General features: G+C 52.7%; 3 protein-coding genes, 2 long non-coding RNA genes and 1 pseudogene across 15 annotated transcripts; 1 reads left to right on the top strand and 5 right to left on the bottom strand.

The window, feature by feature from the left end:
- Nucleotides 1-37,184: 37,184 nt before the first annotated feature.
- On the bottom strand, nucleotides 37,185-111,737 carry LOC146402985 (uncharacterized). 3 transcript variants are annotated; one of them, XR_014805193.1, is made up of 5 exons: nucleotides 111,684-111,737; nucleotides 103,862-104,288; nucleotides 41,425-42,083; nucleotides 40,012-40,130; nucleotides 37,185-39,414 (listed from the first exon to the last, which is right to left on the bottom strand). It is a non-coding gene; the product is annotated as an uncharacterized LOC146402985 (long non-coding RNA). The 3 variants fall into 3 exon arrangements; XR_014805194.1 differs by lacking the exons at nucleotides 37,185-39,414; nucleotides 40,012-40,130; nucleotides 41,425-42,083 and adding an exon at nucleotides 92,818-95,824; XR_014805195.1 differs by lacking the exons at nucleotides 37,185-39,414; nucleotides 40,012-40,130; nucleotides 41,425-42,083 and adding an exon at nucleotides 101,757-103,554.
- A 91-nt stretch (nucleotides 111,738-111,828) lies between these two features.
- On the top strand, nucleotides 111,829-120,688 carry LOC106507666 (uncharacterized). Of its 7 annotated transcripts, none has more exons than XR_014805189.1 (5): nucleotides 111,829-112,042; nucleotides 113,767-114,071; nucleotides 114,553-114,936; nucleotides 115,637-115,895; nucleotides 117,521-120,688. It is a non-coding gene; the product is annotated as an uncharacterized LOC106507666 (long non-coding RNA). The 7 variants fall into 7 exon arrangements; XR_014805190.1 differs by having other exon boundaries at nucleotides 118,931-120,688; XR_014805188.1 differs by having other exon boundaries at nucleotides 114,553-114,795; nucleotides 117,053-120,688.
- Nucleotides 113,732-193,755, bottom strand: LOC146402986 (uncharacterized). Of its 3 annotated transcripts, XM_084959086.1 has the most exons (10): nucleotides 193,371-193,755; nucleotides 172,495-172,550; nucleotides 139,356-139,404; nucleotides 130,019-130,120; nucleotides 128,233-128,308; nucleotides 123,998-124,120; nucleotides 122,253-122,397; nucleotides 117,927-118,219; nucleotides 115,621-115,903; nucleotides 113,732-114,906 (listed from the first exon to the last, which is right to left on the bottom strand). In XM_084959086.1, exons 1-5 carry the CDS (start codon nucleotides 193,386-193,388, stop codon nucleotides 128,288-128,290), a joined length of 246 nt encoding a protein of 81 aa, XP_084815212.1. In that variant the 5' UTR covers nucleotides 193,389-193,755; the 3' UTR covers nucleotides 113,732-114,906; nucleotides 115,621-115,903; nucleotides 117,927-118,219; nucleotides 122,253-122,397; nucleotides 123,998-124,120; nucleotides 128,233-128,287. The 3 variants fall into 3 exon arrangements, with proteins under 3 accessions (XP_084815212.1, XP_084815211.1, XP_084815213.1); XM_084959085.1 differs by lacking the exons at nucleotides 113,732-114,906; nucleotides 115,621-115,903; nucleotides 123,998-124,120; nucleotides 172,495-172,550 and adding exons at nucleotides 121,162-121,312; nucleotides 129,105-129,133 and having other exon boundaries at nucleotides 117,404-118,219; nucleotides 122,253-122,647; nucleotides 126,139-128,308; XM_084959087.1 differs by lacking the exons at nucleotides 113,732-114,906; nucleotides 115,621-115,903; nucleotides 122,253-122,397; nucleotides 123,998-124,120 and having other exon boundaries at nucleotides 117,404-118,219.
- Nucleotides 193,756-197,881: 4,126 nt separating this feature from the next.
- On the bottom strand, nucleotides 197,882-200,823 carry FOXD2 (forkhead box D2). Its single transcript, XM_021096681.2, has 2 exons — nucleotides 200,767-200,823; nucleotides 197,882-200,734 (listed from the first exon to the last, which is right to left on the bottom strand). Exon 2 carries the CDS (start codon nucleotides 200,406-200,408, stop codon nucleotides 198,954-198,956), a length of 1,455 nt encoding a protein of 484 aa, XP_020952340.1. The 5' UTR covers nucleotides 200,409-200,734; nucleotides 200,767-200,823; the 3' UTR covers nucleotides 197,882-198,953.
- LOC146402987 (uncharacterized) lies at nucleotides 200,750-206,026 on the bottom strand (annotated as a pseudogene).
- A 12,276-nt stretch (nucleotides 206,027-218,302) lies between these two features.
- FOXE3 (forkhead box E3) lies at nucleotides 218,303-219,399 on the bottom strand. The gene has a single exon (XM_021096682.2). It carries the CDS (start codon nucleotides 219,345-219,347, stop codon nucleotides 218,391-218,393), a length of 957 nt encoding a protein of 318 aa, XP_020952341.2. The 5' UTR covers nucleotides 219,348-219,399; the 3' UTR covers nucleotides 218,303-218,390.
- Nucleotides 219,400-245,860: the final 26,461 nt, after the last annotated feature.

The raw sequence follows: 245,860 nt of genomic DNA on the forward strand, positions 1-245,860 counted from the left end.
GGTCACGGAGGGTTTGAGCCTTTGCCATTTCGGCCATGACGGCCTGCTGTGGTTTCAGCAAGAGAGGGGGTAGCTTGGACTACAGCGGTAGCTGTGGAGGTAGTGAGAAATGCTCAGATTCTAGAACCTGGAGGCAAGGCTCACAGGATTTGCAGGAGCATAGGACGTAGGTGTGGGACAAGCAGGAGGATAGGAGTCATAACCTCGCTGCCTCTGCTCTCACCTCCCAGGGCAGGGCCCTCACCTTTCCCGGGGGGCCCACTCCTCTTTGGACAGCCCTGTCTGAGGGACCGTGCTTCCTCTAGGTGGTGCTCAGACAGGCGGTCCAGAACGGCCCGCTGGGCAGGCAGACAGGACGGGAGTGACCAAGAGAGCCTCAGAGGCTCCCTGCACACCATCCAGAGAGGCCCAAGACCATGCGAGAGAAAGACCCTGTCCTGCCATCTGATCTTCACTGGCTCCTGGTCCCCATCCATGCATCCCCTGGGTGCTGCCTCCTGCAGAAGAATTTCCTGTTTCCCCGAAGTCTTGGCTGCACTGACTGCAGAAAAGAACACAGGTGATGGTTCCAACAATGAAGTGGATTACAGGAACTAGTCTAGAGGGAAAAAGCCCCAACCCAAAGTTAGCCGCCAATACATGTTATCACCATCAGCGTCACCGAAGATCAAGGGTCAGAGGGACCTGGATTCAAGTCGTGTGTCCTTGGACAAAGGAGTTGACTTCTCTAGGCCTCAGAATCTGCACCTTCAAAAAGGCGGCGTGCTTAAACTTTCTTTGTACGGTTATAATGAAATGAAATAATGACTGTGGAATTTGGCGTGGTGCCTGACACAGCGGTGGTACATTGGTTGGTAGTCAGGTAGTGTGTTGGAGTCAGTTTATACCACCTTGTGAGCTGACAGTTAAATTTTCGGGAACTGTACGAGCCAACTGTTAAAGACAGCTACCATTAAAAATTAAAATATGTGGAAGTTCCTGCTGTGGCTCAGCAGGTTAAGAACCTAACATGGTGTCTGTGAGGAGGCATGTTTGATCCCCAGGTTCCCGCAGTGGGTTACGGATCTAGCATTGCTGCAAGATGCGGCCTAGGTCGCAGGGGCAGCTTGGATCTAGTGTTGCTGAGGCTGTGGCATAGGCCTGCAGCTGCAGCTCTGGCTTGACCCCAGTACGAGGCACTGATGGATCAAAGCATCAAAGATCTCTGGCCAGGGGCACTTGCGTTCCACGCAGAGTCAACAACAAACAGTGCAAAGTGAGTTATGTGATAGATTAAAAGATTGCAAGAATGATGGAAAAAAGAAAAAGTTTGTGTGAGCCAGCGAGACGGTAAAAAGGGCGTGGACCACTTTTTCAAATAGGTGGTCAGGGCAGGTCTCACTTAAGAAGGTGACATGAGCAAAGACTCAAAAGAGGTGGGGAAGTGGGAGTGGATGAGGAGGCTGGCAAGAGAGTAAGGATTTTAACTGGGCCCTGTGAGCGGACCCTGGGGGTCTGTGGGGGTCCTGGGACAGAAAGGAAATACGCAAAAGTGAATGGGTACAAGCTCCTCGAATCTCAGCATGGGAAGGGCACTTAGAGGGCATTGCACCCACCCCCACTCCCGTTTTGCTGCCAGAGTCTGGTCAGAAGGAGAGCGAGGTGGTGGCGGGGCTGAAACAAGAACTCACTGGGCCAGGGCTCCGAGCTGGCTGTCTCACCAGGGCCGGGCCACCTTGTCATCACCCATGCCTCTGTCTATCAGCTCCTTTTAATCGATGCTCCGCAGTACCGAGTACCCAGTCTTTCCAGATAGAGTTTAAAAAGAAGCCAAAAATCAGGATCTTGATACAACGTCTCCTGATTTTAAATATTAGCAATTTTGTCCCCTTGGACACCATGTAGCCTAAGCATCCACTGCCCTAATTCATCGCAGGGGCTTTTCGCTTGCAACTTCTGATGAAAGAAGGAGAAAACTTTAAACAAAATGACAAAAACCAACACTGATAATGATGTTGATGACAGTGATTACATAATTTTTAAAAAACTGTTTGGCATTTCCTCCATTTTTCTTTTTTTTTCCTTTTTTAATACTTAATAAATTTTATTACATTTATAGGTGTACAACCATCATCACAACCAAATTTTACAGCATGTCCATTCCAAAGCCTCAGTGCATCCCCCCACCCCCCAACTTGTCTCCTTTGGAAACCATAGGTTTTGCAAAGTCTGTGGGTCAGCATCTGTTCTGCAAAGAAGTTCATTGTGTCCTTTTTTTAGATTCCACATGTCAGTGAAAGCATTTGATGCTGGTGTCTCATTGTCTGACTGACTTAGCATGATAATTTCTAGGTCCATCCCTGTTGCGACAAATGCCGTTATTTCTTTCCTTTTAATGGCTGAGTAATATTCCACTGTGTATATGTACCATATCTTCTTTAGCCACTCCTCTGTCGATGGACATTTAGGTTGTTGTATGTCTTGGCTATTGCAAATAGTGCTGCAATGAACATTGGAGTACATGTATCTTTTCGAGTCATGGTTTTCTCTGGATAGATGCCCGGGAGTGGGATTGCTGGATCGAACGGTAGTTCTATGTTTAGTTTTCTGAGGTCTCTCCATACTGTTTTCCATAGTGGTCGCACCAATTTACACTCCCACCAACTTTACATTTTAAAGAGGGAGTTAGGTGTAGGGAAAGTTAAACACAGGGGCCAGAGGGACTTGGGAGAGACACCTAATCAAAGGGGGGGGGGGGAAGGTCTCAGAGCAGGGGCTGTGGGCTGGGGTCTTGAAGAATGAAGACATGTAAGCCAGGTAACAAGATGAGAAAGATGGTCCCAAGAGAGGAAACAGCCTTCCTAAGGGCGCTTGGGGCACTGCTGGCATCTTGGGGGTGGCATTCTTGTGACAAGAGGAGCAATCAGAGTGGCCGGCAGTGAGGTTGGAATGGTTCAGGCAAAAGTTTGGGCTTTATCCAGTAGGGAGACAGCAACGTGGTAAAGTCAGGCAGAGAGAAAGCTCAGGAACCAATTCCTTAATGCAAATCCCAGCGTCGTCATTTCTGGTCTGGAGTTATCTTTGCAAGTCATTTCCTCATGTTCCAATGGGCTGAGCAATGACAAAGCCTAATACTGACTGGTTGTGAGAGTAAAACACAAATGTTATTTATTCATGAAGAGCCACGGAAGGTGTCAGGTGGTCAGTTGTTTCATGCTTTCTTTTTCACATGTTCCTTTTTTTTTTTTTTTTGGTAAAAGCAAACATGCCCCTTGAGAAGATACATAAAATAGGGACAAGTGTGAAGACCATTTAAAAATCACCCACTGTAATACAGTGGGTTAAGAATCTGACTGCAGCGGCTGGGGTTGCTGCAGAGGCACGGGTTCCATCCCTAGAGTGGAAACTTCCATGTGGCATGGGTAAAGCCATAAAAAAAAAATGCATTTTTAAAAGTAAACGAATAAAAACCACCCCCAATCCCAGCCCTCGGAAACAGCAGACACTTAGCGACTTCCCTGGTCTCTCTCACCCGTGCAAGTATGCTCTGCTTGCTGCGGTTTGTTCTCACAAATTTGAGATCATTCTCAATATACAATTTGGTATTTTTTTCTCTTAGTATCCTACCATAGGAATGTCCCTGTGTTGTCAAAAATTCTTCAAAGCGTAATTTTAAAAAATTATTGAGGAAATAATACACATATTGGATGTTTTCATTTGGCTTTGATACCCAAACATACTGTTGGAACAGTCACCATCAACGACAGTTTTGCAAAAGTAAAATTTTAGGAGTTCCCGTCATGGCTCAGCAGTTAACGAACCTGACTAGTATCCATGAGGATGAGGGTTTGATCCCTTGCCTTCCCCAGTGGGTCAAGGATCTGGCATCGCCGAGAGCTGTGGTATAGGTCACAGACACAGCTTAGATCCCAAGTTGCTGTGGCCGTGGCGTAGGCTGGTCGTTACAGGTCCAATGCCACCCCTAGCCTGGGAACCTCCATATGCTTCGGGTGCAGCCCTAAAAAGACCAAAAAAAAAAGCAAAATATTAAAAATTGGGGGCAAATTTATAAAGTGCCCATACCTTTAGGAATTGTACCTCTAGGAATCTAATCCATAGATGTACCCACATTTATATGCACAGATATAGCACAAAGTTACTGTGGAGTTGTTTGTAATTGCAAAAATTGAAAACAGCTGAAATGCAAATCAGTGGAAGACTAAAGAATAAGGTAGAGTTTAGTTGTTAATAAAGAAATATCAGGGTATTTCTTTACAGTGGACAAAAAAAGGCATAGGGAAGATCTGTAAGCTATGTTGTTAGGTGAATAGTTACAATCAGTACACATCATATGCCTTAATTTGTGGACTCAACAGAAACTATTTAGACAAAGATGTAGGTAGAAGTATTAATGGAAGCTTTCTGGAACAGCAGTGGGTGCAGTGTCTGAGAGCACAGATTCTGCAGCCAAACTGCCTGGGTTTAATACCCTGCTCTGCCACTCACGAGCTGTGTGACCATGGCTGAGGCACTTAACCTCTCTGTGCTTTAGTTTCTTCGTCTGTACAATACTATTGTGAGCTATTATTATTATTATTTTAAACAAAAAGTAAATTATTATGTGATAAATTCATTGAGTAATAATAAAAAAATTTTTTAATTAAAAAAATTTTATGGTTAAAAAAAAAGAATTTAAGGGTGGTCACCTTTGGGCTGTGGATATGGGAGCCTAGTTTTCCTTGTATAACTTTTGGAATTACTATCAATGCACATAAATTTTTTTATCCTTGTACGTGTTGCATCAGTCAAAGTCCCAGCAGGAAACAGATGGCATATTTAACCTAGGAATTCGACAAGAGGTTAACAAAAAGACATTTTATGAGACTGTGAGCCAAATTGAGTGGGCAGCCCTTCAGATCTCACAGCCTCAGGGAGCTGAAGCACCCGGAGGCCTGGGGGCTGGGAAGGGCCTGGTTAGCCAAAGCTGGGGACAGACTTGTGGGGAGAAGAGGGCTTCTGACAGGGGCTGTGACTTTGGGGAGTGGTGGGTAGCCAGGGGAGGGAGCCCTGGCGGTGGGGGGGGGGGTTTAAAACTGACTTCCTGTACTTCCCTTTGGCAAGACTCAGCCAGGTGCCCGGGGAGCGGGGTGGTAGGGGGATGGTTTGCAAGGAGCAGGTGGAGGCAGTCCAGGCCCACCAGCCCACTGAGAGAGTGGGAGGAGAAGCGGGGCAGATCCGGGGACATCCCAGCACAGCATCTGGGGTCATACAGATGACGCCCACCTCAAAGGAGGTGAGAATGAAGTGAGTTAGTATCTTTGAACTCCTGGAACAAAGTAACTATTCAATAAATGTTAATAACCCTATTACTGAATGCATGTTCCTAGGTTGTGTTTCCCTGAATTTTTTTTTTTTTTTTTTTTTTTTTTTTTGTCATTTTAGGGCCACACCCAGGCATATGGAGGTTCCCTGGCTAAAGTCAAACAGGAGCTATAACTGCCAGGCCACACCACAGCCACAGCGATGCCAGATCCAAGCCACTTCTGTGACCTACACCACAGCTCACAGCAACACTGCATCCCCAACCCACTGATCAAGGCCAGGGATCAAATCTGCCTCCTCATGGATGCTAGTCAGATTCGTCTCTGCTGAGCTACAGACGGGAACTCCTGAATTTTTTTTTTTTCCTATGGCCACACCCACGAAGTGGAAGTTCTTGGGCCAAGGATTGAATATGAGCCTTGGGTGCAACCTATGCCACAGCCGTGGCAAAGCCAGATCCTTTAACCCACTGTGCCAGGCTGGGGATCAAACCCACACCTCTGCAGAGACACAAACTGCTGCCATTGGATTCTTAATCCACTGCACCACAGCGGGAACTCCTACTGAACTTTTTATTCTTTTTATTATTGTAGTTCAAAATTGTGTCCTGTTTTACTTTTCATTTCTCTTGTTATAACAGAGGAGTTGATGTCTTTTCAAATTAAAAAACCCTTCTTTTAGGTGTTTCTTAGTACACCTTCCATGTCATAATTGATGTAACACATCTTTGGAAACTCACTATTAAAAATATCAATATGATGACTATAAGTACATAAGCACTTTGTACATAAGTCTTTGTATCTCTTAGTATTCCTTGGGGAAGATTTCTAGAAGAGGAATTACTGAGTCAGAGGGTAGGAGATTTTTAGACTTTCACTGTGCTTCATTCAAATCATCATAGAAAGAATTGCATTTCCCTCCGGACCGTAGCCTATGAGAGAGCTCCCCTCAAGCACCTGCCCCCAGCACTTTCATAATTTTTATGAAAAATTAGAAATGTAAATTTTCCTATGAATCAGAAAATGGGATCTCCGTTTCGTTTACATGGCTTTGACTTCTGATAAGCCAGATCAATCTTTTTTTTTTTCAAATTTCTAGGCCATTTACCTTTCTGTTCCTGTGAATTCTATTCTTAGCGTTTCTCTTACGACAGGTAACACATCAAACCAGCACATCACTTATTAAATTCCTACAAGCTAGAAAGTACGGAGCTAGGTGTTTGGAGAGACATAAATGAGATGCAATCATTATTCTTACAGATCTTGTGATTTATCCGGGCAGGCACACCCACGCACGGAGAAAGCAATTAGAGACCAAACCAGACAGTCTGTAATCAATGCTAAATGGGCAGCTTGATGCTACGTGCTGAGAGAGCTCAAAGAGGAGGCAAGAGCCGGGTTGGCGTAGTCCGGGACTCTTCTTGGAGGAGGAGCCCACACAGGCGCTGGGCATCTGACATATGACAATTACACAGAGCCCTGCCTTTCTCTTTCTTCCAGCAAGGACAATGACGTCTCAATGGCCCTGACTGTGCACGTGGAGGACATCAGTCTTACAGAGATAAACTAGTTGACCGCTGCCATGCCCCACCCCCGCTGGCATTGGTTGGCCATTGTCATCGTTGCCTTGGTAATGACCATGCCAATAACTGACATTTATTGGGCTCTGACCACGCGCCAGGTATCGAGGGCTAAGTGCGTTCTCTTCGCATCTCTTTTCCGTCACTGCCAAGCCTGTGAAGTCGATACGATGGTTACCCCCTTTTCACATGTGGGAACCGAGGTTAAATGAATCACCCCAGGGCATCGGTGAAAGTGTCGATGAGCTTGGTCTCTGACCTATGCCTGTCCACCGCCAAGGCGGATGCGCCAGGTCCAAGCGAAGATGCCACCCCCACTGCCACCAGTCACATCGTTCCGGGGTTTCCTCAGACACGATCAGCAAAAAAGCAAACCTACTTTTGAGGGGGATGTTTTAGAGGCATGGCATTTCGTCCAAGACTCCCTGGGCACGTGCTAGGAAGGGTGTCGGGCACTTGAGTCCCTCCCCGTGAAGAGATGACCCAGGAGCGGACAAGGGCTGTTCTGGCTGCAGGGAGGTGCACGGGAAGCAGGGAGTAGAAGGGGTGAGGAGAGCCAGGAAGGCTTCTTGGAGGAGAGGGCTGCTGAGTCAGTCCTGAGAGGGGGAGGGGGCACCAAGTGATGGGGGTTGGGGAGTGCCTTCTAGGAGGAGGAAACACCTAGGCCAGAGCCAGGGCGGAAGGGCGGAGCAGACCCCGCCACAGTGGGTCCCTTCATCACAGCCCCGACCACCCTGTGTGGTCATGACCCACCGACCCATCAGTTTTCCCCAGTGAGCTGTGTGCCCCCCCAGGGCCACGACAGTGTCCCACCCCCCTCTGCGAACCCACCGTGAATACACCCCTGTGCATGGACAGCCAAGGACCGAGCGTCCCCACCATGGAGGGCTTGGTACTCAGGACCTCACCAGGTGAGGTGGCTCCCCAAGGTGGGGCCTGTCCCTGCCACCAGATGTGCACCCCCTGAGGACAGGGGCCAAGTCTCTTTCTCCCTCTCACCCCTCAACCCCAAGTTGCCAAGCCCGAGCCTGTGACTGATGTAAGAATAGTCATTACAAGGAGCGTAGCAAACACGTAATGACAATGCTCAGGGCACCCCTCCTAGCGCTCGCCGGAGCCTCCAAAAAACTCCATTATACCCATTTTACAGATTGGAAGACTGAGGCACAGAAAGGTGAAGCCCAAGGTCCCTTGAGAGACGCAAATCCCAGCTGGACTACCGAGCCGCCGAGGGATCATTTCTTGTCCTCTCTAGCCTCAGTTTCCCCGCTGGGAAATGGTAAGTGTCATGACAACGTCTCAGTTTTGTGGCGAGGAGTCAACGATGCTGGTGGAGAGCGCCTAGCTCGGGGCTGGCCCCTCGCAGGCACCCAGCAGCTGGGCGCCTTCGTCCTTGCTCTCAGGTCCAGAAAGCCGTCCTGCCAGTGACGACCCTGGTCGTCCTGGTCCCCTCCCTCCCCAGGCACGACCTCCCCGTGCCGCACACCCGCCACTCGCCGGAAGACGAGTGAGTCAGACCCCGCTCCTCTTGGGCCTGCTCTTTCCCAATCAGCAAACTTCTTCCATATAGAGCAATCTTTTCCACTGCTCCCCGCTGCCAGCAGAGGCCGGCGGTAGAGAGCGTCTTGGCTCCCATTGGAAGAAAAACAAACTTTGCAGAAAAATAAACACTTTTTTTTAAAGTCCTGTGGTTTTACATTCAAGACCTAATAGTTTTTCCTTTCTTTTTTTTTTCCCCCCCAGATACCACAAATCTTCTGCTGGAGGGAGAAAAAAGGGAAAGAACCCAAGAAGAGGCTTCTAGATGGTTCTTCCATGCAAGCATGCCCCAGGATGGCCGCAACCAAGGACCAGGGTCCCGAATCTGTGTGGGGCCTTTGGAGACCAGAGCCCGCTCTTCAGAGCCCATCCTGCTCCTTCCTTGCACGGCTCCAGAAGGGGGAGTCCGAGAGGCTTTTCTCACCCACTCCCATGGCCCCAGGGCTGGGCCCGGCAGACACTCAGGGAGGGACCCAGATGGAGGCCCTGCTGCTGTGAGCCTGTGGCTTTTTAACTCCCAAATACAGTCGTCTCCACATCTCCCCACCGGGAGGCTGGCTGGCCAGAGGCCATCCTGTTCCAGGGACAAGTCCTAAAATAGGAAGCTGTTTCCTAGAGAAACACAAAACCATGGCCTTTGGGCACAGCCTCTGGGCCACCCCTCCATCCATCAGCAGAGCAAGAAGGAGAGGCTGAGTGGCCTGAGCGGTGGCCCAGTGCTCTGGCCGTGCTGACCTGTGCTGGGCGGCAGGGAGACCCCTGGTGACTGAGAGATGACACAGGTGATGCCTCTTCCACAGGAACTGGCACATAGTAGGTGCTCTGTTCATCTCGGTTCTCTTAGACCCAGAGTCCAGAACCTGTCCCGTGGCTTCAGAAGGCCCAGAAATACCCTGAGCGCTAGACAAGATTTCGTGTGTACACTGTCGCTGGTGAGTGAGAGCGTTCACTAAAATCCCCAGGGGGTCAAAGACCTCAGGAGCCTAAACACACTGGCTCCTTGGTGTAACGTCTTAATGAGAGTTGAACCCTTGGGAGGCGAAGACCTGCCTTATTTGTCTGGATAACATCACAGCCTAGGAAAAGCCCTGGCATCTTGAACATTCAATGGAGTGAGTGCACGAGGTAAGGCATGAAAAGCAACTTCTTCCTTCAAGGAATTCAGGGCTTGGTAGAGGAGATAGACCAAAATATATGTATCTATTAACATGAGGCAGAAAATGATAAAAGTGGAAAGAAATGGAAAAATTAAGTGCTGCAGAAGCTCCGAATAGACAGAAAGTTCTCTGGCAGCCTGGGAGACGGTGGGTAGGAAGAAGCTCTGTCGATAGAATGGGGTGAAAGCTGGGAAGTCATTTCAGGAAACGTGGAGGAAAAAAAAAAGAATCACAAACTTTATAGAGACACGAAGCTTTTTTTTTTTTTTTAATGTGGTTTTGCACTCGGAGCCTAATGGTTTTTCCTTTCTTTTCTCACACGAGCTGTCCAGTGTGGCAAGAGGGACGGATCTGCTCAAGGCAGGGAGGGAAAGAGGTTGGGAAAGAGAGGTTGGGGCCAGATCCTGGCTGGGGCAGGGGGGCTCGAATGCCAGTCTCCATTCCCCCAACTCTGAAGCCAGGGAGCTGTCCCTCTGGGGAGGAGAGAGGGAAGGGACCTCTGGAGGGAACGCTGAAGCAGTGGGGGGCGGGGGGGAGGCCAGGAGGGCAGGTGGCGGGAGAGGGGACAGGTGGGCCGGCGGGAAGGGGAATCAGGCATCTGGCCAGTGACTCCCAGGGATGATGCTGAGGACAAAGTGACCTCCGAGAATCCTCTGATTTGCCCCAGCTTGAGTAACTGATCATCTTTAATATTCAGATAACATCGAATTTGAAACGAGTACGTTAAACTCAGTTACAAGAATGTGTAAGACAAGATTTTAAAAGACGAGCAAAACCAAAATACAAACACGGCAGAGGCACCCACGCCGGTGCTTTTGCCTTGAAGTCTCCTCGGTGTGCAGTGGTGCTTCTCTAAACCTCTGCTTGCCTCCCGGACCTCGGCGCCCTCCCTCTGCTGCCTCGAGGCCTTTGTTCACCACCGTTCTGCTTTGAAAGCTGTCCCCTCGCTCTTTCTCAATAGCCCTTGCATCAGGAAGCAGCCTACCCATGCAAGGACAGTGCTGCTGACATGAGGCTGGCGTTTTCTGGAGGGCTCCAGCCCAAAGGGACCTTTATCATAAACAACGTATTACAGACCCGCACCTTCCAAGCCCGCGCTGTCCTCGCTCTGCACGTGAAACTCAGTTCAGCGCAGTCATAGTAATAGTTGCCCCTCTGTCAGTGCCCGCGCTGGGACCGGCCCTGCTCTGAGCCCTTCACCACTATGGGCTCCTCTGATGGGCAGAAACGTCCCCATGGGACAGGTCCTGCCACTAGCCTCACAGATGGTGAAACAGAGACACAAGCTTTGATGGCTGGTCCATGGAGAAGCCAAGATACAAGCCCAAGATGCTTAGCCCGGGAGCCGTGTTCCCAACCCTACTCCTAACTGCCTATCGGTTGAGACCCAGCTCTTTTCTTGACACACTCTCACTGATGTGCAGAGGCAGTGGAGCTCATTCCTGGCAGGACTTTCCTGAGAAAGAGGCCGATGGGTGACCGTTCCATGCTGCCCCCGTCCTATGGATAACACATACTCTTGTTAAAATGCTGGAGGACCTGCTGAATGTGGGGAGCTTTGGGGGAGCAGGTTAACAGCCCTCTATGGTCTGTTCTGTTCCTTATACTCCATGGTGGCCTAAAGGGACCAGACACTGAAGCACTTTCTGCCTCCACATTCCAATCGGGGAAATGGGCTTGCAAAGTGGAGACTAACATAGGCCCACAGCAGTAACTTGCCTATTTGAGGCAAGTAAGAGCTTCTCAAGAAAGGAGCCACAGGTCTTTCAGGGGCCACGCAGAGAGCTTGATTTTAATGTAAGAGAGAAACACAATACTGGAGAAAATCTGACTAGGAATGGAGAGGCACGGGTTTCTGTGCTGGTTTTGCCACTTGCTAGTCATGTGGCTGCAAATACAGTTTAATCTTCCAGGCTTTGGTTGGCCCAAGAGATCCACGTGAATAGTCCCTATAGCATGTCCATGCCGCAACTCCTTTGTTGCCTTCTCCCAAGCTTTCCATCAGGTGAACTTCTACTTACTTCTCAAAACCTCGGAGAAATGCTCCCCCGTCCCCACGAAGGCTCCGGATGGAATTAATCTCTCTTCCACTTGGAGCACAGAGCACGCGTTCATCTCTCTACCTGGGGCTTCCATATATTGCTACATCGTATTTTACACATTTGTTAATCATTTAAGAAAGTATTAATTTTATTTGACATAATATCCTGAGCACCTGCTATGTGCCAGGAGTTGTCCTGGATGCTGGAAATAAAATGAATGAGAGATTATTATGGGCTGAATTATGCCCCCCCCCAAAGGATAAGTTGAAGTTCCAAACCCAGTACCTCACGACAGGACCTTACGTGGAAACAGAGTCATTGCAGATGTAATTCGTTAAGATGAGGTCATAGCAGAGAAGGATGGGCCCCCAATTTGATATGATTTGTGTCCTTATAAGAAGAGAAGAGATACTGGAAGCAGCTCATGTGACAAGAGAGAAGTTATGCTGCCAGAAGCCAAGGAGTGCCTGGGGCCACCAGAAGCTGAGAGAGACAAGGAAATATTCTCTCCTAGAAGCTTCAGAGAGGGCACATCGCTGCCAGCATCTTCATTTTGGACTTCCCAGTCTCTGGAACTGTTGGCAGAATACAAGCCACCCAATCTGCAGTACTTCGTTATGGCAGCCTTAAAAAAAAGAATATCAAAATATCTTCCACTCTCAAGGAACAACACATAAACAATTACAGAACAGCATGAGAATGCTGCAGTGAAAAAAAAGCCTCTGTAGCAACACAGAAGACATGACAAGTAATTCAGTCTTGAGGGAGGATCAGGAGAGGCTTCCCCAATCAGGCATAATTGGACCTGGGTTTTGAAGGATGAGTAGGAGTTCTCTGGGAGAAAGTCCCCTCCAGGCTGAAGGAACAGGCAGCTGCACATACTTACTCTCTCGGTCTCTCCTTCTGGTTTATGCTCCCTGGGCCCCTTAGCACAAGGCTCTGCCTGTGGCAGACGCTCAGCCCATATCTCTTGAACTTGCAGGAAAACTAGACTCTCTAGACAAGAAGGGAGGCATAGAGGACAGAGTGTGGGTGGCTGCCATCTAGAGACAGGAAAAACTGAAGTCGTTAGACTCCCCAAATAGAGAGCAGATGGAGGGCAGCAGCAGAGGCCAGAGAAATGAGGCAGCCCAAGCAGAGCTGACTTTAAAAAAAAAAAAAAAAAAAAAAAAAGGCGGGTTGGTCTCTAGGGCTCAAGCTCAGCTGGGAAGGAAAGCAATTTATGGCCAAAGGAAGTAGGCTGACAGTAAACAAAAATACAGTGACCCCTGAGTTCCCACTGGACGGAAGATAGATGATGCCGTCGTAAAAATGAGATTAATTTTAATAAGGGCTTTCACCAAGCAGCAGACCCTGGCGGCCAGAGGCCTGTCAGAGGGCCGCCGACAAGCAGTGCTGCTGATGGATTGAGCTGACCCTGGCTAGCTGAAGACATGGGGAACAATTGGAAGCGTGGGCCTGGCCCCTGGCTATGGTCTAGGCAGCAGCTGCTTGTGCTGTTTGTGCAGATTCTTTGTCATGAGGGTTGGCATCCGAGAGTTGGATGCCCACGACCCAAATCTCTGACCTGTGGCTCATCCCCTGTTGGGACAAGCTGTTTCCACAGCTTCAGGTGGGACCGTGCTTGCATACCTCCAACGACAAGAAGCTCACCACCTTTAAGGGCTATGGGGCAGCCCTCTACACATAGTCCCTCAGAAAATGCCCTTTGTCTGTTTCCTTTATCAGAAGACGCTCCTGCAAAAGTTGCAATTGTCCTTGATTCCAATCAGCAGACTCAATTTCATAAACAGCGTCTGAGAACGCAGCGTGCGACAAGACCTTGAGAAGAGAGAGGGTTACGAACAGATTTCTGCCTCCGAGAATTTTCAGAAGGGCAAGCAGACTGTGCCCTGACCCCGACGACAGCATGAGCCCTGACTCTGGCTATTGACAGAGCCCCGATCCAGACCACGGTCTGAGCCCCGTCCTCTTAGACACTGAGCTCTGGTCTCGGACGGCCCACTGAGCCCTGAACCCCGTTACAGATTCAGCCCGAGGCCCAACTCCGACGGGGCCTACATGCGGTCGGAATCCGAATCCTTTTATAGACCGTGTCCTGATCCTGGTCACCCCTGGGCCCGGATGCTGACGTCTGTCACCATGGGATGAGGGAGATGGCAAGAGAGCATGTGACGGCGACTCAGAGTGCCTGGGGTGATGCTCAAATCCTCGACGAGTGAGGCGGACGTATGTGCGTTTTAGACGCAGCACTGTGTGAACGCGGCCTCTGCCTCTGGGGGTGTGGTAGGCAGCACCCCAGCCCCCGACAAGCATCGCTTCGCTCCTCATGTGCCCGCCTCTGCCACTGGCCTCTGCTCTTCCCGAGCACAGAGACGGTGTTTATCTGCTCGGCGGCCAGGCTGCTGTAATCGAGGCTCCCTTTGCCACCCCGCTACAAACACCTCCTCTGTGCTGGGTCCTGGTCTGGTCACAGGGACATGGAAACGAACGGCTGATGGCCTGTCACAGACACCAGCGAGGGCTCAGTTAGATCTCTAATCATTTACTTAATCAACAAACCAACAAGAAGGATCACCTTGCAGAGAAATGCTGCCCCATGGGGTTTATGAGCTGAACACCTGCCAACCGCATAGAACCAGCCCTCGTGACTTCCCAGCCCTCAGCCCGCGGCCTCAGACAGCCCAATTTCTTGTCAGCCCTTTCCCCGATTTTGTATCAATAGATGTCACACAATCGAGTCCTGGCTCCCAAGAGAGTGTTTGAAAAGTCAAAAATGTTTGTCTAATGCAAACTGATGTCATGTCGGGAATTAGTTTGACTAATAGGCCTTTAATTAGATCCTTGTGAGGTCTGGGTCCCAAGCAGAGGCTTCCCAAAGTTTTCGTTTAGAAGATAAACTATCCCTCCCCCCAGATGGCCACCATAAATCTCCTTTCAGTGTGCACGCAGAATGGCAGAGCCAGGCCTAGGTGTGTTTCTCCTGCCAACGCCAAGAGTCTGGTGCCCGATCACCCAAAGGTTGAGTGGCTGGGAGCACCCTGTAAGCTGGGCCCCATCATGGGGGCAGCCAGGGGAGGTGCCCGGGCCACGCCATCTACTCCGGATGGGGCCCAGGCCTTCTCACCAGGGCCTTTTTCCCAAACAGCAATGGGAAAGAACTATTCCTTTGGTCAACCTGAAGAGCCCTGGAAGGGCCAGCTCCAGGGCAGAGCAGAGAAGATGCTGCAGTCACCATCCAGGGTGTTCCTCGAAGGGGGAGAAACAGGGAAACCAAGAGAAGATGCCGAATGAGGTCATCTTGCCACCCAGGCAGGCGGGAGGGATTTCACACCAAATAACGTCTGTAGCCCACCAGGCAGAGCAGGCGCTTAATGTATGGGAAGGTTGTGATTTATGCTGATTCACTCCTCCGCCTTGAACTTCCCCAAGAAATGCCTGAGTACACACGGCCGAGGTCAGCCCCACTCCAAGTGCCTTCCAGGGCCTGGTACTGGCCAGTCCCTGACTGTTTTGTTACCACTTGGCAACCCGTTTGCAGAAATTGTAAGAAAGCCATCGGAAATGTTTGTACACAGTTGCCATTGCCATGACAAAATTTATTACAAAAGTGCTACTGGCCGGCAAAAGACAGAGAATAAAAAAAGTGTTTTATCACAAATAGTTTGATTCGTGGGGACATGGAAGCGTCTGAGGTTGCTCTTATTATTACCATTTTTTGTATAAGAAAGTGAGACTTGGAGAGTCCCCTGCGGTGCTGTAGGTTAAGAATCCCACTGCAGCGGCTCAAGTCACTGTGCGGGCAGGGGTTTGATCCCCAGCCCAGTGCAGTGGGTTAAAGGATCCAGCATTGCTGCAGCTACGGCTTGGATTCAATCTCTGGCCCAGGAACTTCCATATGCCTCAGGTGCAGGCACAAAATTTAAAAAAAAAAAAGAAAAGAAAAGAAAGAAGAAAGGAAGGAAGGAAGAAAACAGAAAGGAAGGAAGGAAGAAAGAAAGATGAAAGAAAGTTGAGACTTGTGATCCTTAATTTGCCCAAGTGCATCCATCCCAAGGGTCTAGCTGGTCCTCAAACCCAGACCCTCCTTGCTCCAAAGTTTTGTTACTTACAGCCTCTCTGTTCCAGGGGCCGCGAGCGTCACACATTTAGCCGCAATGGGTTGCTAATAATAAAAAGCTCACAGTGACTGGGGACAAACCCAGGGGCCTTTAGTCTCAGCTCTGCAGTCATCTCCTCTGTGGGGTCTCAGTTTCCCATATACCAACGGGGGGGCGGCCCTCAGTTACCTGGAAGGCCCCTCTGGCTCTGACACCCTGAATTCCATCACGGACTTCCTCAACAGAAAGGGGCCTCTCTTCCACAGCAATGGGACTGGGGCTCCTGCAGCCTCTCACGCATTCCCTGTGGGTGGCACGATGGCATAGCTGCAATTTTCCAAAGACTCTGCCTTGAGTGTGAGGCAAGGGCCCTCTGGATGCCAACCGTCAGGATGGCCCTAAGGGATTAGGTCCCAGAGGTAGGCTTCACCTTCCCCTGCAAACGCTGCCAGAGCAGCTTCAGAGGGAATTCCACCTGCCCAGGGCCCAGTTCCCCTCTGGTGCATGAGAATGAAAGGACAGCCTAGATGCCACTTGTGCTTCTTCCCTGGGGAAAGCACTGAAGCTCCCTTTTGTCCTCAGACACCCAGGGATTCCAACCTTGGCGGGACCGGAGACCCTGAACTCCCGTCTCCTTTTATGACAGTCCCACAGATTCGGGGAGGGCCTAGCAGCTCTCCCGAGGCCTGTGCTGCCCAGTCACCCGTTCCAGCTGTGCCCGCCTGAGACGCAGACTGCACGTGATGCGGTGCAGAGGTGCTGCCGGGCCATAAACGCTGACTCCGGCCTCACCCTGCCAAGTGCACGGGCTGCCCCAGCAAAAGCGGACCCCAAGGAGTCCATCCAGATGCGCTAGAAAGGACACGGGCCCATCCGTGTGGCATGTCACCCCTCTGACACGGACTCATTGCAACCTTAACCTCTTGTATGCTGCCTCTGCCAACAATTGATCAGAAAGTGGAAAACTCACTTTCCGTCAATGGTGAGTGAAGTGACCACGTATAGACGAGGGAGTGTGGGAAATCTGGAAATACACGGGGTTTCGGAGTAACAGAGTCAGAGAATCATACACCAGACATTATTGGATGTGTTCACAGTGTCAGAGTTGAGATTTGCAAATACAGGCCAGTCTAGAGGTGGAGACTCCTATGTTTTTTTTGTTTTGGTTTTTCTTTTTTTTTTTTTTTTTTTTTTTTGCTTTTTAGGGCTGCACCCTTGGCATATGGAGGTTCTCAGGCTAGGGGTTAAATTGGAACTGTAGCCACTGACCTATGCTACAATCACAGCAATGCAGGATCTGAGCCACGTCTGCGACCTACACCACAGCTCACAGCAATGCCAGATTCTTAACCCACTGAGCGAGGCCAGGGATCGAACCCACATCCTCATGGATGCTAGTCAGATTCGTTAACTGCTGAGTCACGACAGGAACTTCAACTCCTAAAAACTTAGTGTCGTGGACTCTTAGGATGTTGGAATCCTTTAAGATACCAAATAATAGAATGTAAGATGTTAGATAAATAGAATCCAAAATTACAGGACCTCGGAAACCTAGAACCTTCAAGTGCCATAGAACCAGGAGGAGCTGTTGGGAGTCTCCATATCCCTTGCTCAGGGCAACCAGCCCCAGGGCAGGCAAATCTTAGATGAGGAAAGACGTTGCTGGTACTATGTCAGGGGCAGGCAGACAACCAGGACCTGTGCCAGGGAGAGGAAACTGGCCTGAAGAATGAGGATGGAGGAGCATGGCAGGCGCTCCGGGGAGGCAAGACGCCACCTTGACAGTGAAGAGCGAGGACAGAGGACTCCTGACAAGAGAAGGCCACAGCCAGAGGCTGACCTTCTCCACAGACTCCATTCCTAGAAATGGAAGATGGCCCAGGCCCCAGGTGAAGCTGTGGATGCCCCTGAGAAAGGAGTCACCTCTGCATCCTGTCCTGGTTTTGCCCCCTGCCAATGCCGGATGAATAGAAGAGGGCTTATGATGCCTTGTCCCCTGTCGGCAAGGGCAGTTCTGACAGGGACTAAGGCAGAGAGCCTGGAGGCAGAGGGTGTGCGCGCAGGAGGGGAGCGTCTCGGGTGTCAGCGGTATTGAGGGACAGTGAGGGAGAAGATGCGGGGACGTCGGGATCCGATGATGGCGATCCCGGAGGCTTTGGGGCTGGACTCGGCACGTGTCTCCCCCTCTCTGTGCGGCATGGCCCATGCGCAGCCAGAGGCCAGTGCCATCGCTGATGGTCCGGTCCATGAGAGGCACTGGCAGGGACCTCTTCTTCTCCTGATGGCAGGTCCACGGGATGCCCTCTCTGTGCCCCTGGGTGGCTTGATGAGGCCCTAAAGGAGCCATGTGGTGGGCTCAAGGTGTAATGTGCAGGCTTAAGTGTCTCTAAAACAACTAGTAAAAACCCTGACCAAATCCAAACCAGATGCCCCAGGGCGTGCAGGGTTGAGCGCTGTCAGCACCTCTGCATTTTCACCTGCTCATGTGGGCTGCACCTGTAGGTGCAGGAACTTAGGAGAGCTTCAGGCTGTCCACCGAACTCGGCCCCTACTGGCCTGCCCAGTGGGGAGGCACTGAGGGCCAAGGGGTTAAGGCAGCAGTGCCCCCCCTTGGACTTTTCTCCAAGGTCCCAGGAGAGGCCAGCAGGATTTTTTTTTTTTTTTTTTGTCTTTTTAGGCCACGCCCATGGCATATGGAGCTTCCTAGGCTAGGGGTCTAATCGGAGCTACAGCTGCCAGCCTACACCACAGCCACAGCAACGCCAGATCTGAGCTGCCTCTGTGACCTACACTACGGCTCACAGCAACGCTGGATCCTTAACCCACTGAGCGAGGCCAGGGATCGAACCTGCAACCTCATGGTTCCTGGTCAGATTCACTTCTGCTGTGCTATGGTGGGAACTCCAGGATTTTTTTTTCTTAATTTTTTAAAATGACTTTTATTTTTGTCATTACAGTTGGTTTACACTGTTCTGTCAATTTCTACTGTACAGAAAGGGACCCAGTCACACACACACACACACACACACACACACACACACACACACACACAAACACTCACATATATATATAATTTTTTCTCACATTTTCTCCATCATGTTCCGTCATAAGTGACTAGATACATAGTTCCCAGTGCTAAACAGCAGGATCTCATTGCAAATCCACTCCAAATGCAATAGTTGGCATCTATTAACCTCAGACTCCAAGTCCATCCCACTCCCTCCCCACCCCCTTGGCAACCACAAGTCTGTTCTCCAAGTCCATGAGTTTCTTTTCTGTGGAAAAGTTCATTTGTGCCGAATATTAGGTTCCAGATGTGTGATACCATGTGGTATTCGTCTTTCTTTTTCTGACTCACTTCACTTAGTATGAGAGTCTCTAGTTCCATCCATGTTGCTGCAAACGGCATTATTTTGTTTCTTTTTATGGCTGAATAGTATTCCATTGTGTATATACACCACGTCTTCTTAATCCATTCATCTGTCCATGGACGTTTCCGTTGTTCCCATGCCTTGGCTACTGTGAATAAAGCTGCAGTGAACATGCAGGTGCATGTGTCTTTTTCAAGGAAAGTTTTGTCTGGATATGTGCCCAAGACTGGGATGGCTGGATCCTGTGGTGGTTCTATATTTAGTTTTCTGAGGTACCTCCATACTGTTTTCCAGAGTGGTTGTACCAATTTACATTCCCACCAACAGTACAGGAGGCTTCCCTTTTCTCCACACCCCCTCCAGCATTTGTTATTCATTGACTTGTTAATGATGGCCATTCGGACAGGTATGAGATGGTACCTCATAGTAGTTTTGATCTGCATTTCTCTAATAATTAGTGATGGTGAGCATTTTTTCATGTGCCTATTGGCCATCTGCAGGTCCTCAGGATATATTAATGCCCCAACTGTACCCTCTAGCTAGGAGAAGTTGGGCTAGCCATCTCTCCTCTCTGAGCCTCAGTTACCCTATAAGCAACATGGATACATTAATAATGAGCTCCGAGATTACACAGTAGTTCATTCATTCAGTTGGACAAATATTTATTGGGCATTTACCATGGGTCAAGTTTTGAACTAGGATGTGCCAGGAATACAGATGAAAAAATGAGATATTGTCCTTGAATTTAGAGAGTTTACGGTCTACAGAGGTAGACAGGCAAAACAAACCTCCACGCAAGCAAATATACAATTTACAGATGGGGTGAATGCTTTGAACAGGATATACTAGGTACAGAGAGCCTACGATGGGGCAGGGGTTGAAGGAGGCTTCTCTGAAGACATAATTCCTAAGCTAAGACCTTAGTATTGAGTAAGAGAGAGGAAGTGTTTGGGGTAGAGTCCCCCAGGCAAAAGAGCAGCGTGTGCCAAGGCCCTGAGGCAGGAGAGCACTCATTTCCCATTTGTGTGCAGAGAGCATGGAGAGGAGAAGGAGGGCATGAGGTGTAGCAGCAGAGGACAGGGCAGGCAGGGCCCCCTGGAGCAGGCGATGGCATGAGATGTGAATTTGGGAACAATGGGAAGCGCCCCCAAAGCGTTTTCAGCAGAGCCTCCACACCATCCTGCCTACAGCTTTAGAAGATGACTTCAGTGGGAAGAGGAGCGGATGGAACTTCCTCGCCTCCAGAACTTTGAGGATCTGAGGCCCGAGGAGTGAAGGCATTGGCCAAGGGCAGTGAGTGCCAGGGAGCAGGATACTCACCATGCTTCCCCCCTACACACCCCCCGGGCTTCTCTGATAGCTGTTATGTGCTTAGACTACCCTGGATCTCATTTGATCCCCCCAACCCCGGGGCAGGGCAGCAGATCCCACACGCCCTCAGTTCTCTGACCCAGTTAAGAAAACCGAGGCCCAGAGAAGTGAGTGAGTCATGCAGCAGGTTAGTGGGCTTGACCTCAAGTCCTCTGACCTGAAATCAGACCGGGTCATTCCCAAGAGGACAGATCCCTGTCCTGCAGGAGTGCACGGCCCTGAAGGTGGGACAGATGTGGGGGCGGGGAGGGGGCCTTCAGAACTGAGGTCACAGCAGACCAGGACAGGAAGGAGGCCCAAGGTACCAACAGAGGGGTCCCAGACAGAAGGTCCGGGCGAGACATGGAATGACGTGGGATGGCCTCGGTGAAACAGCAGGCCAAGGGCCAGGTGCCATGTAAACTGCCACGACCACTCCATCCCAGGCCTTCCCTGGGGGCCACCTCTCCGCAGCACATCTGCTCCCTCTGCCTGGAAGACACCTGAGGAGACCCATAGGCCGTGGCTCTGCCCTGAGTCAGTGCAGTTTCTGGCACAACCACCAACTTCCCTGACCATCATTCTAGGCCGAAGCCCCCAGCCCCTCCCACCGCCCCTGAGAGCTCCCTCCCAGCACGCCCCCCCACCCCACCCCGAACCCCCTCCATGTGTCTGAGCCGCCATCCCCAGGGCCCTAGACACCTGCTTCTCTAACGATGACTGTTGGTGTAACCCAGGTTCAGCTCCCTCCACAACCCCTCTCCCCGTGTCCTTGGAGCTGTGGCAGCCCTTTTCTAGGGCCACACCAGTGGCACATGGAGGTGCCCAGGGTAGGAGTCTAATTGGAGCTGTAGCTGCTGGCCTACACCACAGCCATAGCAACACCAGATCCGAGCCGCGTCTGCAACCTACACCACAGCTCACGGTAATGCCAGATCCTTAACCCATGGAGCAAGACCAGGGATTGAACCCGCAACCTCATGGTTCCTAGTCGGATTCGTTAACCACTGCGCCACGATGGGAACTCCATCAGCCTCTTTCCTTGATGCACATCTACGGACCTTGCAGCTCAGCTCAGCCGTCTCCTGCCCGTTTCCAAAGCTCAGAGCGAGCGCGTGTCCATTCTCCTCCAGGAAGCCTGCTCTGGCTCCGGGAGCAGTGAGCCGCGTTCCCTCTGGCCTCCGAAGCCCCAGTCCTCCTCTTGCTTTTCCCAGGGGACCAGGAGCCTCACAAGGGCAGGACCTGTGTCTCCCATGTGACCGTTTCCCAGAGCCCAGGGCTCAGTAAGAGGCCAATAAATGCCTAGCTCTCTTCCACTTCTTTTCAGAGAAGAAAGTCCAGCAAAGGGCCTTGGAGCTTAAAAAATATTAAATTAGAACTTGCCTAGCGGGAACGTCTTCCGGCGCCTAATAGGATGAAGACGTGTTGCCTGGAGTGGCATTCAAGGCTCTCGCCTCGGTCACCGCTGCCCCTCCCACACTCACACTGCAGCCCGGACAATTACAGGCAGTTCCTCCTCTACCCCCAGGCCTGCACTCTCTGCCCTCCCCGCTTCCTCCCATCCCTCTTGGCCGATGGGGTTGGGCAAGTGCAGGTTGAATCCTCATGGCTTTCACCAGGTTCCCCAGCTTGTGACATAAGGTCTCCAAACCTCACCTATAAAACAGCCGGCTACAGATCGGGCCTCAGAAAATGTCAACTGCCCCCTTCCTGCCTCTGTCCCTGTAGCAGTTGCTTTCCCGCCGAAGCCTGGAACTAATCCCTTTCACCCAGGAAGCCCTCCGTGACGTGGCCCCCTCGGGTCTTTGCTGAACCTGAAATCTAGGTGGCCTCCGACTGGCTCCTGCGCCCTGGAACGCTCAGCCCGGATAAAGGTGAAATCCAGCGGTTGGGAGAGGTTATTTTTGGACTTGACACAAATGCTAAATGAAGAGCCCTCAGGCTTCCAAGCAATCTTTGCTTTGTGCTCCGAGGCCCAAAACTAACATTTTCATAATAATTTTCCAGTATCAAAGTGATAGTTTTGATTCAAGACAGCTGAAGCCTGCAAAACTGCGTGGCGGCCTCTCCCGCCCTCGAGCCAAACATGTGCCTCTGTCTCTGTTTTAACACCTTTGATAATCATCGAAAAATGCGCGGCCCAAGCACTTTTCTCAGCTTTCTGACCATAACAGCCACCTCTGGAAGGAGCCGCTGGGAGTCTGTTTTCCTTCGGCGCTACCCTGAGCCCTGGGCTTTAGTGCTCCCAGCTCGCCTGGCTTTTCAGCCGCGCTCTCTCCATTCCACTAGTGATGCCTGATGCAGGAGTTGGCCTTTGCAGCGCTATTAAAAAGGGGGGGAGCCCAAGAAATACAGTAACACAATCTCATGGAAAACTGATATAATCTTTTCAAAACTATAAAGATCGCTCACCCGGAGGAACATCTGCACGGAAAAAGAAAAAGGTTTTAAACAAACTGGAAAGGGGTCGGGTAACTGGAAAAGCCCGAGTGTCAGGAGACTGCTGGCTCGTCCAGGGCCGCTGTCACTCGACAGGGGAAGGCCATCCCCGGAGGAGCCAGTTCCCTCACCGAGAGCTCCCACCATCTGGAATTCATTGCAGGAGGGAACACTGGCCTTCGTAAAAAGAAACCCGGCCTTGCAATCATTGTTCCTTAAATCCTGAATAGGATCCGAGCCCCAGTGATGGACGGTCAAAGGGCGGTAGGTACAGTCCAGGGGCCCCCGCCCAGAGTCCTGACCGGCCCCACTGCTTCTTCCTTGGGCGCTCTAGCCACCTCCACCCAGGAAACAGGCTCAGCTCGAATTCTAGGCTTTTCTCTCGGCCAGCATCCCGCTGCCCTGGAGAGGAAGCGGCTGCAAAACGGTGGTTTGCAAAGATCCTTTTGCTTCCTCGTGCCGTCTGGGGTCAGGGGCTCGGAAAAGGCTGAAGCTGGTGCTGCCGAGCCACTGCTGCCAGCCTGACTCTCCCACTCCCCACGTGCCCCAGGGGCTCACGTGTCTTCCGTGGTGACCATCGGCAAAGGCGGCACCTACCCCACCCTGGGAAACTAGACAGAGATGAGCTCACGCAGGTGGGCCAAGGCAGGTCAAGACCCCAAACCTGGTGGCTCGCCTATTCGACCATCGGAGAGGCTGACCTTGAACTTCTCCCTCAGGTGGAAGCCCCCCTCTGGGCTCTCAAGGCTTTGTTCACACTCCTTTTATTATCTCCTGGCTGCTCTTTCCTGGACTGAGTTCCGTGAAAACAGGGGCTTGAATGCTGTGTTTATTCCTCTATCCCCAGTGCCGGCTCAAGCGCCCATATGGAAAGATAATCAGAATTGTCGAATGAATGAATGAAGGATTCTGTGAATGACAGAAAGAGACCAAGACCCCAGAGACAGAGCCCTCGGGAGCGGCAGGGAGCCTGAAACCTTCTAGAACAAAACCACTCATGCTGGGTGAGTTCCAGAAGGTGGGCACCGAGGGGCCGTGCAGAGGGGAGGCCTCCGTAGTGCCGTGTGAGGGAAGATGTGCCCTGAGGAGAATGACCAGGGGTGACTCCCCCACCCCCACGGTCTGAAGTCAGTCTCAGGGTTTATGGGCATCAGCGGTGAGGAGGGGGTGGGGGGCAGGCCAGGAATCAGCTGATAGAAGCAGAAGGAGTGCAGCCCCCCAACGAGGGCCACCCCACTCCCGACTTGACTTTCCTAAGCCCGCTCTCCCCTCCTCCGGCCTCCTTCACTGGCTCCGGGGCTGCTAAAAGGCAGACGCCCCCCTGTGCATGGGACTTCTTGCATCAGAGTTCTCTCCCAGGGCAGAGATGTGTGTCTCTGGCTCCCCAGAGATAAGCACAGCATTTGGCACTCAGTAGTAGCTCAATTAATGCTTCTCCATCTGACTCTGACATATGCCTTATTTACCAAGCCCTCGGGACAGGCCAGCCTGCCGGGTATCTGCTGTCTCTCCCGGTTGCCAAGACACTGGCCTTTGCCACCTCCCCCTGACGTCCCACCCACCCTGACGTCCCTAGGAGCAGAGAGGGATGTGTACACGGACTGCCAAATGTCACCCCTCAAGCTCCATGAATCTCAGCCAAGGCACTGTAGCGTGGGAAGCCCATCCCTTCGGAGGCCTCCAGGGCCAGACAAGACGCGGGGGTCTGTTCAGTGTAAATGACATCAGGGGCTCCAAGCCGAGAGCCTCAGAGACAGTGTCCAGGCCCTTGATAGGACCCACTTCGGTTTGTGCTCAGAACCCAAGGGCTTGGGATCTCCAGAGCAAAGGACCATCCTTGCCCGCCCCCTCTTCCCATCAGTCAGCAAGACTCAACAGGTCTACCCCCTCAATGGCTCTAGAACCTGCTTGCTCACCTGAATGGCCACTCAGCCCCTTGCCCTGCCCCTGCCCTACTCCCCGCTCTGCCTCCGGAGTCGCCTTTTTAAAGCCCCACAAATCTTATTCACATCCCTCCTTAAAACCTTCTGATCTGGCGTCGAGATTAAGGCCAAAAAGATGCTCTGAGTTCCTGCCTTGGCTTGACTGTCTCCTGCCCCCGTCTCACCTCTTGCTACCTCCATCCTCGCTGCGATCCAGCCACACGCATTCCCACGAGTGCAAAATTCCTGCACACCTTCCAGCTTTGCACATGCTATTCCTTCTACCTGGAACTCGTCTCTCCTAGCAAACATCTACCCCTTTGCAAGACTTGGTTCAATATCCACCCCCTCTGGGAAGATTTGCCTAAACCCCTGTCTGATGAGCGTCAAATGCGCCCTCCTTCCTGCGCCTACAGCCTGACAGCTTCCTTCTGTTATAACACTTATTACCATGCTACATTTTCATTCATTCATTCACTAGCATCTAGCAGTGGGTAGGAGAAATCTCTGAGCACTGGGTGATCTGAGAAGGCTTCCTGGAAGAGGAGTGGCTGGAGCAGAGCCCAGAAAGACAAGAATGGCTTTGTTAAGTAGCGAAAAAGCACTGGGCCCGTTGCTCGTAGGGGCAGTCTGGGCATTGCTACAAGGTCTCAAATACCGACCTAATGAGTTTTGATTTTAGCCCGAGGTCCACAGGGAACTAGTAAAGGATTTCAAGCAGATTATAAGGCGATGCTTATCATTTAACCATGATTCAATCTCCGTGTTGGAAGGGTCTCTCCGACTGGGGTGTGGTGTGTGGAGACCGGCTCAGAGGCTAGACCAGATGGCGGGAGAGTAGCCGCCTGCACTCAGATGGAGCAGGTCGGGGGAGGTCCAGGGAGGGATTCGAGAGCTGCTCAGGAGGGAGGATTGACCGCCCACAGGAGGGAGGATGGAGGTAAGAATTCCTCTGAATTTTTCCACCTGCTGACCAGTACACACTAAAGAGGATTCTTTTCTCTCTGGACACATTATGAGTTGAAGCTTCAGGCGAGATCGAAGGGTGAACATGGCCATTCAGCAGATGCGTCTCCTCAGTGCTTCGCAAGGGCCAGAGCACACAGTAGGTGTGCAGTTAGCATAAAGGGAAGGATTAAAGTGTCTCCTATCCCAAGAGAGCAGCTGTGCTCCCCACTCCTGAAGGCCCAGTCAGTCCCAGCTCCCCCGCGGGTCTGGATGGGCCTGGAGGTTATGCTGCCAAGAGGAGCAGCCTAAGCAAAGGCCTGCAAGCGGCATGTGCAGAGCGGCCGGGAACAGGTAGCCCCGTCCAGGACACACAGCAGACCACCTGCCCTCTCAAGGACGCAGCTTCGTTCTCTGATGGAGCACGGGGCATGTTGCTTTGCCTGCCAAGAGAAAGGGTCTGGGGGCCCTTGCAGACAGAAAGCAGAAAAGGCAGAGGTGGCGTTCCCGGTGCCCTGAGGTCAGACAGTGTCCCTGCCCGTGAAGGCCAGGCTGAGTCCCAAGGCCACTTGGCATTTCCTCCTCAAGAAAGTCAGACTTGAATGGAGCATGCAGGCTGCAGGGGACAGGGCACTCCAGCGAGCCCCGAAGGTGAGGGACTCCGCAGAGGAGACAAGGGCTGGGACAGCTCTGAGTCCAAGGCCGGCACACTGCAGGTTCTCAGTCAGTGTCTCAGATCAGACAGGTCTTTCTTGGTCCCATGAGCCGCAACCTCCCAGCAACCAGGATGAAGAGACACCCCTTCTGTCGTGAATCTCTTTCTGCTCGCCCGAGCCGCACCTCCCCGGCCAGCTCCGAGTAGGTGGAGCCCACCACACTGCCCTGGGCTCTCCATGCCCCCGGCTCCCTCCTCACTTTTGTTCCTGCCGTTCCTTCTTCCTAGAACATGCTCATCCTCCTCTACCCTTTTATCCAGCTTGGATATCACCTCCTCCAGGAAGCCCTCCAGGATGCCCCTCGGCTGGAATCACCTCTGTTCTCTCACAGCCCCTACCTCCAGCTCCCCTAAATCACTGCGATGATCACCTAACCATGGGTCCCTTATTGACCACATCCTGGCACCTTACCCACGGGCCTCCTGCTTCACAGCTCTTCAGCGTGCCAGGTTCCCTCCCTCGACCACCACAGGTGCTCTTCGCTCAGCCCAGAAGGCCTATCATTCTCACCTCACCAAGGCTGCACAAGCTCACTCAGGACAAAGGTCGCTTTCTCAGAGGCCATCCTTGACTGCCACCCCTTAACCAAGCGGGGGTCCCCTTAACTCCCTGACTTTCCCCTAGGCCTTTGCAGTTACAGCTCCCTATCATTCCTGTTTCAATGTGGAGCAATGAGGCACTGCAGTTAAGAGCAGGGACCCTGGAGCCAGGTTGACCCGTTCGCATCCCAGCTCCGTCACTTCTCAGCTCTGTGTTCTTGGGATGGTCCCCTGGCCACTCTGCACCTCATCAGTGAAGCAGCTATAATAGAGTAACCTACTCCCCACTTGCATTTGCAGTGGACCTGCGACCCTGCGGCAGTCACGTGGGTCGGTTCTCCCCGCCCCTAGGCCCGTGGCGGGACTGAACTAGCCCACCACCTCTGAAGTTCAGGCTGGCGGTGCAGTTTGCTTTGGCCGGTGAAATGCGAGCCGAGTTACTTTGGCCACTTCCTGAAGGAAGTCTTAAGTGACCCTGTGCAATTTGTCATGTCCCCTAGTGCTGTCTCTCCCTTAGCCTAGGACCCTGAGTGGGGGGATGTGCCGTGTACCTCCTGCTGACCCATAACAAACATAGGGTATAAACAAGAAATTAGCCTTGGTCATTTTAAGCCACTAGGATTGGGGGGTTATTTGTTTCTGCAGCGTACCTATCCTATCCTGACTGATGGAGGCATTTAGAATAGGGCTAGCCGAGAGGAAGCCCTCTATAAGGTTACCTATTCATAGTGTGTTTATGTGCCTGCCTGCTACCCTCTGAGGGCGAGACCCAGCTTTCTCTCAAGTGCTGTGATAGTGCCAGCTTCTGGCATAGTGCCCAGCACATAACACTTGTTCAATAAAATATTTGTTGACTTACTAGTTGACGGTGAGGCAGAGACACTGCTGAGCACACACATGCACCCCACCCACCTGGCCAGGCGTCCCTCTGAGGGTGACAGGGATCTAGCCAGGCCCATAACCACCCCTCTGCCCTGCCATAAATCCCAATGGCCCAGTTTCTTTTGAACAGCCCCCAGAGTTCTTCCATCCTAGCAACGCCTGTGAACTGTGATGGAATAATCGGGTCGTGCCAAGGCTGCGGTCTGGCCCGACTGCTGTGGCTCCCTTGTGGACATTCCTCCTGGCCTGGCACAGGGGGCGGCCTTTCCCCTGGCGGTTATTTGCCAAGCTGTTCCAGGTGGTTTCATTTCGCTCTGCAAATCCAAACCACTCTCAGTGTCTGAGAAAAGTCTAGATTCTGACAAAGGGTATATGGAGGCATCCGGTCCCATCTCCATGCGAAAACTTAACCCCAGGAGGCACCAGTTCCTGCTTGCCCATCTCCATTAATGGGGACCTCACTCCCTGAAGTGTTTACCTCCACCAGGCAGTAGTTCTGACTGCTGGGTTCTTCCTAAGGTACAGCTGGCACATGCGTGCCTGACCCCTCATTCTAGCCCCCTGGGGACAGGCAGCAGACAGACTGCAGCCACCTTTTCTGGCCTGTGACAACTCCGCACTCTTTAATCAGCCTTCCACCCTCACCTTCTTCCCTAAAACATCCTTAACTTCCTCTTTCCTCTGGATTTTTTTTTTCTTTATCTCTGAGATTTTATGAGGAAACACCCTGAATTTCTCATCTGTGAGATTTTTTGTTTACCACGGGTCCGGTCCAAATTTTGATCTCAAAATAAGGGACCGGCCCTCCACGTGGCCACAGCCCAGCGGGTAGGGGACTAAAAGACAAAGCCTAATACAAATGCGCCCCAAGAGCTACTCCTGTGCCAAAATATCCCCCATCAATTCCAGGCCACCCACAGGGGACCCTTGGTGCAAGACGGTATTCTCTGTTCCTTTAGGAAAGTTCTAGAAGTCCTCAAAACATGTCTCCAGAAGGATTACTGTCCGTGAAACACTTGGATGGCATTCAAGCTACAGCCTTGGCCTTAACTTTGTATGATCCCGGGTTAATCCTGTCACTTCTTTTTTTGTTTTGTTTTGTTTCCATTTCCACTTTTATTTCATTGTTTTTGTTGTTTGTTTTATTTCCCCAATACGTTATTTTTTTTCTACTGCACGGCAAGGCAACCCAGTTACGCATACATGAATACATCCTTTTTTCTCACCTTAACATCCCATCTCCTCACGATAAGGAAGTTGTACCTAGTAATCTCTACAGGCCCTCCTGGCCGTATCAATCACCCACTCTTTAGTATGAATTAGTAGCTCTAGCAGTAAGTCTCCAAACAGACCAGTCACGGGTCTTAGTTGTAAGCAACAGAAACCACCTCCGACTAAGTTAAAGAGACAGAGAGAAGAAGAAGAGCGAGCCACAGAATTCAGGAGAAGACTAAAGAACCAAGCTCCTAAACCGAGCGGGAGTCACAGCGGAAAATACAAAGGCAGACGCACAGCCACGGTTGTTCCCCAGGAAGAACGTGGTAAATTTGGCACGGTTGGCCATTCCCTCTTTCTTGATATTTTCTTTCCTCTTGGTGCTGGGACTCTGCTCCTGCTGGTCTTCTCATCTGCCACTTCCTTTTCTGATTTCTAAGCTTAGCCTGTTCCCCAAGGGTCTGCCCTGGACTCAACCACCCACCTGGTGGCTGAGCACAGGTTCACAGCCAGAGCTGACACCTCCAAAGCCACTGCCTTCTCTACGGGGCTCTGCTGCCTTTGGGGCTTGCTCTTGGGTGAGCTGTTTCAGCTTTTCTCAGCTCAGTCTCCCTCTTCATCATTAAATGGAGCTGATCCTTCCCTGCGGGCTGGTGCGACAGAAAGATTCAGGACCCCAGCTTTGCCGCCAGCTCTATGCTCCCTGATTGGGGTGGGGGGGGTGAGAGTTGGGCACCCCTTCCCCGCTTCCTGTCTCTCCTCCTGGCGAGTGACATGCCTTTACAGCCAGAACACAGAGCAGAATTCCGTGCCCCACGGCAGCCTTTAGTCCCTGTGTTGGAAGGTGGCCACCGGTAACCGGAGGGACGGGGCTGTCACCCTGTTCTCTTCCTCTTTGCATTTTAGCTAAGAGCCCCTTCGCGATGGCAGCTGGGGGTGGGGTGAGACACCCCAAGTCCTGACTGCACGGTGCTTGTCCTCCACGGTCCCCAAGGCTCCCCTGCCCTTCACGGAGGCCACTTGTATCAACCTGAAACGAAGTGGAGGTCGTCCTGCAAGGGGAGGGGGCGGAGCCGCAGGGCCTTTGGGGTGGGTTTCAAAGCGCCTCTGGCTTTATCACGGCCTGTCCTCTCCCCTGCGCCTTCTCATCGTGGAGAGCCCACCCTCCCCCGGCCAGAGGGAAATTATCCCGGGTTCTGAGGGGAGGCTGAAGGAAGGCGCCCCTTGCATTCACCCCAGCAGCTGAACAGGCCTCTTGAATCTCCATTGTGCCCATCCCGCCTCGGCCTCAATGGCCATCAGGTGCTCTGCGGCGACACCCTCCCCCCGGCCGGGACAGGAACGGGCTCAGGCAATGCGCTGGCCCACAGGGCTCTCCGTCCATCCTCTCAGGGGCTTTTGTTGAAGAAAATAGCACCCGCCACTCGGCCACTTTAAACCAAGGCCAGACACTTGAATGCGAAAACGGGGCCCAGGCTCCGGGATGCGGGGACAATGGCCGGCCTCAATTAGCTCACTGAGGTGCCCCAAATGGACTTGAGGAGGGGGCAAGACCACAGCCCCTTCATGCATATTTATCAAAAGCTGCTGCATTTGGGCCAGCACGGTTCCCATGGCAGCGCAGGCGCGAAGCACAGGGAGCTCCCTGGGTCCTGCAGGGTGGTGGAGGGCTGCTCTGGGCCCCACACCAAAGGACTGGAAACTGCCCCCAATCCCATGTCCCTGACCTTTACCCGACTCTGCGACTCAGGAGTCACCATAAGCTGGAAACCCTGGAAAATCAGAGGAAAGGGGACTTGGCACCCCCACTGGACCGGGGAAGAAAAAGAGGCCCAGAACAGAAGAAAAGGAACTTTTTCCTTTTTGCAATTTACATCTAAGATAGGAGGAGATTGGTAACACTACAAGCACGTATTGAATGCTTCCTAAGTGCCAGGGTCTATGCCAAGGGCCCTCAACGGCCCCATCAGCGCTGTGAGATCCACGTTGTCTGGTCTTCCCTCGAGAAGACGGAGGCTCGGGAGAGGCACAAACGCCTCCGTGATCACACAGTTGGAGTAAGGAGCAGGGCTGCGCTACGCAGCCAGGTAGTCCTTCTCCACGGCCAGGGCCTGGCTGTTGATTAGGAAGTTAGGTAGGGGCTCTGTTATTTGCTCATCCGCTGCTGGGGAGCCATGCTCTGTGCTCGGTGCCAGGTTCAGGCCAGCTCCTTGGATGTTCACAGTACCCTGAGAGAGCTCCAGCTGACAGATGCGGAGACTGAGGTCCAGGGATACAGTGGGCCCTGCCCCAAGCCACTCCAAGCACTAGCAAGCAGCAGGGCCAGGATGAATTTCCATGCATGGCAGGATGCCAGTCTCCAGCTTCCTCCAGAACGCTTTCTTCCTTCTTTCCTGGAGCCCCTGGAAAAGTAAAGCAACCTCAGCTTCCAGATTCTGCCGAGCTGTGGCTCCCCCAGGAGAGCCTTTGGTGGGGGGTGTAGTATGGCTGGAACTTCCTTCACAATATCCACCTCAGAAGCCCATCTGAAGTCCCCGCAGGAAGTGGCTGCGTTGCATGATTCCCAGGCGGAACTCCAAGGATCTCTTCTCTCTGGAGGGCCAAGCTCTCCCAAAGAACCCCCACCATCTGCCAGAGAAGGGGGGCAGGGCTCCTCCCCCTCCCAGCATGGCACCTGCGGCAGCGAGGGCCCCAAGTCCCCCTCCATCTGTGTCATCTTAGTACTTTCCGTTCCCTTGAGTTGGCCAAGTTTACGGCGCTCCCATCCGCATCGTCCCCCATGCAAGCCCTCTGGCCTCCTGACCTTTGCTTATGCTCTTTCTCCTGCTTTGATTGCAAGCTGAGCTGCAATGAGTTGAGCTGAGTTGACTGGAGTTTGACTCATTGGTCTGAGTTGAGTTCTAGCCCTTTTGTTGGCGTTGGGTTGGGTTGAGTTGGTTTTGTGGCATGTTGAGATGAGATAAGTTGAGTTCCATGGCATTGAGTGAAGCTGAGTAGAACAAAAGTCATCTGGGCTGAGTGGAATAAAAAGGAATTAAAGAAGCAATGTGGGCAAGCCTCAAGCTTGTGAACTCCAAGGAACCCTCCAACTCTGAAAAACTAAGATGTCAAGGATCAAGTCTCCAAAAGCAGAAACCATGCCTTTTCCATCCTGTCCCTCACTTGCTTGCTACTGGACGTGACTCCTCCTTGGGCTGGAAGGTGGACAGGGGCCTCTGGGACAGTCTCATTATTGTCAGCAGTAGATCCCTTTAAGGTTGGAGGAGCGAATGATGGGTCATGATCAATATCTGGTAGAAGCCAATGTAAACCCTTAAACTCCTTGACTCTCAGGAGTAGAGATTCATAGGAGTCCAAGAGTCTTCCAGCAACAGAACAGCAGAGACACAAGTGATCAAGCCTGATCTTCTCCCCTCTTGTCCCCAAAGCCAGGACCCCTCCTCAGCTCCCCTGAAGGGGCCACGAGCCTCTGCTCAGGTGCTAGAGGCAGGACACCCACCCGCCTCCAGGGGTCTGAATCCAGCTGCACAGTGGCTCCTTGGCTCCCCAGCTCTGTAACCTGGGGCCAATAGCTTTCTCCTCCTGAGATTTTTGTGAGGAGAGGGATTATGGGGATGGACAAGAAAATGTATGCGAAGCACTTAACACAACCCCTGGCACTCAGGGAGCCCTTCCTCCGAGGTAACTTCTATTGCCCTCATTAATCCTATTGCCCCTGACGGTCACTACTAGAACTGGCAATTGTTACTAGAGGTACTATTAGTGCTGGCAATTGTTACTAGCGGTGCTATTAGCGCTAGCAGTTGTTACTACAGGTACTATTAGTGCTGGCAGTTGTTACTACAGGTACTATTAGTGCTGGCAATCATCACGACAGGTACTATTAGTGCTGGCAGTTGTTATTAGCTGTGATATTAGTGCTGGCAGTTGTTACTAGCGGTGCTATTAGTGCTGGCAATTGTTGCTACAGGTACTATTAGTGCTGGCAATTGTTACTACAGGTGCTATTAGTGCTGAAAATTGTTGCTACAGGTACTATTAGTGCTGGCAGTTGTTGCTATGGGTACTATTAGTGCTGGCAATTGTTGCTACAGGTACTATTAGTGCTGGCAATTGTTACTACAGGTACTATTAGTGTTGGCAATTGTTGCTACAGGTACTATTAGTGCTGTCAATTGTTGCTACAGGTACTATTAGTGCTGGCAATTGTTACTAGCAGTGCTATTAGTGCTGGCAATTGTTACTAGCAGTGCTATTAGTGCTGGCAATACTGGCCGTTGTTTAACAACTCAATTGTCAGAAAATGCTTCCTCCCTTCTGAGACCGGGCAGGCCCTGGGTAAATGGATGAAAAGGTAAATTTACCCCCAGGCCACCTCTCCCCTTCGTTCTGTGCAGAGGCCTGCAGTTGGACTCCCGCTGCTCAGGAACCGGTCCTGGTACTGACTTGAACCCTGCTTTGCTGGGGAGACTTGTGTACATCCCTTCTCTTCTCTGGGCCTCAGTTTGCAAAGTTGAGGATCCGGCTAAAGTTCCTTGGAAATGGATGCAGCTCGGACACCCCCAGCCTCGAACCTGAGCCCCCTGTTCCTCCTTCCTCCCTCTGGTCAGCTGGGTAGAACCCTTTGCCTTGGCTCTTCCCTTTTCTGGTGGCTCCCAAGGATCCCCTCTAGAAAGGCTTAGCATCGCTATTCTGAACCCTGCAGGTTCGGCTCCCAAGGAAAAGGTGTCAGACCCAGGCACCACCAGCCACACACACCCGCGGAGGCTGGCACTAAAGGCTGGACTCAGCATCACTGTTTACTTATGGTAACCAGCTGTCCCCAAGCAGAGCAAAGGCAAAATTCAGGCCTCAAACCCCGGTCTCCTGACTTCCTGTACAGTCCTCCTCTCTCTGCCAGCAGTCCACCCATGCGCTACACAATAATAGATCCCGACTGTGCCCCAAGCACTGCTAGGCACTGAGAATATCGAGGTGAGAAGAACTTGGCCCATGCTACTGTGGAATTTGAAGAAAGTTCCTGGAAAGAGATTCATTCATTCATTCATTCAACAAACACACAAGCGCCGACTTTGGAAGGTCCACAGCTCGGACCCAAAGCCGGGCTCCCATTCGCGCCTCCCATGGCCTGGCCCCTGTGGTGGGGATGAGGCTTAGTGGCTGCAGGCCACCCACTGCCTCCCAGAGGGACAGGCAGGCATGAGCTCATGTCTGCCAAGCCCCGAGGATCTCAGAGTGGACTCGGAGCACAAGGCCTCCTTGTGATGCAGAGGGATGTGGCAGGGCTGCTGAGCCCGCGAAGCCCTGGGCACTGCGGGGCTGTCAGCAGACACTCCCGCGGCCCAGGGTGCCGCGCTTTGATATGGCATTAGTGCTCTAATATCTTAATCCGGCCACCACCCGCCAGCTGCATGGCCACACAGCGGGGCCCTGGGGACGGGGTTTCCAAATGACGTGATTGAATGTTTACCTAGTGAGCTGTCCAGAGAGTGTTTAACACCGGCTGAGGGGAGCGCGTGTGCACAGGACAGCCCCACACCCGCAGCCCGCGTGCATGCCACACACGCTGAGCCAGCGGCTAGACTCACAGACACGGGCGTCAGCAGGGACAGATGAGCCACAGGCCCCTAAGCAACACACGTGCATGTGTACATGTGCACACATGCGTCCACATGCAGACCCAAACCAGATATGCACACACGCACGCACACACACACACATGCACATAAGCACGCATGCACATTTCACGTGCCCTCACGTACCCTCACTGCTGCCACACTGGAAGCCCTGCTTGTTTTCACCTCTCACCATCACTCACAGCGTGACTCTTGTAGGTTGTTCCCAGGCAGGGGTAGTGGCGGCATGTTGTCCCCGAGCTCACCCTGGAAAGTCACTGCTGCCAGGCCTCCCCAGGCTCCTGAGCCCCAAATCCCAAGTTCGGACACACCCCAGGCCCTGCTGGGTGGCACAGCCAGGGGTCCTGCCTTCAGGAAAAGCAGGTGGACTTCACACCTGGCCCTTCCCTCCTGCTGGGGTCCTCGTCCTCACACACCCTCTTCACTTCTTGTCCCCATAAGCCTTTCCCGGTGCTGGTCCCTCCTCCAGGCCACCAGGCCTCCAGGCGAGCTCACCACCCCTCTTCTGGAGGCGCTCCTGGCTCCACCTGGCAGACGGGAGGCCACCCCCATGGTCCCCCTCCCCCTCCTCAGTGGGAGTCCCTAGAGCCACTTCATCCTGCTTCTGCCACAAGACTCTGTGACCTCAGGTAGGTCTGTCCCTCTTTCTGGGACTCAGTTTCCTCATTTGTCAAATAAAAGTGTAGAAGGGGGCGGCTTCCCAGTTCCCTCCAGCGCTGAGGTTCTGGAACTTGAAGCCCCAGGCCTGCCATGAACAGTAGGGTTACAGTCCAGGTGGGAAACAGGACACGTGGGCAGACGTGGGCAGCAGTAGTCAGGACCACAGGGCAGCGGGAACGGGCGGGAGCGGGAAGCCAGCGGAGCCACAGCAGCCAGGGCATGGAGGCTGGAGCCCCAGAGGATTTTCAGGCAACAGTGAGCAGACTGGTTTAGACAGAATAGAGGTTGGCCAAGGGGAGAGATAAGGCCAGAGAGGTAGACAGCGGGTGCAGCAGCAAAGGCCTCGCAGGCCAGACTGAGTAGTTGAGGTTTTATCTTATAGGCCAGTGTATTTCAAAAGTGCCTTCTCTCCAAAATTATCTGTGGGAATTGGTAAAAAATAGTTTCTGGAGTTCCCGTCGTGGCGCAGGGGTTAACAAACCCAACTAGGAACCATGAGGTTGCGGGTTTGATCCCTGGCCTCGCTCAGTGGGTTAAGGATCTGGTGTTGCCGTGAGCTGTGGTGTAGGTCGCAGACGCAGCTCGGATCTGGTGTTGCTGTGGCTGTTGCGTAGGTCAGTGGCTACAGCTCCAATTAGACCCCTAACCTGGGAACCTCCATATGCCGCGGGTGCAGCCCTAGAAGAGACAAAAAAAAAAAAAAAAAAAAGAAAGAAAATACAGATTCCTTCTAAAAAATCATACAAATGAGCTTATTTACAGAACATAAATAGATTCACAAAAAAAAAAACTGGGAAAGGGAGGAGGGATAAATTAAGAGTTTGGGATTAGCAGATGCACACTACTGTATGTAAAATAGACAAATGAGGTCGTACCATATAGCACAGGGAACTATATTCAATATTTTGTCAGACTATAATGGAAAAAAACCTGAAAAAAATATACACCTGTGTGTGTGTGTGTGTGTGTATGTGTGTAACTGAATCACTTTGCTGTGCACCAGAAACTAACACAACATTGTAAATTGACTATATAGGTCAATTAAAAAAAAAAAAAAAAAAAAAAAAAAAAAGCACAGGCGTTTCCATTGTGGTGCAGCGGAAAAGAATCCAACTAGGTTGCGGGTTTGATCCCTGAACTCGCTCCTTAGTGGGTTAAGGATCCGGTGTTGCTGTGAGCTGTGGTATAGGTCGCAGATGCTGCTCAGATCCTGCATTACTGTGGTTGTGGCCTAGCCCCGCAGCTGTAGCTCTGATTCGATCCCTAGCCTGGGAACCTCCATATGCCGCTAGTATGGTCAAAAAATAAATAAATAAATAAAAAATAAAAATTTTAAAAATGTAAAAAGTACATATGTGAACAACACCAAAATATATAGATTCCCTGATCCCCACCTCAGCCCTGTTGAGAAAGAGGCTCTAGACGAGGAACCTGGGAGTCTGCATTTATATTACGTGCCTGGGTGATTTTTCTGAGTCAGGCAAGTTTGGGAAGCACAACCGAGTGAGAGGCTGAGTTGCTGAACAATATTGCAGGTGGGGCGGAGGGGAGGTACATCCAAACGCTTCCGGCTGGGGGACACAGGCTCCAGCCTCAAGCTATCCGGGTTTGAGTCCTGGCTCCGGCACGTTCCAGCACTGGCCTTTGATCTTTATTTCCCACCTGTAAAATGGGAACAATGCCAACAGGCACCTTAAAGGTTAATCATGTAGCCACAGCAGAGGGGCTCTCTGAGCAGGGGGTGGGCTGGGAGAGCAGAAGCATCTACAATCCACCTTAGTGTCCATAGACTGCCCTGGGTTATTTAGATTTTATTCATGCATTCATCCAACAGTATTTATGGCATCTCTTGGCCACGTGCCAGTCGAGGCTAGGTGCCAGGGATACAAACAGGAACCAGAAAGACACCATCCTTCTCCCTGCAGAGTTTATGTCCCAGAGGAAAGATGAAACACAGACACACAACAGATAATTCCAAGTCATAACAAGAGATATGAAGGAAATCAACAAGAGAGGAGACAGCTCGGAGGAGGTGATATTTATGAGAAGGCGTTAACCTCGGGAAGGATGAGAGACAATGGGTCTAGGCAGGGGCAACAGCATGTGCAAAGGCCCTGGGGAGGAAAATCCCATCGTGTGGTGCGGGAACTGAACCAGTCTGTCTGGGGGTGGTGACCGAGCGGTCAAGTGGCACAGATGATGCTGGAGAGGTTAACAGGGGCTCGGTCATGCAGGAGCTTCAAATCTGGGTTTTATTTAAGTACAGTGAAGAGTCTAAGCTGTATAGTGATGTGATTTGATGTGCATTTTAAGGAAATCCCTCCAGCAGCTGTGCAGAGGAAGGATGGGAGGGAGGAGAGGGAGGCAGGGAGACCTTCTGGAAGGTATTAATCCACGAGGGTGGCAGAGGGCGGCAGAGAGAGGGGGACAGAGTCAAGCGGTTCCTGGTGCAGCACTGGCTCCACCTGCAGAGGCGTGGGCTGTAGGGGAAGAGAGCAAAGGGCCAGGGGTCAAGGGTTCCCAGGATCCTGGTCCTCAAGACAGGTGGATGATGGTGCCTCTTAGACAGCTGGGGAGCCTAGGAGGGCGCCCTGCTCTTGTCAACTACCGGTGACACATGAAATCCAACAGTACCCAGAGACACAAGCCTCAAGCCAGAACCCTGCTGCTGCCTTTCCCACCACAGGTCCAGGGCTTTCCAGCCTCCCTGCCAAGGGATGATCTCAGGAAAGAAGAAGGCAGTCAGCACACACCTGTCCCCCAAGGAGCCTGCACATGGTTAGTATTTGAGAACACGGAGTCTGGAGCCAGACTGCCTGGGGTCACATCCCGGCTCTGCCACTTCCTGGCTTTGTGACACCAGGCAGGTTATCTACCCTCTCTGTGCCTCCGTTTCTCCATAAAACAGGAGATGATAACAGCACCTACTTCATAGTGTTGATGTGAGAACTGAACACAATGCTTTGTTTGGCGCTTAGAAGAACAGCTGGCACAGAGCAGGTGAGGAGAAATGTTAGCCTGGGCTGTGAGTGATGCCAGCACGGTCTGTGGCTGCGGGTCACCTTCATTTGTTAGGCAACCAACAGGCCCCGCGGCCCGAAGGCTGGCCTTTGAAGTCAGGGTTCCAGACCTGCCTTATCCACTTAGCAGCCGCATGGCTTGAGATAAGTCGCCCTCGGAAGCTATAGCAGGTCTCTGCCAGCCTGTTTCCTAGGCAGGGGGCAAGGACGCAGTGACCTGGTGGATGGGTGGAGACGGGGCATGAGAAGTGCTACGATGGTGGGACTTCTGCGTATTCCCACGTGGCTAGATCAGTAACCGGCCGGGACTGTGAATCTGCAGGACAGGACCTCGGAGCAAGGTGCCTGCTCAGAGCTGTGGGCGGGGACTCAGGCCCAGCTCCCTCCCTGCTGATGCTCCTCCAGGACCAAGCTTGCTTGTCCCTTGGGAACATTAACCGCGATGCTCAGAATGCTTCCCTTTCTTTAGAAGAATTTAGCAGGATGCTACACACCCCACAATCTCCTTCCACTCTCCTCATCCTCGGGGCAGGTCCGGGAGCAGCCTCTGCTTTGGGGAGTGAGGACCCTGAGGGCCGGAGATGCCCACAGTCCTGCAGAGCTTGCAGCAGGGGCTGGAGCAGTCTTCTGATGTCCCGCCCGGGCACTCTCTGCCCCACGCTGCCTTCATCCCCGCCTGCCCCTGCCCCGCGGGGCTTGCTCATTCCCCAGCTCTGGTTTCATGTGGAAGCTCTGCCACTGGCGCGTCTCTCCTTGATTTCTTCCACGTCTTGTCCTCTTCCTTCCCAAGGAACGGCTCAGAGATGCTTCTGCGACCGCAGACCCAGCCTTCCAGGCTTAGGGCTCCCAGCCTCCTCCTCCGTGGAGGCCCATCCTGTCCAGCCTTTTCCAGATGTGCCTGCCTCCGTGATGCCCACTCCCCGTGGTTTTTCCACAATCAGGCCCTTTGCTGCCTTCGTTTCTCAGGACTTTACAGGGCTCCAGATGATGCTGGTTCAGCTCTCAAACGAGAAAGTCAAAAGAAATGGAAAAAGAAAAATGATTTCCCTACCCACCCACCCCCAGCCACACGTTTTTATAATCTGCTCCAAACTCCTCTGCTATAAATGACTTCATTTTGACTGTTTTACAAGCAACTTGCCCTTAAAACGGATGGGAGGAGATGGCCTGGGAAGGGGTCTCTGGAGAGACCAAGCAAATCCCGAGAAGCGTCACAGCCCACACAGCCCCCAGGCACAGCCCCCACCTCCCTCCCCTGCCAGCACGGCCAGAAGGCTCCGGCTCTGAGAGGAAGGGCACGGGGTGGGCAGAGGAGACCCAGGCCTCGTCCTGACCCCGCCCGGATCTCGGTTTCTCCATCTACGGAAGAGGGACTTGGACTGGGTGACCTTTTAAGAACTAGTTCCACCCTGGACGACACGCAGCCTGGGGATGAGGACCAGCATCTGGAGGCCAGTCGGGGACGGAAATGAACCAACGTCCATGCTGGGCCCTGGACTGGCTGTGAAATACCCAGAGAAAAAGTGCTCATGGCTCCTGGTGAGACTGGCGCCTAGAGCAGGAGAGGGTGGCCCGTCAGACGTCACCTCCCAACACACCTGGAAACCTTCCATGGCTCCCCATTGCCCTCAGGAAGAAGAAGTGCAGGTTCCCCCGTCTGGCCCTAAAGCAGCTCTCCAGCATCCTTCATCCGCACCTCGCCTCGCCCTCCACGAGCCTGAAACACCAAGACACTTCCATTCATTTCATCGCAGTCATCCGCCCCTCTGCAGCCTTGCCCACACTGCCCCTGTGGCCTGGAGTACCCACCCCGCAGCCTGGAATACCCACTCCCTTGGCCCCCCCGGGGAGTCCCAGCCCCCTTCTCGGGATCCCCTTAGGCACTACCGTCTGCAGGAAGCACTCGGCATCCCCGGGCTGAGCCCCACAGCCCAGCACTGATCTCCCAGTGTGTGGCCCGAAGGAGAGGAAGCACTGGGTGCCTGGCTGAAGGGGTGTGGGTGCAGGAGGAAAGGGGAGAGCATTCTAGACAAGGTCCCACCCAGAGACAGGATGTCGGGGGACAGTGACAAGGCCGTGGGAAGGGAGATTAAGATGAGGCTGGAGAAACGGCTCCCCTCCCACCCCGAATCCCCCTTTTATAGAAGCCTTGATCAAGTAACCTCTCACAGCGAGGGATGCTCTTTCTGATCCTTCTGCCTCCAGTACAGGGTAAGAGTGGCGGTGGGAATCAAAATCTCCCAGTTCTAGGGTGTCCTACGTAAATTGCTCTCTCCCCCCGCCCCCTCTCTCTCTCTCTACGCCAAGCAGACCCGGCTTGGGGACAGGGCAGGAGAGAGAGAGCCGCAGTCCCGGGATGGAGAGGTGGCCCAGGAAGTTAGGCCACTCGCCCAGATTACACTGCACTTGGGGGCAAAGGGTGCATTTAAAGGAAGAATGCTTTAAAATAATACTGGCGTCTAAAAATAGTGCGGGGCCTGGCTGGCTGACTCGAAGGGGTCAGGTTTTATGGCTGCCCCCATCCGCTTTTCCGGGACGGTGCAGCGCAGCCGGCTCTGGTTATAGTTTTTCCATAGGCTCAGCTCAGATTTCCTTGTCCCAGTGGCGAGTCCACGGGTCAGTGCCTAATTTTCCAACGTTTATCTTTCCCATTTACAGCTTCCCCACGTGAACGGCCAACCCCTCCTGTCCCCTGCGTTTCAGATCCAGGCCCGGGGATTAGGGGTAACCAGGCGTGCAGCCTCCCACACCCCTCAGGGAGTCCTCAAGCCATTTGTGAGGACCCCCAGGCAAGCCCAAGGTGGGCTCCTTCCCATGGCCACGTCCACGGAGACACCCACAGCCTCCCCTGGGCGCCGTGCTCCAGCTACCCCCTGCCCCTCAGGGCCTGCTGCCTCACCCCTCATCCACCCTCATCCAGCCCTCCTCTGCAGCCCAGCCCCACATCCAGCATCGGACCCCATGCCAGGGAAACGCACATGGCTATGGCACCCTCTCTGCCTTTGCAGCACCTGGTCAGGACCAGGAGGCAGAGGAGTGGCGGCCCTTCCCAAGCGCAGAAGGGGCAGCAGGCACATGGGGGAGCTGATAGGCTCTGCTGTGGCCGTGTGAACCTGGAAATCCCACAGCGATGGCCCCGCAGCTTGGACGTGAACGTCTGGCTCAGTTCACTGTCTCCCCACCCCAGGGGGCTCTGGCTGCACACTCCATCTCTGGGCTGCATCGTCTCTCGGGTCTGTTTCCAGGTGTTTCCTGTGTGACTGTCTCATCTCCCCAAGGCCACAGGGGTACAGGTACAGCTGTCCCAGTGTCTTAAGTCTGGACTCGTTGTCTGCTTCTGACACAGCACCTGGCCATTCAGGCATGTCGCCCGGCTTCTTCTCTGCTCCAGCTTCCTGCAGTCAGGTGCTCCAGCCCCAGCAGCAGGGCCAGGCCACTGCGGGCGTTGATGGGCCGGATGGGTGGGGGGATGCAGCAGCTCACACCTCACAGGGTGAGGACTCGGTGCAGTATTCTGAAGGGACAGCACACTTCCTACGCCGTGCCACACATACGTGGGCATATCACGTACCTGACATCACCCACAAAGAAATGAAGGCCGGCAAGTCATTGACTTATGACGTGACTTGGGAGGAGTTCGGTTAATCCTTCTGAACCTCGATTTCCTTATCTGGAAAGGGGACAAATAACACTGAAAGGGTGTGAGGATGAAAGTCTGTACGTCGCCAATGACAGTGCCTGGCACGTGGCGTATGAGTTCACCAGACAGCATCTATCGTGACTGTTCTTTATTCTCACCCCATGCCACTCGGATCCCTTCCCCGTCGAACAAGCCCAGTGACTCTCATTTTGTTGCTCCTCTCAGAATCTTTCCTGGTGTGTTGCTATGAAAACAGAAAGGGCCAAGATCAAGCCCTGACTCTCCCACTTATGACCGTGGACAAGTGTCTTGAGCTCTCTGAGCGCCAGTGTCTTTATTGCATTGTTTCTTTTCAGGGCCGCACCTGCAGCCCAGGAAGTTCCCAGGCCAGGGCTCCAACATTTCTACACCCACAGCCACACTGGCTCCAAGCTGCATCTGCAACCCACACTGCAGCTTGTGACAGCGCCGGATCCTTAACCCACTGAGTAAGGCCAGGGATCGAACCCACATCCTCAGGGAACTATGTTGGGTTCTTAACCCACTGAGCCGCACAGGAACTCTGTCTCTTTATTTTAAAATGATGCTAACAATGGCCCTACTTCTGGTGGTGTGAGATCCAGATGAAATCCTGCAGGGAAGATGCCTCGCACTGTGACAGGTGCACTGGAGGTGTTTGAAAGGTGGCCACTCTGACCATCTGTCCACACCCCTCAGCTGTACACGTGCACACGCATGCACGCGACTCTGATCTTGGCGAGGTCCGAGAGCTACCGATTTGAACTCTAGGGATGGAATCAATTAGAATTATTTTTAAAACCTCATCTGTTTTGATTTAACAGGAAGCTTCTGTTCAATGAAATGCAGCATTAGTCAATGAGATATCAAAGATCCTGGATTTGGGGGCCCGGCTGTCCGGGAGCGCTGAGCAGTGGCTCCCAGGCCCAGGTCTCATTAACATGGTGTTTCTCCCTGGGGCCACTGAGTCCTCTGTGAGCTCTGAGAGGAGAGGGTCTTATCGGCTGTCCCTGAGCCGTGTCCCTCTGAGCACTGGGCATCCCCCGCAAGGGGTGTAATTACCAGTGTGTGTGTTTGCCTCCCCTGATCCCCCCATATTGAGAACTAAAGCTGTCTGATTTATATCTGTGACTCTGTGGCCAATGCCTAACACAGGGAAGGCACTAGCTGAAATATTTTATGGGAAATAAATGAGTGATGGTTGAATAAAGGAACAAATCATTTAGTTATAACAATAATAGCTACAACTAATATTTACTGTGCCACTGAACCAAGCACCGTGCACCAAGTTTTTTTAGGGCCACACTCACGGCATTTGGAGGTTCCCAGACTAGGGGTCAAATAGGAGCTGTAGCCGTTGGTCTACACCACAGCCACAGCAACGCCAGATCTGAGCCGTGTCTGTGCCTACACTGCAGCTCATGGCATTGCCAGATCCTTAACCCACGGAGTGAGGCCAGAGAGCGAAACGGCATCTTCATAGATGCTAGTCAGATTGCTTTGCACTGAGCCACGACGGGAACTCTCCATGCACCATTTTAAGTGCTTTTGCTATATTGGCTCATTAAGCCTTCATAACAGCCCCAAGAAGTAGACACTCCTATTTAGCCCCATTTTACAGATAAGAAACTAAGGCACATGAACGTGCCCACAGTCACACGCAGTAACTGGGATTCCAACCCAGGCAGCAGGAGCCCAGGGCCAGCTCTCGTGACCCCGCCTTTGTGTCACTCATTCGTTCCTCACTCACTCGACACCTACACTATGCCCGGCCCCGGGAGGAACCCTAGAAATGCACGGATGGATTAGACGCCGGCCCTACGATGAGGTCACAGCCTAGGGGGAGGATCACAGACACAGAAATGGGTAATGATGGCGGGACAGGGACACGGCGCGTGTGGGACATTCGCATGGCAGAGGGTCACACAGCCCGCCCACCCTGCCAGGTCAAGGAAGGCTTCTTGCAGGAAGGGGCCCTTGACAATTTTGGCCAGACATGGGATGAGGAAAGGACACTCCAAGCAGAGGGACAGTTTGTGCCGAGGCATAGAGCAAGGTGCACCCTGAGAATGGCAAGCCTGTGGGAAAGAGGTAGCAGGGGCTGTGCCTGGGAATGGCAGGAGAAGAGGCCAAGAACCCCCAGGGCCAAGGTGGGAGGGGCCCGCACACGCTACAGAGGTCAGACTCTGTCCCAGAAGTGTGGGGGCCCACAGGGGGACCCTATCGGATTGCACGATCTAGTGAATTAATGCAAGAGGAGGAGGAAGAAAGAGGCAAAAATCACATATACACACCCACCGTGAACACACATGCATCCACCACACCCATGTGCCAGACACATGCATGCGCACAGGAACACACATACCCATGTGGCACCAGAGGCAGAAACACAGATGCGAAAGTCACGGGCTAGAGACGACTTTTAACAGACCCGACTCGGCTCCCTGGAGCCCAATCCCTTCCACCTGAGCCGGCTGGTCTGGCCCCGGCTGCCATTCTGCCATTTCCACCCCCCACCTGCTGAGGAGGCGGGCCCCTGCCTCACAGGAGGGCTCAGGGTGGGATGGCCAGTGTCCGTGCCTGAGGCCGGGGTCAGCAGGCACCCACAGGAAAAGGGCCCCACCCCAAGGGCGACGATGGTTGGGCTGGAGACCCTCAGGCACAGAGGTCAGGACGTGATTATCCTGAGAGCTCGTGGCCTCGAGCATTCGCAGCCTGGAGGAAGAACTTGGAGACCAAACCAGGGGAGCCCGTGTCCTGAGACAGCCTAACGCTGGGACCTGGACCAGGCGGCTTCTCCAGACTCCTTCTCGTGCAGTCTCGAGGGTTTGGCTGCGGGATTGCATCATGGTCTCTGTGACCCAGGCTTCTTGCCCGAATTCTGCCCATCAAAGAAAAAGATTCAGACAATAATTCTAATGCCTTTCACTTGCACGCGATTTCAGCAGGAGGCATCAGGGCGTTTTAGCCGAAAGAGCTTCTCTAGGTTCCAGTCTTGACTCTGTCACCATCGGCCCCAAACTCCCACTGTTTCCTTCCCAAGCTGCTTCACCTCTCAGAGCCTCGCGTTCCTCTGCCGCGACCTGGAAGGAGTAATGCCCGCCTTGTGCCACCACAGAATCCAGAACTCAGAAGGGAAATCAATGCCCACGCATACTTTCTGGTCTATGCCCTGCTTCCCCGGTGACAGGCTGTCCTCAGCTCCGTGAGAGCCCATGTGTCCACTCGACCTCAGCCATTCTGTTCCCCCAACACGGACGTGATGTTTCCCACAGGGGAGTCTTCAGCCTTCTCCCCACTGCTGCCCTCCACCTCCTGGAGTGCAGACGTGGCTGTGCCTGAGGGATGGGAAGGTGAAGCGGACCGGGGGTGCCTGCCACAGCGAGGCAGAGAGCCCTCCCTTGGGCCTTGGCATCCTCGGTGACCACCCCTGGCTTGAGGACCCCCTCCCCTCCCCGCCAAAGCGCCCACTCTGCTGGAACAGGTGAAGCCTGGGAAAGGCCCCAGTGCCCGCCCCTCGCCACACTCCCGGGATCCTCCTGCTTGAAATGCCAAGGCAGCCGACATGGTCCTGGGAACATTCAGGAGCTCGTGGTTTCCCATGAGAATGCGGAGAAGCGTCGGGTGTGCCCAGATGGCCCAAGGACGCCCCTGGGCTGGGGAAGGGAAGCGCGCCATGAAGACTGACAAGGCAGCTCCCGGAGGAGGAGACAAGGCAGATGGAGCCTCCCTCCTCTCTCCGCCTCTCCCTTCCTGCCTTTCTCCTCGGCAGGTTCCTTTTACCACTTCCCTCCTCCTTCTCAGCCCAACCCCAGGTTCGAGCCTTGGCTCAGCCGCTGACCTGCTGGGCACCATGGGTGAGACCCTTCCCTCTAGATCCTGCTTTCTCCTTTTGTAAACTGTAAACACACACACACACACACACACACCCAACACATAAGAGGTTTACTGTTTATTCTGTTAACATTCATGGTACCTGACCTCTTAGAAGCCCCCAACAAAGTCACAGTTCAAGAGAGCATATGGTGGGGTGGCGGATTGAGCCTTCCTAAGTGATCCCACTTAATCTGTGACTTTTGTGTGTGGGACACTGCCCCGAGCTTCACAGACTCATGGAACTGAGAAATCACCAAGCGTCAGAGAATAGGGTAGGTGAGGGGAGAAGGAAATTTTGTTTGGTACTGCATTGACTTTATAGATAAATTTGGAGAGAATTAACAGCTACGCTCATCACCATGGTGATGGGTCTTATCTTTGAGTTAATGCCTTCCAGTGCAAAATTACAGCTCAAGTCATCAGTTCCGCTCTGGATAAACGTTGAAGTGGCCTCCAATTGTTTCTCACTCTTTCGAACAACGCTGCGAGAAATATTCCTGGCCAAGCCTCCTGGGTGAGAATTGTATGTATATACGGGGTGTGTGTGCATCTTTATCAGATATTGCCAGCTTGCCTGCAAAGCCGTTGTACACATTTATATGCTCATCTGCGTGTTGTGAGCACTCCCGTTGCTCTGCAGTGTCTTCAGCACCTGAAATCATCACGCTTTCACATGTTGGCAAATCTAATGTGTACATAGTATATTCACGGGAGGACTTCGTTTTGCTTTTTACCGCTTAGCAGTGCATTTGAGCGCCATTTCAAATATGTATCAGCCATTCAGGTTGTCTTTTCTGTGAGCTGACTCTTCACATATTTTGCTTTTCTGTAGGGTCCTTTGCATTATCTAATTGATTTGGAGGTCTTTTTATACATTCTGGATTCAAAGCTCTTTTTTGGTTGTATGTGTTGCAAGTATCCTTTCCCAGTCTGTGATTACTCTTTTTATTCTGTTTATAGAGTCTTGATGCACTTAAACTTTAATGTAGTCAAGTCTATCCATCTTTTTCCATCCTTGTTTGTGGTGTTTTGTGAATTGTTTAAGAAATCCTTTTACACCCTGGGGCTGCAAAGATATTATCCTCTTTTCTTCTAAAAGTGTCAAGTTTTATTTGCCATAAATTTCCATATTGCTTCTAAAATTATTTTTTGTGCAGAGTGAGAGTAGCCAGTCTAATTTCACTCTTTCTATGTAGATAACAATTTTACCAACACAGTTGACAGAAATGTCCATTATTTTTCTGCTGTCGGTCATTTTTCTCTACCATGTCAAAGTCTCCATATGAGTAGGGGTCTGTTTCTAGTTTCTCTATTCTGATCCATTGCTCTGTGATCTAAACATATGCCAACGACTACATTTTTTCACTTATAAGTTTTATTTTGTGTTTTTTTTGTGTTTTTTTTTGTGTTTTTTTTTTTTTTTTTTTTTGCTTTTTAGGGCCACACCTGTGGCATATGGAGGTTCCCAGGCTAGGGGTCAAATTGGAGCTACAGCTGCCAGCCTACACCACAGCCACGGCAACCGTAGGATCCGAGCCACTTCTGTGACCTCCACCTCAGCTCATGGCAATGCCGAATCCTTAACCCACTGATGGAGGCCAGGAATCATACCCGCATCCTCATGGATCCTAGTCGGGTTCATTAACCACTGAGCCACGAAGGGGAACTGCCCGTGCCATCATCTTTAAAAACCATCACCTAGTGATAGACATTTGAGTCGCCTTCAATCTTCTGTCGCACGGAGCTCTGCATGTGTCATTTCCTTTCTGCACAAATTTATTTTTAGAGAAGATTCTTAGAAATGGAATTTGCTAGATCAGAGAATGTGATGATTAATTTTCTGTGTCGACTTAACGGGGCCAAGGGATGCCCAGATAGCTGGTAACGCACTATTTCTGGGTGATGTGTCAACGTGTTCCTGGGACACAGGAGCTGACCATTTGATTCCCAAGGCTGAGGGAAGAAGATGGAGCTCAGATGCTCACTGCAAGTGGGCAGCCCCTAACCCATCGAGGGCCCGACAGAACGAAAAGGTGAAGGAAGGGCCAGTCCCATCTCCCTCTTCCTGAGCTGAGATGTCCATTTTTTCCTGTCCTTGGACTTTGGAGCTCCTGGTTCTTGGGCCTTTAGACACTGAGACTTAAACCAGTAGCTCCCTGGTGCATAGGCCTTCAGCCTCAGACTGGGGCTTCCACCACCAACTCCCCTGGTTCTCAGGCCTTTGGAGTCAAGCTGAATTATACCACTGGCTTTCCTGCTCCTGCAGCTTGCAGAGAGCAGATTGTATTTTGTTCTGCTTCTCTGGAGAACTCTAATACAGAGAATATGTACATTTGTAATAGGAATAGGTTTTTGTGGAGTTCCCGTCATGGCTCAGTGGTTGACGAATCCGACTAGGAAACACAAGGTTGTGGGTTTGATCCCTGGGCTCGCTCAGTGGGTTAAGGATCTGGCATTGCCATGAGCTGTGGTGTAGGTCGCAGATGCGGCTCGGATCCCGTGTTGCTGTGGCTCTGGTGAAGGCCAGGGGCTACAGCTCCGATTAGACCCCTATCCTGGGAACCTCCATATGCCGCAGGTACAGCCCTATAAAGACAAAAGACCAAAAAAAAAAAAAAAAAAAGGAGGAGGTTTTTGCCAGATCGGCTTCCATGAGAACAGTAACAATTTGCCCCTCCGAGCACTATTTTTGGCCTTGCCAACAGGGCATGTTTTTAAACTCCGGTTTATTCATCACTCTGACAGGTTTTAAAAAAATGATACCTTTGTGTCGTTTTTTTCTATTATTATGAGCGAGGCAGAACTTTTTCTGTGACCCACTTGTTCATAGCTTTGCCTATTTTTCTACTGAGCATTTAACTCTTTCTCATAGATTTCTAGGAGCACCTTATAAGTTGGGAACATGAGCCTTTTGATAAAATATGAATACCAACTAGTATTTCCCATTCAGTTATCTTTTGATCCTTTGCATTTTGGCATAAAGATTTCCTTAATTCAGTTTAATTTTTCTTTTTTTTTTTTTTTTCTCTAATGTCTTCTCTTTTTTTTTTTTGTCTTTTTACAGCCATATCCACGGCGTATAGAAGTTCCCAGACTAGGGGTTGAATCAGAGCTGTAGCTGCCAGTCTACACACGCCATAGCCACAGCCACGGAGGATTTGAGCCACATATGCAACCTACACCACAGCTCACAGCAACACCAGATCCTTAACCCACTGAGCGAGGCCAGGGATCAAACCCACGTCCTCATGGAGCCTGGTCCAGTGTGTTAACACTGAGTCACGATGGGAACGCCTGTCTTGTCTATGTTGAGTCAAAATTCAAAAGAGCTTCGTCATTGCAAGCTTATAAAAGGATTCACTCATGTTTACTTCCAGCATATTTGTGGCATTACTTTACTCTTAAGTCTCTGATCCATTTGGAATTTATCCTGGTATACGGCGCAAGGTGTGAACCAATCTTTTATCCTTTTTCCACATGTGGCCAACCAGTGACCCCACCTCCAGGTATTGAAGAGTTAATCATTTCCAGCACCAGTTTTAGAGGCCAGATTTCTCGTGTGCTAAACTCCCATAGGTGACTTCACTTCTATTTCTGGACTTTCTATGAGGGTCCGTTGGCCTGTCTTGCTCTTCATGCATCCTTTCCTCACTAGTTCAATTATTGAGACTTTTAATATCTGCAGAGCGAGTCCCTTGATATTACTCTTCTTTCCAAAGTTTTCCGGAATATTTTGTTTAGTTTTTCACACGAACTTTAGAATCAACTTTTCTGATTAACAAAAAAAAAAAAAAAAGAATGTTGGTATTTTATTGGGATGGCATTAAATTTCGAAATCCACTCAGAGAGAACGGATGCCTTTATGAGGATGCGTCTTCCTAGCCAAAACCATGGTCTTTGCATGTATTCAAAAGTCTTCTTTGTGTCCTTAAAAACGTTACATCTCCTCTGTATGGGTCTTGCTCCTGCGTATTATCTTTGTTGCAAAGTAGCAGATTTTGTTGCTGTTGTTACTGTCACTGAGACCTTTTCATTCATTACATCTTGGTGATGGTTATATTTAGACACGAAAGTATGGATTCCTGCTTCCTAACTTTACATATCCGTCTTACTAAATCCTCTTATTCTTGGTAATAGTTTTTCAGTAGGTTCTTTAGGTTTTCCAGGACTACAATCTCTTGCAAATAGTGAAAAATTGACGCTCTCTTTTCCAGCTTTTATGCCTCTAATTTTTTTTCTTTTGTCTCATCGCATCACCCAGCAGTATTGAGGTCTTGGGGAAGCCCACCCAATAACACCTTTCTTTGGCCAAATTCTGAACCAATTGAAAGGAACACAAATGGAGGCTAAAATATCACTGCATTGCCAATAAGGCTTAGGTATTAGAAAATGTGGCTTCTACCTGACTTACCTACTCATTCATAAACAGCACTGGGCTGGCAGCACCACCGACTGTATGCCATGGGCTGTGGCATGTAATGTGTTTATCAGAGTTAATTTTCTAAATGTTCTGCAATTTTAGAGGCTTTTTTCTCTTTGACCTAAAGCTTTTGTTATTGTAGTTATTTGTTTTAATTTCCGAATAGAGGGATCTTTTGTCTTCTGATTTTAGAATTAAATTTCTATTTCAACTTACTGCAACCAGAGAATATTATTCAAACTACTTTTACTTTTTGTGATCTTTCAAGGTCTTTTTTATGGCCTAATGTTAACTTTAACAAATATTTAGTGGGCACTTGAATAAAACAGGTGGATTATCTGTCTGTAGAGCATAGATTTTAAAATACTATTTAGTCTTCTCTATCCTGAGTTATCTCTTAACCACTTGCCTTGCCATGTACTAAGATTGCTACCTTATATCTCCCATTACTAGTATATTTGTAGTTATTTCTCCTCATGTTGCCTGTAGTTTCAGTTGTATGAATGACGCTGCTGTGCTATTTTGTGCATAGATAGAGTTTCCAAACTCTGTGGCCAGGGGTCCCTGGTATTCACATGCTTGTGTAGCCCCCTCCCACTTTAGACCAGAGTTGGTCTTTAGGATGCACAGAATATGGCTGAAGGGATGCTATGTATCACTTCTGAGAAGAGGTTATCAAAGATCCATGACTTTCATCTTGGGCTCTCTCATTTTCTCTCCCTCCCTCTCTCCCTGTGTCTTCTCTCTGCCCACCCCTCACCCCCTCATCATTTATTATGGGGAAGCCAGCGGCCACCTTTGAAGAGGCCCACAGGATGAGCAACTGAGGATTCCTGCCAACAGCCAGGTGAGGGATGCTTTAGGTGAATCTGCCAGTCCCAGCCAAGCCTTCGGCTGCCCTCAATCCTGAACCAAGTTTGACTGTGGCTTCTGCAGAGACACTCAGCCAGAACCACTCAGCTAAGCTGATCCAGATTTCCTGGTCGTCAGAAACACTACGTGGTAATAAATGCCCATTGTTTTTAAACTGCTAAGTTTTAGAGTCATTTGACGGGCAGCCTTAGAGAACTAATAAGCCTGTTCATTGTACTTTGCAAACTTTACATCGCAATGTGCTTCTCTTTGACTCGTTCACTGCTTTTTACCTGAATTCCTTCTTGTCTGATGATGTCTACTGTCTGTGCTTTTGCATTTAACTGATGTACATATATACATACACACATTTTTTGGTCTTTTTGTCTTCTCAGGGCCGCACCCGCAGCATATGGAGGTTCCCAGGCTAGGGGTCTAATCGGAGCTGTAGCTGCTGGCCTAGACCAGAGCCATAGCAATGCCAGATCCGAGCCACATCTGCGACCTACACCACAGCTCATGGCAACACCGGATCCTTAACCCACTGAGCGAGGCCAGGAATCGAACCTGCAACCTCATGGTTCCCAGTCGAATTCATTTCCCCTGTGCCATGATGGGAATATATATACATATTTTGTCTTTTGTCTTTTTAGCACCTCACCCTCAGCATAAGGAGGTTCCCAGGCCAGGGGTCTAATCGGAGCTGAAGACGCCGGCCTACACCCCAGCCATAGCAATGCCAGATCCGAGCCACATCTGCGACCTACACCACAGCTCATGGCAATGCCGCATCCTTAACCCACTAAGCAAGGCCAGGTATTGAACCCACAACCTCATGGTTCCTAGTTGGATTTGTTTCCCCTGCACCACGATGGGACTTGCAGTTTTGTAGTCTTTTTGCTGTAATTCCCTAATTTACTATTCATTGATCATCCTGAAATCATGAGCATTCAAATTGTTTGTCTATGGCCTTTAAAGTTAAGGGCTATTAATTAAAGGCCAGTGGGATAGATATAAAAACTCTTGGGTCTCATTGTCTTTCTTTGATGTTATTCTACTGCCTGATAACATTAAATGTTTGCTTGAGGAGTTCCCATTGTGGCTCAGTGGGTTACCACCCCAACATAGTATCCATGAGGATGCAAGTTTGGTCCTTGGCCTTGCTCGGTGGGTTAAGAAACCAGCCTTGCTGCAAGCTGTAGGTAGGTCACAGATGCGGCTCGGATCTGGCATTGCTGTAGCTGTGGCACAGTCCTCAGGTACAGCTCTAATTCAACCCCTCACCTGGGAACTTCCATATGCTGCAGGTGCAGCCCTAAAAAAGAAAAAAGAAAGTTTACTTGAATAAGTCTGATTTTATTCTGATCTTTTTTTGTCTTATGCATGACCCAAACTTACCTGGGTTGCCAAAAGATTCTTTATCATTAAAGTAGAAAACACTTACTAAACTATGTCTTGGTATTATCATTCTGTATAAAAACAGAATCAGGTCAAATTTGTTTCATGAAAAGTTTTCTTGAATTAAACCTTCAAATATTTATTCAGTGCTATTATTTTGGTTGCTTGCTCTGGAGGCTCCAAAAGTATGTAAGTTGGACCTTCATTGTATATTTTCTATATTAATTATTTTCCTTCAAATCCTTTTTATTTAGTCAGTTAGTTTGTCTTTTTATGGCCACACCTGCAACATATGAAAGTTCCCAGGCTAGGGATCAAATCAGAGCTGTAGCTGCTGGCCTACGCCACAGCCACAGCAACTCGGGATCTGAGCTGCATCTGTGACCTACACCACAGCTCACTGCAATGCCAGATCCTTAATCCACTGAGCGAGGCCGGGGATCAAACCGGAATCCTCGTGGATACTAGTCGGGTTCATTACTGCTGAGCCACAACGGGAACTCCCTCCAATCCTTTCTAAAAATAATCTTTATTTCTGTTTCATTCTGTTTGCTTTTCTCTTCTTGATTCTCTAAGTCTCTTACTGTGTTTTTCAATGTTCGTTCCCGGCAATGCTTTTTCTAAGCCATCTTCATTTCGAAATGACTTTTTTTCCTTCTGCTCATTTCTTGAATTTTGCCAGCTCATGTTTTATTTTCTCCTATGACCTTGTTCTTTCTTCCTTGGGTTCTTTCATCTTTGTTTTGTCGTCTTACTTCATAGAAGCAATGGCTTTATTAAGATTTTTAAAATTTAAGATAAAAGGTTTGGTCCCAATTTTCATCTGTTCTGTGGCAACCTTTCTCTGGGGAGAAGTCTTGCCTTTGCCTTTTAATAAAGTTTTCTTAATATTTTTCTCTTTTCCTATAGTATCTTTGTATTGATGTTTTATTAGATTCTTGTTACTACTCTTTATAACAGCATTAAACATCTTTATTAGCATGATATGAGTTGGATTTAGTTTTTCCTGGATTTTCCATTAACAGAAAGATGCTTTGGTCAGGGAAAGAAAGAGGGTAGCAAGATAGAATTCCAGCGTGGCTGATTTTCACAAGAACAGTCTTTCTCTGTTGCCACAGAAACAAATTGCTTCCACAATCATCCTTATGTTCCTTAGGATTCTTTGTGTAGCCTTGGCACCTCAGCTTTTCACAACCAAATCAGGTTCGAGAAACCTTTTCCCTTTAGCCCATTTCACTCTAGTCATTGCACCTGTTTTTGAAAACAGGCCCTAGAGTTTTTACCTCTCTGGATATACCTCTTGCCTTTAGGAAGAATATGTTTGCCTGGCTATCTCATCAAAGAAATCTTTCTCTGAGCTGCGTTTTCTTCATTTCCTCCTATTTATTTTCGTCCTAATCTCAGCTTCTTTGGACTGTGCTTACACATATTTGGGAGTCTTGGATAATACCTGTCCTCAAGTTTTGCCAAAAATAGAGTTTATTTTTTCATTCTTTTTTGTTACTTTTGGATGGTTTCTAGGAGAAGGAGAAAAATGCTGATTTACACAACCGTATCTATTCCAGATGTACACAATGTCTTAATTACTAAGGTTTTAAAATATCTTACTTTTTGCTGGAGAAAATTTAACTCCCTTATCCTTTTTCTTCGGTTGTGTCTTAACTGCTACTACATCTCAAATTTCCATATATATTTTAGAATGAGCTTTTTAAAAATTATACACGGAGTTCCCGTTGTGGCACAGCGGAAAAAATCTGACTAGGATCCATGATGTTGCGGGTTCAATCCCTGGCCTCGCTCAGTGGGTTAAGGATCCGGTGTTGCCATGAGCTGTGGTGTGGGTCACAGATGTGGCTCGGATCCTGCATTGCTGTAGCTGTGGTGTAGGCTGGCAGCTGTAGCTTTGATTTGACCCCTAGCCTGGATGCGGCCCTAAAAAGGCAGGAAAAAAAATGTAATTGTACGTACACACACATGCACACATGATGTTGAGATTTTTATTTTAAATTCAAGAAATGTATTATTAATTTAGAGAAAACTGATATTTTTATGGCATCGATTGACTCTTGCTATCCATTAACGTATCTCTTTAATTATCTCACTTAATACAATAAAGTAGAATTTGGGGGGTTTGGAGTGTAGTTTGTTTATTTTATTTTTGTTCTTCCAAACATCTCTTTTTCAAGTTGAGCTATATTGACATATAACATTATATTACTTTCAGGTGAAATGATTTATTCTTTGTATACATTGTGAAATAATGACCACAGTAAGTCTAATTAATATCAGTCACCATACATAACAAAAAAATTTTTTTCTTGCAATAATAACTTTTAGTGTCTTAGTAACTTTCAAATATGCAGTATAGTATTATTAACTATAATCATCAAGATGTACATTATATTCCCATAACTTCTTTATTTTATAACTAGAAGTTTGTGTCTTTTGACCCCCTTCATCCATTGCCCTCCCCCCACATGCCCCCAACCTCCTTCTCTGGCGAACGCCAATGTGTTCTCTGTGTCTCTGAGTTTGTTTTTGTTTTGTTTGGATTCCGCATATAAGTGAGGTCATAGAGTATTTGTCTTTCTTTGTCTGACTTGTTTCATTTAGCATAATGTCATCCACATTGTCACAAATGGCAAGATTTCTTTCCTTCTTTCTTTCTTTCTTTCTTTTTCTTTTTTTTTTTTTTTTTGGTCTTTTTAGGGCCGCACCCTACGCATATGGAGGTTCCCAGGCTAGGAGTCTAATCGGAACTGTAGCAGCCGGTCTATGCCACAGCCACAGCAATGCCGGATCCTTGACCCATTGAGCGAGGTGAGGGATCGAACCTGCAACCTCATGGTTCCTAGTTGGATTTGTTTCCACTGCACCACGACGGGACCTCCTCAAGATTTCTTTTTTTAATGGCTGAATTATATATATATATATATATATACACACACTATTGATTATAGATATATATATACACACACACATTAGATACTATGTATATGCACTACACACACACATTAGATACTATGTATATGCACTACATATACACACACACACACACACACATTAGATACTGTGTATATACACTTCCCTTTTATTTACCTATTCATCCATCAGTGGACCCTTAGGTTATTTCCACATGTCTCTCCATTTATTGGATTTTCTTTAATACCTTAATGTAAGTTTTCATAATTATCTCCCAAAACGTCTCTTACATCTTTTGTTAGATTTATTCCTAGGCACCTTGTGTTTTCTGTTCACACTATAAATGCATTCTTCTTAAAATTTCATTTTTAGTACTTTGTTGTGGTCTATAAAAACACAACTGATTTTTGTATATTGATCTTATTGGCACCCAGCACATTTGTTGCGCTCCTACTCATTTTGAGTTTGTCTTCAGATGCTCTGGATTTCTACATAGATCATTGTATTCTATCATAATCACTCACGATCTGGTTTTTATTTTTGTCTTACTTTACCATTCTGGTTAGGAATTCTCATACAATGTAGAATAGAAGCAGCAAGAGCAGACATCCTTGCCTAATTTCTGGTAGAAATCATTTTTCCACAAAGAAATACCCCTCACAGTATTAGTTTATTGAGAGTCTTATCATAAATAAGTGCAAACTTTTACCAAATGCTTTTTCTGAATCCATTGAAATAATTATTTTTTCCTTTGAATTTGTTGATATTTTAGATTAAGTTAGTAGATTTCAAAGTGCTACACTATCTTGGCATTAATGCAATAAACATAACTGGTCACAATGTGTTATTATGTACTGCTGGGTTTAGCAGTTCAGGGATCATTCATCACTTATTTATTTTCACAATATCCTTTTCACACACTTTATTCTCAATATTTCTGGGTCCGTATGTTTTAGGTGTGCCTTGGATAAATAACTCATAGCCATAACATAGAAATGTTTTTTTTCACTTTTACCCAATATGACAATTCTTATCTTTTAACTGGAGATTTTAGTTCATTTACATTTAGTTCATATGGATTTATGTCCCCATATGATTTTCTGCTTTCTACTCCCCCTGTTTCTCCTCTGCTTCATTTTAAATTTTCTCTGTCAGTCTCCTTTTGAATTTATCAATTTTTCTTTAAGTCATTTTTTTCTTTACTGGTTAATAAAATATACATTTTATTTCCAAAGTTTTTACTAGTTACCCTTAAAATTTTAATATGCATATTTTTTAAAACTAAAAATAGCATTTTTACCTTTCCTCCAACTATACAGACTGTAGAATGCTTCAACTTGAATCAATCTTCCTCCCATTTTAAATGATGTTACTATACAAAAGTTGTGTTCTACCTTGATTTTTTAATCTCCAAATTGGTAATAATTCTCAACATTACACTATTATTATTTGATACAGTCAGCATTTAAATTTCCTTCATATTTACTTTTCTTTTTCCAGATTTTTTTTTCCCACCTCATTCCTTCCTTCTGGTTTCAATATCCTTCTTCCAGGGAGTTCCTTTCGTGCTGCAGGGGAAACGAATCTGACTAGGAACCATGAGGTTGCAGGTTCGATTCCTGGTCCTGCTCAGTGGGTTAAGGATCTGGCATTGCTGTGAGCTGTGGTGTAGGTCGCAGACACGGGTCAGATCTGGTGTTGCTGTAGCTGTGGTGTAGGCCAGCGGCAACAGTTCCAATTAGACCCCTAGCCTGGGAACTTCCATATGCCATGGGTGTGGCCTCCCTAAAGGGACCAAAGACAAAAAAAAAAAAATCCTTCTTCCAAATATATCCTTTAGACATTCCTTCAGATGATTTATGGTGATAAACTCTCTCCTAAGATCTCTCCTGGTTTCTCCTCTACAACTACGTGAACCTGCCCCATCTCTTTGGGGACAATTACTACGTTTATTTTAAATTTTCATTCATGCTAGTCCATTAACTGACTCTCTCAGGTGCAATCACATCTGTGTCAGAGTGAGGACAGCAGGGACCAGGAAGATGAGAGCTCAGGAGCTGCCCATCCCCGCCATGTGTTATCATCACTGTCACTGGGGTTTTCTGCCCTGTGGTGGCAATGGATGAGCAGCAACCCATCAAGGGCAATGCAGGAGGGAGACTCAAGGATGCCCCATAATCCTCTCCCCAGCCTGCCCCATCCATGCCCCCCGCACCCCCCTGCTTCAGGCTGCTACCCACCCCTCACCTCTCCAGGATCCGACCACCTTCTACTTCCCCAGGGGTTCCCACAGTTCTTATCGTCTGAAAATAATCCATACCTTCTGAACCTACGGTACCTCTAAGGCTCAGTTTGGGGGAGGCACCCTGGCATTATTTGGTCATCTTTTCAGAAATCAGGCTGAGTCTTTGGATTTGTGTGTCCTCAGAATATCTATTCTCACACATCCCCCCGACTCAGTCACGAGCCCCTGAGAACAGAGGTCACCTCTGACAAGTCCCTGAACCCTCGCATCTGACACAGACCCTGATACATGTAAGGAGATGAGAGAGCGAAGGGCTTAGGAGAATGCGGTGTCTAACTCCAGGACTTTGGGGAGACGAGTTAACGTCTCTATGCTTCAGATTTCTTGTCTATAAAATGAGATTAGATGAGAACATGTATATAAAGTAGTTAACGTTAGACACATAGGAAGCTCTCAACAAATGATAGCTCTCGTTATCCCATTCTCAGAAATGTCTGTTAATTACCTAAAACATGTAGTAAGTACCTACAGCATGAAGAGAGCACTGTGAGGCCCTGGGGCTGTTTAGAATATGTGTCAAGATTTTTGCCCTAAGGAGTTCCTGCTGGTGCAGTGGGTTAAAAACCCAATTGCAGCAGCTCCATCCCCAGCCCAGCACAGTGGGTTAAAGGATCTGGCATTGCAGCAACTGTGGCATAGGTCACAGCTAAGGCTCAGATTCAGTCCCTGGCCCAGGAGCTTCCATATGCAGCGGGTGCAACCATAAAAATGAATGAATGAATGAATGAATGAATGAAAGATTGATTGATTTCTGCCCTAAGTAATCAGCAGTATTGTCAGAGACCAGGCTCATGACACCTGCAAGCAGTAATACACACACATTTTGAACAAAAGACTGAGGCTGTTCTCAATGGGTCCATGGGGTTAGGACTTAAGAGGCCTAAATTCTCATCCCATCTGGTCACTCTCTTGCTTTGTGATACAACTTTGTCCTATTCCAATCTGGGCCTTTTCCTCCTACTGGCAAAATGAGAAGCTGGTCCCAATCCTGAAAATCTGAGCTGACACAAATCCACGGAATTCACCTCTAAGTCTTCTGCAGCTTCTTACAGGGACAAAGCACTAGGTCAAACCAGGAAGAGTGATGGGTGAGTGTTCACTAGGGACCCTACAGGATGCAGCTGGCTGAACCAGAGGGTGAATTGTTGCAGATTCAATGAAGGGCTACTTACGGAGGTTTGGGCAGGGTAGAGAAACCAGCATGGTCCTGCGAGGTCTTCTGGAACCAGTCTTCCCCTCCCTGTTCCCTCAAGGGAGCTATGAAAGCTACAGCCATGGAAGTGGGGCTGCCTGCCCGGGAGGGAAGCAATGAATATCCCAGCCTCTCTCCCCAGCCCACCATCGCTTGCTGGAATCTTCCATGGACTGAACACAACAGGAAGTTGTGGGACAAGGGAGCCCAGGGGATGCAGCCCATAGTCACACACCTGGGGCACAGTGCAAGGCAGGGGGTGGATTAGGGAGTGTCACAGAGAGGATGGGGGGAAAGGGGAGATAACCAGCTCAGCAGGCGAGCATCTTTTTATTAAAGACCTGGTATGTTCCAGAAATTGGGCTGCACGTACATTGGGTCCTTCATTCCCTTAATAAGATGTCATCCCGCCCAGCCTACAGATATGGGGCTAATGCAGAGAAGGCATACACCTGCCCAAAGTCACAAACTGGGTGAATGACAGAGCTGGGATTCGAACCCAGGACTATGCAGCATGAAGCTCATGCTCGTTCAAATACATCACGGCACCACCCCAAAGCTGGCTGGGGGAGCTGCTGGGGGAGAGACAAGTGCCTGACACTAGGACCGGCTCTGTGTGCTCACCTCCCTTGAGAGCGAGGCCCTCTGCGAAAGCCGGAACTTGTGCATTCATCGCGTTGTCATTTGGGGCCAGTTTCTTTTTCAAGCAAAAAGGGGATCAGAAATGGGCCTCAGTTGATGGTCTGTTTTCCACCTCTTGCCTTTTCGTCAACCCAAACCTCCGCTCTGGGGTCATGAGAGGGTCATGTTTCTTGTGTTTGTTTAGTGTCCTGATCAAGTCCCCGCCAGCTCTGCAACACAATCCCAACACACCCAGCCCTCCGCAAACCCACAAAAAGCCCCAAGGGGCCTGTAATCCACACAGGGCTTCATGATGCGCCCTCCAAGGTCACCACTCAGCTCCGAGGACCCCATCACCCCACACACCCAGCATGACGTCAGACACCCCACACTCCCCGCAGGCACACACACGCGTGCTCACATGTGCACAGAAGACATGACTCACCCACACACACCCACACCCACATCCACACACACGAGGCAGCATCCACTCTCACACACCTCACCTCGAGATAATAAAACCCAGAAACCAGAGCTTCGGGCCCAGGAGCCAAATGCTCAGATTCCCTGGAGGGGAGCCCAAGGCCGGCCTGGCCCATCTCTGAGCCGAGGACTTGTCCTTCAGCCTCGCCCGCGAGGCAGGGAGACACACAAGTGTCACGGGGACATCAAACACCCTTCGTTACAGACATTTTGCGGTCGTGTTTTTCTGAGCAAAAATGGAGTCTATTTCCTTTTCCGAAGTCTAAAGAAGCATCCATCGGGGTTCCATAGATTCACGGAATTCCCAGGAGGAAGAGAAGCTACAAGGCTGCCCCCAGGGCTCCAGGTGCCCGCAGCCCGGGCCCTTTCTGGAGTCGGTCTGCTGAAAAGACGGCCCATCGTGGGCCTCCGGCGCTGTCGGGTTTATAATGATGTGATGCAACGACCCCGGCTGGCAGGTCTGCAGGCGGGGGCTCTGGGCCGGGTGGGCGTCTACTGCCCAGAGCCCAGCCAGGTAATCTGGGCCAAGTCAGGAGGAAAGACACACACCAGGGCTCTGCCCCAAGGAGGGTGGCTGGAGAGAGCGCCAGGGGCTTGTCGTGTAAGACCGTGACAGCAACGGTGACAGCGCGGGTCCCTGTCATCTGTGGCAGTGTCATTCCGTACCGCATGGAGTGCGCACTGGCAGCATCAGCCATCACCTGGGAGTGGGTTCGAAACCCAAGCTCTTTACCCCATCCTGGACCTACGGGGTCAGGGTTTGGGGGGGTGGGGGCGGCAGTTCGTTTTAACGAGCCCTCCAGGAGACGCGCGCTGAAGTCACAACTCTATACTGTGTCTTTTACCTTCATTTTCCAAAGACGAAACGGAGCCTTAATAGATTGAGGGGTTTTTTCATCTTTTTTTTTTTTTAGGGCTCCCTCCAAGGCACATGGCAATTCCCAGGCTAGGGGTCAAATTGGAGCTACAGCTGCAAGCCTACACCACGGCCGGATCTGCAACCTACACCACAGCTCACGGCAACACCAGATCCTTAACCCACTGAGCGAGGCCAGGGACCAAATCTGCATCCTCACGGATACTCGTTGGATTCATTTCTGCCGCACCACAGTGGGAACTCCTAGATTGAGGTTTTAAAGCAAGGAAGTAACAGAAGCAGCAGGGCGACTGACTCTTCCCTCCCTGTTTGGTAACACTGAGTTCCTTCATTTAAAGTGGGCAAGGGGGACCTGGCAACCCCTGCTTATGGTGGGCATCCCTGTGTAGGAAGTGACCAGTCACCTGGCCTGTGACTTAGAGTCTAAACTCTAAGCTTAACCAAGGAAGTCCACTGTCTGTGAACTGGAGAGGAGGGCTGGATGGGCCCACTGGGAGCCCCCTGCCAGCCACCCTGGCCTATATACCCTCCCTGGCGCTCCACTCCCTGGCAGATGTCCCGCTTCTGCCCCAGATGCCAGGGGTGAAGCTCAGGGCCCTGGAGCTACCTGCATGCATGGCTCTGCCGGCTCTTTTCTCTGTGCCCAGGGCCTAGCTCAGGGTCTGTCGCCAAGCTGGTTCTCCGCGAAGCTGCATGGTCACGTGAGGCAGGGATTAAGTGACCCTCTTCTGGCTGAATGCTACAGAAGACAGGCCTTGCAGAGCCTTAAGTGGCACAAATCGGTGGGCAAGTGGGAGGCAGTGGGAAAGGTGCTCTGGGTGCAGGTTACAGCCTAGGGCAGGGGCAAGGCCGTGGGAGAGCGCAGAGTGTGTTGTTTCAGCCTCTCTCCACTCCTTACGAGATAAGAACTTCAAAGATGGATTTGGCAGCCACCGTGGAAGGTTCGGATTGCCAGAAGGTGAGGCAGGGGCTTGGGGTTTATTCTATAGGTGGTGGGGAGCCGTGAGAGCATTCGAACAGGAGGGCGTTGGGGTCCTATGGAGCCTTGGGCTGGAGAGGGATGGAGCAGCAGCTCCTATGTCCCCTGGCCTACTCTGCCTACTCGGCGACTGCTCCCTGCCCAGGCTCCCCTAGCTGAGGGGAGCACAGCTAGGAAGCCGTGAAGCCAAATTGGCACCCAGCTCTGACCACTGCAGAGCCCAGGCTCTTGTTGCTCCCCTATGGCCCACCCCTGTCTGAGCTGCCTCCGGGCTGGGCTCCCACCCCTGGCTTCAGACCACGGGGAAGCAGAGGTTTCCTGCCTTCTGACTAGAGTGCGAAGTCTGTGCTGAAAGCCCAGCCCTCATGGACACTCCCAGGCAGGGAGCCTGGGGCGGGGAGGAGGGCGAGGGGGCCGAAGCAGGTGATGGAGAGGCCCAGGAAAGGCAGGTCTGAGCAGAGCCGGGCCCAGAAGTGAAGCACGTCCCCAGAGCCCTTGGCATGACTTCCGGTGCGAGCGCTCTTCTGTCCTGAGCTTGAGCCCTGGGCTTCCCGAGCCACTCAGCTCCCAGAGCCGAGCACCTCTGCTCCCCTGCGCGCGCGCCAAGGCACGGCTGGCGCCCACCGCGGAGGAGCGAGCGCCAAGCGTGGGCTCGGGACCCTCGTTTCCCCTTTCAGAGGGACCGGAGACCGCAGGGATTTCTTGGATTCCCTGAGATAAAGACATGAGAAGAAAAAGAAAAAGAGAGAGACTGCGAGCCACAGAGACAGGACAAGAGCGGGACGCAGGGAGGCTGGGGAGAGGCTCGGAGGTGCGCGCCCCCCGCCGTCCTGCCAGCGGCAAACTGGAAACAGCTGCGGAGGTTTTGGGTTTCCGCCCGGCCTCCCCCGGCCCCTGGCTCGGGCCCACCCGAGCCGTTCCCCTTAATCCCGCTCTCGCTCAGGAAGCTGCGCTGTGAAAATCCTCAGCTCTGCCTGGGCAGGTCAGCCCTGGGCCGGCGGCGCGCGGGGCGGGAGCGCGCGGCGGAGGCGGCTGCTCCCCGGCCGCCGGGGCCCTTCGTGGGCTGCGGGCTTCCCGGCGCTCCTCCCGCCTGGAGCACCCGTGTCGTCATCCCACCGCCGCCGCTGATCGTGCCTCCCACGCCCGCCGGGGTCAGAGGGTGGCTGTGAGGGTTTAACGGAAAGTGCCCGAGGCTTTCCCTGGCCCTGGCGGGTGCTCCCAGAACCATCCTTGGTCCCTTTCTTGTTCTGATGCCTCCACCCCCAAGGCGTGCCTTTTTCTAGTTGGCACAAAGATACCCTATGGGCTAGTGGTGGCCTTGCCTCCCCCTTTCCCTCACCCTCCAGAGCCTGGGGTTGAAACTTGTCCCCAGCCCAGTCCCCCGGAGCACAGACCCAGTGGCCTCCCCCCAGAGAGCATGCTCACCAATCCAGCTCATCAAGCACTTCCTGAAGCCCTACTGTGTGCCACTCCTGTGCTGGATCCTGCTCAGTACCTGCCCTCAAGAGCTTAGACATATAATTTTGCTCAACTGGGTCACAGGCTTTTGCCTCTGGAGCTTGGAGCTCAGATAGTCCTCATTGTCCATTACGAACTCGAGATGAGACGGCTGGATCCTGGTTAATCCATCATCCAGAGAGGGCAAGGGGCTTCCTCGAGGCACACGGCAGGTCTGCGACAGAGCCGGGCCTCTGGGCCATGCCTCCTGCCCTCCAGTCAAGGCTTTATTTTGTTTTGTTATGAGCACTGGGCTGTCTCCCTCACTGAAAGAGCCAAAGTGGGGGGTCCCCATTGTGGCTGGCCCATCCCAGGGAACCCTCATCTGAGCCCCTCAGTGCAGGGGTCAGGCTTTTCTCTTCCAGAAAAGCACACGCATGCACGCACACACACGCACATGCACACGAACACACACATGCATGCACGCACGCACACACATGCACGCACATGATATTGGTAGCCTGGTGGCTGCCTCCAGCACAGGACAAGGGCCAGTCTCCCTGTTCACCAGACTATAAACCTTGGTGCCACCAAGTTGGCTCCAGAACCTTCTACACCACCCTCTAAGGAATTTCAACTTGATTTTGTTCTTATCTAAATATGTTCCTGTGCCTTATCTCACAGGAAATGGATTAGCACCTGTCCCAGGGGGCTAAGCAACCCAGAGGACATGCTGAGCTTCCCAGGGCAATACTGCCAAGGGGTGGGGGTATCAAGGGATGGAAAGGGTGGGACAGCCTCAGGGTCCCCACAGGCCCAGCTCCCACCATCCTCTCCTCCTTTCCCCAAACGGCACCCACACCGATTCTCACCTGAAGAGGGATTAATTAGGAAGGGACGAGGCCACTTAACAGGATAACTGAAAGTTTGCAGATGGGCTTCTTTCTTATTCTTGCTGTAGCTGGTGTTTTTAAGGAATGACTTTTCACCATCTCAGCCATTTTTCTCCATTCTCTTTATTTTTTTTATCTCTACATTTTAGCATGTCTGGGCGGCTGGGAGAAAGAGGCCACCACCAGTGAGGGTCACCGAAATTAGAGCAGCAAAATGCTGCCAACCTATTGGCATCCCAGGAGTCATACCGAAATAGTACATATGTGACTTATTCTTTTTAACCTTTTTATTGTAAAATAACAGGAAACCACACAAAGCAAACATACAGCTTAATGAATCATTACGAGGTGAACACGCCTGTCACATTACCAACATCAAGAAATAGAGCAGCGCCAGCCGCCCCAGGAGCCCCTCTGGGTGGCTTGTCCCAATCACAGCCCTCTTCCTTCCCCCAAAGTAACCACAATCTTGAGTTCTCGCTGTGGCTCAGCGGGTGAAGAACCCAGTAGAGTGTCCATGAGGATGAGGGTTCAATCCCTGGCCTCGCTCAGTGAGTTAAGGATCTGGCGTTGCCACGAGCTATGGCTTAGGTGGCAAATGCGGCTCAGATCCAGTGTTGCCATGGCTGTGGTTTAGGCCTCAGCTGTGGCTCCAATCCAGAAACTTCCATGTGCAACAGGTGTGACCATTAAAAAAAAAAAAAAAAAGAGGAACTACAATCCTAATTTTTATAATAATTATTTTCTTGCTTTTCCTTCTAATTCTGTCACTCAAGTGTACATCCCTAGACACTGTCATTTTTCTCTATGTGGTTTATCTCTCTTAATTCCCAGGTTCTCTCCTCCATCTCTTACTTTTCCTGACAGCCTCTCTGCTGAAGACCTCTAGCTCTCTGACCTGTAGAGATTCCACACCCTGGATTTTTTGGATGGAACATTCATCGTGCCATTCAGCCTGTGGATTTTCCCCCTTGCTTTTCCTTCAAATCGGTGGCTGGATCCAGAGAGTAGATCAGGCTCTGGCTCAAGCCCCTTTGGCAAGATGGCAGGCGGGGCCATGCTGTTTCATCAGAAGCGTATAATGTCTGGCTCTGACTCTTTCTGGAATTGTTAGTACCCATTGCTGCTCTGTGCCTGGATCCACTCATTCCTTCACTTTTACAAAACGGTGGGTGACACCAGACTCTGTCCTTTTACTGTAAATTCATTAGTTGAAACACTTTTATTATGACTTATTTTCTGAGGCTTCAGTTTTCATCATTCGAGGTCGTGGGTTTGGGTCCTTAGGGGGATGGGTCTCTTGGGTTGGGGAGGGGCAATGACATGACATGTTTAATCTTGAAATCTCTTTAGTAGCTTAGGATATGGGCCCTGGAAATACCTCAAAAATGAAGTCTACTCCAACCCCCACCATAACAGGAAGCCCCTCTGCAGCCTCGTAAGAGTTGGCTGTTCAGCCCCTGTTCCCATATGTCATGGATCAGGAAGCTTAAACGTCCTAAGTCAAAGCATCCCAGCCTTGGAAAAATCTGACTCTGAAAGGATCCTTCTTTATACTTCAGAACTTTCTCCCTGTGTCCTCCCATGGGGCTCTGCGGGGTAGGTCTGCTCCCTCTGCCAGGGAACAGCCCTTCAAAGACTCCTCCTCCAGGAAGTCTTCCCAGCTGCTCCTCTTCCTCTTCCTCCTCTTCTGGCTGTAATTTCTCATAAAATCCATAGCTCTGGAGCTGTGGTGGATGTTTGTTCAGAATTCCAAAGCAGGCTTATCTATAATTTTCAAAAGAAGGACACTCACGTAGAGGCAGTCAGGCCCCAATGTCCAACACTAATGCTTCATCTCCCAGCCCAGTCTCGCCACAGCCATGCTGACCATGGTGGGGGGGAGAAAAAGAATTTCAAGGGTGTGTCTTTCATTGTGGAACCCCCCGCACCTACACCAAGAAGACACATTTCGCCGACAGCCAGATGTAAGACAGCAGACAAAGATGATGAGACAGCCAAACGACCTCTTCTCCTGGCGCTTGGCACAATCAGACAACACGAATCAAAAATAAAGTCCTCACAAGACACAAAAAATAGGTCAAGGTGTAAAGGAAGGTTGCTTTTGAAAGGGAGGCCTTTAAAGCCATCATCTGTCCTTAGCCGCTCGAAGCCCCGTTGTCTCCCTCCATTAGTGACATCGCCTTCCGCCCCAAATCTCCAGGGCGTCACCCTCAGATCTTCCCTCGCCCTCAGCCCCCAGGTTCGATGACTCACCAAATTCAGCCATTAGGCTTGAGGAACGTCTCTGCAAACGCCATTGACACTTTTCCCCTTGTTCTGCATCTGCACCAGCTCTCCTGCCAACCTGGAATGTGCGCTCCATCACCCATCTATAGCTCTGTTAACACCATCGTCCCCAGCCTCCCAAGCTCAGTCTACAGACCACCGTCTAAGTGTCTATCCTGGATCCTGACCCTGTTCAAATCAGCCCGCACTCCAGCAGACTCTCGGGGCTGGATTTATGGAATAAATCAGTGGATTCACGAATTCCATACGTATGTCTTTAGCCTTTTAGGTACCAGACTCTATTCTAGGCACTCAGGATCTAATAATAAAAGCAATTGACAAAATCACTGTTTATTATAGCCGGCAGCCTCCGACAATGAAAACGACATGAAAGTAAATCCGATGGTATATCAGGAAGGCGCTATGGAGGAATACAAAACAGGGGAAGGGCTTCTCCTGTGTTGGGGGAAAGAATGAGGGGCCTCTCTGTTAATGTGACAGTAGAGAAAAAAGACTGGCGAGAGGGTTGGCAGTGGACCTCTGCGGGTATCTGGGCAAACGAATGAGTGAACAAATGAATGAACCATTCATTGAACACAGTGATTCGTGAATGAATGATTAGTGAATTAGTGAATGAGTCAGTGAATGAATGGATGAGAAGGTGGGAATTGTGTCTGGTTTATCTGTTTGTGATAATGAACGGAAGGGAAGGGGTCAGGGTGCCCTGGCTGGGAAGAAACCACAAGCTACCTCTGTGACTTCCTGGAGCCCATCGAGGGGCTTGAAAATGTGTCTGATGAAACTGTGAAGTGGTTTCAAGGGCCTTCCTTCTGTGTGGTGATCTCCAGGGGTTCTGCAGCCTGCGCTCCACTCGCTCACTGCCAGAGGGGTTCGGCCAGGCTGACAGCATGGAACCATGGAGTCCTCCCTGGGGGAGGGTATAGGGCAAAAGGCTGCAGAGCCAGGGTCAGCTCCGCCACTCTGGCTGGTCTCAGTGGTCATCTGTACGAACCCACAGCCTGCACCTCCCCGCACTGGAGCCGGGCGGGGGGCACATGCCCCACCGGGCAGCCATCCTCTAAGATGCGCCAAGTACCAGGGGAGGGGAGGTGCTGCGGGGATTGCTTCTTCCACCCCAAGGGGAGCTGTGATCATGCACATCAGTGTGGCTCCCGACCAACCCACGGCTGGGTAGGGATTATTCCTGCTGCTGGGCAGGGGCCAGAGCGCATAGGAAAGATTCTGCCTCTGCACAGCCTGCCTGCTCCAAATTTTGTCGGTAAGGACACAAAGGGTAGGCTGGGGACACTGAGGGAAGCCCATAGTTGCCGACGGGAGCATGAGGATATGGGATGGCGGAATCAAGGGCACAGAACATGGACTAGGGTGTAGTGTGCCTGGGACTCAATGCCAGCCACAGCAGGGCAGCACAGGACAGACAGAGAGCACGCCCACCCCCAGCAGGGACAGTCCACCTGGATGCAGGACAAAACAGAGCTGATAATCAGGGACTTAGAAGTCGGACAAACACAGGTTCAAATCCAACCTCCCCATGGGGAGTGGGCATGGCCAGCCTGCAGGAGAAGAAGCTGCATCCAGCTTCAGCCTCATCATCCCACAATCTCTAGAGATGGCCCAGAGCATATGAGGCTGTGGCACTGGGTGGGATCCCAGAGGGCAGATCTGGGGCTAGGACGGAGGGGGAGCTACAGGGAGGCAGCTTTCAGCTCTGTATGAGGAAGAATTTTCCTTCAGGTCAATGAAACCCCTCCCTAGGGACGAGCTCTGTAAAGAGAGCTCCCCACCACCAAAGCTATGTCAAAAGCAGCTAAGATCTGGCATTTTCTCTGTGGCGACTCAGGTCACTGCTAAAGGTTCAGATTGGATCCCTGGCGCTGGGAACTTCCATATGCCATGGGTTCAGCCAAAAAGAAAAAGAAAGAAAGAAAGAAAAAAGAAGCGAAGACAAACACTGCCCTTCCAAGAGGGTATTCTCCCCAGAAGACAGGTTATCTCCATTAACGCGGAGCCTGAACTGACAGAGCTTCTGAATGATGCATCTGCCCTCGTAGGAATCTTGAAGGCATAAACATTACTCATCCATCCATCCATTTATTCTTTCCTATATTTCCATGGTCACTGCCAAGAATAGCAGACATGAACTCTGCCTTCCTGAGGTTTATATTCTAGAGCAGTGGCTTCCAAACTCTACATGCGTTACTCAAGAAGGGACAATTCGAATATCACTGGGAAAAAAGAATGTAAGCTGGACCCTTACTTCATATCATATACAAAAATTAAATTGGATGAAAGGCCCAATGTAAATGCCAAAACTATGAAGCTCTTAGAAGAAATACAGGACAAATCTAATGACCTGATTTGGCAATGGTTTCTCAGATATGAAACCAAAAGTACAAGAAAAAATAAATTGGACTTCATCAAAATTTAAAACTTTTGTGCTTCAAAGGACACTATTAAAAGGGAAAAAGTAACCCATGGTATAGGAGAAAATTTTTGTAAATCGCCTAACTGATAAGGCACTTTTATCCAAGACATATAAAGAGCAATTGAAAGTCAAAACTAAAAAAAAACACACACACACACACACAAAAACCAAATAACCCATTTTAAAATGAGTGAAGAATCTGAAAAGACAGTTCTCCAAATATCATATACAAACAGCCAACAAGCACTTTAAAAGATGTTCACCATCATTCGTCTTCAACGAAATGTAAACCAAAACCAAAATGAGCTACCACTTCACACCCACCACCACGCCTATAATCTAAAAATCAGATACTCACAAGGGTTAGCAAGGACGGGGAGAAATCAGAACCCTCATATACTGCAGGTAAGAATATAAAACAGTGTGGCCACATGGAAAGCAATCTGGCATTTCTTCAAAAAGTTAAACACAGAGGTATCATTTGACTTAACAAATCCACTCCTAGTTATTTAGCCAAGAAAAATGAAAACATATGTACACCCAAAAACCGGTACATGAATGTTCATAGCAGGGTTACATCAAAGATACATAAACAAATGAGCAAATGAAAAAATGTGGTACGTCTATTCAATGGAATATTATTTGGCCATAAAAAACTCATGAAGTACGGATACATGCTACACCATAGATGAACCTTCAACATTTTACATGAAGTGAAAGAAGCCAGACACAAAGGACCACATATTACACGATTCCACGGATATGAAAAATCCAGAATAAGCAATGTATAGAGAAAGAAAATAGATTTATGGTTGTTTAGGAATGGTGAGGTGATGATATGTTCTACAATTGAGTGCGGTAATGGTGACACACTCTGTGAATATACTAAAAACCACTGAACGGTAGCCTAGAAGGGGGTGAATTATTTGGTGCATGAATTATCTCAGTAAGTTACCAAAAAAGAATCACCCAAGGAATATTCTGAAGCATCGTCACCAGAGCGACAGGCTCACAGGTTCAGATTGAAAGCTGCCTGGGGTGAGGTCAGGGCATCGGTGATCTCAAAGCCCCTGGGTGGTGTCCGTGTATAACCAAGGCTGAGAATCCCTGGTCTAAGGAACCAATCCCTCCATTTCCCGAACGTCCACCAGCTGCCTCACCTCCACTACCGCTTGCTGTCTTTACGACCTGATCCCACAGACGTTACAGGTGCAGTTTTTCATCCACAACTCTGAAATCCAAGAAGCCCTGAAAAAGAAGAGCTTTTCCACAGATGAGCAGAAATTCATTTGGCGTCCAAAAACTCAAGCTGAACCCACATAAGGCTCTGCATGGTCTTTACTAATCCCACTTAATGGGAACAGTCACACATTTCACTGCAGAAATCATCCCTGGTTTGCTTACAGGCTGCTGTCCTTACCCCGCTGGGGGTTTTTAATACAGCATGATACACACAACATTGCTTTCTAAAAACCGAAAAAACTCCGACCTCCAAACCACATCTGGGCCCAAGCATGCCAGGTAAGGGATGGTGAACCTGAGATTTGTTCCCATTTTGCAGATGCTGGAAACTGCGTCTGAAAAAACCCAAGCAAGCTGCGTGGAAGCCCAGGGAGAGGACGCCCACCCGAGACCTTCCATGCAGCCGGGAAGACCTTACTGTCTTGCCTGCATCTTCCCCTGCCTTCTCCTGGTTGGCCCTCAGGCACGAGGGGACTCCTGTGTGCCCAGACGCGTGGGCGCCTACTGCTCCAGGCCCATCTCGAGCCAGCTCCTGGCAGGGACTTGCCCACCGCACGAGGGGCCTGCCCCGCCCGCCCGAGCAGGAGCGGGAGCCCCAGCCTGATGTGTAATTTGCTCTGCCAGCCGGCCCTCCCGGCTGCGAACGGAAAATCCGAGAAGGTGGTCTGCTTTTCCGGCAGATGTCAGCCCCAGCCGGCCAGAGGCAGGGGAGCTGCTAGGTTGGAAACACATTTTAGTGGAATGAGCAGAAAGGAAGGATGTGAATTCTGCAATATTGAGATCCTGTCGGCAAGAAAAAACAGAGAAGACGACAGACCGAGGGCCGCCCCATCCACGCCTCTCGCCCGCCCGCGGCGTTTAATATAATTAATGTACGAGATGCTACCGTGCAATGGGTCCCCGCTCTGGGCCAGGGGCGGGACTGTTTTTCTGACTTTGAGAGCCTCCAGGGTGTGAAGCATAACTGTCCCATTTTTCAGAACCAAAAACAAGGCTCCAAGAGTGAAACCCCGTGATGGAACCAAAGTCTGGGGACCATCGCCGCGCTCAATGGGCCAGAGAGAGGTCAGGCCACAAGGACCCTCAAGGTAAGGGCGGGTTTTAAGGGCGGCGGTTGCTTTAAGGGCACCAACATCCTAAGCAAATGGCCCGACCAAGGAGAGGACCCCACCCGGAGCCCTGCAGTCCAGGCAACCCCTGTGGCTTTGGACCAGCCGGTGACTCCTTCTCTCGGTCATTAATCGCAGCCTGTGCTAATGTTTGATAAATTGCCCAACAGTTGCATTAGCTAATAACTCCCCGAACAAAACCAGAGAGTTCATCTGTTTTTATAAGACGCCCAAGAGCATCCTGGGAACAGGCACGGTGGTCGTGAATAAAAGAGAAACATTCATTTATGGTAATTGGTTTCAGCTCCTCTCTTGGCTGCTTGTCCTGACCTAAATGTATCCAGTTGTTCCCTCTGCCTCGCTCTGGTTTGGGGGTCACTCCTAATGGTTTAATTCAACAAAAAATGTCTGCCATTTCCTGTAACCTCTGTCTCCTTGCAGCCTCCTCCCAAACGGCTCTGCTCTCTCCGAGCAGCAGCGGCATCGCGGCCAGTCCCTCCCGGAGGAGCCGTTTCCTTCTCAGGGAACAAAGTCAAGATTGTTGACAGAGAAAAAAGGTCTTAACTCCAGGCCAAGAAAAGGCGGTGGGGGAGGGGACAAGGGAAGGTAATAAGCATTTGTTTGTCCTCCGCCCCGACGGCACAAAGCAGGTTTTGTCCACGGCTGGTGGTCAGGGACTCTGACACAGGACATGGCCCTGGTGACCAGGGGCGATTTATGGGAGGGAAGGAACACAAGTCCTCATTCATGGAGCCGCCGCCGCCGCCGAGGAAGTGACTGAGGCGGCACATTTGCGCCGGCTGGCCTCCCAGGTCCCCTCCTGGGTCCCTGAGGCTGTGCAGGGCTAGCGACAGGCTCCCTGGGTGCTGAGCGCTAGGGACAGGCTCCCTGGGTGCTGGGGGCTGGGGACAGGCTCCCTGGGTGCTCTGAGTTTTGGCCAGGAGCACAGATCATCTGCCCAGAGAGGGTGGGGGATGGTGGCCGCCCGGCACCCAGCTGTGTTCATCCCTTGGGTGGGTGCAGGAGTCTCTGCCCACCTTCCCGCGGGGGAGAGGGGCGGGAGGCAGGGGCGGGCAGGGGCCCGGAGAGGATCTGGAACCCATTGCGCCGTCAGCGGGGACAGCTTGTAAACTCTGCTGGGATGCATCTGGTAGAAAGGCGTTGTATAAATATTAGATCATTATCGGCGTATTGTGTTTCCCGCGTGGGCGGGGGAGGGGCTGGCGGGCCCCAGATGCCTTTCGTCAAGAAGACAAGGATGGCTTTGGGGAGTCCTGGGGAAGGATGGGCGGTCCCCAGGGTCAGGGCACAGAACCTGGTGCGGGGTGGGGGGTGGGGGGGTTAAGGGCAGAATGATTGCCGGCCCAGCCTGCCCAGCTCTTCCCAGGAAGGACTCTGAGCATCGGGACCGACTGGGTGGGTGAGACAGAGAAGGCCAGTTGCTACAGGCCGGCAGGGGACACTTTGTCTCACTGTGTGAACTTGTCCCTCTCTGTGGTTCCCTGTCTCCGTCTGAATAGCCATGAGGGGCCAGATTTTCGTGACAGTTATGAATACTTTCTCGGGGCCACCATGCGACAGGCACAGGGGTCGCATGGTGGATACAGTCCCGTGGTGGGGAACTCAGGCTGGAACATGGAGACGGGGACACGCTCGACTGTACAGCCCCTTCCTGCTTACTCAGAGGTGGGCAGCGTGTCCCGGCGCCCATGCATCCCGAGCTGGGGAGCAGGTGCCAGCCCACTGCAAGCATGGCCTGAACATCACACCGGTCACAGCAGCTTCATCATCTTCTTTGTTTTTGTTTTGGGGTTTTTTGTTTGTTTGTTTGTTTTGTCTTTTTAGGGCCGCACTCATGGCATATGGAGGTTCCCAGGCTAGGGGTCTGATCAGAGCCACAGCAGAGCCACCAGAGCCACAGAAATGCCAGATCGGAGCCACATCTGCGACTTACACCACAGCTCACGGCAACACCAGATCCTTAACCCACTGAGCAAGGCCAGGGATCGAACCTGCAACCTCATGGTTCCGAGTCGGATTCATTTCCACTGCGCCATCATACTCTTCACATCAAAACCTTCCCCTCCTAGAGGGTCCTTGCAGCCATGACTCTCTCTGGCCCAACTGGGTGAGGAGATGGTCCCCAGACTTTGGCTTCACTCTGTGCTCAGGACACCACAACCTGCCTAGGGGTCCCTGTCATCTCTCCTGCCTCTCCCACCTCTGGGCTGTGGCATATGCTGTGCCCTTGGCCTGGCAGCCCTTCCCCAACCCAGATCTGTCTGTTTCCCCCACCTGACCAGAGTCAACTCATCCTTCAACTCGCAGCTCCAATGCTTCCTTCTCCAGGAAGCCCTCCTTGACTCCTGTGGGCAGGCTGGGTCTTAGAGGACCCACTGCCTCTTGCACTGTGTTGCATTTGGAATGGAGGGATTGTAGGTTGTTTACCTGACTTCTGAACTCTTAGGAGTCAGAGGCTCTTTGAGCCTCTGCTGTGTCTCCAGTGCCTGGGTGGAGTTCAGGGAAGGGTGTATCCAGGGTTTCGGAATGAATGAATGGGTGAATTAATGAATGAAAGAATGACATAGCATTGTCATCGGCACGATGGCTGTCCTTTGTTTTGCACATCCTCGCTATTTAACCAAACACTGTATTTTCACAGCATATCCATGAGGCTGACCCCAGCAGTACCCATTGCACAGCTAAGAGAACAAGGCCCGAGGTCACACAGCTAGCAAGGCCTCCCAACCCAGATCTGTCTGTTTCCCCCACCGTCTCAAGAAGCTCCTCTGTCGGCAGCATTGCAAAGTGCAAGGGAGCCTGGGTGAAGGGGCCAGTTCCACTTGTGCACAGGGAGAGCGTCTAGAAGAGGCCGCTGTGAGCTAAGACCTGTGGCATGGGTAGGAACTGGACGAGAGGCCAGCTGAAGACATTGTCCCCTCCCCTCTCTAAGAAGCCTTGCTGACTTCGCAGAGCCCACCACGTCCCGCCTCCGAGCGTGCTCAGAACTTCCAGCCCGCCCGTCTGTGCTGCCTCCACAGCCCGCGCCTTGGAGCCGGCCTCCTCCCCATGCCATCGCACTCAGTGCCCTCAGCCCCTCTGTGAGGCCACCCTGCGATGTCCCGGTAGGGGAGCTAAAGCAGCGGCGGCGTGGCGTGCTCTGAGCCTCACAACCAGGAAGCGGCAAGACCCAAACTCAGGTTCATAATCATGACGTTAGACCCGTGCAGTGCTGAGCGTGCGCCAGGGACACCCCTGAACCCCGGGAACCTCGATTCAGGAGCTGGCTCTGCTGTGCTGTCTCGTAGGTCCCCAGTCCCAAGGCCCCTGCCCGTCCTCTCTAGAGTCGTTGACGGGGAATGGGACCCTTTGTGGCACCTGAAATGCTCTCGGTTGATGTTACCTTGTCCCTGCTCAGGCCTGCAAAGCGGGGGTGCCAGACATGAGCAGCTCCATTTTGCGGGTGGGGAAACAGAGCCTTAGGGGGTTACATGCTCAGAGCATGACAGCGCGCCCAGAAGAGGAGGCACTGGGGTGACGAGGACTGGACCCTGAGCACAGAGGGGCAGGGAGGCCACTGAGTTTAGAGGAGCAGAGCAGAGAGGGGCTAGGGATGGAGTTTCAGCCTCAGGTCTGCACAAGGCACACCCATGGCAGAGGCAGCAGTGGAGGAAGGTCCTGAGGACAGATGGCCAGACTCTCAGAGTCAGGGGAAGTTCAGCAGCATCTCGTCTAAGTCAGAGATGATTTCCCTGCCAGGCGTTGTCTGGCTCTGTCTTGAATACCTCCAGGGACAGGAAGCGCACTACCTATCAATACAGCTCATTTGATGGTTGAAGTGTTCCGATTTCAGTTATTCAAAGGAAGCATTTTCTTTTTTTTTTTTGTCTTTTTGTCTTTTGTCTTTGTTGTTGTTGTTGTTGTTGCTATTTCTTGGGTCGCTCCCGAGGCATATGGAGATTCCCAGGCTAGGGGTTGAATCGGAGCTGCAGCCACCGGCCTACGCCAGAGCCACAGCCAGAGCCACAGCAACGCGGGATCCGAGCCGCGTCTGCAACCTACACCACAGCTCACGGCAACGCCGGATCGTTAACCCACTGAGCAAGGGCAGGGACCGAACCCGCAACCTCATGGTTCCTAGTCGGATTCGTTAACCACTGCGCCACGAAGGGAACTCCCAAAGGAAGCATTTTCTATGAAGAAGCAACAGGGAGCATCTATAAGAAGAGACTGGGAGCCATGGGAAGGCAATGGAAGCTGTGACCCTCACCAGAGAGAGCTCGGGCTTGTCCCAAATACACAGAGACCATCATAAAAATCCACCCTACCAGGGCGCTCTCCTCTTTTGCAGTGACAGCAGACACGAATGCCACACTTAACAGTTTACACTTGTCTAAATCCATCCTTCTAACCATTTTTCCAGGCGGCCAGGCAGGAATTATCAAGAGGCCAAGGCAAGAGGAGCAGTAGGGGCCCCGAGGAGGCCAGGGCGTGCACTGCGCAGGTGCTCAGTCAGGGAGAGACCATGCCGGGACCAGACCTCCGATCCTCCCTGCCCCGGTGCTACGGCCCCGGTGCTGAATAAGCCACCCACGTAGGGTGCCTGCTACAGAGAACACCCTGGGCCACTTCCAAATTTGGAACGGGGCACCCTCGAGCCCCTCAGAATTCCAGGCTGTGCTATTTTTAGGCCGATCAGCTGTTCCACCCCTGCTCCCCTACCCCAGGCCCCCCAAGCAGACTTCCCAAGCAATCAAATCCATGTGTCGCCAGTTCCGGGCCTGGTGCTTTTCGAGGTGAGCCCTGGAAGCTCCAATGCCACCACAGGATGCATGCCCTCCCCCTCAACCCCGTGCTGGAACAGCCCTGGTTCCTGATGGGCCGGACACAGGATGGCCTGCCTTGATCTCTCATGGGGACAGACTCTAGGTTTCAATCCCACCTCTACCACTTTCTTTTTTTTTTTTTTTTGTCTTTTTTTTTTTTTTGCTATTTCTTGGGCCACTCCCACGGCATATGGAGGTTCCCAAGCTAGGGGTCGAATCTGAGCTGTTGCCGCCAGCCTACACCATAGCCACAGCAACGCGGGATCCGAGCCGCATCTGCAACCTACACCACAGCTCACGGCAACGCCGGATCCTTAACCCACTAAGCAAGGCCAGGGATCGAACCCACAACCTCATGGTTCCTAGTTGGATTTGTTAACCACTGAGCCACAACGGGAACTCCTACCACTTTCTAGCTATGGGACTCCCAGCATGTTCCTTAATCTCTCCGGGACTCCATCTCCTTATCTGTAAATCAGGACTCCGAAGGTGGAGGTTAAAGAAAGCAGCCATGAGGCCCTTCACTAACAGAAAGATCTGCTTCCTGGGCAGTGGACTCAACGGCTATTAGGACCACAGGGAAATGGAAACCTGAAGAGGACAGGGCTCGGCCAAGGTCATGCAGAGAATCCTCAGCCCGGGACCCCAGAACCAGATCCCAGAGTGCGGCCTTTCCACACGCCACAAGCAGAAGCTACAACAAATGCAACAACAACAAATATCAGAGGCTTCTCCTTGGTCCCAAGAGGCTAGGAGGCCAATCAGGGAGAAAGGCTTTCTGGACCGGCCCTGCACAGAGTCCTCAGAACAGTGTCTGCACAGCCAGGGCCCACCGCCCACATCCAGCACACACCGCGCCAGTGTATCAGGACTGACGCACGGTCCCCGCCATGGGAACCAGCCACCTCCCTCTGCCAGCCGCCCTTAATTCTTCCAATGTGGCCAAGAGCTAGTGAGACTCAGGGAGGGTGCGGGGGCGGGGGTAGGGGGCAGGAGGAGCGAGACCACCTCTGCTGACTGCTTGGGTATGGCCCACCCGTCAAAGGCACTTTCCCTGCGGGACCAGGCTCTGGGAACAGAGAAGCTGGGGGGGCCAACTCACAGCTACCAGTGACATGCTGCAGACACTGGGGGCATGCCTGACCCCTGTCACTCTGAGAGGCCCTGGGGACAGCCACAGCAGGCCAGAACCAGGGAAGAATGGGCCAGCCTGGCCAGCAACTCTGCAGCAGGCCTGAGCTGAGAAATAACAAACTCCCCACCATCCAGTTCCCATCCAGCCCCGCTGTCTGGCCGCCACAGCTGGTGGGCCTTGGGACAGCAGGCTGCCCCTGCTGGCTGGGCAGCTTGGGGGAGGAGAAGATGGAGAGGGGGTCAGTGACTCAGAGCTGACTGCCCAGGTGCCAGCTTTCCCATGTGGATTACTAACTGGCAGGAGACACTCCCGCTTCTGTTTTGAGGCTCCCCCCGAGCCCGACCCCCAACCCCGGGGCTTGCGGTGTCACTCTGGGTTGGATACAGTCCCTCTCTGGATCTCTGAGCAAGAATGCCTCTCTCTAAGAAGAATAAAACCAAGACCCCAAAGGGAAGAAGGTATCAGGGGCACATGTTTGCCGTGCAGTCTCCTTCCTCCGGTCCACGCTATCCCAGAAAGCTGAGGATGAATTCGGATTTGGGTTGGGCTGGGCTCAACAGCTGTGAGCTCTGAGAGCAATTGCTGATGCTAAGGGCTGGATAAGGCTGAGGACACAGGATGGATCCGCTCTAGTCATCACTTTTCAGGACCTCCCCATCTGTTAAGACCTCAGTGTGACAAAAGGGTCAGACACTGTGCAAGAAAAAGTAGGGATGGGCCGTCGGTTTCCACAAAGGAAAGAGGAAAATCACCCGGAGGAGATGGGAGTCGAGCCAGACCGTAAAGGGTATGGTCTTTCTCGGAGCTCCCGTCGTGGTGCAGTGGTTCACGACTCTGACTAGGAACCATGAGGTTGCAGGTTCGATCCCTGGCCTTGCTCAGTGGGTTAAGGATCCGGCGTTGCCCTGAGCTGTGGTGTAGGTCGCAGATGCAGCTCAGATCCTTCACTGCTGTGGCTGTGGTGTAGGCTGGCGGCAACAGCTCCGATTCGCCCCCTAGCCTGGGAACCTCCATATGCCGCGGGAGCGGCCCTAGAAAAGGCAAAAAGACAAAAAAAAAAAAAAAAAGAGAGAGTATGCAAGGCACACAGCAGTGACACAAAGGGCGGATGGGTGGGAGGGAGGGATGGTGAATGGAGGAGTGGACAGAGGGTGGATAGATGGATGGATGAGTGGATAAATGAGTGGAAGGATGGATAGAAGGAAGGAAGGAAAGATGGATGGATGGATGGATGGATGATGGATGATGGATGGATGGGTAGATGGGTGCAGTGGGCATTAGTCAGGTGAGTGGGCAGATGTGAGAAAAAAGTATTACTTCATTGAATTTATTCTTACTAAAATTCTCCCAAGTATAAGGATGGAAGTGACAGCCCCTTGCCACATGTTATTCATAAAACCACCTGCGGCTGAGAGAGGAAAAGAGACTTGTTCAAGGCGACATAGGGAGTTAGTGGCAAATCCAGGACTGGAATTCAAGGCTCCTGACTCCCATGCAGCATCTTTCCGCTCCATCCCGCCCACCCACTCTCTTCTTTTATTCCCTTCCCCCTCCACATACATATCTGTGGAAAGAAGAAAGAAAAGGGGAGTTCCCGCTGTGGCACAACAGGATTGGCGTGTCTCTGGAGCGCCGGGATACAGGCTGGATTCCCAGCTCAACACAGGGCGTTAAGGACCTGGCTTTGCCGAAGCTGCAGTGTAGGTCACAACTGCAGCTCAGATCTGATCCCTGGCCCGGAAATTCCACATGCTGTGGGGCAGCCAAAAAAGGGGGAAAAAAAAAGAGGAGGGGGAGGGGGAGAAAGAGGGGAAGGAGAGAAGGAGGAAGAAAGGGAAGAGAGAGGAGGGCGGGAGGATGAGAGAGAGGCAGAAAGCCCCTTGATTTTGAGGTCCTGAGCTCCGGCGCCTGATCTTGATCAAGTCACTTCTGGCATCTTGGCCTTTTCCTCCCATGAAGTGGGCTGTGAAAATCCCCTTAGGTCACGGGCAGGAAAAGCCCCTACAACGGGAGGAGGGCAGGGAGTCCCTTCTGCACGGCTCCTCACACACTGAGCCTTGTCTCCTGGCTTCCAGAAAGAAATGCGCCCAGGGGCCAGGTCAGAAGACCAATCCCACTGATTGGGAGGCTGGGAGGCTGGTGAGGTAAGAAGAATAAACACGCTGGGCTCTGGGCTCGAGGCAGCAAAAGGAGAGCGGCAGAGCCAAACAGATGCCCCCGGCTCTCCGCTGCCAGGTCAGCAGGTGGGGCAGAAGCGGGAAGAGCCCACAGCAGCAGAAGAGCGGCTCCCCCGCCCTCCATCTCTAGGTGACATCTACACGCGTTCACTCAGCCATTCACTCGTTCACTCGTTTCCTGGGGGAAGGGAAGGGAGTGCACGGGAACCGAGCAGGCGTCACGGGCAGGCCTGGCCCTGCAAGTCTGACCGTGTCCTCTGATTCTCACTGTGCAGCGGTGCCCAGGAAACGGTGATGGTGGGTATCACCATTACTAAGGAGTTGCTGTGGCTTCCAAGTCCGGCCTCTCGGCTTCGTTGCCGTTGTGGAGACGGCTCAGTCCTCTAGCCTCTCGCTGGGCCTCCGTTCCTGTGGCTCGTGGACAGCAATGCTTCTTCTGCCCGCCCGGGGAGGTGAACACCAGCCCAGCCACGGCTGCCCAGCCAGAGCAGGAGGCGCTGGGCAGGCCCCACAGAGACGGCCTTGGCTGCCCAGGTACGTGGAGTTGAACAAGGGTCCCCCAGCTTGTGAGGCCCCAGGGGGCCAGGCCCCGTGCACGGGCGCAGGGAGGGACCAAGGCATCCACCCACTTTGTGTTCTAAGCACAGTGATGTTTACCCCGGAGTCTAAGCAGACCCCACCCTCCGCGGCTCTTCGTCCTGTCCTTGTGATGGCAGGGTGGTTGAGGGTGGACACTGTCGCCAAGTGCCCGGGTTAGAATCCAGGCTTTACCCCTTCTTAGGGGTTTGTATGACCCCAAGCAAGTTGCTGCATCTCTCTGGGCCTCAGTCTGTTAATGTGTAAAATGCCTGCTTCACAGAGCCGTCACAGGCTTAAATGCCCTTACACGTGTGAAGGGCCTGGAGCAGCGTCTCGCACAACACGCAAGAATTCGCTGTAAATAAAAAACATCATCCCGAGTTCCCATCGTGGCGCAGCAGAAACGAATCCAACTGGGAACCATGAGGTTGCGGGTTCGATCCCTGGCCTTGCTCAGGCGGGTTAAGGATCCGGCGTTGCCGTGAGCTGTGGTGTAGGTTGCAGATGCGGCTCGGATCCCGCGTTGCTGTGGCTCTGGTGGAGGCCGGTGGCTACAGCTCCGATTAGACCCCTAGCCTGGGAACCTCCATGTGCCATGGGTGCGGCCCTAAAAAGACAAAAAAAAAAAAAATCATCTGATATTAGCAACTCCCCTTCGTCCCACTGGTGGGCCACCTTGCAGGCATCCCCGCTTAGGAACCTGGGTCAGAGGCAGAGAGCCCTTCGTCCTGGGACACAAAACACGACCAGAAAGGCAGACGTCCCCTCACTGACAAGCGCCGCGCATCCACTCTCATGAGAAACCTGGGGCCGAACCTTTCCTCGACCACCTGCTTCTGGGTCGGGGTTTCATCGCAGCAGAGCAGCTCCCTCACTGCCATCTACTGAAAGTCAGCCCTCGACGCAAGGGTTTCAGAGCAAAAGAATAAATAGATTGATGAATTAATTAAAAGTCCTTGGAGCTTCCCCCTTGGTATTAAGACCTCCAGGAAGCTTTCCTGACCGCACAGGCTGCTGTGCTTCCCCTAACAAGGCCTTCATCTTCCTATAGTTACACTTGTTCTTGGGCCCATTTTACAGGAAAGGAAACTGAGGCCCATAGAGGTTTCAGATCCCTGCTCTGATCTTCCATCCTTGGCTCAGACACCTCCAATGACGGGAAACTCCCTCCCCACCCAGCCTGGGGCGGCGATACCATCTGAACTGCGTTAACCGGGGAACATGCTGCGGGTGGGAGAGACGGCATTGCAGGTCCAGATGTGCAGTGAAGCCAGGAAAGTGAGAAGCACCCTTGTGCAGGAGGGACCTCTAGCTGGTGCTAGTGCTGGAGCTGGAGCATGAAGCCGGACAGGGGGCTCGAGGGGGACGAGGATGCAGAGGTGGGCTCCACCACACCACAGGGGCTTGGATCCCAGGCCAGGAGGTTCAGCTGTGATGCTACAGCAGCAGGGACGGCCTTAGACCGCTTTCGGCGGACATGGAAATTGGTCAGATTTCCATCTGGGGCCCTTGGTGAGCTATAAACACTGTGCAAAGCTAGTTATTATGGCTAATAATGGTTTATCACCCTGCGCCATAATTGCCGTTTTCACGTCCATCTCTCTCTGGAACACGAAGCCCACGAGGGCAGGATCTGTGTGTCCTGTTCACCCCTATGTGCCCATGCTTGGCTCCGCGCACACACCCGGCAGATGTTCTGCTGAATCAATTAATTAAAACGAAGCACGTGATACCGACTATTGTGGATTGTTTTGCAGAAGAAAAATGGTGGGGTCAGGTAGCCCTCAATCCAAACCTTGACACCAGCTCTGACTGCAGAACGGCCTTGGCAAGTTGAGTTACGTCCCTGGGACTCAGCTTCCTCCTCCTCCGAGTGAGTTCAGTGAGTCCTTCCTCCCCAGTCGTGGTGGAGTATCAAAAACAATGACCAACACAGGAGTTCCCGTCATGGCTCAGCGGTAATGAACCTGACTAGTATCCATGAGGATGCAGGTTCGATCCCTAGCCTCGCTCAGTGGGCTAGGGATCTGGCATTGCATGAGCTGTGGTGTGTCACAGATGCGGCTTGGACCCCACATTGCTGCGGCTGTGGCATAGGCTGGAGGCTAGAGCTCTGATGCAACCCCTAGCCTGGGAACTTCCATATGCCGTGGGTGCAGCCCTAAAAAAGCAAAAAAATTAAAAAGTAAAAAATGGAGTTCCTGCTGTGGCTCAGCGGTTAACAAACCTGACTAGGATACATGAGGACTCCGGTTCGGTCCCTGGCTTTGCTCAGTGGGTTAGGGATCAGGCGTTGCATGAGCTGGGGTGTAGGTCGAGGATGCGGCTCAGATCCTGCCACATGGCTGTAGCTTAGGACAGCAGCTGCAGCTCCAATTGGACCCCTAGCCTGGGAACCTCCATATGCCGTAGGTACGGCCCTAAAAGATAAAAAGACAAAAAAATATATATATATTTAAAAAAATCGGGGGGGGGGGCACAGTCTTTAAAGGCATTAGCCCCTTTGCCTGGCAAAGCAGTAAAGCTATCTTTTTCTCTTTTGCCCCCAAAAATAAATAAAATAAAATAAAAAATAATTTAAAATTAAAAAAAAAAAAACAGAAGCAAAAACAATGCCCAATGCACACAAAGCTCCTCATTCAACAGAAGCTACAAGAACATGAAAATCCTTGGCTCGAAGCACCACAACCCCCGCCTGGGACACGTCAGCAAGCAGGAGGCAGAGTGTCAGGGGGCAGAATTTTATTTTTATTTATTTATTTACTTACTTTTTGTCTTTTCGCCATTTCTTGGGCCGCTCCCTCGGCACATGGAGGTTCCCAGGCTAGGGGTTGAATCGGAGCCATAGCCACCGGCCTACGCCAGAGCCACAGCAAAATGGGATCTGAGCCACGGTCTGCATCCTACACCACAGCTCATGGCAATGCTGGATCCTTAACCCACTGAGCCAGGCCAGGGATAGAACAGGAAACCTCATGGTTCAGAGTCGGATTCGTTCACCGCTGAGCCACGACAGGAACTCCAAGGGGCAGAATTTTAAATCTGCAACTCTTGTCTTGAATCCTGGCCCTGCTCTTTCCCAGCTGTGCAACCTCAGGGAAGTAAATTAACCTCTCTGGTTTCCTCATCTGTTCCACCTAAGTATTAACAACAATACCAGTCTCAAGGACTTGAGCAGGCACGAAATGAGATAACAGATGCGAAAGTGCTTACTGTACAAATGGGGTCAATGATGACGATTATCATGACAGCTCATAAAACCAGGGTGGAGCTTCCTGTTATAAACAAGCTCTCCCTCACCCTGTCCGCCCGCAGCCCGGGGCTGGCTCAGTGCTTTGTTCCCAGGAAGAGCATCGCCGGAGGGGCTGGGCGGGGGCAGAGGCCAGGGCAGGCTCCGTGCTCCCATCTGCACCGCAGGGTCAGCCCATCTGTCCAGCACTGGGCACACATGTGGCCTCATCTGAGGGTGTAGGGTCACCGGGGTCAAGAAGGAGAAAATTGGGGGCAGATGAGGGGAAGGTTCCAGCTTATTTTTAGAAAAGGGGAAAAGAGGGCAAGACAGGAAGGCCCTTGTTCCTTGGCGTTTCCCCATGTGGATGACAGGCAGGCGGGCAGGTCTGGAGACAAAGATGCGTCCACTTGCGGGGCTGCTGCCACGGCTGCTGCAGGACCTCAGATGACTGTCAGCACGGCGTGCTCACGCCCGGCCCGCCTGTGGGAACTCCTGCGATAAGCAGCCCAGGACCCGGAGGGGCTGAGCCCGCCAGGCCCATGCGGGCTTTAGGAAGGATCCTCCACCTGCAGAGTCAGGGAGGCCTTGAGGGGTGGGATCTGGGGGTAGCACAGGGCCTGGCACACAGTAGGCCCACAAGAGGTACAAGTCTCCCCTCCTGAGGTTCTCAGGTCCTGGCACCTTCTTGGGGTAGCGTGCCTGTGTCTGGGGAGGCAGCACAGTGAGGTGAATAAGAAAACGACACTGGGAGTTCCCGTCGAGGCTCAGCAGAAATTAATCTGACTAGATCCATGAGGACGCAGGTTCGATCCCTGGCCTTGTTCAGTGGGTTGAGGATCCGGCATGGCCGTGAGCTGTGGTATAGGTCGCAGACACAGCTTGGATCCTGTGTTGCTGTGGCTCTGGCGTAGGCCGGTGGCTACAACTCCAATTGGACCCCTAGCCTGGGAACCTCCATATGCCGCAGGAGTGGCCCTAAAAAGACCAAAAAAAAAAAAAAAAAAAAGGCAATGACTCTGCAGCCAGATCTCTGAAGTGTGAATCCTGGTTCTTCCACTTCCTGGCTGTGTAACTTAAGGCCAGTTGCTTTACCTCTCTGGGCCTCAGTTTCTTTGTCTGTAAGATGGACATAACCACAGTTCCTACCACATAGGTTTGTTGTGAGAATTAATTAACATGTAAGCAAGCAGAACACTCAGCTTGCGCTCGGGGTCAGCTGCTCTTGTCAGCTTGCAGGAGGGTGGTGGCCTGGCCCAGAGACGTGGGGGCTGAGCGTGCACAGGGCTCTCCAGCAGGACCCTTCCAGGAGGTGAGGCAACCAGAGTGTGGTGGGCTCGGTGTCGGCAAACAGGCTAGTGGATCTGGGAGGCGGCAGCGGGCCAGCCCCAGGCTGGACCTCGGCAGACCCTGTTGTGGCTCCCAGGGGCGTTTTTGGCCCGGGGTCAAAAATGACAGGAATTTTCCAAATCGCCTGTTTTTCCACTCTCAGGGCTCCCAGCACCCCACCCCCTCAGATCTAACCCTGAATAGAACTTTGAAATATGTCAACAACAAGAAGGTGAAAGACCCCGGAGCGGGTCGATTGGCCCGAGGCCGGGTGGCAGCACACCTCCCAGAGCTGCCCGTGGAAAAGTACGAGAGAGATAAGGCACGTGTGGGGTGTGCACGCGTGTGTGCACATGTGAGCGTGTGTGTCCTCATCCCTGGGCACGAGGGTGTGTCACGTCTGTGTGTGTGCTGGCGTGCCCAGGTCAGTGTGCACATCCCTGCATCTACCACGGCTGGACTCTCGCAGGCACAGCAGCCCGGCTACCAGACACACAGGAGATGGCAGGAGGCAAGCGTTCAGCAGCCTCACACACAGTAGGTACTCATCACCTGCGCGCCCCACGGCCACTGCCCTGCCCGTGTGTCTGCTTGGCCTGTGCCCCGCCAAGGCGCCATGGCAGCCCCTGGACGGGGGGCGAGATGGGAACGGGAACTGAGACCCGCCCTGTCTGAGTCTGTGAAGGAGTCCACCTTGTCCTGGGCACGAGGCTGGGAATGTTTCCTGGGCTGGGCCCCAGATGTGATGTTCCCATGACGACAGAGGGACCAGGGGTGGGCAGGGGTCCATACAGGGTATCCTGGCCGTGGGCTCTGGCAGAGGAATCCTCAGATGGGCAGCAAGCTCAGCATCCCCAGGGCCTGGCGAGCCCTTGGAGACCCTCCCCAGCAGCCCAGGGGGAATGGGCCGCCTGGGACCACACAGGTCCAGGGCTGGAGATAAAACAAGGCATCTCCCTAGAGAGCACAGACGCAGAAACCCGACAGGCCCGGGTTCGAATGGCGACCCCCCTTCGATAGTTGGAGGACTTTGGGGGTGTCACCTCGCCCCTCCTAGCCTGTTTTCTCAGCTGGCAACGAGCCGTCTAAACCTCAGGGTCAGCGCGGGCCTCGATGGTCAGGATGCGACTCCCAGTCCAGTGATTTCCACGGGTTCAAAGAAACCGCGCCCACCCCAGAGGACGGGTGAAAGCTAAGGGACAGGCTTCCAGGAGCCCCCAAGGGTCTGTCTTCTCTAGAGTCTGCTGGGAGGGAGCCAGAGCCCTGTCTTGGGAGGCTAGGGCCCAGCTTCTAGCCCCTGCTTGGCCTTAAGCAAGTGTCTGCTCCTCTCCGGGCCTCAGTTTCCCCACCTCTGCCTGGGAGGCGGGTAGCTAAGGGATCTCTCGCCGCTCCCCCCCCACCTCTAAAGACCCCCGACTCCACAAAGGAAGGTAATTGGGAGCAGCTGCCTCCAGAGCAAGCGTGGGAGCCCTGGGGAGGGGTCTTCCCCAGCCGCCGGACACCACCCCGTGGTTTATGTCAAATTGTCAGCCCCAATCCTGCTTTCCTCCTGGGCAGGGCCGCCTTCAGTGGGGCTCAGGAGAGGTGGCCTGTCCAGCCGCCGTGTTTACAGTGCTCAGACGCCGCCGGGAACCTGATCTGGGCAGACCAGGGTGGGCCGCCCCACTGGGCCCAAGCCGTGTCCATACTCATTTCCCGGAGACTGACCACGGCCGGCCCGCCCGCCTCGCTGAGTCCAGCTGCCCGGCCACCCGCCCACGGAGGGCCCAGCCTCTTGCAAGTACGCACTCCGGGGACCGCTGCAGAAATGCACCAGGGCCTGGGGGGCCCGAGCAGGGCTGGGGAGGGGAGGGAGAGGGAGAGAGGACGGGCTGCCTTCCTTCAGGCAGATTCACGCCATGCTCCCCAAGCAAGTGGGCTTTCCGGCCCCCTCCCACCCGCCGCCGTGTATCTTAACCTGCTGATGGGCTGACAGGCTCTTCCCTGCACTTGATCATCTGGGATCAGAGGCAGCAAAGGAGGGCCCACGGACCCAACCCGGTCACCGCCTGTGAGTGAAAATTGCCTTTTTTATTTTTCAATGGCTAGTTAAAAAAAAAAAAAAAATCACAAGAATATTTTAAGATACATGAAAATGATATGCCACTCCAATCTGCGTCCATAAATCAAGCTTTTCTGGAACACAGCCACCGTGTACCTTTCTGTATGTCTGCGGTGGCTGGCTCCCTGCAGCCGTGGAGTTGAACAGTCATGATGGAGAGCGTATGGCCCGCAAAGCTGAGACTCTGAGTGCACAGCCCCCTGCAGAAAACACCTGCCACCCTCTGATCTAAATCACTCGTGAGTGGCAAGTATAGGCCTCGGGGCTCAAGCTCAGGAACGGCATCCATGGGAGCGAGAAGCGGAAGAAATGTCACCTTGTTCCCTATAACTTCATGTCTAACCCCACGTTTCTGGGGTCATCCCAGGTTTCGGGGATCTTACATGAGGTCAAGGTGTGGGGCAGGGGGCAGGGCACTTCGTCCCCAAGCACTGGCCCGCACTGATTGCACCTGAGGCTCCCCCCACCGTGACCCTGCACGTCTGGCCGCCCCCTGCCACCTCCACGGCACTGTGACCTGGAGTCTGGCCGTGTCTCTCCTCGACTCCCTGTTTGTTTCTTCAAGACACTCTGTTGACCCCTCTTCTTCCCCTTACTTCCTCTGTAACACTTTTTTTTTTTTTTATGTCTTTTTAGAGCCACACCCGAGGCATGTGGAGGTTCCCAGGATAGGGGCCAAATCGGAACTGTCGCCACCGGCCTACGCCACAGCCACAGCAATGCGGGATCCGAGTGGCATCTGTGACCTACACCACAGCTCACAGCAACACCAGATCCTTAACCCGCTGAACTAGGCCAGGGATCAAACCCGCATCCTCGTGGATGCCAGTCGGGTTCATTAACCTCTGAGCCACGAAGGGACTTCCCTCTGAAACACTCTGATTCCACAAGCCCAGAGACTTGGAGAACGAAGGCCAGGGAGGCTTGCCGGCCTTCTGGGTTCTGCCTGTGGCGTACCTCCCCAGGGGCATGGGGCGCTGGGAGGAAGAGGAGAGCCCATAGGAAGAGCAGACACAGGCGGATAGTTCATTCACTCACCTCCCCAGGCCTCATGGAACACACAGTGCCCTGCCAGACCCCACAGGGAGGCAGAGGCAAGCGCAGCATACCTGGCCCTCACGCTGTCAGCACTCCAGGGCTGATGTTTGACTGTCTCCAGCATCAAAACACAAAGTATTTATGTTTGAACGTAAATACTCCAGCCCGGCCAATTTCAAGCTGCCCACATGGTGCCCCTGACCGTGGAGCTGGAAGCAATACATGCCATCAACTCTCACCAGCCGGCTCCAGCATCCACACACACACACACACACACACACACACACACACAGAAACATCACATGCAGCGTGATAGGTGTGGCATGAGAAAAGCACAAGGGCCTGGGGGCACAGAGGCAGAGCAGCAGTCCTGACTCGGAGGGTTGATCCCGATGGGCTTCCTAGAGGAGGTGACATTAGATGGGGACTCTGAAATAAAAGAGCTCCCTGGAAGGGAGCTGGCTTGAGTCCCCATGGTGGCTCTGATCTGTGATAGGTTGTGTCACTGCTCCTGATTATTCAGTCCCCTTCCCTGTCACCACGCTCTGCCAAGCAGCTTACAGTACCTGCCGTGGGAGGAGGTTACACTGCACTTAGCCGTTGTCCTGCTTTGGCCAATGGAAAGTGAGCGAAGAGCTCTCGGGGTCTGGCCCTTTCCCGTTTTGCTCTCTGCCCTGAGTAGGTCGGGTACCGGATAGGGACAGCTCCCTCGCAAGGATCTTGGAATAAAGAGGACACATGGAGCAGAGCCACAGTCAACCCACAGCCACCACAGACAAAATATAATGTGGGCGAAAAGTAAACTTGTTATTGTAAAGCCCCTATTTGGGGCACATGCTATGGTGTGTCTGTTACCACAACATAATCTAGAAAGAAACTGACTAATGTTCAGCCCGTCCCCATCCAGATCTGGCTCATGCCACAACACCCTCCAGGGACGCACGGAGCCTCCCCCAGGTCTGAGCACAGATTTAGCCAGCATCAAGCTGTTGAGGCAAGCACAGGGTCCCTAAAAGGTCCAGCACTCTCTACAGCCCTAGCATCACCCCCATGGTCCTGGGAAAAGCAAGCGAAACCACTTAGCAGTGCCTCCGATTCATTGCTGTCTATCTCACAGTGGCTTTTGGAAGTGGCTCTCCCGACATAAAAAAACAAAAAACAAAAACAAAAACCTCTCAATTTCAACCCAAAGCCACTCCAGACATTGAAGATTCTCTCTCTGAGGAACGGACCAAATTCAAGAAAGCTTCTGTGCAAAGAAACATCAGGCTGTGGTGAACAGGAAGCAGTCTCTGCTGGGCAGCAATGCCAGGGACAGAAAGAGTCCTGCTGTCCTTACCCCCAGGGAGCTCCCAGGCTGGTGACCAGAGAGCTGTGTGAACAACGGCATGCAGTCAGGTGTGGTGGCGCCCACCTGTTTTCCAAAGGGCTGTGGGATCACAGGGGAGGCGCAGCTACCACTACCCAGAAGGCCGGAATCCTCTGGAACAAGTTGAGAGCTAAAGGGAGCGACAGTGGAGGATGGATGGATGAAGGGTGGACAAAATCTACCTGGAAGGATCCAAGAGACTTTCACAAAGGACACATGAACCAGACCTGAAAAAAAAATCAGATGGCACCAGCTAAGGACTGTGGCCAGAAGAGACGGTGTCGCGGACAGAGGAGAGCGCGTCACAGCAGGGAGGGGTGCGCTTCTCGGCATTTAGGGAAGGCGGAGGCAAGAAGCGCAAACAGCCACAGGAGCACGCTGCAAACAGAGGGGACCAGGGAGTCAGACAGACTGAGTTGAGATCCCAAGGGCACCACTTTCTGACTGTGTGCCCTTGGGCAACTTGCTTAACCTCTCTGTGCTTGTGCCACCACTATTAAACCCAGCCCCTCCCAGGGTTATTGGAGGTGTTATGAGAGAATGTGAGCACAGCTCCTGCCCACTGGAATCCTGCACTAACAAGGACTCCCTCTCCCTTCCCTTCCACCAGGTCCGCTCCTCCCAGGGCCCCTGCACCTGTGGGTCGCTGACATACCACACCTCCATGCCCTGGGTCTTCCCTTCCCAGAGTCCGGGCCCCAAGGGTCCTCTCTGCCCTCCGGCCCCTGCAACCACTCCGCTCCAGCCTCTGCACAAACCCCACCCAGCCCAGGGGGTTCCCACCCCATGCACCCCTGCGAACGGCCCTGCCTCCAACCTCCAAACACCTTTCCCACAGGAGCAAACACGTGCAGGCGTGGGAGCAACCTGGGAGACCTGCGAAGGGGCAGCTCTGGGCAGAGTGAGGCTGCTGGATCTCGTGCCCTTAGGGGGACACAGGCAGCCAAGGACGGAGAACAGAAGCCAGACGGAGAGGCCCGCTGGCCAAGCCATGCGCTCAGCTCCTGCCCTTGTCATCTCACCTGTCCTGGACTGCAGTGTCCCGCGTGCCATTCCCAGTCCCGGGCCAGTTTCCTGTCCCAGCTCCATCTAGAGCAGCTATCCCCAAGGGGACAGGGAGGAAGCCAAACGTCATTAACTAAATTTAGAAAAAATCCTTATCACAAATGCGACGGGCACACAGGCCAGGGCCCGAGAAGGGAAATTTAGGATTTGAGATCGTCGCTCAAGGCCTTGCACAATTTGGCCTGGTGTTTGGTAGACAGTCAATAAATAGTTTTGAGCAAAAAGACGCTTGTGCCCGCCGACCTCCCCTGCTGCTCACACCCGCAGTCCTGTCTCCAGCCCACAGCCCCACCCTGTTCACTCCCTGCGACTCCCTCTGCCCCCCACAACTGGGCCTTTGCCTGTGCTCTTCCCTCTACCAAGATCGCATTTCTGCCCCCGCCCTCCCTGCCAAGCTCTGCCTCATCCTGCAGGCTTGGCTCCGGCATCCTCTTTGCAGGAAGTCCTTACCAGGCGGGTTCCCCTGCCCTCCCATGGACAGGGAACTTCCACACCCCAGCCACAGCACATATGCTGCTTTGGGGTGGCCTCCACGCACTTCCAAACTCTGCATCCACTGGGCTGTGAGCATCTCCGAGGGAGGAGAAAGGGGCCCGGCCCAGAGGTGGGACTCAAAGGGTATTTGGCCAGGGAGAACATGTGTTTTCAGATCACATGGTCCCCAAGAGCCCAGTACCCCAGGAGGACAAAGGAAGCAAGTCAGGACCTGCAGGAACCCTTCCAGCCCCCGGCCCGGGGTCAATTCAGAAGTTAGGCAGGAACCGTGCAGAACGCTCCCTCTCCCCCTGGTGGTCCCGGCAAATTACTGCAGCTTCCTGTGGGAGGGCCTCACCCCAAGGAGCCTCGGAGCCCTGGGAGAATATGAGCTGATTTGGGGAGCACAGAACCCTGGAATCTTAAGAGCCAGAAGGGATTTTACATCTTAGGGAGATGGAGCACCATGCCTACCCTCATTTAACAGATGGAAAAATTGAGGTCCAGAGACAGGACATAAGCTGCCAAAGGAACGAGCTGGAACCAGAACCCAAATGTCTTAAAGAAGATGGAAAATATTTCGAGGCTGAGGGTGTCCACAGCGATGGACTTCTAGCCTGCACTGCTGCCCGGCTGGCCCGCAGATTCGGTTTTCTCTCTTCATCCAGACTCCACACGGTTGGACCTGGGCACGTGCTCTTCTTACTCATCAGACACTTGTTAATGAATCCATTCTAAGGCTTCTCATTTAACCTGACCGCGTGCTCTGGAAGGTGGGCTCGGGATCTCGCTCTGTCCGCGACTAACTGGGTGGCCTCCCCCCTCCTGTGCTGTCGGTGTTCTCATTTGCAAACCAGAAGGTGGGCTAGTTCAAGAATGGCAAGTAGGCTCTCTTTCGGTGCCAGTGTTGATGGCCTGGTGGTGACTGCTCGAGAAGGACTGTGGGACAGGAGGGCCGTGACTGATGAGTGATGCTTATCAGGGGAAGCAGGCTGGCAGACAGCGGAGTCCAGAAACCAGTTCTAGCCATGTGGGTTTCCTGGTCTCCCCATCTCTACTGTGAACTGCCCGGTACAAAGAATCCAGAGATAATCCAACAAGATCCCTGTCCCTGAGAAGCTCACAGGTCAGTGAAAGACACTTGCCCAAATTCACAGGCAAACCAGTGGAGATCTCTGAGCTACAGTCTTAGGGACAAAGGGGCTTTAGAGGTCAGGTGTCTGATGCTTCCGTAGTTGCAGGAACCCCCCTGAGCCTCAGTTCATCAACCCCCCCCACCACCACCACTCACAGGCATTCCCGTCAAGGAGACATAACATTTCCTGTTGGTACGAGCTTCACCCAGTGTTTGGTGGTTAAGATTTCAGGCCCTGCAGGCTCTGCCACCTCCCAATTCTGAAATCCCAGGCAAGTTAACCTGGGCGATGTCACCTCTTCAGCCCTCCATTTCTACCTGTGCTGTGGCCGGGGGGGATTGTCACAGGGAGTAAATAAGTGACGACAGGCAAGTCGCCTGGTACCAGCTGCCAGGATGACTCCACGCCAAGTCCACCTCCTTAGCTTACCCCTGGCTTTGTGCTCTGGGAGGCAGATGAGCCTGCTCCCGCTGCCCAAAGACAGCTCTCTAGGGAAGTGGGGACACCCACAGACCTCCCCCCCAGGTCTTCCCCTCTCGGGACCCCGCGATGACCCCCACCAGCGGCTTCCGTGAACACTGACTGGCCACGGTGCCGCGGAAGCCAGTGCTCTGGGCCAGCCCGTCGGGAGGGACCAGATCCCCGGAGAGGGAAGGATGTGCTCGGAGAGGCTCCCGGCCTCCTGCCCCTGCTGCTGCCCCCTCACAGCGGTCCCTGCCGTCCAGCAGCCAATCTGCGCCCGCCCGGTTCTGGTCCGAGCACTTGCTCTCCCGGCTCCCCGGGAATCATGAAACGCTCTGCAGTAGAAACGCGGCCCGCCAACCTTGGCACGTCTCCTCTGATCCCGTTTGTTTTTCTAACATAAAACTAATATGACATAATGTATAATCTAATTTGGAAATTACCATTTGCTTGGCTGGCCCACGCTGCCAGCCAATACCAACAGCAAGAGAAATTATTTAAGAATGTTTCTTTTCCTTCGGAACACGGCTGATAATTTATTTTTCCGTCAGAAGATTACTTTTCTCTTTACGACATTTCCTGCCCGGGTGATTTGCGCTAGCATTCAATAACACGGCCGGTGCCCAACGTCGGGAGTGAGTCAAGGCCGCCGTTCCCTGAATGAGGGGAGGGTGTCGACCGCGCTCAGTGGGGGCTCGGACCCGCTGCCGGTCCAGGAGGCGAATGCCAGGGGGAGCTTTCCGTGGCGAGGATTGGGCATGTCTCGGGAGGTCGCCTGCCCCTTTGTCCTGTAAGCCAGATGTTGGGGCTGCCTATAGGTCCAGGTGCCCCAGAACCCGCTGGCCTCTGGGGGAATGAGTAACGCCTGCTTGGCATTCTTGGGCAAGAGGGCTTAGCACCAGGGTGGGATCTGGGTTGAGAGTGTGCTTTGCTGAAACGCAGGCTTCCAACCTGTCTACACCTGGGTCTCCACCAGGATGAAGTACCTCTTCTCTTCCAGCCGCTACAAATCGGACTCACACAGGCTCCCGACGCACGTGGCACCTACACGTCCAGGGCCCTGTAGTTCTGGCCAACTCGGGCCTTCATCCTCTCTTTCAATAAGCAGTTTGAAGACACACTTGGCTTCTAAAGTTAGAGCTGGTTTCGGACCCTGGTCCTGCCGCTTAATAGCTCTGTGACCTTAGACAACGTTCTTCATCTCTGTGCGGCCCCATAAACCTCATCTACAAAAATAGGGGTAGTAATAGGGCCGACCTCCTTGAGGTTTTTGGAAAGATAATGTGTGATGAAGTGTAGAAAAGGGTCCTTAGCCCGCTCCGTTGCATGCGGCGAAAGCTCAGAAAGGTCACTGTCACTATTGGGCTCTGAAGTGGGACCCGCTGGCAGGGCACAGAGCTGCTGGACTTGAGGAGAGTTCTAGTCCCGGGGAGGACCTCAGGCCTTGGAAATCAGGCTCGTGCTGGGGGTTCTTGCCCTGTTCTGAGCATTAACTAACCCAACACACTAGATGCAGGTGGCTGATCACGAGGTCACTGCAGGTAACGAGGAGTCTCACCCCTCGCCGTCCGGTCACTGAGAAAAGTGTGCCCATTACCAAATCCTCTGCAATGCGGGCACAGGCCCCTCCTGCAGGCCGGGGGAAGGGGCAGAAACAGCCTCTCAGATCTTCTCCCCCACCCAAGCCATCCACTCCAAGGACCCCAATCTCCAAACGAGAGCGTTTCCTTAGCCAGTCGCGGGACAGGTCTGCTTTCCTTCTGGATGTTTGAGACTGAACCGATGGGCTTTGTGGCGAAGCAGAAGGCAGCGAACCATTCGCTGGGCTGTGTGGACAACCTCCTCCGGCGCTGCCTGCCTGGGGAGGCTGGACAGAGCAGAGGGGCTCTCGGAGCACTTGGCCCCGTCATTAACTCCACCAAGTTAAGTGCTTGTTTTGGTTTCACAGCATCGAGGCAACTGGCTCTTTATAGGATTGACTGAATGTTTAGACACAGCCTCTCCTGCTTGAGAGGTTGTTTGACAGAACGGAGTGGGTGTTTTGTTACGGCTTGGTGACCAGGGTGACCCGTGGCTTTTGCTCAGTTTGATTGGGCTGACTGCTTGTTTGGCTGTGGTGATTGGTGGTTTCACCAGGTTGACCAGTTGTTCTGTCACGGTGAGACCCATCTGACTGGCTGTTTAAGTTGGGTGAGGGTTTTGGCATTCGTTAACCGAGCTGGCTGAGTTTGAACTGACTGAGTGTTTGAGCAAATGAATCCAAATATTTTGACATTGTTTGAGGCGGTCGATTGGCTGTTTACAACAGACCAGGCGTGTTGCTATCATTTGACCCAGCTGACCCGTTGTTCTGGCATTGTCTGACCTAATGGCTAGTTGTTGAGTTGGTTTGGTGTTTCGGCTTTGTTTAACTCTAAAGACAGGTTGTTTGCGAGTTGTTTGATCAAGCTGATCGCTTGTTTGACTAAAGCTGAACAATTACTTTCATATTATTTGACCGAGCTGAGTCGTTATTCAAACTGAGGCCATGTGTTGCTAGGGTCTGACCCAGTTGTTCTGAAGATACCCATTTCCCAGGCCACGCTGATGGGTTATTTGGCACTATTTGGGCCAGCGACGGAGAGTGAACTGAGTTGACCAGGCCTTTGGGCCCTGCTTGCCTGTTTCAGCTGTCATTCGGCCAGCCTGCCTCTGCGTCTCGCTGAATGAGGCGTTCAAGCAGGGTTTCCAAAGCTAGCCAGGGTTTTGCCAAGCCGCCCAGCTGTTTGGTCTCAAACAGACAGGGAGCAGGGGTGGCCAGCACAGACAGACCTCCATTTGTAGGGAAGTCACTCTGGAAGGCTCTCTCAGGTGGGAGCGGGAAGGAAAGGGACTTGGGGGACCCCGGGTCTCGAGCTCGGGCTCAGGCAGGTGAGAACAGAAAGCTGGTGGCAATGCAGCTGCTGCGTGCAAGAGCGCTCAGGAGCCGCGGTCTCCCGAGCCAGGAGATGAATGCATTTGGCAGAACACTTCAAGAATGCAACCTCTGGGTTAAGTGGTTGAAATTAGGCCCAATGGGGCTGTTTTACTGGGAATTTACAGTCGCTCATAGAACTCAGCCCCATCAAGCAAGAGTCCCTCCTGCCAAGATGAAGATTTGCTCTCAGACCAGGGGGACTCACTGACAAAAACACACATCTCCCCGCCTTTGATTAGCCCTGATCTGTGTACCTCTGAGTCGTGACCACACGGATGCAAATGTCTGTTCTCCCGGGCAGGGGTCGGGGGGCTCTCCCTAAAACCCATGGGTGGCTGGGGGACGACTTTTCTCCCCGTTGGCTTCCTGAAGGAGGCTGCAGCTGAACCGCCTAGGCCGTGGGTGATGTGACGGGCGCCAGCAAGACCGTGATCCTGCCGGCGGGTCTTGGAAGCGGAAGTGCCCACATCATGCCCTCAGCACATAAGGGATCGGGCCGGAGGGGGCTGCAGAAGGGAGCCGGACTGACGTCATTTTACGCACGGGGAAACTGAGTCCTGGAGAAAGGAAGGGACTTCCTGAGCAGGGCCACAGGGCTCACCAAGGAATTGACCCTTCTCAGTGTGGACAGGTTGAAATCGGAGGGCTCTGATTAGGGAGTTGAGAGGAGGTATCATTTCTGGTGCCACAGCAATGAGGAGGGCGGGGGAAGCCAGGGTGGGGCTGAAGCAGAGGCCAGCTCTCAAGCTCGCCAAAAGGCAAGTCCTTTCAGGAGAGCACGAGTGACCCACTGCCGAAGAAACATCAGGCTCACAAGGGGGCTTAGGGGTGCCTGGACCAGGCCTCCCATCTCTGGTTCAATCAACAGAAGGATCACGCCCAGAACGAGGGAGGGATGGTCTCGTCAGACGCCACGTGGAGTTCAAGGGAAAGGTTAGTTGACAAATGATGACATGAGTTACAGCCAAGGAGGAAAGATTCTCGAAGCCAATGTTCTAGGAAAAGCAACAAAGGGGGAGGGGCTGTCCTCCCCAGAGAAGCGGAGGCATGAAAGATGGGGTCTCTGTCTGGAAAACGCAGAAGACATTCAAAGAACAGGAGAGCGGATAAGCCTACTGAGCGTCCGGGAACAGAGGTAAAAGCATTGTGGTCCCCAGGAGTTCCCACCACGGCTCAGCAGAAACAAATCTGACCAGCATCCATGAGCACGAGGGTTCAATCCCTGGCCTCGCTCAGTGGGTTAAGGATCTGGCATTGCCGTGAGCTGCAGTGTAGGTTGCTGATGCGGCTCAGATCTGGCATTGCTGTGGCTGCGGCGTAGGCCGAAGCTGTAGCTCTGATTCGACCCTTAGCCTGGGAACCTCCATAAGCCGCAGGTGTGCCCCCCCCCAAAAAAAATTATGGTCCCCAAAGGTACTTGACAAAGATTATCTGCATAAAATCCCAAGGAGACAGAGTACAAGAAAGAACTTTCTAGCAAAGAGCCACCCCGAAAGGGAGAGAAGTCCTTGTCATGGGAGAATTACAGGCAGAATTCCCATGTGGGCTGAACAGGGAGTCAGATGAGGCAGGAGCGACAGACTCAGGAGCCACATCTCCAGGAACGCAGCTTCGGGTGTGTTTTCTTACTCCGGAATTGCCAGCTTGCACTGAGCTCAGGTACCACGATGACTTTCAGATTCAGCCTCTGAAACAGATCTCATCACCCTACACGCGGGCCATCGATTTTCAAACCCATGTTTTCAAATATAAACTTCTGCAAATTCTGGTTCTGCCAACAAGCATCTCCACTCTCCCTTCCAGCTCCGTGACATGAACGGCCGAGAGCAGCCCAAGCAGCCCCAGCTGAGGGCACAGCCTTGTAGCACCTCACTGGAGACCTTCCTTGGACCCGGGCTTTGAAGCCCTGAAAGGCAGGGAGGCGCAGAACACCTCTGCAACAATCTGACAAGTGCAAGTTACTGGTTTTTGAAGGCTGCTGTCCTGGTTTGGCGCCGAGTGGCTTGAGTCCCTGGTCTGGCTCTCAGAAGGTACAGGAGGCAGAGGGGAAGGGAGGTCAGAAAGACAGCCGGGCCATCGAACCTCCCACCAGGGACCCCAAGAAAATACTGGTGGGGTATGTGATCAGCCTCCACGGTCCTCAGAAGCCCTGGCCAGACAAAGACACATCGTGCCTGTGCACAGTGGGCTCCAGGGCTCCAGGCCACCCAGGCCTTCCCTGCAGGCAGCTTGGGGAGGCAGTGCTAGAAAAAGCACAGGGTACCAGGGGGGTTCTTCTCACGGCTCCTGCTGCAGGCAGCTGCTTTCCCCATGATGAGAGGCCTCATCTCCCTCTCCATCGCCCCCGACACATGCACACGCATGTGCGCGCGCGCACACACACACACACACACACACACACACACACAGCACCAAGGACACCCAGAGGAGAGGCCGAGGCTCGCCGTGGCCTCTGCCAGGAGGCACTGGGGGCAAAGAAACGACCACCATTGAGAGGCAAAGGCTGAGCTCCCGGACCCACACCCCGCTGATGTGCTAAGAGACCCTGGTTGGGTCATCTGAACTCGCTGGGCCTCCTCTTCAGCGTTCTTCAAGGAGGGAAAGTCAGGGCTGGGAGGGACCCCACAAATCTTGGGGTCCCATGCTTTTGGTTCATAGGTAGGAAGGCTGAGCCCAACAAGTCAAAGGCAGGTGTGGGCCTAGAGCTTGGTCCCTGGCCCCCGCCCTGGCCCACTCTTTCCACTGCACTGGGCTGCCTCTCCAAGCCTGCACACAGTAGGGCATCACCTCGAAAGCTCTGTGGCCCAAGGAGGGTCTGTAAGTCCCCGCTGCCATCACAGAATGAATGCCACGAACTGCGGGGAGGTTCGAACAAAAGAAAGGTATTGTCTCACGGCTCTGGAAGCTGCAAGTCCAATTTCAAGGTGTCACAGGGTTGGTTCCTTCTGGGGGCTGCGCGCGAGAATGTGTTCCGTGCCTCTCTCCTGGCTTCTGGGGCCGTGGCGGCAACCTCTGACCTTCCTTGGCTCGCACAGGCCAGCCCTCCAGTCCCCGCCTTCCCCACACAAGGCCCTCTCCCTGCTGTCTCCATGCCTAGCTTCCCCTTTTATAGGGATGTCAGTCGTTGGAACTTAATTACCTTTACAAAGACTCCTTCTCCAAATCAGGTCACACGCTGAGCTCTGCGTGGGAGGAGGAGCCACGGTGAGGCGGGGAGGCAAGGACCCCAAAGGGGCAAAGGCGGTGCCTCCATCAGGAGGGCGGGGTCTGTCACAGCGTCACACACCCCTCCCCACAGGGCTCCGGGACCCGCGGGTCCAGCCCCCGACACACACACACAAACACACACACCAAGGACCCCACCTTACCTCCTGGGTTCTAAAAGGCCACCATTCCAGCTGCCACGGGGACAACTGGGTCCCCACTGACTCTCGAGACCAGCCGCTGGCTCATTCTCATAGTCAGTCACTGCTTCCTTCCTTCCCTCGCACAGCTCTGCGCTCACTCATTCGGTACACGTTGGCCCAACTCATTCCTCCGTAAGTGAATTCAGATGACTCACCTGCCAATCCAGGCAGTCATTCGTTCAGGCTTGCGCCTCACTGATGTGAATATTAAATCCATTGCATTTATGAACTCAGTAAACATTTGTAGCAAGCACCTACTACGTGCCAGGCATTGTCCGAAGCTCAGGAGACACAGAAGGAAACAAGACAAAGCCTCTACTCCCTGAGCTTCCATTCTGGAAGAAAGCAAATGTTTCTTTTTTCTTTGTCGTCTTTTTTTGGCGGGGGGGGGGGAATGCCTGTGGCATGAGATGAGGAAGTTCTCAATCCAGGGATGGAACCCACGCCACAGTAGTAATCAGAGCCACAGCAGTGACAACACCAGGTCCTTAACCCACTGAGCCACCAGGGAACTCCCAGACAAACACTTCAAACACTGGTGGGTACCATGGAGTCAATCATTCTGGGTAGAGGGACTGAGACTGACAGGGTTGAGGAGGCTCAACTCCAGAAAAGCTTCTCTGAGAAGGTACCAGTAAAGTACTGTAGTTGCCCATGTAAAAACCTGGAGGAAGAGCATAGCAGGTGGTGGGAACAGCAGCTGCAGAGGCCCTGAGACGGGTGGTGCATCTATCAACACCCCAACAGGAGACAGACAGCACACTCAACATGGGAATTCAAGGAGGGTTTCTTTGCAGAAGAGCTACCATGGCAGGAGAAGATGTAGGCACACAGAGGACCAGAGCAGAAGCCGGGGCCAGGAACAGCAAAACTGTCACCACTCAGAGGAACGGGGTAGTGGTGCTGGAACTCAGAGCCAGCTCCCTGAGACGAGAACGGCTTTGGTCAGGACCACAGCCAGCCCAGGACACCTGCAGAGAGAGAGAGCCAGGGGACTGAACCAGATCCCTCTCTGCTCCCTCCTTCTGATTTACCGGGGTGCCTCCCCCCAGCTGGAGGCCAGACTACAAGGGAAACGCTGATGCACCACACAGAGGTCAGGCTTGGGCACAGAGAGTATTGGGGGAGGGGGGCAGAGACCCCCGGCCCAGGGGTCAGAAGGAGCCAGTGTGTGTGGGCTGAGGAAGGGGTTAGGATCTTATTCTGCCTGCAATGGGGGGGTTCAGCAGGGGCACAGGAAGGGCCGGCCCTTCTTTTCGGAGCCCTCCTGGCAATCAATCGTTCATTCGGGAGAGGCTCCCACACAATTGTACCCACTCGTGCTCCCGTTCTCTCAGCTTTCCGGGTCTCAGCACAAAACTGCCCCTGCTCCATCCCCTGTGCTAGGCCTGGACCAGCCCCCATCTGTGTGCTGAGCTGGATGCAAAGATGCACTGACCTGGCTTTACCCTCTAGAGGCTGCCACCTGACAGCAGCAACCAGGTCCCTAGTGACCTCTGCAAGCAAGGGAATTGCCTGAAGGGACCCCAAGCTGGGGAGGGGTGGGGCGTAAGGCTGTGGGAGCTGGGCTGCTTCCTGCTGGGAGGCATAGACTCTAAGCCAAGATATAGGGTTTCTGCTACCCACTGGCTGTGTGACCTTGGGCAAGGTGGATGGCCTCTCTGAACCTTCCAAATGGGGATGCTAGGTCTACCCATCCATCCCTCAGGCCTGCTCTAGAAAATCCACCTCGCACTCTCCTCCACGCCTCTGCCCCCCTGGGCCAGCTGAGTGCGAGGACTCCGGCCCTAGCGGAGGGGTCCTCTGCCCCCCCTCCCCATTCTTGGGCTGTGCCTTAGTTTGGGCTGCTGTAACAAATGACCATAGACTGGGTGGCTTAAACAACAGAAACCTAACTCTCACCGCTCTGGAAGCTGGGACGTCCAAGATCGAGGTGCCAGCCTAGTCGGTCCTATGAGGGCCTCTTGCTGGCTTGCAGACAAGACCGCTCACATGGCAGTGGTGCAGCGGGAAAGCCAAGGCACTAATCCCATCAGGAGGGCTCCAGCCTTGTGACCCAACCCCTCCAAAGGCCCCAGCTCCGAATACCGTCCCACCGGGGGTTAGGGTTTCAATACATGCAGTCCACAGCAGGTGGGGAGGTGACCACTGAGGGAAAGGTTCCACCTGCCCCTTCCCCAGAACACCTACGCAGCCCCTTTCGCTCCCTAGAAGTCTGCTGATGCTGGTGGGTAAACCTGGGCCGGGGCCTCCCCCACTCTGGGCTGAAATTCTTACCTTAAAATGCAGGGCAGGTGATGGATAACCCCTAAAGGCCATACCAGCTTTGCTCCTCCCTGTCTGGCATCTGCTGATCACTCCCCGAGCAAAACCTCTGTGCCTGGCCTGGGTGGCAGGACTATGGAGACACCACAGCCTGGCGGGGTGAGACGTCAGTTCTGTTGGATGCTGCTGTTGCTAGAGCAAAGGAGACGCACTGACCACTTAGGGATCAGAGAAGCCTTCCCAGAGGAGGGAGGTTTGGGCAGGGCCTGGAAGGATGAGTAGAAGTTTTCCAGCATCATAGAAAAAAAGAAGAATTTTTCTAGGGCACCGTATGTGTACACATCCGGTGTCTCGTTCGGCCTTGCAGACTCAGGATTCGGCAAATTGTGCTTTTGAATAGTAAAAGGTTGCGCTCTGGAAGACGCGTTAGATGTTACTCTCCTTTTCTGATTGAGATGATTGGAGCCCAGAGTGGGAAAGGGACTTTTCCAAGGTCACACAGCGGGGCACACGTGAGCAGATCCTGAAATCTAAGTCTCTGGCCGTGTTCCCACCAGGAGCGCTCACCCACCCCGTGTTCCTTTTGTAACCGCCATCTGGCCCGACCAACTGTCCCGTCCCTTGCAGCCACACGCAGGACACGTTTTAATGGGAGGCGACGGCCTGGGGGAGGGGCTGGGGAGTGGATGGGAGCGTTTAACCCCACAATGTTTTCATACTTGAGATCTGAAAACACGATTTCCCCAGCAAAGCAGCTTAGCGTTAAGCGGAAAATCGGCTTGGAAGGATGTGATATCATTTATAACAGTACATTAAATGCAAGCTGAGAACCTGATATATTTTAGGAACATTCAGCACACTCTAGACTAATAAACATTTTACAATATTATTGCACATGTTCATTTCACTTTGTACAAATAATCATTCCCTTCACATCTAATAAGTCTGTTTGACACATAAGTGGTCTTGGGCAAACACCTCGGAGGGTCTTGTTTTTCTGTGCATTGATCATTCATTTGCGTGGCCCGCCGGGACAGTGACGAATGCTTTGGAGGGTTTAAACCAACCAACATTATCTTGGTCTCCCGGCCTGTTATCGTAGAAATGCGAAATAATTTCATTTTGGCCCCAGAATGTATTGTTTTTCATGTATGAAAAATGCCTGTCCCGTCCCTGCCTGGAGAGGCATCAATCAGTTTAGAGCAATATTTGAAGGAGCCCCGGCCTGCAGGTCCTCCGTGAGCGCTTGAGGCCCCGGGTGACGGCCCGAGAGCACCACTTACTGGGAATTTCCAAACAAAGCTGCCACCAACACTGCATCAACCCAGAAGCCCCCTCTCTCTGCGAGGGAAGCGTCAGGCCTGCCCTCTGAGGCCCAGAGAACCGAAACTTGCTACCGACAGCCTTCTGCTTTCTCCTGCCTTCTCCTTCTTTCTTTCCAAGAGCTCTCTGGGCCTGGGCCTGCCACACTAGGAGCTCAGGGAACAGGGGTGACCCCAACATGGTTCTGGCAGCCAAGAACTTAGAATCAGGGCAGGGCCACCATGTAGGAAATGGAGAAACATGTCTCCTCTGGGGGGCTCAGCCACCTGACCCTGTCACATAGAGTTGATGCCTTTGCATGAATGGGGGGGGGGGCGGATAAAGCACTCTTTCCTCTGGGCAGAGGCAGCCCCCCATCACGGCACATCCCTCAGCTGGGTGTTCTTGTGCAGTGTACAACCTAAACAACTGTATATAAGGACACCGTGGTGAGTGGGGTGGAGGGCAGTGGGCAGCAGACATCCAGAAACAATGTTATGAATATACATCCAATAGAGAGGCAAGCTATTGGGAGTGGAGGCCCAGAGGGAAGCCATTGGCAGGGTAGAAGGCTTCATGTCGGAAGTGACCTTTGAGCTTGGCCTTGAAGAAAAAGTAGGAAGTGACAGGCAAAGAAGGGGCAATAACAGCCCCTACCCCTTGAATACAGCAACACAGCATGAGGCCAAGGAAACTGGCCATTTTGAGGGACTGAACAGAAGCAGCAAAAAAAAAAAAAAAAAAAAAAAAAAGAAGTAGGGAAGGCGAGGCAAGAGTGAATAAGTGTTTGTTGAGTGAATAAGTGGGTGTTTGCTGAGTGACTAAGTGGCTTGACGAAAGAATGGATGGACAGACAGATGGACAGGTAGATGGATGGAGAGGAGACAGAGATTGTGTTAAGGAGTCTGGTGTCTCTGGAACGACCTAGTAAGAAATGTACGCTTTATGCCACCAGCAGCGGGACTGAGGAGCTCCCAACGGCCCTTGAGGAGTGGGTGACACATTCAGAACTGCTTTCGGACAATCTCGCTGGCAAAAATCAACTGGGGAAAGTCAGTCTGGGCACTGAGGGGCATCTCCCTGGCGCTCAACTAGAATGACAATTGGGAGTCGCCCCGTGAAGAAAAGAGAAGGAAGAATAGGAACGTTTGTTAGGGGTCAGCGGCCCTCTAGGGCGAAGGGTGTACCCCTGGCGAGCCAGGGCAAAAGAGGCTCAGAAAAGGCGTCTGTCCGAGGTTACTGGTCTGTGAAGCATCTGGGTCGGTGCCATTCGCCTCTCTCCACGGTTCGTGCAGGCTGCCTGGTGTGACGGCCTGAAATCAAGCCTCTTCAGCCTTTTGCCCAAGGAACCCAGGCTTTGTGAGCACTCCCTCCCATCTGGATCCAGCTGCCAAACACAGGCCCCGTTGGCTCTGTGGGGCCTCTATTTGCAGCTCCTCCCTGCCTCTTACCCACTTTTTCCAGAAGAACCTGGAGCAGATTCACAGGTCCACAAGTCTGGACTGGGCTCTAGCTCTGAGCTCTCTCCTATCCCCCTCCACCACCCCCACCACACGTAGCTGACAAAACAGTGTGACCTGCTCTCCCCACCTCCCCACACCCACCCCCGGGTCTTTGCACCTGCTCTTCCTTCTGCATAACTCACTCCTTGTTGGTCTGGATAAGGACTTCTTCCCCTTCGAGGCTAGCGTCAGTGACTTTTCTTCCAGGAAGCTTTCTCTGACTCCCATGTCTAGGTTAGGGCCTCCTCTGTGCTTCCAGAGCTCCTGAATTTTCTCAAGATGGCACTTGGATGCTTCTATTTTTATGATCTATTTGCATCGTCTCTGTCTATCCTCTCGTAGATTGCTGGAGAGCAGGGAATATATTTGATTCATCTCCGAGTCCTCAGCTCCCAGCACAAGGCCTGCTCCAGAATAGAATCAGTGTTTTGGAAATATAGATAAGGGCTGGGTATGTGGATGGACGGATGGAGAAACAGCTTCTCTCCCTTAAGGGAAATAAAGTTTGGACTTGATTGCCCCACCTCCATGAAGAATCTCCTCACCTGGAAAAAAAAAAATCGATTTTAAAAGCCAAGGCTCTTGATGGCCCAGAATAGCTGAAGACAACAAATGATAGGTGCACAGATCTGCGACTCTTGACTCAGGGGAATTCACTGCGGGGAAGTCCAGGTGAGGCACATGATGATACAGGTCAGGGTGCGAAGAGAACCCCAGTTGGCAGCAATCGGGTCACAGGGAGTCCTGTGGACACATTTAGGAGGTTTGACCTTTATCGTGAGGCTGATGGGGAGCTGGGGGAGGGTTCTCTGGCATCGAAAGGCGTCATCCACCGCTCTTGCGTTCTCTACGTGAGAACAAGATTGAAGAATCAGGGGCTTTGACCTTAGGATTTTTCCTCCTTGCCTGTTCTGCAAAGGCTGATCAGAAAAAGAGAAGCTTCCCTGGACCTCAGGTCCCCAGTCTGTGGTAGAGATGAGTAGTGCCCGGCGCCTGGGACCAGCATCCAAGCCACCCCCAAATTACCCCCAAATCTCCATCTCACATTGTCCCCCAGCCCCTGTAGTTCTCTAGCCCCTCTAACTCCACGCAGACACGGACAGACATGCTGTGTCCACGAGGCCTGGGAAACATATGATCTTAGAAATAAATCTCAAGCCCTTCTTCTACTCGCTCCAGCCTCCAGGCAGGACAGAGAGATGTCCGCTAGTGGGTACCACATGCCAGAAGACCAATCATATACGCCCTTTCTAAGTATTTACTGAATACCTATGGATCAATCAGGATGTGATCAGAGAAGCAGAACCACCGGATGAGACACAGAATGGAGGATTTATTATAAGGATTTGATCTGATGCCGTTGTGGAAATGGTTAAATATGCTGTGTGCTTCATGTCTGCTCCTGAACCTGAGGTCCACAGGGCAGGCATTGAGGAAAGGGAGATAATGGCAAGGGGAAGAAAAAAAAAAAAAAAGGCAAACTGGAACTGCAAGGATTCTTACCACTCTAAGGCTCTAATTCCCAGGACGAAGTGTTCTGCGGGAGCAGCTGTACCGTTTGCTGTGAAGCGGCACACAGAGCGGGCCAGGATGCGGGGATGCTGAAAGGGGAGGTGGGGTAAGAGCTGGAGGGGCTGGCGTGCGGCCCCACGCCAACAAGCTGAGGCAGCAGAGAAGCGACAAAGAGCGTGACCTCAGGTCCATCACTGTCCTTCCCAGTGGACATGGCTGCTGCCTCCGCTCCACATTCCGGAGGTCAGGCAAAAGATTTGCACCCGCAGCTCCTGCTAACCTAGACCTACGCAGGGAAGGGAATTCTGGGAAACAGGGTTCCTGCTTAGCTGTGCTGGCAGGATAGAAATCACAGAACCTGCTGGGGGCCTGGCAGGGAATGAGTCAGTGCAGACCCAGCAGAGAGAAATCAGGGTCCCCGCCACCACGGAGCTTAGTCTCGTGACAAGACAATATTTAAAACCCCACAGTCTGATCGACGCTACAAGGGCGCACTTAGTCACTGACAGTGTACGACGGAGGAGCAGTGCATGAGTTCGTGTTTCATTCATGCCCAAAGCAAGGGTGGGTGACACAGATGAACGTTTCTCTCTGATTTTCCTGCCCAGGCTGATAGGACGGATCCTGCCCAGCCAGGGACCCAGGTTCCTTCCGTCTGGTTGCTATACCACGTGTGGCTTCATCCTCCTGCTCTCACTTCCTGATCCCAGACATCTGCTGGCTGGTGCTACGGCTACTGAGTCACAAGTCCAGCCACCAGAGGGGGGGAAGGCGTGGGGGACACATGCCCAGCCCTTTCAGGGTACCTCCTGGTAGGTCCCCCTGTAACGGCAGTTGACTGACCAGAGCTTGACTGTAAAGCCATACTAGCTGCCAAGCGGACTGGAAAATGCAGTCTGCTCTAGCTGGCCACACGCACAACTAAACACTGGAGGGTCTATTATTTGGATACAGGGAGAAAGCGGGTGCTGTGGGTCAATCCGCAATCTCTACCTCAGGTAACATGCAGCCGTGGTCAATCGCTCAGATCCTGGCGTCAACCGTGAATTCCATCACTAGCTCTGCCACTTGCTGTGTGACACTGAACAAAGCAATGACCTTCTGTGTGTGTCCATTTCTAGACACATACGACCCCCATCACCGCAGCAAGTCACTAGCTGAAGCACCTGTCATGGATTGTTCCTCTTAATCCCCGCTATGGGCCTCTGAGCGAAGTCGTAACATTGTCCCCATTTTACAGATGAGGAAACGGAGGCTCAGAGAACTGAAAGAACTTGCCTGAGGGTATGTTCATTCATAAGACATACTTAGTGGGCGCCTGCTCAGTGCCAGGCTCTGTGCTGGACTCTGTAGGTACAGGGAGAAGTCAGAGTGGTCCCAGCTCGACCAGCGCTCCCAGTTGGGGACAGGGGGGAGCCGGGCCTGTTCCCTGTACTCCCCTGATGGCCGCCATGGCACACGTGCAAGGGTTTGGGGGCAGCTATATGGAAAGGATAACAAAATATTTGTTTTGCGTCTTCCCAGAGCTCCCAGCCTGGGCCCACGATCGTTTCAGAGCACCTTCCAAACCTAATCTCGGCACAAGCTGCTCACAGAGGGGCTGGCTGGAGCCAGAAGTCAGTCAGGCAGTCTCTTAACAGCATCTCTTGGTCAGACGTAGACCAGCACCCTGGAGACAGGCTTAGTGACAACAAGCCAACAGACACCTGTCAGGACATGTGGTCGCAAAGCACTTTCACATCCGCTATTAGTTTTTGTTTGTTTGTTTGTTTGTCTTTTTGCCATTTCTAGGGCCCCACCTGCAGCACATGGAGGTTCCCAGGCTAGGGGTCGAATCGGAGCTGTAGCCGCCAGCCTACACCACAGCCACAGCAACGCCAGATCCGAGCCGCGTCTGCGACCTACACCACGGCTCCCGGCAACACCGGATCCCTAACCCACTGAGCCAGGCCAGGGATTGAACCCGCAACCTCATGGTTCCCAGTCGATTTGTTAACCACTGAGCCACGACGGGAACTCCAACTTTCACCTTCACTGTTGTATAAGGCGTGCCTTCTGTAGATGAGGAAACTGAAGTCGCTTGCCCAAGATGACACAGACGTATTCTAGAAAGTAAAGCCAGTAGCATGGGAATGCCTGGTTCACGTAAGAAATGGCACACAGTGGCTGTGGCACTGGCTGGGCAAGGAGGTGTGCACAGAGGCCATTAAAGAGTTTGGTTTCTTCCAGTCGGCAGCAGAGACCGACCTTGGGTGGAGGGTGCCCAGTGGGAACCTGCAGTGGGGGCTGCAGGAAAAAGCAATTAAAATACTTGAGCCCCACTTCTTGGGCAGCACCTCAGTGGACGGGCTCGAGCGCCCCCAGTCACAGCCCTCGATGTGACCGTCTAGGGCCAGACGGCCCCTCCGTGACTGTGAGAAGACGGGTGCGACGTGAGCCCTCCCACTCCCCCGGCCTCAGTGTGCAAAGGCCAGCCACACCACGCTCTGCACACACTAGCCCTTGTTCTCCACCAGGCCTGCCACCCAGCCTAGAGCCAGCGCTTTGCCAGGAGGTACCAGGGGACAGGAGGAGGGAGCCAGACAGAGCTGGCGCTCCAATCCCAGCCCTGGCATTCCCACCTCTGGAAAGGTTAACAGCAAGGACCTCTCGGGGCGGCTGTGACAAGTCAATGAGACCAAAAAGTGCCAAGCAGAGTGCCAGGCACAGGAAATGCCCTCTGTAAATGGGGGTTCCCTCCTCTCCCCCTTGCTGTGCCCAGGAGAAAAGCCTCGAATGGGCACTATTCAATAGTAGAGAGTGCCAGGTTGGAGATCAGCCCCCTCAGTGATGCCACAGTGGTGGAAGCCAGAGAAAAGGGACTGTTCCAAGCTCATAAAGGGTGATGCGGGTCCAGCCAGGCCAAACACTCAGGTCCTCCGACACCCACTCAGGGGACCCCACCCCCCCCCCCCGCCCTGACCATGAATGCTGGCAAGCGGTGGGGAGTTGTGGGGGACTGAGTACTTGGAGCTGGGACCTACAAAGTGGGGGGCAGGGTCTCAGTTTGTCCCCGACGAACATTCCGGAAAGCTCCCCAGCCACATCCCCGTCACATCTGTACCTCCCGTTGCTTTGAGGAGCGGCTGCGTTAGTTGGGATTTCTGACAGTCGCGCCCTCCCCAGGTCCCCACCCCTTTCCTGTTTGGCCCGTGAATTGGAAAGGGCTATAAACCGGCAAGCGGGCTCCTACCCGAGGGCGGGCCTGTCAGCCAGCCAAGGAAAGGTAGGACCCAGGGGACCCCCGCCCCCACCCTCCCCACGCAGCCCAGCTGAGGAGCTTGGAAAGATAGGATTTGTTTGTTTTTTTGGATCTGGCTCAGGATCTGGCTGAGGCCGGGCCCTTTGGGGAAAAGCAACTTTTAAATAAATGCTTCAAGATTGTGCAAACATTTCAGTAGTATTGGAGGCCTGGCGTTCTGGGTCAGGGAGGGAAAAAAAATACCCGTCAATCATTCTAGAGATGAAAACCTGATAGCGGCGTGGTTAGCGAGGACTGGGGCTTGGGTCGGACCAGCTACCCTTCAGCCCTCTCTCCCCAGATCATTTGCACGTTCATCCACAGAGCGGCCTATCTGACAAGCCCCGAGAAGCAAGCAGCTCACGGTATGATGTGTGGGTGATGCCTGCCGAAAGGACAGGACTCAGAGGCACACAGAACGGGATTTGAGCCCTGGCTCTGCAGCTCACTAACTCTGTAGTCTTGGGTAGGTCACTCGGCTTGACTGAGCCTCAGTTTTCTCGTTGCTAAATGGGGTGATAATCTCAATCTCATCAAAATGCTGTGAGACTGGAATAAAATACAGATTGCAACAGCAAGTCTGACCCAAAGCCAGAGCCCAGGAATCAATCCTGAAAATATCATGAGCTGCCACTTATCAAGAGTTCTCTTGCTTTTTTTTTTTTTCCCCCTTCTTAGGGCCATAACCATAGCATACAGAAGTTCCCAGGCTAGGGGTCAAATCAGAGTTGCAGCTGCTGGCCACAGCCACAGCCACAGCACATCCAAATCGAGTCTGCAACCTACACCTCAGATCACGGCAGCGCTGGATCCTTAACCCACTGAGTGAGACCAGGGATTGAACCTGCATCCCCCTGGATCCTAGCTGGGTTCGTAACCCACTGAGCCACAACCAGAACTTCAAGTGTTTTCTGTAAGTAGAGACTCACAGACATGTTCATTCGTCCTCAAAATATGCCCGCCTGGGCAGGCATCCACAAGCATATCCTCTGCATCCATTCCCACCCAGCCCTCTCTTGACCAAGAGCGGGGCTCAATCCCTGACCTCAGGAGCTCATGGTCTTGACACAAAGAAGCTCAGAGCTGACAGATGGCGAGCCGGGCCCAAGAAATGTGTGCACGGCCTGGAACAGGCAGAGAGAGATGGTCCTGAGCGGAGGAACCAGCCAGCTCCTGAGCAGAGGGAAGATGTGATCCAGGTTTTGAAGGATGCATAAAAAATGCCCAGAGGCAGGCATGAGGGAAAAGCAATCCAGATGGAGAGACTGGCTCAGGCAAAGGCTCCGAGGCAAGCCTTAGATACAGAAAGTTAGGACGAGGGTAAAAAAGTCAGGCGGATGTCAAAGTGTAAAGAATTCCAAACGGAGAGGGGCCAGCTTGGTTCCTGGGACCAGGGAAGGTCTTCGCCTGCTCCCTGGGTCTCCTCCCAGCAGCCCTGGGACTAAGGCTCTGGCCCCATCGCTCGATCTCTTGTCTGTATATCCCCATCAGCTCCTCCCGACCTGCCTCAAAGCCTCCTTCCCCGAGGTGAGACAGTTTGGAGGTCAACCTGCTCCACCGACACTGGGTACCATTATTTCGCACGTGCACCCACAGAGACACACGCATCCATGTATATGCATGTGCATACACACACACACACATGCACAGGTTCGGGGATCAGAGAGACATGGCTTCAAACCCCAGCTTGCCATGTGCTGCTGCAGAACCCTGAGCAAGGCATGCATCTATTGCATATAAAATGCCAGTGCGATGCCCGGCACAGTCCAGTTGTCACCCACACGTGGACAAACTCAAACTATTTTTACTTTGAGAAGAAACTACCACCCAACAGGGTTAACTCATGAGACTCTGCGGCCCAGGGTTCAGCCCCTATCCCCTCATCCTACCTATGTGGAAACGGAGGCTCAGAGGAGGAGGAGAGGGTAACCAGCTTGGAAGAGGGGAAAGGAGCACTTGCAGAGGAGTCCGGGAAAGCCCAGCCACGGGGCTGAGCCTTGCTTGGAGAAGGAGCAGGCCTCCAAAAGCAGGGCCAGGTGGGAGGGGCACATCCAGCAGAGGGAAGGGCTTGAGCAAGTTCAAGCCCAGATGTTGCGGATGAACTTGGAGAAAGACAAGTCACCTGGTGTGGCAGAGTCTGTGCTGGAGTGTGGCAGAGACGGAGCTGGGAAGGGTCTCTGCACGGGAGACCCCGGGGCGTGTTTGGGAAGCTGGCTGTGGGGAACCCCAAAGGGCAGCCGCGCTGGGTCAGCAGTTTAGGAAGACTCTACGGGGCTAGAAATAAGACTTTGGGCTTGACCCAGGGCCGTGCCAGGAGCGGTGGGGAGACGTGGGTGGATGGGAGAGACACTGAGGCGATACAGCAAGACTCCTCATAAAGCATGTACTTTCTAGAGGAGAAAAGACAGATGGAGACGGAGTGGACATGGAAGCAGCAGACACTTTAGATGATTTTAAACCTGATTGACTACAGCACAAACAGCCCCCTTTAACGCAAAGGACTGTAGCTGAGGGGTTTTCAGCAGAGAAGAGTACTCAGAACAGAGGGGGCTTTGCCAGGCCCGGCCCCTCCCCGCCAGCTGCTGCCCCCACCACATCCCATCCCCATAAGCCTGCCCACCCTCCTCTCCACCCCAGAGAGGAAGGCAAGGCCACTCCAGGCAAGGAGGCCCGCGGGGACAGGATGGAGGGGAACCCCCAGCCCCCGTGGCGGGGAGGGGGAGACAAATCATAGGGCAGGGGCCCCACTTTCCTCCAATTTTATCTCCTTCTCCCTTTCTTCCTGTCTCCCCTGGCTCCATGCCCAGGGCTGCCCCCAGCCTCTCTACCACGGGCCTTGGAGCCAGTCCCTCCCTCTCTGACCCTCAGTCTTCTCCTCTAGAAAAGGGGGGTCATAGTGCTTAGCAAGCAAGGCTGCTGAAATTGCTGGCAGGTGCCAGGCCCAAAGGGGCTGCTCCAAGGGCCTCAGCTCCTTCCTCAACAAACGATTCCATTTCTTTCCCACGCGCCCTTTCCAGTCTACCAACGTCTTGTATTCGTTTCAGCGCAACACCACGGGGAGAGGAGGGTTATGGGGCACAAGGCGCACCCACTGACCGGCCGGGGCAATCGGGATGTCAGCCCGGGCCCCCAGGACTCGCCAGCCTACCTCTCCCGGAATCGGCCTCCTTCTGCCGCAGCCCGCCGCTGCCTCCGCCTTCCCGGGCTTCCGCCCGGCCCCCAGCCCCACGGGCCCGTCCCCCCCGCCCCCGCCCCGCGCCCCCTCCCCTCCCCTCCCTCCTCGGCGCCGCCCCCTCCTCCTCGTCGTCCTCGGAGCCCAAATACGCGACACCTGGAGCAGTCGCGGCCGCCCCGCGGCCTGGGCCTCATTACGGGGCCGGCCCTTATCGCGGCGTGCATCACATTATTTCATTTCAAAGAATCCGCAGAGAAGCCCGGCCCGGCCGACAACAGAAAGTAAAAACACAGCTGACTCCCATTAGGGCCCTCTCACAGGCTCCGCGTGAGGTAATGAAATATGGAAGCGGTGAGATATGTAATGCTTTATTAAGCGGTCTCAGCTACAACGGCGTGCATGCCAATTACGCCTGCAGGCTACCGCCCGCCCCCGGCCGCCGGACCACCCAGCGCGCGCCCGGCCCGCGCCCCGGCCGCCCGCTCGCGGGGAGGGAGGGAGGGAGGGATGGAGGGAGGGAGGGATGGAGGGAGGGGGGAGCAGAGGCCCGGGGGAGGGGGGGGGGGAGAAGAGGGCTACCCGGGCAGGGGAGGCCCAGCGGCCGGTGCCCTGCGCCATCCCTGGGCAGCGGCGAGGAGCAGAGCATCGGTGGGGCCCCTGAGGGAGCCAGGCCTCTGCCCCCCACCGGACCAGCCCGGCCCTGGGAACCTCGCGGGGACCTCCGCCAAGGGCCGGGGCTCACATGCCTAGACGCCTGGAAAGGGAAGGGCCAAAACGAAAGCTGCCAGCGGGAAAGACCCTCCAGAGGGTCACGGAGATGAATCCGGGGCAAGCAAGATGGGAAGGAAGCCAGCCCTCCTGTTTCCTAAACCAGATAGGTTCCATGTCTACCAAACTGCTTTTTCTTTTCCCTCTAATGAGGTCTAAATGGCAAAGTTCCGGCATCTTTGGATGAGAAACATGTTCTTTTTTTTACATCTGACTCTAACATCCCTGAAATCCTCTGCCCTTCCTAATTGGCCCCATATTTTCCAACCTTTGCACCGTGGTCTGACCCTGCCACTACTGTAAATAGGCTCTCTAGCCTCCCTGAGACTCAGTTTCCTCATCTGTGTAATGGGAACGACAGTCCCCATCCCCTTAGGCTGTGGCACAGATGAAACAAGAAAATGCACAGTGTGTCTGTCGCCCAGTCTGCAGTGACACCTGCAGTACCCAGGACTGCAATGAATGTGGCCTGTCAGTCATCCAGCAGATGGTTCCCGGGGACCCACCTAGTGCCGGGGAATGTATGCACTGAAGTGCTTGCATGGAACAGGCAAGCAAGGTGATGGGACCCCCTTCAGGAAGCCCTGGTAAAGGTTCAGCTGCAGAGAGGGAAGTGAAAATTACGGGGTCATAGGGAATTGGGGATTATCTGGGGATTTGCATTATCCATTCCAGGAGTTCTCAGCTTTTTTCTACCTCAGTACAAACAAAGCAATGGTTCACCGCCTCAGGAGGGTCCAGAGTGAGGGGCTACAGCAGGTATAACCCAGGCTGCAGGGCGTGGTGCACACTGGGGGCCCCACGTCTGTTCCTGAAGCCCAAGCAATTATTGCAAAAGGCATGGAGCTGCAGAGCAGTATTTTGGAGAGGTCACCTGGAATTCCTCCTGAGATTCTTAAAAAGGAATATCATTGGCAAACATAGGTTCTCTCATTGGTTCTTAGCAGCAAATTCCCTGTGAATCCAGCAAGCAGATTCCCAAGTTAAGATCTGATGGATGGAGTTTGCTCTCATTTGGCCCCACCCTCTGCAAAACCGCCCCCCCCCATCTTAGCTGCCTGGTGCTCCCCTGCCACCTGCCTTGCAGGAGAGAGAGAAGGGAGGGGGGAGAGACACAGATGGGGAGAGGGAGAGAGAGAACACTGACAAATGTGTATGCAGGATTACCTCATGCCAGACACTAGCCTAAGTTTTTTGTATACACATAGTATAATGCATACTGTAGATATTATAGATAATAGTGAAATCTTAGAAATATGATAAAATAATGTTTATTTAATCTTTGCAGAAACTCCTTAAGATCAACATTAGCATATTTCAGATGAGAAAACTGCACCCCAGAGACGTGAACCCATTTGTTGAGAAGGTCAACAGCTAGGAAGTGGCACCAGGCAACCTGGACTCCACAAGGAGACGGCGGAGATGCGGGCACCTTACAGGGTGTGATTAATGGCACTAATATTTCTACAAAAGCCTAGGCGCTGCTGTTGCACACTCACTTCTTTCACCACTATTGTGAGGTTTCGTGCCTCATTTTACAGCCGAGGAACCTGAACCCAGAGGCAAAGGCTCTTGTCCACGTCTACTCAGCAGGTCAGTACAATACAGAGCTGTAGTTAGAACCTAGGGCTAACCACCAACTCGGTGTTCCCTCACTCTTCCAAACCACCTCCTAGACTCCTCACCCCCAGGAAAGAGCATTTTAAGATGACCAAAAGAAGGGGAGTTCCCCTTGTGGCTCGGCAGGTTAAGGACCCGACGCTGTCTCTGTGAGGATGCGGGTTCGATCCCTGGCCTCGCTTAGTAGGTTAAGGATCTGACGTTGCCTCAAGCTGCAGCACAGATCACAGACGCAGCTCGGATTCTGTGATGCTGTGGCTGTGGCGGAGGCCCGCAGCTGCAGCTTCCTTTCAACCCCTAGCCTGGGAACTTCCATATGCCGCAAGGGCGGCCCTACAAAGAAGAAAAAAAATCAAAAGAAGGTATAATAATGCCTAAATGGCAAAGCTCAGACATTACTGTGCAGATGAGAAACGTTCTCTTGTTTACGTCTGACTTTCTAACATCCCTTAAGTGTACCCCGACAACTGACCCCGCAGAGGTCAGGGAATATAAGCGGATGCGGAGGAAACGCAAGTAAAATACTCATGGTCCCTGCCCTGGAAGCGCTCACGGTCTGGCAGGAAAAGGGCACCTGAACCAATAATAAGAGTGTAAAGCCGCGATGGACGTGCCTGGTACCCACAGAGAATCACGGAGACCTGCCCAGAGAGTCAGGATGGATCTCACCCAACCTGACGTTTGCGCAGTCTTCGAGGTGAGGAAAAGGAGGTACGCTGGCGAGAAAGAACGGAGAATCCTGCCCACGAACAGCATGGAGCACTGGGCAGCCAGAGCTTCAGGGCCCACGGAGCAGGACAGGCGTTCACTAGAGTGATAGGAGGGCACGGAAGTCTTGGTAAGCTAAATTATCTAAATCAGTGGGAAGGCAGGGTACCCCTTCATCCCTTGGTAACTGCTTTTCTTTTAAATCTTGTTCCCAATACAGTTTCTCCCCATTATTTATACTCTCAGAACAGAAAGGTCCAGACCTCTGTTTTCATCATACGTCTCACACACACACACACACACACACACACCCCCGTATAGCTGAGGCTCTGAGAAGTCCTTTACATCAGATGGAAAAAAAACAGGACTTGTATTTATTGAGCACTTAGTACGTGCCAGGTACTGTACTAAGCACTTCATGTACTTTTGTCGTGCTTGGGACTCAGAAATGCCCCACGAGGAGTTCCTGTCGTGGCTCAATGGTTAATGAACCTGACTAGCATCCATGAGGACGCGGGTTCAATCCCTGGCTTTCCTCAGGGGGTTAAGGATCCTGCATTGCTGTGAGCTGTGGTGTAGTTCACTGATGTGGCTCAGATGCCGAGTTGCTGTGGCTGTGGTGGAGGCCAGCAGCTACAGCTCTAATTCAACCCCTAACCTGGGAACCTCCATATGCCGTGAGTGTGGCCCTAAAAAAAAAAGAGAGAAAAAAAATGCCCCAAGAAATAATTTCCTAAAACGTTCTGAGTTCTTTCACATTTCATGTTTTTGGATATGCTGTTTCTTCTGTCCCGTAACAGTCCTCTGTTTTTACCTGATGCTCTCTGTAGGCTTCAGACTAAATCAAAGGCTCTAGGGAAGACAGCCCACAATACAGTGGTTCAAACAGAACAGAAGTTCGTGTCTCTTCGTGCAGTGGTTTGGAGATAGGCATGTGACCCCGGGTGAACGGGACAGCTGTGCTCTCCAAGGTCGTCCAGGGACCCGGGTTCCTTCTGTTTTGTTGCTCTGCCATCCCTCCACGGCCAGAACTCGTCTGCACATACCACGTCCTCATTCCAGCCATGGGAAGCAACTTCACTGGGAAGGGTACGTCTCTTATTAAAAGGAAGAGGGGAAAAACAGAATTGGGAAAACAAGCAACACACTCTGCCGTCCCTCCTTGCCCTTTATCATCCAGCTTGTGTGTTGCCTCCTCTGCGAAGCCTTCCTGGATCCCTTCCCAAGAAGAATTCATTGCCCCCCAACCCTGATGCTTCTACAGCCCCTTATTCTTTGCTTTTTTTTGGTCTTTTTGCCTTTTCTTGAGCCGCTCCCGCAGCATATGGAGGTTCCCAGGCCAGGGGTCCAATCGGAGCTGTAGCCACCAGCCTACACCAGAGCCACAGCAACTTGAGATCCAAGCCGCGTCTGCGACCTACACCACAGCTCACAGCAATGCCAGATCTTTAACCCACTGAGCAAGGGCAGGGATCAAACCCACAACCACATGGTTCCTAGTCTGATTCGTTAACCACTGCGCCACGACGGGAACTCCTTCTTTGCTGTTTTATACTTCTCAGTCCACAGGCCTGACCCCTTCCCCATAAATAATAAGCACTGTGAACACAGCCCTTGCTATGTCCTAGGCACTGTGCCAGCAAGTTTTAAGCATTAAGTCATTTAATCTTCCCACAGCCCTGGGGATTCCCTCCTCTGTGGAATGGGCACAATAATGCTACCGACCACACGGGGGTTGCTGTGAGGATGAAAAGAACTGGCCTTGAGATGGGTACTGAGTACATGCTCAATAAACAGTAGCCTCGACTGCTGTGTAAGTCCAGATTGATACCTGCGCCAAGGTAAGGGCTTAGCCCAGGTATCAGTTATGCTCCCTGCCCTGGGCAGCTCACAGCTGAGCTGTGAACATTAACCACGTGGCAGGGTGTGTGGGCAGCTGGAGGTACACGGTCCGAGGGGTCTTGGTAAGTTGAGAAGCGTTCTAAAAAATAAAATGCCTAAAAGTCCTGAAAGACACTACTTTATCCCCTTCCCCTCAAGTGAGAAAGCTAACTTGCCCAAGGCCACACAGCTACTAAGTGCCAGAACCAGGATTCAAACCAGATTTATTTTATTGGGTGAGGGAGGCAGGGACGGACCAGTTAAGTGCATGAACCTTTTTTAATCATTCTTTTTTTTTTTTTTTTTGTCTTTGTTGTCTTTGTTATTGTTGCTATTTTCTTGGGCTGCTCCCGCGGCATATGGAGGTTCCCAGGCTAGGGGTTGAATCGGAGCTGTAGCCACCGGCCTACGCCAGAGCCACAGCAACGCAGGATCCGAGCCGAGTCTGCAACCTACACCACAGCTCACGGCAACACCGGATCATTAACCCACTGAGCAAGGGCAGGGACCGAACCCGCAACCTCATGGTTCCTAGTCGGATTCGTTAACCACTGCGCCACAACGGGAACTCCTGCATGAACCTTTGACACTTGATAGACCCCATGGGGAAAGTTCAGATACTCAGGCCGTTCAAGACACTACCAGTCCTGGTGGCAGCAATGAGTATTGCAGGCATAGCATCTCATTCCTTCAAATGAGGCAAAAGCATCCCAAGCAGCAATTTTGAATTGTTTTAATACACTAGATATAATCAGGACTTTTTAAAGACATTCATTTTTTTCTCTCTTATCAATAAGTGATCTCAGGTCATTTCCATTGTTTTTATCCACCAGCATTTCCTAGATTTGTTCTTCTTTACACTTTATAATTTCTGAAATCAGAATGTGTGTTATCATCATGGGTCCGCTTCCAAGAGGAGGAGCACGTTGTCAGGTCGTTGTCATGTTTATGCAGTGTCACTTCAGTGTGTGATTTACAATGACAATAACAGGGTTATAAACTAAATGTGGATCCCTAGTTACCGCTTTAAATGTCTTCAAAACGATGGCATGGTGATATGGAAAAAAAAAAAGTTACTGTTTATGCAAGAAATGGCCTGCCACCCACCAGCCAGTGAAGTTACTGGCAGCAAAAAATTGCCCAGTCTTCACAAATAAATCAGAGAATTTTCTGAGTGGTGTGAGGTGGGTCTGACAAATTGATCCATCAAGTCTCATAATGGAGACACTAAACACCTACCTGTCAAAAGCTTCCAGCGAACTTTCAAGAAAAGCTGTTTAACTTCCAGCAATATGCAGTGCAGTTCACGGGGAGAGTGGAGGGGCACTGCGTGTTTATCCAAAGCAGAAATCCACACAAAACACCGTTAGTCTTCAGTATGTCTTGAGATCACACTGTCAGTCTTAAAAAACTTAAGTTCACTGACATGAGATGCGTAAAAGCAGCATCACCACGACGTTCTGATCGGTTGATGACCTACAGCATATCGTGTAGACGGTTGTCCACTGTGCACTCAAACACCGACTGTGATCCTAAAAAACAAAGAGAGCAGTTGCAGGAGCAATTGTGTGCTCTCAGTTATTTCTCTTGATTATGTAACTGTGATACAGCCACTCTCCCCCGCCCCGAGTAGACTAATCGGGCATCTTACATGGAACAGTGCCTTGGTATCAAGATGCTCCTTACAGAAGAGGCATGAAGCGTCTCGCCTGTTCCGACATTCTCTTCCAGCATTACCTTCTCCCACCATGACTTAAGAGTAATACTGTCAGCACTAGCAATGGTGGGTTCACACATGCTTTAGCATTTCCAGAGTCCTCCGTGTATTTGCTCAGGTCATCCTCACGCCTGCTCCATAAGGCAGTCCTTTTTTATTGATGGGCGATGGAGCTCAGAGAGCCGACCTGCCCTAGCGAGGGCACACAGCACAGCTAACCTCTCCTCCCGCCTCCTTCAGCCACCGCTCTGCCCACTTCCTATCTCTCTCCCTTCAGCCCTTCTCTGTCTCATCTCTCTCCAAGCTTCTCTGTCTCCCTGTCTCTGTTCCTCTCCACCCGTCTTAGAGTTGATTTTCCCATCGGTCCCTCTTTTTTTCTTTATTCCCATCTCTCTCTGTCTTACGCCTCAATATCTCTCCAATTGTCTTTTTATCATTTTCCCTCTATTTTTACCTTATTGCCTCTCTCTTCTCCCTCCTTCTCTTTCCCCTTCCTTCTCTTTCCTCACCTCCCCTGGTTTCTTAGAGCCTGAGATGACAGTTCTCTCCTGCTGGCCAGCATCTCCCTCCTCTAAGGAAGAAGGGGACGGAGCAGAGGGTAGCAATGAGAAGGCACCTTGGCCTTTGTCGCCCCCTAGAGTCTGTTCATTTTGCCCAAACTTCCTGCCCCAGACAGACAGACTGATTCCCTCCAGCCCCAACCAGCAGTCCCAGAACAGGGGTGCCTGGGGAGAACCCAGCCAGGACCCGTCTCCACATATTCTGCCTGTGTGTGTGTCTGAAAAGACCGAGGTAAATGGAAAGTTCTGGGCATCTTGACAGCGAAAGTAAAACCAATGCCAAGCTTGGAATTACTCGACCTGGGCTGGATCCTGGCCCTACCAGTTACCAGCTTCATGACTCAGGCCACCACCTTGTCTTTCTGAACCTGCATTCCTCGCCCACAAGGCCATGGTGGTGAAAACACCTGCCCCATCACGGGCGCTCAGGAAGTGTTGATTTAGACGCAGAGTCTCAGAAAAAGGAGGCTGCTCAAGAGTGAGGAAGCGGAGACGGGAGGGTGTTGAGGGCAGGAGCCTCCAGTTCTGCGATGGCAAAAAAGCAGCCCCAAGTTCTTCCCCAGCCTTCAGAAGATGGGGTCTGTCTCCTCACCCCCGGAATATGATGAGTTGGGTGAAGGATTTGCTTTCGCCAGTGGCTGTTGGCAAAGATGATGCAAGCAGAGGCTTACAAAGCACTTACGCATTGGGGCTTGGCCCATCTTGCTGCACTGGGAAGCCTGAGACGGCCCCCATGTGAAGACTCCCAGGCTGTCAGCCAGCCCCCCACCCACCATCTCTGCCACATGATCAGATGAGTGGTTCCGTTATTTACTGGTGCATGACAAGCTACCCCCAAAGAAGCTTAAAGTCATCTTATCTTGCTCCACTTCTGAGGGTCAGGAGCCTGGGGGCTGGCAAGCAGGGAAACCGAGTCAACACCAGCCACACCCTGCCTCCTGCAGAGCCCCATGGTGCAGCTCCAGCTCTATGGGCACACAGGTGAGCCTGCTTCCCTCCCAGAAAACCAAGCATCAGAAACCAGAGGGTCCTCAGCCATGACTAAACAGGTGGGGAAGATGACCCAACGTCACACCACAAACCTGCAGCAGCCACAGATTTCAAGCTGCCCCTCCTGCTCCCTGCCCTGGGCTTGTTTTGTTACAATCTATATCGTGCACATTGCAGCCTTGGTGACACTTCTGTTCCAAACTGAATGTGTTTTAAAATACTGCCCTTTGGGGACTCTGAGATCAGCCCAGGGCAATAAGAAAAAACCAGCAAGAAGAGGAACAAGAGAGGTGACTTTATTAAGCTGGTTACTTCTCCCTAGCGCCCTCCCCTCCGGCCCCTTGTCCCCACCCTGGGCAACCCAGGATTCCTGCCTCTCCAGTGACCAGAACTCACTGAGGCGCCCCAACGCTGCTCCCAAGAGGCACACATCGGTCAGAGAAAATCCAGATCGGAACCTAGACTCTTAGCATCTCAGGACTGGAAGGAAACTTCCCCTGGACTGCGCTCTCTCCTGTATAAGTGGCCGTTCAACCTCTGCTTCCCTGCTTTCAGAAACCGGAACTTCCCGCGTCCTGAACTGGTTGGAAAGAATTGGTTGAAAAGCGCTTTGGAGACAGGTCTGCCTCCACTCAAGTCTCTGCGATAGGCAGCTCCGCCACCTTTGATAAGTCATTGGACTTCTCTCCTCCTCGAACTTCTCTGCCAAATGGGAATAAAGCCTCCTGAGCAGGGTTGTTGTGAGAAGTGAGTTTACCCAGAAAATAATGAGTTCATGACAATTTTTATTACAGGCAGCAGGTGAGAACGGGATGGAATCTGGGGGTCCTGCCTCCGACAGTGACTGCTTCCCTCCTGAGCCCCTCCTATCCCCACACCCCCAACAGTCAGGGATGCAAGCGGTTAGGGTCTCCTGAGGTCCCCCCCCCCCCGCGCCACCAACCAAGGAAGTCAGATTCCCTCACCTCGGGGATGCAGGAAGGCACCGGGCCACAGGGTGTCAGAAAGTGAGGGGGGCTCTCCAATGGATGTGCGGGGCCTGAAATACCCAAGGATGAAGGAAGAAAAAAGAGGATGAGGAGTGCAAAGGGGAGGAGAGGAGAGAGCAAATGTGCGCGTGGAGGTGATGGGGAAGGGTCCGCACGGAGTCAGTCCTGTTGGCGTGGCTGAGACGCCCGGGTGCAGGGGAAGGGGAGTGAGGAGCTACCTCCTCTACTCTGGGGGGTCTTTCTCCAGCATCCAGTTACGCTGCATCTCTGGAGGGTGGAGGACGGGCAGGCGGGCGGCAGAAGCTGGCAAGGCTGAGCTTGTGAAATCAGACCAGGAGGCAGGGGAGCCCCACTCCACCTGCTCATCACCTGCCACGAAGCAAAACCAATTTGCAAGCAAATCCCTGAGGGAGACGAGTGGCCAGGGAGCAAGGGACAGGAAATGGGACCTCATTCCACCCTCCCCGTCATGGATGTCCTACAATATACATACAAACGGCCATAAGAGCGTTTTGACTGGGTCGCTGCTTCTGCAGTTTCTTTTAGTGTCTTTCAAAACAGCTTGGACCTTTCCCCGGGCTTTCGAGAAGCTCATGGTCTCCCAGGGGTCCTCCACACCCTCCCTCCGGGCCCATCCTGAGCCCCGCGGGAGCCCCCCAGCCTTGGCCTCGAGGAGAGGGAACCTTGGCTGGAGTTATCAGCCCCAGGCCACTGCTGGTGGCTTTTCCCAATCCCTACGCACACCTTTGTAAACAGTCCCTTTGAAAAACTCACCTCCTAACCGAGGATAGGCAAATGCATAGAGACCAAAATTGGACAGGGAGTTGCCAGGGCTGGGGGAGGGGGATGGACGGGGCTTCTGTGTTTACCGGGTGCAGAGATGCAGTTGGGAAGATGAAAAAGTTCTGGAGATGGATGGATGGTGAGGGGTGAATTTACTAAATGTCATTGAACCAGATGCTTTAAAATGGTGCAAATGCTAAATTTTATATATATTTTATTACAGTTTAAAAAAAAAATCTCTCGCCCCCGTAAACCAGCCCGAGGGGGCACCTCTTGCCTCTGAACACCTGCCCACACCCAGCGCTGTTTTCTCCAGCGGGTCCAAAGCTCCGGACCCTGGACTTCTCCTCCCACAGGGGTTCCTGGGGGCCGACCCTCAAGGTGGCGCAGGGGGCTGAGTCCCCCCGTGAGGCCCTCACTGAACGCCATCAGAGACCACTTTAACTGAGCTGAGGAAAACGGAGGGTGCGTGCTTCTGGGGGCCCCCACACCCGGCCAAGGCTCCACCCGGACCCTAGCTGCACACCTGCTGCTGGCCAGTGTCTCCTGTTCTCGGCTGTTTCACAGACTGGCTCCGGCTCCTCACACAATCAGCAGCCAAGCGACAGGTCCTCACTCTGCCAACTGTGTGACCTTAGGCCAGTCTGGCCCCTCTCTGGGCCGCGGTCTCCCTTGCGGACAAGAAGGGAGATAACCAGTCGTGTTCAGATTTTCCTGTTAACCCTCAGAATCCTGTCTTCAAATAAAACCTTAGAAAGGAGCCCAACATAAAAGTAAAATAAGATCAGGGCTGACTGGGCTGAGGGGAGCGTGAGAGCCCATCCTGCTCGCCCATATTCTGAGGAACCCCGGGGTTCCACGGAGCACAGTTTGACGACCACTGTTCTGGCTGGTCCTCTGGCCGTGCATGCGGGGGCAGGGCTGGGGGGGGGGGACTGCCAAAAGAATGATGGGACCACTGGGGACAATGCACACCCCCTTCTCTCTCCCCCTTGGCCTCGGTTCTCTTTCCCCCCGCCCCCAAGGAGCAGAGGGAGCCCAGACCCAGGCCTGCAGGTCCCAACTGTGCAAGACTCACCCCCTCCTCACGGTGCCAGAAATGCTCTAGAGGACAAGAAATTGCTGAGCCTTTGTGCCCCACACCCCCTTGATGGGAAGCTTGCAGTTCCCTGGCCAGCCAGCCTGTTGCCTCTGAGCACAAGCAGAGGGCCTGAGCTGGAGCCAAGAATAATATTGTGTCAGTGAGTCTATTATGAAAATAATGGAATAAAAGAAGCCACCCTCCATAAGGGATGTGCAGCTTCCCTCGGATCTGCCACGGCCTGACAGGAGCTGAGGTGGCCCTTCCAGGACCGGCATTCAGCCAAGAGCTTTCTCTAGTCATTAGAAACAGGCTTTATCACTGGGCATCGGTTGGCACAGCCTGGCTTCTCCCCCGCCCGCCCCGCTCAGCTCGGGCATGTGGGGCGATGGCCACGGCCCCCCTTGCTCCTCCTGTAACCCCTGAGCTGAAGGCAAAAGCAAAACCTGGTCTCAGCGAATGTTTTCTGGGTGCCTAAGAGTATCGCCTCGTTTGACCCTCTTGGCGACACGCTGAGCTAGGTACCCGAGGATTGTGCCCATTTTAACCTGAAAACAACCGAGGTGCAGAGACGCACTGGCTCGCCGTGAGGAGCAGGGAGTGGACATTCGTGTGCTTGGCTCCCGAGTGTCTGAACCGGTACCGGGTCGGCTCCCGGAAACGGGGAGCAGGTCCTCCCCCGCCTCTGTCTTTGCCTCGAGATTCCCGTCACCACCCTCCTTGGTGCCCTGTCTCGTCCGTTCAAAGGGAACCCCTTTAAGCCTCCCTCAGCCCCCATCCCATTTATCATGTACCCCCTGCGTGGGGGACACATCGGCGACCCCACTTAGCCCAGATCTCGGGCACGAGACCTCACCTGCAGACTCCTGCCTGGGTCTCTGCTGAGGCAGGGGCCAGAGCAAGTCCTTAGGCCTCCGAAGAGTGGAGGATCAAGCTAAGGACCACTGACGCCAGTGTCCCCGATGCCATGGGGCTCTCCAAGCAGCTGGAGGTGACCACGCGTTTCTGCTTGGCCATGGGTCCCCTCCCATGGGTACAGGGCAAAGAGGCCTGGCTGGGAGTCAGGACAAGGGAGTTCTGGTCCCAGCTCTGCCCTGGGCATGCTCGTGCCCATGACCTTGGCAAGTCACTCCCCGTCCCTTGGCCTCAGTTCCACCTTCTGACAAATGATTGTAAAAATCCCATTGTACCTTCCAAGGCTTTTAAGGAGGCTGGAGTGGGAGGTCAAGCAGTGCCATGGGTGGGCCCTTCTGTTTGCTCCTGTACCTCTTGGCGCAGATGGACAGACAGTCCTGTGTCCCCCAGACACTGACCTGCTCCCTCGGAGGTTGGAGGGAAGATGTGAGGCTTGAGTGGGTGATGCCTGGTCCAGCAGCCCCTCCCATCCAGAAGCTCATTCTATGTCTTCATTATCCAATGTCAAGGGGACTTCCCGTGTGACTCACATTATCCAATGCCAAAGGCTTTGCTTGTATTATCTCAATAAATCCTCAAAACTAGCTGTGAGGTCTGTATTGCTAATACACATTCTATAGCTGGAGAAACTAGGGTTAGAGAGGATTAACTAACTTGGCCAATTATTCCTCCTCTGTTCGGTTGACCACCCATTCACCCACCTACCGCCCTATTCATCTCTATCATTCATTCATAATCTCACGTATCCATTGAGTTGGTCAGCAGACATTCTCGGGTGCATGATTCTGTGCGGGGCCCCCCGAGTTGGGTCAGCAAGCCTCCAGTCTCAGGGAGCTCACAGTCCAGTGAAACACGCACTTAAATTTGAAACCCCAGCTCTGAGCCGCAGAGTCCCATGGTCAAAGCCCTGGGTCACCGTCCCGACTCCACCCTTAGATACCGTCTCTGGGTGCCCCCATCCCCTCTTCTCATTTCCTCCGTACAGGCCAGCTTCTGCCGCCAGGTCCAGAGACTCTAAAGGACACGGGGACTGAGGCTTCTTCTCCTCCCCCACCATCATCCCACCATCATCTCCTTCCTTCTTCATCACTGTCACATCCGAAGCCATGAAGCCGAGACTCCGCGGGAGCTCTTGTGAAGTACTGTCCACGCTCGGCTACCCACTTAATGTGGCGCAGTGGACTGAACTGTGTCGCCCTCCCACCCCCCAGCCCCGCCACCAAACTCGTATGCTGAAGCCCTAACTCCCAATGCGATTATATTTGGAGATGGGACTTTGAAGGAGGTAATTAAGGGTTCATGATGTCGGAAGGGCAGCGCTCGAATCTGATAAAACTGATGCTCTAAGGAAAGGCCGTGGGAGGACACAGCAAGCAGAGGCCCATCTTCAAGCCAAGGGAAGAGGTCTCACCACACACCAACCCTGTTGACCCCTTGCTCTCAGACCTCCAGCCTCTAGAGCTGCGAAAACACATTTCTGATGTTTAAGTCACCAGTATGTGGCATTTTATTACAACCCAAGCAGACTAGCACATGCACTATCCCCATTCATCTTCACAGCCATCCCTTTTTACAGAGGCGGAATGTAAAGTTCAGAGAGGGTAGACCAGTTGCCGAGGCTACAGTTAGAAAGTGGCAGAATCAGGACTCATACTGTGGCCAGACAAACACCAAAACTGCTACTATAAGCTATGGTGTCCCATCTCCCTCAGTGTTCTAGCACCAGCAAAGGGCCTGGCAGCGTAGGAGCTTCATGGAGGATGGATGGATGGATGGATGGATGGATGGACTGATTAATGCATGGATGGGTGGTTGGCCATCATCCTGACACTTGAAAATGTCTTTTCTGGCAGTTGACTTTTTTTTTTGCTTTTTAGGGTCACACCCATGACATATGGAAGTTCGCAGGCTAGGAGTCGGATTGGAGCTACAGATGCTGGCCCCGCCCATGCCACAGCCACAGCCACATCAGATCTGAGCTGCGTCAGCCACCTACACCACAGCTCATGACAACAATGGATCCTTAACCCACTGATCGAGGCCAGGGATCGAACCCATGTCCTCATGGATACCAGTCAGGTTCGTTACTGCTGAGCCACAATGGGAACTCCCTCTAGGAGGTCTCTTGTGGTGCAGCAGGTTAAGGATCCGGCACTGTCACTGCAGCAGCTCAGGTCACTGCTGTAGCATGGGTTCAGTCCCTAGCCCAGGAACATTCACATGCCTGGGCACAGCCAAAAAAACAAAGCTGTCTTTTCTCTCCCAGGCCCTTTAAAGATATTGGCCCAATACCCACCATGTAGTCTTGGGGAAGGGCCATAGTGCTCAGCCCTTCAGGACCTCAGGAGGTAACATCCAAACCAAAAAGAGAAGTTAGGGGAAGCTGAGTGGAGAGGGAGGGGAGAGTGTTCCAGGCAGAGCGTGAGTGGGAGCAAGGCTGGGAGGCAAGAGAGGAAGGAGAGCCCCCAGCCAGGGGCAGAGATGGGAGGAGCTGGCAGGGGGTGGAGAGGAAATCAGGGACCTGCAAACCCTGGAGTCACAGAGCCAGAGACTCGAACAACTTTGAGAGCTGGCCCAGGCTGCTGGTCCCAAATTCTGACCAGAAGGCAGCCGACAGCCCATCTGTGGCTCTGGAGAGATTAGAGGCACATGGGCTGTAATGAGAACTGTAAAAGGACCTATAATCCCGGTGGACAGACAGGTACCTAAGGATGGGATGAGGAAGAGGTAGCCTCACAGAAATGGCCATCATCTTCCAGCCACTCCTGTGGGCCAACTATTCCACATCCCTGAGAATCAGGGGACTTCGTGCCTACTTTACACTCGGGGAAATTGGAAACTGAGGTTTGGAGGGATTAAGCCACATATAAAACACCTGGCTGGTAGGTGGTGAGTCTGAGAGTTGGCCCCAACCCACGTGACCTCAAAGCTTGGGCTCTTATGCATACGTCATGCACATTTGAATGAGCTTGGAAACTGTAACTCAGCTTCCCACTATTGGTCAGAAGACAGGGCAACTGGGGACCCATGCCCACTACACACGGTGCCCCGTCGGTCGGCACTGGGGGAAGAAATGGCCTCTCGACGGCATCCCTGGCCCTGCCACAACTCCCGTCTATTCCTGTCATCTCCAGAGGCCTCTACCTTGGGAATTCTTCCAGGAGACACCACAGGATCCTCCTCCAGAGAGGTGGCGAGGGCTTGTCCCTGAAAGCAGAGGCAAGTGCCTTGGCACAAGCTTGGAGACACGACTAGTGGAGTTTCTTCCTGAGCTGCCCTGAGAATCTCATTCATTCTGCCACCCAGGGACCCACCCCCAATGCCAAGCCTCCCTTGCCAGCAGTGGCTTATGGCTTTTCCAGCTGTGGCCCATAGCTCCCAATTTTTAGCATCCAGGGCCTCCACTCCAGCTGGAGGCGCCTCTCTATGGCTCCTGTAGGGTCCCTCCTCCCACCTGGCGCTGCCTCTGACTTCTCCTCTTAACCCATTTTCAAGGGAGAGCCAAGCCATCTTTCAGGAAGCTGTCCTGATGGATCAGGAACAAGAGACCAGAAACACCCTGGACACTCAACATATGAGCCCATCAGATGTTGGGATCCTTGAATTATTCTATCTTAATGGCCTCAAATTATTCTCCCTTCGTGGCCTCATAGTCCCTCAATTAACCCAAGTTTCCCTGGGCGCTTTCTTTGGGGGACAGCTCAGGAAAAAGGGCAGGAGTCTTGCCTTTGAACAGCGGCCAGACAGTTGGGGCAGAGGTAGAGGTAAAAAAGTAAAAGGCAGCGTGAGCAACAGCCAGGTCTTTGAAGGTGAGTGACCTTTAGGAAACAGTATCAGTGTGGGTGGTGACGCCAGTCAGACGCAGGTGTAAATCTCTTCTCTAGAACCTTCTGGGTATGTGACCTCAGGCTAACTTTACCTCGCAGCGTCTCAATTTCCTTATCTATCCAAAAGGAATATTGTGAGAATGAACTAAGAGACTGCTGGTGTGTAGTGTGGTGATTACAATTAATAATATTATATTGTATGTTGGAAAGTGGCTGAGAGAACAGATCTTAAAAAGTTCTCATCACCGAAAAAAGAAGGTTTATAACTGTGTGTGTCACTGTGTGGTGATCCTTGTTATCTAGACTCATTATGGGGATGGTTTTGCAATATATACATTTATCAAATAATTATGTTGTACACACGAAATTACTATAAAGGCATACATCAATTATATCTCAGTAAAAAAAGGGAAAAAAGGAAATTAGCAGTGAAAGGAATTATAGTTAACTATGATGTAAACATTAAAAGATAAGAGGATATTATGACACATTTTTACACAAAAAGATAAAGATGTGGATGAAAGGAGCAAATCACAGTTTGCCAAACCCGACTCAGAAAAACCTGTCGAGGTAACTCTATAGTCATGACATGTTTTAAATCTGTAATTTCCAAATTCTCTTTCACGAGAAGAATATCGAGACCCAGAGTTTTTAACTGAAAGAAAAAGTAATTCCAATCTTACCCAGCTGTTTCAAAATAGAGAGAGACTAGTCCCAGCTTATCCCATGAGGCTCTCTTTATAAACCTGATATCGAAACCTGAAAAGAACAGCATGAGAAAAAGGATAATCACAGGCCAATGTAACATACAGGAAAAAATTCTAAACAATATTAAAAAGTGGAATGCAGAAAATGTATAAAAAGGATAATCCATTATGAGCAAGTTGGATCTATCTTAGTTATGCCAAGATGACCTGACATACAAAAATACTTAATGTAATTTGCCATATAAACTGATTAAAGGAGAAAAATGGCAAGCTCATCTCATTAGCTGCAGCAAAGGTATCTGATAAAAGTTAACATCCATTCGTGATTGAAAAGCGCAAAGCTTGTTAGCACATTAGGAACTAAAGAGAACTTCCTCAACCTGAAAAAGATGACCTGTCATTCTCTTAAGACTCTGAGCCGTTCTATTCATAAGCGCTAATTGGTTTACTTTTTCTCCGTCAACTGATATACTTAACTAGAACCTCCTGGAAGCAGTGACTTAATCCAGAGGAGTGAGGCTAACCGTAGGAACGTCTAGGACTACTGTCTTGAGGCAGATGAAATATTTTTGGCAAGCCGTGCAGCGCTCTTCAAATTCCCTTAATATGCATAGGCTATTGCTTATGAATTTTATTCATCCAGTGAATACTTACTAAATACAAAAATGTCAAAGACATTGTACACGGGTGCCTGATCTACGATGCTCAAAATAATGATAAATTGTTTATCCTTGCATTAGGAAAAAAAAAATCTAAAGGGTGCATGCTAAGTGAAAGGATTATAGGCAAATTTTATTTTCTTATTAGACCTGCTCCTTCATTTAATAAATATGTATTGAACCGCATACCTATTAGGTACGAGACAATGTGCCAGGTCCTGGGATGAAAAGGAAATACAGAAGATGGTTAGGTGTGTGGGCGATGGCCCCAGACTGCTTTTGTAGCTAGGCTCTGCTACCCGTTAGCTGTGCAACCTTGAGTAGGTTGCTTAACTTCTCTGCTCCTCAGGTTGCCCATCGGCAAAATAAGAATTTTTTAAAAAAGAAAGAAAAAAAAAAAAAGAAAAGGAGTTCCCATTGTGGTTCAGTGGGTCAAGAATCTGACATAGTGTCCATGAGGATGCAAGTTTGATCCCTGGTCTTGCTCAGTAGGTTAAGGATCCAGCGTTGCTGCAAAAAAAAAAAAAAGAGAAGGAAAGGAAAGAAAAGAAGGAAGGGGAGTTCCCGTCGTGGCGCAGTGGTTAATGAATCCGACTAGGAACCATGAGGTTTTGGGTTCGGTCCTGCCCTTGCTCAGTGGGTTAACGAGCCGGAGTTGCCATGAGCTGTGGTGTAGGTTGCAGACGCGGCTCGGATCCCGCGTTGCTGTGGCTCTGGCGTAGGCCGGTGGCTACAGCTCTGATTAGACCCTTAGCCTGGGAACCTCCATATGCCGCGAGTGCAGCCCAAGAAATAGCCAAAAAAAAAAAAAAAAAAAAAGAAGGAAGGGAAGGAAATAAGCTGCATGTAAATTTCCTGGACTATATATCTGAAGAAAATAGCAACTATTATGTTGGGAAAGGGACATGTAGCAAAAAGGGGGGCCAGCTAAAATGCTCTCAGTGCTCAGAAAAGGGGGTGAGAGGACATCTGAGAAGGATGAAGGAAGGCTTCCTGGAGGAGGCAGGTTCAGAGCCATGCCTTGAAAGCTAAGTATTTCAGCAGGCAAAGAAGAGGGGGAAGACATCCCAGGAAGAGTGCAGAGCACGGGTTAAAGGCTTTACCTGGTCTGGTGTAGCCGAAGCACGGGGTCCATCGCAGAGGCTTTGCTGCGCTCCCCGCGAAACGTTGTGTGGCCACTGCTCCCTTCCCCTCGGTTTCACCATCTGCACAATGAAGCGGCTGGAGTCAGCCCCCAGCGCCTCCAGGACGTTTCATCCTACAGGGTCCCAGACTCCTAAACGCTTCCACATGTCAACCCTGACCTGGCTCCTTATCTCTGCCTGCAGAACGCAGCCAGCCAGCCCCGCTTCCGGGCCTTGGACGGCCTCCCAGGGTCCCGGAGCAGACAGCTATTCTCGGGCCACCAGTCATGTGGCCCCGGCTCCAAGAGAAACACAACGCCCAGGGTGGTGGGCCCTAGACAAACATTTGCCTCCCTTCCCTCCCTGGGCCTCGGCAGTGCCCGAGGACGATGTGGGCTTCTTTGGGGTCTGCGGGATACAGAGAATGTTAGCATTCTCAGGGAACTCCGAGTCCCGTTCCAGCTGCTTGTTCTGGCCCTTGTCCGTGGATGCTGCAGGCACCATCCGCTATCCGGCAAGGGGGTCTCCCTGCCGCTCTCTTACCACCCAAGGCTCCGAGTTCCAAGAGAGGTTTCAGGTTTCAGAGAAATAAGCAAGTGCCTAAGGGGCAGGAGTGTCATTCATTGCTGCAGCAGAGGGCTCAGTGGGGCTGAAGGTCCAAGCTGTGTCATCCCCCCCGACGGCCCCCACTCTCAGCCCCCCCTCCCCCCGCAGATGCCAGGCATCTGCTTTTTCAACCTGGGATCTGAGAATTCTAAGATCTTCACACTAGTGGAATTTAGGGCTACCGGGACTTTAAGAGTTGTGGAATTTTAGTCGTCCTAGAACAGTGAAATTCTAGAATCTCAGAGTCAGAATCTTTGGGTCCAGGGAAAAGATAGGTTCCACCAGTTGCTGGCTGTGTGACTTCGGGCAAGTGACTTCACATCTCTGTGCCTCCGTGTCCTCATCTATAAGGTGGAGTCACAATGGTGTCTACTTCCCAGGGCTACCGTGTTGAATTTACATGTTCATATGTCTGAAGCATCACAGATGCGATGGCCCCCATTCTAGGATCGCACGGCAGGGCAGCTGTTAGTGCCACGGTCCAGACCCCTGGGCTTCCCGTCTAGAATTTTCCCCATTCAGCCACACCACCTTCTCGCGATAACTAGGAGAAGACCAACCTTGAAACCAGATACACCTGCTCATGATGGCACCGCCACCCACACAATCGACACTCTGCCGTGGCCTGTCTCCACACAATGTCCACCCAAGAGCCAACTCTCCCATAACCCAACGATGTCATGGGCAGAATCCTGTTTCCTCCCACAAGAAGGAGGATTTGGCAGGTGGCATCGGTGAGCGCCTCCAGCAACATTTACTTCTTACTCTTGGTGGCTTGACTGGGCTCTGCGGGGAGGGTCTCCTGCCCAGATGATGTCTGCGGGCGCTCAGTGGGCTGGAGCATCTGCTTGTAAGTCTGGCGTTCTGGCAAGGGTGGCTGGAAGGCTGCACTCAGCTGGGACTCTAGGGCATCCGGGCCTCTCCCTCCCTCTGTGGCTTCAGGCCCTCTCCCTCCCCAGGCAGCTTCCCCACACAGGTTCTCTCTCAGGGTAGCCAGACTTCTTCCATCACAGCTCAGGGTTCTCAAAAGCACGAGACTGGACGTTGTCAAGCCTTCTTGAAGCTCGGCCCATGAGGTGGGGAGAATTGTAACATGGCCCCTGAGATTCCCACCCACGCTGGGTGACCTTCTTCCTCTGAGGGGGGAGTGGGGCCTGAAAATACAGGGGGAAAGTCGCTGCCATGATCAGGTTACAAGACATGGCACGTTCTCCTATGTACGATGCTGCCATGCAAACTGAAGAGGGAGTCTCCTGCTGGCTCAGAAGCAGGAAGCGGCCCCGTTGAGAGAGGCCCGTGCTGCTAGCCCTTGAGAGAAGCCTCCAGGAGCTCAGACAGACCCCTGGCCAAGAGCCAGCGAGAAAATGAGCATCTCAGTCCTATAGCCATAAAGACCTGAAGGCTAGCGAGAGAACCCAGGCAGAGGGCTGGCCCTAAGCCTCGGGATGAGATCACAGCCCCAACCAGCACCCTGATCTCAGCCAGGTGAGACCCTGCGCAGCGACCCCGGCTATGCCATGCCTGGACCTATACGCAGAACAAGGAGCTAGTGAATGTGTGTTATCTCAAGCCTCCAAGTTTGTGGGAGCATCACCCAGAAATAGAAGACCTTCCAGCCAGCACTGGTGTGGCATCACTTCCAGTACATTCTGCTGGTTAAAGGTGTCTCATTGTGAACACCAGGCAGCGTGGCTCGCAGGGGCCATCTCTGGATATAAATGATTACAAGTGTAATCAATTCCCTGAGGCCTAGATCCGCCCCCGCCCCCTGGGTGGAGACAGACCCCCCCGTGGCTACCAGGTTTTAGAAGGCAAAGTGTCCTCCTGTGGTAAGTAAACCATTTTCAGTGGAAGTTGCCTTTTCTGTCTTACCTGCCTCCCTCTTGCCGAAATTCGGCCTATTTCACATCAAAGCAAATCGAGCACGCCCTAAGGAGAAGTGTTCGTACAAGCCAGCCGGTTTAAACCCCTCTGTTTACAGTGAGGGTCTCAAGAGAGGAGAAGGGATTTTCCCAGGTTGCACAGCAAACTGGGGACTAAGGTGAGAGAACAGGTGTCTTATCTCCCAGCCTCCCTTCGGCTCTCCTGCTGAGGCTGAGCACATCACTCTCGCCTCTCTCCCCAAAGGAAAGGCACGTGGTTTGCCTTGGCCCTCCCCGTTTCTGGGCCGCACCCTGTCCTGGCCCCCTGGGGGTTCGGAGACTCATCTTTTTTTTTTATTTTTTTTAGGGAGTTCCCGTCGTGGCTCAGTGGTTAACAAATCCAACTGGGAATCATGAGGTCGCGGGTTCGATCTCTGGCCTGGCTCAGTGGGTTAGGGATCCGGTGTTGCCATGAGCTGTGGTGTAGGTGGCAGACGCGGCCTGGATCCCGCGTTGCTGTGGCTGTGGTGTAGGGCGGCAGCTACAGCTCCGATTCGACCCCTAGCCTGGGAACCTCCATATGCCGTGGGAGCAGCTCAAGAAAAGACAAAAAAAATTAAAAATAAAATCATTTTTTTAGTCAAAGTATAGTTGATTTACATGAAATACTGTGTCAATTTCTGCTGTACAGCAGTGACCCAGTCTCATATCTCATACACACACACACACACACATATATATACACACATTTTTTTTTTTATATTATCTTCCATCATGGTCTATCCCAAGAGACTGGATATATTTCCCTGTGCTGTACAGCAGGACCCCACTGTTTATCCATTCGAAATGTAAACGTTTGCATCTACTAACCCCAAACTCCCCATCCATCCCCCACCCTCCCCTCCCTCTCGGCAACCACCAATCTGTCCTCTGTGTCTATGAGGGAGACGCATCTTGCTTTCTCCCCTGGATCTGAGACTTTCCAGCATCTCCAGGAAGTGGCCCCCACCATGCCCTCACCTCCAGAAGGGGACCGATGGGGGAGGGGGCCTCCCCACAGAGCCCACTCCAAATTCGGCGCTTTGGAGGGCGGGCTGTGCCCTTTGAGGATCTAAAAGGGATAACTTCCTGGGCAGAGCTTTCCCAACGGAAAACTCAACCCTGCTGCTTTTTCTTTTTCCGTTTTTGGCCACACGTGAGGTGCACTGAAGTTCCCAGGCCAGGGCTCGAACCTGAGCCACGCTTGCGACCTACACCCACAGCGAAGGCAACGCTGGATCCTTAACCCACTGCACTGGGCTGGGACTGAACCCACGCCACCTCTGAGACAAGGCCAGATTCTTAACCTGCTGTGCCACAGCAGGAACCCCTAGCTCTGCTTCTTGATGAACCATCCTTCTTTCTCCAGCTAGAAGCCCAAACCTCCCATGATTCCCGTCCTCAGCCCACATCCTTGCGTTTCTCCAGTGGAAACAGGAAGCCAAGGGCCAGGGCCTCCATCCTTAGGAATCCCCAAGAATTCCTATCCTTACCCAAATGCCGCCTCCTCAGAGAAGTCTTCCCAATCTTCCTGTCTAAATAGCATCTTTGGAGTTCCCCTCATGGCTCAGTGGTAATGAACCCAAATAGTATCCATGAGGATACAGGTTCAATCCCTGGCCTTGCTCAGTGGGTTAAGGATCCAATGTTGCCGTGAGCTGCAGACAAGGCTCAGATCTGGCATTGCTGTGGCTGTGGTTTAGGCTGGCAGCTGCACCTCCCATTCGACCCCTAGCCTAGGAATTTCCAAATGCTGCAGGTGCTGCCTCCCCCCCCCAAAAAAAAGCAAAAAAATAAAATAAAATAAAATAAAATAGCATCTTCCTTCCTGTTCCGTCCTCTTCCCCTACTCTTTTTTTTTAATGGCACTTATTACTATCTGAAATTGTATTAGGCATTTATTTGTTTATCATCTATTTCCTACAATAAATGATAGACAAGGTTCTATTATTCAGCATCATATCTGAAGAGATACACAGATAAAAATCCTTGAAAAGTATTTCTTGAACCAATGAATGAATGGAATTCATTCAGTGTTGGTTCAGTGGGAGGGTCAAGTCTGAGAAACCAGTTCGTAAAGTGAAGAAGATAATATACAGAAAGCCTAATCTGGGAGTTCCCGTCGTGGCACAGTGGTTAACGAATCCAACTAGGAACCATGAGGTTGCAGGTTTGATCCCTGGCCTTGCTCGGTGGGTTAAGGATCTGGCGTTGCCGTGAGCTGTGGTGTGGGTCACAGATGCGGCTCAGATCCTGAGTTGCTGTGGCGGTGGCGCAGGCCAGCAGCAACGGCTCCGATTGGAGCCCTAGCCTGGGAACCTCCATAACCCTGGTTTCATTTAGAGCCTGAACACCTTGCCCAGCACCCATGTGCAAACTGCTGCACCAGTGCCTACATTGTTGATGTCTTGAAATGAGTAAACTTTGCAGATATGAGTCTAATCTCTCTCTCGAGCTTATTGAGAGTGAATTCATCTCTGTGTCCCTTCCCAGAGCACCATTTGGCTGACTCTCCCTCAATGAATGAATGAATGAATGAATGAATGAATAAGTGAATGAGTAGAGTGAATGGGTGGATGAATGGATGAGTTATGGATGGCTATTAGAGTGGTGGTGGATGAATGGACAGATGAAGACATAGAAAAAAAGGAGGGAAGAGTGATGTACTGACGGATGATGAGTGGGAAGTGGGTAAATGAATAGATGGATGATGAAGAAATAGATGGGTGGAAGGTTGTATGATTAACGGATGATGGGGGGATGAAAGGAGGGATAAAAGACAATGTGACTTACTGTGTCTCAAAATCTCCAAAGTCATGGAGCAGAGGAAGCAAATTTGCTTGTGGCCCTATAAAACAGAGTTAGGATCCCAACGCAAAAGCCGCAGGAAAACAGGTTTCAGCTCATTCTGCGGTAGAAGCTTCCTGTCCTAGAGAAACGCAAATAGAAAATAGGCACCCCAGCCCCACCTAGATTCTAGTTGGAAGGTTGGGCTAGTGACTCTTCCCTTCAGACGCAAAAACTATATGATTGTAGAGAAGTCAGAAGTGAACGCCTCCATCATCTGGATTTGGTGAAGGCTGGGCCTCCTCCACCCTGAATCCTGGGGATTCTCCACCTTGATACCTCTCCTAGGGCGGGGGACAGAGTCCATGACAACCGAGCTAAGGCCAGGGGCATTTGTAAGGCACACTCCTAATAACCTCTGAGGTTGGAATCGCTGCTCACCCCGTATCTGTCTGCTCTTCCCACGTGTTTTGACAGCCCTATAGGGAGGAATACCAAAATCCCAGGATCTTAGAAAACAGGGACCACCTGTGCAGCCTCGAACACGTTATTATCCTCTCTGATCTTCGATGGTATGTTGTGGAAAATGGAGACAACCATGCCTTCCTATAGAGCTGCTGGGGAAAGCAAATGAAAGAATGATGTAACGTGCCTAGTGCCGTGCTGGGCACATCGAAAGCCCTTGATGAATGACAACATTGGAACTGGTATTGGTCTTAGCATCGGTGTTGGTATTCAAATCCACCCTGACACTCGTATTCACATGTATGAGACCTTTCAGCATCGTGTACCACAGTATTACATGTATCACTTCTTATTGCCAAAGACTCATAACTCTAGGACCACAGACTCACAGACTGAACTAACAGATTATTAGGAACGGACCATCTCAGAAGGGTAGAACTTTAGAATTACCAAACCTCAGAGCCACGGACCATTCATTTCAGCAACTCTCAGAAGAGGCAGGACCTCTGAGGTCACGAGTCCGGCCACCCCATCTAGTCTCTACTCCGAGCAGACGCCTCTGTCTGGTGTTCTCCACCCCACATCTCCAAGCCACACCTTCTGAGCCCACCTTGGGGTGTCTGGCTGGACCCCGCGGCCCTGGACTCCTATTCTCAGACAACTCAGAATCCCAGGAATTTGCAGCTACGGTGAGCAGGGGCCCGGGATTGGACCCGGGGGGATGATGAAATATGGAAGCTCCCAGCGTTGGGCCTGGCGGGGAAGGCCACATTTTCTGTGTCATGTTCTATTGCACGCCAATCAATTACAGTGTGCCCTATATAAACACATCATGAGGGCTTTGACAGGGGGCCGGGGTGAAGTTGGGTGTCAGGGTAAAACAGGGGATAATAAAATCACTGGAGATTTATTTCTCTAAATTGGAAACTTCATGCTTACACCTGACTAAATCATCAGGCTGAAATTGGAGCCGACTCCCACGGAAAACACATGTAACCTTATCCCATCTTTGTTTAACGGCGACCCATCAAGCCGCCTGATGGATTCTGCAGATGCAGCCAGCGTCCTCCTCTGGCTCCTTGAGTTCTGGGGTCCCAATCAGACCTATCTTCTCTGTGCCCACCCTGCTCTCTCTGCTTGCTCCTCCGGAGCTGGCCGAAGTAGCCTCGCCTACAGGCAGGTGTCCACGTGGGACTTCTTTGCTCCCATGAGTCCCCACTGGGTCCCAAAGATCCCTCCACCCAAGCTGCTCCTTTTCCCTGAAGCCATCCTCCCGGAGGAGAGAAGCAATGTTGAATAATAGGAGAGGCAGCTGTGACATCAAGGAAAGAGCTCTAGGCTAGAAGTTTGCGCGCCCAGGGTTCAAATTATGGTCCTCTGATCAAATCCCTTTATCTGTCTGGGTCAAATGACTTTGCAACTTCCTTTTCTCCTGTCTCTCCTCTCACAGAACTTTTATGAGGATCTGATGAGCTAATGGGTTAAAAGTGTTTCACGCTTTATAAATGGTCTGTTGTATGTAATTTCTTCCCGTGAATCACGCAGCACAGCACACAGCACTGGGAGGCGTGTGAGTCACCCACCCGCTGTGTTAAGGAGTTTCCCCTTTACCAGGAGTCATCAGCCAGGGCTGGGAGGAAGAATTCGGGAAGGAATCGAATCACAGAGCCCCCACCCTGGGCTGGACACTAAGTTAGTGCTGCTCATGCAATACTTCACGGGATCCCCACATCCTAGGTCAGAGTTAAACCCACCCCAAAGATGATGAATCAGGGATCAGAGAGGTTAGCTAACTTGACCAAATCACACAGCAGGGATAATAACCAGGATGTCAGTTTGTCTGACTCCAGAGTTCAGCCAAATGAACTTGTCATAGCAAGTGCTCTGTGAGGCCTGAGGGGGAATAGGTGGGCAGTTATGTTTCAGGGCTCAGTGTGGGCCCTCCCTTCCCAGCCCCTCCCTTCCAGTCCGTAAATTCTTACACACACAAACACACTGGCTCGAGTGCACACTGCAGGTGGTCAGTGGCTGGGAGGCTGAGCGCTGGGGCTCCCTGCTCAGAACAGGACTCCAGGCTCACACCTCCAGCATGGCCCTTTTGGTGGCGGAGGGGCGGGGAGCAGGAGGAGCCCCTGTGTGTCATTTTCAGCAGCAGTCAGCAGAGCCTTGCAAAGTGCAAGATGGCTTTTTTAGCCTAGCATAAGGATCTAGTTAAAAACCAATAAATCAGCAGTGAAATGTGCATAGCAGCCTTCTCCGTAAAATCAACATGGCTTGCTCCTCTGCAGGGAGCCCTCTGACCGCCAGGGCTGAAGCCGCTGGCTCAGGCAGGACCCTCCTCCTCCGTCCCACGGGGCTCTTTGGGGAGAGGGGTCTCCACCATCCCCTGAGAAGCTGGGAGCAGGCAACCTGGATCCTGCCTGGGGGGGCGCCTCCAGTTGAGACACCCGCTTTCTGGGTGCAGAGACCTCGAAAGTGTGGGCAGGACCCAGACGGCCCTGCACCGCCTCCGCACGGCTCTGGCCCTGACACAGAAAATCGAATTACGAGATGAATGGGCTGGGGAGGGGATGAGCAGGGAGAGCCCCAGGCGTCTCCCCAGCACAAAGCACAGAAAGCCATCTGCAGAGGGGGGCTCAGGACGCCTCGGGAAGCCACCCCGGTGACCTCTGCCAGGACGCCCAGGCCAGCCCCGGGCGGGACGTGGGGATGGCGGGAGGCCCCAGATCTGTAAAACTGCCACTCGGGCAGCCAAGGTAAACAGCGTCCCTGGCAGTTCAAAGGTGAGCGAGTTTAAATGTTTCCCCTTCGCCTGAAAGGAATCTGTGCCCGGCCTGCGTCAGGGGCGCCCCCGCCCCGGGGGGCCCGGCCCCCAGCGCCGCCAGCCCGCGGCATCTGCGCGCACAGAGGCGCGGCTCCCACGCAAATACTCAAAATTTCTCATTAAAACTTACGACTGTGTCAACAGCACGGACTGGGCCCCTAATCTGGAAAAGACATTTCGCCACCCGGTCACTCCTCCAGCCGCCACCCGCTCGGCTCCGTCTCCCTGCGCCCAGGGGGACACCCCGGCGCGGCTTCCGACTCGGGGCCCAGCGCGGGCCCCGCGCTTCTGCCCGCCTGGGTCTCCGAATGTGCTGCCTCCCCCTGGACCTTAGCTTCTTCCTCTGAGTTGGTGAAGGAACCCCGCCCCCAGCTGCCCCCTCCACCCCATCCCCGCAAGCCAACCCGTTCCCAGGGCCTGGGACCGCGGCAGAGCTGGCACACCTGAGACGCGAACACGGGGACCTTGAGGCCCTGGGCCAGGGAGGTGGGAAGCACCTGACCAGGGGTGCAGGATGGATGAACTCACTTCCGGGCCATTCTAGACGTGCATACTCCAGGCGAAGAGGGAAATCAGAGAAACACTTGCCAGTAGAAGACGTCCACCCTGGGTTCAAATCCCAGCTCTGACACTTAGGATACTTCCAGCCCCTCCTCTGTAAAATGCCGTCAGGAATAGAAAGTTAATACCTGTACTCACCTGTACACAGTAGTCGTTCATTCAGGCAACTTACCTTTGTCAAGGGCCTCCTATGAGCAGTCATGAACAAAACAGCTGGCAGCCTGGGAAAACGGACAAGCAGTTAGGACAAAGGAGTCTCGCGCGTTAGGAAAGGGGACAGAGATGGTGCCAAGTGGGTGCTTGAGGCAGGGGTCCCAGAGGAAGGGATAGATAACACTGTGGCCGAAAGGTGAGAAGAGGCGAAGGCAGCGGTGGAAGATATTCCAGAAGAAACAGCCTGTGCAAAGGCCGGGAGGCAAAGGAGAGCATGTGATCCCTGGTCAAGGCACAGAAACCCAGACATTCTGCTTGCTCCACTTTGGGGAAACAAAAAAAGAAAACCACGGCAAGATTTTCCTCCGGAAAACTGACAGTCAGGCACCCACCTCCAACCCCACAGTCCTACAAGTCAGGCTCGTGCAGACACTGCTGTGTGGAGAGCAGGAATAACTCAGCACCGAGAGTGGGAACCGTTGCCCCAAGCTGTCTCAGCTGCTGAGCTGATGCGCTGTGTGACCTGGGACAAGTCACTTTGCCTCTCTGAGCTAGTGAAAATGAAGACCATGCTTCCTGACTCCTTAGGCTGAACACAGACAGGAATGTAGCAAAATGATGGCCATCCCTCCAAACTTTTCACTGGACTGAGATAGCCACCAAGAAAGGAAGGAAAGAAGGAAAAAAGGAAGGGAGGGAGGGCGCAGTCATCAGAGAAAAACCTCATGAAGTCCAAAGGGCCCAATGCACAATTTGCTTCCAGGAAATGTCGCCTCTGCATTCACCTCCTGGAACAGTACCTGGCACATAGTGGGCACTTACCACATGTTTGCTGAATTGATCATCATTGAGCTATTTGCTTATTCATTCATTCAGCAAAGAATTCCTAGCCCTTGTTCCATAGCAGGACTTACCTGTCCCCAAACAAAGCAGGAACTCTCCTGCACAGGCTTCACTAAAATTCCAGGAAATCTACTTTAAATCCATCTCCACAAGCCACCTAGGCCCTGCTCCTTCTGCTCCCACAGTGGCTGTTCGAATCGTCCCCTTTCTTCCCAGAACCTCCAAACTTTCTCTTCCATCCCTGCCCTTTTGACAGTTGACCTTCCCGGAGAAAACAAGAACCATCAACTTTCAGTCACAAAACCGCCTATGTTCCTGTGCCTCTTCCAAGTCTCACCTCCTTCCCTCCTACTAAAGTGACAGATGGGAGTCCCTCCCCAGGGAACGCCACCAGAGAGATCGCCTCTCCTCCCTGCTCTGTCCACAGCTCCCACCTCAGCGTTTCTCAAACTGACCACGGTGGACCATTCGAGGGTCACACGTTTAATGGCGGGTGCTGTGACCAGCAGTTTTAAAAAGTGAAATAGGAGCGGAAATATCAGCCTGTCACACCCAGCAAGGGTGAGCACCTGTTGTGAATCTGTTTCTGGGGTGTGTCTGTGTGCAGGTGTCCCGAGTCTGAAAGGTGACGCTGTCTCACAGTGGGAAAGACTGAAAGGTGTCCTTCTGCCCCCCTTTTCCTACTGCCTCCGTCCCAACAGCAGTTAAACATCCTCAAGACTTTTGCAGGTGATCCCACCGTGGTGCAGAGGAAACGAATCCGACTAGGAACCATGAGGTTGCAGGTTCGATCCCCGGCATCACTCAGGATCCAGCATTGCTACAGACATGGCTTGGATCCTGCATTGCTGTGGCTGTGGCATAGGCCAGCAGCTGCAGCTCCAATTCAACCCCTAACCTGGCAACCTCCATATGCTGCGAGTGTGGCCCTAAAAAGCAAAAAAAAAAAAAGAATTTTGCAAACAGTCTCCCCTTGAAGGTCCCATTCTCCTCCAATGCCCACCCCTTTTCTGCCCGACCACACCCCACACCCCCAACCTCTTCACAGCCTGCTCTACACTCAGTAGCTCCATGCCCCCCCCACTCCTTGGCACATCGACCCCCCCCCAAGACCAACGTGAGCTGCGGCTCAGTCCGAGGAAGGCTCTGCCTGGGGGACCCTCAGAGTGAGGTTTTCTCGGCTCCCACGCCCTCGCCTCCTCTGGCTTTCCTCCTACCTGTGTGGCCTGCCGTCTCCTCTGTGGACTCCTCCGCCCCTCCCCAGCTCTTCCTGTTGGCGTTCCTGGGGGCTCCCACCTAGACCTCTTTTCTCGTCGCCCTCCCCTCGGTCACAGTTTCCAGGCCCGTAGGCTGACGATGCCCAGCTTGGTCTCCACATCCCAGCTCTCTTCGCAGATCCCCGGCTCACAGCCACCTTCCAGCTTCTCTGCCGGGTGCCGCCCAGGCCCCTTCTACTCAGCACACCCACAGCCCCGCTTTTTTCCTGCACGCTGATGGTCTCGTCCTTGCATCAGCCCCTCCACCCACCGCGTCACCCAAACCAGAAAGCTGACCTCCTTCTGGACTCTGCCATGACCCAGCTGTCCCATCACTACCTCCTGGCAGCTCAGTGGTATCCCTTCACTCCTCGCCACCCGGCCACCCCTCTCAGAGTCAGCGCAGTCATCATTCTGAATTGCTTCCAGAGGCTTCTAACGAAGGGGTCTCCAGCCCATCTTTCTATTAGAACCATGTTGCTCTCTTTTGAAAACCCTCAGTGTCTCTTCTCAGCTGCTGGACTGAAGCCCAGACTCCTCATGCACAGAACATGGGATCGCTCTGACCCTCCATCTCCTGCGCTCTTGTTTTCTGTTCTCACTCGTACTGCTGCTCCTTGGGCTGGGGGCCCACGACGGGCTGGCCGCTCAACGTGCCCGGCCTCCCTAGATGCCCTCACTCTCAGGTTCCTCCGGCCGAGGCTGGGCTGACCCAGGGCACCCCAAGCTCACGTTCAAAGACTCGGGCCGGGCCCAGCTGCTCGGCCCCATAAATGGGGATTAGGTGCCCCCCTTTGAGGCGGGCGGGTGGGCTGTGAGAAGAGGTGGTTTTGTATAGATTTTATGGCAGGATCACATTTCGTCATCAGACCGCCCTCTGAAGCTGGCCAAGGGCAGGTCAGGGGCAGGGGAGTGGGAACTCGAGCTGCTCCATCAGCCCAGAGCACCGAGCTGCTAGCACAGGAGGGGGCCGTGGCTAGAATCAGGGGCCCTGAGTTCTAGCCTCCCCTACCCGCTACCCCCCACTGCACCTCCTCCCATTCTCCGGGCAGTAGATGGGCTCTCAGGCCACTTCCGTTTCCAGGCCCCCAGGCCCCCTCTCAGTCTAAGCCATAACAAAAGCAGTACCTCTCCCAGAAGGTTTCAGAACGAGTATATGCTTACAAACGCATGGATTAGGGTGCCAGATAAAATAAGATATCCAGTTAAACTTGAGTTTCAGAAAAACAACAAATAATTTTCTGTATAAGGATGTCCCAAATACTGCATGGCCATATATTAAAAACTATTCATTGTTTACCTGCAACGTAATTTGACGGGGTCTCCTGTATTCTTATTTGCTGAATCTGGCACCCCTTACTTTTAAGGGCCATGACCTCCCAGTCCATCTAACCAAAACAGGTTAGGTTTTGACAGGTTCAGTGGTCTTGGGAAAATCATCAAAGCTGGGCAGAGATCTGTGGTCAAGAGCCTGTAGGGATTTCATGAAAGAGTGCTCCAGGCCAAGGAACGGCATAGGCAGAGACCTAGAGTGGGACGGTATTGGGTATGTTCCAGAAAAGGCCAAAAGGAACTGCGGTGTGGGATGTAGGCGGTAAGCGGCAGAGATGCATGGAAAGATCCGCCAGAGTCGCATCACATGGTATCCAATCTGCGCTCCCGCTGATATTAGGGGAGGGGCCCCACGGGAGGTCTGAGCTGAAGCAGGATCACGGCCAGACATTGAGGTACAGCGAGCAGGATCCATCTGCCCAGAGATTAGGGGAAGGAAAACTGGCCTGGCCTGGGAGGAGGGACCTCCAGGGCACAGTCAGGGAATTTCAAATCCGTTCAAATCTGTTCTCTGTACAAAATAAGTCATAAATAGCAGCCAGTAAATGGTAGCTGTTGAGTTGTCATTATTATCATATTATCATACTATGTGTCATATTATGTGGTTTGGTACCAGCTGGCCTCGCCCCCAGACTGTCCCCATGGAACCAGGACCATTTTTTATCCACTGGGAGCCCAGATGATGGGACAGTGGCAGCTAGAAGATTCCTGCCCTCTCCCCCATACCATGCCTCCCTCTCTCCTTTGTCCAGTCGGCGAGAGGTAAGCCATCAGGGGGAATACTCTGATGCAAGGATGTTTCGGGGACCCGAAACATCTAAAGAAAGGGGCTGCTTTGTTAGAGACCCCACAAGATCCACTTACACAATCTCTCATGACATTTTCACAGCAACGCTAAGAAGCGAGTATTAAGCCCCCTTTTAAAGATGAAAACCAAGATCCAGAGACGGAAAGTCTCTTGCCCGAGATCTTTAACTAACAGTAGGGAGAGGCCAGGTTTAAAACGCAAAAGCTCTTTTCTTTACATAAGACGGATCCTGTGGGTCAAAGCCACAGAATCTGAGACCAGTGGCCATGGAGCCTGTGTAGACACCGTCACCCCTGATGGGAGCATTCAGCTCAATAGACCCCAAACCTCCCACCCCCTGGACAATGAGGCCTTGGAACCCGTCTTGCCTCCATGTCACATGTGGGCTTCTTTCCTTGGTGCTGTGAACAGCCTGAGGAATTCAGAAACCTCGAATCCAATCTCAGACTCCCCAGTTCTGAGCTACCTGGTTTCAGCGTTCTGAGTTTCCACTTCCTCATCTGGAAAGGGGGTCACAGTGCCTCCCAGGGAGGGAGTAAAGAGCCAGTGTGATAACACAGAGGAAAGTGCTTTCAGAACTGGAAAGGATGGGGCAGACTTGTTTCAGTGCTCCAATCACAGACAAACAACATCACCCTGCAAACTGAAAAGCTCTTCTAGCTCAGATGTCCGGATTCAGGAGAAGGTTTTTGCTCTAACAAGTAAATCTAGCTCAGAGTTGATTTGCAAGGCAGGGGTGGCTGATGACACCTCCTTTATTACCTTTCTAACATTTGCTCTCCTCCTCTGTCGCAGGCCCTGTACTGGGCACTGATGAATAGAGACATGGTACTGGCTCTTGGGACAGGTGGGCAGTGGGAGAGAGAGACAAACAATAATGCTACGATCAAAACCAGTGACAAAGCGGAGTTCCCGTCGTGGCACAGTGGTTAACGAATCCGACTAGGAACCATGGGGTTGTGGGTTCGATCCCTGGCCTTCCTCAGTGGGTTAAGGATCCAGCATTGCCATGAGCTATGGTGTAGGTCACAGACGCGGCTCAAATCCCGTGTGGCTGTGGCTGTGGCTGTGGCTGTGGTGTAGGCCAGCGGCTACAGCTCTGATTAGACCCCTAGCCTGGGAACCTCCATATGCTATGCCACGGGTGCAGCCCTAGGAAAGACAAAAAAAAGAAAAAAAAAAAAACAGTGACAAAATACAAGCAAGTATAAAAACATTATAAGCAAGTGAGGTAAACTGTCTGAGAATTGGAGAAGGCTGTGCAGTAAGACTTTTGGAATGGAGCTATTTGCACAAGGTCCTAAATAATGTATTTACTCTTTCATTTAACAAATAATTTTTAAGTCTTCTTTAAAGGGTTGGGCTATATCAGTGAATAAATAGTGCCTGCCTTGAAGGAGCTTAGTAGAGAAGCCAGGTCATTAAAGTAGGAATAAATAAATTATTAAATCATATCATATATTGTATGTCTGTGTAATAGAACATGTAAATATACTGTAATATGCCAGGTGTTATTAAAAAATAATTCAGGGTAAGGAATAAAGATTGGTAGGGGTGAAGGGCTATTTTATATGGACTGATCATGAAAAGACTCTGAGAAACTGACCTGAATGGAGAGAGAGCATGAACACTGAATGATAGTAAAAATACAACATCAAAATTACAGAATGTAGTTAAAGCAGGGCTCAGAGAAAAATAACTTTAAGCATCATTTTAAAAGAAGAATGACTGAAAATTGATGATCTAAGTTTCTATCTTGAGACTCTAGAAAAAAGAAGAACAAAGTAAACAGAGGAAAGAAATATTAAGATGAGAATGGAATACACTGAAATAGAAAACAAACAGGACAGAAAAACCAGTGACATCAAATCTGGCTCTTTGAAGGATTAATAAAATTAATGAGCCTCTAGATAGAGAGACAGGAAGAGAAGAAGACACAAACTCACAACTAAAAGACATCACAACAGATCCTACATACATGAAAATGATATGAGGGACTATTAGGAACAACTTAATGCTAATGAATCCAACAGTTTGGATGAAATGAACAAATTCCTTAAAAGTCACAAATTTCCAATAGTGACAAGAGAAAAAATAGAAAATCTTAATAGCCTTATAGCTTTAAAGAAACTGAACCCATAATTTTTAAAAATGCACACAAATAAAGCTTCAGATGTTTCCAATGGTGAATTCTCCTAAACATTTAATGAATGACTATACGAAACACTTCTAGCAAACACAGGAGGGAACTTCTCCAACTCATCATATGAAATTAATGTTATTCTGATACCAAAACCAGACAAGGCCATTATAAGAAAAGAAAATTACAGACCAATATCCTTCACAAAAATCCTCAACAAATTATTGTCTAATTAAATTCATCAACCTATCTATCAATATGTATGTTGGTTTATGGGATTCTCTGCATTAAGACAACAAAACAGAAAATCATCTCAATAAATGCTAGAAAACCGTTTGATGAAATCCCATTCCCACTCGTAATAAAAATTCTCAGAAATCTAGGAATAGAAGAAAACTTTCTCAATCAGGTAAAAAGACATCTGTGAAAAACCTACAACTCACAATATTCTTAATAATAAAATAGTGTCTTTTCCTCCCTGAGATCAAGAACAAGACAAGGATGCCACTGTCAGTACTTCTCTTCAACATCGTACAGGTGGTCTTAGCGCAATAAAGCAGGAAAAAGAAAAAAAAGACATAAATATTGCAAAGGTGGAAGTATGATTGTCTTTATTCAGACACAACAGTATTTCTACACATCAAAAATCCTGAAGACTCTACTAAAAATGCATTAGAACTAATAAATGACTTTAGTAAGAATGCAAAATACAAGATAAATATTAAAAATCGATTATACATGGTAAGAATCCAACCAGTATCCATGAGGATGTGAGTTCAGTCCCTAGCCTCACTCAGTAGGTTAAAGGATCCAGCGTTGCCACAAGCAGCAGTGTAGATCACAGATGAGGCTCAGCGGCTTGGATCCCACATTGCTGTTGCTGTGGTGTAGCCCTCAGCTGCAGCTCCAATTTGACCCCTAGCCCAGGAATGTCCATGTGCCTCATGTGCAGCTGTTAAAAAAAAAAAAAAATGGCTAAAATGAAAACAGACTGATAATTGCAAATGTTGACAAGAATATGGAGCAACCGTAGCATCACTAATTATTAGAGAAATGCAAATCAACACTACAATGAGGTATCACCTCACACCAGTCAGAATGGCCATCATCAAAAAGTGTACAAGTGACAGGAGTTCCTGTTGTGGCTTACTGTGATACGAACCCGAGTAGTATCCACGAGGATGCAGGTTCGATCCCTGGCCTCACGCAGTGGGTTAAGGCTCCAGCATTGCCGTGAGCTGTGGCGTGGGTCACAGATGTAGCTGGGATCCCGAGTCGCTGTGGCTGCAGCTTCAATTCGACCCCTAGCCTGGGAACTTCCATATGTCACAGATTCAGCCTCAAAAATCAAAAAAAAAGTACACAAATAACAAAGGCTGGAGAGGGTGTGGAGAAAAGGAAACCCTCCCACACTGTTTCGTAGGAATGTAAATTGGTGCAGCCACAATGAAAACAATATGGAGGTTCTCAAAAAACTAAAATTAGAGCTGCCATGAGATCCAGCAATCCCGCTCCTGGGCATAAATCCAGACAACACTGTAATTCAAAATGATACATCCACCTCTATGTTCACAGCAGCACTATTTACAATAGCCAAGACATGGAAACAGTAATTTCCATCAACAGATGAATGGATAAAGATGTGGAATACTACTCAGCCATCAAAAGAATGAAACGATGCCTTTTGCGGCAATATGGACGGACCTAGAGATTATCACGCTGAGTGAAGTTAAGTCAGGAAAAGAAAGACACGTACCGCATGCTATCACTTATATGTGAAATCTAAAATAGGACACACATGAATTTATCTGTGAAACACATTCTCAGACATAGAGAATAGACTTGGTTACCAGGGAGGAGCGAGGAGGAGGGCGAGATGGAGTGGAGGTTTGGGATGAGCAGATGCCAACTATTATACAGAGAATGGATAAACAGCGCGGTCCCACTGTATAACACAGGGAATTATATTCTATAGCCTATAAGAAGCCATAATGGAGAAGGGAGACAAAGATGCCCATACATCGCTGAAGGGGCTGTAAAATGGTACAAACACATGGCAAAACTCTTTGGCAGGTTCATACACAGTTAAAAAGGTATCTACTTGATGACCAACAATTTCCCTCTTAGGGATGTCCCCCGGAGAAGTGAAGACATGTGCCCATTTCTCTTATATAAGAGATGTTTATAGCAATTTTATTTAAAAGGGCCCCAAACCATAACATATGCAAATAAATGAACAAACAAAAAGTGGTATCTCCATACAATACAACTCAGCAGGCGCAAAGAACAGACCTCTAACCCACCAAGGACATGGAGAGAGCTCACAAACACGCTGAGCAAGAGAAACCAGACATATAAGAAATACATACGGTTTGGAGTTCCCGTTGTGGCTCAGTGGTTAACGAATCCGACTAGGAACCATGAGGTTGCAGGTTTGATCCCTGGCCTCGCTCAGTGGGTTAAGGATCTGGTGTTGCCGTGAGCTGTGGTATAGGTCAAAGACGTGGCTCAGATCCCTCGTTGCTGTGGCTGTGGTGTAGGCCGGTAGCTACAGCTCCAATTAGACCCCTAGTCTGGGACCCTCCATATACTGCGGGTGTGGCCCTAGAAAATACAAAAAAAAAAAAAGAAAGAAATACATACGGTTTGACTCCATTTATACGACGTTCAGGGGAAAAACTTAACAAGAGTGTTAGAAATTCAGAACATCCTTTGCGCCTGGAGAGTGGATTGGTTGGGAAGAGGCATGAGGGAGCTTTCTGGGGGATGGAAATATTCTATGTCTGGATCTGAGTGGTGGTCACAGAGCTATATACATACTCATCCCATCACGCTTAAGGGCTGCACCTGTCGGAGTTCCCATCGTGGCGCAGCGGAAACGAATCCGTCTAGGAACCATGAGGTTGCAGGTTCGAACCCAGTCTCGCCCAGTGGGTTGGGGATCCTACATTGCTGTGGCTGTGGTGTAGGCCAGCAGCTGTAGCTCTGGTTCAAGCTCTAGTGGTTGGGGATCCTACATTGCTGTGGCTGTGGTGTAGGCCAGCAGCCGTAGCTCTGATTCAAGCTCTAGCCTGGGAACCTCCATATGCCAAGGGTGCCAAAAAAAAAAGATCTGCACCTTTCACTGTATGTAAAATAAGCTTTAATTTTAAAACTCGCGATGAGATCTTTGAAAAAGAGGCCAAAGGAACACCACAGAGGTCTAAGGAAAGGTGTGACCAGGGGAGGCTTTAAGGAAGAGTTAGCATTTGCACTGAATCTTGAACACTCTGGAGAGAGGTGTTGTGAGAACCAGACGAGATGCCAGATGCAAACGAACACATCTTTAGGGAATTTAGGGAATTGCTAAATGCGAGGGATTCCTCTGCTCAACCACTGATGCCTCCTCGAAGCAAAAGAAGAAAGACCAGAATAAGCATCTTGCGGGGGAGGGGGGCCGTGGCGACCACAAGTCCTGGAGACGGGGTACGTGTATCCGGGGTGGGGGGCGTGCAGCCGTGTGCCGGGGCAGACTCGGCACCTGGTCCATGGCTGGACCCGCGGAAAGTCCTCCAAAAATGCTTTTCAAATGAATGAAATGTACATAAAGGCTCTGCTGATAGATCTGAGCTCGAACAATAGCTGGGAGCCCCAGAGAGGACCCGGGGCTGGCTCGGGTTCACCCTGCAGGGAAGCCAGGCACCGTCCTGGAGCGCTGAACTTGGACACGTTCTATCACGCAGCTCAAGCCGCCCTGGGGGCGCCGTATAACTTTATTGTAAGCTCGTGCAATAACACAGGCAAATAGAATAACAATGTAAAGTTGGCTTTAATTAAAACGAAGGGTGTTTGCCTCTCCCTCCTTTTCGTACTAAGCCAGGGCAGCCTGCTGAGCTGTGCAGAGCAATCAGAGGAATGTCTCCAAAGCGGGAGGCAGCCCCCCACACCCCCCTTTCGAGGTTCACCCACATTCAAGGGGGCCCTTCCCCCTCCCCCAAGCCCCCCCCAACTCCCTTCTTATATGATCCACATGGCGAAAGAGCACGAAGAAGGAAAACAGGACTGGTGATGCTTTTCGAAGGGCGATGCCTTTCCAGGAAGGGAGAGAGAACGCTGTCAAGCAGCGTGGGGAAGAGAACCTTGTCCATGTAGCTGTCCCACAAGGGCCTCCTGCACCACCTCGTGCCAGACCTTGTGCTGGGTGCTAGAGCCATCCTCAGAGGGCTCACTGTCTGGCAGGAGCTCGTCAGTACAGAAGAGGCGTCCACCCAGAGACACATGAGAAAGCCATGAGCCCAGGGCTCATCTACGTGTCCCGACGTCTGGAAAATCAAGTTGATGCAAAGAATCTGCTAAGCAGGGACAAGGGCCACACGCAGAAGGACCAGCAGAGACAGCACCGTGCTGGGTACTCCGAGTGTCCTAGCCTGCACTGGGCTGATGAACATTAACCACGAGAAGCTGCTCTTTCTAGGGAAAAGGGAACCCTGAATTGCAGCCTTGGCCAATATCGGTGGTGTGAATTCTCCCACACTGGTGGATTTTGAGCTACTAGCTCATCACATTCCTAAAAAGTTAACAATCAGCTAGTCCAGGTCGGTTCCAGCATCCTGCTGGTCCTACCTGTTCAAAGGACTCTGGGATGCTGAGAGGAATTCTAAATCGCATTCAGCCCGGGTTTGCATTCTACGGACTTTTTTCTTAAGTAATAGGTTTTGTTTTGGTTTGGTTTGGGGCCATGGCGTGATGTGGGATCTCAGTTCCCAGACAAGGGACTGAACCCAGGCCACAGCAGTGAAAGCGCTGAGTCCTAACTACCAGACCACCAAGGAACTCCCCCTCAACAGACGTCTAAAGAGTATCTTCTCCTTGCTAGGCTTTGTGCCAAGAGGTCTCAAACCACTAATAATAATGTAATAATAATTCCAGCCAGTACCCATTAAGAGTTTACTATATGCAAAGTTCTCCTCTAAGAGCTTTTTCACAAATAAGTGCATTTAATCCTCGCAACAACCCTATGGCATTGATATGACTATTATCCCCCTTTTGCAGATGACCAAACTGAGTCTCAGAGAGAACAGGGGGCTTGCCTGAGATCACGTAGCTAGTAAGACGCAGGAGCAAACAGCTGCTGTCACTGAGAGCCCGTCCTACATGTTGGTTATTTCCTGCATGCTGAGCCCAACATCGCTGGGGTAGGAGCCAGGAAGGCCTCATCCGCAGCCCCCGCTGTGGCTCAGATGCAGACATGTGACCCATGAATTCATGTGAAACCTGAAGTCAGAAGAAGGCGGCCATCTGAAAGAATCAATCTCATAGCCAGGCCAGGGGCAGGGGCAACCAGTTCTTTGGGGACAGCAGGGATGGCGCCTCTGGCATCCAGCCCAGAATGCCATAGGGACTGAGTGACAGGGAAGGGATGTTTTCACTAAAAATGCCCCTGTGGTTTAGTCAGGCCCCATTCCTGGGGCCCTCCTGAGATTCTGCAAGCTGGCCAATACACTATAACACATTTCTCTCTGCTTAAACTAGCTCTAATGAACTCTGTTGTTTGCAGTTAGGCACCCAATAAGATGGTGGAGCCAGGGTTCAAAGTTGGCTCCAGAACTCAAGCTTTTACCCACAATGTCACGCTTCACTTTCTCCTCGGCCTACTCTATGAAGAAGGCTCTACACCCATTTCACAGATGAAGAAACTAAGTCTAAAAGCGATCAGACCGACGGCCTGAGCATACATCTTAAATTGGGCCACATGAAACTGTTGCTATTCAATAGTTAAGGGCCACGAAATGGCCACAGCATGTGGTTTAACCCGGCAGAAATCGGATTTTAGTCTAGATTTATCTGACTCCCAAACCTTTGCTCTTTTCACTGCCTGTGCTTCCTCACAGACTCGCTCACCCGATCTCGCAAGTGAGAAGCTACCCCTAGGTGGTATGAGCAGAGCTGGTGGGGCCTGGGGTGTCTCCCAGGAGAAGCTGAAAGACCAGGAGAGATGGAAGCGGCTGGCTGGGGCTTCATCTGGCTCGATCCACCTCTGCGGGCATCTCTTGTGCCCAACCCTGATCGGATCACTTCTGGGGAGAGCCCTGAAAAAGAAGACAGGTCACTTCCTGCACGAGGGCAAGGATTCTCACGCGGGTACTACTGGAGGCCCTCCCATGAATAGCAAGAAAAAGGACCGCTATGCCACCTGTTAGCGTGCAGAAGGAAACCCTCCTGGCAACTCGACGGGAGCCCCGAGGGACTGCCAGGCTGTGAGGAGAAGCGGGAGGGCATCTGGCTGGAGGAGCAGCAAGAGCCGAGGCACAGAGGCTGCAGAGTGTGGCTACGTGAAGGGGAAGAAGGGAGGCAGCTGAGGTGAAGCACGATGAGTGCCCAGGGGAACAACAAGGGACAACTTGGAAACGAAGGTCGAGAATGTCATTTGCTTGTTCTCAGCATTTACCATGTCAGACGCTGTGCTGGGGATACAGCTGGGAACCACGCAGGCCCCGGGCCTTCTGAGTGAGAAGCCACATGCTCAGCAAGTAAGGACCCTAATCGCAGTTCTATCTGGATGTTGTCAACATGCAGGTCAAGGTGCCGTGAGAGCATCTAACAGGGTGACAGGACCCGATAAAGAACTCAGAGAAAGGAGTTCCCATCGTGGCGCAGCAGAAATGGATCCGACTAGGAACCATGAGGTTGCGGGTTCAATCCCTGGCCTCCCTCAGTGGGTTAAGGATCTGGCATTGGCGTGAGCTGTGGTGTAGGTCACAGAAGCGGCTTGGATCCTGTGTAGCTGTGGCTGTGGTGTAGGCCAGCAGCTATAGCTCTGATTAGACCCCTATCCTGGGAACCTCCATATGTTGAGGGTGCGGCCCTAAAAAGACAAAAAAAAAAAAAAAAAAAAAAGACATCAAAGAAGGCCTCCTGTTGCAGCAGACATTGAACCGAAACCTGAAGACAGGAAGTCCACAATGAGAGAGCACACGAGTGAAGGGCCCTGAGTGGGAAGAGGGGCCACATTTAAGGAATGAGGAGCAAACCGTGGGGCTGGTGTGAGCAGCGTAAGCGCTGGAGGACAGGTCAGGGGGGTAGCCAGGAACCGTGTAGGATGTGGTCTGGCAGGTACCGGGAGGCGTTTGGGTTTTCTCCAAGAACCGTGGAAAGTGACATCATCAGCTCTGTATTTTCTTGATCATCACTCAGGCTGCTCTGGGGAGAAAGGGAGGGAGAGAAGGACAGTGGGGACCAGTGAGGAGACAGTTGGTACAAGCAGGGATGGGGCAGCAGCCTGGACGGGGTCAGAGCAGGGGAGACGGAGGGGTGTGGAGGCCCCAGGTAGGTTCTGGATGTGGAGTTGACTCCGTAAAGTAGTTTAGCATGAGTGTCATGTGATGTAAACTTCCCCTCCCTCAGTTCCCTCGTCTGTGAAACGGGGCTATAACTGGACCTGTTGAAAGTACGTAAGGGAGTGGATACACCGTGAAGTAAGTGGAATAGTGAAAGGCAGCTGTGGTTGATGAGTAGATTTGGGGGAAGATGGGGGTCCCTTTGGGGGCGTTCAGTTCAAGAGGTTTATGGGACATCCTGGTGGGGACGTCAGGCCAACGGCTGGCCATCAGGAGAGCAGCCTGCAGGAAACTGGGGAACTGCTGGAGCGCAGGTGGCATCCACAGCCGTGGAGAAGGAGGGATGGTGCCAGGGAAGGAGCAGAGGCAGCCAGAGGGCGCCCAGCTGAGCCCTGAGGCCAGGCTATGGCATCAGGCTGCTCCTGGATCCTGGCAAGAACATTGCAAGGGACAGTGGCTTCGGCAGTGCCCCTTGAAGACCCCAAATGATTCCTCTGACTCTGCCCCAGGGGGTCTCTGCTGGTGGCCTTTCCTTGATTCCTGGGTATGGGGGGGGGGGGCAGCGCCTGAGTCAGCTCCTCCAGGCCCTGAACCTGTCTGAGCCTTCAGACCTGCGGCTTAGGCCGCTAAGCCCCAGCTCGTGCTGACAAATCCTTCCTAATGGGGAGATCAACCTTTCAATACGGCTGCTGCTCAAGAGACACATCCCCGGGCAACGGGTGAGCGGGCATCCCAGCACTGCCTCTCTACCCACCCGCCCCAGCCGCTGCAGGGGCTCCCGCTGCCCTGGTGTAAAGACACATGCTGGGAGCCCCGAGCAGAGATGGAGAGAGCAGAGGAACAAAGAATGCTGTCCCCGCAGGGCTGAGAAGACCAGGCTCACATCAAAGGGTCTCTAGAGGCCCTGGAAGCAGGGGGGCTCCAGCGCACTCGCACCGCCTTCCCTCTGCCTGGACCGTTCTTCCTCCAGAAATCTGCACGGCTGGCTCCATCACCTCCCTCAGGTCTTTATTCAGAAGTCGCCTCCAAAGGGAGACCGTTTCTAACCACTCCACTCCCCACTGGGAACACAAGGCCCCCAGTGCCCCATCCCCCTCCCCTCCTCAGCTTTAGTTTGTCCAGAAGACTTCACCTACTGCACAATATGCTGTCCTGTGGCCGTCATACACTATCCGCTCTATTTGTAATTGCCTGTCTCCCCCCATTGAAGAGAAAGCTCCACGAGGGCAGAGACTCATCTCTGCTGGTCACTGATGCACCCCCAAAGCTTAGACCAGAGCCTGGCACACCATAGACAGTGACTAAGTATTCACGGATTGATTGACTAAAAGGCCTTAGGCAAGTCACTGGGCCCAGGAGTCTGAGTTATGTTCTTGGTCAAACACTCCCTCTCTCAAAGCTTTCATCTTGGCCTCCACGTCCATAAAACGGGGCTTAGGATGCCTGCTCAGCTCCCATATAAAAAGAGGCTTTGAAAGCCTCTTTCATATATTAAATGATCATTATGTTATTATATATTACATTATGATTTAAATAACATTAGTAAATATATAAAAGTGGAACAGAGAGGGAGAGAAGGTGGCAGGAGCTGGGGGGCCAGAGGATGTGGGGTCAGAGTGCAAAGGTGATGGGCACTCAGTGGCCAGCACTGTCAGCTCAGGAAGTCAACTGGCCTGAGGCTAAATTGGGGAGGGCTTGGCAGGAACTCCCAGAAGACCACCGGCTTCATCCCTGAGGCCCCAGCGTTCGGGCCCAGTCCCATAGCTGGTGATGCGATGGTCTGATTGGTCAGCACTTGTGCCCACTGCCAAGTATTTTTAATGTCACTCACTCCTGCACCTAGAATCACATCTAGGCCATAGAAAGCGCTGAACCGGTATTTGTGGATGGGAGAAAGAGAGGAAGAAATTCTGGCTCTCACACCATTTATCTATGCATATTTGGAGTGACTCATTCTTATGACTCTTACTCCAGGGTGGTCCATGGATCTACAGCATGGGTGTCACCTGAGGGTTAGAAATGCAGGATCTCAGGCCAACCCCGGAGTGATTGCATTGGAAGCTGCATCTTAACCAATCCCCCGGGGATCCCTGTGCACGTTAATGTTTGGAAAAAAACGGTTCTAAGCTACAGGAAGGTAAGGTCAGCCCTGCTGACCTCCCAGAAGAGCTGAGTGTCAAATGGGATGACTAAATGTGAAAATGTCTTGACTATTGGAACATGCTGAGCAAACGAAATAGACTGCTATGATTATTCTTATGATTAATAATAGTCCTTGCAGAAAAACCACTTTATAGCTCTGTCTTAAAACCTCATTAAATTCTGTTCAAATGTGCTATTAAAAGTTATGTTCTAGTCCACTTAGTTTTGTAAACCCCAAAGCTTTTAAAACAGAATGGAGTCTGGGCTCCAGGACAGCAACGCGGGCCCTGCTTCTGATGGTTGCCATGGGCATGATTGAATGCAAATTTACTTCCCACAACACCCTGCCAACTGATTGATCCCGGGGAAGGAGAAGATGTTGGGAACCCAGTCCCTCAGAGAAAGGAAAAACTAAGTAGAGGCAGAGGGTGGAAAAAGACAACCACGGGGTTTCACGCTGGTTTGTGGGGATGTAGTGCATGCCTATAATCTTCTGCCTTTCAGCCTCTGCCAAACCACGTGGAAGGAAAAGAAGGTTGCCGAGGAGAAGGGAGCGGACGCTGGTGGGGAGTTAGCTCCGCCGCAGGCTGGGGCATCCAGCTCCCCCGAGAGACCCCTTCAGGCTGATCCGGCCAGGGCTGCAGCTGCAAGTCGCTACAGGGGCTTTTGATGCGAGGCTGGCCAAGGCCCAAGGCCCTGTCAACAGCCAGGAAGACAGCCCTGGCCCCGAGACAAAGGCTACCTGCCGAAGATGCATCTCAGACTAAGGTTTGGTCGGGGGCACAAGAGAACCGTAATTACGCTGGATGGAGATTGATAACCAGTCGGGCCGGTGAGCAAAGCAATAACGACCGGTCAGCCCTCTGCCTCCTCCCAGTCAACACGCCACGCTCTGCCTTGACTGGCCACCCCAGGCCTGGCCCCTCCTTTGGGAGAAAGCCCCAAAGTAGCGGGAATTTTCCACCTGGGTCTCATGGCTCTGCCTGTGAGCTCTGATCTAGCTTTACCGTCTCCTTCCAGCCTTCTCTCCTCTCTTCCCAGTTATAAACCTCCCCGCCCTCTGCCAGAAACACACTCTGCCCCCTGCCAGCGTGACCTCTCCACCCTTCAGAACCACCACCCTGATTCTCTCCATCGGCCATCAAACATGCCCAGGAATTTTTTTTTCTTCTTCTTCTTCTTCTTTTTGTCTTTTTAGGGCCATACCTGCGGCATATGGAGGGAGGTTCCCAGGCTAGGGGTCAAATCGGAGCTGGGGCTGCCGGCCTGTGCCAGAGCCACAGCAACGCGGGATCCGAACCACATCTGTGACCTACACCACAGCTCACAGCCATGCCGGATTCTTAACCCAGTGAGTGAGGCCGGGGAGCGAACCCGCCACCTCATGGTTCCTCGTCGGATGTGTTTCCGCTGTGCCACGACAGGAACTCCGATTCCCAGGAACTTTCGTCGGACCAAGCCCTGTGCCAAACACCAGAGACAAGGAAACAAATTAGAGCTGAAGGTGATCCCCAGGGACTACACAGTCTGGTGGGGGAGACGGATAACTACCACGCATCAGGACAAGTTCTACTGCAGTGAGCGGAGGTGGGGAGCTTTAAGGAAACAAAGGAGAAGCAGGAAATGTAGTCAGGTGGGTGCCGTCAAGGAAGGCTTCCCAGAGGGGTGCACTTGCCCTAAGACCGGAAGGGCCCGCCGGACTTGGCCCAGGTAAAGGGGGGGGGGGAATAGCCAAGGGCAGCTGGTGTGAGGGTGACCTAATCAGAGGGATGCAAATCGAAACTGTGAGATACATTTTACACCCATCGATTGTAAATGTGACAGCTGGGTGATAGCCAATGCTTGGGCCCTAAGACAATCAGGCAAAACTTGGGGAAACTAAATCCAGGTCTGAGCCCTGGAGCAGCGCCCCTCCTGGGTGCTCACCACAAAGGAACTGGCCCTGTCCCTGCAGGGAAAGGAACATTCATCAGAGCACTGTTGGTGGTGCCAGGAGCACCAGAGCACTGCTGGTGGTGCCCAGGAGCAAGGGGGCCACAGGGCCTAAGTAAGAAGGATGCAGCGCAGGTACACAGCACAGAGGCCGTTAGATGCAGTGAACTAGGCTCTAGGGGGACATGCAGTGATGTGGACAGATCTTAGAAACATTGTTAAGTTGAAAAAAATAAGAAACAGAAGGCTCTCTAAAGCAAAATACCATTTATATAAATGAAAAACATACACAAAGAAAATAACACCATATATTTTTTCAAAGAAACGTGCATTTCCAAGCTCATGCACCAAACACATGAGAGTGGGGACCTCTCAGGAAGAGGGAAGTGGAAGAAGAATTGGGGATGAAGGGGCAGGAAAACCATGAATACACCAAACAAGAACAGGGCCTTGCAGCACATATGAGAATGATGCTTTGCCGCACGGAGAGGGATCAAAAACTAAACTTGCGGTACCTACCTGAAATTTTAAAAAGAAAAAAAGAAAGGGGGGGTTCTCGTCGTGGCTCAGCAGTTAGTGAACCTGACTAGCATCCATGAGGTCGCTGGTTTGATCCCTGGCCTCCATCAGTGGGTTAAGGATCCAGTGTTGCTGTGAGCTGTGGTGTGGGTCGAAGACATGGCTCGATTCCAAGTTGCTGTGGCTGTAGTGTAGGCGGGCAGCTGCAGCCCCGATTCTTCGACCCCTAGCCTGGGAACCTCCATGTGCTGCAGGTGTGGCCCTGAAAAAAAAGACAAAAAAGACCCCAAAAAAATAATAAAGAAAGAAAAAGAACAAAAAGAAACGGCTGGAAGAAATTGGAGTTGGGCAGAGAGAACCACCGAGCAGAGACCCAGAGACAGAAGAAAAGGCCTGAGGAAGGACCCACAGGAGAGTAAGAGGCAGGGCCTGGGGAGGTCGGGGGTTGCGGGGGAGCTTCGGTGGGTGGTGGGTAGAAGGTGAGGACCTTGAACTTTGTCTCACAGCCACTGGGCATCCCTGGAAGGTTTTTAAACTTCGGAGGGACCTGCTCAGATTTGGGTCTTGGCTACTCACAGAAGGACAGATTTATGGATGTCATAAAGAGAAGGGACCTGAGTGGCCCATGCATCTCCAGCGTCAGGAAGGTCAGCCTGGCACTTGATGGTCTGCAAAACACTTTCACACTCACAACCTCATCCATCCCCACGGTACCGACAGAAGAGGCAAGGCAGATGTTACTGTCCCCTTTAGCAGATGAGACCACGGAGGCTTAGAAAAATTAAGAGACTCTTGGACTCTTCAAATTCTAGAATTGCAGCCTGCTTTTCCAGAGGTTGCAAGGTCCAAAAAGGTCCTGTCAACATCCAACTGAATTAAAGAGCCCTGAATTTAATATGCTAATTAGAGGGTTCCTGCTGTTGTGGCTCAGTGGAAACGAATTGTCTAGTATCCATGAGGATGCAGGTTGGATCCCTGGCCTCGCTCGGTGGGTAGGAGATCCGGTGTGGCCATGAACTGCAGTGTAGGTTGCAGGTGTGTCTCAGATCATAGCTGTGGCTGTGGTGTAGGCCTACAGCTGTAGCTCTGATTCGACCCCTAGCCTGGGAAATTCCAAATGCCAAGGGTGCAGCCCTAAAAAGCAAAAAAAAAAAAAAAAATTAATTAATGCTAATTAGGATTAAATCAATTTACATCACGCTCCGTCAAATCCATTCATTGACAATTTTGTTTTTCACGTTGGCACGTGCCAGAGCAGAGAAGGCGGCCACGTGCAAGACAGTCCCAATCCTCTCAAAGCTAACAGACTAGCAGGAGAGGAGGCCCTTGGATCTCCTTCCTGTCCCTTGAACACACCTAGCTCATTTCTGCCTCAGGGCCTTTGCACTTCCTATATCCTGTTCCTGGAAAGCACTTGCCCCAGATAACCAAAGAGCTTGCTCTTGTGTTCAGGCAGGTCTCTGCTCAAACATCACCTCCCAGAGAAGTGTCCTATGACCACCGTGTTTCTTCATAGCATAATGACTGCTGCCCCACCCCCGCACCTGCACCCCTGTACCCCAGCACCCCCACGCTGCTCCAGCCCTTTTTCCTCGGCCATATTTGTCTTCACTGCACTCATCACTAGGTAACATGATACCATACACATACCCATGCATGCATGTTCATGTATTTTTATTTTATTCTTGTCACCCACACCCCAATATAAGCTCAAGGAAAGACTCTGTCAGCCTTTTTACGACAATACTCACAGCCCTGGAACCCTTCCCGGCATGTTACTGAACACGTAAATGAAATTTTTACAAGTTAGATAGTTGATATAAAAGGCTGTAGAATCCCATTCAAATTACAACTGAAAAGTGGCGGTAAATGGAGTTGGTTTATGTTGGGCCAGGAAGGGTTCCTGCGGCGGTTCACTTTACAAAGATTTATTGAGCATTTACTATGTATAAGGCACTATTCTAGGCCTTTGGGATTCCTGAGTGACCAAAGCATATAAAATCTCTGCCCTCAGAGGTCAGGTTCTAAGGCGTTCCTGAAGGGGGGAGAGAAACGAAATCAAATCTAGAAAACTTTCACTGCTCCTAATTGAATCGGATCGGGTTGATTCCAGTTGGACTGAGTTGTTTGGGACTGGCTTGGGATAACAAGTCAGTGAAGGCTGGTCTTGGCCCGGCTGACTTGGACTGGGCTGGATAAAACCGAGCCAGCTGGGCTAAAGGAAACTGAGTAAGTCAGGCTGAGCTGAGGGGAGAAGGCGTGAGTCGAGTCTCTTCTCTCTGCATCACCAACCCGCACACATCCTCAGGCCTCGCTCAGATGTCACCTTCCCCCAAACTCGCAAGGCGTTCCCTGACTCTCCTCCAGCATCACTTGTTGTCTCAGAGCACTCCTCTCCTCTGCGCATTTGTCACCGTTCTAACTACCTATTGGTGTACCTCTCCCATTGGAATGTAGCTTCTCCAAGGCCTGGCTCCTTGTCTTCGTTGCCCACCACCCAGCGCCCAGTGGGTGCTCAACTGATATTGACCAATTAGTAAATGAATCCAATACATACACAAACATGCACACCCAACATGCAGATGAGGAAAGCACTCTGGGAGCCGGGGTAGGCAGTCGAGCCAGGACTAGAACTCAGACCCCCCAGCTGCTGAGCCAGGGGACCCATTCCCCCCCCCCCGCCCCGCATCTGGACAAGCTGGCGTGACCTCCAAGCACAGGGTGGGATAAACGCCAAGCAGAGGCTGACGCAAATTAGGGCCCCCCGCCTCCCCGCGCCCACCCTCAGCTCTGAAAATCTCTTCTCCCCACAGTCACTGCCAAGGGCTGGGTCTGGAAACGCCTCCCAGCCCTAATCCATGCATCCACCATCAAAGCCCCACTTGACTACCCACCGCAGAACAGCAGGCTTGCAGGGGAAAGCCGAGAGCCCTCCGTGTATCAGAAACAACTGTTCTGACAATTAGTTCCTGGGCCTCAACCTGCTGGGTAGGGGTTCTGTATCCCCCCTCCCTGCTCCCCTCACTCCACGAGGAGGCACCCACCTCGTCTCTGCCAGGCCCGCAGGGCCATTAACTGCACTTCATCTTCATAAGGTCGTACAGAGTTCGGGCCTGTTATTATTATCGCATTGTACAGGTGAGGAAGCCAAGGGTTCAGGAGGTGAAGAAACTTGCCCAGGACCACAGAACCACAGAGCCAGAAGGAAACTGGGTAGAGACTGGAAGGCAGACCTGCATGACTCCAAAGCCAGTGGCTACACCACCTGCAATCCCTCCTCCCTGGCCAAGCACCAGGCTCAATACACAGTAAATCTCATGGACGTTGGTGGGATTTAGCGTCTTTGGATCAGTGGGGCCCCCAAGACTTTAAGAAAATTTCGGAGGGGGGAACTCTGGAGCAGAGAAGAAAACCGAGTGGCTGGAGCTTCAGATCCCAAACCCAAGAACACAGTTTTGCGTGCACACAGGCACGTACACACCAATGAGCATATACACACGTCTCCTGCGGTAGGAGCAGGGCCAGCGCTTTTCCACGTATCATATGTCTGAACGGAAGATTCTGCTGCTAAAAACCACATCGGGAGGAAACCCTCACCTCCTGAGCCTCTCTGGGCGCAGGGCCCCGATTCCCTCCTGTCTTCCCAGTGGGCAGGGCAGCGTGGCTTCTCCCCACTCTCCACTCCAGTTCCTCGGTGCCAGGGCAGGTCTTCTTGCTGACCTGGCAGGTGGGGCTGGGGTTGGGGCTGGGCAGGGGTGGAGAAGCACTGGCAAGATTTGGCGAGGAGGAGGTCGAGGGCAAGGCCAGGGGCAGCAGCGTGGGTGGGGTGATCCAGAGGGAGAGAGAGAAAGAGACGGGGGTTGGGAGCGGAGTCCTCCCGCCAAGAACGGTTAACCTCAGACGAACCCAAGTCAGGAGATGTTTCACTCAACAGCAGATCTGGACGCCTCAAAAATGTCAGTGTCATGAAAGATGACCCAAAAGACTGGGAAACGACTCCGGATTCAGGAGGCTGAAGAGACATGACAAGGAAGATAAACTGTGCCAGAGGACATCATTTAGAAAAAATGGGAAAACGCGAATGTGCGAGAAAATCAGAGAGTATCAAAGGTAAACCCTTGGGGCAAGAGTCGTACTGCAGTTATAGAGGAGAATGTCCTTTTTAAGGGGCACATACTAAAGTTTGAGGGGTGAGATCACTTTTTCGCTCACAAATGGCGAGAGAGAAAGGGAGGGGACGCAGGGTCAGGGAGGGAGGAGGGGACAATGTGTCACACAGGTGAATCTAGGGAAAAGGTATGGCAGTATTTGTTGTATGATTCTGAAAATGCCTCTGTTCCTCAAATGTTTTGCAAAATAAAAAGAGAAGTGGCTAGATTGAGAAAATAGAAGGCGTCCCAAGAGCAGAGGTGGGCAGGAGACACCCCCCCAGCGCCTCCCCCCCAGCGCCCCCCCCTCACCTTCATTCAGAGAGAAGGGGAGTGAGTGGGGGTGGCTTTGTGAGCCCCATGCCCTGGAGCTTTGCTCTTCCCCAGGAGGGAATCCAGTCCTGGGCCCATGGAGCTCCGGGCAAAGAGAGGAGGGAGGCGTAGGTCTAAGGGCAATGCACTGGGCAGCGGGTAGGGTGGACAGAGAAACAGACAGACAGACACAGAGACAGAGGGAGAGGCCGGAAGCAGGAGGAGCTGAAAGAGGGGCCTGGCCAAGCGCCATGGGGCAGATAGACCAAGAAGAATGTGAGAGCTGGTGACAGGGCCGTCCTGGTGACAGGTGGGAGGTGAGGGGTAGTGGAGGCTCCCCCACCACTGGCCTCCCATGGCACATGCCGGCACTCAGGGTGGGTGCAGCCTGGCGAGGCGGCCGGGACCCATCCCTACACCCAGGACCCAGCCCGACACCTGGACCCATCCCTACGCCCCGTGGTGCCTGGGTTCCCTCTTCCACAAAAGCGGGCGATCGCCATGCCCGCCTTCTGGGCTGACCCGCAAGGCACATAATAAACATTGGCCATCACGCTAACAACTCACACACTCTCCATTTACCAGGTGGGGCCCCGCACCCTCACCCCAGACGGCAGCCCCTTGGCTGTGGGAAGGCGCTGGGGCAGGTGCGAGTGAAACACACAGAAAGCCCTGCCCTCAGCAGAGTTGGGAGAGAAACACAATCACCGCTTACAACGCCCAGTGTGTTTGATGTCAGAAGGGCTGTGGAGGAGGATAAAGCAGAAGGGGACCCGCAGTGCTGGGGGCGGGGCATGGGGGGTGCCGTCCAGGAAAGGGCACACGGAGAAGGTGGCATCTGAGCAGAAACAACCCGGAAGTGGGGGAGAGGGAGGCCGGTCCAGACAGAAGGAACGTTTCTCAGGCCGAGGCCCAACCAGGAGGCTGGTGGGGCTGGAGCAGGGCGGCCCAGAGGGAGATTGGACGGGAGGAAGGCAGGGGGCAGATCACCGCGGATTTTAAGTCACTGGAAGCATTTCACTTTTCCTGTGAGGGGCTGGGAGGGCCCTGCAGGGCTGGGGGCGCAGGGGTGGCAGGACCTCATGGCCACACAACAGGCCACTCTGGTTCCCACGTTGAGACCATCCTGAAGGGAGCAGGGCCCGGAGCAGAGAGACCAGCGAGGAGATTAAGTGACTCATCGGGAGCGAGTTCTCTGATGCAGGTGGCAGCAGGGAGGCTGAGCAGTGGCCGGATTAGGGGCAGGATTTTGAAGGTGAAATCAGCAGGCGGTTTTGACAGAGGATCCCGCTTGGAGTTGGGAAGCCAGGCGGTGTAGGGAGGCTCTCCAGGTTGATGTCATGTTACCACGGGCCTGGGCCACAGCTGTTAGGGACCAGGGACTGGCGGGAAGGCGCCTGCTCGATTCCATTAAAAGCCTCTCTATTGCAGCCCAGCCAGAAAGGGTGTCCTGGGGCCGGCGAGCCCCTCCCCTCCACTCCCTCCAGGACAGGACCGCAGAGGCCACAGGTTACGGAGAGGGAGCTCGCACCCCGGCAAAGATTGATGCCTTTTAAACAGACCCAGAGTGAGAAGGACAGAGAAAGTCAATATTTGTCCGAGCAAGCCAAACAGGCAGGCTCGCCCAGGAATGCGAGGGAGGGAGGGAGGCCCCGCGCCCAGAGAACATTATTTCAACAGGCAGATATTTGGAAACCGTCGCTGTCCTGGTGTGGGGGGCGGGGGCGGTTCGTTTCTGCTCAGGGACGGATGGGACCAGGCCAGGCAACCAGGGGACCGGCCAGCTCGCCCAGGCACCGCACAGGAGCTGACCTACCATCTCCCTTGATGGGAAATCAAGGTTGCAAGCGCGGAAGGGCTTGGGCCCACGACGGCCAGATCACACAACCCCCCACCCCCACCCCAGGTTCTTTACATCTTTCAGGTGGAATCCCAGGCATCGCAGCTACTGTATGCGGCTCTCCCTGCTCCCGGCCCTGCCAACCTGCTCCCTCTCTCCCAGCCCACCCTGCGGCCATTGTGAGCCATTTATGGCCCCCAAACCCACCGATGCCGAGCTGATTTGCAGCACTTCTGCTTTGGCCCACACCATCCCTCTACCTGCCATACCTTTTGTTAACTCCAATTCATTCTTCCAAACCTGGTTCAAGGTTCACCTCCAGCAGCCGACTTCTTGTTTTAAGGTTCAGAGCTTGAGGCCAGGGAGGGCTGGATTTGCCAGTTCCTGGCTACATGACTCAGGAAATTCCTTCACCTTCCTAAGCCCTCGTTTTCTCATCCTGAGATGGTGGAGTGGGCTGAATAAGAGCCCCTCCCAAAGATGTCCACAGCCTAATCTCTGAAATCTGTGAATATGTTACCTTATGTTGTAAAAGGGACTTCGCAGATGTGATTAAGGTAAGGGTTTTAAGACGGGGAGATGATCCTGGATTACCTGGGTTGGTCCGTGTGATCACAGGGTCCCAGAAAGAGGGAGGCAGAGAGGCAGAGTGAGAGTGGGGGACACGATGACAGGAGGGGAGACTGGAATGATGCAAGGGCCACCAACGGAGACACGCGGGCAGCCTCTAGAGGCTCGAAAGGCAGGGAAATGGATTTTGCTTTGTTGCCACCAGAAAACACCAGTCCTGCCAACACCTTGATTTTAGTCCAGTGACACTGGTTCTGGACGTCTGACGCCAGAACTGTAAGGTAATAGTTTTGTAATGTTGCTTTTGGGGTTGTTTGTTGGTTGGTTTGCTTTGCATTTTTGGCCGCCCCAAGGCATACGGAATTTCCGGGCCAGGGATCAGATCCAAGCCACAGCTGCGACCTAAGCCTAAGGCGGCTTTAGGCAGGGGTCACGGTGATGGCAAAGTAGACTGTCCCCATTTAATGGCTTTTACTATGTGCCAGACACGCTGTAAAACATGCGATGTCATTATGTCATCTCATGCTCAAGTATCTATTATTATTCCCATTTACTGGGTAGAAATTGAAGTTCAGAGAGGTCACACGACTTGCCCAAAGTCACACAGCTCACAAGTAGCTGGCCAAGACTCAACCCCAGTCTGCTGGTCTCGAGTGCCTGTTCTATAACCACCAGCCTCTGCTGCCTAGCAGGCTGCAGGGCTCTCAGATTGTGTTGTCGCCTTTGTAGAAGCTGAGGGGACCTCGGGGCAGTTGGCTTGGTGTACTTGTCTGCACCCGCTCCCTCTAGATGTGAGCAACAAACATTTGTCAAAACTCCTCTGGGTCCAGACATGCACTGGGGACAGAGAGGCGACCGGGCCAGCGGGAGCAATCACACCTCGGTGGGAAGTGCTAGGATAGTGGGACCCAAGAGGCCACGAGGACCCAGACATGGGCATCAAAATCCGATGGGCGTCAGAAATAAAGCTTCCTTCACAACAGCCAAACACAGGGAGAGCAGTGGACGGCACATCCTTTGAAGGGGAAACTCCAAGCTGAGGAAACCGCATATGCAAAGGCCCTGAGGCAAGAGTATGGAACTTTCAGGAAAACCCAGGTCATTGGGGGTGACTGCAGGGGAACAGTTCAGGGAGTGACAAAGCTGGAGCATGAGCCAGGGCCACGTGTAGACCACGGCACTGAGAACAGCCTGGGGCCTGAAGGCAGTGGGACACTCTGGAAAGAGTTTAAGCAAGAGAAAGACTTGGCCACATTTTATTATCTTTCTAAAATAATCAAATAACAACAACATCTCTCACTCTTCTGGTACCTACTCTCTCGGTCACTCTTCTCATCCTGCAGGGATTAATTCACCGAATCCTCCCTACAGCAGCATCATCCACATGCAACATCCCAGTCTATGGACGAGGAAACTGCAGCACAGAGAGGCTGAGTGATTTGCCCAGGGTCTCAAAGCTAGTAAGTGGCAAAAATTAGATTTGAACCCAGGTGCTCACTCTACTGAACCCCTGGGAAGCAGGGTTTAGACGTGTCTGGATGACACCAGGATCCAACCTAGAGCAAAGCAAAGAGGAGGTGCCCAGGAATTCTCTGCTGGGCTGTCCAGCAAGCGGGCCTGGCTCGGGAAATGGACTCGGCTCTCCGAGCCGCTCCGGGCCCACAGCAGTCAGTCGATTACACACATCCCCGCCTCCTTGGACTCACTGCTCGGCACCTGCCCGCGGGGCAGTGAGTTCTCAGGGCAGCGCCTTATCTTTCAGATTTTCTGGGGTTTCTCCCAGCTCCGCTTTTCTGGAAGGCCTTTCCGCTTTGCTTCAGATCCTATCGCCCCCGCATGTTTCCCATTAGCAAAGCGATTAGCACTCATCCATTTGCATAAGCACAGGGGGCCCCACACCCAAGTGAGCCGTGGCCTTGGCTTGGCTGGAAAGGGGTTCCTTCAGCAAAACCTGCCCGGTGCCTTGTCAGAAGCCACTTTTCTCGAGGTGCCTCAGTTTCCTCATCTTTAAAGTGGGGATAACGACATCACATCCTTCCTGGGGCTGTTGGGAGGAATACATGTGATGCTGTATATAAAGGATGCATGATCAATAAACAACTATATATGAGGTGGGGGGACTGTTACTGTTATCGATGCTATTATCACTCCATTCAAATAAAATGTGCAGTTAAAGAGACCTCTTAGGGTGGAAATTCATTTCTGTTGTAGCCATTCTGAGCCGCAAAAAGGAACAAACATCAATCAGTGGCAGGTTACTGCCTGGGTGAGCCGGGAGGTTTCATACATTCTCTCACCTCATTCTCACAATTTCTCCGTGAAATACGAATTGTCCTCATTTTACGATGGGAGAGCTGAGGTGCAGAGACGTGAGGTCCCACGCCTTGCAGGTGGCTTTGAACCAGGTCTCCCTGGATGCATAAGCCTGCACTTGCGCTATTGACCGTGCTGCCCCCAGACCAGGTCTCCTGTGCAAGGCAGAGAAAGCAGCGAACGTCTATGGATGCCCTTAGTCCTGAGACTCGTAAGACAGACAGACAGGAAGTGTTGCTGTGCAAAATAATTCACATGACTCTTACTAGATGCTAATATTCACAAAGTCCATCTCACGACAACCCTATAAGGTAGGTTATCCCTCCCCCATTTTCTCGATGAGGAAACTGAGGCACAGAGAAGTGACGTGACTTGTCCAAAGTCATCCAACTCACAGGTGGCAGAGCCAGGATTTGAACCTGAGCACTCTGGCTCCAGACCTTGTTCCTCTAACCTTAACCTCTATACACTATACTGGAGATGCTGAGAGGTCACACACACACACACACACACACACACACAGCATTCCCAATGACCCAGGCCACTATACCCCCTATGGTCCAGCCCCATCTTCTGCTATAGTGTACCGGGAATGTCCTTGGATGAGAATATATGGGCAGAGGCAAATGCCCAGGTCCAAGACACCAGGTCCCCAAGGCCCATTGGGGAAGTCGTCCTGGCACACGGGCAGCGTTGGGGCCCCACTTTCCCATCAGGCTCTGCTGCCCGTCAAATATTATGGGCCTCAGACTATGACATGAAGATTGCCGCTGCTCTCTGGAGCCCTCACTGTGGTCCAGCCGTTACCCTTTAGAAGGGAGTCAGTGGTTCTGCGGGGGAAGCAGATCTGTGGGGCCATAACTGCCCCCTGCACACAGCAGGCATGCAGCCCCGGCTCTCAGGTACCTCTGCAGAGAGCAAAGCGTTCCATATCTCTAAGCCTCTGCTTTTCCCCGTGGACCCTGGGTGTCTGGGTCCTGCTCCTCTTCTTCAGGGACAATCTGGAAACCCAGCAGGCTTGAGAGATGCCAAGCACCCCATCCATCCAGTGCCCACACCTCAAAGCCATCCAGTCCATCCTCAGCATCCCAGGACCCAGGATCCTCCCAGACGCAGGGGGTCACGCGGGAACCCCAACACAGCAGCTCCAGCACTAGTGACTTTGGTAGATGGCAAATAATTTCCCAAAACTCTGCTTCCAGGAACCTGACCAATCGGTAGGACCAAACAACAGACAGAGGTTCTGTCCACAGAAGCGGTCCAGTTTGAAAAAAAAGAGGGGGGGGGAGTATTCTGCATGTGCGAACACAACCGCTGAGAAAATAGCCTAAGTGCTGAGCCCAGAAGCCCAGGCCTTTGTCATCTCATGTATTCATTTGTTGCTCAGATCAACGCCCACCGAAGTAAACTCAGCACAGGCTGAGAATTCCAGCATCTGAGTTCTGTCGCTACCTTTCTATGTGACCTTAAGAAGAGGCTTCCACTGCCAGGCCCCCATCAAATGAAGGACTGGCCTCTCACCCTCCCAGAACTGAAAGATACAGATGTCAAGGGCTCTGGTCCAGCAAGCCTCTGTTCTTACCAGTTCCAGATTCTTGGAGAAGCGCTTCTTAATGTCCAGACGGGATCACAGAAGGTGGCTCCTCCCCCACCTCTTGTTCCAATTTGCCCACATCTTGTCTCTTCAGCAAGAAACAGGAAAGAAGCCCAGCTCCGAGACAGGCTGAGAGACGATTCACGGGACGGGGAGGGTCTGCCAGGGAGGGGACCTCCCATCCTGGAGCCAAGCAATTGTCCCCTTAATTAAAGACATGCCCTGGATCACGGACTGACTCATTCGCACCAGGACCCAGAGCCAGGCCCAGCTAAGGAGCCTGCGCGGTGGCTCAGGGGAGGAGGTGCACCTGTTTATGGAAATGGCTTGAGCTTTCCTCCCCTCGGGAAAAACGACTTTTTTCTTTCGGAGGGAGTAAACAAACCAGGATTCTGCCCGACTCCAAAGCAAGACATCGAGTCTCGTTCCCGCCTCCTCCCCTGGGTTTCCCTCCGCTGTGGGAGGGCGGGCTTTGGGGACATGGGTATAAAGGGACAGAATTCCTCAGGGAAGCCTGAGACAGCCATGGAGAAGGCTCTCTCCCCATATACACCCTCTCGGGATCGAGCCAGGGTGGAGACGAGCTGACCTCAGCATCCCTGCCCCCTGCCTTCCCTCGGGGAGGCCCCCAGTCTGACAGGAGGACACAAGCCAGCCCACCTCTTCTCAGGTAGAAAGCCTGGCCCCACGCACTCGCAACAGAAGCGCTGGCTGGAGCTGCAGACACAGACAGAGAGGATGGGCCTTGAGGGAGGAGGGAAGGGGAATAAGGGGTGGGGGGAGAGCCCCTGCTCATCCTGTTCCCAGTGACCCAGGCAAGAGGCTTGCCAAGGGCCCCCTCCCACCGAAAGAAGCAATCAGGAGAACCACATGTATATTTGCATACTATTTGCATTCAATTTGCCTCTGATTTGCATACGTCCCTAAGCCTGGGCCCAGCCTCTTGGACAGTTCTCTTGGTGAGCATGTCCCTTCCGTCCTGGAAAGGGCCGGCCTTGTCTCAGCACTTCCGAAGGCTCCTCTCTGAACCTGTCTAGGTCTGAGGTCCCCTGGGACAGGGGGTGGGGTGAGGGGAAGCTGGGTTCCCAAGGATTACGGCCGGGGCCTGTACAAGGGCCCTCGGCTGAGACAGAGCCCAGAGGGGTGGGAGGCCAGGAGAAGCTCCCTTAGGCTTCACCTGCTACCTCAGCCCACTCTGCTCTCCATCTGCCCTTCACCAAAGCCACTGGGCCAATTAGAAGAGGGAGTGGCAAGTCTGACTTGGGTGGTGAAATCAAGGAAGATTTCATGAAGCAGGCACTTGAGCAAAGCTTTCAAGGATGAGAAGGATGTTCCTAGGTAAATGGAGACTGTGGCAGAGAAGGATAGAGGTCATTTAATGGATAACTATAAGCTAGTTATCCATTCCACGGATGGATGGATGGACGGATGGACGGATGGACAGATAGATAGATAGATGGATAGATGGATAGATAGATAGGGAAATAGACAGACACTACTACTAGCTCAGCTCTGCGCCAGGTAACAGAAGTGCAGTAACGGGTTAAGCATGTTCCCTCCAGCCAGTGAGAGAGACAAGCAAGCAATTAATTACAATTCAGAGTGGTGAGTGCTATGCTAGAGACATACAAATTGTTGAGGGAGCACCAGAGGAGGAGAGTGTTAATTCAGCTGGAAAAGGTGACAAGGAAAGAGGTGAAAGACAGTGTCACAAAAGAGTGACATTTGAACTGAATGTCCTGGAGGACACATAGAAAGCCATCAACAGGAAAGGGTGTCGGGAAGAGCATTCCAGGCAGAGGAAATGAGCTGAGGCGAGGCATGAAGGTCTGGATAAAATACAAGAAGGCCAGGCAGGGGGGAGGAATTCAAGAAGGGGACAATACGACTGAAATTCTGGAAGGCAACCCAGGCCAGAGAGGCCCCTGGAAAAACCCCTCTGAGCTAAAAGCGGTGGTAGTTACAGATACTCTGTAGAAGGTACCTACGATTTCAGGGGGACATTTATAAATTGGAAGGCTGGGGGCCTAGGGAGGCCACTCAGAGCACTGAGGAGGTGGAGATAAAGAAATGAGACGTGTAAAGAAAATGGTGAAGGATTAATGGGTAGATGGGTGGATGGACAGACGGATGGACAGATGAATGGAAAAGTAAATCCATTATGAGTATACTATCTTTATAATAGTGGGTGAATTAAGAGGTCTTAGAGATGATTTTTTAAATCTGACACCAAAAGCAAAAGCAACAAAAGCAAAAATAAATAAACAAACATAAACATCAAACTAAAAGCTTCTGCATAGCAAAGGAAACCGTCAACAAAACGCAGAGTCAACCTGCCCTTCCAAACGGGAGAAAATATTTGCAAATCAGAGACTATGTGCAAGTCTGATAAGCGGTTAATATCCAAAATATATAAAACACATACAACTCAATAACAAACAAACAAAATCTGATTAAAATAAGTGCAGAAGGCATTTCTTCGTAGCTCAGCAGGCTAAGAATTTGGCAGTGTCACTGCCGTGGCTCTAGGTCCAGCTGCAGCTCCAGTTAGATCCCTGGCCCAGGACCTTCTGCATGCTGCAAGCACAGCCAAAAGGAAAAAAAAAAAAGTACAGAAAAAAAAAGAAACTGGGCAGAAGATCTGACGCGATCAGGTACATTCAGGGTGGTATGGCCATAGACTGGGCAGAAGATCTGCATAGATATTTTTCCAAAGAAGACAGAGGACCAACGGGTACATAAATAGGGGCTCTGTATCACTGGGCAAACACAGGTCAGGATCGCCATGAGCTGTCACCCCTACCTGTCACCACAGCTCTTATCAAAAAGACTAGGAAGAGCAAGTGTTAGTGAGCACGCGGAGAAAAAGGAACACACATGCACGGTTGATGGGAGTGTAAACTGGGGCCGCCACTACGGAGAACAGTACGCTCGGAGTTCCTCCTGCGGCTCAGAGGTTAACGAACCCGACTCGTATCCCCAAGAACATGGTTTCAATCCCTGGCCTCGCTCAGTGGGTTCAGGATCCAGCACTGCCACGAGCTATGGTGTAGGTCACAGATGCGGCTCGGATCTGACGTGGCTGGGGTGTAGGCCAGAACTTCCATATGCCCCGGGGGTGGCCCTAACAAGAAAAAAAAAGTACAGAGATTCCTCAAAGAAATTAAAAAATAAAATCACCAAGGGAGAGGGAGGGAGCGGGAGGGAGTTATCAGATGCAAACTATTGTTCCTGGAATGGATTTACAATGAGATCCTGCTGTGTAGCCTTGAGAACTATGTCTAGATACTCACATAGCAACACAACAATGGGAGGGAAAAATATGTATACATGTATGTGTAACTTGGTCCCCATGCTGTACAGTGGGGAAAAAAATAAAAATAAAAAAATACATACATACATACATCCTAAACTAAAAATAAATAAAATCACCATATGATGCTGCAATTTCACTTCTGGGTATTTACCAGAAGAAAACGGAGAAATTCGAAAAGATACCTGCATCCCCAGGTTCACTACAGCGTTACTTACATCAGCCAAGATACAGAAACCACCCAAGTGCCCATCAGTGGATGAATGGATAAAGAAACTGTGGAATACATTATGTAAACTTGGAAGGTCCTCTTTCTCAGCCACAGAAAAGAATGGCACCTTGCCGTTGGCAGCAACATGAACAGCCCTCAAGGGCAATATGCTTAGTGAGATAAGTCCAACAACAACAACAAAAAACCAAAACACCGTATCATCTCTATGATGTGGCATACAAGCAAACAAGTAAGTAAATAAATAAATATCCGGCTGATAGATGGGGAGAATAGATTGGTGGTTGCAGGGGTGGGGTGGGAGGTAGGAGAAATAGACGAACCGTTGTTTTTTTTTGTTTTTTGTTTTTTCGGGTGGGGGTTAAATAAGTTGAAAAAAGTGGTGACCGGGAGGTTGCTGCTGGATGCATTGGCATCTATGATAGAGGAAAGGAGAGCAGGAAAAAGGAAGGAAAGGAGGGAGGGAGGGGGGAGGGAAGGAGGAGGGGGGGGGATTGCATCCACATTGAATGTGGATAAATGGATGACCCAGGTCGGGGAGAGGCATCTACCTGTCTATGAGGAGATCCAGGAAAAGCGACGATTGATGGAGACGGTCATTTCTCACCTTGAGGGAGATAGAGAGACCCATTAATAACAGGCACAGGGATGATGAAAGTTTATCTTTCAAGACAACACTCAAAGTTGCAAAGAATGCCTACATGTTTGTTTTGTTTCATAAAATTTCAAAGCTTTGAAGCCCAGGTTTGACACCCCATGACTCCCTCAGCTGAGGTTGTCAGCAACAGGATTTTCGGAACTGGAATTCTGCACACCTGGCCACTCCAGCCTCTAGGGAACAGAGGGACAACAGAATGGAATGTATGACGTGGGTATCATCCTGGAGAGTCCGGGGCGGTGGCGGCGCAGTGTGGCTCCCGTCCGCAAGTGATCAGTGACAGCAGAGGTCTGACCCCCAGGCACCCTCTGTGTCTGGAGGTGGGTGGGGGGGAGAAAGGAGGGTAATGAGTGATGAGGGGACATGAAAGGACAAGTGGGGGCACACACACCCCTAGAACAAGGCCCCCGCAGAGATGCCAGTTCGGGTAAGTTTGACAAAAGGAGAGTTTGGCAAAGTGAACTGGAGAGGCTTCCTGGAGGAGGTTACACTAAACTGAGGGGAAAGATGGTGCTTTTTGAAAGGGACACCGGAAGAGGAGCAGTTTGGTGAACGGGAGAGGGGACATGCAGTTGGGAGATTACAAATTCGCTTAGGGACCATTTGATCCCAACGTCTTTCTGGCCGCCCTTTTGCTTGTGTAGATCGCATTACCTAAGGGACGCCACCCTGTCCCCTTCTTTCCATCTCCTCCATCGACCGAAAAATCCTCCCAACTCTGGTGCTTTCCCAGGCTGAGAATGAACCGGTGCGGGCTGAGCAGGGCTCACGCACGCCCTGGAACAGCAAGTCCCCAGCGGGAGAGGGCAGGCTCCGCCCACACCATAGCTCCGCCCACACCACGGCTCCGCCCACATTACAGCTCCTGCCCAGCTCCCCACTCTTTCTGCACATCTGGGGTCACCTCAGCCCGCCTTCCCTTTTCCTCCTCCCCAGGCTTCCCAGTCAGCAAGCCTGGCGGCCTGCATCCCCCAGTTCTCCTGGCCTAGTTGGAAAGGATTCCTGTCTCCTCCCTCCAGAAAATCATAGGTTAGCTGTGTGGCTTTAATCAAGTCGGGACCCTCTCTGGGCCTCCATTCCTTTGTCTGTAAAATAAACTGAATAATCCCAGCCCTACTTGCACCCCTAGGACTCTTATAAGAATGAAGTGAAGTGCAAACAGCCACCTAGTGCGTACCTGTTCAAGGTAAACAGGTTTGCAGTGTTTCCCTATAAACCAGACACAACAGAATTACATTAAGCTGATTTCTCATTTTCTTCTCTTTGCTTGTGGTAGTTTTTAATGTTGTCAGCAGTGAACAAGAATTACTTATTTAAGTCCACAAATAACAAGTGCTGGAGGGGATGTGGAGAAAAGGGAACCCTCCTGCACTGCTGGTGGGAATGTAAACTGGTACAGCCACTATGGAGAACAGTTTGGAGATACCTTAGAAATCTATACATATGGAGTTCCCGTCGTGGCGCAGTGGTTAACGAATCCGACTAGGAACCGTGAGGTTGCGGGTTCGGTCCCTGCCCTTGCTCAGTGGGTTAACGATCCGGCGTTGCCGTGAGCTGCGGTGTAGGTTGCAGACGCGGCTCGGATCCTGCGTTGCTGTGGCTCTGGCGTAGGCTGGTGGCTACAGCTCCGATTCGACCCCTAGCCTGGGAACCTCCATATGCCGCGGGAGCGGCCCAAGAAATGGCAAAAAGACAAAAAAAAAAAAAAAAGAAAAAAAGAAATCTATACATAGAACTTCCATATGACCCCGCAATCCCACTCTTGGGCATCTATCCAGACAAAACTCTACTTAAAAGAGACACATGCACCTGCATGTTCATTGCAGCACTATTCACCAGAGCCAGGACATGGAAACAACCTACATGCCCATTGACAGATGATTGGATTAGGAAGATGTGGTATGCATACACAATGGAATACTACTCAGCCATAAAAAAGAACAGAATAATGCCATTTTCAGCAACATGGATGGAACTAGAGACTCTCATCCTGAGTGAAATAAGTCAGAAAGAGAAAGACAAATACCATATGATATCACTTATAACTGGAATCTAATATACAGCATAAATGAACCTTTCCACAGAAAAGAAAATCATGGACTTGGAGAATAGACTTGTGGCTGCCTGGGGGGGAGAGGGAGGGAGTGGGAGGGATCGGGAGCCTGGGGTTAACGGATGCAAACTATTGCTCTTGGAATGGATTTACAATGAGATCCTGCTGTAGCATTGAGAACTATGGTCTAGATACTCACATCACAACACAACAATGGGAGGAAAAAGTATACATACATGTGTGTGCAACTTGGTCCCCATACTATCCAGCAGAAAAAAAAAAAAAAAAGAATGGGAGTTAAAAAAAAAAAGAATGACTTATTTAATAATGTGGGAAAACTAACGTTTGAAAAAATAAATTCTACTTCAGCATGGAGAACAGTCGGCATTTTGAAATTACTCGGGGGCATTTCCTGTTTTGCCGTCTCGTGTGGGGATTTTCTTTTATAGGTATATTGTTATTGTTGCCGCCGTCATCACTGATGATGAATTCTTTTTTTTTTTTTTTGGCCAAGGATGGAACCCAAGCCACATCAGTGACCCAAGCGGTCGCAGTGACAACACTAGATCCTTAACCCACTGCACCACAGGGGAGCTCCCTATTGTTAGCCTCATCTGTAAGATGAGGAAACACAGTGTCAGGAAGACTGCCGTCGGTCTCCAAGTCTAGGGGGTCTTTACATCACAGCACAAAACCCTTTTGTACGACTCCTTCCCAACGTTGACAGAACTTACATTCAATTTTTCATTATCATGTGTGTCCAACTGCCACACTTATCGAATAGACATACAGTGAAACTTCAGCTCTCTAGACCCTTCAATTAATGCGTTATTCCAGATACCTGAGCTTTTGGACAGCTACAGATTTAAGCATCGACTTTGTTTATTAACTTTAATCATACTTAGAAATTGTCCTTTAAAAACAGGTACTCTTGAATTTCTCTGGTGGCTCGGTGGGTTAAGGATGCAGCGTTGTCACTGCTCAGTAGCTCAGGTCGCTGGTGTGGTGCAGAGTCTACCCCTGGTCCAGGAACTTCCATATGCCAAAGGGTGCAGCCAAAAAAAAAAAAAAAAAAAAAAAAAAAGTGCTTTCCTGGACTTCTTTCTTTTAATCAGCATGTACACAAAGTAACGTCACCTTTCGGAAAGCCTAAAGATAGCCATTCTCACCCCAGCTGAGGCTGGAGCACTGGGGTTCAGTGGGAGAAGTCGCTTATCCCAGCTGGACCTGAGTATCTGTAACCTTTACCGTGTCTGTTCCTTCTCGACCTCCACTTTCTCAATAACAACAACGAACATTTATTGAGCATTTACCACATGCCTTGTTCTAAGCAAATATTAACTCATATAGTTATCCTAACCCTGGAAGGTGGAAGTTGTGATTCCTGTTTTATAGACAAAGAAGGGGAGGCGCCAAGAGGTTAGGTAACTTGCTCAAGGTCACAGAGCTGGCAGGCCAGTGGCGTTAGGATGTGAACCCAGGCAGCGTGGCCCTGGCGATGAGACCAGGTGCCTCCAGCCCTGGGACGTAGGCCTTGTCTTCCACGCCCACAGCAGTATTTGGGGGGCACAGATGCCAACCCTCAGGAGACCCCGGGCTCCAGAGCGAGGACACACCCCCTCCCAAAACTCCACGCAGTCTTCCACCGCAGAGGCTTCATGGAAATTCTTCTTTCTTTTCTCCCCAGCTCCCAACTGTTGCTGCAGCTTATGAAACTCAAAAATCCTCAGCCCTTCTCCTGTCGGCCCTGCAGCCCTGCCAGTTCTAAACTTTATACCTTCAGCCTTTTTCTGGCTCTTGACAAATGGAAAAAAAAAAAAAAAAATCATTCTCAGGATTGATGTGTGTGTGTCTGTGTGTCTGCCCGCAGAGAAAAAAATGACAGTTTTGGCCCTTCCCTCAACTCCCAGTTGCATAACACCGGAAGAGCCAAGGGGCTGGGGCTGGACAGAAACGCAAGGAGGTGGCCGCAGCCGCCTGCCCATCCGCCCCCATCCCACCGTGGGCCACCCAGCAAAGCCCTGTGCCGCCTGGTCTTTCCCCTGCCCTTCTGCAGGGAATTACTGCTGTGGCCTCAGACCCAACCTGGAAAATGCAGCGTTCCTGCCCACCTTCCAACCTCATCGCCCACAACTCCCCGGCACACACTCTTTTTTCCAGACAAACCAGGCTCCTCATTGATCTGCACACATGTTTCATGCTTTCCTACCTCTGTGCCCTCGCCCGCACCACTTCCCCTCCAGGAATGCCCTCCCTTCTCCTCGCCCTACTGCCAAACCTCCCGTCCTTCCAGGCCCTGCTGGAGGCCAGCACCTAACGAGCACCCGCCGTGTGCTGCGGATGCTGGGGATACAGCCGTGAATAAAGGACGCAGGGTCCCTGCTCTGAAAAGAGTCACCGGAAAGCGATGGTGCCACTGCAGATGGAGAAAAGCCTTTGCTGGTTCGCCTGGGCTCACACCCCCTCTGCCTGGGGGTAACGTCAGTCTCTCCTGCCGCCACCATCTCCACTTAGAGATTCTCTTAGATCTTTAAGGCCTTTGACCAAAACCCACATCCTTCAGGGAATCTTCCAGAACGCCGCTGTTCAGCTGTAATCATTCTTCCTCTGAACTTGCCCCCCACTGATTTCAGTGGCCCCTCTTTGAAACTGTGGGCAGCTCTGCTGACGCTCATGGCTGTATGGACACAGTGCGTGGAATCGCTGATCCACGCAGCCCTGGGGGCTCTGACCACAACCCCCTCCCACTTCACCCACAAAGACCAGGACGTCCTCCGGGTGCCTGTTGGGCAAGGTGTGGACGCGCAGCAGTGAGGCCAGGAGGTTTATGGGGCCTGCCTGATGTTGTCACGTGCTGCCGGTCAAGCCTGGAACAGATCTAGAAGTCCATGCCAGGCAGTGTCATTCTTCTGGTTAATGTCAATTTTTTTTTTTTTTTTTTTGTCTTTTTGCCTTTTCTAGGGCCGCTCCCACAGCATATGGAGGTTCCCAGACCAGGCGTCTGATCGGAGCTGTAGCCGCCAGCCTACGCCAGAGCCACAGCAACTTGGGATCCAAGCCACATCTGCAACCTGCACCACAGCTCATGGCCACACCGAATCCTTAACCCACTGAGCAAGGCCAGGGATCGAACCCGAAACCTCATGGTTCCTAGTCGGATTCATTAACCACTGAGCCACGACAGGAACTCCAATTTCAATTTTTTTTTTCCTCAAAACTATTATCTTGGAGAGTGTTTTGAAACCTCTTCAAGAGTTTGTCGGAGGCGCTACTCGACAGACAAAACCCAGCGTGGCCAACAGACACAGCTTCAAGGAGACAGAAATCATCTTGCCATTAACCGGCCCCAAAGTTGTTCAGGAACAGGAATAAGGAAGTTTTCTGGAGGGACTGCTGTTCGTAGACGATTTGGTGGGACAGGTAAGGTCAGGGGGGGAAAGGCCAAATCAGGGGAAGGCCGTGGTCACTGCGGCGCAGATTTAAACGGAGATGGGGGCTGTGCACCGGCGGCCACCTGCCACGCTGAGAAGGTCTGCTCTACCAGGCCAATGGCTTCACAAGCCACTGTCGAAGGTGGCATCAGAAAGGCATGTCTCCCAGTCCACGTATCAGAGTAACCTGTGCTTGGAACACTGGAACGCTCCACACCCATACCTCCGTGCAGCGAGTGCCCGAGACTCATCCAGCAGACCTTGGGCCAAAGGTCCAGCTGTTGCAGGGGGCAGAACACACCTGGAAGCCAGGTTTCCCCTAAGATGCAAGAACTCCCTCCTGCTGCTTTCAGCACCCACCCAAGACCCCTTCCACAGGCAGGACTTCTGGGTGAATTCAGCACACAAAAGCCCACCACTGGGAGAGAAGCGGCCCCACTGACAAGAGCATTAAGAAAGAGGTTCTCCTGGAGGATGGAAAGCTGTAGAAAGTCGCAGTCATGATTGTGCCCTGTTATCACGGTCACTAACCTGGGGAGGAGGAGCAGGGATTCGCTGCATCCTTACAAAAGAAAGCAGATAGTCCGGTGACCACCAACGGACTGGAGCAATGGGCTGCCGGAGAACTGGTCCCTTCCACGGCTGTGGGAACCTCCTCCCTTGAGGAAGGACTGAGCGGGAAACAGTCAACACGGTGCCAGAGGAAGCCAGCAATAAAAGCAATGCAATCGCAAGACCTAGAAGGATCTGTGATCCCTTTCATATACACGCAGGAAAAGACACTTGCTCACGATATATGATAATACATCAAGCTGCTCTGAATAAAAACAAAAAACCTCCAAGGGTATACACAGTTCAGGGCATGCTCAGAACACCAGGGCAGCTGATGTAATAATTCCTGTCTCCCCAAATTCAGACAGGATCCCCAAAAAAGTAGAGGCTAGATGAAGCCAAGTCTGGATAATTGTTGAACCTAAGTGGTGGGCGATTCACTGTACTATTCTACTTCTGCGCATCTGTCTGAAAATATTCATAAAATGGTTTTAAGAGGAACTGTCAAAAATTCAGAGGGCTGGGACCATGTTGGCCCCACTTTTTTTTTTTTTTTTTTTTTGTCTTTTTGCTATTTCTTTGGGCCGCTCCCGCGGCATATGGAGGTTCCCAGGCTAGGGGTCAAATCGGAGCTGTAGCCACCGGCCTACACCAGAGCCACAGCAACGCGGGATCCGAGCCGGGTCTGCAACCTACACCACAGCTCACGGCAACGCCGGATCGTTAACCCACTGAGCAAGGGCAGGGACCGAACCCGCAACCTCATGGTTCCTAGTCGGATTCGTTAACCACTGCGCCACGACGGGAACTCCGGCCCCACTTTTTAAACACTGTTGAAGTCTGTGGTTTAGGTGACTGTGGATTCTTAGAACTACCCTCTCTCTACTACATGCAAAATAAAGATGCTTGTGTGATTGCAGAAAGAGAGAAGGAAGAGAGGGAGGGAAAGAAGGGGGAGGGAGAGGAGGGGAAGGGAGGGTAGGACGAAGCCAGGGAGGGCATGGCAGAGACAGCGTGAGCTTCCACCACAGGAGCTGGCCCGAGTTCCCACTGCGGCTCCGCCACCCTTTAGCTGTGTGCCCATGGGTAGGTGTGTGATATTCCTGAGCAGCTATTTCTTCTTCCAAAAAATTAAGATACCGTCCTCCACAGTCTTGTTGTGAGGCTGTAATTAAATAATACTGTTGAATACTTGACACATAGTAGGAACTCAAGACTATTCAGCACATAGTAGGCACTCAAGGAATCCCGGCTATTACTACTGCATAACTCTCTGTGCTTTACAAAATAGATACATTTAGAAGATGCTATGCTTTACAAAAGAATCCCCCCCAGGGTCCCTTTAAGCTCTCGGTCCTGCTAGTGCATTTTAAACGGGATTGAGTTTGCAGAAACCCATTCACACAAGACTTTTTAAGAACACAGCAGCCAAGGCACTAATGAAGGCAGACAGGTCCACGGAGAGCTCTCCCTGGGCAGACGCTCTCAGATCCTGTCCAGCAGGGTTCTCTGAGAGCCTGGAAACTAAAAAACATCTTCTCTGAAAACCCACAAAGACCCACTGGCTGCCCTCTGGGAAGCCTTTTTTCCATGCATATTCAGAGGGACTGTGGTACCTCCGGCTCTGGGTCCAGGCTTAGGAAGACAATAGCGTGAAGCTAACAGCACTGGTTAACATTTATTGAGAGCTTCTGATGGGAGAGGCACTGTGTTAATTCCCATATATTAGCCTGCACAAGGCAACACAAGCTAATATCTGTATAACCAGGACAAGTGCTTTCAGATAAAAGCAGATCCTGTAATTCCTCGCGAAGATCTCTGCCGGGGTGTTTTTTCTTTTTTTCAGATAGGGAACCGGAGGCACAGAGTAGCTAAGTCATGTGCCCAAGGTTACCCAGCAGTAAATGGCAGATGATCGATCGGAAGCCCACCCCGTTACAGACCCACTGCTCCAAGGCCCTGTACCCCCTCTCCACCAGCACTGACCTGGCAGAGACAGGACTGTAGGACAGAGGGTCCCTGCAGGAGGCGGTGCCCCTCCCTCTGCCCCCTCCCCATCTCACTCAGCCCTCCACAAGCTGTTGTCAATTGCGCTGAAGTATTTACAGCAACCAGCGAAGGCCGACACCTCTGTCCACGTGGCCTCTAATTTGATGCTCAAGCTGTTGAACAGCCGCTTTTGAGCGCTGAGCTCTTCACACATGAGTGTCTCTCCCAAGAGCCAGGCTGGCTGCCTCTCGGCTTCTCCTGACGCTTGCACACCTCTCCTGCTGGCCCCAGGCGTGCACACACGTGCACGCGTGCCACCTATGCCATCACACACAGCCACCTCCTCCCACACACAACTTCCATCACAAAAGGACCCTCAAGGTTCGCTGTTCAGGACACACCCCCAACACACAATCTGTAGCGCAGAGGCCCAGCCCACCCGGTTCAGCCCCTCTTGTCATCAACACACAAGACGCTACAAGGATCATGGCTGAGGGTATTCGGTGACGGCTAGCAAGGCCATCCCAGAACCACTTGCACAAAATATGCCCTCCCCCTGTAATTCTTCATGGGAAAATGATCCACACACCCAACTCCGCATGCGTGTAACCAGAAAAATACTAAATGGATTTTTTCACTTATTTGTGCTACACTTGGGTGTCCACGTGGGTGTACCTGTGGCTGCTCACTGTCGGATCTAAGGGATGAGCGCGTGGAGGGTGGAGGAGTTCACTGCCCTGTTCTCTCGGCTTCTGCGTGTGCTTGAGAACATTCATCCTGGTGTGCACATCAAAACCCCTGACTCGACGCCTGTGTGTCGGTGTGTGAGGGTGGGGCGGGTGGGGGGAGGGGAGCATGTGCTCGCACACCCGGCACGTCTGCCTCTCGGTATTCGTGCAGCGCAGACCCAGCCCTGTGGCTCTGGTGCGGGCCCTCTCCCCAGGGAGTCTCTGCAGAGCAGGGCTGCCCTCGCATAACTATCCAAGAGCAAACACATCAGAAACCAGATCCCCTCCCCGCCCCACTAATGGGGGTGCGCTTTCTGAAAGAGGCCTGGGAGCCCAGGGTAAGCGAGGGCAGAAGGAGGAACTGGGAGGAGAAGAGATTCAGGAGCACGTGCTCCTCGGCCATCACCAAGGAGACGGTCCAGAGCCGGGGACACTGACCAGCTGAGGGTCTGAGCAGGATATGAGTTTCCAGCCCCTCGGGGGCCCACCCGGGTCACCAGATCTGCAAGGACAAGGATGCGTCTCTGCCCCCCTTCCCGGAGCTGCTGCCTAGGAGGCTCCAGGGGATGCAGGCTGAGTGAGCCTGAGCTGAGAAGCCTCGCAGAGCTGCCTCTGACAAAGGAGGGAGGGGACCCCGGGGAAGGTGAGTTGGGAGAGAAAGAGAGGTGAGAATGAGGGCGGAGGAAAGGGAGGGAGGAGGAATGTCTGAGGAGGATGGAGGAGAAGACTGAAGCCCCGAGGGGACCCAGGGCGGGGCCAAGAGAGCTGCGGGACAGGAATTCTCCTGCAGCAGGAGCAGATGAAAGGACTCAGGACCGGGTCTCTCCAGCAGCCTTAGCGAGCGGGACCTGCCCTACGCGGCCAGGCTGCTGCGAGTCCTCAAGGAAACCTGCCCGGGTCCTAGACCAGGCGAGGGGGTTAAGGGGCCCTCCCTCCGCAGACCCCGCTGCAGGGCCTAACTGGAGGCCCAGGGAGGAGCAGGAAGCCAGTGGGAGGGAAGAGAAAGAAACCCTTGGAGTGGGGGCCGGGGGGCAAAGGGACCCATGGAGTCAAAAGATCAGAGTTCAAGTCCTCATACTGCTATTTTCCAGTACAACTCGTCCGAGTCTCGTCTGGAAAAATAGGAGCTGCAGACGCCCATCTCAGGGCCCTGTATGGATTAAATAAGACAACAGAGATGGAAATACTTTCTTTTCTTTTTTTTTTTTCTTTTTCTAGGGCCGTACCCACAGCACATGGAGGTTCCCAGGCAAGGGGTCTAATGCCATAGCCACAGCAACGCCAGATCCAAGCCATGTCTGCAACCTACACCACAGCTCACAGCAATGCCAGATCCTTAACCCACTGAGCAAGGCCAGGGGTTGAACCCGCAACCTCATGGTTCCTGATCGGATTCATTTCCGCTGCGCCAAGACTGGAACTCCAAGGGTGGAAATACTTTGTAGGGAGGTCTGTGCACTCCTCATTGGTGGAGAGCGCCAGCAGGGGAGACACCAGGAGATACAGGCTACACATGACAGTGATCAATTACCTGCCATCATGAAGCAGTTATTACTCGTTCTTACGTGAGTTTCTATGTCCTGCCTCATCCCACAAAGGATTTGAGTTGGCTGAGAGGGGAAAGGCACTGACAGACGGACCAAAGGGCAGATAGGTGGACAGAGGAATGAAGACAGAGGTGACAGGAGGACAAGAGACCTCCAGGAGAAAGGTCATTCCTTCAGACATTCAAGGCAACCTTTACTTCCTAGGCATCTTTTTTTTTTTTTTTTTTTTTTTTTTTTTTTGTCTTTTTAGGGCCGCTCCCATGGCATATGGAGGTTCGAAGGCTAGGGGTCCAATCGGAGCTGCAGCCACCGGCCTACACCAGAGCCACAGCAACACAGGATCCGAGCCGTGTCTGCAACCTACACCACAGCTCACGGCAACGCCGGGTCGTTAACCCACTGAGCAAGGCCAGGGATCAAACCCGCAACCTCATGGTTCCTAGGCAGATTCGTTAACCACTGCGCCACGATGGGAACTCCCTTAGGCATCTTCTATGTTTGCTTTCAGATGACTTCCCCCCAGGATAGAAGGATGGCAAGGTGGGAGTTCCTGCTGTGGCACAGTGGGTTAAGACTCCAGCTGCAGGGAGTTCCCATCGTGACACAGCAGAAACGACTCTGAGTAGTATTCATGAGGACTCGGATTTGATCCCTGGCCTCACTCAGTGGTTAAGGATCCGGAGTTGCCATGAGTTGTGGTGTAGGTCCCAGATGCGGCTCAGGTCCTGTGTTGCTGTGGCCGTGGTATAGACCAGCAGCTGTAGCTCCAGTTAGACCCTTGACCTGGGAACTTCCATATGCCACGGATGCAGCCCTAAAAAGAAAAAAAGAAAAAAAAAAAAAGAATCAGAATGCAGCCCCTGGGGTTGCTGCAGGGGTGCGGATTCAATCCTGGAGTGGGTGTTAAAGGATCCAGTGTTGCACATTTGCCGCATAGGTTGCAGCTGTGGCTCAGATTCAGTCCCTGGCCCGGAAACTTCCATATGCCTCAGGTGCTGCCATTGAAGAAAAAAAAAAAAGAAGTATGGCAAAGTGAGCCTATCCCCAGCTTATTCCTTCTCCTCCTGCACACAAGTCCAGACACTCCTTCCCAGCCTCCCTGCAGTTAACTGGAGCCAGGTGACTGGTTTCTGGCCAAGGAAAAGGGACAGTGATACTTGCCACCTGCAGGCCTGGCCCTTTTAAATCCCCTAGGGAGGTCTCTGGGGGTGTAGTATTTAGGACTCGGCACTTTCACCGCCGTGGCCCGGGTTCAATCCCTGGAAACTGAAATCCCACATCCAGCTGCTGCACGCTGCAGCCAAAAAAGAAAAAGAAAAAAATCTTCCCCTAAATCCTCTATTCTCTCTTCTCTGCTGAGTGTAGAAGATCCAGCACCGGATGCCAGGAGCCTAGAACTGGGGGCCACAAGCCCCAGTGGGTCCATGATAGAATTTGTTATGTGGGAGCTCCATCATTTTGGACAAGAAAAATTTGTATCTTTCTTTTTACAAACTTCCAAACTGAGATGCAGTATTTTATTCAATTACAAGAGAGGCAACAAACCATGATGGTGCTTCCTGTTTCTGTAACTGCACCATCCATAGAAATCGAAGGCCTGGAGTTCCCGTCGTGGCGCAGTGGTTAACGAATCTGACTAGGAACCATGAGGTTACGGGTTCGGTCCCTGCCCTTGCTCAGTGGGTTAACCATCCTGCGTTGCCGTGAGCTGTGGTGTAGGTTGCAGACGCGGCTCGGATCCTGCGTTGCTGTGCCTCTGGCATAGGCTGGTGGCTGCAGCTCCGATTTGACCCCTAGCCTGGGAATCTCCATGTGCCGCGGGAGCGGCCCAAGAAATAGCAAAAAGACAAAAAAAATAAAAAAATAAAAGAAATCGCAGGCCTTTTTCTACATCATGCTGAGTGGCTGCAGAAATATCAGAAGGTCGTTTGTGCTGAAAACATGTTAAAATCATCCTGTTAATCTCCTTGCTGTTCTTTAACTTATTATTATATCAAAAAATGTGTTCTATTGGGGTTTTTTGTTTTGTTTTGTTTTGTTTTGCCTTTTTAGGGCCGCACCCTCAGCATATGGAAGTTCCTAGACTAGGGCTCGAAAAGGAGCTGTAGCTGCCAGCCTACACCACAGCCACAGCAACTCAGGATCGGAGCCACGTCTACAATGCACACCTCAGCTCATGGCAACGTCGGATCCCCAACCCACTGAGTCCAGGCCAGGGATCGAACTTGCATCTTCATGGATACTAGTTGGGTTCATTACCGCTGAGCCACGATGGGAACTTCAAATGTATTGTGTCGTTTATCACACATGCTATTATACCACAAAATGTTTTATTTTATATTTTGATACTTGAATCTCAATATGAATGGTTTCTTTTGTAGTCCTGTGATTTGGTTTTTATGCATGGAAAAATCTTTATTCTTGGGGATCCACTGGCTTTACCAGTCTGCCCAGGGGGATCCAGGACACAAAAAGATAAGAACCCCTCCCCCAGAGAATGACAGAGGCCCAAGAGGGAAGGCCCTGAGTCTCCGAATGACTCCCCCTGCCCACGACCACCACCACGGATCAACATTCGGATTATGAGATAAATGAAAAATAACCTGCATTTGTTAAACAACTAAGATGTTGAGAACCTTTAATAGTACAGAGGGGGAGTTCCCGTTGTGGTGCAGCGGAAATGAATCAACTGGGAACCATGAGGTTGCGGGTTCGATCCCTGGCCTCGCTCAGTGGGTTAAGGATCATGAGCTGTGATGTAAGTTGCAGACACGGCTCAGATCCCGCATTGCTGTGGCTGTGGCGTAGGCCAGCAGCTGTAGCCCTGATTCAACTCCTAGCCTAGGAACCTCCATATGCCATGGGTGAGGCCCTAAAAAGACAAAAAAATAATAATAATAATACATAAGGGAATTCTCATGATTCCAGGAGTACAGGGTAGGCTTCTTGGCTGAAGTTGACATTGGACTTGCGCTTAGCTCTCCTAAAGGCGCTTGTTCATGAAGGATGGAATGTCCTGGACGCCCTCCCCTCACACCCAAAAGTCTATGGTCAACATGCTCCCAAACCTTCAAGGCTCAGCTCAAATGCCACCTCCTGCAGGAAGTCTCCCAGGCCTCCTCCTCCTCCCCCCGAAACTGGAAGCCCTCAGCGCCAGCAACATCAGAAGGAAGCTGGATAGATTCTCTTCCTGCCCCCGACCCTACTCCCACCCCTACAGGGGGCCTAGTCCGGGGATGTCCAGCCACTGTACGGCCAACAAATGTTTGCTGCATGGGAGGCAGATGAGTGGTCTGGGAACTATCTGTTTGATTCAGCTCTATTGCCTCCTAACTGGGTCCAGATCCACTCAGTGTGCTCATGCTTAAGGGAGATGGGGTGGGAAGTGGGTGCACTAGTACTCTCCCGCACTGGGGCCTCAGGTTCCCGGCTTTTTTCTTTTTTTTTCTTTTGGTCTTTTTATGGCCACACCCGCGGCATATGGAGGTTCCCAGCCTAGGAGTCAAATCAGAGCTGTAGCCGCTGACCTACACCACAGCCACAGCAACGCTGGATCCTTAACCCCCTGAGTAAGGCCAGGGATCAAACCTGCGTCCTCAGATTCGCTTCCACCGAGCCACGATGGGAACGCCTCGGGTTCCCTTCTTTTGAGATTATTTCTGCTCAGTCTGAATTTCCAGCCAATACATGTTGCCCTCTAGTTGCTGCCATTTGGGCGGCCGGATGCGCCTAAGCGTCAAAACCAGAGGATTTTCTCTTGCGGGTTTCAGCTAAGCCAGCCTGTCCCGCAGCCTCGAAAGTCACTCCTTTGCCCACCCCCTTCCTCTCCCACCCTGTGCCCACCCTCTACAGGCACTTGAAGCTTCTGCCCCCGGGCAGGGAGCACTCATCTCTGTGCAGCTCTGGAAGCCAGTCCCGCTCCCTGGGCAGCAGCCACACCACGGAGAGTGGGCTGGCAGCTGGCAGGGAAGCTGGCTCTCTGGTCTCTGGTCTCCTCCTTCAGAGGGTGTCTGCCAGCCCACGCCCCTTCTGCAAAGGAGAGGAACTGAGTTTGAGTCCTTGCCGCCTCTCTCCCTTCAGGTTATCTTGCTACACCGGGGCCCAGAGGCCCCGAGACGCTGCCCTGGGTACTGCTGTGCCCACACCCTCTCCTACCACTCAGGGTACCAGAGACCCTTGTTGCTCTGTTGAGATGCAAACTACTGCAAGGCCACACATTCTCAGAGCACTTCCACACACAGGCGTGGAATGACGCATTCCCTATGTGCCAGGCCCTGTGTCATGGGCTGGGAACAGATGATGCCTTGGATTCAACTCCTGCCCTCAAGAAGCTCCCAGTCTGGTAAGGGGAGGTGGAACAGTGGGCAGGATATTCCACAATAAGTTCTTTAAAAGCACCAGCGGGTGTAGGATAACACCAGGCTTGGGGGTGAACCATGTGAGCTGGGAGTGAACCAACTAGAAAAGAGAAGGAATAATGAAATTCATGGACCACAGAATCATTGGCTCTCGGGCTTATCAAAGGGTAGACTCATAGACCCATGGAATCATTCTCTTAATGAACAACTATTTATCGTGCCAGATGCCATGCTTGGTAAAGAGTCTCGGAATCGAAGAGATCTCATATCCCAAAGGCAGCCTGTCTTCCATACCCTGCTCTGGAGGGGCAGACTGCCTCTTCCAATGCCAAGGAAGTGAGGAAAAGGGGTCTGAAGATGCCCTGAGTGTCCGAAAGAAGGGTGACTCCCTCCTGTTGGTACTGAAGGAACTCTCTGGGATGGAGCCTGGCACACTGGGAGGGGACCCTGGCTCCCTGCAGACACAGTGACTGGTAGCCCAATGGTCAGAGTTCTGTTGACTGCAGTCAGAGAGTCAAGCAGGATGGAATTCGGAATGATGGCCCCTCTGCCCAAAGGTTCCAGCCCACCAGAGTGGGGCAGCGACTCCCCTCCTCAATTGCATCCTCTCGTCTGCTCTCCCGAAGCCCCGGGTACCCATCCTTCAGAGCCCCTGTTACCGATTTTAATCAGATGCCCCCTTGTGAGCTGCTTCCCCTCCTCCCCTGGATCACCGTCACCATAAGGCCGGGGACCACGACCCTCTCCTCAGGCACAAAGTGGGTCGTAAGAGACGTGTTGAAATTAATTGAGACGGATGGGTGGATATGGACAGACATTTCGGCAGATGAGGGGTGGCCTGGTGATTAGCTCATTGCATTTCGAAGAGAGCAAGAGTGGGCCCAAGAGAGGCTGGAGCTGTCCCAAGATAGAGCTGCCAGTGTGTATAGGGAAGTGGGGTGCCTCCTGGCCTGTTGCTGGGGAGGGAGTACAGACACAGGAAGGCATAGCCCCGGCCCCCAAGATGCCCCAGCCTCCGTGGAATCAGTTTCCTTTAGGAACCCTCCCGCCCCCACTTTTGACCACCTTCTGGGACTCGACGGATGTCCCTGAATCGGCTGATAACACCGGAAGGGAGAGGGATGGAGCCGCGACCGTTGTGGGGGTCGGGGGAGGTGTTTCCGTGCCAGAACTGGGGGACCTACGAGGACTGGGACACCTGAGCACCTAATCTGTGCGGAAAACTCTTGCAAGGGAGAGCTCGGAGCCAACCCAAGCACATGCCCGTTAGCACGTTAACACGGATCGGCCCGGGTCAGTGCAGGGTCACGCCTGTTAGCGCAGGGTCAGGCCCGCTCAGAGCGAGGTCGTCCGGGTGAGCGCAGGGTCGTCCCTTTTAGCGCTAGATAGGCCTGCTTTAGAGCAAGAGCGTCCGGGTTTGCAAATCAGCCTCTCCCGGCGGGTCAGAACGGGTGGGGCGGGGTCACCTCGGAGAGCGGTGGGAAAGCTCCAGGTACTTTGAGGCCAGTGGCGCCCCCAGGCGGCTGGGCCTCGTCGGCGCTCGGGATCCGGGTCGGGGAGGGTTTCGGGAACCCAGCTCCTCGCCCGACTGGAAGTGCTTCTGCTTCCCAACGGCCTCTGCACGCAGCTTTGGCGCAGTCTTTGTGCTGCCAGCGTGCGGCTGGGTGCGCCAGCGCGGCTGAGCGCGAGAATCCTAGATGCTGGAGGAGAGCGGACGAGTCTCGGGGCCCCAGCTCCGGGGGAAGCGACGACGGAGCCCGGCCCTTCCTCTCAGGCCCCTCCCCAGCGCCTTGGGTCTCTGTCTGCAAAACACGCACTCCGCCAGCGGCCCACGGCCCAGCCCCCTCCCACCCCCATCGCACCCCCGGCTTGGGGACTTCCAGCTGCATCCCCGCATAGTATGAAGTTCTCAAGTTGGGCCTGGATCAGGACATCGTGAGACGAGGCAGAGCACAGCCTCGGCCCCCGCCGGCTTTGGAATTGTTCCTCCAACATCGCCACTTACACAGGTTCCAGCTCAACCAGCCCTTCACCCCACCCCTCCCTAAACAGGAAAACACTCCCCCAGGGTTTCCCAGAAAGAGGAGCCGATGTCTCTGGATGAACAGAGAGCAGAGAAGAGAGCTGGGGAAGAGGTTCCGGGTCACATTGGGCCCCAGCCTCCTACCCCATCCCACCCTATCTGGGTGCCAGGGCTGAGATGCAGTGGGCGGGGCTGGGAGCTCAGCGGGCTGCCAGGTGGACTGCCAGGAGGTGACTCATCTTCACACTCACCCACACTCCCCACTGTCCACAAAGGAGACAAGTTTTTGCAGAATCAGGGGACCACGACCTTCACGGAGACCTGGCCACCTCTGTGGCCCTGGCAGGGGAGGAAACATCACAAGATCCAGGCCGCAGGTCTTTTCCAGGAAGGAGGGAGCTAAGCCCCCCACTCTCCTGCCCCTCTATGCAGTGGAAGCCCTGAGGTGGCCACCGGAGTCCCAGCACAACCTGTGGCAGACCAGCTCTGTCCCATCCTGCACCCTTGCTGCAGGGGGAGGGCTGAAGGAGGAACTGAGTGAAGCCACTGCACCCAGACCCGGAGCTAACATAGTCCAGCTCATTTCTCAGGAGGAGACCACTGAGCCTCCCTGAGGGCAGGAAGGGCTGGCCCAAGGCCACAGAGCATCAGCACCCTGGCAAGAATGGGGAATCCTCTCCCTCCTCCCCTTCTCTGCCCCAGTATTAGTGACTCATATTCAGGATAGGTGCTAAAATGAAGAGTATGAAGGAGGGGAAAGAGGCATCAAAAATCTTACCTTTCGGGGGTCAGTGTAACTTCGAACTCCCATGCATACGTGCCCCCCACTCCAACACACACGCACTGGCCTGCGGCCCACTGACACCCCTCAGAGCCCCAAAGCTGGGCCAGCACATCCATCCTGATCCAGAAAAAAATGGCTCCAGCCAGGGGAGCCTTGGGCCTAGATGCCCCAGATTTTCTACATTTATTCTCTGCCCTCTGAAAGGTCTAGAGCCTCATGAGGCAGGGGAAGCAAGGCTCTGAGTAGCCAGGTGGGCAGACTAGCTGACAGATTCTCCCACAGACTCATAGAAGCAGGGAGGAAGGGGATGGTGCTGCCTAGGGAAACGGAAGGGAAAGAGGCAATTTACCGGCAAACTCTGACCATGCCCCCTCCCCAATCCCTTCCTCACAGCCACGCTGGTACCCAAAATTCTGATCAGTCTGAGGCTGGGGGGAGGATTCGGCTGCTCATCCAGCCTGGGAACCCAGAGTAGGGTGAAGCACAGGATGCTCTGGCTCGCCCACTCCTCCCTGCTGCCACCAGCACCTCGTTCTCCTAAGGGCAACCAATGTCATGCCCTGATTTATCAGGATCATTTGCTGCTCTCCCACACCTTGATCCCGACTTTCCTCCTGTCCTGCCTCTGAGAAGGAAGGATAATTTAGAAGGAGACTTTAACCAGACAACACTTGAGATTTCCCTAGAGCACCAGAGGAGACGCTGGGGTTTTAGTTCCCTCAAAATATCCATCCAAATACTTTAATTATCAAGGCTGGTGCACAGAGGCTACAAGCTCCAACTTTTTTTTTTTCTTTTTTGCTTCCCAGGGCCACACCTGCGACACATGGAGGTTCCCAGGCTGGGGTGGAATCGGAGATACAGCTGCCAGCCAATGCCACAGCCACAGCAACATTAGATCCAAGCCAGGTCTTCGATCCACACCACAGTCCACGGCCACGCCCGATTCCCAATCCACTGAGCGAGGCCAGGGATCGAACCTGCAACCCCGTGGTTCCCAATCGGATTCATTTCTGTGGCGCCACAACGGGAACTCCCAGGCTCCAACTTTACATCTGGCATCCTGCTGAACAACTTCAGGCAGACCCCATCCTCACCCCTCCTCTAGACCTGCTCCTCCATCCATCCAGTGTTAGCCCTGTAAACCTCGCAAGCTCTGGTGGTATCTCCTTGCTGCAGGAGGAGAGATTCCTGGGAACAGAAGGGAGGACTCCAAAGCCCCAGGATCACTGACCAAGTCCCTCTGTGCGGGCTGGAGACGGGGCCAAGTGTCTCACAGCACCTGGCAGGAGAGCAGGTCAGAGGCCAGACAATGGAGCCACTTGGCTACTCTGGAATAACCTCGATCCATCCATCTGAAGGGGGCTAACGGGACTGGGCACCAGGAGGACAGGGAAGAAGTAGGAGCTTTGGCAGGAGGCTGACCTCTGCCACTCCTGGTCCAGTCGGGGAGCCTCTCAGCACCTTCACTGGGTGTTCCGCACACCCAGCTTCATCTGCAAGGAGGAAGGAAGTAGGGAGAAGGGGGACAGGTCCAATCTTTGCTAGAAGAATAAGGGAAGAGGCTCAGAACTCAGGCCTCCTCCCCTCACCCCTGCAGAGACCCATGCCTAACCCTTCCGCCCCAGTCCTTCGCACCCACATCTCCCCAGCCTCGGCCTCAGCCCAAGGAGGGGGGACCACGCCCTCAGACTCACATTGGCGCAGTCACAGATATGCATGCTAGCACACACAAGGAGTCCTCTTCAAGCAGTCACCCACACACACTACCATGTGTTTCCTCTCACACACCAAACATAAACACGGTCACAGATCCCAGATGCCCGAAGCGCACACACGATACCTGGAACCACCACCATGAAGCGGGTATCTACCAACCTTAACCCTTACAATACCAATTTTTTTAACCTCACATACAGAGACAACCACTTCTTTTGCCTTTTCTTCAGGTCTCGACCACCTGACTTAGAGTGCATCTACTGACGATGGGCAGATGTTTACTGCCTGTACCGCCAGTGCAGTGCCCAGCACACAGTAGGTGTTAAGAAATACATGTGGAAGGAAAGAGCTAGAGAGTTAAAGAGATGTCCGGGGCTGGAGGCAAATTAACTCGCCTGTCTTTGATCCTTACCAGGTACCTCCTCAAACTGAGCCCTGATGCTGGCCTCACACTCTTCAGATGGTCGACAGGGGGAGAAGGGATCGGGTAAGCAGATCAGAGGCCGGAGCCCCGCCTGGGACGCATCTGAACCCGGAAGCTGCCTCGCAGTCCGTGCGCCCTCTCTTTGCTGTTCGCAACACTCGCGGGTTTGCACAAGGCCCTCAGAACGGTCCTCCGACCCTCTAGTCTGCGTGGAGCGAGGCTGGCTGGGGCTGCTGGGTCGTTGGGAACCAGGCGCCAAGCCAGCCCACCAGCGTCTCCAGCCCTGGGATCCAACTCCTTGTACTGGGAGTCCAGATTCTTGGACCCACTCCCCAGCTCCGCAACGGTTCTGCTGTGCAATCTTGGCCAGGCAGAAAGTGGACCCACATAGTCCTCCGGACTTTCTAGGCTCCGGCCATCTGGGCCCAAGGCTAATTTAAGCAATAACATCACCAGCTGCCCTCTCGGACGGGTATGACATGAGGGGAAGCAAGAACTAGCCCCAAAAGATTGGACATTTGCATGGAACTCGCAGCTCAGCCCTGAACTCACTGGGCCTTGAGAGGCCAGAGGGAAAGCGTGGACTAAGGTTTGGGTGGGATGGGGGGAGGGGAGATAGTCACCCCACACCGTCTGGACCCGGCACATCAACATCTGAATGAGATGGGGCAGTTAGTCTAGGAGTCCTAACACCTGCTGGGGAAGGGGGCACTAAGCGAGGCCCCTCCGCAAATGGAAATGCATTGGCTTGCACAATAAACCCCACTTCTGTACCCTCAGTGCCCCCCCACCTCGCCACACACACACACACACACACACACACACACAGTTTGGCAATGTCCACACATCATTTGAAATACGCTTTTCATGGCCGCGCTAATTATTAGGAATCGAAGGGACTGATTTAAAGATCTTATTCCCCCGATAATTCACCCTTTCCAGTTCCTACGATCCGTGCAACCGCAATTCCAAAGATAATTCTGCCTGCGTAGACAGAAACGCCCCTGAGGTGAGACTATCTTAAGACGTTTTTCCAACTTTGGAGGAACCGAGCACAGCCCTCCAAGATCCCGGCTTCCCAAGACAAAACGTTCAGGACCCCTGAAGCTGCAGCCGTGCGCAACTCCCCAGCCGCCCGCGCGTGCGGGGCCTGATGCTTACCCCTCGCGAGCCGCGCATCTCCGAAGAGCTGGGCGGGAAGGGGGCGGGTACAGGTTGAAGTCCGGGACCCTGTCAACACCCTTCTGGAGGACGACACTGCGGCGAGGAGGCTCGCGTGGCCGGAAGGGGGGCACCCGGTGCAGACCCCTGCCGCGTGGAGAAAAGCAAAGGCGCGGACTAGGAGCGACTTCCGCTCTGAGTCCGTGTGGAGCGAAATGAGAGAGCTCCGCAGACATCCGGGACTCAAAGCAGGTAGCCGAGCGAGGGTTGCAAACATCCCCGAGGGTGCTGGCGCCCAGTCCGGCGCAGGGGTGCAGGCACAAAGGAGAACGCCTTCCTCCCGCAGCAGTCCTAAGTCTCCGGGCTCCCGAGCCGCTGCAGCCTCGGGCCGCACAGCTCCTCCGCTAGGAAAGGAGGCGGCGCCCGCTCCGCCCCGCGCCGCGCCCACTAGCTCGCGGAAAAATTCGTTCCCGAAACCAGAGCTGGGAACCTCGGTCCTCCCTTCAGCTTTCTATGTTGGTACGTGTCTGTGCCGACCTTAGAGAACAGAATGATTCCGCTCCAAAACTCCAATGAGCATTTGGTTTGCTCTCAGAGACCCTGGTAGACGAAACACTTAGAAGGCTGAATTATCGTGTACGACCTCTGCCCACTCTTAGTTCTCTGTCACAGTGTCTCCAGAAATCTCAAAGCGCCAGCCCCAAGGTCAAATATGAGCTGGGTCTCAGCATCCCGGATGCTGGATGCTTTGCCAGGGCCTAAGCCACACAATCTTTTGAACCACGCATCGGAATAATTTAAGCGCAAACCCAAACTCGCCTCTCTTCTGTTTGGCGGGATGAGCAAGGTTTGCCTTAAACTCCGAATCGGGTCCATAAAGACCCTATGCGAGCTGCCTCCTCCCACTGCCCCCTAAGCTTGAAATCTTAAGAGGCACGCTCCACACTCAAAATCTTTCCCCCCTTTTTCGCGCAGAGTCCCGCGTTTAAACGGCGTCGGCGCCTTTCTTCGCCTGACCTTCTGCGGAGGAAAACCCGACTGTTCCGTCATTGTCTGGTATCCGACCGGCCCCACCCCCGCCCTAATCAGTGTCACAAAACGCCCCTTTCAACAGATTCCAAACCCTCTTCACCCAGGCTCACCGAGCCTTCAACTTCATTAAGTGCGCGCTACGGCGGCGCTGGAGGAGGCGAAGTTTAAATAAACCGGAGCGGAGAGGGAGGAGGGGTGGGTTGCTAGTTGAACGGGAGAGAGAGAAAAGTGTTTTTGAAAAGGGGAAAAAAGTCATCAGGGGAAAAGCGCTTTGTAACCACGAAGACGCGCCCGCTGTGGCGAGAACAAATTGGATATGGAGGGGAAGTGTCCGCCCCCACCTCAGCTCCCGCTCCTGGGTGGTCCGGGGAGCCCCAGGAGAAAGAAAGATGGGGAGGAATAGGCGGTGAAAAGAATTAACCGCTTTAATTGGGCTGAAGAGAGAAGTGGGGAGAGGCTCACCGATGTGCCTCGATCACCAAAACCAATACTCATCGGTAAAATAAAATAAAATAAAATAAGAAAATAAAAAGTCTGCCCTTCGCCTTGGCTTAAAGACGTCTGTCAGAGTTTTGAGAATCGAGGCTGTTCTCAGCCTTAGAAAGTAAATTTGCAAGATGCGGAAATTCTGCCTGGAGACACCCCCTCCCCCTCCTTGTGGCCTCGGGCCTCTCGGCGCCAGATGAAAAGGAATGAAATTGAACGAAATTGAACGAAATGAAGTGAAATTGACCAGTGAAATTCGCCAATTTTCTTCTTCTTTAAACTGCCCGCTCTCAGCAGCACTCTCTGAACCCCCAAGCCGATTTCTTAGCATTTTTTTCTCTCACCTCGAGAGACGAAGGTGTGCCCTGGATATTTTCTTATTATTGCCCCGGATTGTTGAAGCCTGTCGGGGCAGAGGCTCAGCTGTCTCCACCCAGGCAGCCAGGGAGCCGACAGGAGCCGCTGCAGAAGGGATGGCCTGTTTCTCCTCCCAAGAGGCCGGCGTCCCTCCTAGGTAAAACGACTTAAAAACTGAACACCCACCCTTCTGCACCCAGAGGGTAGGAGGGAGCCACTTAAGAGCCCTCCTGGTCTGGGGGTGGGGGTGTGGGAAGCCAGAGGACTCTGCCATAGAACCCAACAATCCCCTCAGCCTTCTCCTTGGCCCCTCTACAGTCCAGGTGCCAGGTGGGTCCTCCCCAGGTCTTAATTAACAGGTTCACAGCCCAGGCAACCTAAAAGGGTTCTGAATCCCACCCCCTTTGTCCCCTGCCTTCAGAGTGTGGATATCTCAGCAATGCTTTCCTCAGCAATGCTTCTTCAAATCAGCGGCTTCCTTTTGGCCCATAGTCCTCAGCTAGAATTATATCTGGCCCAGATGGGGCCTCCTTGACCCCATGGGGAAACTGGGGTCTGAACCATTGGTCTGGGACCCTTGGTTCCCTACAAAGCCCTTGGAAGGCTGCATCTCACTCTTCCCCAATGCTCTTATTTCTACCTTTTCTGGATACAGACCTTCCGACACATACATGCACACCAAGTAAAACGTGTAGACAAATTCACACACACACACACACACACACACACACACACACACGCACTTCACAAAGACACAGTGAAAAATGCACTGCTTCTCCTGGAAGTAGCAGCTGTGGACATATCTCATCAATCTATACCATCAGGCGTGGATTCCGGCTGACTTAATTTTTTCTCTTCTAGAAGAGGAACAAATTGTTGTCTTTTACTTGAAGATCCAACCTAATGTTTGGGAGTGACACAGTTATGGCAAAGGAGATCATGTAAGCTATACGGGGTTTACTGAGGGCAAACACATGGTCATGCTCAAACGGCCAACCTTCCTCAAGTGAAAAGAAATGAAATCAAATTCAGCAACAGAAGTCAGCGAAGCAGGCAGCTAGGGGCCATTATCCCAGTAGCAGGAGACATTCCCCTCTTCTTAGGCTGCATGTGACCCTACTGCTCCTGACCTATCGGATACAATTGGGAGAAGGTGGCTCCTTGCCTTCGGTCTCACTCCATTCCCAGTCTCTCGACACGATGGAGGAGAGGGCACCTCACCTCTGGCCCAGGGGCTGCATTTAACATTTGTGCCTTGAAGCTTGTCTCTCCTCAGTTGGGGAAGGGGGTGAGAGACTCAGGAGTCCCAACCCATCTTCCTCAGCCCTGGTGTATTCGTCTCACCCTGATCCTGATTCGGATCCTCTTCATACAGGGTGCTCCGTGCTCGGCCTCTCCCTTCTTTCCCACCGTTGCCAATGCCTGAGAATGTGGCTAAAGCAGCCGTATGGCTTCTCTCCCTGTCTGCTTCTCTCAGATTTTCTGCATCCGCTTCCCTGACCCTTTCTTCTTCCTTCTCTGTCTCTCTGTCACTTGTCTCCCACCGCTCACCCCCAGCACGTGTCTATTTTCTGGGAAGGCTGAATGGCCTTTCACTGCATCTCCCTATTTCTTTTTTTCTCCTGTGACCTCAGTTGAATGTTCAGAGAAAAGAGCTAAGTAACCATTTTCGATTCACCCAAAATCTCAACTCTCCCGCAATACACGTGCAGGTCTGGCCACTGGGAGCTCCGACTGGGCCCAGGGCTTCCGGAAGACTCCAGCCAGCCCAATGGCTTTGTACTCAGGCGATAGGTTCTGGCTCTAGGGAGCCTGGCTCAAGGGATGGGGAGGTTTACCTTAACAGAGCAAGGTGCATGGACCCTCTCCCTTAGCTCATAATGTACCTCTAAGCTTCTCGGGCTGGAGGAGAGAAGGGTTTTCACAGTCCCCAATTCAGGCTTTTCTCTCTGACGGTTCCATGTGCCAGGAATGAGGGGAGAGGGGAACGCACAGAAGGCCCTGCAATGGCCAGAGAGAAACCTCTCTCCTCTTACGAACACAGAAAGAGACAGTGACAGAGAATCGAAAACACGTGTTCACAGATACACAGAGACAAAAACACAGATACCCTGAAATACATCTGATCGCCCCCCCAAAAAGAGGACCAAAAGTAAGACTACATGACAACTCAGGCAAACACAAACACTAGCTCCATAAAAGCCCCACATACAGAAGCACAGAGAGGCTTACAGAATATGCAACAGTAAACACCATCACTCGAATCGTCCTGAACAGGTATGATGTCCAAAAGCTCAAGGTACCCAGGCCTGTCCAGGCCACACGACCATCTAAACTGGAAGGAAATGAGAATCCCCAGATGCATCTGAAACAAAACCTCTCTGTGGAAGCCCAGGCAGAAACCTTCCTAGGACTAGAGCGAAAATGAAAGTGCTTGGAGGGGGGTCACAGGATTCCCAGAATCCTGGCCCCATTAACAGCCAAAGGCCAAGGCCACAGTGTCCCCTGTACCTGACAAGCCCAAGCCCTCCTCTGCCTGCCTGGGCTGCTCAGGGCCCTTCCTCACTCCACTCTGCCTAGGAGCTGGGGGGTATTCTGGGACAGAGGAGCGCATACAAGCAGACAGAGCTGGTGACTGCTGGAGTTCACGTACATTTATTCAATTGACACCGATGGGGACGTGGGGGAGACAGGTTTCTCTCTTCTTCCACACAAACCATCGGACGATTCCACAGTCTCCCCAAGCAGAGCAGTCTAAATCAATGCACACCCAGTGGACAGAGAACCCCCAGAGCAGCCCGCTGTACAGATATTTACACATAATTACAGGACCCCCTGCCACAGGATGTGCCCTGGGCCACCCCACCCCCACCTCTCCAGCCCCTGACCCAGACCCTCCTCTCCCACCCCAACCTCATTGACTTTTAGCTACAATAAATATCCCAGGGCCTGGGACACAGCAGACCGCGGAGAGGGCTGCTGGCCCTGGATGGCTGGACCCAGCCGGCCACCAGAAAGGGGTAAAGTTCCTTCCAAAGCACCCCAACACAAAAGAGGGAGGCTTTTCCTCAGTGGAGTGGGATCCCAGGATTGTGCACGGATGGTCGAGACCCCTCGCTTCAGCTCTCTGTTTAGCTTCGCCTGTGCAGACATTGCTTTAGGTTTCTGAGAACAAACTTCCTTGGAGAACGTCCAGGAAAAAAAAAAAAAGAGTTGAATTTTCCTTTTAAGCACAAAGCAGATACTAGGTGTCTTTAAATTAAAATATTGGACGATCAGGGCCTCAAAGTTGGGGAAGGAGAGAGGGAGAGGCAGCAAGGGAGACCTCTCCCCGGGCAGTTGGTGTTTGTGGCGGGATCTTCAAGGCCCCAGGCAGGCATCTCTCCAGAAAAGCCTTCTTCTGGGACCGCCGCGAGGCGCAGAGACTGAGAAAAAGCGAAGACTTCCCCCTCCCCCTTCTACGGCTCAAACGGCCTTAGGATCGTGGCCTCGTCGCACAGACCCAGGCCTCTCTCCCTGAGCGATGGAGTCCGCTTTGTCCCAACATCGGAGAGATTCTGAGCGTGGAGCCCGAAGTGCCAAGTCACGCGCGTTGGCCCAAGGTCTGGAGACTCTTCATAAATAGACTCCCTGAGTTCCGCTGGGACCGCAGGAGCTCCCGGGAGAGACGGAGGAGTGCGGGCTTAAGTGGCCCGGATCCCGACACGGTCAAAAGTGGCAGCCACTGAGGCCGGCGACTTTGCCGGCGAACGGGGGCCCTGAGGACAGGAGCGCGTCCCCGTGGTGCGAGAGGCGGATGTGGCCGGCCACTGGAGCCAGGGCCGGGGCAGTCAGCATGGCCAGGACCTGGGCTTGACCCCCAGGACCCGCCGCAGCCGAGAACGGCGATCCGGGAGAGCCCTCGCCTCCGCCCGGGGGTGCCGCCCCGCCGCCGCCGCCGTGGCCCATGATGTGGTCTATAGAGAAGGAAGGCCTCTGCCCGGCCCCAGCGCCCCCGCCGCCCGCGTCCGTCTTGAGCCCCTGGCGCAGGAGTGCGGTGCCTGCTGCGGGAGGGCTCAGGGACGCGGGGTAGAAGGCTTTGGTGCAGCCCAGCTCCGCGCCGAGGAAGGCCGGCAGGCCTGCGGGGCCCGGGCCCGACCCCGTACCTGGGGCAGGCGCGGGGGCCGGAGCCGACGCCGCGCCGGCGAACACGGAGGCCGTCGGAGGTCCGGGTGGAGGCGCCGCAGCCCGGCCCGGGGGCACCGACATCTGGCAAGGGGCGGCGGCGGCGAAAGCGAAGGGGTGCGGGTGCGGATGCGGGTGCGGGGTCGGGCCCGGCGGGGGTGCACTGTAGGCCGGGAGCGCCAGCCCGTAGCCGTAGCCGTAGGCGCCGTAAGCCGCGAAGCCCGGCAGGAAGGCGCCGGGGTCCCCTGCCGCCGCAGCCCCGCCGCGCAACAGCAGCTCCGAGTGAGGGTGCGCGTGTGGATGCGGCGGCGGCAGCGGCTGCCGCTTGAAGCGCTTGCGGCGCCGCAGGAAGCTGCCGTTGTCGAACATGTCGGCCGACTCCGGGTCGAGCGTCCAGTAGTTGCCCTTGCCCGGGTTGCCCGGCTCGCGGGGAATCTTGACGAAGCAGTCGTTGAGCGAAAGGTTGTGGCGGATGCTGTTCTGCCAGGCGGGGAATTTCTCCCGGTAGTAGGGGAAGCGGCCGCTGATGAACTCGCAGATCTCGCTCAGCGTCAGGCGCTTCTTGGGGCTCTGAAGGATGGCCATGGTGATGAGCGCGATGTACGAGTAGGGCGGCTTCACCAGCGGGCTCCGGGTCGCCGCGCCCCCCGACGGCGGGCCCGGCCCGGGCCCCGCCGCGCCCCGGGCTGCTGCCGCGACTGGCCCCGGGCTTCCCGCCGCGGCCGCCGCCCCTCGGGGCGCTAGAGCGCGGGGCTCGCCGTCCGAGCAGCCGCCGGACTCTTCCTCGTCCTCGGCGGCGTCCGCCTCGGCTTCCTCCGGGGGAGGCTCGGGGCGGTGGGGGAGCACGTCCCGGGGGGTGCGGGGCCCGGAGCGGGCAGGGAGCTCCCCCCCGCCGCTGCCGCCGCCGCCCACCACGTCTATGTCTGCGTCGGCCTCGGACAGCGCGGCCGGGGAGCTCTCGGAGGACATGATCTCGCAGCAGCAGCTGCCCAGGGTCATGATGCCGCTGCCGCCACCGCCGTTCTCCGGCTCCGCTCCGGCCACGGCTCGGGCGCCGCCGCGCTGCCTCTGGGACGAGTGTGTTTTGCGCGCGGGCGGGGAGGGGGCGGGGGACTGAGGCGGGCGGGGAGGGGTGTCCCCCGGCTCCGCAGCGCCCCCTCGTGGCCCACTCGGAGGCTCTCAACTCTCGGCGAGCCCCCGACCGGCCGCGCTCTCCGCGGCCCCGGGAGCCGGAACGGGGGGCCTCCGCCCGGGGCGCGGGCGGAAGGGGCTGGGGCCTCCCCTTACCCTACCAGTCTCGGCCCCCAGTCTACCGCCTCCCCCCCCCCAAACCCCCGCCGCTACCTCGGGATGGGGGGCGGGGGGGTCGGAAGACTCGTTCCTCCCGCCCGGCGGCAGCCTAAGGCGGAAGAGCGCGAGCCCGGGGCGGAGCTCCCTGAGCCGGGCGGGGCGGGGCGGGGCGGGGCGCCGGCGGGCGGAGTGCCGGGGCCGAGCGGCCCGGCGGGAACAAACAGCCGCCGCGGCGGGAGCGCGGCTCCGGGGGCTCGAGGCGGCTCCCGGTTCCCCCCGCAGATCCCGCAAACCCTCCACTTCCTGGAGCAGCGGTCTTCCGTGCGCTCAGCCCTGGATGTTAAGGTTTACGCGGACGCCAGCCGGAGCCGGGAGCAGGAGCGACAGCCCCACCCATCATCGCCCCAAGGCAGCTCTCCGGCCACCGAGGCCGAAGCGCACTTGGCTCGCCAGCGGAGCCTGAGACGCCCGGACCAACGCCGCCCGAGCGGGGCCGACCCGAGCCCGAGCGGCTTCCGGCCCAAGGGGAGACGCGCTTGAGTGATCGCGAGGAGCGAACTTGGCGTCCTCTGCCTCGGGCCTCGGAGAGGTGAGCGATTCCGGCTGCGCCCCTCTCCTCCCCTCCAAGGCCGGGACCCCGCCACCCATCCCCTCGCCACGCGGGAGTGTTTGCGGGGAGAGCCAAGCAGCGCGCCGCCTGCCCGTCGCCGGCTTCCCCAAGCTTTTCTGGGGCGCTTCGCTCGCATTTCGAAAGCGTGCACCGGCCCAGCACCCTGAGTTTGCCGGTATCCGACCTTGCTCTGTCTCAGTATCCGTTTGTCTCGCTCAGCCTGTCTCTCTCGCGCTTGGTGAATCTCTGCCTCTTGTTTCCCGTGAAAACCCTGTGTTTGTGTCGATGTCTGTTCGTGGGTCTGAGAATCCCTCGCTCAGTTTCTCCATTTCTCCCACGCTTACTCGCGCTGCATGACCCCCCGCCCTCCGCCCCACCCCTTTTCTGGCCGGACTTGCGGGCTCTACCGACTGGCAGTAGGACCCCCAACCGAAAACTCGGCCAATTACCCTGACCTCAACCGCAAGCCAGGGTTGCCTTCATCTTTCAGGATTCTGTGCACACAATGTTGGTCCTGTGCCCCTTTTTCTCGCCAGCTGGGTTCCTGCCCATCCCATTAGGCCTCCTTCTCCCCTGGCCCCCCTCCAGGAACCCAGCAACCAGTAGCTCCAGATCAGACTGGGCCCATCTTAACCGCAGGGGGTAACAGGGGAGCTGGGCACTGGACGCGGGTAAGAACCGAGCCGATGGACGGGCTGCTGCCCCGACAGCGCCCCGAAGTGGTCAAAGTTCAGGCCTTCGAGGCTGGAGACCCAGCTGCCCTCAGCTGTCATAGGCTGTAGGACGGTCAGCCAGTTACTTCCGCCTCCCAGCCTCAGTTTCCCGATCTGAATAGTAGCTAAAAGCAAAGACCCGGGATCCCAGTCCTGGCCTCACTACTGACCGCTCTGGAATGCGTTTCTATAACTCCTTGTCCCTCTGTTTCTGTCTCTGTAAAACTGAGGCTGAGAACATCTAATGCGTAGAAGTAGCCATATCACTCTAAGCGACTTACAAAGGAGGGTATTGCCGGCACTTTGCAGATTCTTGGGGAGAGAGAAATGGGTGAGGGGTGGTGTGGTCTCCCACCTGGATCTCATCCCTGGTCTAGCCCTTGACAGGGTCACCACTGCTATCCAACCCTCTGCAATCACTGTGATGAATGAGGTTCCCCGTGGGTAAGGGCTGAGAGCAAGGTGGGAGCGGATTGTCACCCCTGCAGGCTATGTCTCAGCAGGGTCATGCGAGTGTGAGTGAGAGCTCCCTTTCACGCAACAGCAGCCTCCAATCTAGTGTATTCCACGGGTGGAGCAACAGAGGTCCAGAGAGGGGCAGGGACTCAGGCCCCTACAACATGACAGAGCAGGGCCAGGTGCACCCTTGTCGCCGAATCCTCATGATAGAGTTCTCCGTCCTGTCCGGCCATCTGGCTAAGAGCAGAAGAGAATGGAAGGCAGTTCTGGCTGCTCATATTCCATGACAGCACGTCCACTGCCCCCCCACCCCCCCTTCCTGGGGCCTCAGACCAATAGGATCTACCCGGTGTGCTGGATCAGTATAAATAATCTGTCCTCGGAAAAAAGAGAAAAGGTCCCGTTCTCAAACCATGGTCAGGAAATTGAACAGGGAGTGGTGGTCCTGGAAGCAGAATTTCTTAGGTGCTAGAGCCCACCAGAAAAAAAAAGGGGGGGGTGGGGGGGAGGCTTGGAGATTAATGTTTTGCTTGAGTCCAGATAAACTCACATTTTGCTAGATTTGTTTTATCTGGCAAACGTACACATACCCCAAGCTGCCCATCACTGTGCGCCTCTCTCTGACACTCACAGACACACTACGCAATCCACCAGACACACACACCCGCTCAGCTCTGCTGACGGCTAAGGAAGCGGGAGAACAGCATCACTGGCACTCCCCTCCTCCCTCGCACTTTCTACTTGTCTTCGATTCTAAACCAGCCAATGTGAACCAGTAGCTTCTCCGCTCGCCAGCACGCTCCTGGTTCCCCAGGCTCCAGCCCCTTGCCTAAGTTCAGGGTAAGACTGGAAAGGCATGTGCTGCCCAGATATCTTGGTTCTAATGCTCCAGGGAAGACTGGCTACAGAGTGAAGCTGCTGCAGCTGCCAGCCTCCCCCTCTGCCTGGCCCTGCTGCACACTGCTTGCAGCTGAGACCCAGCTCAAGAAAAGGGGCTGTGGCCCCCCACAACCCCTGTTCTGCAGGGTGATTCTTAAGAAATCCCCCAAACTCTTAACACACACACACACACACACAGTTTTATAGGAGTGGACACTGAGGCCCAGGAGATCATGTGACTTGCTAGGCTTTTGAAGGGCCCCCCAAATGGGGTTGGACTCAGGTGTCAGGACTCCCAGCCCAGAGCTCTTCTATTTATCCAAATAACTCCACAGAACCCCAGAGGGAACCCCACTCTTGCCTGGAGAGAGGTGTTTCTGGAGGCCTCTCGTTCCTCCCAAGGCTCTGGGCAAATTTTTTTGAACAATACCAGGTGTCCACGCTCCGGGGCTGCGAGAAGGGCAAGCGGGAATCCTGAGTTTCTTTACTCTCCCACCCTTCTCCAGCCTTTCCTGCCTGCAGCCTCATCTTTTGTGGTGTCTGTGACCCCAGGTGAGTCTGTCACTCCCCTCTGTGAAAAACTGGGTGCACTCCCAGAAGCCCGGGTTCCAGCATCCTGCCTGCAGCCTCCAAGAAACGGGAGGTGAGGGGCTCTTCGGGGCTTGTTTGCTGTGTCCCTGCTGGTTCCCAGCCGCCTCCTTCCTCCCTCTCACTATTTAGCCACCTCCCTCGAGCAGCCCAGACACGAGAGGAGGAAGCGTTTGGGGGCACCAGTTCAGGGGTTTTACACTCCAGAGTGTTCGGAGCACCGGGGAGCTGTGGTTGTGTGTTCCTCGCGTCGTGTCGCTGCCAAGGGCCGCCCTCCCCTTGCAGCTCCTCCCTTCCCTTCTTAGGGCCCCTGTAGGCCAAGCTGTCCTCGGCTCGCGGGAAGGGAGCGTTCTGGGATGGTTCTGAGAATTACGTCCATCTCGAAACCGGCCGAGAGGCGGCTGGAGGCCGGGGCGAGCAAGGAGGTCTCCCGCGCTTCCAGCGCGGAGAGCGCGGAGGCTGCAAAGCGCCTTCTGAGCCGCCTGAGCCAGGGCACAGGACTCCACGCTTGCACGGTTCTCTAATTTTACTCGCAAATCTAGCAGCTTCGGGGAAAGCGACGAGACCCAAGCAGCCACCCCCTCGTCCCGTCCCTACACGGGACCGCGGCGGGTCCATCTCGCGACCTTTTTCTCCTCCAGATCCCAACCTGCTCCAGAGCAACTGGCTCTTGGCCCCCGGTGGGAGGCGGGAGATTCCAGATCGTGCGACCTGCAGGGGCAAACCGTAGGCGATTGGGCTCCCCTGACACGGGCGCAGGACTGAGGCTTAGAGATCAGGGAGAGGCCGGCTCTTCGGCAGGCACGGAAATGGCAGGGCCTCCGGCGGCGTGTATGCTTTCAGCCGGCCCGCCTGCCCATCCCGAGAAGCCGGCTCAGGGGTCGGCACCTGTGCAACCCCCACAGCTCGGGTACTCTTCACCCCTTGGAGGAAACGCCTCTCTCTCCTTCCAGGGTGCACGTCCACGTCTGTCCCTGGCTAAGCGGCGGGGGCTCGCGGGAGCACCCTCCGGCCCCAGCGCTAGGCATTGGCTGGACCCGGGCACTGCGGAGCCTGCACTCTTGTTCGTTCGCTGGAAGAGGGTGAGGGCTCATGAGGGTGAATACAGCACGGTTCCAAAGCCGCCTAACAAGGGGCTCCAGCCTCTGCAGCAAGGGTGGCAGGGCAGGGCCCCACATGCTTGGCAGATGTGCCGCGGGGCCAGGCAAATAGAGGAAGCGTCCAGCAATGTCGAGGCGTGGGCCTCAGGTCAAAGTGCCCTGCTGTCCAGATGCGTCCTGGGTTCCCGGTCTGCGCGCCCGCGTATGTCTGCCTCTCTGGGCAGTGGTGGCTTTGTGTGACCAAGTGCATCCCTGAGCGCCTGGCGCCCTGCCGCTCATCTGCGCGGGGACAGCCTTGGAAGGCTCTCCAGCCAGGCCCACCTCCCCACCTCCGTGCCTGAAGGGGCTCCACCTGCTGTGGGTCTGCAGACCCGCGTGGGCTGCAGCGCAACCCTGGCAAGGAAGGAGGATGTAGGGGCGAGGGCTTGGGCAAGGGGTGGCACCATGGCTGGGAGAGGAAGGAGAGGGTACAGGGGCCTCGTGCACACCGCCAGGAAGACTGCAGCGGCCACCCCTTTCCCATCAATTTCGCTCCGCCCGCTGGGGCAGCAGTGCCTTGGGAACCAGGCAGCCTTCTGGAATTGGAGGGGAGGTCAGGAGCACCTCAGAGCCAGCCCAGCCCAGTCCCCCACCCCACTCTTTAAACACATGCGCATGCACACATAAGCTGTCAGGGTTAGCCTTTCAGACCAGGCTGGGTAACTGGCGAAGCTGTAAGTCCTTCCCGGGGAAGGGAAATACTGCTGGGGGCTGAGCCCTGTGAAGCTGCTGCGAGGCACGTAACTGAGCAAAGGGACCAGAGGGAGCCCTGGCCCGCTGCACAAACGCTGGCGAAGGATTCCTGGGAAACAGCGACCTCTGGAGGAGCTGCACATCCGCACAAAGAGGCAAGAACTGGACCACCAAGTCTGGGACCAAAGCGCCTGTTCCCCAACCTACTTCTTTGGCAAAGTCATCCAGCGACTCCTCCTTGCGCATGCTGGCTTCCTTTCCCAGCCTGTACCCGGGCTTCAAATCCTGGCTCAAATCCCACCTCCTCCAGAAGGAAGCCTCCTTGAGAGCCCAACTCATCCTCTCCTCTTCCTGCTCTGAGCTCCTTCAAACCTAAAACCTGAACCCTTGGCACCAGCACTACTACACGGCCTGCTTCCTGCTTCCCCTTTTCCAAAGAAACCATTCGGCAATCCACTCCTCTCACCCTTTGCATTCCACGCTGGATGTGCTGTCTTTCTTCTCCCCTCGCCACCAGTAATTAAAAGAGTGAAGGCATTTATCCCAAAATTGAACTGCAGGTTTTGGAAGTCATTTCCCAAGTGGGAAACTGAGACCCAGAGAGAGCGCAGACTTGCCCAAGGTCACACAGCAAATTGATGGCAGAGGTGGAACTAGATCCCTGGGTTCCCATTTCCCAGCCCAGAGCCCCCTCTGTTTCACCTGAATGAGGAGGGGAAGTGCAAGAAGGAACTTGTGGGAGGGTTCTGCCCCAGGATGGGGCAGTGAAGAAGGGAGGGCACAGTTGCCCTGGGAGGTCACATTCTTCCTTTTCCCAACTCCAGCCCCATCAAGCTACTTAAAGGGCTCCAAACTTCGGGGGTTGGCTGGGTGTCTTACATCAGCAGGCAGGTCTGCTGCTGGAAGCTGGAAACCGCTTCAGTTCAGGCAAATGCCGCCCTCCCCTGTGTCCTGGAAAGGGAGAGGGGAGCTGCTAATGCACACCCAGAGGGTGCTGCTGAAACCGCAGATCAGCAGCAGGAGACCTTCTGGTGCGTGCAGTTAGAAAGGTAAGGGAGAAGCTGGGAGGGTAATTTGCATGTCATTTGTATGAGGCTCCAGTGATCTCTGCCCAGCAGCCCGAGGCGGCCTCAGAGACACTCTCCTCCTACCCATTGTGTGCTGTTCCGCAGGGGCTGCCAGGCAGCCCGCTCCCTCTGCCTCCCCCTCGGGCCACTCCCCCCACCTGCTTGTCCAGCCTCATCTCCAACCCCTGCGCTGCGTGCATCCCTGGTAAGTTCTTTCTCACCTCTTCACCTTCTCACTGAGCGCACGCCTGCCTGGCTCATGCCTCCTAATCCTCTATCCATTTCAAGTGTCAAGCTTTCTGAATCACTTCCCCAGACAGCGCCCCACACTGGCCAGGCTGTGAAGGCACCTGCCTCGGTGCTCCCAAAGCACTACTTCCCTTCTTGTCTGTTGTCTTCTGTTGACTGGGAGCTTCTTGGGAACAGATGTTATATCGTCTCCCTCCTCATCTTTCCTCTTCTACAAAATGGGGGCAACAATTGTCCCTCCCTCATTGAGTTGTTGGGAGGATTACAGTAGATAATGCATACAAAGCTCCTTTGTCTAGTGCCCGAAACGTCTTTAAAAGAAGCTCCATAAATGTTTCTCATCGATCTCATCATCATTATTAAACACTCCACCTCCTGCCAGGCAGGCACAAAACCCAACACATAGTAGGTCTGCGTTCTCTAAGGACAGACCTTGTTTCTCCCCCATTGGTCCCCACGCCTGACGGGAGGAGGATGTGTGCCCCCATCAGAGAGGTTTTCCCAGGGCCCCAGACCCCAGCAGTCACTGGATTTCTCTCTCATGCGCTTTACTTCAGGTTCCTTCTTTTAAAGCCGTTCTGACCAATCCAACCAGCCAAACCCCTGCCCAAATCTTCCAGGGGCTCCCCCCGGCTTACAAGTCAAAACTCAATCTCCTTCGCACGGGGAGCTGATGGGACTGTCCAGGCTCTGTCCCCCCGCCTCCCTCACATTACCTCCAGACGCAGGCAGACCGCCTGGCTGAATCAAACATAGCATTGCAAGTCCAAGGCCCCGTGACAGGCCCAGGCAGGGGGAAGAGACCTCAGCGGAGCCCATCCCTCCTACCAGATTTGTCTGAGACTCCAGGATAGAACCACTCTGGGGCTCTGGGAGCCGGGCTTCTCCTCGAGGATCAGAAGATTAGCACAGGGCGTGGCTGCCAGCAGGCGTCCTCCTGCCGAGTGGAGAGAGCGCTGTTTGACCTCGGAGCCCATCCAAGAAGAACACATCCTAGAGAGACAAAGTCTAAGGACAATGCTGAGTCCTCCAGCTCTGCCTGAAACTGGAACCCTTAGACTTCCCAGACGTTCTAAAGACCCCCTTTTGCTTGGGGTAGGTTGAATCCAACTTGTGCTACTTTGAGTTTAATTTCACAAACAGCAGAGCCACAGGAGAGAAGGAGCTTGTGTTCCTGAGACCACTGACCGCCTACGCTCAGTTTTCATGTGAAAATAAACTTCCATCTGGGTTAAGTCACTCTTGTGGATTTTTTTTTTTCTGGAAGGTGAGGGGTGGGGTCTGCTACAACTGAACTTCACCCTAATGAAGAGAGGGAGAGATGGGGTATGTCCCATAGACACAAAGGCCTGGTCTGGGGGTGTTAGTCTGGAGAATAAAGGGCTCGCGGTTGACAGGGCCATCGTCCCCAAATCTCTACAGGCCTGACCTGGAGCAGAGAGACCAAGGCCAAAGGGAACCTGCAAGTCCTAAAGGGACTCAATTTCCATGAGCCCCTGGAGGGAAAATGTTCCAACAGGGGCTGCCCCTCAGAGATGCACTAGGCTAGTTTGATGGGAGTGAGTTTCCCCTCACTGGAAATGCAAGCACAGAGGCTGAAAACTCACAGGACAGGAATCTTAGAGGCATCCAGGCGCAGTAGAGAGAGTACAGGTCTTAGAGCTGGGTTTGAGTTATGCTCTCGCCACTTCTTAGTCTCAGATAAATCATCTCTCTAAGCCTCCGTCTCCTCATTGTAAAGGATCCGGATCACTGGCTTGGAGACAGAGACCCAGGAGAGTTCCTAGCGCAACTTCACCGGGATTCCTGAGACCTAGTACTCGAGGTGAAGCCAAGTGCGAGTCAAGCAGCCTCCGTGCGGTTCCTCCCTCTCCTCTCCAACCTTGACATTTTGAGGATGCCGGCTCTGACCTGCCAAGAGGTTGCACCTCCCCCCGGTTTGCTCATGCGCGGAGAGGAGCGGTTGAGCCTGAGTCCAGAGGCCAGGGATCGACTCCCCGTCCTGGCCCTCCCTTCCTGTGTAAGCTTGCGTCCTCTTCTGCCCCTCCCGGGTCCTCAGCATCCTCATCTGACACATGAAAAGTGCATCTTCTGTCCTGGAGGGTCTGGATCCACCATCAGGACTCTTAAGTGCGGTGCTCTGTCTATAATCCCAAGTGTCAGCAGCTGCCATTCGCCGCAATCATAATAAGCATGTATCTGCATGGCCTGGCCTTGCCCAGGCTCTTGCTCATCCTGGCCCAGGTTAGCCCTGAATGGTGCCATCTGCCGCCCAGGCTGATCACCCAGGTCTGGGCTGACCCTGAGCTTCCCACCCAGGCTGCAGAGGGACTTGCTTCAGCCAGAGTTTGGCTTCCCCTTAGTCACATGCGTCCCTCTCACAAGGGGCTCTGCTTGATTTTCCCCATCCCCTTCCTCCCACAAAACTGGGCTCCTCAGATTTGGGGGTTGGAGCAATGAAATGGGAAATCTGAGGGCAGAGAAGAGCAGATCTTAGAACATGATTATGTGATCAGAAGAAGGGAGGTGTGATGGGGGCTCCAGACCAGGAGGGCCGGAAGGGGAGACGCAGCAGCAGGCAGGAGGCCCGGGGGCCAGAACAGTGGAGGGCCAAAGAGCTAGTTCCCTACACCAGCCACTGATGCCCAGGGTTTGGGGGCTAGAAGGAAGAAAGAACCATCACCCTGGACAGACTAATGGCCAGAGCACAGACCCCACGCAAGGCAAATGCCCAGCCCTTCCACATCCAGAGGCCAAAGCATCTGCGGGAAGCCCACTGGGGAGGAGGCAGTGAGAGTTGAGAAATGGGATTTGATCGTAGTCACTAAGGGTTCCTTTGATAAAGACAAGAGGACAGCTGCCAAAAGAGCCAGGGTGACCACACAGGGAGGTTGGTGTCTTGATATGGGCTGTGTGACAATGCACTTGGAGGAATTTTTCCTGCAAATATACCCACACACATGCTATTTGTTCCAGGGCTCATGGCAACTGGTTTGGGAATGTCAAAAAGCTGGAAATAATGTAGAAATCCATCGGCAGGGGGTTGATGAAACAAATAATGGCACATTTGCATAAGGGAATAGTATGCTGTGGAAAATAGAGTTAAGTTCTTTTTTTCTCTTTTTAAAAATTATGGATTATTTTAATATTTTGCTTGATAATTTTAAGAGTTACAAATTTATTCAAAAGGAGCATATTTTACTTTCATAATATGAAAAATAAAACTGCTTTTAAAGTATAAAAATAACCAATATAAAAATGAAAGGCAAATGCATTACTTTAATATATGGGAAATAGTGTTTTTCCCCAAAGACTTAATTTCAAGTTTTTATAACACATTAACATATTCATTTTGTGTATGATCAGGTGTAATTTTTTTCTCAACGAATTTTATTGCATTTATAGTTGTACAACATATGCCATTGTTTCTTCCCTTTTATTGGCCGAGTAATATTCCACTGTGTATTCCACACCTAAAGAAGTTTTTTATGTATTGATTTGGAGAGAGTTCCAAGATATATTGTTGAGTGAAAAAAGTCAAGATGTCTAACAGGGTACACATTATGCTTCCAATTGTGGGGGTTTCTTAAGGAGAAAATAGTGTATCTTTGTTTCATTTTGTACATGAAACAAAAATATCTAGAAAGATTTATATATTAAAAAAAACTATTGTTGGGTGCCTTTGAGTGTCAGCTAGGGCTCCAGACTCCCTTTCTTCCTTGCCCTCTTTCTCTTCCATTCTCAGCCCTCTGTCTTTGCCTCCCCTCTTGGTCCCACCTAAATTGCCTTAGGAACAGTCAGACTTTTTTCAGTCTGCCAGTTTGGACAGGGGTTAAGATGGAGGAAAAGAGCTTTCATAGGAACTGGAGCAGCAGCCTCTCCCCTCCCTTCCTTCAGAACCTAAACCAGAGCTTGCCTCCTCCAGGAAGCCTTCCTTGTAAAACCCACCAAGCCCCAGCCCCTCCACAACTCAGGGAGACAGTCTGATGCCCAAAGTGGGGCCTGCAGCTCCCTGAATTCAGCAGGGTCCAGACCTCTTGTTTCTGATTCTCTTCTACCCTCTAAACCCCAAATCTAGACAAGGGATACCTCAGGCCAAAGCCAGTGTGCCCAGCCCTGGCCAGACTGCCCAGTCAGGGAGACAGAGACACCCTGGAGCAGGTGGGGCCCTGTCCTGGGAAGCCCCCAGCGCAGCAGGGCAGACGGTCCCCACCCACGGTCCCAGGGACATGCTCGCTTACAAAGCCATGGCAGCAGGCGCGAGCACATTCTCCCTGATTCTGAGGAGGCTGAGGCTGGCTGAGCTAGGGGCCGGGACCCAAACTTGGTGAAGGACCGAGGTGACTCAATCGCTGCCTCATCATGTCAGCACTCTGCAGACTCTGCCGTCACCCACCAGTATTTGATCTTCTGAGCAGGGCGGTGTCTGATGCCTCTCTGAGTCCTCAGCTGGGGAAGGAACTTGGAGAGGAGTCGTGACTTGCTGAGAAGGACAGAGACAGGGAAGGCTTTGCCTAAGGGTGTGACCTGGGACTAGATCTCGGTGGGGTCTCCAGACCCAAGCGGGCACCCTTTCTGCTAGTTCCCTCTTACAGACTCGACCAATCCCCTGCACCGGCACTGCCCACCCCACCCCCTTTCCACGTCCCTCTGCAGTGGGTCGGCGAAGTGGGCTGCCAAGAGGAATGAGGGAAGATGGAAGATCTTGGAGGGCTTCCCAGGGGAGGTGGGAACCTCACCCAGTTCTCCTCTGGTAAAACAAATAATTGGGCTTCCCATGAGCAAGGGCCTTTCAGCCAGCAGAAGCCACCCCCAGCCCAAGGTAGCATCCAAAGGGATCCTGGCTTGCTTCCACTGATTCCCTGCTCAGGTCAGGTGTGCACAAGGTGGCCAATAGATGGCGCTTTAGTCCCCACAATTGAAGGGAAGAAGAGGGGAGAGGGGCAGGAGGTGGGGGGGGGGGGGGTCCAGGAGGGAGGAAGTGGAAACTTGAAAGAAAAAGGAAACCAGAACCTCTCACTTGGCTTTGAAAAGTAGCTTTCAAGATCAGGGCTGTGGGTGTGAGCTGGAGGGATATGGAGATTGTGGTGAGCAGAGGAATTTTATTAGTGCCCGGGGGTTTCCACCCAAGTTTCCACACCCACTGGCCTCTTTCTGACAGGAAGAGAATGACTCTGGGGTCAGGAGGACCTGGAGCCCAGTTCTGAGTCAGTCATGTTGCAGCTCGACCTGAGTCACTTAACTTTTATGAGCTCTGCTCCACTATCTATTAAGTGGAGCTAATAATTCTAGTGATTCCATCCTGCATTCCAGGAATAAACTTCACTTGCTTGATTGTGTATTTTGTAATATAACACCAGCTGGAATTTGCTAATAACTGCATCTCCTTTCGTATGTGAGAACCGTTATATTTTGGTTTTGTTTTTAATCTTTTCTTTTTTTAGGGCCGCACCCACGGTATATGGAAGTTCCCAGGCTAGGGGTCTAATCGGAGCTGTTGCTGCCCACCTATACCTCAGCCACAGCCACAGCCACGCCAGATCTGAGCCGCCTCTGCCACCTACTCCACAGCTCACGGCCACGCCAGATCCTCAACCCACTGAGCAAGGCCAGGGATCGAACCCGCAACCTCATGGTTCCTAGCTGGATTCGTTAACCGCTGCGCCACAACAGGAACTCCCGGGAACGGTTATATTTTGTGTGTTCAGTCCTTCTCTATCCATTTTTGATAACATAAGTAATACAGAAGTGGGATGACTTCTATTTTTTTCTACGTTCTGAAACACGTTATATAACTAGAAAAATGAGTTCCTTGATGGTTTGACAGGATTCACAGCTAATGCTGGCCAACCTAGGTGCTCTCTGGTGGGGTCAGTGGGGGAAGTGTCTCTGACAGTGTTTTCTGTTTCTTCTGTACTAATAGGTCTATCGAGATTAGTTATTCCTTGGAGTTCCCGCTGTGGCACAATGGAATCGATGGCCTTTTGGGAATGCTGGGACACAGGTTTGATCCCGACCAGGCACAGCAGGTTGATGATCCCATGTTGCCGCAGCTGAGGCTTGGGTCACAACTGCGGCTCAGAGCTGATCTCTGGTCCGGGAATTCCATATGCCTTGGGGCAGCCACAAAAAGAGAGAGAGATTAGCTACTCCTTAAATTAATCAAGCCAGACCAGAGTGTCTACCAGCCAGACACCTACCCCCAAACTTTCACAGTGGGCATGAGGCCGTGATTAAATGGGAAAGTTTGGCACCTCTAAGAAACAAGAGGATTTCAGCCAATGGCGGATTTTTTTCTCTACCTTGTGTCTCCTTTCCTCCATCACCACCACTCCTTCCAGCAAAAGCCACCGCCCTTTCCTGCCTGGATCCTGCAGTACCCTTCCAGGTGGTGTCCCCCTCCCATCCCACCCCTCCCATCCCACCTTCAAACAGCATATGTGGGGCTATGAAATTTCCTCTGAGCACAGGTTTGACTGTATTCTATGGGTTTTAATATGTACCGTTCTCATCTTTATGAGTTTATAAGTAGTCTATAAATTTAATATTCCTGTAACCTAAGATAGGTAAGCATTTTTAAATTTTCAAGTGCTTAATTCCAAATGTGGTCCAAAAACTTATTCTCATACAGGCACAAATTTATGAATATTTTTGACATTTTATTTTCATTTCAATAGCAAATGCATCCGTATATTGTGGATCGCTTAGATGACCTTCTGATATCAGAAGCATCAGAGACCCGACACTTAAAGTCTTCACTTGCATTTATTAGCAAGCAGTGCTACTTTAATCTTGATATAAGACAAAAAATAACAAATGGTGTAGACTTTATGAATAAATGCTGTGTTTAGGCCTGTTGGTGGTATGGCCTGCTACCAGAAGGAATGCTTGCACTTCATTCAAGAGAAAAAAATGGTGGATGACTTGTTATCCCCACCAGATAGTAAAATAATTACCTTAATTTCAGGTGTGCAAAATTTCCCCCCAGACTGACTTCAACTGAAACACATAAACAAACTGAAAGGAAAGATTGGAATCCCAAGAGCACAGCATCCAACACAGGATAGAGATGGAGGGAATTCCAAGGAAAATAGTTAAGGGAAATTTCAGGTCCACATCCGGGCGGCAGACACGGAGCACAGTGAGCGCAGGCTAGAGCTGGAGGACAGAGGGCTCTGGCAGAGATGCCCCCAGGAAAGGAAAAACACAACACCCAAAAGCGATGACAGATTTCCTGATAAATTTGACCTTGTGAAAAACTGTGCTCATGGAAGACACAGGAAGAAGATTCAGCTGTAGGTACAAAAAAAGCTAAGCAAATGAAAAATAATAAGGCATTGACTACAGGGAAAATCGAAAGTTGCACAAAAAATGCAGGGGCGGAGGAAATCCATGGTACACCAGCAGCTTCTTAGAGAATGATGTGTATATGGCAATCATAATATAAGCGCTAAAAACTAATTTAACCAAAAGGTGATCATTTGGATAGGGATGGGAAGACAGAGATTTAGACGTAGGAGGTCCCGTTGTGGCTCAGCAGTAACGAACTCGACTAGTATCCATGAGGATGTGGGTTCGATCCCTGGCCTTGCTCAGTGGGTTAAGGATCCGGCATTGCCTTGAGCTGTGGTATATAGCTCGAAGATGTGGCTCAGATCCTGCATTGCTGTGGCTGTGGCGTAGGCCAGCACCTGTAGCTCCCATTTGACCCCTAGCCTGGGAACCTCCCTATGCCATGCGTGTGGCCCTAAAAAGCAAAAAAAAAAAAAAGAGAGAGAGAGAGATTTAGAAGTAAATGATCATCTATCATAATAGAAAGTTAATCATTGTTGTTGTAAGACAGAAAAGTGTAAGCATGGAAATAGAGAAGTATATTCCAAAAAGGACAAATAAGGACAGGAGATGCTTCTAGGGAAGAGCAAGGGTCCTGAGAGTGGGGCGAGACACCGTAAAAGGCTTTGACTGCTCTTTGACTTGCCAGATATGATTGTCTCAATGTAACAAAAGCAAAAATTGTGTGAAAAATGTGTCTTCAGGAGTTTCCTTGGTGGCTCCCTGCTTAAGGATCTGGCATTGTCACTGCTGTGGCTTGGGTTTGATTCCTGGCCCGGGAACTTCCACACGCCCTGGGTGGGTGCAGCCAAAAAGAAAAAAAGATGTGGAGTTTCCGTTGTGGCTCAGTGGTAATGAACCCAACTACAATCCACGAGGACATGGGTTCAATCCCTGGCCTTGCTCGGTGTGTTAAGCGTTGCCTCGAGCTGTGGTGTAGGTCACAGATGTGGCTGGGATCTGGCATTGCTGTGGCCGTGGTGTAGGCCGGCAGCTGCAGCTCCAGTTTGACCCCTAGCCTGGGAACCTCCATATGCCACAGGTGCAGCCCTAAAAAGACAAGAGGGAAAAAGAGAGAGAGAGAGAGAGGAAGGAAGAAAGAGAGAGAGAAAGAAAGGAAGGTAGATGTGTTCTCAGAATAAAGACGACTTTGCGTTTTCTATAAGATTGAAGGGGGAAGTATTTATTTAACATGTCTGAAGACTATTCAGATTATTTTCTCCAAAAAGGGAATAGCAGAATAATATTGAAAGCTCATTTCGAGATAAAAAGGTGCTTGGTGCTTTTAAAAGACAGAATTGGATTAGGGCTTTTGTTTTTTGCAACGACTCCGAAGGGGTGAGATTCATAGGACGTTCTATGACATATGGCTTTCCAGACAATGAACTCTGTAAGGGCATAAACACTCTTGCATTTGCCTCAGAGCCCAGCACAGGGCCTGGCCCACAGTAAGCCCCCCATGCAGTTGACTAGCAGCTGGGCCCCAGGGAGGGGCAATTATCTCAGCAGTCGAAGGGGGACCTCGTCGCTATGTCCACCTCTTTCAGCTCTTTCGCCGCTCACTGCAAGGACTGCAGGTGAGAACTGGATAAGAAGGTGCCAAAGCACTGGCAACCCAATCATTGCTCAGTAAGTCACGCACAATATTAGACGCTAGTGATTCAGTCACTCAGTCAACAGATATTGAGTCAAGGGCTGCTGTGCATCAGGTAAATTAGGTCTGGCTCCTGCCCAAAGGGTTAATAGCTGAGGGAGGGGGTTATCTGGAGCACTCCATGAACTGTGCGCACCTGCTGCCCTACCTGCAAAGACGGCCTTCCCTGCCGTCTCAGATTTCCTGAACCTTCCCCTCTAGGAGCTGCCTGCTCTCCACGCTCGCCCTCCACCACTGCCACAGAGCTTCAAACTCTTGTATCTAGAGAGGTGCATCAGGCACGTCCAACAGACAAGGCACATTCACCCTGGGCTCAGACACGTTGATCCCCTGCCCACCCCTTTCCCCACACCTAATCCAGGCTCTACTAGACTGAAAACCCTGGGGGCAAAGGAGCTTGGAAAAGCCTGATGCTTAGCATTTGGGTTAGCACCAGAGAGCAGGACAGGGGCAAAGGCCAATTCCCTCACTCATGCCAACCTCTGAATGACTGTTTAGTGCTGCCCTGTCCTTGGTGCTGGGGACAGTCATGAATCAGCTCAGGTCCCTGCTGCCGCTGCCCCAGTTACCAGTCTAGCAGGGGAGGTAAGACGGGGACCATGGTTGATGGTGCAACCGTGATGGGCTCAGCTTCAGAAGTTCAGTGGGGCATGGATGGCTCTGGAGCCTGGTCCTACTTCTTCTTCTTCTTCTTCTTCTTTTTTCTGTCTTTTTAGGGCTGCACCCACGGCATGTGGAGCTTCCCAGACTAGGGGTCTAATTGGAGCTCGAGCTGCTGGCCTACACCACAGCCACAGCAACTCCAGATCTGAGCTGCATCTGTGACTTACACCACAGCTCACGGCAATGCCGGATCCTTAACCCACTGAGCAAGGCCAGAGATTGAACCTGCATCCTCATGGATCCTAGTCGAGTTCCTTACCACTGAGCCATGACGGGAACTCCATGGTCCTACTTCTTAAAGTAGGCATATTTAGCCTTTTAAATTGAGCCCCATCCTTGGCCCAGTGCCTTTCCCCCAGAATCCTGTGCATAATCACCAGGAATTTTATCAAAATCTGGAACCTGATGATTCCGTGGGTCCAAAAGCCTGAGATTCTGCATTTCTAACACACTCCCAGTTCCCAGGTGCCTGGACCACACTTTGCAAGGAAGGCTCGCGAGCTCTTGCCTCACTTCTCTGAGGACTGATTGGAACGTCTCTTCCTCACCAGCCTATAGGCTCCTTAGGGCAGGGGTCTTGCTCATTGGTTTAGTGAGGCATTCCCAGTGCTTGGCACATTTAGTAAGTTGGAGGAGTAGCCAATGCTCCCTCATCCCCGGGAGCTGGGAATAATCCCACACAGCAGACAAACCCACCGGCCGAATATACTCCCATGCATGCCCTATTTCATCTCTGGGATGCAGCAGGTGATGGCATTTTACCAGGCCTACTGTGTGCAGGGCTATGGCTTAATCACATCCTAGTCCTACTTCATGAACCCTTGCCTGATAATTCACAAGGGGCTCACCCCACGTGGCAACCCAACCTCTTGAACAAAGCTCTCCGCTGTCCCCGCAGACCCCTCGCCCAAGTCATTAGCCAGCACACTGAGGCCAGAGGAAGGTTTGTTTCTTCTTTCTTTTTAATGAAACTAGTTTTGATTTTTAAAAGAGTAATAACCCAAGAAGTCCTAAGTTGTCCAGATGGTGGGGCAGCCCACAAACTCCGCTTGCAGTCAGGAGCCCCTGGTGCTGCTTGTCTCAGCAGGGAGCAACTGTCCTCCGGGTCTGGCAGAGCGCGGCCAGGTGGTCTGTGCGGAAGAGGCCGGCTCTCCCAGCAAGAAACTGAGAACGGACAGATAGGATGGGTGGGGGGCAAACGTGGGAGGGAACGAAGGGGTGACAGCAAGGACTTCGCGAACCCGAGTCTGACCGCTGCTGTGTTCCAAAAACAGCAAGGAAGGTTGAAGAAATAAGGGGCCTCTCGGGGGACGGGCTCCGCCTGGCTTCCGAAGGCGCGGGGTTCACCAGGAACCTGGGGTGGGAGCTCAGACGGTGATGCGGCTGCGGGACCTGGGACCCAAAACAGCGCTGGGGGTGGCGGTGCGGGGCGGGTGGGTGAGGGTCCCCGATGAGGGCTCACAGTGTTGGAACGGGATGCGAGGGCCCCACCGTTCGGGGTGGCAGTGGGAGGCTCCCCTGCGATCGGGGCCGAGGCAACAGGTGTTTCCGGTCCGCGAGGCAGGCAGGACGCCGAGGCGCGCTCCGAGCCACGGCGGGCAGCGACGGGGGCTCCCAGCCAGAGCCCCGCCCGCGGGGAAGGGGCTCACAGGTAGCGCTCCAGCCCCGGCGGCGCGTAGCCGGGCGGCCGCAGGTAGGCGTCTCCGGGGCCGAGGGGGCCGAGCGCGGCCGCGGGCCCGGCCAAGGCCAGCAGCGGCTCGGCGGGCAGCGGCCCGGGGCCAGGGCCGGGGCGCGCCGGGGGCAGCCCCAGGCGGTCGGGCGGCGGCGGCGCGTAGAGCGGCGGGGAGGCGGCGGCCGCGCAGGGCGCGAAGGCGGCGTCGGGCGCGGCGCAGCAGGGCGGCTCGGGGGCGCCCAGCCCCGCCGCCAGCTCGGGCGGCAGGCTCACCAGGCTGTCGACGCTGAAGAGGCGCGCGGGCGGCGCGGGCCCGGGGGCGGCGGGGGGCGGCGGCGCGAGCAGCGCGGGGCCGGGGCCGGGCGCGTAGGGCGCGTAGGGGAAGGGCGGCGGGCCGGCGGCGGGCGCGGGCGGCGCGGCGGGCAGCGCGGGCAGCTCGGCGCGCTTGAAGCGCTTGCGGCGCCGCAGGAAGCTGCCGTTGTCGAACATGTCGGCGGCCGCCGGGTCGAGCGTCCAGTAGTTGCCCTTGCCCGGGTTGCCCGGCTCGCGGGGCACCTTGACGAAGCAGTCGTTGAGCGTGAGATTGTGGCGGATGCTGTTCTGCCACTTGCGCGGGCTGTCGCGGTAGAAGGCGAAGCGCTCGGTGATGAAGCGGTAGATGGCGGCCAGCGTGAGGCGGCGGCCGGGGGCGTGCGCCAGCGCCATGGCGATGAGCGCGATGTACGAGTAGGGCGGCTTCCCGCGCTGCAGCGGCCGCCGCCGCCGCCGGCCCGGGCCCGGCGCGGGCGCGGGCTCCGGCTCCCCGCGGCCCGCCTCCTCGGGCTCCGGCTCCGGCCCCGGCTCGGCCCCGGCGAGCGGCGACGGCGGCGGCCCCGACGGCACGACGGAGGGCGGGGCGGGGAAACCGGAGAAAGCGGCGGGCGGCTCCATGTCGCGGCGCCCGGTCGCGGGGAGGAGGCGGGCTGCCCGCGCTCTGGGAGAGCGCCCGGGCCGGCGAGCCGCCTTATATGGACACAGCCCCCCTCCTCCTGTGCCCCCAGCCCGGGGGCCGGGGCTGCGACCCTCTCCACCGGCCAGCGCCTGCCACCTAATTTGCCTCCCCAGTCTCTGGCAGCGCTGACACTTGTCCCCCAGCCCCAGCCCCTGGATTTCACCCCTCCCTTGGTCTCATCCGTTCGGGTCGGTCTTTCCCAGACCCAGTCTCATCCTTTCCCCATCTCCAGGGGGTCAAGCCCTGGCCCTGGCTCTGGCCCCATCCCCCTGAACTCCATCAGCCCCCTTCCGTCTCGGCTCCTCCCTCAACATCCACCGCTTTGGGTCAAGGCCAATCACAAATCCACCCATTCAGCGCGCTCTCTGGGCCCCCTCCCCAGGATGCTTCTCCCAGCTGAGTCCTGTCTGCGCCCTCCTTCCAACTCCAGCTGAGGCAGAAATGAGAGCTGCCCAGGGCTGCCTTGCCAGCCCTCAGAATCCTAATGCTATGCTGTCCCAGGAGGTGTCAGGTGCACCCTGGGACATGAGGCCATGGAGAAGGGTAAGGTGGGAGAAGGAGGAGAGCAGGAGACTGGCTTTGTCTGCGGCGGGGATTGGGGGGTGATTCCTAGCTCCAGGGTCAGCACCGCCTCTCTCTGCTAGCACTCCCCAAAACTTTGTCTCACGCAGCCATCATTCTCTGGACAAAAAAAAAAACAAAAAAAAAAAACCCAGCATCTTGAAAAGTGGTCCAGCTAGCAGATTTGGTAACCAGAGGACTGTATCAAGAGACCTTAGAAAATCGGTAACTTGGAATTGCCTTTCTGGCTGCCTATTCTCTATGCATCTTCTCTTCCAGAGAAGACGCTTTCTTTCTCACACAGGCATGTCATACACACTGGGAAGATGCACAGAACACAGCCTGCACAGCTCGAAGGTCCAAGCAGCAGTTGCTGGGCCAGAGAGGGAGCCCCAAGAGCTTCCACAGACTGGCAGTCTGAGAAGGCTGCCTACCGGCCCAGAATTGCCAACCTCACATCTCACTGCGGAAGGGGGGTGTCTTAGTCTCTTTTAAATCCTCACTCTAGGAAACACCACCAACCACACCACTTAGAAGAGATGCAACCCTAAGCCTATTTCAGGAAACCTTTCCAACGTGAAAGGAAAGCCAGAGCAGCCTGGAGGGAACAAGAGGATGAAACGAGTCTTACAGAGACTTGTTTGGGGGATAGGCAAGTTCAAGGGCTGGGTGTAGGTGAGGCAACCGAGGTGGCCCAGATTCAAAGGGACGCTCACTCTCAGTGCAGAGTCCACACGTGAGAGCTAGTGCCTCCTTAAGTCGGGGGCCCTAGGTACCTCACCCCACTTCTGGCCCTGATGTGGAGTGCACCTGGGTACAGTTGGTCAAAGCCAGCTACAGCAGCCACAGGACCTAGGGCTTCAGATTCCACACTCGAAGCTCAAGGGCCCCGCTCTCCCAGCTCCAGTGTCAGCTGATAAAGTAACAGCAGCCATCACTGAGCACTGTGTGTGTGGTAAACACTTGTACACATTATCTCGCTTAAGTGTGAACACCTAGTGAGGTCGATACTATTTTTATCCCAGTTTTGCAGATGAGGAAACTAAGGCTTTGTGAGGTTAAGAGACTTACCTAACCACACAGCTAGGAAGTGGCAGATGGGATTAAGTGCGGAGTCCAGTGCACTGGCACCAAGACGCTTCATCACATTTTAAAGCTGAGCTGGAGGAGTTCCCGTCATGGCTCAGTGGTTAACGAATCCGACTAGGAACCATGAGGTCGCGGGTTCGATCCCTGCCCTTGCTCAGTGGGTTAAGGATCTGGCATTGCCGTGAGCTGTGGTGTAGGTTGCAGACCCGGCTCGGATCCAGCGTTGCTGTGGCTCTGGCATAGGCCGGCAGCTACAACTCCGATTGGACCCCCTAGCCTGGGAACCTCCATATGCTGCGGGAGTGGCCCAAGAAATGGCAAAAGAAGACAAAAATAAATAAATAAAAAAATAAAGCTGAGACTGGAGAAGTACTTTCCTCTAGGGTCCCTCCTGCTCTCACAAGTTCAGCTGCAGAGTTGCTGCACAGCCGCGCTCCCGCCCTCCAGGTCAACATATCCAAGTATCCAATGGACATGACCTTCAAGCTAGTGCACCCCCAACCCCCCTCCTCCCCTTCCTGCCTTCCAGATCTCAACCAGCGGACCCCTTGCCCGTCACCACCCAGCTCGGGACTATGGCCATCCCCTTGGGCTCCTCCCTCCACCACCACTGCCCAGACCCAAGCACTCTGCAAGTCCCTCAGTTCCACAAGGATCCAGGGCTGTCTTTCCTTCAGTTCTCCTGGCTTCAGTTTAGCCCACATCCTTCAGCACTTCTGTGCCAGGGCCTTTGCCAGTGCTCAGGGGAGACAGAGGTGAAGAGACGCACAGTCTAGTAGAGGGATGGACACACGGACCACTGGCACTCAGAGAGGCGGGCAGAAGGGGCTGTAGAAGCAGAGAGGAACCCCTGGAGGGCTGGAGAACCCCCCCCCCCCCACAGCACACAACAGTGAGGAGTCAGCCTGGTTTATACAGGAGCAGACCTCGGCTCAGAACCTTCTCCCACTGCCTGGCCCAGGCCTTGGGCACCCAAGACAGTGCGGTCTCCAGGGGACAGCTCACCAAAGAGGAAGGCCAGGCAAGCCGCTGCAGGAGCCGAGCGACCTGGGTCAGTTGCTCATTAGAGCCTCCGTTTCCTCTCTTGCCAAAGAGGGACAATAAGGAGCCCTCTTGGCATTGTCGTGAGATTCAAATGAGTTCATGGATGAAAGTGGCTGGCCCACACTGGCACCAGGTAATAGGAGATTTTTTTTTTTTTTTTTTCCAACTGGCATTTCCGGTATTAAACCAGGAGGGAAGGAGAGAGGCAGAGCCAGAGAAATGAGTTCGGATCCTGCATATTTTCAACCAGGTGATCATAATCCTGCAGCTTGACTCGGGCATCGAACCAGAGCCACCATCACCTTCCCTTAGGGCTGAAGCCTCCTCTCCAAAGACCCCTCCCACAGCCTCCTGGGGTCGTAATCTCCCATGGCCACTGCAATTTTCTTATACTTTCAATTTTCCAGTTCACATGTAGAGCCTGGGACACAGTATATGTTTGATGAATGGTAGTGAGTGTGGGGTTGGCTCTGCCAGTCCTGGGGAGGGTGGGGGCAGGGAGCTAGGCTGAAGGAGTGAGAACCCAGACTTCACCAGTTCTCTGTGTCTGCCTGACCCCCTCCATTGGGCCTGCTTCCCGGAGCCAAGCAAGCCGGTGTCAGGGGGTGGCCCAAGGGCTAATCCTTGTTTTCAGCGTGGCTGGGCCCTCTTTTCACAGGCCCTGGGCCGGACGGGATGTGGCTGAGCATCCGGGCATAAGATGGCCAGTGAAGGCGGCCCCTTTCTCATGGGCCTGGATTCCAGGCGGCCCAGCGTCTGAGTGGAGCCCCTGGGGCGGGAGGAACACAGTGGCTGGGCTGGGCAGTCTTTGTCTGACCACGCTGGGTGGATATTCAGGCTGGCAGGAGGGATTAATGGCCAGGGATTGGCCCTGGGGCCGGCCTTCCCACTGCCCTTTGGAGGCCAAAGGCCCAGGTCAGGGCACACGGCGTTGATGGCTCCCTAGATAGGAGTGGAAATTCCCACCCTGTCCGAAGCTGTTAGCATCAGGCCCCCGGCTCCCTGCCCCCAGCCCCACCTCTGCAAAGGCGCCATGAGCCAAGATGGGCTTCGAGGCAAGAAACAGAGGGTGGGGGCCAGAGCTTCCAAACCATTCCGCCTGGGAGAAAGTCATTGCAGGTCCTGTCCCACGATTCGCAGCCACTCTAGGAGGGCCCATGACTGCCCCTCCTGAGCTCTGGAGAGACAGAACTGTGTTAAGCCAATGAGGGTCCAAGGGACCAGGCTAAGCTGGCACCATTAGGCCTCCTAGACTATTCCTCAAACACCCCTCGTTTGAGACTGCTCCACAGTCATTTCCTCCTAAAGCCTTCCATCACAGCAGCCACAGAACCCACAGCCCAGAGGCTGCAGAAGGGGCTCAGGAACTCTCAGAGACTCTCCCTCCCCACCCCTGCCACCCAAGGGCAGCTGCAGGCCTCCGCCCTCTTACCTCCAAGACCAGAGCTTCCCGCCAGGCGGCTCCTTCCTCGGAAGCCTGGGGCAGGCAGTTGCAGGCCATTCTGGTGTGGGCTTTTCTTTTTCCTTGTCCTTTTTCTTTCTTTCTTTCTTTTTTTTTTTTTTTTTTTTTTTGCCTTTTTTTTAAGGGCCACTCCTGGGGCATATGGAAGTTCCCAGGCTAAGGGTTGAATCGGAGCTGTCGCTGCCGGCCTACACCACAGCCCCGGCAATGCCAGATCCGAGCTGCGACTGCAACCTACACCACAGCTCACGGCAACGCAGGATCCTTAAGCCACGGAGCGAGGCCAGGGGTCCAACCCACATCCTCATGATCCTAGTCGGTATCGTTAACCACCGAGCCACAAAGGGAAATCCTGGTGTGGCCTTTTCTAAGCAGGCTGCTCCCCAACTAAGGATGAAAGCAGCAGCCCCAGCCTCACCCACAGAGCCTGACCTCTGGGCTGCGGTGCCCTCTGGGCTGAAGGGAAGGGAAGTGAGGGCAGGCCGACTCTGGAGAGAGCCCTGGGGAAGAATCTAGGACCTGCATGACTCTTCACTCCTCGAGCACTTCCATTCAGCAGATCCGAAGGACCAGTGTCCAGGCTGCCCCAGCTGCTGGCTCCGTGATGACTCAGACTGTCCTCCGCCTTCACTGCGCCCAGGAAAGGGCAGCCACACTGACACTGCCCATCAGGGTGGTCAGCGGGTGATGCAGGCAGAAAAGGGACTGCAGGGGCACAGAAAAGGGAGCCCTGCCAGCTTGGCAAAGCAGAAGGCTCCAGCGGCGTGGCAGGCCCAGGCTGCATGGGGCTCATTCCCTGTGCCCGCATCTCATCTCATCACTGCACTTCCCTTACTGACTCTCCATGTGTCTGTCTCCTGCACTAGATTCTATGCACTGAAGGCAGTACCATGTCTCACTCATATTTGCATCCCTGGCATTTAGTATAGTTCTTGGCACAAGTTGATGGAAGGATAAATATGAATCGGCTAACTGGAGGGACAGCTGGATACCAGGACAAGAAAACTGCAGGTGCAAAGGTGCAAAGGCAAGCAGACACTGTCCCTTCTGGGAAGTGAGACTTTCAGTGTTTTTCCACTAAAAATTACATGAGCTAATAAGGTTCATAGGACACTGCCTGGCACAGATCAATACTGCGTGTTAGCTCTTGTAGCTGTTGTTGTTTTTGTTGTTATGAGTATTGTTCACCATGACTAGTGGTGTAGGAACTGAGACAAAAGAAGGGAGGTGGAGTCAGATTGGAGATGACTTCATTTGCCAGGTTAAGGAGGTAAGCTCTTCCTAGGGACAAGAGGAAGCCTTTGAAAAGTTTTGAGCAGGGGAGGGCCTCGGTCAGATCTCTCGTTTAGATCAGTGTGACAGCGGACAGGCTGGAGGGGGAAGAGGCTGAGGCTAAGAGAGCAGGTGGGAGGCTGAGCCTGCGATGCCATGGGAACCGGGGCTCCCGCTCTGGGGGAGCATCGGGCCATCGCTCCCCTGCACTCTGGACCAGGGCCTCAAGGGGGCCTCCAGGATCCACCTCCAGGAGGGCCTCGACTTTGTCCCACGTCTCACACTGCCCCCCCCCCCCCCCCCCGCTCCTTTCTCTCCCGCTCTGAGCACCGCCACACACCAAGACCTGGTCGTTCTCAGAAATGTGTCTCCCATCCGTTCTCTTCTCTTGCTCCTCTGTCTGGGTCCTAGATCAGGCCAGGGTCAGTTCTCGCCCGGCGGTGCTCCTGGCTGGGCTGCCACCTCCCCCTGCGCTTCCCTCTCTCCTCAGCAGCTGGAGCCATGTCTCCTCTGTTACAAGCACCTTCAGTGGCTCCCCTTCAGCCCAGGAGTCAGCCCAGACCCTGAACACGGCTGGCAGGGGCTGGCAGGGGCCACAGGACGGCCTTTCCCCCCGTCCCCTCTCGCACCCGGTTTTCCCCTCAGGACACAGCTCTCTTCAGACCTACTTTCCAGGTCCTTCCTGGCTCTGAACCTTTGCTCACTGAAGGGAGCAAACCTGCTTTGCCAGCTTTGGATCCAAAGGCAGTCCCATGCATTCTTCCAGCCCCTTGATCTGGTCTCCTAAGACCTTAACAAAGAGGAAGGCCCATCTTTCCCTCTGAAAGAGCCCACCTCGCCTGCCTGTGGCCTCCTCCTCGTCCTTTGAGAACCCCTCACAGAAGAGGGCTGTTTTCTCCTCTGGAAAACATCCCGCAGTCTCTCCTTCCCCAGGCAAAAGGCTGGCCAGTTCCTCTGGCCCGAAGGAGCCTTCTGCGCATACTCTGCATCTGCCTCCCTCTGTGCGCGGTTCATCCTGGGCCTCTGTGCTGAGCGGCTGACGGACTGCCTCCCAGAATGAATGAAGGAAGGATGGGCGACTGAACGATCAAATGGCCACAAGTGTCTGGAAAGGCAAAAGATCCCTGTGCCTGATTTCCAGCTAGGAATCTGCCTCCTGCCCTGGCTGCCTCTTCGCTCAGCTCCGTGGCCCTGCGCCGAGACCCCCCACGCAGTCCTTGCCTCGGCAGGGTCCAGACTCAGTCGGTTCAGGCTCAGACTCAGACAAGGCTGGCTCGGCCCTGAGGGTGTAATTCCAGCCGCTCCTAAACCACACACCCGGCATCTGAAGTATGTTCCGTGTCATTGCGGGCTGTCAGCATTCTGCCATCCCCCTCACCCCGCACCCGAGGCAACCTTAGGGCTCTCATCTCCCGGGCAGCTAAGGGGGCGCAGTGCTATCAGCCAGGCCAGCAGAGCCAGGGGAGCCGGGGCTGGAGAAGAGAGAGTTAGACTCCACTGCTCATGCACTGTGGGATCCTGAGCAAATTGCACCACTCCTGTGGCCCGTGTTAGAGTCATAAGCCCCCAGGGCCTGGGGAAACTCTGAGATGATCTGGGCCAGTGGTTCCCAATGTGCGGGCCCTTCAGCTAAAGCAAGGCATCTGGAAGCCACGTGGCAGCCCGAGCTGTCTGCAAAGACGACACACAATGTGTCTCCCACACACGAGTATGAACGTTTGCAAATGGATGTTGAAGCTGCTGTGACTGAGAAATACCCACAGTGAAAAGCTTTGTAGTCGTTTTTCTTTTTAATCCATAGATGAAAGGATCCTAAAAGCACAACTACGCTCATATGGAGTAGCTGAGATGTATTTTTTTAATTCCTCCCCCTCCTTTTTTTTTTTTTTTTTTTTTTTGGCATTTCTTGGGCCGCTCCCGGGGCATATGGGGGTTCCCAGGCTAGGGGTCTAATCGGAGCTGTAGCCACCAGCCTATGCCAGAGGCATAGCAACGCAGGATCCGAGCCGCGTCTGCAACCTACACCACAGCTCACAGCAACGTTGGATCCTTAACCCACTGAGCAAGGGCAGGGACCGAACCCGCAACCTCATGGTTCCTAGTTGGATTCGTTAACCACTGCGCCACGATAGGAACTCTCACCCCCCTTTTTTTAATGGCTGCACCGCCAGGCTATGGAAGTTCCCGGGCAGGGATCGAACCTGAGCTGCAGCTGTGACCAAGACCACGGCTGCGGCAAGGCCGGATCCTTAACCCACTGCGCCAGGGTGGGGCTCCAACCCTCACCTCCGCCGCCGCCGTCTGTCCTTTTCAGACGTGGGAGAGGCTGCTCTTTCTCGCTCTTCAGCAATGTTCCCCTCCCGCAGAACCTCCGTCGCCTGGGATGGCCTCACCGGGGGCAGAGCGGGGAGGGGTCGAGAAGAGGGAGAGGAAGGGACCGGCGAGAAGAAAGACCAGAAAGACTCGGACCCGCTGGTGAGCTTAGTGCAGCTCCTCCCAGCGCTGCTGCTCTCTGGTGACGGTGACGTGTTGGTGGTTTGAAATCGGCCACAGTGGGGGGGTCTTACACCAGAAACTGGCAAATGCTGCCAATCAGAACCTACGCCCCTCAACACCCCCACCCCCAGATCCAGCTGTTAAACACGCACCAGCCCACCACTTGGCAAGACGCCAGTATTTAAAATAATAAAGCTCAGACAAGACTGAGACGCTGGCTCCTTTGCGGCTGTTGGGGGTGGGGGGCTCCCCTACAGGGCGGGGCCTGCAACAGGTGTGTGTGGGGGGACCCGTCCCCTCTGTGGGAGCCCTTAGCTCACACTCCTGGAACCCTTTGTCTGTGTCCAGCACTAGGCCAGAGCCTTACAGAACATCCCCACCCAACACAGCAGCTCTGGGAGCCAGGCTTGACCCCCTCCCTACCTTTTTATCCTGAGTTCTTTTTTTTTTTTGGTCTTTTTACCTTTCTTAGGGCTGCTCCCGGGGTATATGGAGGTTCCCAGGCTAGGGGTCCAATCGGAGCTGTAGCTGCTGGCCTACACCACAGCCACAGCAATACCAGATCCGAGCCGCGTCTGCGACCTACACCGCAGCTCATGGCAATGCTGGATCCTTAACCCACTGAGCAAGGCCAGGGATCGAACCTGCAACCTCATGGTTCTTAGATTCGTTAACCACTGAGCCACGACGGGAACACCTATCCTGAGTTCTAATCCTCAGTTCATACTATGATTCAGTAATTCCCCTGCTAGGAATTCCTCTCAAAGGCTGCGCTCAGCGATGCCTGTTCATTCAAGAATGGTCACTACTGTTGTGTTTATAATGGATGCAAAATTTAACCTAATGTCCTGCAGTAGTTGGGTCTGTTTTCTGAAATATTAAGCAAGGGAGCACCCGTTGTAGCTCAGGGGAAACAAATTCCACTAGTATTCATGAGGATGCAGGTTCGATCCCTGGCCTCGCTCAGTGGATTAAGGATCCAGCGTTGCCCTGAGCTGTGGTGTAGGTCACAGATGCAGCTTGGATCCCGCATTGCTGTGGCTGTGGCATATAGGCCAGTGGCTACAGCTCCAATTCGACCCTGAGCCTGGGAACTTCCATATGCTGCAGGTGCAGCCCTAAAAAGCAAAAAAAAAAAAAAAAAAAAAAAAAGAAATTTTAGGCAAACATTGAAAGAAGAAAATTTTGAGGACTTTTTAATGACACGAGAAAGTGTCCATGATATAATATTAATATGAAGAGTAGCCTGCAAAATTTACACAGTGTGGCACCAGTGTTTAAGTATGTATACACACAGAGAAAAGAAGGGGGAGAAAGGACACGGTATCAATAGTTTTCTCTCTAGGTGATAGGTTGGGGGTGTTTTGGGTTTTTTTTTTTCTATTTTTTAAGGAATTAAAACTATAAACATTATTCGGTAAGTTGTGCTCTTGAGACATATGCACTTTGCTGTGTTTGCATGTGCTAATACTCAATAAAAAGTTTGTTTTCACTTATACATATTCGATACAGCAGAAACCCATAGCAGTTGCCACAGTGGAAGACGACAGTTTGGTTATAAAATAGGAGTGACAGGGAGAATTTTACCCCTGTCCGCCTTTGCGTCTTTTGAAATTAAAATCATGTGAGTGAAACACCTACTCAAAGATGGGTTGATTACATTTTTAAATTTAATAATAATTAAATAACAAGCATGCATGAGCACTTTAACCAGAGGGAAAACGTTAATTTCCGAAACCCTCTGCAGTTTACAGATGAGGGGATGGAGGTTCACAGCGACGGGGGAGCTGCCCAGGCTCCCAGCCAGGAGCGAGTTCCAAGCCCTAGCTCTCCTCTAGCGGAGCCATCAGCCATCGCTGAGTGTGTTTGGTGCTTTGAGTTTGCAAATTACGGCTTCCCTACAGACTCATTACTCATGACAGATGCTGAAGCTGAAAACACTCAAGTTTAAAGCGTACCTCCCTCACCCCCACGTCACCTAGAGCGCTGGCTCCCAGCTTCCCGCCTCGTACCTTTCTTCCCGACCCCACCAGGCACGCAGCCATGGTCTCCACAGCTGAAATCCTGACCGCCCCATGAGGCCCAGAGACGGCAATCACTTACCCCAAAGCCCCCCAGCCCACCGTATGTGTTTCTAAGGGGGTAGAACACAGGGAAGAGTCTGGAACCTTGGCGGGAAGAAGGAAGGACTCTCCCGGAGGCGAGAAGCAGCATCTGGAACTGTTTCTGCCGGGGAGCAGGCGTGCCGTCATTAGTAGGGCTTTGGCTTGTTTGGGGGCAATAACTGCATATTTTCTCCAGGATGCATCGTGAGCCGCTTTCGCTCAGAATGTAATAAGCATGTTTGCTATGAGGTGGGGATGTTTACACTCCTCCCAAGCCAGCCTGGGCTGCTCTTCTGTCATCTGCTTGGCTTTAGGCTGCGGGCCTTCCTATTTTAAGATGGGTCCAGCAGCCTTAGGACCAGCAGCCTTAGACCGGCGTGGCTTTCCTAATGAGACCAAGGACCAGTGGACAGTCTACTGAGGGAAGAGTCATTCACTCCAGTGCTTTACTGTGGTCAAAAGTCCCTTCTTTTCATCCCTGGTCAAAGACTCCACCCTGGGGATTGTCCAAGCTTAAAAAAAATTTAGGTTTTTTTTTTTTTCTTTTTTCCCCGGAAGTTACATGAATGAAAAATACAAATAAGGTCGTCCTCGGTGTCCCTCCCCTCTGGCCATAGGCAGCCACGTTCTCTCATTCTGCTCTGGGCCCTTGCAAAGGCAGGTCCTTCTGCCCGGAATGCCCTTCCTCTTCGCTCCATGCCCATCCTCATCTGAAAAACTGAGCTTGTGCCACCTCCTCCAGGAAGCCTTCCAAAGGGGGATGCATTTCTGTCTCTGACTTTCCCCCCATTTCTCTGCTTCCCTCTGTCACAGCTGTTACCACACTTGGTACTGCATGCTTGCTTAACTCCCTCCCCTGCCTAACTCTGTGGGTCTGGAGAACTGGGGATGGGAATTATTCCTTTAGCAAGAGTCTCCGTGTCCAACCTCAGGCCAGGGACAGAATAGATGCACAGGGGATGCTGACCGACTCGTGGAGGGAAAGAATACATTAATGAATAGAGTAGCAGAGCATCGGAGACAAAGGGGACAGGAGGCAGCCCCGCATTGTACAGCCAAGGATAAGGAGGCTTAGAGAGGGAAGGGAGAAACTTACCTGGAGCCATTGGTCGCAAGCAATAGAGTAACAACTCAAAGTGACCTAAGAAAAAGGAGCGGGGGGATATGAGCTCATAAATCACAGCAAGGACGAAACTAGATTTAGGGGTGCCTGGAACCCAGCACTCAAACATTCTCTTCTACATCTCACGTTCTCATTTTCTTCACAAGGTGGGAGGCCTGGCCATTGCCAAGGTTCCTGCCCCCGACCAGACAGTTGTGCCCAGAGGCACGGTGAATTTGGGACCCATGCTCACTTCTTGCAAATCACTGTCAGCAGAAGGCTGCTCCCAACTAAAGAGGGGCTGTTCTCCCAAACACGTGGGGGCGTCACAGCCATGACCCTTGGGGGAAATCGCGGGGAGCCAGGCAGCCACCCCGACTTAAATCTACTACTAGAGTCACTAGCTTGTCTTGAGCATCTCTGTACCTGACACTTTCAGGTCTCTTTCACCATGACTCTGGGAGATGACGTCATTACTCCTATTTCACAGGTGAGAAACCCGAGGTTCAAGGAGGGTATTGGGCCCAAAGTCCAAGAGAGTTAAGGAGCCCAACAGAACACTTAATGCACCCTCCCCTGTGTACAGATGAAGAAACTTCAGCCCCAAGAGGGTCAGGACTGGCCTGAAGTCACAGGGTAGGTCAGTAGAAGAGTCTGGAACTGGGATTCACGAGCACTTAGTCACATCGCATTCTTAGATATGTACTAGGCACCGCTGGGGTATCTGCTCTGCTCACGACAATTCCCTCCTCTTGAAACAGCCCACCCACCAACCCCCAGGCCTGTGGGAAATGACTCCCAGAGGGGGGCCTGGCAGCCGTGGTCAAGCTACGGGACCCCATTCCCCTCCCAAAGCTGACTGGGCCAGAGTGGGACACCAGCCCTTCTTGCTTGGTTCAGCCACCCACTCTTGGGAATGTGGGGATTCTTCTCACCTGGTGGGACCTGTCAGGTGCTATGAGCAGCCGCGTTTTCCTCTGTCTGCTCAGGGGGGCAGAGAAGGCCAGTCTGGGGAGAGAGAAGAGCAAAGAAGCGGAGAGAGAGCTGGGGAGACAGCCCAGCCTTGCCGTCCTGAGCTGGGTCAAGCCCTTTCCTGCCTTAGGTCGCTGGAGACTCCAAGTCCCTGGTAGTCGATCCCCTTTCTTTGTCTGAGCAGACGCTGGTGGATTTCTTGTGAAAGTAGCCTCCTTCTAGAGCACGCGGAAAAGCGCCCTTACTGAGAAGGGGTCATGGAGTGGAGCTGCATTTCAGGTGGCCTGCCGAGGAGCCGGTGTGGGCTAGAGGGGTCGGGAGGCTCCCCTGGAGCAAGCAGGACTCCTCCGTCCATGAAGGACGAGATGCATGTGAGCAGGGAGAGAGGAGCTGGGAGCATTTCTCAGGGGGCACCTGAGATGATGCCAGCGAAGCCGCTTTGAAGGAGTTGGATGTAGGGCCAAGCAGGGCAGTGAAGGAGCAAACAAGAAAGACGGTGGTCTTCTGGCCCCTCCAGGAGCCCCCCTCCACTGTCAGGTGGGTGAGAGAGGGGTTGGGAGGCATTAAGCCCTGGTGGGGGGGAGGTGCTGGGGCAGATGGCAAATGAATCTCTGCGGTGAAGGCGCTTCATCCCCCCTGTGCTCCGGCCTGACCTCAGGCATTTTGCTATTTCCTGGCGGCCCCTCACTTTCCGGACTCGGCGCGGTTCGACCAGCCTAAGAGTCCTTCCATCCAGTCTTAGCCCAGCTCAAAGGCCACCTTATCCTGGAGTTCCTGTCGTGGCTCAATGGTTAACGAACCCGACTAGCATCCATGAGTATGCGGGTTTGATCCCTGGCCTCGCTCGGAGGGTTAAGGGTCTGGCGTTGCTGTGAGCTGTGGTGTAGGTCGCAGAGGCAGCTTGGATCCCGAGTTGCTGTGGCTGGGGCGTAGGCTGGCAGCTATGGCTCTGATTGGACCCCTAGCCTGGGAACCTCCACATGCTTTGGGTGCCGCCTTAAAAAAAAAAAAAAAAAAAAAAGACCACCTTATCCCAGAGCCTTTCCTGTCACCCCCAACCTCCAAAGTGAAAGCCAGGCTTTCTTTCTGCGGGTTTCCACGCAGATGCTCTACCATGTAGTTTATAATTAATTGTGCAAGGGTCTGTTGCCCCCACTAGAATGTGAGCCCTGAGTCTGGACTCAGATCTGATTCATGGCTCTTCCGTTGCCCATCACTGGAGCCAGCCCACAGTCTGGGAAAGTCCGCTACACACCTGAGTGTATCCACAGTCCACACTGACCGTGGGAAGAAGCGGTGTGTTTGCTGCCTCGTGATCAACCTCCCTCTTCCACTTCCAGTCAGGGGAGAGAGTAAGATTTGAGGGAGCAGGGATTTGGTCCTCCTATGGGGGCTGCAGCACTGGGAACCGTGTATGGATACGCATGTGTGTGTGCACGTGTGTGTGTGTGTGCACATGTTTGTGTGTGCACATGTGGGTGTGCATGTGCACCGGCACGTGCTGGGAGCGGTCTCTAGGTTGCAGGTGGAGGAGAGTTCCCCCAGAGCCAGGCAGTTGGCAGCACTAGCTGTGTCACTAGCTTCGTCAAGCAACTTGTTCCCAAGCTTCATTCTAGTCACATGGTCCTATGATGCGCCAGAAGGTACCAGGCCTGGGGGCTGATGGGACATGGAATCAATCGCCAAAGAACCAGCCCTGGAGCCCAAGGGGGGCTGGGGCTCTGCAGAAGCCAGCCTAACCCTCTGTCACACGGTGCCCCCAAAGATCCTGGTCACCTCTGTTAACCTGCTCTCGACGCTCAGGCGGATTCAGTGCTTTCCTTCCTCTTGCTGCTCCCAAGGCCCCTCAGGGGTCAGGAGAGAGAGTGGAGCAGCTGCTGGAGGAGAAATTAGATATTGAACGTTGGACAGGAGTTCCCTGGTGGCCCCGCGGGTTAAGGATCTGGCACTGTCACTGCTGTGGTGCGGGTTCAATCCCTGGCCCAGGAACTTCCATATGTCACGGGCACGGCAAATACATAATACATAAATAGTTGGACAAAGACAGGGGATGGAAACCAGCGGGTGCTCACCGAGCCCTACAGGCTCCAGCTCTGCCAAGTACTTCGTCCCTTCCTCCTGGCATGCCTCGTGATCCCTTCTCCATCTCACAGGCGGGGAGCCTGGTGCCCCCGGCCCGAGGCGGCTCACCCCAGGGTGAGCGGATGGGAAGGGGCAGAGCGCGGACTTGAACCCAGTGTGCGGACGGGCACCCTCTGGTCATGGAGTCCCATTTCTTTAGAGGGTCCGGAGGTGGCACCCCCCGAGCTTCTCCAGCACCTTTTCCTCCCAAAGCTTCACGCCCCAAACCCTCACCTTTGTTCTGCCTGCCACGTTTCTGCCAGCATTTACCGCCGTAGAGCCACTCAGTCGGCCTGACGCCTGTCTCTGCCACCAGACCTGAGGTCCCACGCAGGCAGGGGCTTTGTCTTTTTCACCGTTCTCTCCCCATTGTTTATTCACTCAGCAAATATTTATTGAGCGCCTGCCAAGTGACAGCAGCTGTGACAGGTGTTTGAATACAATGGTGAAAAAAAAAAAAAAAGACAAAAATCCCTGCCCGTTGGAGCTTACCTTCTAAGACAGACAGAAAATCTTAGAGTGGATTGGGTCTCAGAAGGCAATGAGCACGATAGACAGAAATAAAATTGGGAGGATAACAGAGGGCGTGGGGGTGCAATTTTATGTAGAGAAGTCCGGAAGGGCCTGGAAGGAGGGAGGGAGGCCTTTGGATGTGTGAGGGAAGGGCCTTCTAGGCAGCGGGAACAGCAAGTGCCAAAGTGCTGAGGTGGAAGGGTCCCTGGTGTTTTCCAGAAAGAGCGGGGAGGCCAGCGAGGCTGGAGCTGAGGAGGCAAAGGGCGGGGCATGAGAGCCCTGCAGGATGCTGCCAGGGCTTTGCCTGCCCTCCAATTTGCAGAGGGATCTGATCAGGTTTTTAAAGGACTGCTCTGGCGACTATGGTAAGCATTGCTAGTTTCTTTGTTCTTTTTACAGCTGCACCCGTGGCATATGGACGTTCCCAGGCCAGGAGTCTAATCAGAGCTGCAGCTGCCAGCCTATGTCGCAGCCACCAAAACACCGCATCCAAGCCGCGTCTGCAACCTACACAGCACCACACGGCAATGCCGGATCCTTAACCACTGAGCAAGGCCAGGGATGGAACCCACATCCTCACAGAGACATTGCGTCCTTAACCTGCTGAGCCATGAGGGGAACACCATTAGTTTCTTTCTTCTTTTTTCTTTTGGCTGTGCCCAAGACATGCAGAATCTCCTGGGCCAAGGACTGAACCTGCACCACAGCAATAACCAGAGCCACAGCAGTGACAGTACTGGATCCTTAACCCACTGAGCCACTGGGGAACTCTGAGAACTAGTAATTACTGATGCACATTAGAGATTTGGGGATTTAGTAGATATTTTAGTTCTTTTAATTTTTAAGATTTATTACTATTTTTTTCTTTTTAGAGCCACATCTGTGGCATATGGAAGTTCCCAGGCTAGGGTTTGAATTGGAGCTGCAGCTGAGGCCTACCCCACAGCCACAGAAATGCCAGATCTGAGCCACATCTGCAAGTATGACAGATCCTTAACTCACTGAGCAAGGCCAGGGTTTGAACCCACGTCCTCATAGACACTAGTCAGGTTCTTAGCCTACTGAGCCACAACAGGAACTCCTTTAGTAGATATTTTTGGATGAATGAGTAGAAGAGAGTGAGGGGGAAGGAAGAAAGGAATTGCCATCCAGGGGAGAGCAGGGGAGGCCATTGGGGAGGATTGCTCTAACCTTGACCTCCAAGTGATTCTGAGTCTGGTTATGAGGCTGCGAAAGGGAAGAGATTTCTGCTGAGCTGAGTATGAACCTTCTTGCCATCAAGGTATCTTAGTCAATGTCCTGAGAGGTCAGACACCTTGTGATGGGAGATGTGCCGTTCAAGAGGGACGGGTGGCCACGGGAGAACCTAAGAGCGGTGGCTTTCCATGGGCTGGGGACAGCCGTGCTCCCCCGCTCCTTTTGCCCAGATATTGCAAGTGGGTGCAGCAAGAGTCCTCTCCCCTCCTTGGGGCCCTGCCTCTGACCCGCAGGCATGCAGGCCCTCTAGCATTTGGTCTACCTTCCTCAGGCCGTACCAGTGACAAGGAGGCCCAGGGTGTAGGCTTGCAAGGGACCACTGCACCAGAGCATGTGCAGTGCTCTTTGGTTTGGCCAGGAGGGTGTCTGGGGTGGCAGGCGCTCCGTGGGCCGAGTCCCGGATTCCAGTCCCGGATTCCCGGGAGCCAAGGCCAAGCCAGGCCAGGAATTCCTTGCCTTGATTTTGGCCTCTAATTCCTCCCAGAAATGAGGCGTGTCAGTCCTCAAATTCTTGGGTTTTATGAGGCGATTATGGTGATTACCAGAAATCTCCTGTGTGTTGTTTTCAAAGGGCCAATTAAGTGGAGGAACCAGGCACCATTTTCAGTTCTCATTAAGCGATTAGGGTTTGTTTGGCAAATCCCGACATCTGTGGCTGGAGGCGGGCTCTGCCGGGCTTGACTTGGGCAGCGCGTGGCCTCCCCCCACGGTAAGTGTCCAGCCCTTCCCTTCCGCCCTGGCTTCTGGGAGCGTGGAGGAGTTGGGAGGAATCCTCTCCTCGTCCAGGTGAGGAAACGGAGGCAGAGAACAAGGAACTAACCACCAATACTGTACCACTAGCAAGCGATGGAGGCAAATTCTGCCCCTAGAGCAGGACTCCGGCCCATCAGGAGGGAGCTTTCAATAAACTTGTTCCCACGGAAGCAGCTTCACTTCTGGAAGGAGCAGTGAGGGCTCCTTTTCAATCATGGGGTTATTTTCCCCACTAAGTCTTCGTTCTCCTAGAAAAACCACCACATCAACAGTAGCGTGGATACTGTTGGTTGCCCGCACAATGGTCATTTCCAGCCTCCTATTCCTTTGCCTACCTCCCACTAAAGAGGCAGTACCCAGTGTGTGTCGGGGTGAGCAGAGGCTGTCTGAGCCAGTTCTGGCCAGTGAAAATGTGAGGGATTCTGCTGGGGCTGTCTAGGTAAGATATTCCCTCCCCTTATACCCAAGGAGAAAGCCTTTGCTCCATATTCAGTCTCTCACTTCTGCTATTTGTAATGATGCTTGGCGCTGAGGCAGCCACCTTGTAACTTGAGGCAACATGCTAGGAGAGGAAAGCCAACTGTTCCAATCGACTTTGGCTATGTAGCAAATCACCACAAAATTCAGCATCTTAAAACAAGTTTGTTATTATCTTTCACCATTCGGCAGGTTGACTGGCCTCACCCAGACGGTCCTCCCTTGAGGTTCCTTATGTGGTTGCAACCTGAGGGAGACTGGGAGTCATGCAGAGGCTCAGCTGGGCCAGATGTCCTGGGCAGCTCACTCACACAGCTGGGGGGTGATGCGGGGTGTCCAGTGAGAGCTCAGCCAGGGCTCTTGACCAGGACACCTGCACATGGCCTCTTCAAGTGGCTTGGCTGTCCCCCAGCATGGCTGCTGGGTTCCCAGGGCAAGAGTTCCAAGCATGACACATTTTAAGAGGCCCGGACAGATGCTGCCTTACCACCTAAACTTGAAACTTCGAGGTTCCATTTCCACCACTTTCTATTGGCTAAGCTAGTGACTAAGGCCACCCAGATTCCAGGAGAAGAGAATTAGACTCCACCTCCTGACAAGGGGACGGCAAGTTCCCAATGCAGAAGAGCCAGGTGGCCCGGGAGGCACTGCTGTATCCACCTTTGGAAAACGTAGCCCATCACAGCCACACCCTGAGGACGAGATGCGTTAAGAAGGAAAGGGTTATGGTCCGTGTTACCCGGGAGCCGTCACAGTCTCTGGACTTAACGCAACAAAAGATGTTCTAAAGGCTTAAGCCACGGTGAGTTCGGTTTTCTGTCACAGTCTGGAGCAGGACACAAACATGGTCAGGGAAGACTTCCTGGAAAAGGTGGGACTGAAACTCGGCATTTGAAGACCATTTCAAATTCTTAGACTTTGGCATCAGGTACCCCTAGGTTTGAGTTCAGCTTCTCCGATTACTACTAGCTGGGTGACTCTGAGCAAGTTGGCTTCTGGGAGCTTCAGTTTCCTCATTCGTAAACCAGGAATAGCAAACACCTGCCTCTAAGGTCGTTCTGAGAATGAAGTGAGATGGTGCATAGTAAGAGCTTAGCATGAGCCCGGACACACAGTCAGTGGTCTGTACATGTTATTTATCGTCCTTATTTTATCATGTCACTGAGACGAGGAAGAGGAACCCGACTTGTTCTGTAGGGTTCCTGGCATCACTGCTGAGGCCACTGAGGGGAAGTGTCAGGAAAGCATTTCGAGGAATGTAGCTGCCTCTGGATGTGCCCAGCTTCCATCTCAAGGGGCACAATCAGAGCTGCAGGGCCCGGTGATAGAGGCCGCCTTAGGAGAAGCTGGACTTCCTTTACAGCTCGGTGATGAGGAAGAGAAGCGGGCGAGAGGGGCCTCGTTGGGCCCTCGGGCAATCAGCCTAGAGAAGTCGGTGAGGCCCTAAAACTCCCTCTATGGAAACCAGCCTGAGTTGGGACGGGGAGTTCTCTGCAGGTATGGTGACCAGTGTGTCCCAGTTTGCCCAGGATGTTCCAGTCTTTGCACTGAAAATCTGACATCTGGGGAGCCCCTCCGTGCAGAGCAAGCCAGGCTGGTTGCTCAGCTCCTTCTGCAGGGGACCCTCTTGGTGGAGCTCCCCAGGACTCAGGGAGACCAGTGGCCCATGGAGGCCTGGGGAGCAGAGCCACTTCCAGGGCAACCTGGCTCTATAGTCCCCAGAGAAAGGGGGATGAGACATGCCGTGAATTTCTCATCCCCAGGGACGACAGCAGCCGCTTGGCCATCACAGGCCCAGCAGCCAGGCCTGGGGGCAAGGGGTGTCATGCAGTCACGCAGCCGCTCTCCAGCCACAGCTGGTCAGTCTCAGCCTCTGGGAGAGTCACATCTGTGCTACTGTCACCAGTGAGTAACGCGGGGTCATTTCAGCGATCACGGAAGAACAGCACTGATGCCTGAGACAGAGCATCCCTAAACTAAGCCTTAGAACTGGATCCCCCATTCACTGTTCATTGGTTAGGTCTGAACAATAAATTCTCACCTGACAGGCACCCTCAGAGTAAAGGAGTCTATGGTCCTTTCCTGAGGAAAGAGCCTTGAAAGGAGAGGAAGAGGTGCCTGGGCCCAGGGAGGAGAGAGCGAGCACAGGAGACACACGTGGAGGGCCTCGCAACTGGGCCAGCGTTGTAATCAGCAGGATGAAGGAAGGGCTTGGGCCGACATGTCCCTGGGGATGATAAATTCACTGCGTGGCTTATTCCCCTTTTTCTTGAGAGACTCCTAAAATGACTATTAAGGAATGCAAAGGAATCTAACATAAAGACAATGGGTGAGGCAACCTCAGCAGACAAGATATTATAACAAATTTCAAGGCAATAGAAAGCTGATGGAGGAGCGGTATCTGATGCAGCAGGGCAGAGAAAGCCTCAGGACGGAGTGTGCTGCGAGGAAGACACCTGCCAAGAAAGGAGGCAGGCAGTCTTGGCAGAAGCAGCAAAATGTTCATTGAAAATCTACACTGGACAGTGTCTCCCCGACCCTGGGCACAAAGCACCACGAGGTCAGGGTCTGCTCTCCAGGGGGAAGTCGCGGGGCTTCTGGAGCAATCTAAGGCCCCCAGAAGAAAGACCTTCATGTTCTGCTCTCGGGTGGGAGTGGGAAGAGGATGCCCCCTGCCATGGACTGACTGACTTTACTCCCCAGTCAACCCGAGGCACGCATCATTAGTCCGCAAGTTCTTGAGTTCATCAGCCCAAACGTCCGTGGACACCATGCGTTTGAGGAAAGCCACCCAACTGAAAGACAGTGACAAATAAAATGACCCCCAAGGAAGTGGAAATAATGCACAGAGCAGAAAAGAACTTAAAAAAAAGGGTTAAAAAAAGAACTTAGAAAAGAGTTTTATACTCCATTAATATCCTTATAAAGACTCGAGGAGATAGTGTATCCATAAAATAAAAACTAGGTGGCATGAAGGAAAAAGAAACAACCAGAGAACGAGAGAGAGCTCTTAAAAATTTAAATACACATTTCAAATTTTAATAGGTTTCAATGTTTTCTTCTCTCTCTCTCTTTTCTTCTAAGGGCCATACCTGCAACATACCGAAGTTCCCAGGCTAGGGGTTGAATCTGAGCTGCAGCTGCCGGCCTACGTCACAGCCACAGCAACACGGGATGATCTAAGCTGCGTCTGCGACCTACACCACAGCTCAGGGCAACACTGGATCCTTAACCCACTGAGCGAGGCCAGAGATCGAACCTGCAACCTTAGGGGTACAATGTTGGGTTCTTAACCTGCTGAACCATAGAACTTCAATGTTTTTAAGTTAAGGGAATTCCTCAAAAAAGAGAAAAGAGATAAGGAGGTAGAAAATGTGAGATATAAAGGATCAAAACAAAAAGTTAAAAATCCAACAAATGAGAATTCTAGCAAAAACAGATAAAAATGGAGAGGAGAAATTATTTAAAAGTTACCTAAGAAAATTTCCTATGAACAAATTTCACCAAGTCTCCATATTAAAAGAGTTTAAGGAGTTCCTGTTGTTCAGTGATAAGCAACGTGACTAGTAGCCATGAGGATGTGAGTTCCATCCCTGGCCTCGCTCAGTGCGTTAAGGATCCGGCATTGCCATGAGCTGCGGTGTAGGAAGCAGATGCGGCTTGGATCCCATGTTGCTGTGGCTGTGGTGCAGGCGGGAAGGTGCAGTTCAGATTCGACCCCTAGCCTGGGAACTTCAATGTGCCGCAGGTGCGGCCCTAAAAAGATAGATAGATAGATAGATAGATAGATAGATAGATAGATAGATAGATAGATAGAAAGATAGATAGATAGATAGATAAATAAATAAGAGCTCAATACGTGCTGCCAAAATGAATGCAAAAATGACCCACATGGGGACAAAGAAAAGATCTAAAAGCTTTCTGATGGGAGAAAAACAAAAGTAAAGGAGTTATTTCCCACACGAAGGAATGGGAATCAGAGCACCTTCAGAATTCTCGGCAGCAATACGGGATGCTAGGAGTGAGTGGAGAAATGCTTCAGAGTGCTGAGGGGCGCAGTCACGGGAACCATGGCCATGCGGACACAGCAAGGACCTCGGGAGACAAGCCAGCAGTCAGGACGTCTACATTGTGTGCCTCCTTCCTTAGGGGGCTACTTGGAGAGTGTGTTTAAACAAAAGGTGGACTACATACACCTTGAGAGAGGAAAACATGTTTCAGAAAATGATGGACCCCACCCAGAAAGCTGTGAAAGGAAGTCAAAGTGACAGGTGTCCAGCAGGCTTGGACACTAGCAGACCACACCAGAGCGTGAGCAGAGAGCTGGGGCAGGAAGTCTCCGGGGAGAGAGAGACTAGATGGGTACGAGGGAAGGAGAAAGGCAGTTAGGCACTGAAGGGAAGAAAAAGTGGTGTAGGGAGGACTGCAGCCTAGGACTCATCCGCTCTGCAATGAAGGATACCAACCTAACTACATGTAGGCACTTCACTGGCTTCTAAGTCTTGGGATGCCTATATTAACACAGCACAGAAGACCTGACTGACCAGCTGGTGACAGAAGAGGAAGAAGTCAGAGATCAGAAGCACAGGGAAAATTCTCCCTGCCTTTGCCCACTGGAAAACGGAGGGCGCATGTGAAAGAGACCTGAGCACAGCCTCTCAGGCCGGGTGCCCCATGACCAAAAGTCACCAAGGAAATGGGAATCTCAGTCCTACAACCACAAGGAACTGAATTCTTCCAATGGTGTGGAAGCTTGGAAGTAGATTCTTCCCTGGTCTTCAGACGAAAGCTTGCTTTCCGCTTTGTGATATTGTGAAGAGAGAATGCAGATTCTGACCTACACAACTGTGAGGCCACAAACGGGTGTTACTTAAAGTCACCAAGTTTGTGAGGACTTGTTAGACAGCAACGGAAACTCATACGGTTGGCGTGCCTTTCCCTTCTCTGCTGTCCCCACACTGTTACGTTGTCATAAGAGGTGTTTTAGCCTAGGGGCTAAGCTCTCAGACTGCAGACAGGCAGACCTGGGTTAGAATTAGAATTTTACCTCTGTGAGAACTAGCAGTCACAAACACAGTAAACATTCAGTTAACGGAACTATAATGATTGTTTTTATTCATTCTGTGCGTTTCAGTTCAGCTCTCACTCCCTCTCTAAATGTTTTCCTGACTCCCCACCTCGCTCTTCTGGAAGGCTCATCTCACCCCCCTCGCACTCTGTACTCGGTGGACGAGCACATGCTTCCTGCTGTGCTGGTTACAGGCCCTCCCCAGACTGCTAACTCGCTGAGGGCAGAAATCTTGTCCGTTCGGAACCTGTCACGGCCCCTGCGGTGAAGAAGGAGCTCTGAGAATGTTTATGGAGGAGAAGCACAGAGGGACTCTCTAGACCCAAGGCAGAGGGCTGCTCGGGGAGGGGGGAATTCTGCTTCTAGGGTGGCTACCTGTCAGGGATTGACTTCAGGACATCTGGGTTCTTTCTGCCTTTGCTGTGTTTTGAAGCTGGGATTTGTTTCAGAAAAGCACACAAAAAGCTGGGAGGTGGGTGCTAGATGGGGGAGAGGCCTTTCCAGATGGGGTCAGTTGAAGAGACAGAGTCAGGTGTCCAGCTGGGCCTTAACTCGTTCGTTCAGTTATTTTAACATGCACTGTTAACTTCACGGTTCTGCACCGGGAGAAGCTGAAGACTTGAGAAATAGGTGGGATTTTGACAGCTGAGCAGGGGACTCTGAAGCATGTGTTCAGCTTGGAGGGAGTAGGGCTGCAGACCTGTGCTCATTTCAGTGGTTTGAGACAGGGAAAAGGGGAGAATGAATAGAGTGGGCCCTACAAGGTTGAAGCTGGGAGCAAGGAGCTCTCAGCTCTGTTCAGGGACCCGGAACAGGAAGGTGCAGGTCTGTGGGGACAGAAACAACAGACAGGCTGATAGAAACAGCAAAAAAGTGGATGGAAGATGGATCCTGGGCGCCCCTTGGTGGCCACACTGAATAACTACACCTGATACCACCCAGGAACAGCCAGTGCCCAGCTGAGTACCTCCCTTACCTTCTGGACCAGGAGAACCCACTCACCCACCTAGAAAGCCTTGTTGTGTCTGTGTGTGGGGTTGTGTGTCTATGTGTTTGTGTTGCCCAACGATGCAGGTATACAAGTATACGGGCGCATCCATGTGCCTTTGTCTGTGTCTGAGAGTATGTGTATTGGTGCCCGAGACTGGACACATGCGTTTGAGTTGTACGTGCAAGTATGTACTAGGTGCTAGTACCCTAGCATGCATTTGTGTGCACTGGTGCCAGAATGCGCATCTGTATATGTGTGTGTGTATCTGCTGTATGGACTGCGTGTGTCTGAGCGCATGTGTGTGTGTTAGTGTAACTTTTGGGGCCTTGGCTTTCTTTTCTGTTACACATTGAAATAGTTAAGCTCTATAATCTTATTGTTTGTTTAAAGTTTGCTCTTGGATGCAGGCCTGTTCCAGAATAACTAGCAGATGCGAAAAGCATCCATTATGTATTTTTGCAATTAGCCGAAAACCCAGAAACTTTTCTTAAATAACAGACACAATTCTGTGGGTTGCTTATTGCTAAGAGCCACCTCCTCTCCCGGGCTTGCCTGAGCCGGCCCTGGGCCCAGTCTCAGCCCAGGCCAAGCCAAGGAGGGTTTGCAAACTGTCCCTAGTGAGACGGAAAAACCATTAAGAGTTCAGAATAGAACTCAGGGGACAGCTTACAGTGAGGAGGAGAAAGAGGAGGGGTGAGGGGAGGAAGAGCGTGGCCTCCAAAACTGAGAAGCCTTTGTCGCACTGGCTCACCCAACCCAGCAGTCATCCAGCATTCTGGTCTGGACCCAGCTAAACAGACACAGGACAAATCCCCATTCTTTTACTTGTCGCTAAGGTCTGTCCATCGTATTTCCCCACCTTATCTGTGTAAACTCCTGCCTCTCACTGTCTGGTTCCTGTTCTCCCCTCAAGCACTCTCACTGCCCTCTTTGCTCTCGCTGCTTCCCTCTCCTGGAACACACTGCTCCTTCCCCCGGGGCAAGGCGGGCCCCTCTCCACACCAGCAGCCTTACCAATAGCACGGCTTCGTTGACTACCTATCTCAGGCACTGGGGAGGGGACCTGGGAGGTGGAAACAAAAGCTTGGGGAGATTTCTCAGTATTTGAGGGTTTTTTTTTTTTTTTTGGCTTTTGTCTTTTTTAGGGCCGCACCCACAGCATATGGAGGCTCCCAGGCTAGAGGTCCAATTGGAGCTGTAGCTGCCAGCCTGCACCACAGCCACAGCGGATCCGAGCTGCGTCTTCGACCTACACGACAGCTCACACAACACCAGATCCTTAACCCAGTGAGTGAGGCCAGGGATCGAACCTGCAACCTCATGGTTTCTAGTCAGATTCATTTCCGCTGAGCCACAACGGGAGCCCCAGTATTTGAGTTTTCATGTGAAGGCACAGACTCTCATCATGCTCCTGTCTTTCCTTCCCACTTCTAAGGACAGAAAACTGTTCTCTGTAGAGGGTTTTAGGAGGATCCAGAGAATGCGGCTGGGGTTCCAGGTGGACTTCAGACTGAGGTAACTACTACTTGAACAGGATGGTCCACGAATAAGAGAATCTCGGGGCTAGAAGACTCTAGCGCCTCGTGCTAAGTAAGCTTCCAGGTTCTGTTTCCTCCAGGGAGGGGGGAACTCATCAGGTCCTCGAGCTGCTCTATTCACTGCTGAGTGGTGCTGACTTTCAGGTCTTCTTGCATTGCCTCTGCTGCCCTTGCTCTGCCCCAAGCCCACACTGAACACAAGTCCATCCTTCTTCAGAAATCTGGAGAAAGTGGCAGTGGCCCCCTGGGCTTGCCTTAACCTTTTAAGACAGTGGCAACTGCGAAGTGAGATGAAAACAGCTCTACTATGTCAAGTTGACAACTATTTGACTTCTTTAGTCAGGGGACATTTGCGATTTTCTCAAAGTACTTCTCTTCCCCAAACACATGAGCTTCAGGGATGGCAGGCTAGGTAACTGATTTGTGAGCTTTCATTAAGGTTGTTATCAATTTGTCAATTCATCTATGCTATGCTAGGCACTGTGGATACAAAGACAAAGAAAACATGGTCCTTTGCCCATAAAGATGCAAGGCTGGGAGTTCCCGTCGTGGCGCAGTGGTTAACGAATCCGACTAGGAACCATGAGGTTGCGGGTTCCATCCCTGGCCTTACTTAGCGGGTTAAGGATCCGGTGTTGCCAGGAGCTGTGGTGTAGGTCACAGACGTGGCTCGGATCCCATGTTGCTGTAGCTTTGGCACAGGCTGGCAGCTTCAACTCTGATAAGACCCCTAGCCTGGGAACCTCCATATGCCATGGGTGCAGCCCTAGAAAAGCCAAAAAAAAAAGACGCAAGGCTGGGGGTTTTCAATACTGGCTCTGTCCACTCTTAAAAGAATCAATATCAGCATCACCTGAAAATTTAAAAGAAATGCAAATTCTCAGACTGTACCCCAGATCTACTGAACCAGAAACCCTGGGTGTGGGCACAGCAATCTGGGTTTAGCAAGCCCTCCCAATGATTCTGATACACTCGAAAGTTTGAGAACCACTGGTTTAGATTCTCCTGCAGAGCCTTTAAAATTAAATCAGGGAGTTCCCGTGGTGGCTCAGCAGTAATGAACCTGACTAGTATCCATGAGGATATGGGTTCGATCCATGGCCTCTCTCAGTGGGTTAAGAATCCTGCATTGCTGTGAGCTGTCGTCTAGGTCACAGACTTGGCTCAGATCCCACGTTGCTGCGGCAGTGGTATGGCCAGCAGCTGCAGCTCTGAATTGATCCCCAGCCTGGGAACTTCCATATGCTGCAGGTGCAGCTCTAAGAAGACAAAAATAAATAAATAAATAAATAAATCTGGGGTGGGGCCTGAGGCACTGTTTTCTTAAAATGGTTTAGGAGTTCCCTTCATGGCTCAGCGGTTAACAAACCTGACTAGGATCCATGAGGATGTGGGTTCGATCCCTGGCCTTGCTCAGTGGGTTAAGGATCCAGCACTGCTGTGATCTGTGGTAAAGGTGGAAGATACGGCTCAAATCTGGCATTGCTGTGGCTGTGGTGTACGCCGGTGGCTATAGCTCCAACTGGACCCCTAGTCTAAAAATGCCGTCTTTTTATGGCCCTAAAAAAAAAAAAAAAAAAAAAAAAAAAGAAAGAAAGAAAGAAAAGAGGGAGAGAGAGAAAGAAAATGCA

This window comes from Sus scrofa, chromosome 6 (genome assembly GCF_054392235.1).
Source record: "Sus scrofa isolate SSC_HxYL_T2T_F1_AM1 chromosome 6, Sscrofa_HxYL_maternal_Yorkshire_Landrace_v2.0, whole genome shotgun sequence".
Classification (NCBI taxonomy): Eukaryota; Metazoa; Chordata; class Mammalia; order Artiodactyla; family Suidae; genus Sus; species Sus scrofa.

Bases quoted from the DNA above. Each gene is read 5' to 3' on its own strand.
- LOC146402986 (XM_084959085.1), bottom strand. From the start codon at position 193,606: ATGTCTGCGGAGCTCTCTCATTTCGCTCCACACGGACTCAGAGCGGAA. The intron at 139,405-193,370 runs GTAAGCATCAGG...CCGTTTTCCCAG, and splicing joins AGATGCGCGGCTCGCGAGGG to GCTGCCAGCTGTTTTGTTCA. The intron at 130,121-139,355 runs GTAAGTTGCCTG...TTCATTGTGCAG, and splicing joins ATAGGAGGCCCTTGACAAAG to ATGGTGAAACCGAGGGGAAG.
- FOXD2 (XM_021096681.2), bottom strand. From the start codon at position 200,408: ATGACCCTGGGCAGCTGCTGCTGCGAGATCATGTCCTCCGAGAGCTCC.
- FOXE3 (XM_021096682.2), bottom strand. From the start codon at position 219,347: ATGGAGCCGCCCGCCGCTTTCTCCGGTTTCCCCGCCCCGCCCTCCGTC.